Genomic DNA, 288358 nt, shown 5'->3' on the forward strand with positions numbered 1-288358 from the left:
TAACTGTGTTTTATATTGCAATTTATCTGGAGTAAGCTGTGTGTAAATCAAAGAATCTTGTACCGTAAAGATCAGTCGAATGAAGTAGTGCAGTAATTAAGAAAATTACTTCACATTCGGGGGGCGGCGGCTGGGGGTAAGAGTCTGTTCTGTTCGGCCATCTTGATTTAGGTCTTCCGGGGTTTTCCTAAAGCATTCCAGAATGCTTCCTTCATGAAGGGAATGGCCGAACCCTGTCCTATCCACATAAAGTGATACTTATTTATCCCGTATGTATGTGCACTTTTGAATTATTTATTTTCTTGTATCACAGTGACAAACTATGTCATAGTGAGATCAACTGAAGCGAATGAATAAACATGTAAGGCATATCAATCTTCTGTGTGTGAAGCAGTTGCAATAATGGTATTACTTCAATATGTAGCTCTCTTCCCATCAGTAATAACTTCTGGTACTGAAAAAGTAAGAAAAAAACAGCTACTTCCTTTAGACTTATAAAAGAAGCACGTGACTCATTTTCCCCCTGCTTTTACATCTTTCTGAAGGCGTTTCTATTATTTCTTCATCTATGACAATTACGTCAAGGATCAGTTAAAATAAATAAAGCGTACCCATTCTCTTAATGAGTTCACTCTGCAAATTAAAGTGCCACTGTAACGTATCTACCTGCTTCTTCCAGTTTTGTTTATATTTCTTGGAGCTGTGACACAGCTCCCTTAGATTTAAGCAACACACAGCAATTGATGTTTGTATTAGTGAAGTTTATGCCTTATTTCCGCAAAAATAACTTGTTTTTGTTGACATGTTGAGGTTCCGATGCACTCCAAAATCTCACAATATCTTCAATTAGGAAAGCACAAGTCCTTTATTGAGAAATAAGGATTCTTTTGTATATTATTATTAAAATCTGATAGAAAAGAAATGTTAGCTAGTGACAGATACTTTTACATTTCTTCTTTCCTTTTGTATTTTTTTAAAATTTTTCAGAGAACCTTGCTAGAATCTTAATTTAATCACCGGGCCATACAGCTTACTTGTACTGCCGCACATTTTTTGAAAGCATATAATCTAGATATCAATAGACTTTTCGACAATGAGGTTTATAATATTCTCCTTGTATTTCAGTTTCGTATTCTGCTTTAGGAAAACACTTTACTGGATAGCTAGTGAGCTCTTTTGTTGGTGGTACATGTTGTATACTGAAATGCTGGTATATTTTAACGAACTTACGCCCAAAAGAAGAATACATTAAATAGAGCTAGGAATTTGTACCTGAGATGAGTTGTTCGGCCCTTGATAGTGAATGAAATTCGCCTAGCGCACATGTTCAGTTTCCTAATGAGTACGCCTCGCACTCACCTATTATTCCGCTGCCCTGTGGCGGAATGACTTTTTGCCTCCCTAAAGGGGAAGTGCAGGGACGAACCGCGCCTGTGTGGAGCCTTTGGTGCCCTCGTTCGCGAATGCAGGGCCAGCGGGTTTCAGCTGACATGAAAAGCTCCTCAAAATTAATGACCGTCCTCGGCAAGACTAATAAGGCAAACTTACTCACTTTAATTGCAGTTTGAAGAGTCACTTGAGCGGAGTTGCTGCGCCGCCCCTAACGATACTTAAAATGTTGAGCGGATGAGGCGGTTTGGCCCCCGGCTCTGCCTCCGCAGGCTTCATGTGTAGCTTCCGCCTGGGCCCTGATCCAGCACATCGCTGTGCATCCCGCAGACAATGCTACCCCAGGACCTCCATACTTCGGATACCCTACTTTGTTACATACGCCTTTTCATGTATCTAACATGCCATCGTGGAACTGAGTATTATTTAGATTTTTCCTCACAGTTATATACAGATTGGGCAGAAATAGTCTGAACAGCTTGTATGCGCTGCACCGTTTCCGAGTTAATTAGCATTGGAGTTAGCAAATAAAGCTGTTTCTCGCTCTAATTCAAGTGACCGGCCACAAAAAAGTTTGTGAACTTTGTTCTCACAGCGTATATGACAGCGCACGAGACTGCTCCGCGTTTAGCACGGGTTCGATCCTTACTATCGTCCCACGTCCACTGTTTGCATCACTCTTAGGAAACCAGACAAAGAACACGTCTGGTGACACCGTCTCAGGTGGGACCCTTGAATTTGCGAGGGTAGCAGGCTAACTGGCTAAGTTCAGTGCTACAGGATCGAGTTGTTAACGGAAACGGCGCAACGTATCGATTTTTTCTTACCAATTGTTTCTCAGCACAACATAACCTGCAACGTCCTTACGAGCTTTCCAGCCGTTTCTACGGGAAAATGATATGAACTGAGCCTGCCGCTGTGGCCAAGAGGTTCTATGTGCTTCAGTCCGGAACCGCGCTGCTGCTACGGCCGCAGGTTCGAATCCTGCCTCGGGTATGGATGTGTGTGATGTCCTTAGGTTAGTTAGGTTTCAGTAGTTCTAAGTTCTAGGGGACTGGTGATCTAAGCAGTTAAGTCCCATAGTGCTCAGAGCCATTTGAACCATTTTTTGATATTTGTAACTAATGTCTGTGAACGACAACAGTATGATGTGTGAGTCCCCGTGAGCATGAATGCATTATTTTATCTGTTGTGGCGCGGAAACAGTCAACATCCAAATGCCATATTGAGGAATCTGTTACCATCTCTGAAAAATCAATCTACTTTAATTCATGATTGCTGGATTGAGGCTGATACGAAATTCTGTCTTCCCAAGGCATTCGAGACATGCTCAGTGAGTGACATAACAGAGGAATCAAAGTGCAGGCCAGAGAGGAATCAATAACTCTTCAAGGCGTTTATGATGTGAAACGCATCATCAGTTCGATATCCCGGTCAAGATGGGTATGAAAACAGGGTTTAACATTCTTCCTGCATGCTGCCAATCATTTAGCCTCCTAACAACAGTTACTAATTGAATACTGTTGTCATACCGAATAGCTCCTCACTCTACGATTCCAGGAGTTGGAGAGGTATGCGTATCGCGAATCGCAGCTTTCTACTGTGTTTCAACAGGTTCGCTATGTACACATTCGACCTATATCAAACCGTCACAAAAAGAAGCGAAACGTGAAGCTGAATACAATTTTTACCCTTTGCTGCTCCCTCTAGTACCATGGAAGTTAATCCCTGGTACCTTAACAGATATAAGATCCCGTCGCTTCTTCTTGTCAGTTTTTTCCATACATTCCTTTCCTCGGCGAGTTCCGCAAAGAGCCTCTTCGTTCCCTACCTTATCAATCTACCGAATTTTCAACACTCTTCTGTAGCACCACTTTTCAAATCCTTCGATTCTCTTCCGTTCCGGTTTTCTCACAGTCCATGTTTCATTACCATAGAACACGGCGATGCAAACTTATATTCTAAGAAATTTCTTCCATTTGAATTAAGGCCTGAGTTTGATGTCAGCAGATTTCTCTTTACCATGAATGCCATTTTTGCTTGTGCTAATTGGCTTTTTACATCCTCCTTACTCCATCCACTGTGGGCTAATTTGCTGCCTAGAATTCCTTAATCTCATCTACTTCGTGATCACCAATAATGATGTTTTCTCGCTGTCCTCATTTCTGTTACTTCTCAATACTTTCGTCTTTCTTCAATTTACTCTCTCTCCATGTTCTGGACTCATTAGATTTTTCATTCTGTTCAGCTGATAGTGTAATTCTTCTTCACTTTCACTATGGATATTAATGTTTTCACGAATCTTGTCATTTATATCCTTTCACCTTTCCCGATTGTTAGTGGCGACATTCTGCATGTAACAACAGCCTGATTTCATATGCTGTCATTCATCCATTCACCATAACAGTCGAATAATTCTACGATATCCTCATGGTGTAGAATTTCTGGAAGCAACTTTCTTTACATTTCATGTCACACTGTTGACCTGAGCCCATCTCGACTCCGCGTCGTTGGACAGCTGCCAACAGCCTGTGTAATCTCTCGATTTGATGCTCTCATGTCCCTCATGCCGAAGATTCATCCTTATTCATGGACTCAAAGATGACGATAAGGCTAACATGTATTTCGTCGGGCTGCTATTCCCCATAGACATTCAGACATTTCATTAAGTGTGTCCCGAGCATAGTTCAAGTTGTGACGTCTCCTGGCGAGACATTTGCCAAATCGGTGTAATGTTTGTGAAAAAAGAAACATTTGCCTGTATTATCATTATTATTTAATTTCTGTATGAACGGTTGTCTATTACGTAGAGTCTGTAAAAAAAAAGGAAATAATCATTTTTCATTTTTGTGTTGTGCAATATTTATGTATCTATATTTTGCAAATAATGTCTGTGGCTGGCGAGTGTGTAATTCGAAGCAGACGATGATAATTGAAAAAATTAATAAAGATATTTATTAGCGTACTGAATTGATTATAAATAGTGGAGATTTAAATGTTACTCCCTCTGTCTTATTGCAGCCGTTAACGTTGTAAGAGCCTGTGACGCTCGCTTGAATACTTAGTTAGCTTTCTTTTGTTCTTTGTTCGAAAAAGGCGCCCTTGGAGGCTGATGTATAGAAAGTGTGTACTTTGAATTTATGTTGATTTTAGAATATATAAATTGTTAACAATACTTGTAATAATTTATTGCTTGCTTCCCCAGTATTTCATTCCAAACTTTTAGCTGTTTTCAGCATACTTAGAATTTTTCATGAAGCAGAGCTGCCCCGCGATCGTGGTAGCCGCTGCCGTGGAAATTCAAATTACAATTGAATGAAAGCAGTTTTCTCGCAATTAAGCGGGCAGGTAATGGTATATTAAAATTATTTCTTTCAGCTTCCCGGAGACCTCAGAGGAGAATTGTGGATTTTATTACGTCATTTTCAGGTGAAATTGGCCAACTGCTATTACAATCTCAGTGACGTAAATAATTTACGTAAAACAGAGTGGTAAAACTTTACTTCTGTGATATCAAAGACTGCTGTGCTGAAACCTGTTCTGGCTAATAATAATATTAAAATCAAATTTCATTTTTGTTTCATGCTCTTGTGTTAGTCGTGGCGAGCAATAGTTTTCATATGTTAAAAAATCCACTGCAGCTTTTTAGCGAACATAGCATACTGCGACTTCTGTTCGTGTAAAAAGGAGTAATTTTCAGTGCATTTCAGAATGAAAGTAGAGAAGGACATATTTAATTTCATAATTAGTTACAGAAATGACACCGTGTTCCATTCATAACAGGCCAGATCAGGGTTATATGAAAACAGTTCGCAGATTAAAGGTCACACGTTCACAGCCGGAAATCTCTTGGTGTTGCGCGTATCCCGACGTAACAGGTCGATGTTCACAAAGTTAAAGCTTTTCAGCTACAGAAACTAATAGTGAGAATCGCATGTTGTCTTTTGTGCTCGCAACAGTCAGCAGTATACAGTTAATTAAAATGTTATGCAACATAAATGGCATATAAAATCAAAAAGTGTGCGGTGGGGAGACGGGAAAAAGTCATATAAAGGCAATGGGTGGACACACCAATCGTTAACGTCCTTTGGAGGTGAGAGGATATTTTGGAATGGACAGTACAATTTACAAATTAATTTCAGTTTACTGAAAAATACAGTAACATGCAGATTACTCACATGATTTGCCTTTTATATTAATTTACCTGTTTCTCTCTTTGTCGCTCATTTCATTCATCGACATCTTCAGCGGCCGTAATTCTGCTCTGTATTCTTATCCCAATAATGTCAGACTCTTAAATTTGTACACTCAGATAAGACAATAAGATTAAAGTGTAATAAAGTATGGTTCCTCCTGATCTTCTTCTGTAAAAAACATAATGAGAATGGTATGATGTAAGTGAGGATACATGGATCCATGGAGGTCGCGTCACATTAATTGTCCCAACGACAGGAGGGCGGAAAGGGATGGTCGGTTGCTATTCCTGGAAGTTCGGGAGCGGGGCTGATGTTTGACTAAGAATAGTCTGACCGATTAGTGGAAGCAGAAATACCAGTGTAGCCTTGTTCAAAGGAGGACATTTAGGGACTAAGGCTAGAGATATTTTGATGAAAAAATGTCAGTGCCGTGTTGTGGCGTAAAAGAGGGGGGGGGGGGGGCTTGTTGGTGATTACGTGGAAAAGGAAGTGAAAGGTATGGTAGTGAAGAAAGAGGAGAGGGCATGTTTGTCTAGGATCCGTGGAAACCCGTGATTTAAGAGGCTTTGAGTGACATATGTGTTCGGATAAAATATGCCAGATGTATAGGATTTGCGAAGATGGTTGGTGAACTTGTAAGGAGAGGAAATTTATTCAGATGCTAAATGATGAGTGTAGAGAAGGATATGGAAAACGAGATAGGGTGCATTGCGTTCTAGGAGTCGTAAAAGGCGTCAGGTTCCTGTGTAAGCGACGGTAAGAGCAACACATTTCAGTGTATTAGTAAAGTGGGTATAACGGTTATGGATCATAAGATTGAAGTCGGGGAGTGACAGACGAAGTAGAGAAGATCCAAGAAAGAAAGTATGTTTCCTTACGGGTTCGCCGGCCGCGGTGGTCTCGCGTTTAAGGCGCTCAGACCGGAACCGCGCGACTGCTACGGTCGCAGGTTCGAATCCTGCCTCGGGCATGGATGTGTGTGATGTCCTTAGGTTGGTTAGGTTTAAGTAGTTCTAAGTTCTAGGGGTCTGATGACCACAGAAGTTAAGTCCCATAGGGCTCAGAGCCAATTGAACCATTTGAACCTTACGGGTACATTTAGTAAGCGCGAAAGCGTCACACGGGGATGGTCAGCCAACCCTAGTGGCAGAAGCTGCAAGAGAGGCCTTCTACTGTTAAAGTTCCGGCAGCTTGCTTTCCTAGAAGTGTCTACCAAACTAATTTTTACTCTTACGTATATGTCACGAAAAGACCATGAAGATGAGGAAATCAGAGAGATTAGAACCAACACGAAGGCTTATGAGCAATCGTCCTTCCCGGGTATCGTAGGTGACTGGAACACGAAAAAGGGGGGGGGGGGGGGGGAAGTGACACTGGTACACGAATACTCTCCACTAAATACCGGAAGGTGGCTTTTCAAATTTAGACGTAGGTGTAGACAGAACGAGATTGTTACCTATGATTGATAGGCACGAACTTAAGATACCTGACGTTACACCATAAAGTCACTGAGGGGTTCTAGACAGACCGCTGCGAATTATCGCCTGATTGGTAGAGGGCAAGCGAGGAGACAGTAGTACAATGCAGCCGAAGAATGGGGGCAGTTTCCTGTGGTAAAGGTACCTTTATAATTTTTGTTTCCATATGATGATTTATACACACACATACTTACTCACAAGTATACAGAAACATGGAATGTGAGGTGCAAACATGTAGTAGATTTCACCTTTGACAGTGGACTAGTGACTTGTAAATAAATGTAAACGAAGTTTATTACAAACGTTAACACTGAAATTCCGCGAAAAGTACGTGTGTGTGTGGGGGTGGGGGGGGCGGCAAGGACGAGTTGCAGGATACGATACAAATAAAGCTTTAAGCACAAATGAAGAGATAGAGAGAACCGCAGAGCCTATTTAGCAATATAAAACTCAGTTGATAGGCTTAACCATCGTAGAATCCTTAAAATAAAGCTACACACACACACACACACACACACACACACACACACACACAATGTCATATCATTATGTCCCAGCTGTAAGCTGAAATTAAGGTATAATACTCATAAATTATCTTACTCATAAATTAGGTAAAGTTTCCTGATTTGTGGTTAAATTTGTGTTAGAATTGTGTAGTTCTAAAACTATATCCACCAACACCTGCCAGACAAGTTTTTGTACATGCTAATATGTCATTTGCTCTTCGTGCTCTTTGATCAGACTTTTCATCGAAGTTTAAAATACATAAGATGCAGCAAAATATCTGTGACATATGACAGGAAAAATTCTTGAAAGCCTGTTCTGGTTTGCTGCCGGATCCTAAAATCAGGTCGATTCAATATTTCGGCAATCCAACTGTTCGCCGTCTTCAGGAGAACTCTGCTTCTGCTGATGAATCCCTCTGAGTTCTCACGGCAGGAAAATTTCTTTACGTGTTTCTGACTCCAAGGGACCCTTAGTTCTTTCACCGAGTGTTTTACACACACCGCCCAATAATGATAAACCAGTATAGGCTTCAATTGCAGTTTGGTCAAATTCCCCCCAGCTGTCTCTAATAACTTGTCGAATTTCAGTATTAGTCATGTCCAACTCAATACTCTGAAGATTATTGTTCACAAGCTCTTGAAATGAGTGTTTCATGTATCTTACCGTGGATAAAGCATATAGTTATGAATCTGGAGCCAGTTTTATGATATTTGCGCTGAATTATCTTCCGGACTGTGAAAAGAGTTCCATGTCCCATACGATAATTCCTTCTTTTAACTGAACTTTTTGTGCTGATTGCACGTTTCCACGTCGCTATCAGCATCTGACGGGCCTTCAGACTTAGGTGGAGGATCAATATTATTGTCTCTGCTATGACATTTGCCATTCACAAGTATTCTCCTCAAGATTACATGCATTTGATAACGGTTGCTACTGCTCCTCAGAAAGAACTCTTTTCATAATGGTAACCACAACGAATTTGCTACGGTAGATACATGAATTGAGCCCATACCAAACTGTTGACGAAGCGTTATTGGCAGAGGTCATGATCTGATTATTTGAACTTAACAAGCGACCTGCATTGTTGCGTAACTTCACACACGTCAACAATCAGCGATAAAATACCTGATCATTATGAAAGAACTATTACCCATGTATCGTAGACATTTAGAAATCAAATTTCGTGACCGATACAGTATTTGTACATCTGAAGTTTTAAATACCTAGTTCATATGAAAGCAAGGGGGAGCAGCGTAAAAAATTAAGCTACTATAAAGTGGAGAAAAACTTCTTCGTCATTTTTGCCCAAAATTATGTGGAATGTATAGAGAAACAGTTATTAAGTTTCTGGCGGTAGCAATTAAATGTAAAAACGTTGCGGAAGAACAAAATCTGAAGGTTGTATCGGTAAAGTTATGGAGGCTATAACCAAGTACGTGGAAGTCACAGGTTTTTTGGCAAGTTTCTAGGGCTCAGGTGAGAGCCATTTTCATCATGATGTCAATGAAAATTTTCAAGGTATCTAGGTTCTATTCCTGAACAAACTATAAAAGCTGGGACCTTCAAACTTGGAAAAGAGATTTCCAGTAATTATTGCTGTACTGTAGTGCAGATTCAGGCACACTCAATTTGCAGGGATCTGTTGACATTTGTTTAAAATTTGGGCTACAATTTAAAAAATTAATATTCTTTTCACAGCCGAATCAAAGGAATACACTTACAATGCCGAATGTGGATGTTTGTTTGATTGTTGGCTTAGAAAAATCGCAGGAAATTTAAAATTTATGTTACATACAATCCTCTAAGTTATGGTATGTACAAGACAAAAAATGTAGTTTTGAGAAAACTTAGATAACGTTTTTTTGTGTATTATCTACAAATCTATATGATTTTACCATTAATCTTCATTAGCTACGAGAAAGAAATGCACCGCAATTTTTTTCTCTGCCGAAAACAACGCTACGACTGCGAAACGTTACCTACGTATTATTTGAAGTCTTCTGAGTAAGCGTGCCAAGTTTCCGTCACATCCGACAGATAGCGTAGCTGCAGGACAGTTTCAAAATGGCGTCTGTACGTGATGTAGTTACAAGCAACGTGCCTTCATTCAATTTCTCACTACAGAGAAAGAAACTGTGGGGAATGTTCTCAAACGCTTGTGCAAAGTCTTTGGAGCATCTGCTGTCGAAGTTTGTCGCAGGTCGCGGAGGGTGAGATGATTACAAGGCAATTTGGAGGAGGTCCACGATTTGCAGGGTCGGGGAGAACATCCACGGCTGTCACACTTGACATGTTGCAGCGAGCTGCTGATGTCATTCGCCAGGACAGACGCATGACGACTCGGCAGTAGGCACTGTATCTGCAATCAGCAAAGGAAGTGTTGATGCAGATATCCACACTCTTAGATATTCAAGATTGCGTGCATGATGGGTCCCGCGATGCGGGAATGTATCGCACAGAAAAAACATTTGTCTTGATTTGTTGCAATGTTTTGAAGCTGACAGGGAGAGCTTCTTGTCCCGGATTGTGACAGGTGATGAAACCTGGCTTCACCATTTTGAGCCCAAAAAAAGCGATAGTCAAAGGAATGGCACCATTCCCACTCCCCACAGAAGATACAATTCAAAGCCATTGCTTCCGCCGGTAAGAACATGATCACCGTGTTCTTGGTCTGTGAAAGAGTGATTCTCATTGATTTGATGCCAAGAAGCAGTACCATCATTTCAGAAGTGTATGTCAATACATGAACAAAACTGAAGACGCGCTTCCGGCGACTTCGGCACCACAGTAACCCAGAGCATGTTTCACTACAACACGATAACCCTCTACCCCACACAAGTATGCGGACTGCTGAACACAAAGCAAAACAGGGTTGGATAGTGATACCCCATCCATCTAAAACCCTGATCTAGCCCCTCGGACTTCCACTTGTTTGGGCCATTCGTGGAAGACATTTCGAGGACAATGAAGAGGTGATTCACACAGTGAAGCACTCGCTCCGCCACCAAGACAAGGATTGATACCGACAGGACATACACGCCCTTGTTTGGCGCCGGATGAAAGCCAGGGGAGAGTAGATAAAACACCGTTCTTTTGTGTATGTAATTCTCATTATGTTCAATAAAAAATTGTTAAAAGGAAATGCGGTCCATTACTTTCTCACCAACCCTCGTATATTCAGTATCATCTGCATTGTAGCTATCTTCTCTTTTATTCTAACATCTTCTTCGTTTTCTCACCTCTTTTGGCAAATTGAGTGCAGCTATGTCTGCTTAACAAACTCTTGTAAAATATGCATTTCATAGCACCAGTCTTGGTTTGCAACTGCAATGACTGCTAGTCTCGTCACTACTACGTTTCTCTTGATATGCCATCATTAAAAGGTATAACACCATTTAATACAGCAAATTTTCAAATTTCATAGTGTACAAACACCGATTTTGGTAGATGATTCCAAATTACAGAATTCAAACTTTCATTGAGAATTTTATTTTCAACACGCAAGCACTTCTTGAATAAATCATTATTAGTGAAGCCCCACATACAAGTTTTATTGTGCTTATATCTGCTAGTGGCAAAGTGGGCTTATAATCGTAATTTTCAGCAGGACATAATGCCCATTTATGTGTGCAGCAACTTTCAGGACCGCTTGAGCAAGGGCTTTGTTGTGGGCCTTCATCACTTGATCACTTATGGGAAAAAAATGCCCATACAGACTTTTTCGTAAGTCCTGAATCGTTAGAGTTGCTTCTTACGGGTCACCCATTATATGTTTGCAGCTTGTCTATTTCAAAATTTATGAGACGTTCTTTTCTTCCAAGTTTTTCCAAAATAAACCAAACAAATACACGTTCGCCTTGTATTGAGAAACGACTTTCAATTGTCGCTTAGATTACAGACTGGGAAACCGTTGAAATATAAATCGAATGTCCTTACGTCACATAGAGACAGCATGCAGTCATGAACCTGACAACTTACAGTATCGCGAAAATGGGCGTGGCACATGATGTGCAACATACTGTAAAACTATCCGTATCGCGGAATTTAAACATCAGATTTGTGTGAAACATAGTTCATTTTACGAAGAAAACTGCAGAGGATTATAATGACAAAAAACTCGAGTTTTTAGCCGATTTAGCGCATGTCTCGCTTTAATTACATATATAGATTTATACATCATCACCAGATTTAAGAAGTTTGATCCATTCCCTTATGGATAAAAGAGATGGCCCCATACGTATGTATGACATTTCACCCGAGTCTTGATTAACGTGATGATGATGTATAAGTCGAAACGCGTAATTAGAGAATGTAGTCACCAGACAAACTGTGACTCCCATGTATTTTTGTGGCGCACTTAGTAGTACAATCTTCAAATTACATTAAAATGTCCGCAAACCTCTTACCTGATTTCACGTCCCACGTGTTCAAGAACAAACTCCTACCCATTCCTACTGACCTGAAAATAACTACAGTGTTAACCTATTATTTCCAACAAAGGTAATGAAACAGTGTGGTCGTGTCCTCTGACATGCCATAAGGCTTAGAATGAGAGTTTTAATACATGATATATACACTATAAAATCAAAAGTTTCCGGAAACCCTCAAAAACATACGTTTTTCCTATTAGTTGCATTGTGCTGCCACCTACTGCCAAGTACTCCATATCAGAGACCTCAGTAGTCATTAGACATCGTTAGAGAGCAGAATGAGGTGCTCCTCAGAACTCACGGACTTCGAATATGGTCAGATGATTGGGTCTCACTTGTGTCATACGTGCGTACGCGAGATTCCCATACTCAAGCATCGCTAGGTACACTGTTTCGGATGTTATAATGAAGTGGTAAGTGAAGGGACACGTGCAGCAGAAAAGCGTACCTCGTCTGTTGACTGACAGAGACCACCGACAGTTGCAGAGGGTCGTAATGTGTAATACGCAGACGTCTATCCAGACCATCACACAGGAATTCCAAACTGCATCAGAATCCACAGCAAGTACTATGACAGTTAGGCGGGACGTGAGAAAACTTGGATTTCTTGGTCGAGCGGCTGCTCATAAGCCACACATCACGCCGCTAAATGCCAAACGACGCCACGCTTGGTGAAAGGAGAGTAACATAATACGATTGAACAGTGGAAAAACGTTGTGTGGAGTGACGAATCGGGGTACACAATGTGGCGATCCGATGGCAGTGTGTGGGTAAGAGAACGCCCGATGAACGTCATCTGCCAGCGTGTATAGTGCTAACAGTAAAATTCGGAGGCGGTGGTGTAATGGCGTGGTCGTGTTTTTCATCGAGGGGACTTGCACTCCTTGTTGTTTTGCGTGGCACTATCACAGGACAGGCCTACATTTGTGTTTTAAGCACCTCCTTGCTTCACACTGTCGAAGGGCAATTCGCGGATGGCGATTGCATCTTTCAACACGTTCGAGCACCTGTCCATAATGCACTTCCTGCGGCGGAATGGTTACACGGCAGTGACATCCCTGTAATGGACTGTCCGACACAGAGTCCTGACCTGAATCCTACAGAACACCTGTGGAATATTCTGGAGCGCCGCCTTTGTGCCAGGCCTCACCTACCGACAACGATACCTCTCCTCAGTGCAGCACTCTGTGAAGAATGGGCTGCCATTTCCCAAAAAAACTTCCAGTACCTGACTGAACGTATGCCTGCGAGGGTGGAAGCTGTCATCAAGGCTAAGGGTGGACCAACACCGTATTGAATTCAGGCATTACCAGTGAAGGGCGCCACGAAGTTGTAAGTCATTTACAGCCACGTGTCCGGATACTTCTGATTACATAGTGTATCAGCTGATGACAATTTGACATAGTCGTTCTAATAACGGACCATACAAATTATATTTATCGGTAGTAGTTGACTTTGATGAAAGGTAATGAACCAATGTGGTAGTTTCAACTGAAATGCTATAAGACAAAATGAGAATTTTTAATCACTTTTTATGGCTGCAAATGATAATTTAATACAAAAAACTGATATAATCCAAGAATGTTCGAGGATAGGTATCACATATGGAGGGAGGTGCAGAAGAAAGTAAAATGTATCATCGACAACTGTGATATGATGTACACAGGTAGAACTCTATATCATTAGACATTTAGAATTAAACTTACTTGCGTTTAAAGGTAATTTTATTATATTTTAGATTCTCCATATAGCTACTTAGATGTTTAAGGTTGTGACGGAAAAACGAAAACATATGGAAGTTCTAAGCTGGCTCTGAGTCCTGCATGACAGTCTAGTGTCGCTTTTGAAATATTGAAGCCGACATATTTGAAGTAAATATTAAAAGGTCTCTGAATAATATTATATGGATATAAACGACAAATAAATTATGAAAATGTGTTAAATTAGCTTCAAAGAAAGATTATATCGATTGCAATGTAAGAAAAAGACCATATCTATATTAGATGAGATCGTAGTGCATAACGTTCTCGAAACGATATTATCTTTGTCATTATATATATGGGAAAAAAAGATATTTAAAATCACTTCGAGACAGATCATTTCTTCTGCTGTAGGTAAGGTACGCTTGCTATTGTAAGGCGGTAGCTTTTGTTCTATTTGCTCTCGTACGTACCGAATAATTCAAATGTGAATCCTGTACTTAGTGGAAATATATTTACAAAACGTGAGTGCATTATGTTACTTAAAGAACCCATGCAAACAATTCTTCCTGAGATAATAATTGCGAGAAGTTATTTAGCATTTTTTCAGTGTCTGCGAAGCGAGCAACGGTGGTCTTTGACTGGCAACAATTGGCCGCCATTACGCGGCGTATTTAATTTTTCTTTTTTTTTTTGTGTAACATATCACCACAGCCGGAGCAGAAAGAACCATTTCAAGTTATTCAATTAAATAAAGTGCAAAGCTTCACTAATTTTATTTCGTCAAAAAATGCGTACTTTCAAAGATACGATTTATTCTAGGTCAGTGAACTTAGCCTGCATTACATTTCGCCGAAAGCATTTGAAATAATTTGTGGGGAGCCTGACGGTCACTTGAAACATATTTTAATATTTATCTTTGGCCACTTACAAATCAATATAATATATTTCTTATATTATCCCTTTCTTGTGTTTCACTTAATAATAATAATAATAATAATAATTAATAACCACAGAAAGGAAGTGATAATATAACAGCCAAAGCGGTTCCGGCTACCACTCGGGATAAGTGGGTAATCCGGTTTCGAGTGCCGGTCTGGCACGCATTTTCATTTGCGTCATTCCCTTGTAAGCTGATGGTTTCTCGTATTCGCAGCTACGAATACATTTCATACATCATCGTGTAAGTCGCAACGCGGACGGAAGTGTGTGTTGAGAGACGGTGACAGACGGCCTTTGGAAACGATTGTGAAAAACAGAAAAAAGAAATAAGACGACGACAGATCTGAAAGTCGCTGCAGAACTGAATGTCAAACTCGCGAACCCTGTCAGCACCATAAGCTGGGAACTACAAGAGCGATCTTGTAGCTCCAGAACGACTTATCAGTGATTCAAATTCCATAACAGGAAAACGTGATGTCGATGTCATAAAACCTGGACCATATAGCAACGGAAGTAAGTTAATTGGTTTGATAAGTGTTGTTTCGCAGTGCTTGTGGCACAGTCTGCGTCCCAACAATGAGACATGACGGGTGTTCGGTGATGACCCGGGTATTTATATCGCGGTGTTTCATGGGACTCTACTCGGCAAGGTCGCACCTGCTGAGGGCTACTTGACCATTTTGGCTGGTCAGATCCATCCCAAGGTACAAGGTTTGTTCCGCAGTGATAGTGCTGTTTTTCTGAAGGACAAGGCCTCTGTCCAAACAGCTCGCATTGTCCATAGCTGGTTTTATGAGGATGAAGAATTTTCGAATTTCCGGTGATCACCACAGTCATCACTTCTTATTATTATTGAGACTTTGGGGGAGAGAAGGGTGCGTAATCGCTACCCAACTGCATGTGTTGTTTACCCGTGGAGGCTTGTAATATTTGTTTTATTTTTACTATGTCTGTTCCTTTCGGTACGGATATCTGTTTAATGTTAGTAATAACTTGCAAATGCGGACTGAAGCCTCATTCTTGCACAAATGTTCGTTTGTCAATATCTACACCTAATACAGGTGATGTCGAAGAATTCGCAACCTGCATATAATATTTAATACAACTGTGGATCGTAAATAATTTTCCTTAAATCATTAGTGTCTGAAGGAACGGACATTGTGGAAATATAATAAATCTTACATTTATTTGCGTTCAGGTTGATCTGGCAATTAATGCACCAGCAATCCATCCGCTGCTGATCCATCTGCATTTCGTTACAGTCTTCTGGCGTTGCTTAGGTACTATAGACAACAACATCGTCAGTAAAAAGCTTTCTTAGAGCTTCCGACATTATCCAGTATCTCATTTATATATACAGTAAACAGTAATGGGTCTCTAACTCTGCATTAGGATAGGTCAAAAACTGCCTTTCCATCTGTCGATTTCATCCCGTTAAGAACTATTTTATATATATGGCTCATAATCCACACATCACGCCGGTAAATGTCAAACGACTCCACGCTTGGTGGAGCGTAAACATAATACGATTGAACAGTGGAGAAACGTTGTGTGGAGTGACGAATATATCTTAGAATGTCCTGAAGCTAGTCAGGAACCTGATCCGATACTCGGTAAGGTCGTATTCCGTTCACTAAATGACTGCGGAATTCAGATATGAAACAGAGAGCAAAGCCTTTCGCTGTTGTAAGAGGCTAAACGTTGGTGCTTCTCTAGAAGTACGGTCTACCTGCAGAGACAGAGATTTGCCCTCTTCCTTCCCTTTCTCATCGCCGTCACGAACAAATAAACGACACTGTACTACACATGTATTCTTCATAGCAATACGTTTCAACAGTTACGAACATAGGCTACGAAATCGATATTTAGCTGAGGGAGTGGTGCAGAAAGAAAAAACCTTGTCAGTTTGCCCGGCTTATTTACTAATGACGTACATGGCCGTGACGTTCGTATTTCCCTCCCTTTGGGAATGTTTCTTGTATAGTTTATTGATTCTGCTTCATACATTGTCAGTGATACACGGTTATCGTAGAGTCATCGCTTTTAGGTCGCTATGAGGGTACATTACCGAAAGTATGACGGTGATGTAACTGCAACAAATTGGGAATGGTGAAAGAATAATACTTGAATATACTTTAGGAATATGCTATGGGTGCACATTCTGTAGAGCGATAGGTAAAAACTATGGAGGTTAAGTACAGAGAGAAATTTTGCTTCATGTGAATTAATGTGCGATGAGAGAAACGAAGGGGAAAATTAGAAACGTTTCCTGTGTGCCTGTTGGTGTGTCAGGAGAGAGAAAGAGATAGATACATTAGAAATATACAGAAAGGGAGAGAGGAAGAGAGAGAGCGTGAGAGGGGGGAGGGGCGGGGGGCGGGGGGTGCTACAGACAGCAATACAACACACGAGTTTATACGAATAATAGCTACAGACATCTGCTTGGAGAACATATTTTTGTCCCATAACAATGACTACGTGCACTACATCCTGTACAAATTGCCTTGGTTTTGCTTTTAGATCAGAACTCATATGTCTCTTACTTGCTGCAAGGCATTTGAATTTCACTTGCCTCTGACACGCGAAATTTGTTTCCCGCGTAAAACGTTTCGGCCATAAATACCCATAAAGCGACGATAAATCTAGCGTCTCTAGTGGGATGCTCATGCATTCTACGAGAACTACATGTAGCGCGTATTTCCGATACCGCCCGTGTCATTCATAACGGTTAACTGCATCGGCCATATTTCCCAGCGTATCTGGCAGATCACCTGGCCTGCCGTTAGTGCTTGCAGTACCTGCATCGGTTTCGTTCAGGTAGGGGAAGCAAAACCGAAGAATGAATTTTATCGTCCTGTCAATATCGAGGTCATTAGATACGCATAATTAGCAGGTGTCGGTGCAGAGAGAGGATGGGTATTATCTTTGGTTTTCGTTAAGAATATATCCAGCACATATTTGCATGAGATATTTCCGAGAAATCAGGATGTTTTGGAGGATATTAGACATCCTGCTTCTTCCTGAATATCCACTGTGTTAACTGCTCCGATTCTCAATCCATGTGCACGATCTGTCACAACTGTGTCTGGCAAAATATTGATAGTGTTTCACTACGTACAAGACTTAAATGTCTCTAGCAAGAAGTGAGAAGGTTGTTGCGAAATGAGCCGGGCAGTTAGTCCATTGCTGAGATCTTTTATGAGAGATGCATTCTGCACAGAATGGAAGGAAAATCCAGTACCGAAACTGTGGAGCAGATTGAAACACCAGTGAGACACCAAGATATGTAAGTGCAGATGTAGATGTGTGTAGTTGCAGACGTGGTAGACACTGAGACAGGATATTTATAACTGGTAGGCAATTTAACATTAGAAAGGACAAATACGAGGACGAGTCAAATGAAAACCTTGAATATGTAATGACAAATCGATATTTCACGCCGCTATCCTGTAAGTTGGTAAGCATTCCACAAACAGCGTGCAGGATGGCCTGTAGGTGGCAGCATAGTGCAGATGCACACATACCGTCGCAGTATCAGTATAAAGATGGCCGCCCTATTTGCGACTTGCACCAGGGAAGAACAGCGTTCTGTTATTCGGTTTTTGCGTAGTGGAGCTGTGAAACCTACTGAAATTCATCCAAGAACGAAGGTTCAGTACGGTGATGCATGTTTGTCGCAGCAGCAGGTCTACGAATGGAGTAGGAAGTTCGCAAATGGTGTCACTTCAGTGGAAGATGCTCCTCGTGCAGGTCAGGCACAACGAGTTGTGACTCCACAGAACATTGCAGCTGTTGAAGCCACAGTGAAGGAAAACCGCCGAGTGACACTGAATGACATTGCAGCATGTTTACAGATTAGTAATGGGTCAGCACACCTCATGGTGCATGATGTGCTCCAGTTTCACAAAGTGTCTGCAAGATGTGTGTCACGGCAGCTGACTCCTGAAATGAGAGAACGACGTGTTGATGGTTGTGAAGAACTTCTTAGGTGCTTTGAACGAGAAGGTGATGGCTTTCTTGCAAGAATCGTTACTAGGGACGAAACCTGGGTTCACTTCCACCAACCGGGAACGAAGAGAGCAAGCAAGGAATGGCTCCATTCCTCATCACCAAAACCAAAGAAGTTTCCAACAAAACCATCAACAGGGAAGGTTATGCTGACAATCTTTTGGGACGATAAAGGCGTCATTTTGGAGCATTACATGCCTAGAGGGACCACTGTCACCAGTGAATCATACACAGATCTCCTAAAAAATCATCTGCGGCCTGCAATCAAATCAAAGCGACGTGGATTGCTGTCAGCACGTGTCTTTTTGCAACATCACAATGCAAGGCACTGGAGGACCTGTACTGAGCGTAGGGGAGATTATGTTGAAAATGATACAGCTTTGTACCACTTCTCTACAATAAATAATATTTAAAAATTATTTAAGGTTTTCATTTTACTCATCCTCGTATGTAAAGTACATAGCAGACAAAGCCGCAACCCTAAAGGAGAAAATGCTTTTGAACTATTTCAGACTAAGAGCGAGGAAAGAAAGATATGCCGGCTGCCTCCTACACATTCACGATAAATACCAGTCGTTTATTGGATACACACTGATGTGCAAAACTTAGCGCCTAAAGTGACATTCGCATGATAAGTCGCTGTAAGTAACGAAGCTCACTCATATTTGGATCATACATAGAGAGAACTGCTACATTGTGGTACGGGAGCTAACTGAAAGAAATACGAAATGAGACGGACAAAACGACATTTTTATTCAAACGCAACAACGAAGCTGAAGTTATCAAGATCTTTGATGATAGCCTCGAAATTACGAAGGGCGAGTCATGAGGTTTAAGAGGATGTGAGATCATCTCGGACGGCAGTGCTTTGTGTGTAACACGCTCCATTGATAATGATTGGGCCAAATATCTCACGAAGTAGGCGTCAAACGAAAAAAACTACAAAGAACGAAACTTGTGTAGCTTGAAAGGGGAAACCAGATGGCGCTATGGTTGGCCCGCTAGATGGCACTGCCATAGGTCAAACGGATATCAGCGGCGTTTTTTCTTTAAATAGGAACCCCTATTTTTTATTCCGTATTCGTGTAGTACGTAAACAAATATGAAAGTTTAAATTGGACCACTTTTTTCGATTTGTGATGGATGGCGCTGTAATAGTCACAAACGTATAAGTATGTGGTATCACGTAACATTCCGCCAGTGCGGACGGTATTCGCTTCGTGATACATTACCCATGTTATAATGGACCGTGTACCAATTGCGGAAAAGGTTGATATCGTATTGATGTATGGCTATTGTGATCAAAACGCCCAACGGGCGTGTGCTATGTATGCTGTTCGGTATCATGGACGACGTCATACAAGTGTCCGGACCGTTCGCCGGATAGTTACGTTATGTAAGGAAACAGGAAGCGTTCATCCACATGTGAAACGTCACCCACGACCTGCAACAAATGATGATGCCCAAGTAGGTGTTTTAGCTGCTGTCGCGGATAATTCGCACATCTGTAGCAGACAAATTGCACGAGAATAGGGAATCTCAAAAACGTCTGTGTTGAGAATGCTACATCAACATCGATTGCACCCGTACCATATTTCTATGCACCAGGAATTGCATGGTGACAACTCTGAACGTCGTGTACAGTTCTGCCACTGGGCAGAAGAGAAATCACGGGACGATGACTTTTTTTTCACGCGTTCTATTTAGCGACGAAGCTCCATCTACCAACAGCCATAACGTAAACAGGCATAATACGCACTATCGGGCAACGGAAAATCCACGATGGCTGCGACAAGTGGAACATCAGCGACATTGGAGGGTTAATGTATGGTGCGGAATTATGGGAGGAAGGACAATTGGGCCCCATTTTATCGATGGCAATCTAACTGGTGCAATGAATGCTGATTTCCTACATAATGTTCTACCGATGTTACTACAAGATGTTTCACTGCATGACAGAATGGCGATGTACTTCCAACATGATGGATGTACGGCACATACCTCGCGTGCGGTTGAAGCGCTATTGAATAGCATATTTCATGACAGGTGGATTGGTCGTCGAAGCAGCATACCATGGCCCACACCTTCACCGGATCTGACGTCCCCAGATTTCTTTCTGTGGGGAAAGTTGAAGGATATTTGCGATCGTGAACCACCGACAACACCTGACAACATGCGTCAGCGCATTGTCAGTGCATGTGCGAACATTACGGAAGGCTACTCGCTGTTGAGAGGAATATCGTCACACGTGTTGCCAAATACATTGAGGTTGACGGACATAATTTTGTGTATTTATTGCATTAATGTGGTATTTACAGGTAATCACGCTGTAACAGCATGCGTTCTAAGAAACGAAATGTTCCCAAAGGTACATGTATCACATTCGTAGTTTTTTGGTTTGACGCTTATTTCGTGAGATATTTGGCCCAGTCACGACCAATGGACCACCCTGTATATCGAATATGAACTATACGAATAAGGTAAGAGGCATATAGTTCTTATTGCCTCTCTACGCGAATCGAGTACGACAAGAATTTTTAAATATTGGTATTATGCACTCTCCGTCATGCATTCTGTGGATGGCTTTGGCGTGCAAACATAAGTATAGATGACGATTATTTCCCTTTGTTGCCGACTGTACAATGTCACGGAATTTAATGGCAAATCAAAATATCGTTTCCAACCTAGAGTGTAGCCTGGATACCTTCCTATCAATGTACATTGTGCTACGGTGGGGGTCGAGAACAGATATGAATTAAAACAAACATCTTCTGAAAAAGTTTGTAGAATCATCTCGTTTTATGGACATCAAAAACTTATGCATAAGAGACGAATTAAGTAAACTGCCATTTCCTTAAAAATTACATTTGTAAGACAACAGAAGTACGGAAAATAGAAGCGCCATTTTCTTCAAAACGATGTTTGAAAGCCAAGTACGCAGAATGATACAATACGTAATACATATTTGAATCCAAGAGAACAGCGTACTGCACGACCGACAGTGGTGACACTGAAATTATTGAAGGGCTTAATTAGCATTAATTTACCAATACTCGAATTCTAATTAGCAAGTAATACCAATTATGTAAAATATTTGAATGTATCCAGCTTATTAGCTTACCGTAAACTTTAATGAGATCAACAGCGTAAAAATGTTGCTGTAATGAATTCAGTATGCACGACATGTATTGTAATTAGTGAATATTGCATTGAACGTTTTACGGAAGCATATTAACTTTTTCGCTGTACAAAGTCTTCAGAGACTCTAGTGACTGTACTTGGAATCAACAAGTTACAGGCAAATACCATTCAAACTATACGCCTCGAGCTATCCACGATGCATTCTTTAATCGATTTCTGTGCTCAAATGTGGGTGTGCAGCAGGTCCATCGTATTATTGTTAAATTAGGTTCAAAGCATAACTAATTGCGAAACTGAGGTGAGGACATTGTTTAGTGAGCGTATCTATTTCAAAAAGGGAGAGTAAAGAAACTGTATAATTTTACTGAAGTAATTATTGATTTAGCACACTTTTGGGGTGGAAACATCTACAGACAATCGGGTATGTCGTATGTTGTAAGGATAACATCATCAGCTGTTTTACTGGTTTTATACATACGCAACCGCTTTTGGAATTATAGCACACCATCTCGAAGCCCCTCTACGAATCTGTCATCAGGATTTTCATATCGTACATCCAACGCCCTTCCTTCGTTGAATCAAACGGTTGCCGTCAGATTATCGAAGTCAGTCAAATTCGGGCTTGGTCGGTACTTGGATTTGTGACTGTCTGCGTACGTCAACCGCTGGTGGAAGTTATCGTTTCCGGAGAAGGGAAGGAGAGCTGATAGCGCCGAGTTCCTGATCACTATACCTTGCACCAATGTCCCAATAAAATAACAAACTTCTCCACAGTGTCCCATGGAGTGAGACCATGATACACTGTTAATCCGTCCGTCGTTTGGGATGTGAAGTTCTGCGGTTCAGTTGGTGCTAACGGAGAGGAGAAGGCTATGTGCCTAAAACGGGTTTCACCTTCCTGTTTTTCCCATCACACAACGCATGGGTGACCACACAAGACAAACACATTACAGTCATCTGCACCTACCAGGTTCACTTAACATTAAAATCTCAGAGTGGCAGTGCGTGCGGAGGAGAGTAACATCCTTTCTAATTAGGCTGAACCTTGGGGTATTCATTTCTTACTGTCCATATAAACGTAAAAAAGAGATAGGAAAATATAGTGGTAAATTTTACCTAAAATGCTCGAAGGCAGATTGATGACATTATGGACCGTGTAGGATTAATTTAAAACATATAGGTGAATACCGTAACCAATGGAAAAGTGTAGAACAAGCATGATGGTCATGATGATGATAATGATGATGATGTAATAGAGCTGATGATATTGCCTGAACACAACCAACGCTTCCTTTTTGGATTTTTTACATGCAGTATCCTTGCTCTATTTCGATTAACCGTGTCAGATTTTAAGGTATATTGATAAGTTTCACTTATGGACCGTCTGACAGCAACAGAATAAAACACAATTTTAGTGCCATACGAGTTTCGCCTTTACTTTCTGCAAGGCATCATCAGTGGCCTGGAATATGTACATATGTTAGCTATTTTATTTACATTTTTGTCACTGTGCCTATAGGTTATAAACAGTTCTGGTGGTTGGTATTTCCTATTAAGTAGTAATGTTTTAAACTGTACTTACAGGTTGCGTAGACAGTTTCTTACATATTACGCTCCTGTTGCGTTTTTGGTGTTGTTCTTCCTCCTATGAGCGCCAATTTGCTGTTTTTTCCACATTCCACAGCACTATGCACTAAACGCTTGTTTTAATGCAATGTTTTGGTTTCTGTTGCCGACTGTCAAATGTTTTTGCCAAAGATCGAATACTACTGCCAAACTTATGAGTGTAACTATTGAAGTATCTGTGGTCTGTTCGTGTATGCGTTTGTGTGTGCGTTTGTGTATGTGTGTGTGTGTGTGTGTGTGTGTGTGTGTGTGTGTGTGTGAGTGATTTTTGGTGTGGTATTAATTTAATTTTATTTTATTTTATTGTATTTAGTTATTTATTTTTGTTTTTGTCCTGTGTATGTGTGTGTGTGTGTTTTGGTGAGCTATGTATTTTTTTGTGCTGTGTGTGTGTGTCTGTCTGTATTTTGGTGTTATGTATTTTTTTGGGGGGGGGGGGACTGTGTATGTGTGTTTGTATGTGTGTGTGTATGTGTGTGTGTGTGTCTGTATTTTGGTGTTATATATATTATGTTATCATTTCCTTTATTAAGTGTAGTAGGGAGCCTGTGCTGATGTGTGTTTCTTCATTTATCACATGTTTGTTTTCTGCTATGGCTTTCTGGATGTGGAAGTTTTCTTGCATTTGTATAAGATGTTTGTAGGATGATGGTTGTAGTGTTTTAAATGCTCTGCAAATGTGGAATGGTTTGTTTCATACTTCCAACATCTGATATGTTCTTTGTATCTTGTTTCAAAATTCCTGCATGTCATGCCTATGTATACTGCATCACAACTTTGACATTCAAGTTTATATATTCCTGATTGTTGGAATTTTTCCCTCTTGGTAGCTGGCTGGCTTAGTTGTGATTGAAGGGTTTGCCCAGGCTTATATGCTATTTTGATGCCCTGTCTCTTGAGGATGTTTGCAACTCTGTGTGTTAGTTTATGTGTGTAGGTCATCGTGTACCATCTGGTTCTTTTCTGTGTGGTGTTGTCATTGTGTGTGTTTGTAAGTTTTCAGCTTGTGAGTTCTTTTGTATTGTGGAAATGTTGCGTTTGTTTTTTATTTGTGTTTTTATTTTTTGATTGAGCCTGTGTACCACATGTGTGTCATACCCGTTGTTCCTAGCTATTTGTATGATCGTGTTCATTTCTTGTTCATAGTTTCTCTTGCTGAGTGGGATTCTGTTTAATCTATGTAACATGTGTCTTAGTGCTGCAAGTTTCTGGCTTTGGGGGTGGTTGGATGTGGAATGTACTATTGTGTCCGTGGCTGTTGGTTTTCTAAAGATGTTAAAAAAAAATTTCCTAACACCAAAATACAGACAGACACACACACACAGCACAAAAAAATACATACCACACCAAAACACACACACACACACACATACACAGGACAAAAACAAAAATAAATAACTAAATACAATAAAATAATATTAAATTAAATTAATACCACACCGAAACACACGCACACACACACACACACACACACACACACACACACACACACACACATACACAAACGCACACACAAACGCATACACGAACAGACCACAGATACTTCAATAATTACACTCATAAGTTTGGCAGTAATATTCGATCTTTGGCAAAAACATTTGACAGTCGGCAGCAGAAACCAAAACATTGCATTAAAACAAGCGTTCAGTGCATAGTGCTGTGGAATGTGGAAAAAACAGCAAATTGGCGCTCATAGGAAGAAGAACAACACCAAAAATGCAACAGGAGCGTAATATGTAAGAAACTGTCTACGCAACCTGTAAGTACAGTTCAAAACATTACTACTTAATAGGAAATACCAACCACCAGAACTGTTTATAACCTATAGGCACAGTGACAAAAATGTAAATAAAATAGCTAACATATGTACATATTCCAGGCCACTGATGATGCCTTGCAGAAAATAAAGGCGAAACGCGTATGGCACTAAAATTGTGTTTTATTCAGTTGCTGTCAGACGGTCCATAAGTGAAACTTATCAATATACCGTAGTATTACGCGCAACTGAGGAGGACAGGACCACAAAAGTTGAAAGTGTAAGATTTTCATATGTTTTCTGCCATCGTAACCAATTCACCTTTACGGTACTGGAAAAAAGATGCATGAGTGCTTTACACGAGTAGTGGATAAGATCCTTGACTCTGTGTTTAATGTAATCTGTTGTGTTGCCGATCAGCTGTAAGCGGTGAGGCATTCTTATTAGAGGTAGAGCAACGAGCAGTTGAGTTTTTGAAGGAAGAGATCTGATATTTGTGAATATTGGTGAAATTATCTGGAATGCTTCATTCTGGAGAAGGGAACTTGTTTATAAAGCTGTTTTATTGATTGTATTGATGGAGAAGATTTTTGGAGAGATCTCAAGATCACCCATAGTAGCTCAAAAATGAAATGTTTTTTGTTAGAATTGTTAGTCGAAAGAAATTTTTGTCCGTTCGATAGCTAATAATTTTGCCTCTGGTTCTTCGTTACGTCAGAAATTGCACACTTGTTCGAAATGTCTGCTACTTTTATAATGAGAGAATTTCGTAATCGTTGGAGACTACTTATGTTGTACAGTATTATTTGACAATAATCTGAGTTTAATATTGCATAAACACATTTCTTAAAGAAAATTTTACACCATAATTCTTAGTGAAATTTAAAATATTTTCTCATGTGTGCATTGCACATTAAGGTACAAGCAATCAGCGTCTGTTTCTCATAAGCAAAGAAAAATTTAGAGGTTATTTTACTTTCAATTTGCTTTGGAGAACGTCAGTACACAAGACGCGAAACAGCTAGCTGAGCAATTGGTAATTTCCTTCTCTTTCAAGGAAGATCCCACCTCGAATTATCTTGAGCAAACAGTACGTCCCCAGAATTTTCATGTGTTGTAGTATTACACAGTTACTTTCTTCAGTGTTGAGCAGTATTTAATTTTGTGGATATTTCGAGTCAGATATTGTGCTTGATGTCGCGTAACTTTCATAACGTATTTCAGTATCAATTGTCAGTGAAACAGTTTTCATTGTGGAAACAATTAGCTACTTTTGGCAATTAATCAGGTTCATTTTCATTGTTTCAAATTCAGCATTTCATTAAGAAATAAGTTTTGTTTGGTGACACTGTTCACATGCGCAACACTTCTGTGGGACCGTACTGCTGAGGTCGTCGGTCCCTAGGCTTACACACTAGTTAATCTAATTTAAACTAACTTACGCTAAGTGCTACACACACACTCATGCCCAAGGGAGGACTGGAACCTCCGGCGGGGAGAGCCGCGCGAACTGTGGCAAGGCAGACTAGACCGAACGGCTACCACGCGTGGGCGACAATCAGCTTCGCTCAGCAGTTAAATACGATATCTAAGGCACACGTTAAACCAGGAGAAACTTTCTGAATAATGAATATTCAGTATTTCACATAAATTACGTAAGAAGCTAACAAAATGGTTCAAATGGCTCTGAGCACTATGGGACTTAACGTCTGTGGTCATCAGTCCCATAGACTTAGAACTACTTAAACCTAAGGACATCACACACTTCCATACCCGAGGCAGGATTCGAACCTGCAACAGTAGTGATCGCGCGGTTCCGGACTGAAGCGCCTAGATCCGCTCGGCCACCGCCGCCGGCAAGAAGCTAACAACCGGCCATCGTTTACGAATACGCTTGACCATTTATTCACACACAGTGCCGCCTAACATTAATGTGACTACCGCCTACGTTCGTCGTCGACGTGCAGTAACCATTCATAAACGACCGGTGGCTGCACTAGCATTGGAGGGTGTATAAAGCGTGTCGGGGAGAGAGACGGGGGAAAGAGCTCGGGAAACTGTGCAGTTGTCGTAATGCGGGTACGGAGCGATTTATATGACATCCAACAGGGCATGATCATTGGCTTTAGAGCCAAGCGTAGAAACATTTCTGAAACGGCTAAGTCTGTAAACTGTTTCCGTGCCGCCTTGGCAAACTGGTTCTGTTTAAGAGCTGCGATGAGGCAACTGCGGTGCACAAAAGTATACACGTGACTGGAGGAGAGAACGTTGTGGTCAGAGGAATGATTTCTTCGCATTCCCTGTGTGATCTAGCCATTCCGGAAGGCGCAATGGATCAACGCAAGCATGCTTCTGCCCTTGGGGATCTTGTTCACATCCATATCCATTTTGTTTTTCCTCGGCACTGTGCAACCTACAAGCAGGACAACGCAACGTTCCACACAGCTCGCAGTGTGCTTGTGTGGTTCGAAGAGCACCAGGATAAGAGCACCACGTTGAGTTTACCGTATTCCCCTGGCCACCAAACTCTCTGGATTTAAATCTTCCAGAAGTTAACTGACACTTCACGCTTCAGGAGACGGTCATTCCAGGTGATCACTTTAATGTCACTGAACAGTGTATATTTTGTTTGCTTGTATTCAATACGGAAGAAAGAAAACTGCACATTGTATTTCGTAGAGCAAATTTGTATTTATAAAACTAGTGATATGAGACATTCGGATTTCCCTTTCAAGTGCAAAAAACGAGGAGGTGAAAATTTACAGATTTCTGTTGACACAGTTATGTTACGTGCTGTCAGACGGCCTTAATTTGAGATAAACCCATGTAAAGTTAACAATATGAATGAGATTTCTTAACTCGATATGGCGAATTCCACGGCTGTTAATTATTAGAAAGAAAGTGCCTATGTATATTGCGTAGAACACATTGAATATGACAAAGATCGGTAGAGGAAATATGCATCACGCTTCCATAAAGTTTGTGAAGGGTCGTTAGGTACAACAGGAAATACACTACTGGCCATTAAAATTGCTACACCAAGAAGAAATGCAAATGGTAAACGGGTATTCATTGGTCAAATATATTATACTGGAACCGATATGTGATTACATTTTCACGTAATTTGGGTGTATAGATCCTGAGAAACCAGTATCCAGAACAACCACCGCTGGCCACAATAATGGCCTTGATACGCCTGGGCATTGAGTCAACCAGAGCTTCGATAGCATGTACAGGTACAGCTGCCCATGCAGCTTCAACACGATACCACAGTTCATCAAGAGTAGTGACTGGCGTATTGTGACGAGCCAGTTGCTCGGCCACCATTGACCAGACGTTTTCAGTTGGTGAGAGATCTGGAGAATGTACTGGCCAGGGCAGCAGTCGAACAATTCCTGTATCCAGAAAGGAACGTACAGGATCAGCAACATGCGGTCGTGCATTATCCTCCGCAAATGTAGGGTTTCGCAGGGATCGAATGAAGGGTAGGGCCACGGGTCGTAAAACATCGGAAATTTAATATCCAAAGTTCAAAGTGCTGTCAATGCGAACAAGAGGTGACCGAGACGTGTAACCAATGGCACCCCAAACCAACACGCCGGGTGATACACTACCATGTTGTTGTTGTGGTCTTCAGTCTTGAGACTGGTTTGATGCAGCTCTCCAAGCTACTCTATCCTGTGCAAGCTTCTTCATCTCCCAGTAACTACATCCTTCTGAATCTGCTTAGTGTATTCATCTCTTGGTCTCCCTCTACGATTTTTACCCTCCACGCTGCCCTCCAATACTAAATTGGTGATCCCTTGATGCCTCAGAACATGTCCTACCAACCGATCCCTTCTTCTGGTCAAGTTGTGCCACAAACTTCTCTTCTCCCCAGTCCTATTCAATACTTCCTCATTAGTTACGTGATCTACCCATCTAATCTTCAGCATTCTTCTGTAGCACCACATTTCGAAAGCTTCTATTCTCTTCTTGTCCAAACTATTTATCGTCCATGTTTCACTTCTATACATGGCTACACTCCATACAAATACTTTCAGAAACGACTTCCTGACACTTAAATCTATACTCGATGTTAACAAATTTCTCTTCTTCAGAAACGCTTTCCTTGCCATTGTCAGTCTACATTTTGTATCCTCTCTACTTCGACCATCATCAGTTATTTTGCTCCCCAAATAGCAAAACACCTCTACTACTTTAAGGGTCTCATTTCCTAATCAAATTCCCTCAGCATCACTAGACTTAATTAGACTACATTCCATTATCCTTGCTTTGCTTTTGTTGATGTTCATCTTATATCCTCCGTTCAAGACACTGTCCATTCCATTCAACTGCTCTTCCAAGTAATTTGCTGTCTCTGACTGAATTACAATGTTTTTATTTCTTCTCCATGAATTTTAATACCTACTCCGAATTTTTCTTTTGTTTCCTTTACTGCTTGCTCAATATACAGATTGAATAACATCGGGAAGAGGCTACAACCCTGTCTTACTCCCTTCCCAACCACTGCTTCCCTTTCATGTCCCTCGACTCATATAACTGCCATCTGGTTTCTGTACAAATTGTAAATAGCCTTTCGCTCCCTGTATTTTACCCTTGCCACCTTGAGAATTTGAAAGAGAGTATTCCAGTCAACATTGTCTGAAGCTTTCTCTAAGTCTACAAATGCTAGAAACGTAGGTTTGCCTTTCCTTAATCTTTCTTCTAAGATAAGTCGTAAGGTCAGTATTGCCTCACGTGTTCCAGTGTTTCTACGGAATCCAAACTGATCTTCCCCGAGGTTGGCTTCTACTAGTTTTTCCATTCGTCTGTAAAGAATTCGTGTTAGTATTTTGCAGCTGTGACTTATTAAACTGATAGTTCGGTAATTTTCACATCTGTCAACACCTGCTTTCTTTGGGATTGGAATTATTATATTCTTCCTGAAGTCTGAGGGTATTTCGCTTGTTTCATACATCTTGCTCACCAGATGGTAGAGGTTTGTCAGGACTGGCTCTCCCAAGGCCGTCAGTAGTTCCAATGGAATGTTGTCTACTCCGGGGGCCTTGTTTCGACTCAGGTCTTTCAGTGCTCTGTCAAACTCTTCACGCAGTATCATATCTCCCATTTCATCTTCATCTACATCCTCTTCCATTTCCATAATATTGTCCTCAAGTACATCGCCCTTGTATAGACCCTCTATATACTCCTTCCACCTTTCTGCTTTCTCTTCTTTGCTTAGAACTGGGTTTCCATCTGAGCTCCTGATATTCATACAAGTCGTTCTCTTATCTCCAAAGGTCTCTTTAATTTTCCTGTAGGCAGTATCGATCTTACCTCTAGTGAGATAGGCCTCTACATCCTTACATTTGGCCTCTAGCTATTCCTGCTTAGCCATTTTGCACTTCCTATCGATATCATTTTTGAGACGTTTGTATTCCTACCATGGCGATGACGAATACACACTTCCAATGTGCGTTCACCGCGATGTCACCAAACACGGATGCGGCCATCATGATGCTGTGAACAGAACCAGGATTCATCCGAAAAAATGACGTCTTTCGTGGACCCAGGTTTGTCGTTGAGTATACCATCCTAGGCGCTCCTGTCTGTGATGCAGCGTCAAGGGTAACCGCAGCCATGGTCTCCGAGCTGACAGTCCATGCTGCTGCAAACGTCGTCGAACTGTTGGTGCAGATGGTTGTTGTCTTGCAAACGTCCCCATCTGTTGATCAGGGATCCAGACGTGGCTCCACGATCCCTTACAGCCATGCGGATAAGATGCCTGTCATCTCAACTGCTAGTGATACGAGGCCGTTGGAATCCAGCATGGCTTTCCGTATTACCCTCCTGAACCCACCGATACCATATTCTGCTAACAGTAATTAGATCTCGACCAACGCGAGCAGCAATGTCGCGATACGATAAACCGCAGTCGCTAGAGTTTACCTTTATCAAAGTCGGAAACTTGATGGTACTCATTTCTCCTCCTTACAAGTGACAACACAACAACGTTTCACCCGCCAACGCCTGTCAACTGCTGTTTGTGTACGAGAAATCGGTTGGAAACTTTCCTCACATTGTAGGTGTCACCACCGGTGCCAACCTTGTGTTAATGCTCTGAAAAGCTAATCATTTGCATATCACAGCATCTTCTTCCTTTTGGTTAAATTTTCGCTTGTGTAGCATGTCATCTTCGTGGTGTAGCAATTTTAATGGCCAGTAGTGTACTTCTAACCTTTGACGTCAAGGGCTAAAATATCGGTGACTTGTTTATTTTGTACAAACCTTATCAACAACAACAGTAAAATTACGGTACACAATCCCAAAGGAAATTCAAAGTTTTCACTCATCACGTTACTACGCCCAAGTTTTAGGAACAGTTCTTTTTAGATGAGACTTAACACATTTTTGAGAAAATGACGGACTATGTCCACATGCCTACAGATATGTAACGTTGCATCATTTCTAAGAAATTATCAATTTTAATCAAGAAATCGCCAGTTTTACAGTTTTGAGCCTTTTGTGATTTCTAAGTACTTGGGTGTTAACCATTCTTGTCTATATCAGTAAAAATAAACTGTTTCTTAGAAGAAAAAAATTACTAATCCGAGAAATATATTAAAATATTCTTAATACACACACTGCTTCAGATATGTTTTACCTCGTGATTGGGGTGCGGCCGTCTCTATAATGACACAGTATTTGACGTACTGTCTATCAGCTACTGATTGCAGCTCCGCTAGGTTCTGATTAATCACGATAATTGCCATGTACAGCATCTGATAAATAACGGGGTATTGCAGCGCTAATCACCCTATTAATACTTCAAAAAAAAAATTTCCTTGCAAATCTCGTTCTCGTGTCAACCAGTCCCGCAGGCGAAGTAATTAGAGAGGTGCCAATATCATTGTGGTTGATGGGAGCTCCCAGATCGACTAAAAGCTTGCTAGAAGCGGCAAAGTTTAATGCCGGTAGATTACATTGGGTGGTCAAGTCTTCTGATTTACGGCCTGTTACGACTCTCGTAAACTCGTGCTTATTAATGCTCGCCATTTATTTACAGTAGAAACTGGTTGTTCCTTTCATTAAAATTCTGCCACTTTATCTCCATCTACGTCCACCGTGTTATTGGCATGTTATCGTAAGAAGAGTTAATGTGTTGTCAGCGATTTAGTTACATATTGTAGCTCATGACTTAGAGTTTCAAGCAGAGTGTCACCTTTAAACTATAAGACAGATATATGAAATGATTGCCGAATTTTCATTTATATCAACGACGTTTTGTTTTTATCATCACGATTGATGATCAGTAATGTGTGATAGTCCATATGCTGAAGAGCGTTGCCAATACGTTTCTACAAACGTTCTCGTTCTGTGTGTAGATAAAACAGCATTCTGTGCCATAATAAAAGGCTTTGTTTAATGAAGGATTTGATCCAGTTCTAGACATCTTGATCTCTGCTTAAGCTCTACAATCTACAACACTTTGTACCTGCTTACTGCCGTCAAGCCTTCGTGTCCAACTACAGATTTTAGTGTCCAGGTTCCTCCTCGCAAATCCCTCCCACTTCCAGTTCCAAAGTGAATTTTTCTATATACCTTAGGTTCCGTCTGTAAACGGACCAAATCTTTGAACCTAGTTGTAGCGTAACCATCTTTCCTGACTAGTTCAATTTATTAGTCCTCATTAATTATCCGACCTATTCATCTAATCTTCAGCATTCGTCTGCAAAACTCTCTTCCATATTTTACACCGCCTTCTTTCGTTGCTATTTATCGTCCATATTTCAGCTAGAATCTCTCAGAAAAGACTTCTTTTATACGTAATTTTGTATCAGATAGTACTCTTACAAAGTTATTCAGTAGCTAGATATGTAGTACAATACAGTACTGGATATGCAATTTATATGTTTTTATGATGGATGGATTACATATACAGCTCCTGTTGAGACCATTTTCCATTTTATATAGCATTACGGCGGGTGGGTTACTAATCCAGCTACTTTTACACAATCTCATGCTGCCCAAAGGGATGAATCTTGTCCCTGCCATTAAATAACTTTGCAACAAAGACTGGTTTCATTCTGAAATAGCTGTATTACGGGTACTGTAAAGCACATGCCATAGTCTTTTCTCTTTCTGTTAATGTGTCGTGTTGCACAGCCACATGGTCCATTAGAGGACGTTTGCTTATATTGTTAATGAATTATCGTGCTGAATATGTAATCCACACGTCATATAATCATATAAAATTCGTATCCAGTATCGTACCGTACTATACTGCATATGCCGTTACTGTTGCGTCCATTTACGATTTATATGGCTTTATAACTTATGGATTATATATCCAACTACATTTACACAATTTTATGATGCCTCAGAAGGGTGGCACGCGTTATTCATATTAAATAACTTCCCAACCAATATGTTTTTATTCCGAAATAATTCAAAACTGATTGCTATAGCACCCTGCCGCAATAGAACAGGAAATTTTTTATTATTTAGAGAGTAGAAGAGTAATGTGAAATGATCTACATCCTCTGATAACTTTTAATGAAATTTAAAATAAAAAAAAAGTATGAAATGTGAATTTGAAAAATGTACGGGGGGGGGGGGAGGGGGAATTGTAAATGTTACTTTTTTATTGTTTTTGTTATTTGCTCTTTCTTTCAGTACGAAGCACATTTAAAATTACGTGAACTTAGTCAACCCTCTCATGCTGATAAATTCATATTAACTGATTAAGCACATTTAGTTGAGAATTAAATTTTTTACATATTTCGGCCTTGGCACACATTTTCTAAATGCAGTGGTTTTTTTTAAATATTTACTGAATTATTTCCCAGCGTTAGCTATGGAACACAAGACTATCTCTGTTAGCAGAAAATGGGTAGATATTGCCAAGCCGACCTGAACGTTTAATTATCATTGATAAAATACACTTCACTATACGTTTAAGTTATTTGCTTTAGAAATTGAAAGAACCAACAAATTGTTAAATTTCAACGTTAACTATCCGCCTATGAATGCACAAACGTGAAACCAGTGATAAATACCGTCAGTCTCAAGATTGCTGTAAAAGAAAAATATTTTCTTAATTCACTGGTAATATTTATCTGCTCCCGATTAACGGGTTTGGTTGATTTTTCTTAGCGGAACAATTTTTTAAATGTGCCGCCGCTGCAAATGGTTCGGTCGCGGCACAGCCCAGCAACACCAGCGATAATTGCTAAAAATGCTGAAAATTCTTTGAAGAAATTTTATAGATGACATGGGCAAGCTAATTTACATTAGTAATACACAATTTTGATAAATTATAATGTATTTAGACCATAACAATAATTAAACTTACATTAGTTTGTAATTTCTCCTCTAATGGCGGCTAAGTCTAGATACAGACAGATGAAGTCTACTCATTCACAAAATGCTACGTCACAGGTTCCTCTCTCTCTCAGCTCTCGAGGAAGACGGCAAAGAATGCACACTATGTATTCCTATTTATACCACTCCCAACCATTAATGTCTCTTTGCAATCTGCGGCTGTATTTTACATTTTTCTTATCGCAGATACTGACATATTTCGTAATTACATTATGAGTATAGAAATATTACTATCATAAATACATCGAGAATATTATTACAGAAAACATTACAATAATAACGAATGTCCTTTATACAAAATTAAATAATATTTTTTGTTAAATAATTACAGTATATACAAATTGCTTCATAGCGGCGTATATAGTACAACTAAATTTTAGTTTATTAATAGTGTGTGTGTTGCCAGGGAACGTTACAAACTTACAGAAAAATCAATATTGATCCATGTACATTCAAACAAATACGCAATCTGAAGAGAGAACTAACGTTGTTCACACACTATGTGATCAAAAGCATCCGGACACCTCCAAAAACATACGCTTTTCATATTACGTGCATTGCGTTGCCATCTACTGCCAGATACTCCATATCAGCGATTTAAATAGTCATTAGACATCGTGAGAGAGCAGAATAGGGCGCTCCGCGGAACTCACGGGCTTCGAACGTCGTCAGGCGATTGGGTGTCACTTGTGTCATACGTCTGTACGCGAGATTTCCACACTCCTAAACATCCCCAGGTCCACTGTTTCCGGTGTCATAGTGAAGTGGAAACGTGAAGGGCCACGTACAGGACAAAAGCGTACAGGCCGACCTCGTGTGTTGACTGACAGAGACCGCCAACAGTTAAAGAGGGTCGTAATGTGAAATAGGCAGACATCTATTCTGACCATCGCACAGGAATTCTTCCAAATTGCATCAGGATCCCCTGCCGGTACTATGACAGTGAGGCGAGAGGTGAGAAAACTTGCATTTCATGGTCGAGCGGGTGCTCATAAGCCTGGTGAACGTCATCTGCCAGCGTGTATAGTGTCAACAGTAAAATTCGGAGGCGGTGGTGTTATGGTGTGGTCGTGTTTTTCATGGAGGGGCTTGCACCCCTTGTTCTTTTACATGGAACTGTTACAGCAAAGGCTTCATTGATGTTTTAAGCACCTTCTTGCTTCCCACTGTTGAAGAGCAATTTGGGGATGGCGATTGCATCTTTCAACACGATCGAGCATCTGTTCATAATGCACGGCTTGTGGTGGAGTGGTTACACGACAATAACATCCCCCTGATGGACTGGCCTGCACTGAGTCCTGACCAGAATGCTATAGAACACCTTTGCGATGTTTTGGAACTCCGACTTCGTGCCAAGCCTCACAGACCGTCATCGATACCTCTCCTCAGTGCAGCACTCCGTGAATAATGGGCTGCAATTTCCCAAGTAACCTTCCAGCACCTGATTGAACATAGTCCTGCGAGAGGGGAAGCTGTCATCAGGGCTAAGGGCGGGCCAACTTCATATTGAATTCCAGCATTACCGATGGGGGTGCCACGAACATGAAAGTCTTTTTCAGTCAGGTGTACGGATATTTGTGATCACATAGTGTATGTTTACAAAAACTGCGAAACCTCATCTGGCAGATGGGCCTGAAAAACCAGGTAATATTGAATTACCTCACTGGAACACAAGAAATATATGGACACACAAATATTCCTGAACGCGCAGGTTGGAAATACCCATCTAAGTAATACGCAAGACATAATGTCAGAAGTTAATAAATCGTCGGCAAGTAGAATGCTCTTAAAAGCTCCAGGTAGCGACAGCGGGAAGAGGAATAGTGTCTCCACATGACCCTATTCGAACTTGGAAATCTGCGTCAAGAAACCTGAGTGGCTACGCTTAGTGTACTGGCTCAAGACGGAAACATGGACCACAGAATCCTTGAGTCACGTGTGTGATTCACAACTCATGCAGGGGACATAAAAAGAAAGACGTTTATAAAAGAACGTCATCAAGAGTTACTTCTCCGCCCAGATGGAAAATCTCACAAACTACGTCTAGTGTCACGTTTATACGTTAACATAACTCCCTCAAAATGGGCACATGATATTATGGTTTTTCCAATCTCTCGGTTTCCTTATTCATAATTAAAGCAATCCAAATGCGTCATTACTTCGGGGGAGGACGATAGATCTAAATGACCTCCCGGAAATTTATCCATGCATGGGACCATCGAAAAAGCTCACGATGGTGAATCGTTCGTTTGTCGATCTGAGGTGTATAATCGATATGTATTTAAGAAAAAAGGGTCTGGTTCATTCCAAATTATGAAAGCAATAAGGTAGATGAAGTATTTCTCGATATCCCACGAGATTTACGTTTGTTATCATAAGTAAAACCGTATGGCGTATCAAGTGAAAGTTGTGACTGGAACGAGAATATTTTGATATAGGTGACGCAGCATCATATCTTGGATACATTACAATAGAGAGACCTCGACAGATGTAGAAGTAATTTCGGTCGTGCCCCATGGAGGTTCTCTACTGTATATGTTTTATATTAATGATCATGCATCATGTATTAACGATACCTCCAAGCTTTTCCGCACTTAATGCCGTTGTCTGTGGTGAATTACTGTCTGAGTAAACTGCACAGGTATTAATTTGGATCCTTATAATTTATCACAGTGTGCACTTACAAAACGAAAGAAATAGTATCCTAGAATTACAGCATCAACGAATCACAGTTAGTATCTGTTAACACTTACATACGTGCTTTGTAAGGATATGCAATAGAATGATCACATAGGCACAGTCGTAGTTAATCCAACTGGCATACTTGGGTCTATTGGCAGAATACTACGGAAATTCAATCAGTCTACAAAGAAGATTCCTTACAAATACCTCAAGCGACCCATCCTGGATTAATACTCAGGTGTGTGGGATCCGAACTAAACAGGTCTAACAAGGGATATTGAACTTACGCAGAGAAAGGCAGTACGAATGACCACAGGTTTGTTTGACCCATTAGAGAGTGTCTCGGAGATTCTGTAGAAGCTGAAATGTCATACACGTAATGAAAAACGCAAACTATATCGAGACAGTCTACATACCTGCAAAGTTTCAAGATACGGCTCAAGACGATGGCTGGGAATATACAACCCTCTATGTATTGCTAAAGTAAGGGCCGTGAGGACGAGAATAGATTAATACAGTGCGCACAAAGACATTTAAACATTTGAACTTCCCGTCTCCGTACGAGAACGCAACGAGAAGATGTACAAATATAATTTCCTCGGGCTTCCAGACACGTCAGGTGGTTAAAATCCCACGAACTTTCGACCGAGCTCTCATCAGTCATTGTCAAGTTGTAAGAATGACTGCTGTGTCGCCGTGGCCGCGTCGTTATTTAGACGCACTGCTGGCTGTGACGTCACTGGTGCTCTCTTCCTGCCCATATAAGGTAATGTTTTCATCCCGCGTCCGTCGCTCCCGCTTTAAGCCCACAATCGCCGAGTCCCAGTCTGTGCTGAGCTGCAAACCGCCTTCTTTGTTGATGGTGTTATCAGAGGTTTTTATTTCAATAGCTTCTCTTACGACGCTACCCCATAATCCCTTCGTCCTCATAACGACAGATGTTTCGTCGAATAGAATTCGGTGTCCATTTTCTAAGGCGTGTTCTGCCATGGCTGATTTTTCTGCATAGCGTAGGCGTAACCACCTCTCGTGTTCCGTCCGGCGTTGCTCCACAGTGCGTACTGTCTGGCCGACATAGTAACAGCCACACTGTCATGGTATCTTGTGCACTCCAGGCGTCCTAAGCCCTAGATCTTCCTTCACAGGCCTCATGTACTGTCGAATTTTTGCTGAGAGCCTGAACACCGATGAAATGTTGCATCTCTTCAGGAGCCGGCTATTCTTTCCCAACACAGTACCACAGAACGGCAAAAACACAAGTTTCTTGCTTTCTTCTTCGGTGGTGCTCTCGGCTCTCTTGGTGTGTTTCTTGCGTGTCACACCAGATACAGCCTGTGACACCTGTCTGTGGATTTACCCGTTTTCCCGGGAGACTTTTCGGAGGTGGCTCAGTTCTAGTGGCAGACTTTCAACGTCTGAGACGACTTTAGCACCATGGACGAGGGTATTCAAAACGCCACGTTTTTGTACCGGATTGTGGTGGCTGAGAGCGTGCAGATACTGATCTGTGTGTGTCGGTTTCCTGTAGACACTGTGGCTGAGGTGCCCATTGGTTTTCCGTCGAACGAGGACGTAAAGGAGGGGCAATGGACCATCTATCTCGATTTCTACCGTAAACTTGATATGCCTGTGAATTGTCGCTCCATCGGAGGTTCGAGTCCTCCCTCGGGCATGGGTATGTGTGATGTCCTTAGTGTAAGCTAGTTTAAGTTAGATTAAGTAGTGTGTAAGCTTAGGGACTGATGACCTCAGCAGTTTGGCGCCATAAGATCTTACCACAAATTTCCAATTTGCAGCCAACTTGGTTACAACAGTAACACAAACAGTGCGTTATGTCCATTGGTGACAAAGGATCAGAACCAGAAGGAGTTAAACAGACACAGTCCAGCAACGCAACAAGCGGAACAACTCAACGGAATGGATGGGTTGTGTGAACTCTCCACCCAAAGGTGTGTTAGTGGATAGAGCAGGTCCCATACAGCGTGAATTACAGTGGAACGGTACGGTACATTCTTATTTTACCGGAATTCACTGTAGACAATCACAGCGAAAAGGGCTTCTGATTAAATTAGGCTAACCTCACTAGAATGCCTCAGAAATGTTTAACTAAAATGATTACAGTGAAAGGGACGGATTAGATTTCACTGTATTTAAAAGGAAGAACAACACATAGTTCAGCCCTCAGCTTGGTAAGCCACTCGAAATATGACCAATTTAAAAAGGCATTTCAGCAATACACTTCACTCCATTTCCACACATGTTACAAATGGTTGCATCTAACATCTGTAATGAAACAGAATTGCTTCCATTAAACTCTTTCAGATCGAACACCAATAAACAGCAAACGCTGCAGATGTTCCGGGAAGGGGAAACTAGTCGCAGCACTACAAATTTAACAAAATAAGGCGCAGAAACCACAGAAAGAATCTCACCAAAATATTTAATGAAATGGTAGTGAAATAGTACTCAAAATCCCCACATGTTCGTCACAGGGAATTTCTAGTGTCCCATCGCCACCAAGTCTAACCAAAAACAATTTTGTGGGAAGAAGCCCGTGCTCTGGAAAAGCCGTTTACTATTAGCTCCAGATAGTGGAGATATACTGGCCTCGTCCCGTAAGTGCTCCTTCGAATTCGGCCCTCAATTCTAGCTGTCAGCCCTCATGCCGGACTTACGTGGATAACCACCAAAGATCGTCTCCCCCTACGGCGATCTTGCGATCCATTGATCGATGCGAGCCGGCACCTCTCAACCTCGTCCACTTAAACGTCCCTCCTCTTCTAACGATGGGGAAAGGGACTTAAGTCTAAAGCACCCTAACTTGCCACTTAAATCTGGGAAACGTGGAAGCTAGAAACCTTGCACATGGTGAGCCGGCTGCTGTGGCCGAGCGGTTCTAGGCGCTTCAGTCTAGTACCGCGCTGCTGCTACAATCGCAGGTTCGAATCCTGCATTGGGCATGGATGTTTGTGATGTCCTTAGGTTAATTAGGTTTAACTAGTTCTGAGTCTAGGGGACTGATGACCTCAGATGGTAAGTCCCATAGTCCTTAGAGCCATTTGATCCATTTGAAACTTGCCCTTGGTGAGGCTGAGCAGTGAGAAGCCTCAAAACTTTTCTGATGGGCCGGCTTAAAGGCTGAGTTCAGTCACGGAATGGACGCATCCCACTTGCTCTGCGACTCAGTGTGGAAAATTATAAGCGCTGATTTCAAGTTACGGTTCACTCTTCCGGCAAATGATGGTTGAGGCCAGAGGTGAGATGGGCGATGGCATTGCTAACGTAGAAGCGCTTAAATTACCTCGACAAAAAAGTCGCAGCATTGTTGTTAACTAAAGACCGGGTAGGGACGAAGGTGGAAAAATATTCTAGATAGATGCCGAACAGTTAAGGCCACAGTCACTACACCGCTCAGATTCAACAACAAGAATCTGCTAAAGGCATTCACTGCCACGAAAATATAACGATGCCCATCTTCTGTGCATGGGAGTGACCCGACGTGATCAATGAACATTTTGCCCACAGGACTACCTTCTCGGGCGGACTGAAGCTATGCTTACCTAGGATTGGAATTGGGAACCTTACGATCTCTGCACTCTCCCAGTAATTTACGCACGTCTTTACGCATAGTGGGCCACGTAAGGTTTTGCTTAATTTTCATGAAGGTTCTGTCCACGCCAGAATCCCCACCAATCAGGGAACTATGAAACTATTTAGAGATAGCCAGAAATAGTTTGACAGGTAAAGAGATCTTAAGGCACTTGCCACTCTTGATTCTACAACACACAGCTCCTTTTATTAAATTATAGCCCGGCACCTGTTTCCCAGCAAGGAGCCATTACTTGACTCCCTGCATTAACGTATCCTGGTTCTGCTTCTCTTTCAAGTCCCTGAAGAGCTCTGGTACCTCCGTTATAACGGTTGAAATCACTTCAGCGCCCAGAGACCCCTGACACGGCTGTTACTCAATTTCACGCTCCTGGAACATACGGCTGACGGCGGCCGCTAGCTGATTGTCCGCTTCCGGAGTATTCTTGACAGAGAAGTGAAAGGCAGAAATATATACAGCGTAACTCGCAATGCGTCCTGTCTTCCTGGGTCCATCCAGTACCCAGCTCAGAGCCTAATTGTCCGTTTCGAGAACAAAACGCTGGTTCACCAAATAAAATTTAAACTTCTACAAAGCGAACATTACCACAAGCGTTTCCCACTGATACACCGAGTATTTCAATTCTGCTGGCGACACTCGCCATCAAGTTCCTGTAAAAACACGGCAGCCACCTCAGAATTGGATACGTCAGTTGTACTGTGAAAGGTTGTTCAAAATCCGGAATATCCTAAACGGCTGGGTTACTTCAGCTACTTTAATCGTGTCGATGGCAGCTTTCCCCTTTTCTCCCCACTGAAAACTCAATCATTTCTTCCTCAAGTTGTTCAGTGGAGCGGCCAACTGGCCGAAATTTGGCAAAAATTTTCTGATAATAGCCATTCTGATGAAGCGGGATACTTCTTCTTTATTCTTAGGGGTTGGAAATTTCTGAAGATCCTTGGTCTTCCATGGTCTATTTTAACCCCATTGTTAGAGACCAAATGTAATAAAAAGGAGATCTCACTTCATGCGAAATTTATCTTCGACGTTTTACGGTCGAAACCGCTTCCCGCAGACGAACGAGGACCAGATCAATATGCCAGAGGTGTTCAGAAAAGGTGGCACTATACACGACTACATCGTCCAAGTATGAACTCACTTGAGTTTCAGATGACTCAAAATGGAATATAATAGTCGTGTCAGTATTGCCGCACCAGTGGATAAGCGAAACGGAACGTAATTGAATTCGTGTAAAATCCAAACGGTCACAAGCTTAGAATCTTAGGTGAGAGTAATGTAGTGGTAGGCCTCGTTCACATCTACGATAGCAAAGTAGCGTGCCCCGGCGAACCAGGTATACATTTACGCAAGTCCGGTATTGGTTCAGACTCTAAATTGACTTTCTCGTTGAGAATTCCCGAATCCACCACCGGAAAGTGACTACCAGTTCCCCCCTTCGGTACCACAACATTGGGTAATGCATAGGACGAGGTTGAAGACGGTATCACGCTGTCGTGAAGCATGTTATCAATCAGCTGTCTCAAATTTTCATTTGGGGTGGCGACAACCGATATGCCAGTTGTCGAACCAGAGTAACATCCATCAGCCTGATCTTACTACACTAGATCCTGTTAGTGACTCCAACTGTATAGGTCAGTACATCAGGAAAGCGCTCAAGTGCTTCCAACAGAGTCTTAACTTCACACTACCCCAAATGTCTGACCTGGAACAGAGGATCATGCACTGCTACACTATTAAGCCCTTGGACCATCTGGCAAGTACACAGCTTAAACTCTCTACCAGGAATAAATTTAAAAGGAAACATCGTCAACATAATTAAGAATTAAGTCCGTTCGCTGCTTGAAGCTACAGCCAAATAACAGACTGACTGATAAAACTTAATTCCAGTGGCCACAAAAATCCCTGTATAGCTACGCTTCCCCGTAAACAAACCACTAGAGGTAACACCTGCCCATTGGCAGTATACCCTTGCTTGAGTTTCCTGGTAGTGCGCGAACTTACAAATGCCGCGCCTCTCCAAATACCAACCATGATCAATAAGATAGACACTACTTTCTGAACCTGTAAGGGAACAGACAGGTCCGTCATTGGCGTAAGCACAAACAAAGTGTAAGAACCGACTAGTTGCTGCCCTAAGAGTGTTACACGGTGTGGGTCAGAAGGCCTCTTAGGGCGCCAATGCTTTTGGCATCAGCTGTTCGGACTCTCCCTAAGGTGTAGAAAAATAATCTTTACGGAATCGTTTTCCTACCCTACTCACTCTTAATCCTTTCCACCTGTCCGCATTCCACTTGTCTTTCAGAGCTCCATATCTCGTCAGTAAAATATTTTCTTTCGATTATAGACACTAATTCATGTACCTCAGAAAAGGTGGCAGGTCTCCGCAAAAACACCAGTCATGGCCTGTCTTTCGGCTTAATTCCTTCCACAATATTTTCAACGACTTCCTCCTCAGTTATTGACAGTTCCAATTCCGGGACTGTGGTGTGAATCTTCAATATATTGTTGTAGTTTCTTGGCCTGGGACAGGACACGAAGTAAATAATTATTCATTAGTCGGCCCCAAACGCACCATGATACTACATCTCCGACAACCTTTCTCCTTAAATCACCTAGCGTCCCAAATCTTACAGAACCTAGGCCACCCTCTCACATAACAAACCTCTGGTGAATGGTTACAGCAACTGAAGGATCACCTGATGCGAGACGCCAAGTACATCCGCATGTTTCTGAGAATTTACTAGTAACCATAAAACTATCACTTCTTGCAATTCGTCTATGAACAACACTGGCAAATTATGAAACAGGTACAAAATCGGATTCCACAACCTCACAAAGGATTCTAACATTGCAAGGCCGTGCTTGACTCACAGTACCACGACCTCACTCAGTGTTTCTTCATGTAAGACTATCCTCTTCTTCAGCAGCCTCTATGTCACTCCAACCCAGCCTACTAAGACTAGTTTGCAACTGCACAGCCTGAATTAGCAATTGATCACTGTTAACTCTCTGTTCAGCATGCACTCAAATTGGTCAAATTGTGCAATCTATTAGTTGGAAGACTAAGTTATGCCCAAATGCGGAATACCTAGTTAAAAGTAGGACTGCTATCCACCAAAAAATCTGTACTCGCGCACGCCAGAGAAGACAGCCAAACAGAGAGATAAAGCGGGCCCCACAGTGCGCACAGAATGCCGTGCCCCTAGCTGCGCAGTTGGCAGGGGAAGAATGGAGAGAGTGGCAGTGGTGGGCCGTCGCTCACAGCGCTGTAGAAGAAATGCCGACCGTTGGAGGGGAAGTGCAATTCCAAACTGAAGCCTAATCTCACATTTTTGATAAATATTAAGTGGGGCCCCGTTCGCTCCTGGTAGCTGAATGGTCAGTGCGACAGAAGGTCATACCTACCTGCACGGGTTCGATACCTGGCTGCGTCGGAAATTTTCTCCGCTCAGGGACTGGGTGTTGTGTTGTCCTTATCATCATTTCATCCCTATCGACAATCAAGTCGCCGAAGCTGCGTCAACTCGAAATACTTGCCCCAGGCGAATAGTCTACCCCACAGGAGGCCCTAGCCACAAGGCATTTCCCATTTTGGTGGGACCCCTCCACACCCACAGTTGCATGGCCATCATTCAAAAGATCTGGCACATCTGCCGAAAATGCTGCGATTTATTTTCGCCCGATTTGTTAACCATTTGTAACTTTGGGAGAAGAGTCACGAGCGGGGAATTTTGAGTTAAGCTTTCACATTTCTCTCGTTGCCCTGTTAAAATTTCCTTCTTTCATAAAAACTCAGCGTAGTTTACACAGTCTTACTTCCCTAGCATATTGGGCAGACGCAACTGCGAGAGACTTCTGAAACAGTGGTTTATTACGACTATTAAGTGAGGAACTGAGGAACAGTGAGCCCAGCATCTTATGAAAAAGCATTCCCTCTGTGTAAAATAAACGTGTAAAGAGTTCACTTATGTTTTTCCAAAACCCATAACATTTTCTTTTCCCCAGCTATCGGTGGCTCTTAAAAATTACATTCTTTCATCGTAAAAGTCTATCGTTAGTCGAATAACGCGGTAGATAATGCAGTTTTGCATAATAAGCATGTGGAAAAATACTCACCTCTTTGTGTGCTATCATCCCCAAAAGTCTCATTTCAATATCTCAAACCGTTTAAGAAATATGAGAAATGTTGTGGATGTTTCACTCTGGTTTTATTACTGGCGCGGTGGGATCGCAAATGGGTGTGCTACGTCAGATCAATTTTCTCGAGATTAGTGACAGATAGATACATCCAACCAAATCTAAAGAAAATTTCAATATCTTAGCTAAATTTCATTTACAGTAACATATTAAGTAATATCCACCAGCCACTAAATCATGGGAATCCCTATTATTCATTGCAAACTTTTTCGTATTTCGCGAAGTGTCTTGCTTCCACGTAAATATCCCAATAACTATGACCATTAATGAAATGATGGGTGCGTCATAATGAACCTGATACATAAAGCTACAGATGAAGCAAAAGTGTAATTTTTTACTGAACATTTTCCGTAAAATCGTTTGAGAAAGTTTTCAGTGCTTACACGTCGATTCTGTCATCGCCGAACGGCCGAAAGGGGGTAAACGCTTGTCGGTCTCTTCTCCTGAGCCAACAAATGAACTAGCCCAGCTCTTTTGGATGAAACCTGGTCACTGCTCACCGGCCATACTATCCTGCCCTACCTCAACCTCACCGATGTTTTCAGCGGTAAGGTGTAGAGACGGTGTAAGACAGTGCGCAGGTGCGTGGCCAGGTCAGCGACGCTGCCATCTCCAGATTCTCCGCGAATACGTAGCTCGTAGATAAGTTGTTCCATTTTAAGACAGACCAAACCCAGGGAACATCTCGGCTCCATTACTCCAATTGTCCATCCCCCTTAGTATAAAATAACGTTCTAAGGCTACCATTGAAACAGCCGTAGGTACCCTAAAGCACCTCGATATGCTGCTGAGTGGTATGGCCGCACCAGAATGCAAGAAAGCACCTTTCACAATTGAGAACATGCATTACTTTTTATTTAAACAAAAGTCAACAATGCCATGTGTGAGCAAAATTACTTTTAGAAACAAGTAAGAAACTAAACTACTTTTCGAATATTAATGAGGATATGAGATTGGCAATTGACATTACCAAAAGATCTTTTAAACGATTAAGAAACCAAGCAATATGTCAAAGACAAATAGGTTTATGAAACCAGCCAACTGCATGTTAATAATCAGAACCTCAACATTTACGATTTTTTTAGTTGGCTTTTAAACATATCATAAATGGTTGCAGCCAATTTCGTAACAGAACCAATGTAAGTCCGTTGGTGACAAAGGGTGAGAACACGGAGAAGTTATACAGGCACAATCCATGTGGCTCGACTCGACAGTAAGGGTGGGCAGTGTAAACTCGCCACCCAGGGCTGTGCTAGTCCATGGGGAAGGTCCTGTACAAAGTGAACTACAACAGACTAAACACTAAGCCTAGACAACTAGTAACAGTGAACTGCTTTACAAAGAGTGGCACGTATTCTATTCTATTACCATTCAAGAGTCAAACTTAAATAACTAAACTTCTGCCTAACCAGCGACTATGGTGACAAGGAACAAAGCACATAACAACTGTGTAGCACTCTGATTACTGGAATGATAAAACCAGTTAGGCTTAAGTACCCTCAAATTTAATTGGTAAACAGTTACTTGTATCAGGACAGTCATTACACACTATTTTGAAATGGAAGGAAACTCAAACTCGGTGACTTCAGTGTGTTTTGCAGAATACACCAGCCATAAGTAAAGACTCGGGCAGCTCTTACTAATGTAAACTCCACTATTTCAAACAGCTAAGCAACCGACTCTCATATGTCAACCTTTGTTTACCAGACTGCTCAAAACAACTAGAGTGGAATGGTACATTCTTATTTTAGAGAAATTGACCATAGAAAATCTCAGGGCAGGTCAACTAACAAGGGGAGGTCACGACGTTTGGAACGCGGATTTACTGCAAACTTCGTACACTCTTAGTACTCCCTGAGGACAGCAAAATGTGTAAGCAGTAGCGCGTACTTCTCAAGCGTTACTGAGAAAATCGCAAGATAATTTCGGTCGCCAAATATATACCTGTGCGTGGCCGTTTTTACCATGAAGCGCCGGCACGGTATCTCAGCGTGTTCGGTCAGAGGGTTAGCTGCCATTTATAATAAAAAAAAAAAACTGAGTTAATCGATCATTTAGGAACTTAAACGGATGTCTTACGACGTCCACCCCGAGCAGATACTACGAACAAAAGCGAACAAAATGAGATAAAAAAGTGGTTAGTGTTCAAGCCCCGTAATCCCTGGAACACAGGATCGAATCCCGTTCGTCAGCTTTATTTTTATTTCTAACACAGTCATTTTCTTTACAGTTTATATTATAATAGATCTAAAGGGAAAAATACGTGTAATCGGATGAACTTTTGTTAAATTTACAATGTTATTTGCCAGTCTACAAATTTTTACTATCACAAAAAATATAATATTCATAACTATCGATTAGTAAACGACCAAACGCATAAAGTGATACTGAAAATGCATGCTTGTTCGCGATGTGAGAAATCCCTTATATCTGGAAGGAGCCCGAAACGACTTGTTACCTCCAAGTTTTGGCCGGCACAGACGGCATTCAAAAGATGTACAATTTATCGTCGCTTTCGACATTACGAGTACAAGTTTCAGGATAGTATTTTTCGTAAAAACATGGAAAACATAAAAGTTCAACGGCACCAGCGGCACTGAATAAATGCTATATTTCCGCATATGCAAGGTCAAAAATGGTTCAAATAGCTCTGAGCACTATGGGGCTTAACATCTGAGGTCATCAGTCCCCTAGAACCTAGAACTACTTAAATCTAACTAACCTAAGGACATCACACACATCTATGCCCGAGGCAGGATTCGAACCTGCGACCGTAGCGGTCGCGCGCTTCCAGACTGAAGCGCCTAGAACCGCTCGGCCACTAGCGGCCGGTCTTTTGAGGCTTTCCGTGGAAAAACAAACCTCGTTAACATTTTCAAAAACCTCTCTTTCAGCTGATAATTTGGAAGCAAACTATGCATAACGCAACATTTCCTTAAATATCGGCGCTGATAACTGGTCGTGCAGTATCCAGTGTATTTTAATAGCGTCTTCAGGAGAAGCAATTTCTCGTTCTCTTTCGATTAAATATGAACAATTTTGAAGACACGGACAAGCATACATTTTCAGTATCAGTTTACGCGTTTGGTCGTTTACTAGTTATAGTTATGAATATTATATTATTTCCCATTAGATAAACTGTGATATAAATAGTAAAGAAAATGACTGTGTTAGAAATAAAAAAAATGACGAACGGGACTCGATGCTGCGATCCAGCGATTATGGGCCTTGAACGCTAACAACTCGGCTGCCGCCGCTTTGGGATGCCAACGGCGATGCGCAGGTATATATTTGACGACCCAAATTATTTTGCGATTTTCTCAATAACGCTTGAGAAGTACGCGCTACTGCTTACACATTTTGTTGTCCTCATGGAGTACTACGAGTGTACGAAGTTTGCAGTAAATCCGCGTTCCAAACGTCGTGGCCTCCCCTTGTAAGACTCTCACCAAAATGATTTACAAATACTGAATTAAAACGATTACAGCGATGGAACCTGAGGAAGAACAACACACAGATCAGCCCTCAACATGGTCCATGGTAATCGATTCGAAATATGACCAATTTAAACGTGTAGTTCTGATTAATGTACCTCCAAAGACCTACCTAACGTACCTACACAGACCTCGCTACTTCCACACATTTCACAAACGGTTGCGTCTAACGTTTGTAATGAAACAGTGTTGCTTTCGTTAAGGTAACCTCCAGCTCTTTCGGATCGAACATCCGTAAACAGCAAACACAGCAGACTTTCTGGGAAGGAGAAACTAATCACAGCACTACTACTTCATCAAAACAAGGCGCAGCATCCCCAATCTCACCAAAATATTTTATGATTCAAAAGCGAAACGGCACTCAAAACCTCCACACGCTCGCCGCAGACAAATTTCCAGAATCCAATTGCGACCACAGCCTCCCAAAAACAGCGCCTTCGCGGAATGAGGGGTGTGTTCTGGAAAAGACATTTACTATCAACTCCAGACAGCGGAAGTAAACCGGTCTCTGCAAGTGCTCCTTCTAATTCGGCCTGCCTGTTCAACCGTTAACCTTCGTACCGGTTAAAGCTCCTCTCGCGAAGAACCACCAAAGATTGTGAGCGTCTATCTCGGTCTTGCTATCGATTGATCGGTTGGAGCCGGCGCGGCTCGAAAGCCATCTGATACCCTAAGCACTGTCTCCTGCTTCCTTACGCATCGACTCTGATTTATTATAAGGATCATTTGGTCTAAGAAACTGATTTGAGATTAGTTATGAGTGCATGCCTACAATATTCGTAGGTGCTTTCCACTGCGCCATACTAAACAAGCTTCCAGTTAGAAGGACAGCTAATAAAAATGTGGTACACAGTTTTTAATATCTAACATAGTCCCAAGGTTTTTTACCGTCTCTCTCGACAATATACCCGCATCTGAAGGCATTTGTTGCTAGGAAACATGTTGAATATAACTAAGAAGTTACGGAAGTTGCTGGTGATAGGTAGATACTTATATATCTAACAGGCCGCTATTTGGCGGTGATATTTGCTCACTGAAAATACTCTATGAAATGTCAATTACACTAAATTCACACATGCAGTGGCTTGGGTATGAGGTGTTCTTCCGCGTAACGCGTTTCAGTACGGAACTAGTTGTAATTTCGATCTAATAGCGCTTTCGCTATCATGTTTTCTTCGTTGTGTCGCCGAGGCATTAGCGCTGTATTTAGCTTTTAATGTGACGGGAATGATATCATGACGTTATAAGCAATGTGGTGGACTTGGATACCGTTTAGCATTCTTCTTACTAACGATTGTCAGTTAAGTGTTTGTTCAGTTCTCCAGTTGTGCTTCTCATCTTCCGGTGTCCGAAGTGTTCGGTTGAACTTTTATTGTCTGTTTATGCCCTCTGTCCTAAGACTTCGCTTGGCAAAGAACGTTATGCACTGGTGGTTGCGATGCGCCACTCAGTTCTGTTCTTATATGGATCAGTTTCCGCGCATAAATGACCATGGTTGACCATACGCGTCCAGTAAGACCTCAGTGTTGATTTCACTAACCGCTCTAAACACTGCAGAGATAAGATCTTATGACACAGTCTTTAATTTTGAATAATTGGAACCGATATAGTAGCTTGACAAGCAAACGAAGGGAAGGGAACATATAATGTAAGTCTTAATCACTTTGAAATAGCGACATACATTGCATATGGACAGTATAGATCCTAGACACATATTTCTTTCGTTATCGCAGCAATAGGTACTTTTATCAGTACAGAATGAACCTATTTTAGAACTGAGACATTGTTACGTAAAATAACACTGAAATACTGAATGAAAAGATCCTGCTGAGCATTGAAGATGCATAGCTACTGTGATGGTGTTATTTGTAATTTTTGTAACTAATGAACATTATCTTTACAAAGAATTGATCACTGGCCGAAAATGAGTTTTTACACTTATGTCTCCTGATAATTTTCTACGTGAAGAATTTTTCAACTGATAGTACTTCAGTGCAATGTAACAAAAACATTATCTTGCACCTTTGTTGAAAGATAATTTTAGTTGGTCACGCAGCATGAATCAGTAAAATTGCATGTTCTGAACATCACACTAATAATCTTTTTTGTAGTAACGGAAATGTGCACAATATCTTTTGTTGTCTTCTTCTGCAGCTGTTTTTATTATGCTTGTCAATTTCATAAAATAGCTGGCAATATGTACACAATCTGATGCTTTGCTTAATGTGGCAATAACAATTTTAAGCATTTTAAATAGGCCTGCATATAACTAACTTATGATGTGAAAATGTTGCTGATTAAATATCACAGTATGTGGAAAGGACACAATAAACATCTACTGAAATAGCAACACTTCTATAAAGCTGGTTGCTTTCAAACACTTAACTTGTGCTACGTAACTTGTGCAAGAGGACCACGAACCATGAATTTTACAATACGTCCGTCACTATAAGAAATATAACATACTGAATTACACCATGTAAAGAATTACTTCAGTCCGTTTGTGGTATTGGGCAACGTACTGAAGCCTCTGACGAGATTTTGCTACCGATGGATGGTTTAGTAGCTTTTACAAAGTGGCTTCCTCGTCGTGATTCCCATCGTAATATTTGGGCAGTACATTGGGTAATGCTGCAACGTAATGTCTGTCACCTTCACAGCAAACAGCGACTTCTCACTGGCCCTCGTAATAACATTACCCGGCGGTGGTTCGGGTCCTCCCCCGGGCATAGGTGTGTGTGTTTGTCCTCAGGATAATTTAGGTTAAGTAGTGTGTAAGCTTAGGGACTGATGACCTAGGCAGTTAAGTTCCATAAGATTTCACACACAATAACATTACCACTTCTGCTTTGTTGACAAATAGCTGCTTAATATTGTAGAATCACGTATAGCCATAATTTCCAGTCTTTCCAAGGCCGTTTAAGAATGATTGTGCTCATTTTAATCACCACACAATATAGTACCTGGGCGTCCACCACACGCTACTTCACAACCCTTCCGACTCACGAAGAGGAATCTTCTGGAACTTTCTGTCGCAACGTTCCTTCCGCCCTACTCTACCGCAGGTAATTCCCTTTAGATTTCAACTTCAACGTAACGACATGACTCGTTACAGCTTTAATTACAAAGGTTCATAATACTCTTAAAACTAAGATATATTGAACAACATATAGAGATTAATACAAAAAGCATTATTTACAGCAATACACTTCAAACACATTTACAGATTATTGGTTGCGCACTTCACAGGCTGGTGGCAGCACCGTACATCGGCGGGATGCTTCACTTTACCCTGCTGCCATTAGATAGCATATGTGCCATCAGCGCTCTGTCATCTCACTACTTGCTTTATGCAGGTTTTTACAGCTACCCTGTTACTGATCGCATTTTTTTAGTTATGACGGAGAATGACGAAATAATTTCTACGCAATGAAATGGAACAAGTGTTATATTTACGTGTGCATCACGACACCTCACCATGATGCGAGAATAAAAGGGTTTGCCAGACGAAAATGTAAGTAAAAACCAATATAGGCGCGAAATATCGCGACAAACTAAATTACATTTTGGATGATAGGTTAACTCCCAGCAAAATTTCTCATCAACATAGTTTGGTTGCAGTTGACAAACTACCTGTAGTATATAATACACGAGTGATCCGGAAAAGTCATGCACACCTATTGTAAAGGAATTAACATAAAGAAATGGACTACTGTTTGAACTAAACATCCACAGAATTTTGTAATCATTTAATAAAAATGTTGAAATTACAGAATAAATTAAACGGAAACTCAATAATGATGGCACAGTGGTGCTGAAACATGTGTGGGTACTTGCAAAAATGGTGTTTTGTATAACAGGCGGACTTCACATCCAACAACTCCTACACTGTGTGGCATGTACTTGTACCGCTACATAGTACAGTACACTTCTCGAAGTGGAAGTAATTTTGAATTATTCAGACTGTTGTCATGTTATTTGTTTTAATTTGAAACGCGTAAGTACTGTGTAGAAGTGGTTAGCATCTACCAGCCCCAGATTTCAATTATTTCCGGTGGCTGGCAACTCACAAGCAATTGTCGGTGTGCTTTTGTAGAAAGTCTTGTGTGTTCCTGGTCTGTTTTATGTCGTGCGTTAATGGGAATTGGTTCCGTTGTGACGAGGCAGCGAACCTTAGTCGCACAAGTCGGACGTGCGTTGATACTCAAACGAATAGAATTCTTCCTGTAGTTGGCACCCACTAGCATTTGCCGCAGCCGGTTTGTTGTGTCAGTAGCGTGTGTGTTCCCTTTTGTTGGAATCACACGTTCGGGAGTAGGTTATAGCTCCACCGCAAGTGCCTTCACTGTGAAGTGTGATCGCGAATGAAGCACACACGTCTCACGTGTGTTTGCTACCTCAACCACTGCCTTATAATTTGGCTGTTAATTGTGTTTCACTTAGTCGTGTGAAGATCGTGTAACTGCTGTTCGAAATCTGGTCGATTCAGTGTCTTAGCGATTGGACACAAGTAGTGTTTACTGAGGAGGAAACCATTTACAGGTTCCCGGTGGATGACGGGAAATTATCGCGTGTGTATGCTAAGCGTAATGTCAGCCATCAAAGTGAGACTGGAGGTACTACTGTTCGTTAGATGTCCACTTAGTGGCGTGACCTGTGGACGTGTTGCTTGTAAGAGCTGCACCTGACAGTATTTTATTTGTGTGGTTACATTTTAGTTCGCTATGATCTTGTTGTGCCTGCATGGACGTATGTAGGCGCGTATAATAGTGTTACCGATATGCTTCCGTACATTGTTTTCGTGTGTTTCCATTGTAATTTGGGGATAACTTGTCTGTCATTCTGACTCCGAATTTTTGTGCATTTTGACTGCTTTTAAAAATTCGAGGACCTTGTGGCTCATTGCATGAAGATGTTATGTTCTTGTCCAAGTTGTTTGTTATGGGTATCTCCACAGTTAGTTGAGCTAGTGTAGTACTAAGGAATAACAGATGTTTCAAATAACTTCCGGGAATTCAGCCAGGTAACACTTTCACCGACCGCCGATATTTCGGCTGGAGAACACCCCGCCATTTTCAAGGCAAACTGCAACGGACAGGCGCCTGTCGGTGAAAGTGTTACCTGTCTGAATTCCCGGAAGTTATTTGAAAGTTGTATACGCTAGGAGAAACTCAGGTATCAAATAACAGATGTGTTTGCTGTAACCGTCGTCTCCGTCTCTCAGTGGTGGTCTTTAAATCCTACGACAAGAGTTGTACTCACTTGGTGGTGCCTGAGTAGTCTAAGACGCACTTTACCATTGTAGTGAATCTGATTTTCAGTTATGGCTGGAAACTGTTTAGTTTTAAAGGGGCTCAGTCCCCGGTATAAACTGAAGCCTGGTTTAAGTTAACATTACTGCCTGTAAGAGCAAACATAGTTTGATAAAGGACCTAATGTCATAGTAGTAAGTAGTGCCAAACTGATTAAGGTACTAGTTCCGAGTTCACTGCCGGCCGGAGTGGCCGTGCGGTTCTAGGCGCTTCAGTCTGGAACTTGGCGACCGCTACGACCACAAGCTTGAATCCCGCCATGTACATGGATGTGTATGTCGTCCTTAGGTTAGTTACGTTTAAGTAGTTCTAAGTTCTAGGGAACTGATGACCTCAGATGTTAAATCCCATAGTGCCCAGAGTCATCTGAACCATTTGAACCGATTTCACTAATTTGAGTAAGCTTGAGAGCGGGTTAGAGCGGCCGCTGTTTGCTTGTACTACTTTGGAATGCTAACTGGGAATCTAGAGAAACGTTAGTTATGTTACTGTTTCGAAGTGAATGCTCGTTTGTGTCCATTCTGGCTATTTTTAATGTTCAAATTTTAATGTGACCTGATTTTAATTAATGGATTTCCCATTTACTTTAATGGCAGCGCATAATGAAATCCTCAATAATAGGTATGAAGTCTGAACTTATTAAGGTTTTCCGATTAAGTTTTATTCCAGTGCTTCAGCAATGTATTGTTACTTGGCATTTTTTTAAATGTCATCAGAAAGTAGTGATTTGCCTTGCAGTGTGACCAAATCACTTACTCAGTTCCGTTACACAGGAAGATTGATCCACTTTTCTGCTTCTTGCTCCTTCGACAGCTGATAGATTGCGAGCAATCGTTCCCACCGACGCCGCTTCACTATAGGCTGTACTGGTCCTTGCTTCGAGCATCTGGGTAAATGAAGGGACATCGGGAATCTGGACGGAGGCTGCAACCAGCCAACTGTTGATGTGCATTAGAAAAAAATAAATAAAAATAAAAAGTAAGGGCAAAGAAGCTTTACAATATATTTGGTCAGCCCTGAACATCCTAAGTCTTCAACGTCCAACTCTCCAATGCACCTTTCCTAGCCCCTCTGCAAGATTCATTAAAAATACAGTTTTACATATTAGAGTTCAAGGCCATGTTCAGATATATTCGATTTTCACTAGTAATTATTTACGCCCTTAAGCAAAGCCTGAAACCAATCAAGCACATACCTAGGGAAAATGTACTTTTATATTAAAACTATCGTAAATTATAATTATTACGGTCTAAAATCTAGAAAGCATTTCAGTTTTAATGAATAGAACGACGGACTAGAATTTTACACAAAAATAAACACAAAGACGATACGCCAGTTTACAGTCACCGAATTTTACAGCAGATACAGTTACTGGGAGCATTCCGGCACGCACAGGCACTTAATAACTTTTCGGGCACAGCCATATTACAAGCGCTACTCCGAACTGTAATATCTCGACTGCATGCAACAGTCATTACGCAGCAGTGAGAGATCTGTCACATTCCAAATTTTACAGACAAGTAATTGGTATGAAAATATCCTCATCATTACGATACAAAGCATAACACAAGTCCTACTGTATAGAGGACTACTGGCGGAATGTAATGAAACACGATGTGCAGTACTTCGCTCGTTTTCGAGCTAACAGAATCCTGCAAACTATTTCGAAATGTCTGAGAGGTCTGTTTCACACAATCTGACGAAAATGTGACGCTGTCGTATTCTGAGTGAATTTACAAATAGTGACTTTCAAACAAGTCTAATTTCCAAGTGACTCAGTTTAGCTGAAATTACTGAACAAGTTCTCCACAGGTACGAGAGATCTGATAAATGAAACTGGAAGGATAAATGATACTGGAAGGACCTAACAAGTGGATAAATTTTCCTCTTCAATCAGAACTGCTGCGAGGTAGTACCAGTCGGTGCCGTTTCGCAGTCGGTACGTCTGAGTGACATATTTTCGTACCCTCTGTGCCCTTGTATAGCAAGGGTGTGCAATCCTCTGACTGTGTATCAGACTTTCTTCAACATGTTTTACACTGTTTTCTCAGTTTAAAAGATTTATCACGGTTTATAGCAATTTTAGTACTCTCTTCGTAATACCTACTGAGAAAACTACTTGTTCGCTATTGTAGTCTGAGTTTTCCATAGTTGTGTTCATTCGGTAACAGTATGCATTGGGCCACATTCGTTTTCCTGCAGTTGATACAGTCTGAATCAATTCTGTACGTTTCTTGTTGTGCTTACTTACGTGAAATACAAACACTCTCAAAAATGGATCATGCGAATCATGTTTTCATAGGTAGCTCGAGCGGACTGCTCGCGCTGCACATAGCTTTGGAAGTAACCTCTAACAGCGAGTATGGTATCTAGATTGAGGAAAGTGATAACAGTGATGTAGATCTTGGTAAAACTACAAACACGCTTTCCACTGAGCTGAATAAAATCAGTGGTACAGATACAGGTATTGATGCCGAAAATAGCTTAGAACAGAGCCATCAGAAAAACTTTAGATTGCTGTAACGTTCTCTGCAATAGACTGTAGGTCCAAGCATACTTCGACGGTCGTTCAGTCACAAAGACCAATATTTTTCAGCCGCTACTATACAATTGTGGAGGAAACGCAACTTCCTCGAAGATAACGTCAATTTATTGACAAGTGGTATGACAGGTTTATCATTATACAAATATATGATCACACCTTAAGATCACGTGAAACAGCCACCTCACAGTAATGGGCCCAAATATCAATACAGAGTGTATCTCGCTATGGCGGCTACGCAGGCGTATACTCACGCATGCGAACAATCGTAAAGGTGCCGAATGCAATCCTGCGACAGACTTTCTCAACGATCTTGTTCCTACTGATGTCTACATCTACATCTACATGATTACTCTGCTATTCACAATAAAGTGACTGGCAAAGGGTTGAATGAACCACCTTCAGGCTCTCTCTCTACCGTTCCAATATCGAAGGGCGCGCGGAAAAACGAGCACTTAAATTTTTCTGTGCGAAACCTGATTTCTCTTATTGTATCCTGATGATCTTATCTCCCTATGTAGATGGGTGCCAACAGAATGTTTTCGCAATCGGAGGAGAAAACAGGTTATTGAAATTTCATGAGAAGGTCCCGTCGCAACGAAACACGCCTTTGTTTTAATGATTGCCACTCCAATTCACGTATCATGTCTGTGGCACTATCTCCCCTACTTCGCAATAATACAAAACGAGCTCCCCTTCTACGTAGTTCTTCGATGTCATCCGTCACTCCATCTGTTGCAGATCCCACACCGCCCAGCAATACTCCAGAATAGGGCGGACAAGCCTGGTGTAAGCAGTCTCTTTAGTAGACCTGTAATTCGGCAATGGTCTTTGCAAGCTCTACGGAATGAGTAAGTTCCCACTTCATCGTTTCTCACTCTTGTTCTGTTGGCGAGAGCTATGATTATTTTGCTGGCCAGGTAGCTGCTGTACAACACGAATAGTAAGTTATGTCACAGCAGCCGTATGTTGACGTTTGTTGCCCTATTGGAAAAGCACATTACCTTCCTGTCGAATAAATGACAATAGAACTGGGATAAAAACCCGTAGAATGCAGCGTGCACGGTTTACGTTAGCCTCCAAAAGCACCAAATGTGAGAGCAAGCTGTAACCGATGATTACCGACAGCATGAAGCCTAGGTGTTCTGGGAGAATGTGTCGGTGACTAAGTCCACGCCTTACACGTGTATGTCCTCACTGGCACACCGACAGACCTTATTCTCATCACTGAAGACAACAGAGCTCCGTCCCGCTCCCGAATCGGCCCTTTCACGACAGCGTAGCCATGTTTTCCGTGTCATGGTATCAATGGTAGCCTGTTCAGAGACACACGTGATGTTGGTCCTGCTGCAAGGACACGATTCCTGACGGTCAATGGTGGCAAAGCAGGTGCTACATGTGTCGGTATTTGTTCCCTGGTTGATGTCCACCCAGCCACCACTGCTCACGCATTGTGCCAGTTTTGACGTGCGTTTGAAGCAAGCAAACGTGTGGAACATTGCGTACGAGTGTGGGAGTGTTCCAGAGACCAGGGCTAAGAGTAGTCACATATCAATCATACATTGTGTTCAGCATTTTCGGCAATCTGTTGATACACCCATCCAGTTTCCCACCGGCCCACTATGCGACCCAGTTGAAATGACTGGGATTCTTCAACTGGAGTACATACATATAGCTGGGGCATGGTTGTACGCTACAATGAAACACAGCGTAGCGACCGTCTGCAGGGTAAAAACATAGGGTGCACAGACTGCCTCCTGAGAGCCATGTGATCACTGATGACTGTGACAAGTGAATCACTAACAATGCAACCCCTCAATCTGTACCCTCGTGCAGGATGCTGCATTGTTTTCCGGCAGTTAGTATAGGAACGTGCTTTTAGGTGCTTCAAATCTCATGTTTCTTCTGGATATATGCAAAGCTTGCACCTGTACCAAGAGATGAAAGAGTGAAACATGAAAATGGCGTCTACGCAGGTAACTTTTTGTAAGCAACGTGTTGAGATTGGTATCTTTGTTGCGGCCAGCTATAAATATCTGCGTGCAGTGTATGGTAATGAAGCAGCTCATATCACTTTTGGGCGATGGGTGATCTCTTTAGTTGGTCAAGGAGGGCCTGTCACCTTACAGAAACTTTGTAAACATTTAAACTCCAGTGAAGGCTAACGTCCTGCTGTCCAGTTGATGCTAATCGCAGCAACTCCCACGCCATCTGGCAAAGCTCCTGTTCGCACTCTGGCACCATACCTTGGAGGCCAGTCCTCAAACGGCAAATTCGTGGACTAACTCGTACTTTCTCAGCAAATTCGTATCGGGGCCGTCTGTAACTGCCGTTCCTGCATCACACGAGCAAAAGAGTGTAAAGTCGCCGAAATATCACCACCACCTTAAGTAATAACAATACGCCAACGTAACGGTCAACCATGCTCTACTACCATTTGAGGCATAGGAAACACTGATAGTGGGATATGGCTGGGGATTGGGTGTGCATAAATCCGTAATAAGATTTAATACATTTATGAACAAAGCAGATCCCATGAATAAAGTCAAACACACGTAAAACAGCCAGTTCTCAAATCAGCACGCAAAACTCAGTATCTAGTAACATACCAAACACTAAAATCCTTTTCTCTTCAGAGTAGCTTCAGTTTTTCACCAATAAGGAGAACACGACACAATATACAAGCATACATTATGTAATTAATCATACTGGAATAGACTGACAACAAGAAATACTATTTCAGGATACAATAAAATAGAAGGATAATAACCCAGCAGAAACCGACACACCAAAGCCTCAAAATAACACTAATACAGTCAGTTAGCTAAAGTGACAGTTAATAAATAATAATAACACGCGGACCCAGGCCATCCAGGTCGCATAAATCAGAGCTGTAATTCAACCAGCACCAACAGTAAAATACAGAAAAGCGAATTCATCGAGCACAGTTAACAATAAAATACATATCTTTTAGGATTTAACGCACGGGGCACTGCAGTGATGTTGCCACTATGGCAATACAAAAGCGTACAAAAAATTGAAACCCATCCAGATACAGGCTTAAGAAAATACCAAATAAAGAAAGTCATGAACACAAAAAAAAATTGGTTCAAATGGCTCTAAGCACTATGGGACTTAACATCTGAGGTCATCATTCGCCTAGAACTTAGAACTACTCAAACCTCACTAACCTGAGGACATCACACACATCCATGCCCGAGGCAGGATTCGAACCTACGACCGCAGCAGCGGTTCCGAACTGAAGTTCCTAGAACTGCTCCATGAACAGATTTCACACTACTGTGTACTATGTACAATAGAGTATGGAGGCTATTGTTGTTTCAGGGTTACAGTGCACCCAATCAGAAAGTAGGAGGAATGGTTTACGGACAATATCATTCCTGAAATGGACTGGTCTGTCGGGACAAGCGTCCTGAACACAAAGGAACGGCTGTGGAATTAGTTAGAATGTCGACTTCGTTCTAGAGTCCAGCGCCCAACATCATTACCTTCACTGGTTCCGGTATCAGAGGAAGAATGGACTGGCATTCCTCCACATAAATTTAGGCACCTCATTCAGTGTGTCCCCAGCAGACTTCAAGCAGCCATAAAAGCGAAGGTTGGACACACCCTATAACTGGCTAATAATTGCTGTGGGATACTTTTGATCAAATAGCGTGGTTCCACCTAGGCAAGAGTCGTAATGTGCTCGTAGGATAGTGATATATGTTACTAAGCATCGAAATGCAGTATTAAACTTTTCTTTCCTCCGTTTGGTATCAGAGTGTCAGTTGTCTATGAGACGAGCTCATTGACACAATTAGTTACTGTATCTGACAACAAATTTAGGACCAGAAACATATGTAAGTTTAGATTTTTACTTGCTTCGTTGAGACAAGAAGTAATCATAAATTTGGTCGACTGCAAAAGACAGATGAACCTCAGTACGACGGCTATGATTTGAGTTGCACATTACGTCATCCGTACTATTAATGTGTGACTGCACAAGTTCGGAAGTCAACGATTGTGGCATTATTAGTTGGGTAAGCCCATTCACCATAGCAAGTTCGTCCGCCCTCGGTATCCGAGTGGTCAACGCAACAGAATATCAATCCTAGGGGCCCGGGTTCGATTGCCGGCTTGGTCGGAGATTTTCTCCGCTCAGGGACTGGATGTTGTGTTGTGGTAATCATCATCATTTCATCTCCATCGACGCGCAAGTCGCCGAAGTGGCGAGAAATCGAAAGACTTGCACCCGGCGAACGGTCTACCCGACGGGAGGCCCTAGTCACACGATATTTTTTTTATGGCAAGGTCGTACCACATCTGATGGGAGAAATCGGTTGTTAATTGTTCTTGGGGCAATATGTGCCTACGCACAAAAACCAAAATGACATCGGTTTCTGTCGGGAGACTACCGCAAGACATCTTCAGTATCCCGTCCACCATTTTCTGCCACAAGTTGAAATCGAGACCAGCATGTTCCACAACAGATAGATGTGTCTAGGGGATGACGTTCACAATGCATTTCGCAATGCTTGCCTTCAGTTCAGCTAAGATCGAATTGGAGAACTGGACACAGCGTTTTTCATATAACCCCTCAGCCAGAAGACCCACGGATGAATATTAGGTGACCTGGCGGCCAAACTGTAGGTAAATGACGGCTGATAATTCTAGTATGTCCGAAATGCGTCCTCAGCAGCCACTTCTCTCGCTGTTCATTGTGCGGAGGAGCCCCAACCTGCATAAAAGTGGTCTTCCCCACATATTCACGCTATTGAAAAGATGAAATGAAATTGGTGCGCAAAAGCCTCTTATTGTTCACCAGTGACGATACAGGTGACAGGACCCGCCGGGCTGATCAATCCAAAAAAATGCGGCCCTAAGATAAACGACGCCGTAAGCCTACCACAATCTCACCTTTGCAAAACTATATGGTACTGGATGACGTGCACGCGGATTTTCCGTTGCCTATATTCTGCAATTCTCTGCGTCGACATGTCCCTAGAGGTGGAAATGGGCTTCGTCTGTGCACAGAATGTTGTATGGATATACATTGTCCGCTTCCATGCGAGCAAGAAATTCCAGAGCGAACGTTTGTCTTGCTGGCAGGTCAGAAGGAGGGAACTCCTGAACTTGGGTGATTTTGTATGGATAACAACGCAGGATGGTTCATAGGACTTTATTCCCTGTGCTCATAGAGAATTCAACGCTCGAACAATTCATCGTGCATTGCATGTTTCTACACCACAGCTTGAATTCTACTGTCATGCTGTGGTCTATCTTCGACAGGCATCGGATCATCTGCATTCCTCCCTCCGCCACATTGCACTTCAAAAGAACACTTCTTTTCGAATTTTTTCATCATTTTCTCAAGACATTTATCAGACATCGGACCAATGCATTTTTTGATATTCTTGAGTGTACCATAATTTAAAATCGCTGGCCACGTTTTTCTGTCTCTCTGTGAAGGCTAATCTCAGAAATTACTGTAGTGATTTTGTTATTGTTTCCACTAATAGTCGGCTGATTGAACCGGATGTTTTTTTAAAATTTCTTTATTGCAGTAATAATAACTATACAAACGTAACCCAATTCCTTAAATTATTAGTAGGTCCTAATTTTATCTTAATATTAATTGCAGCTAGATACAAACTTGATTAATTAGTGAGCTGCAGCTATAACTAGGTAACAATGGGCAACTAATTTGTCTACTATTGTCAATATTAAATTTATATTACCTACGCTTAACTAAACTCTATTGCCTGCAGCGTCACAGTTTGTTAGTAGTTTATAAACCTAATTTTTACAGTCTTGCCCATCGAGTTAGTCCCGATGGGCGTGCCCCTGACACTGGGCAGGCCAAGGATGTTATTCGCTGCAGGCTCCTAAATAGCTAATTTCCTAATCTAAGTCCTACTAACTAGTTCTAACCTACGTCAAGTCCGGTGCTTTGTCCTGTATCGGTGATGCTGTAACCCAATGCCTCTAGTCCTGTACGCGGCGGATTCCAGAATATGAGAAATGTCGGCCTGTCCTCGCACAGGCGGTTTGAGAATAGGGCGCAAAATTCGGTATGTGGTGTGTCTCAAATTGTTAAGTTAGTTTATGTCCCTCAGGTATTCTTTTAACACTTTTCGTGATACCTCATCTGCCAATTGGTTAAGAGTTTGAAAAGTGTGTTCTTGTCTTAGTAGGTGATATGTGTCATGGTCAGGTAATTGGTCACGTAATGTGGATGCTACATCATTGAAAAGGGGGCACCCAAAGACCACATGATCGGGAGTACCCTCTGATCCACGACATTCTCACGCGGGTGTGACCCTTTTCCCGAACCGACAGAAATATGTCGGGTATGGCCCATGACCAGTGACAAAATGGATCAGTCCTCGAGTAGGTTCAAAGTATCTCATGTCCAGTAGTTCCCTGACGCTAGGAAGATATTCAAAAGTTCTACGACCTGTTTCTTCAGCTTCCCATAATTCTTGCCACAATTTCTCACCTCTTTGCCTTATCTCACCCTTATCCTCAGCCCCAGTGTCTAATATCTCTTCTATCTTCGCGGTATTCCCTTTCTTAACCCAGAACCACTCAGCCTGTTCTCGAATTATGATGTCCATGGGGCAGAGCCCCATTATGACTAATAGGGTTCCCCCCAGGGATGTTCTATAGGCTACCACAGATCTCAGTATCATATTTCTCAGAACCCCTCTCACTATCATGGCGGGCACAACCCTCGTGAGCCTGTGTGCCCAGACTCCCGAGCTGTAACCCACTATTGATGTTAGAATACTGTAGTGATATTGTTTTATGAGGTGAGGGGGAAGATGAAATCTTTTATGTCCGATGGAGATCAGATTGTTTAGTGTTTGAAGGGCTTTCTGGGTTACAGTGTCAATGTGCTTCCCGTAGTTTCGCCTTTCGTCAATAATGATTCCGAAGTACCATGTCTCACGTCGCCGAAGAACCAGTGAGCCCTGAATTCTCACAGTTGGGTTTCTAATTAATTGTCCGTTTAGTCATTGGTAAGTTGTCTTACTTGATGATATTTTAATTTTGGTGTTTTGGCACCATAGTTGCAATTAATTCATGGCTCTTTCTATTTTTGGCTCTATGTCCTCGCGACTATGGCCACCAGGGAACAGGAGGAGGTCATCTGGATAGGCTATCACCTCTAGCACTTCTAGTAGCCAATACCGGTTCCATGTGGATGTCCCAAAACAGGGGTCCTAATACGAAACCCTGTGGGCATCCCTTTGTTATTGATTTTCGAATTCTCCCTCTAGGGGATGATAGCCAGTCCTCCCTATCCTCAGGCAGCCTTATACAGCCCTGGACACTCTTTCTCCCGCAAGCAGGAGAAGAGTGAAGGCCACCACAGGTTGTCGAAAACGCCACTGATGTCTACCATGATGCCCAGTACGTATTTATCTGGGGTAGAGCCACAGACCTGAGCTGCCCAGGCGATTGCATCAGATGCCGATCGCCCAGGCCTGAAGCCGAACTGCCTGCTGCTCATCCCACACAGCACTCGGCGTGCAGCCAGTCTGGGTGCCAGTAGTTTTTCTAATATCTGACCAAGTATGTCCAGCAAACATATGGGTCTATATGACTTTGTTTCTGTTGGGTCTTTTTTGGGTCCTTTTCTAATGATCACAACATTCGCTGTTTTCCAGATCTTTGGGAACTTCCGTTGTCTGAAAAATTCTTATACTGGTGAGTGAGTGGTGCAGTTAGCTGGGGAGCTAGGAATGGCACCACCTCCGCTACAATGCCGTCTGGCCCGGGAACCCTACCCCTCTTTAGTGATTTTATGTTGGCAGCCACCTCATCTTCTAAGAAAGGGTAGATTGTTGTATTCTTCGAGGTCATCATGTCGTAGCTGCTGCTGTCCATGAGATTCCCCATCCGCGCTATCGTCAGGCAGCAGGGACTGGAGGAGGACCTCAGCAGTCTCCTGCCAGGATTCAGTCATCTTGTCCCTATGCCTGACTGTTGACAATTTCATAGGAGAGCGGATCTTTTCTCTGACTAATTTGTATGGTATGCCCTACGGGTCTGATGCTAATTGATTCTGAACGAAGCTCTACCAGCTTCTTGTCCTTATGGCTTTTAATTCCTTTTGGAACCTAAGTTTGGCCTCCCAATATTTCAGCAGCAACCTTTGCCGTTCCAGCCAGACGACACTGCGCTGGTAGTGCCTCCTCAACCTTCTGACAGACCGGTGCATATCCTCGAGTTCAGCCGACCATGGTGACGGCCCCATGGCCTTCCTCCTAGTTACCACGGTGACGGAGATGGCCCCATGGCCTTCCTCCTAGTTGGTAGGGCTGCTTTCACCGCTCTAGTTATTGCGCTCACCAGCTCTCTCATTTATGTCTATGTCCAGGTGTGTGTCAACCTCTGGCGAGGCAGGAATGTCCCACTCCCTCGCTAGGCGTTCCCAGTCAGCCCTTTTATAGTTAAATTGCACCTCCCATCCCATGACCCAACGGGACACTGTATCAGCTACGGTGAATGTTATGAGATTGTGGTCGTTAGTAGTGGCATTTTCTTCGCCTTTCCATTATTGGATGGTATTAACTACGTTTGGTGTTACTAGGGTCACATCAATGTTGGTGCCTGGTCCTCCTCCCGCAGCATAGGTAGGAGGGTTGCCGGGCTAGTTTGCCACCACTAGTTGCGAGGCCATGATGAAATCTTCAACTTTTTCCCCGTTTGTGTCCCTTGTACAGCTGTACCATAGGGGGCATTTTGCATTGATGTCAGCAGTAATTATCATTTTTCGTCCCTGCAATGCTGTGGTTACTGCGGTCAGGTAGTCGAGGTGTTAATTAAAGTTATTACCCGGACTGGACATTGCAACTCCACGACATTGCCGTGACAACTCGTGTATTGTGAGAGTATGGTTGCTCTCAGGACTTTGATTGTAATTATTATCGCCGCTTTCGGGTCTTCCACTCGGCCAGATCTCGGCTGCAAATGCTATTTTCCCATCTTGGGAGTACGACTCCTGTAGGCAGAGCACATCCAACCTCATCTCCTCCACCTCTTTACGCATTCCTGCATCACTAGTCTGCTGTTGTGAGTGTTACGTTGGCCAATGGTAATTTTGATCATTAAGGAAAGTAGGTATGTATGTGGTCGTTAGGCCATGTCTTACTCCAGTCAAAGGTAATTCGTCCATTTGCCAACACAGATTGTTCATAGATGTCATTGAGGTTGAATTTCTCTCCTCATCTTTCAAAAACTTTCTTTAGTAGGTCTCGCAGGGCTCCGAAGTCAGTGTGGAGATTCACTGACTTTAGTTGTATCCTGTCTACAGCCTCCATCACCGAGAAGGTGACTTTTCTGCCGTTTTCGTGTCCCACACGAACCACATGCCGTAAGGCAGTGGTCAGGGTAGGCGGCTGCTCCAACCTCGCCATTTGCATTGTATATTTAATGTTAGGATATACTCTGATCGGATCTACTGGCGGTAGCCGTACTACAGGTGTATATTGTGAGCTCTTTACTCTACTTTCTTGGACTGGTTTCTGTTCTTTATGATTGATTTCATCTTTTGGGATTGTCACTACCACAGGATGCCTTTGCCGCTGCTGGTTTTTAATCGGTGTCGTTCCCCGGCTGTGAGAGGAGGGAGTTGTGATCTTGAGGGTGGACTCAGTCTCAATACTTTGTCCATCATTGGGAGTTCATTTTGAACACCTTCATCGACTGTCTCAATTTTCGAATCGTTCGAAAGAGACCTCAAGAGTTCATTGAACTTGTTCGCCATCATGGCATACCTCCTCCTTTTCCTCGGGGATTTCCGCTTTGGTAATCAACCACAGTCATTCTGGAAATCAATCTTTGATCTAACATCCGGTATGTAGGGCAATTCCGACCTGTGGCTCCACAATATTTCTTACTACGTCTCTTGCACGGGATACAGACACCCGGAGCCCTACAATCTTTTCGGGTGTGACCTTCTTCGACGCACCTGGAGCACGCCGACTCCCTGGTGCAGTGTCTCAGAATGTGGTCCAAGTCACCACAATTGTGGCAGCGAGGTACCATGAGATAGTCTCTGACGTTAACGGCATGAAAGCCAATATATAGTCTGCCCATTGTTATTACGTTCCTCCACATGGTTGCGGTAACCTCGGCAACGTGATGTACATCATCACGATCCCGAGGCCCGTTTTTGAATCGCCGTGTGGGATTAGCCGAGCGGTCTCGGGCGCTGCAGTCATGGACTGTGCGGCTGGTCCCGGCGGAGGTTCGAGTCCTCCCTCGGGCATGGGTGTGTGTGTTTGTCCTTAGGATAATTCAGGTTAAGTAGTGTGTCAGCTTAGGGACTGATGACATTAGCAGTTAAGTCCCATAAGATTTCACACACATTTGAACATTTTTTGAATCTCAGCTCAAAGGAGTTTTTTAATTCCTCATCATTCATTTGCTCAAAGTTTTGTTCTTTAATTGTTTCATTAAGATCCTCATTTGTCATTGTTGTGGGAACATCATATAGTACGATCAGAGGTTTTCTTTTTCTCGGTGGTTCACACTTGACCGCAGAGCTCAGCTTGTGGTTATTTAATAATTTTTCCTTACCTTACTCGGTGGCAACCTCAACAATCACCGAGTTCCTACTTGGTTTGTCTTTGTTTATTTTGATCTTGTCTTTTACTGATTCAAAAGTTGTGGTCAGAAGTTCTTGGATCTTTTTTACACTAGTGTCTTGGCCAGGCAGGGTCCTGAGAAAGACGGCCGTGTCTGGCTGCTTGGTAACCTTAGCGATCGTGTCTTTTATGGTTTGCGACTTGGGTGGCGCTTGCGCAACCACTCCCTCCCAGGTCTTGTTTGGTTGCCTCCTCAGTCTGTCGTTCTCCTTTTGTAATTCTTCGACGCGGCCTTCGAGTTTGGCGTGGGCAATAACCCATGCAGCCAACTCGTTGTTAATGATTGACAATGCCACTTGACTTATTTTCCCATTTTTGACATTTTGCTCCAGGAGCAACGTAACTCGCGCATGCCTCTGAGTCACGGTTTTGTCGTCTGCCTGTCCCATCTCGTCCAGAGGAGAGGGATCAAGCATCGTGGATGCACCACGCTTGGGCGCACTCGAATCACTCTTCTAAGTTCCAGCCATCTTTAGTAACGAGTGATAAAAAGGTAGGAGCCCCGGACCGGCTCCTCTGGCAAGGGGGGAGGAGAGGGGGACAAAGAACGTAGCTCGCCCACTGGCCTCGCCTCAAGGCCAAGGGCACTCTCGAGCTGCAGGGTTCAACGGGCCGTTGCCAGCGCACTGGTCCACATCGGTGGCTCCGTCATCGACGATTTCACCCGACGCTCCTCGGCAACTGCAACCCGCACTCTGGAGAGGCAGATGCACTCTCGCCCTTCGCCTCTTACTAGCCCGAGCTTCCACCTCTCGGTCAAGGACCCACTCCTACTCAGCCAGTCGTTCAGCGGTCTGGACCCAGCTAACCTGACCCAGGCGATGTCACAGCCTCCTGGATTTAGCAGAACACGCCCCAGTTACCCAGGGGCGCGGCGAAGCACCCTTGGTGACTCGTGCCGCGATCCCACGCCGACAAACGAGGTCGCCGGCATGCAGAGCACCTGCTGGTCTGTGCCCTGCGAAAAGAGAGAGGGACAGATCGTCGGTCCCTCGACACAGCTCCCCCTGTGCCATGCACCCTTCACTTTCGCATCTGGTTGGGTCGCAGCTCTCCCTTCTGTCGCAAGGCAACGTTCGGGCGAACCCGAGAAATGCCGAGCTTAAAGTTTGGCACTACGGGAAGGCGGTAAGAGCCCCTTGGGAAGGAGAGGCTATGAGAGACGCGTCACTTCCCCTTTTGAGGACTGCCGCGGCACGCCCTACTAGACGTGATACGTCCTAGTGCGAGCCTCTGTGCCTTATGGCGCGCCGGCAACGGACAGGGCCGCACCGAACACACCGTCAAGCGACCGACCTCACGCCAGACATCCGCACGGTTTGATGGTTTGTACAAATCGTCTGCCCGTAGCTTCTTAATGCTACCCGTGTGAAGGCTGGCGGTTTACTAGTTAACCAATTTATAGTGTCTGGATTGCACAGAACGTGTTTCCTGCTCTTTGTTAGAGACCTACAGACCTCGGTTTCCTGTATTACATGAGCAGATGTGAAACTCGAACAGTGATCCATTTATAACAGATTTCACTTGTATTTTCAGTTTCTAGTACTAGGATTAGAAACAGGCATACCACAAAGCACAGATGTAATTCTTGGATTAGTGAGCCGATCAGAAGTTGGCTCTCAACAGAGTACGGTATCTCGGTTGCCTTTTAGCTTCGCGATTTCAATGTAAAGGAATTCAGCCAGCTCAAAATATACAGGGTGTCTCATCAAACTCTGCCATCTCAAATATCTCTGGAACGACAATAGATCCACAAGCTGTGACGTTGACTTTGTTTTTATGAGACAGATCTGATGATGGTCATTAAAGACCGAAACCGGTAATCTGTTAAACAGAAAAGATTGCGACCATAGACGAAAATTAAAGGAAACTTATTACAACAATAGATATTCAAAAACTGTTTTCACAAGCATGAACATAAGGCAGGGGCTTAGGGAACCAAATACTATGAGAAATTTTAAAACGTGAACTGATATTATTTTCAACACAAACATTTATATTTTTAAAAGGATACCCCTATTATTTCGTATGCAATCAATAGCATGAAACATTATAAAAGTAATGGCGTTGGTTGCATCGCAATACGTCAATTACATCCCGAGAAACGGCGAAGCGAAGTTCACACTTGAAATAAATGAAGCGCACAGCTAGCGCACGTCCCGAGACTCAAGCATGCACCTCGCGCTGCCTATGTCAGGGACTCACACAATGGGAAGCTGTGCACAATCCACAAAAATAAACAATTAACACGTCCAAAGCAAAGTTACGTTTTTCAAATTGTAAATGTATGTTTGTTCTAGCGAAATGCCAACTAGAGCTACAATTAGAGATAACACACTTGAATTCACTTTACTAAACACACGGACTAGTGCCCTGTCGCCCACAGAAACTGTATTGTTCTGCATTACATCCCGCATAGAAAATACACCAACATCCTGACCAATGAAACTGTTTGCAGACGGGTTAAGAGAGAGTGTTGCACAGATTTTAGAGTTTCTACAGATATTACCGCACACCCCGCAGTAATACGATGTTGCATATCCTCTACTATCTTTGGGGTTCTTGATACACTGTCTCTCACTGCGCCCCAGAGAAAGAAGTCTAATGGCGTCAAGTCGGGGGATCGTGCTGGCCATCGCACAGTACCTCCCCGCCCCACCACCTATTTGGAAATGTCGAATCTAGAACGTCTCTGGCAACTTTTGCATTGTGTGTGGGACATCTATCATGTTGGATCCACATTGATAGAAGAGTTTCCAGTCCTAGATCCTCCTTGTGGATCGCTAGTGTGTGTTGAAGAAATGACGCATATCGCTATCCATTCAATGTTCCACGGCAAAAATAGGGACCTGCAATATAGTTCTCACCGCCGGTGTGGCCGTGTGGTTCTAGGCGCTTCAGTCTGGAACCGTGTGACCGCTACGGTCGCAGGTTCGAATCTTGCCTCGGGCATGGATGTGTGTGATGTCCTTAGGATAATTAGGTTTATGTAGTTCTAAGTTCTAGGGGACTGATGACCATAGGTGTTAAGTCCCATGGTGCTCAGAGCCATTTGAACCAATACAGTTCTCAATGATACCGTACTTAACGTTGACACTCCACTATCGTTGATGAGCATGTTGGCTAATCCAGTGGGGATTTTGCACGGACCAGTAGTGCATGTTCCGTATTTTCACATTACAATGATTTGTAAATGAAGCCTCGTCCGTAAACAACGTATATCTTAGGAATACTTGATTACCTTGCTACAGCTTAAGTGCAAAACAACAGAATGCAATGCGGGATTCAAAGTCATTCTCGTACAGTTCTTGGTGCAGTGAGATATGAAACAGATGAAACCGATGCCGATGCAAGATTCTGCACACACTACAGTGGCTTATTCCTACACCTCGCGCAATTTCTCGTACACCCACCTGAGGATTGTGCGCTACAGCAGCCAAATCAGCAATTTCCTTTCCATTGCCAGTCGCTGGCGTTGTAAGTCGACGTTTTGTGGGAACCCAGCTTCGTGTTTCCGTGTGTGTCTTGCAGATGTTGCCAGTGGTTCGATGTGACGGACACCGCCTATCTGGGTAGCGTTCAGCGTACAGTGTCACAGTTGCGGCTACATATCTGTGCCATTCGACATAAATTAAAATAATATCTATTTTTTCTTCGTTACTGAAGGCCAGCATATCGACTAGATGACGGCAAATGTAACAAGCCACAAGAAAACAGGTTTTAATGAGGCAACGTATGTGAATTACGTTACAGTATGAGAGAAGTTCAGCGGACCAGATTAGGAGACACTTGTACACTGAAGGTAGAACATGCCGTGGTAATATTGGTATGTTTACGGCAGGATACAGGTCCCAGTGTAGGCAACCCCTGCTCTCAGGACAGTACTACAATCGATGCATTACGTCAGAAACTATGACGCCGTTGATATCCTTTACAAGTCACATAATTCAGAACTTATGAAGTCTAGAAACGTGAAACCAAGTATGTTACTACTAATTGTACCTCTAGTTTCCATTTCGCAACAATAAACATTACGCACAGGACATCCATCATTCTGATACCACATTATTTGAAACATTATAAGCGGTGGACCGGTTGAAGCAAGGTACAGCTCAAGAAGGGGCTAAACTATCCCCCTTTAAGAGTGTCATCAATGAAATGTGGGCCAATGACATGTTGTCATACAGTACCACACCATACATTAACAAAATGGTTCAAATGGCTCTGAGCACTATGGGACTTACTGCTACGGTCATCAGTCCCCTAGAACTTAGAACTACTAACCTAAGGACATCACACACATCCATGCCCAAGGCAGGATTCGAACCTGCGACCGTAGCAGTCACGCGGTTCGGGACTGTAGCGCCTAGAACCGTTTGGCCACTCCGGCTGGCCATACATTAACGCTCCACTGATATAGTACATCAATCACATCACGATTACCGGCAGCTTAAGGTGCGCGCTTGAATCTCAGGACGTGAGCTAGCTGTGCGTTTCATTTATTTCAAGAGTCAACTTCACTTCGCTATTTCTCGGAATTTAATTGATGTATTTCGATGCAACCAACGCCATTGTTATTGTGATTTTTCATGCTATTGATTGCATATAAAATAATAGGGGGTGTTCGTTTCAAAATACATAAATTTGTGTTGAAAGTAGTATTTGTTTATGTTTCAAAATTTCGCATAGTATTTGATTTCATAAGCCCCTACCGTACGTTCATGCAGGTGAAAACCGTTTTTGAATATCTATTGTTGTTCCACAGATATCTGAGGTGGAAGAGTTAGGTGAGACATCTCGTATATGAATCGAAACTTCGTATAGATTGTTGATTAACATATTTTCCGTACAGTGTGGTCATAGTGCCCCAACCGGTAGTTTTTTCTTCCAACTGTAACAGTAGCGTAATGCGATGCCAGATACAGTGTTTAGGAGGATGTGGTACTTATTTGTCTTAACGCTCAGTCATAGTGCTTTGTCTGAAATTTTTTCCCTATTCTGGGATAGTTGACCCAACAGTACAGAAGAGCTACAAGGCCAATAGGACTGTAACATCCTCACATTCCATCTTTTGGAGATGTTATTTCTGGTGCTCTCCATGCTTACTGTCTTTAGGTGCATGACCGCCGACTCCAGCCTCGTTTTCAAGTCCATCAAGAGGGATGATGCAGTGAAGACACACTGCAATTGCATTCGGGAGAACAGAGGTTCCAATCCTGTCGCTGCCCTAAATTAGTTTACGCAAATGTTGAGATGTTTCCTTGGTTGAGAGCGTGGTTAATTTTCTTCCCTTCAGCATATGTCAATTTAGAAACATTAAATTTTTACTTTACATAACTCACATTATGCCACTGTACTGCTGAGACCTGTCAAATCTTAAGACACTAAACTCACTTGTTCAATTCAGTCTCCTACCCGACTGTTTGGAACAAATCCATGCTTAACATCGCTGCCATACGATCCTCTCTTAGTGTAACTATTTGTCTGGTGATCATTTGTTTGCTGATGAGGAGACTTTTTTGTGTGCTGATGACGCAATAGATTTTACATTTTGGCGATGACAGTAGACTATTATTTATCTTCCCGTGATTGTGGGTGCTAAGCACTTTTCATCACTAATGACCTTGTCGTAGACGGGATGATAAATCCTTTTCTCACCTCTTTCGAACGTCGCATTAAGAAGTAAAACATCGTCCTTTTGTAAAGATCCGTAGAATGATGTAAGGATGAAAAGCATCACGTATTACAAGGGGCGAGCAAAAGGCTTCTGTTTCTTAGCGTTGCTGCAGCGTACATGCAATCCAGTGCGACTCCGATGCAGGCATATAAGCACCGACATGTAGGCAAGGTGGAAACATCTTGACCGCCTCTTATATAATGGTTCATGTTGTTCGCCGCTTCACCATGTCTCCCGTGGCTCGAGCTCGAAGTATTTGCATGTCATTCCGGATTCATAGCGGGACCGCTCGCTCTGTGGCCACGTGGGGACGCAAAATGCCCTGAGCCGGCATCCGACGCAGAGCACACGTGCTGGCTTATTTGGCGGTCTGCTCCGCGGACACCGTCGCCCTGAGTGCAAATGGCAGTAATGGTGGAGCCCCCAGCACGCCAGATGGAGATACTCAACTCGGAACGTGCTGGTCCGCTCCTAATGGGTAGGCACCACTGCGTAGCAGTCTGCCGGCCGCGCTCTGCAATTCGCCGCTGAACGGGAGCTACCGTCGGGCCTTCATGTGCCGTCTTCCTATTATGGAATAGAGCCACGCCTGCACTCCATGTAGCTTCGCATTTACGGATTACGGAAAGTCAGCCCTCTTTAATGTTCTGCTGAACAAAGAGCTTAAAATTTCAACCAGAACGTCGCGAAATACAGAGTGAGTCACGTAAGACGTAACACCCCTTTTATTTAGTGAACCGTTACACATACGGAAACGCGGCTTTCGGCACATGTTAGAGCGTCGTTGGGTGCTTAATGTTTTTAGTGCTGGTAGCAACGGAGATGAAGCAAGTGCGGTTGTTTTAAATGGAACCGTACACTTTTCGCAACTGCATTCGATATCTCTTGAGAAGACAATTACAATGATATAGTGTTTGTTAATGTTGACGTTGAAACTTGTTTTAAAAGAATTCGAGAAACGTCCTAGAAATTGAGAATACGGTGCACAGAAGCGGCATTAGTGGTGCAAATACTGCCAAGCAGGCTGCGTAGTGTATACTGTAAGGTAGGCCTGTGCTCTGAGAATAATGCTTTATTTCCCTTTGAAACAACTTATGAAGTAGATGTAGGTTCACCTACAGACGTTGATTGGAAATATGACCTACACTAAAATTTAGCGCATTACAAAGGGCTTAAGAGAACTATTTCACAGTTGTGTATCCTCCTAGATTTAAATGAGCTACAGCAGAGAAATCGACTGTTCATTCTTCAAAAATAAAGACGTCTCATACGCTCCAGAAGGCAACTGCTGTAACAAATATCTAAATATTATAAGGAAGATTTGACCTGTCTTTTCCTGTACGTAACTGCTTGGTTCTTAAAAGTAAAACACATGCGGTCGGACAACTGTCTCTACCTAGACTGCTCTAAATTGCTTGTATATCATGTGGGATACATTCGTTGAACGAAACATTTCATTAAGAATACTTATGTGACTATAAATGCACCGCAAAATACACTGGTGTATAAAATTAAAGCAACAAATGGAAATTTTGCAAGATTGTATTTATTTTGTACCAAAACAGTATAAATAGGTGATAGTAAAGTAGAAACAATGTAAAGAGTACACAACGTAAACAACTGCAACATGCGGAACGTCATACAAAAATGTCCTTCGTTTTTTCCAACTTAATGGATTTGCACACACATTTCTACGACTGGTTAATGTGCTCAATATTGGATGTGACCACCTCTGGCAGAAATATAGGCCTGACAGCGAGGGGGCATATTGTGAATGATATCGTCAGTCACATGTTGATGCAATAACGCCCATTCTCTCTGGAGAGCTGCTCGCAAGTGTTCAGGAGGAGTTGGTGGATGCTGACACGATGCAACTTGTCTCCCTAGTGCATCCCAGATATGCTCTATGGAGTTCAAATCGGGAGAGCGAACAGGCCACGATATCCGTGCAATACCTTCTGTTTGCCGCGTGGGGTAGCCACATGGTCTAGGGCGCCTTGTCACGGCCCGTGCGGCTCCTCCCGTCGGAGGTTCGATTCCTCCCTCGCGCATGGGCTTGTGTGTCAGTTTAAGTTAGATTAAATAGTGCGTAAGCTTAGGGATCGATGACCTCAGCAGTTTGGTCCCATAAGACCTCACCACAAATTTCCAATTACCTTCTCTTTCCAGCAAAACACAACCACTCTTGTTCTATGAGGTCGATCATTATTGTCCATCAATGTGAAGCGTGCGGCTACAGCACCTCACAACAACCGCACATGGGGTCTCAAGATCTCTTCACGATACCTGACGGCAGTTAAACCTTGCCGATTCACCAATACAATTTGAAGTAGTCAACAAAATCCTTGCCTATAACATTGAAGATCCTCCTCCATATCGGTCTCTTTCCATAATGTTTGGGTTCGTAAATCGTGTTCCAAGATGCCTACTGATGCGAAAGCGTAGAGAATCACTCACCAGACTTAATCGGGACTCATCTGTGAAAAGAACATTGGCCCACTGTCTGACCGCCCGTGCAACATGTTGACGACTCCGCTCCAGATATTCGCTTTTGTGAAGACGCAGCAGGAGTACACAAACAACAGGCCTCCAACAATGAAGGCACTCTGCCGAAACCTTGTGTACACCGTTTGTCTCGATACAACACTTCCAGGTGGATGCTGTTCAGTAGTTAGACAGTACTGGGGCACCCTTACATCCAAATAATGGTCCTCTGTTTCCGATATCACATGTGGCCGGCGCTGTCTGGGTTTTTGTGGTTCTGTTTCGGTCTGTATAAATTGTTGCCACATCCGAGAAACAACAGAACGATTCAGATTAAGCCAACGAGCCTCATCAGTTTGGGACTGTCCTACTTCTTCTTATAGCTCTCCACCTCAGCGAGTCTGGTAGCGGTTTTCTTTGTGCCTTACTGCACCGTTCGTGACTGTTTACACAGCGATTGTGGATGTGGACTACCCGGCAAACACTACCTCGTTTGATAGGTACCTTGATGTCATCGTTCATGTTGTTTCCGTTGACTGGCATGCTATTTTCCGTGCAGAACACGATTGTACAGACTCCTGTTGACAGTTTGTATGATTTTACGGTGAATTACACAAACGAGACACAAGAGGGAGAAATAGTGGTTCGTTGCTTAAATTTTGGACACCAGTGTAAGAATTCTTCTTATCGAACCGTTGTTTCATGCTGAACGTAAGCGCGTAATACACGCTGTCGATTTAGTTGCCTTTCCAATGTAATATCGCACACACGTAAATGAAATAAACAATTTACTGACAACGATTTGGCAACCATCTCGGCCACATAATGCAAATTTTGTCTTAGAAAACTTACTTTAGCCTTTATTTAAGCATGTCTTCAAACAATTGACCACGAACTGAAAGGCACATTTGCAATCGCCTTTCGAAAGAACACAGAACAGATGTAATTACATCGGTACAGCATGCAGTGGTGAGTCGACAACACATATCGTCTGGCGTAGTTGGGGCCTCGTCATAAACTTCTTCTTTGAATGCTCCCAACAAAGAAAGAAATCAAGAGGAATCAACACGGGAAACCTCGCAGGCCACGTGACAAGAGAATTTTTTACAATCGTAGTCCAGGAATTTTCTCATTTGTTGTTTACGTTGGAACACGAGACGAGACAGGTGGACAACCGTCGTATTGCAACCAAAAGGCCGGCCGCAGGGACCGAGCGCTTTTAGGCGCTTCAGTCTGGAACCGCGCGACCGCTACGGTCGCAGGTTCGAAACCTGCCTCGGGCATGGGTGTATGTGAAGTGCTTAGGTTGGTTAGGTTTAAAAAATGGTTCAAATGGCTCTGAGCACTATGTCACTTAACTGCTGAGGTCATCAGTCCCCTAGAACTCAGAACTACTTAAACCCTAGTAACCTAAGGACATCACACACATCCATGCCCGAGGCAGGATTCGAACCTGCGACCGTAGCGGTCGCGCGGTTCAAGACTGTAGCGCCTAGAACCGCTTGGCCACCCCGGCCGGCAGTTAGGTTTAAGTAGTTCTAAGTTCTAGGGGACTGATGACCTCAGATGTTAAGTCCCATAGTGCTCAGAGCCATTTGACCTATTTGAGCAGCCGCATATACTGTCGAATATCCAGTGGTACCTCTTCAAGATGAACCGGAAGAACGTTCGTCAGAAAGAAAGCGCACGAATGTCCGTTTAGACCATCTGAGGTGAAGTAAAGTCACACAATGTAATCACAAAATGCACTATACGTTTACCCTACACGGCCGTTGATGTTGCTGGCGATGAAGCCAGTGTGGATTCCCGGGTGACGAGTGACACATGTAATTCAAATTTACATTATCGTGGTTAGTCAACATTGCTTCATCGTTAAAAAGCAGACAATACAGAAAGTCCTCGCTGTTGATGAAGGGCAAACCGACAAAATTCTCTACGAATTTCGAAATAGCGGTCGTCGAGTACCTGATACAATGACAGATGGTAGGGATGGAAATTCTGTCGATGCGAAATGGGAATGACACTCATCTGGCTGATTCTACATTCCTTAGCTGTATATCTCGTACCGGTGAACTGATTAATTACCTTTGTAGCAAGAAGAGCTTCTTGGGGTTCTTTGTCAGCTGCAGTCTTCTGTCTTGTCCTCTTTCTGATGTTCAACCAGTCTGTCACGACTAGCGTTTCAATAATTCGTGCAACTACCTGACGCATGGGACTTCGGCCGTCCGGGTAGATAGCCTATTACCGCTGTACTGTTTTTATGGCCTTGCCTTTATATTCATCATATAGAGCTCGTACATCCAACTTCTCCGCATAGATGTACATGCCTGCACGAAACGAATGTTGAAGCAGAAACGACCAGCCTGCATTGCTGACAGATAAACAGGCAAATATATTGATATTGTGCCGCAGTGTAGCATAAGAGCTCAGGTTGCCTGTAACTGTCTTCTCAAGAGTTATCGAATGCTGTCACAAAAAGTACACTGTTACATTTGAAAAACGTACTTACTTCAATACCTCCCTTGAGACCAGCGATAAAGGCTCTAAACAAACAAAAAAAAAGTGTTCGACGATGCTCTATGAAAACCAAATTTCGATATGTTTAACCGTTCACGAATTAAACAGAATATTACGTGTTACGTGAATCACCATGTATATATGAAGGACAAGTGTGTCAGATTTACGGAGCAGCCGCATGGAAGCGCACTTCTTGCGAAATTGCTGCGACATATGTACATGGAAACAACAACATACATATTCATTGGCCTGCCAGTTGCGAGCTTAGTGGAAATATTGTGGAGTATGTAAATCTAGATCTTCTCATCCCAATCCAAACGGTACCTCTCTTTTTCTGTACACTGCAGAGTTTCGAAAACTGTTACTGTCTCAACTGATGTCTGCTGCAATCAAATCAACGTTGCGAAGTGTTCGTAGACGAGGTGTTTCTTATCAGTGATGTATCTGCATTCATTTCAGCATCTTGATTTTATGACTCAGTATTAGTTTCAGTTGTACATCAACAAACATTTATCGAATCATTTGTTGTCTTTTCGGAATAAGTAGTTTAGTTTCTAATGAAGTGTCAGTGCCTTACGAAGAAAGTACAGCGCTCCACATTCTTCCAATTGTATTGCTCAAATCCCCTTTGGTCAGATGTTTTTAAAATATGTTTTTGAGTTGTTGAACTGTAATGACTATTTTCAAAGCACTTCATATTGGCGAACGTAACAGTTTTAATAGAATGACACAGAAACACCATCTAAATTCCGCCAATATTCCTAAAAAAAAAAAGAAAAAAAAGAAACATGTGAGACAAAGGGAAAACGTTTGCTAATTACATTGACAGCAACGGCACAGGCAACCGAAACGGTGTTTGTAGCAAACGACACGTAGCAGCCTCGACAGCCTAGGCAGCTACTGTCTTTTAGGCAGACGGGCCACCATTAACCATTTCACGTGCCGTCACTTCACGATACTCCGCCAGGAGATTAGGAATTAGTAGCAAAGAAGTAATAAATGCCTGATACTGCAGTTTTATTGCGCGAACAGCAAAAATGCAGTAAGCGATAAACTTCTTTCCTTTCATTTTGTGGGACTTGTCAACGAGAAACACTTTCATAAAGCTTTGAAATTATGTGTAAACTTTGTTGCAAGAGTGTAAGTGATGTCATTCTCAAATTCTCGATGAATAAATTCTGTGTATTCACCCGTTATGCGCTGCACTACTTTTTCTCCATCACACTTTTCAAAGGTCGGTTGTTCTCAGCTCCACAGCGATTCTTTCCAGGCAGTAAGTTTGGCCGAAATCGGTTCCGCAGCTTGGGAGGATATGTGGAACGTACACTACTACATATTAAAATTGCTACACCACGAAGATGACGTGCTACAGACGCGAAATTTAACCGACAGGAAGAAAATGATGAGATATGCAAACGATTAGCTTTTCAGGGCATTCACACAAGGTTGGCGCCGGTGGCGACACCTACCACGTGCTGACATGAGGAATGTTTCCAACCGATTACTCATACACAAACAGCAGTTGACCGGCGTTGCCTGGTGAAACGTTGTTGTGATACCTCGTGTAAGGAGGAGAAATGCGTACCATCACGTTTCCGACCTTGATAAAGGTCGTATTGTACCCTATCGCGATTGCGGTCTATCGTATCGCGACATTGCTGCTCACGTTGGTCGGGATCCAATGACTGTTAGCACAACATGGAATCGGTGGGTTCAGGAGGGTAATACGGAACGCCATGCTGGATCCCAACGGCCTCGTATCACTAGTAGTCGAGATGACAGGCATCTTATCCGCATGGCTGTAACGGATCGCGCAGCCACGCCTCGATCCCTGAGTCAACAGATGGGGACGTTTGCAAGACAACAACCATCTGCACGAACAGTTCGACGACGTTTGCAGCAGCATGGACTATCAGCTCGGAGACCATCGCTGCAGTTACCCTTAACGCTGCATCACAGACAGGAGCGCCTGCGATGTTGTACTCAACGACGAACCTGGGTGCACGAATGGTAAAACGTCGTTTTTTCGGATGAATGCAGGTTCTGTTTACAGCATCATGATGGTCGCATCCGTGCTTGCCGATATCACGGTGAACGCACATTCGAAGCGTGTATTCGTCATCGCCATACTGGCGTATCATCCGGCGTGATGGTATGGGGTGCCATTGGTTACACGTCTCGGTCACCTCTTGTTCGCATTGACGGCACTTTGAACAGTGGACGTTACATTTCAGATGTGTTACGACCCGTGGCTCTACCCTTCATTCGATCCCTGCGAAACGCTACATTTCAGCAGGATAACGCACGACCGCATGTTGCATGTCCTGTACAGGCCTTTCTGGATACAGGAAATGTTCGACTGCTGCCCTGCCCAGAACATTCTCCAGATTTCTCACCAATTGAAAACGTCTTTTCAATGGTGGCCAGGCAACTGGCTCGTCCCAATACGCCAGCAGTCACTACTCTTGATGAACTGTGGTATAGCGTTGAAGCTGCATGGGCTGCTGTACCTGTACACGCCATCCAAGCTCTGTTTGACTCAATGCCCATGCGTATAATGGCCGTTATTACGGCCAGAGGTGGTTGTTCTGGCTACTGATTTCTCGGGATCTATGCACCAAAACTGCGTGAAAATGTAATCACATGACAGTTCTAGTATAATATATTTGTCCAATGAATACCCGTTTATTATCTGCATTTCTTCTTGGTGTAGCGATTTTAATGGCCAGTAGTGCACATACATATATACGTTATGGTTTTATAATAGATACGGGTTTCCCTCCCAAGAATACCAAATGAAAAAGCTTTAGCGGTACAGTTGATGAGGTTTACCAGCCTTTCTAAAGGTACTAAAATCCCCTGTTACACGAACAATTATTTACCGTGACGAGGCGGCTTCGAAACTGGAACAGCGTTGCGAGGAGTTCCTGCCGCATTTGAAATTCTCGTTAATTGCGTTAATAAGAGGACGGTGCGCGCAGGCAACACCAAGTATTTCCTCCCCTCTCAGCCTGTTTCTCGCTTCCTTTCCTGTTACGTGTCCTCCACCTGCCATCTCCCCGTTTTCCCCCTTTTATGATCGTTATTGCACCCTACAAATTTCCAGCTCCCTATTTGCGTCGGCTAGCTATTAATAAAACTTGATGGCCGAAATTATTCATGTTACAGTTTGACATACTTCCGTTGAGCTCGTCGGCTGTAAAGACCTTTGTCTGGCCTGGGTATGGGAGGCGAAAATTTCTCGTTTCACTACACCCGACACCGCGCTTTAAATACGACGACTGCCGAAACTTGCCGTTACATTAAATTTCAAATATTCTGCCCCGACATCAACTCGTGTGAACAGGAGCGTTAAATTGGACGTGTTGTCACATACAAGTAAATTAAAAGTCTTAATTCTGAAACGGTATTAACACTCTCAAACAAGTAATACGCGATTACCCATACAAGCGCTGATTAATTTCGCTTCTACCTCTTCCTTATTGCAGGTTATTCGTATTTCTGAGGTAATAAAATACTTTCCAAACTAACTGCATCTGCTACGATGTCTTTGGTTACAATGTTACTTGACATTTTTGCAGCAATTTCTTGAAAAGCAGAGTGTGATTTTTATCTGCCGCCGGCCGGTGTGGCCGTGCGGTTCTAGGCGCTTCAGTCTGGAACCGCGTGACCGCTACGGTCGCAGGTTCGAATCCTGCCTCGGGCATGGATGTGTGTGATGTCCTTAGGTTGGTTAGGTTTAATTAGTTCTAAGTTCTAGGGGACTGATGACCACAGATGTTAAGTCCCATAGTGCTCAGAGCCATTTGAACCATTTGAACCATTTTTATCTGCCACAGGATTTGAAATTTTTATCTTTCTCAGATTTATAACGATTAATTTGAATTTTTTGTGATGAGAGAAGTCAAAACAGTGTTTTAGCAGTAAAATGGCGTTCTACGTTTTCGTTGGTTACGTTACAGAACATTCGTCTCTAGGAATAATGAAAAAACGGAAATGCTTTCGAGGAGTACTTATTGATTCTCCCGTACATGGTAGATGTGTTTTTGATCCGTTATGCACTTTCTGGGAGTGGGAACGTTACTTACTATACTACATCACATCAAATGTAAGATCTGTAAGAATGAAGATCCGGATTGAAGATCCACTTCCAATATATTTCCAAGATGTGTAAGGGCTTACCAGTGTGTAAATCGATACAATATACGTAAACGACCCTCTGAAGATGGTTATATAAACTGAAACTCTTCATACATTTCAAATTTTAGCGATTACATTGTATCAATTAAGGATTTATTTTTCGAAAGTTCTATTTTCATATAATGCATATTATCTAGTATAGTATGTCGATAAATAGCTAATTTACAAGACGCTTAATAAAAAAGAGGGGAAATATTGGTATACGTCAATATTTCTGTAATTATTACGTCTTATTCAGAGAGAGATCTTGCAGAGCTTCGTGTAACGCTGGAAGCCAATTAACGAAAAACTACGCTCTCTGGTAAATGGATTCTTTGTCGCAGCAATACGTGGAAAAGTGAGGTATGATCACCAGTTTCAGTAAAAAATACTTGTCCTCAGCTCTATGTGCACCATACAGAATATACACTCCTGGAAATTGAAATAAGAACATCGTGAATTCATTGTCCCATGAAGGGGAAACTTTATTGACACATTCCTGGGGTCAGATACATCACATGATCACACTGACAGAACCACAGGCACATATACACAGGCAACAGAGCATGCACAATGTCGGCACTAGTACAGTGTATATCCACCTTTCGCAGCAATGTAGGCTGCTATTCTCCCATGGAGACGATCGTAGAGATGCTGGATGTAGTCCTGTGGAACGGCTTGCCATGCCATTTCCACCTGGCGCCTCAGTTGCACCAGCGTTCGTGCTGGACGTGCAGACCGCGTGAGACGACGCTTCATCCAGTCCCAAACATGCTCAATGGGGGACAGATCCGGAGATCTTGCTGGCCAGGGTAGTTGACTTACACCTTCTAGAGCACGTTGGGTGGCACGGGATACATGCGGACGTGCGTTGTCCTGTTGGAACAGCAAGTTCCCTTGCCGGTCTAGGAATGGTAGAACGATGGGTTCGATGACGGTTTGGATGTACCGTGCACTATTCAATGTCCTCTCGACGATCACCAGTGGTGTACGGCCAGTGTAGGAGATCGCTCCCCACACCATGATGCCGGGTGTTGGCCCTGTGTGCCTCGGTCGTATGCAGTCCTGATTGTGGCGCTCACCTGCACGGCGCCAAACACGCATACGGCCATCATTGGCACCAAGGCAGAAGCGACTCTCATCGCTGAAGACGACACGTCTCCATTCGTCCCTCCTTTCACGCCTGTCGCGACACCACTGGAGGCAGGCTGCACGATGTTGAGGCGTGAGCGGAAGACGGCCTAACGGTGTGCGGGACCGTAGCCCAGCTTCATGGAGACGGTTGCGAATGGTCCTCGCCGATACCCCAGGAGCAACAGTGTCCCTAATTTGCTGGGAAGTGGCGGTGCGGTCCCCTACGGCACTGCGTAGGATCCTACGGTCTTGGCGTGCATCCGTGCGTCGCTGCGGTCCGGTCCCAGGTCGACGGGCACGTGCACCTTCCGCCGACCACTGGCGACAACATCGATGTACTGTGGAGACCTCACGCCCCACGTGTTGAGCAATTCGGCGGTACGTCCACCCGGCCTCCCGCATGCCCACTATACGCCCTCGCTCATAGTCCGTCAACTGCACATACGGTTCACGTCCACGCTGTCGCGGCATGTTACCAGTGTTAAAGACTGCGATGGAGCTCCGTATGCCACGGCAAACTGGCTGACACTGACGGCGGCGGTGCACAAATGCTGCGCAGCTAGCGCCATTCGACGGCCAACACCGCGGTTCCTGGTGTGTCCGCTGTGCCGTGCGTGTGATCATTGCTTGTACAGCCCTCTCGCAGTGTCCGCAGCAAGTATGGTGGGTCTGACACACCGGTGTCAATGTGTTCTTTTTTCCATTTCCCGGAGTGTAGAAGAAATTACTACTTCTGTCAGCAGTATGTACCCATCTAAGAAGGCACGATGTAACGCCTTTTTATTGACGGAAAAAATGCAAACAATTTATGTGAAACTTATGAGACGAGAGAATAACAAACTGACATACCTGTCTCGACACAATAAGAAATACTGTTCAAATAAAAGTCAAAGAAGAAAATGTAAGAGTAGTGAAATGTGATTTATATCCTAACATGCGAGACGTTTCATCGGGACGACATAGGCGAACACCTATGCAGTTCTGGTGTGAGTGACAACTGTGTTCACCCCCACTTGTCGCAAGCCGTACACATGTTTCAGAACCTACGCTCATGACAAGCACGTGTAGTAACTATTATCGAACGGAATAACAGACCACAGACTTATAATAGGTAGTGTGGACGACCACAATGTTCCTAAATATTTGTGTAGGTATCATGGAGGACGTTGTAGTGTGACACCAAGACAAGTAGAGAGTTTAATATAATCCTATACCAAGATACAGTGAATCTTAACTCAAATGAACTGAGATATTTTATGTAGGGAATTAGGTAAATACTATTAAACGGTAAAATTAGAATTTTGTTTTTCCATACATATTCCCAAGAGGAGAGTGTGATGGGAAGCAGGTAATTTTATTCGTTAGGTAAGTACATTTTTCACAATTGTTTTAATTTTGGTATAACTCTTTTCACTTTCTACATATTAATTTTTAAAAAGCTGCGGGTATATTGTAGACGTGCTCCTTTGCATTAAGTAGGATCATATGATCGCAGAGAAATCTTTGACGGGACGCAGTTCAAGATTAAGGCCAACCAGGAAGTGGGTATCAGATGTGTACAGCCACCCAACCACTCTTTTGTATAAGTGAAGGAGCTTTTACCGAAACTTTCACTTGAGGTGGTAACTGAAAACCTTGCCAGCATCTAGTTTGTTTTCTGGACTGCGTCTTCAAATGGGATTCAACAAGTCCAATGTTCCTCTAGTTTTTCAGTTTTATGGAGCAACCCACAAGTAAAGTCTCCTCCTGGTCATCAGCGTTCCTTAATGTGGACAAAATGCTAGATGACATGATGACGAGATTCTTCCTCAGGAAATTAAGACACCTTCGTAATTTACGCAAGTGTAGCTTAATCGCTAAGTCTAAGTGTGCAACTACAACTCAGTGTATGCTGTCACATTCCATTCTTTGTTTGGCTCCTATCAGTCCTACAATGATGTTCGCACTATCATTAGATATTCACTACGCAACTTTACGTTCCTTTTAAAAAATGAATGTCTTTGTTAACCAATGAAACTCTGTGTTACACAGTACTGATCCATCTTTCACGCGGAAAACTATCGGTTGGCTTTAGTAACTATGGATCGATGGTCCAAAATAAATATTAATTTTCGATTCAAATTTCTTTCAGTGTATGTATATGCTGTTTTTACAAATACTTATATAGGTTTACAATGTATTCATTGAGTAATTATTAATGTTTCATCTATCTTTCCAGATGCACACTTCTAGCATGCCGTATTTGCTGTTTTCGTTACTGTGGAGATCCTTTGAATTACTCACTTGTTTTGAGAAAACTGTTCTTGCCTTCTATCGTGAACGTTCTCCCTTGTACGTAAACAGGTGACGAGTTTCAGGTTTTATTGCTTTGGTGTACTCTGTTTTGGATACTACTTCTCATAAAATCTAGCAAGAGATCACAATTTTTTTTCAGGACTGATGAGCCTTACACAGTATGTAACGAAGTGGCATGTGTCATTGATAACCACGTACGCCGGTTTGGTACCATAAGATTTGTACCATACGGGACACGAGTACTGTGGTCTAGTACTCTGAAGGGCACAAAGTAAGCGCCAAACTCCTCCCAGTTTTGTTCTTACTCTACTTGTTCTCGATATTACTCTGTGCGCTGGTTCCATGGTCACGAAAGCACACTAGGGCTCGATATTAGGCTAATGTACTATGGTTCTTTCAATGCAGTATTTCGCGTTGCGACATCGACGTTACGACAATGTTTCTAATACATCGATTATTTTTTTATTAGTCACAACAGAGTAGGTTTAAATATGCCTGAACTAAAAATAAAACACTTATTAAAACAATATCCAAAATCTTTTGATTAGAAATTCCAAAACAAACTTAAATGTGTAAGAATTCAGTAATGCCTACCACACTGCCATGTGTACAGGCCCACCGAACCTACCAACAAAACCCTGTCAGAAATCTTCTGTTTCAGATACAGAAGATAATACCAGATAACTGCCTGTAAGACATACCTTTACTGGATGTATTATTTGGTTTTTTGGATGCTTCTTCCTGCACACATTCTGCACTCGTACGAATCAAACTGTGTTTCTGATGGGATATTTTCTGCGTTTTCGCAATCCTAATATATTTCTAAGTACGACAACTTGAGAAACATTTCACGGAATTCTGCAGTGCGTTATTTCTGTTTACAAATTATACTGCTGGCTTATGCTTAATTACTATTTGTACTTAGTTCACCATTTTAACGAATTAAGCATTTTTTTCATTTCTAATTCTGCTTTTATAATCAGCTGTGAAAAGAGGAGGAATAATTCCTTAAACCACGGAGAATGCGCGAGAAGTTGGTCGCCAACACGTAGCAGCTTCCACGGGAGGATATACAGCGTTATATTTAAATCTATTTCATTATTACGATGAACATACTGAGCATCATCTACTTTTCTTATCGCTTAGAACCAAACAATACAAAAAAGTGCTCACTCGGTCATTTAAACGCAGTTTGTAGTCGCAAGGAAATTAGCGCTATCAGATGCAGCTGAATGTGGTACCAGCATTCAACAGGCATGTATCTGTGCTGCGAACTTCGTGGCACACTTCGCCTCTCGCCCGTCCAGTCGGTCGCGCCTGCGAGGTTCGACTCTGGCCAGAGGGCGCTTGCAGCAACGTCATGGATAGACGCAGCGTCAATCCGTATTCCTGATTTGGTACGAGTCGGTGGAAACGATTCTGTGCTACGGAGAGGAACCGACGTCATTTGGAGGCCAACACCGTGGCCGCTGTGGAAGAGGCTGACAATAATGCGATACTTAGCCAAAGGCCAAGAACTGGTGCACTGCGAAGGTTGTCTGTAAGGAAGGCATGGCCCAGGATGTGTCGGAAGTAGAAGTGTTTGTAGTAAATGGCCGAACAGGCATCACCGACTTCGTCCATAGTCGGTGATCGCTTTGCTAGTTGCTGAGACACTAGCCGATCACATAAATCTGATCAACGTCATGGGCCTTGATAACAACCTTATGCAGCACGCACCGCTGCAAGAGGTTACGGAAGAGTGTATGAGGTTCTGGAAGGTGCCGACAGGGACGTTGAGTAATACCGGCGGCAGTGCTAAGTTTCTGGATTGACGGGTATCTATGGATCAAGGTAGACCGACAAATTCTCGATTGGGTTTATATCTAGAGGTCTGGTGGCGGTAAATACATCTTGTTACTCCTCGAACCACACACTTGCTCTGTGACAAGTTTGACACGTAATTTTGTCCAGCTGGTAGATGCCACCGTGCTGAGGAAAAAACCAACTGAAAGCAGGAGTCGTCGTGGTACACAAGGGTAGATGCATACTTGTGTTGATCTATTGTGCCTACCCGAATGAAAATAAAATCCCCAAAATACCAGAAAAATATTCTCCAGACCCCAATACTCCCTCCTCAGGCCTGGAGCCTTTGCTTTCAAACATATTATTCCCTACAAGCCAACAGCCATCTGTACGATGGGGCACAAAACGCGATTCATCTGAAAAGACCAGGTGTCGCCACTTACTTGACGTCCGGTTGTGGTATTGGCATGCGAATTCCAGCCTTAGTTGCAGCCAGTATGAGCGCATGAACCAGCCACCTGCTGCAGAGGATCATACGCAGCAACAATCGCTGAACGATTGTTGTGGAGCACTGGACGCCTCTGTGGGTATGGCGAGCAATTCACAGGGCAGCATCGGGGCTTGTTGGCCCACTACCAAGAATTTTCCTTTATTGGCGCGTCTGAGCAAGGGGTTGGGTGCAGTGATACGCGAAGGTGGTGTAGTCAGAATGAATGGAAGAGGCAATCGAAATGAGGACGCCATGAATCTCTGCTGTGTGGTGGGCAGAGTGGCGTGGGCCGTTGTATGCAGACGTCATCTACTTGGAGAGCAGACAGCGTCTTCTACCAGCGTCCAGAAGAAGACGACAAGCCACAGCCAAAAACAAAGAACGGTGGAGAACTTAGTTACAGGAAAATCGTCGAGACCACCAAGTGTCGTGCCAGTTTTGGCCCACATCTGTTAGGGTGAACCTTATTTGAGAGAGTAAATTGTTGTTGGGTTGCGTGCACTAAGAGAGGTGAAATGGACTTGTTCTTGTTGTGGTAGTTTCGAAGCATGGCGGAACCGTTATGAATGTTGTCTAGCGAATTTATAGCATGACGGGATCGTCGTGCATAACACTGTAGCAGTTTACTGTATTGTGTTCGTATTGCTCACGTAGAGGTTATGGTATCATAGCTGTATAATAGTTAAAATTTATTCTGTGTTATGCTCTGGTTATTTGTCTTTGTATTAGTGAGGTTGTGTAGTCATGTTGTCTATTGGCAATGGACTGGTTTGGTAAACGGTGGAGGTCAATGGCGGTATGGGATAGAACTTTCAGAGTAATGATTTGTCTCAATTATTTAGTCTGATGTTGTGTGTCGTTTGTAAATTTATTATGGGCTGATCCAGGCTCTCGTTTGTGGAGCTCACTTACACAGTCACCTGAGCTGGGCTGAATTACTGTCAATGAAGTACTTGTATAGAACTAGTTATTTAAATTATTGTATCACTCTGTCCAATTTAAGTAAAAAAAATTGCTGCATCTGTATTTGACCAGAATATAGTTTATACCTTGTTTGAAGATTTTTGTATCAAATACAAGGACTGTACCGTATATGTCCTTCCACCTTATGATGTATACTTTCATTAATAAAAAGACATTTAAGACGATCTCACACTCGCACATCCCCCAGCCTAAATCCCACTCCTCCCAAATTCCGTGCTACGTATACGTCTTAGTGATATGTCTTACTTTATTGTTGGCTTGATGCGTGGAGACTTGGCCATTAGTTTGTTTCGGTTAAAAATGATGATTACGTTCCGAAACATGAAACGAACGAATGGGCCATGAAGCGCCTGTCACGTCCTCTGAGGTTAAAAGACAACGAACTAAATTAGAAAGCGGGTTTGCCCAGTTCGATTCATCGAAGAAAAATATTTCAATAAGTCGAATATGTCTTTGTATTAATAATATATCAGTTCAATTCGATCCATCAATAACATACAACGACTCTTTTTAATACATAGATATTTATCGTCAAACCCTATGCTATAGGGAATCCATTCTCTTCCCTTGTGTTTTATTGCTTAGAGGAACAGGTGAGCAGGTCAGGCGTACCAACAGAAATAATTGTGTAGACGCTGTGTAAAATCAACATTACATATCCTCAATCTGCCTCCCGTTGTTGTGATTTATTATAGATAATACGTTAGGCATACATGTGTTTTTCTTCCTGTTACAGTTCTCTTCAAAAATATATTTGGCGCAGATCAGAAGCTGGAAAACTCCGCCCCACGTTAGATTACAACTGAACAACATACCATGAAGACTAACGTTCCTTCTTCCTGGGAAGATGTGTCCTAGTGTAATCCTTGCTTCTAGCAGCAAAGCTCCGCAAACAAAATTAGATGTCTCTAACGCGTACGACGTGTTCTTTACTGGACCAGAAAGAAAGAGAAAATTGCTACCAACAATTAAAAAATATATTACCCAAGTAATACTCGAGAGGTACGTACACAATTGTAAGTCGTTGATATAATTTATTTACGGATTGTGCGCTCAGATGTTGCGTCTCATCTTGACGCGGGGATTCAGGCTCCTCTGATGCGGGCACGCATGGCGGAAGCTCCCAACCTGTGCTTTGTGTCGGGCCATACAAAGCTAAGTCGGTGGCCCGAGCAGAGTAGACGCACGAGTCTCCTCCCCATTGTGTGGTCCGGTCCGAGCACAACGTCGTCCGGAACCGGCGCTGTGTGGAGAGCGCGCAGCGGCAGCGGCAGCAGTTAACCGCACACTGTGTGCCGTAGCCCCGATTGCTGAGCCGCGGACGTGCTTCTCCGCACCTAATGGTGGGCAACACTGCACGGTACCTAGTGAGCTTCCAGCATGCTGTACTCTAATTATGGAGGAGATCAAAGCTGTTCTGCGACGGAATCTCTGTTTGTTTCAATACTAAATCTCAGATACAATGCAGTTGTCTCACTCTGCTGAATTACGTTTAGTTCTCTGTTTTTTTTTCCGAAAAGTTCGGGACTATATCACTGAAAAGGTGCAATGCTAAACAGTAATACAGTCTTGGACCCCATCATACAGGATGAGGCAGCTAAGACTGGTCATCCTACATATATCTAGAACTATTAAATATATCGGGGTGTGGTTTTCCCCAAGTTATAGCAGACAATGCTGTGAGTATCCTGACTTTCGCAAATAATTTTTATCGTTTACAATGGGCGAAATACAACACCGAAATTGTTTTTTTCCCCTAATATAACTATGGACTTTTCTCTACGGCATTTGAAAAAAGCTTCTACTAGAACTTCACCGACTTTACATGTATGGGACTTGATCAAATATATTGCCGGAAATACAAATTGCAACACCAAGGAGTTGTGCCACGTAAACGAAAGTTGCTGGACGTGTCCTTACATTTGGAAGATGATGTGTACTACAATATTGCTCCAGCCGGTTAAGAGGGGCGCTAGTAGCGCCAGTATGAGGATAAAGATCAGGAGGACTTTGAATACACGCTGTCAAGGTCGTGAGCGTCTGTTACTTTTTAGATTGGACATGATGAGTTGATGGTAATCAAGAATGCCTTTAAGGCGACAACCATGTCATTATCAACACCCCACTGACTTTAAACGAGGTCGTTGAACGGGGCTACCAGAAGTTGGATGTTCTTTCTGCGATATGGCAGAAAGAATGTATCAGAAATATAGCCACTGTACATGATTTCTGGCAGCGGCGGCCACTATAATGTTCAGTCGCAAGAAGACCGGGCTTCAGCCAGTCATGTGATAGTAGTGAGGGGTAGACCCACACGTCGGTCGGTGTGGCCGAGCGGTTCTAGGCGCTTCAGTCTGGAACCGTTCAACTGTTGCGGTCGCACGTTCGAATCCTGCCTCGGGCATGGATGTGTGTGATGTCATAGGTTAGTTAGGTTTAAGTAGTTCTAAGTTCTAGGGGACTGACGACCTCAGATGTTCAGTCCCATAGTGCTCAGAGCCATCTGGTAGACCATCATGTTAAGGGTATGACCACGACGCATCGTGCTGCATCTGCAGCGGCACTTTGAGCAGCAGTTGGTACCACAATGACACAGCGAACAGCTACAAATCTGTTACTTCAAAGACGGCTCCGAGCCAGATGCCCTGTAGCCTTTTACAACCAATGGTGTCAAGCAAGAGCTCACTGGAGGGCAGGGTGGAGGCTTGTCGTGTTTTTTGATGGATGGTCATTCTCCTTAAGTGCCAGTGATGGCAGTGTGATGTTTTGAGGTAGGCTAGTTGAGGGCTAGACACACTGGACTATACTTGGAGTTATGGTCTGGGTTGCTATTTCGTACGACAGCCGAACACTCTAGTTTTATTGTATTCAACTTAACTGAAAATGTATGCATCAATTTGGGGATAAGACCTTTCGTGCTGTGAACTACGAAGCACATTCCAGGGGTGTTTTCCAACTTAAGAACGCTCGCCTATGCAGCGCTATTGTAACCCAACATGCTCTACAGAGTGGCGACGTATTGCCTTCGCCTGCTCGATCACCAAGTCGGTCTCCAATCGAACACCTTCGGGAAATCATAGGACGACAACTCCACCGACATCAAATGGTTCAAATGGCTCTGAGCACTATGGAACTTAACATCTGAGGTCATTAATCCCCTAGAACTTAGAACTACTTAAACCTAACTAACCTAAGGACATCACACACATCCATGTCCGAGGCAGGACTCGAACCTGCGACAGTAGCGGTCGCGCGGTTCCAGACTGGAGCACCTGGAACCGCTCGGCCACTGTGGCCGGCTGCACCGACTTCCACAATTAGAATTTTCCGTCCCTCTACTGACCAACCAAGTGAAACAGGCATTCAACTCCATCCAACAAATTGACATTCGATACCTGTACCACACTGTGCAAGCACAGTTGCATGCATACACCGGTTATTAATTTACATCATTTCACATTTTCAGTGACTCATTTCTCTCTTAAATAAACCTACGATCTTGCAATGTTATCATTTAACTAGGTTAAATAGACAAATTGTCTATTCCCGTGATTTCATTACAATACATTAATTATTTTTCGGTGTTGCAAATATTTTCCGTGATTGTAGTATTAAGATAACAGCGCCCGCTATCAGAAGAGAAGGTTCCACAAAAGTCTCCTCTATTATATGAAATGTAGGTAAACACGTATCTCAGGTATTTCTCTTTAGTTCAGCTGTGCCCTTGAAGCCCATCTGTTTGTGTTCTACTGTTGTAGCAAGCACGTAAGTTGCTCATAAGGCTGCTGAGACATTCTCACTGCATACGGAAGTCGAAAAAGTGAGTATAGTTCATGGCGAGTTCTGTCAAACTATCAGAGCAAGGGTTCGGTTGTTTACTGAAGAGTATCCATATCGTGCAAAGACCTCATGATGCGTATTTGTAGAAAGAAAAGTTTCCAGGGACTGGAAGAGTAGAGAATAAAATATGCCATGAAAAAGAAGGGTAACCGTTGAAATAAAACGATACTACCATAATAGCACTAGTAACACACAGCGTAAATGTCACTAAGAGGCTTCTCGGAAGTATAAGAGGGATAAACCAGACGAGTGTTCTGCAAACACTGCGTTCCAACGTACTTCATCCTCTCCGCATTTCGCTGTTTCTGCAGCTTCGTGGCATTGACTTCCAAAACTGGTTACAGTTCTCCGAAAGTTATTTACAAAAAACGAAAAGTGCATGCTCCAAATCTAAGCAACATTTTGTTTAAGGAAGATGCATCATTTACAAACGATGGGGAAGTCAGTCTCAGCAATAAGCATAAATCGTCAGATGAAAGTCTATGCTGACTCAAAGAAGCGGATAAAAATATCGCTGGGCGTCTATCAACATTTGGTGGGTGTTTTTTATGACCCACATTGTTGGGCTCTGTTTTATTGATGGGAATATAAATGCACTCAAGCAGCTCTTGTTCCTAAGATATGCTGCTGCCGAGTTACTGGAATGCATCCCGCTGGACGGAAGGCAGTCAGTGTTGCACCAACATGACAGGTGAACCTCCCATTCCGGACATGTAATGACAGGGTCTTTTAAAAGAACGTTTGGAGATCATTACAACGGTTGCTCAGGAAATGCAAAATCGTCTGCACAGTCCTCGAACTTAACACTTGTATACATTTATCTGTGGCGAAGACTGAAAGAAGAGTTCTACTTGGAAACATCGCCGTCTACGACTCTCGTAGGTATGAAATGCATTGTGACACAGGGCCGTGCTGCCGTTAACTCCAGATGAAATTCAACGTGCAGTATTGTTTCTTCAGAATCACTTTATATCATGTAGCAATGCTCAAGCTCAACACTTAGAGCACTTGGTATGGCAGCCATGATAATAAGCGCACGAACCGTCACCTTTACAATATTTGATGATGTGCCGTGCATGTTTCGTCGTTGAAGTACTCTTCGAAGCTACTTTCTGCTGCCACAGAAGAAAGTATTACTTCCATTAGAAAGAACAAAGTCGGTATCGTAATTCGGCGGCTATAAACGATAAAAATTACTTGCTCACGTCACGACATTCGCCATGTGATCCACTATACTTGGTTAAAATCGCACCTCGACATACTTATTGATTCAGCATATATTTGGGGTGGCCCCTCGTACTTGCCTCACCGTATATGGGATGTCCCAACTAAATTTGCCATCTCTTGTATTACCGAAATTAAACAAAATCTGAAAAATGCTATTCACCAGGGAAGCACCAATATCAGGGGTTCCCACAGTTGGCAGGAATGCAAGTTGCCTAGAAGTAAAAGAAAAAGAAAGTCACTTTCAACACAAAGTTACTTCTTTTTTAATGTCACATGTATGTTTTTCTGCCGAAAAGAAAACTAGAGCTACAGTTAGTACCAGCAGACTGCGCAAAACCTAATGCGTTCTGGAATACTTCGACTTTTAATAAGAGAAACAGTGCCACAGTTTCTGCCTTAATGCTGCAGTGCCGTAGTGCGTATTGCCTTGAGTGTCCTGACCCCTGCTGTTGGCAAATCTTCCTCTGCACGTTGTGACAGAAACTGTGGCTCAAAAATGCTTCAAATGGCTCTGAGCACTATGAGACTTAACATCTACGGTCATCAGTCCCCTAGAACTTAGAACTACTTAAACCTAACTAACCTAAGGACAGCACACAACACCCAGCCATCACGAGGCAGAGAAAATCCCTGACCCCGCCGGGAATCGAACCCGGGAACCCGGGCGTGGGAAGCGAGAACGGCGGCTCTTTAGAGTCCATGTAATTTTGAGGGTGTGAGGTTTACAACAGTGCAAACAAGTCTCCCATCACTAACTGTACCTTTAGTTTTCATTGATGCGGAAATAACATACATGCATCATTTAAAAAAAACTAACTTTACATTGAAAGTGATGTTCGTTTACATTAGCGGATTGCGCGTTCCTGTTCATTTTGTGAGCCTCTGTCGCAGATCCGTTTCAGGCCAATTTCGTTTTTAATTTTTCACATTTTGTTTCGTTTCGGAAATATATGAGATGGCAGAGTATTTATAACTGTTAAAATCAATCTAGGTATCTGTCGCTTCTTACTTCCTAATATCAGCTGCCCAAACTGAAGGTGTAACGAAACAGAACAGAAAGGGAAGCGAACAAGACAATCGTATTACAATTGATTACCGAAGATTTTCACAAATCTCTTAACAAATTTTTTTTCCAGGACAGAAAGAAGGTCAGCGCCCCTTGTAATAATATCCGTATTTTATTGCGGGTCTGGATTTCAGCTAACAGCGCAACTATCTTCACTGCATTATAAGTAGTCACTTAGACTCAGCGTAGTTATAACGACACATAATATAACTTTGACATGCACAAGCATCAACTCGGGGTGAGAACTAGAGCCTCAAGCGTTCCGAGTTAAAGGCCTGTGTGTTTAAAACTGTGCAGCCTCTTCCACTTTACCTCTAATGTTCAATACTGCTTCGTTTATACATTTTTGCAAATACATTCTTACATAATGTTCATTAATTTATCAACACATGTCAAGGTACACACACACACACACACACACACACACACACACAAACACGCAAACTCACACACAGTATCAAATGGATTACATTTCGTATACCACAATTCTGCATTCGTGCCATGGCGAAAAAGTGAAATGTTATTGAAGAAAAGTAAATACGACATTGTAAACGCTGCCACAAGAGTAAGGCTTTCATTGAGACCGATACCTTTCCATAATAATCAATCTGTTTCTGCCACGTCTTCCTAAAAGAAAGACAAAAGTACAATAAATTCAAACAGCCAATTGTAAATTTACAGTTCGTATTTACTTCAAGTTAGATACTTGTATAACTGAACTAATTGTGAAAAATACTGAGTGAGGGAGAGAGTTGAACCTGGAGGATAGCGTGCCTAAAAACAAATACCGTTTTGTGGTCGATGTTTAAATCTCGTGATCGATTTTTGAATAACATAAAGGAACTTGCAAGAGAGATCGCCATACCAGAGTCGCCAATATTTTCAGCGAGTTTTGTTGTTGTGAGACTGCAGATTGTGTTTTGCACTGCTTCTGTAAATATTAAGATTTTTACATAGTGCAATATAACATAATTGAACTATGTGGAGAATTTTATCAATTCCTGAAATACATAGTTTTATGCTGAGTAAAATTTCGTTTGTACTTAAAGCTAGTTACATAATTTCTTGAAGGTTAAGCCATTCTTCGTGGGTTGTGCACCATCTTGTACCTCTCCTAAGGAACATGTGATACCTGTATATCAACTAAGTTTTTTTATTGTCTTCTAAACTTTTTCTGTCTTGGAAATGGAAATTTGTGTTAGTTGCCGATAGCTTCAACTTTAAAATACTTTAACTTGTAACTGGTTCTGATAACCATCATCAGCTTTCTGCTATATTAGTATGTCCTTTGCATCTCCATTTCCTGCGATCAAATGCCTCCTTATTAATGCTGCTGTATATGCTGCCATCCATCACATCATCCAAGATCTAAATTCTCTTCCTGTATCACCACCTCTTTCCTTATGCATACCCTTCAAATAATGTTTTTACGAGTTCGTCCTACTTTATTAATATGTGTCCAATCCAGATTCATATCCTTCTTTTTATTCTATCCACTAGTTCTCTCCGCTCTCCCACTCCTCTCAGTACCCCTTCATTTTTCACTCTATCCATTCAACTTATCCTTCCCACCCTCCTCCATGTCCACATTGCCAGTTTCCAGCCTCGTTCAATTTTTCTTCATCAGTGTCCATGTTTCAGTGCCATACTGGAGGACAATATATACAAACACGTTTCCATAAAACTTTCTCCAAATTTCTCCATAAAATACTTATTTTCTTATAAAATGCCTGTGTTGCCATAAGTTTCTATCCTGCTTCCGAAGTATTTCAAGCGTTATAAGTGTTCTAATACTTCTCCATTCAGCAATGTCTCTGCCTTTTTATTTCTTCCCAGTGTCATCACTTTTGTTTTCTTTGTATTAATTTTCATTCCTTAAACCATTTCTTTAGCTTCAGTGGTACCCATTGTACGCTGTAATTCTATTTCATCTTTTGCTAGGAGGACCACGTCATCTACAGTCCTCAAATACCGTACTCTGCTTCCTCCAATTTTTACCCTGTTGTCATCTAGTGGGCAGTGGTTAATCATATTTTCTAAGTATAGATTGAAAAGGGTAGGAGACAGACAGCAGCGTTGGCTTTCCCCGTTTCCTAGTTATATCCAGATGATACCTTCCACTGTTACTTTCACTGACGCTTTTCGATGTAAATATAATAAGTTTATAAATCGTCTGACTTTCAAATCCACTTTCTTTTCCGTCATTATAGTTGCAAGCTTATCCCAAGCCACATTATCAAAGATCTTTTCCACGTGTATAAAACACACATATAAGTTTCTTCCCTTTTTAATAACCCTCTCCTAGAAAATTGGCAAGAGTTCCATTGTATCCCTTTTGCCTGTGAACCATCTAAAGCTAAATTCCTCCTCCGCGAGATTCTCCGCCATTACCCTTTCTAGTCTCTCGATAATATTACTTCCTAATTTAATTTTGCTTATTGTGTTAGAGTAAAAATTTAACACATGGGCTATGAACTAAAATACTGACTAGATTTTCTCGACTGCCACATTTTAAAATCTGAATGAAATATTTGTTTCTAGGTACATGAGTATTTTAAGCATCGGAATAGTGTTACAGATGTGAGGAAGGCTTACTTCTGGAGAGTAAGCTTTTTTTTTTTTTTAATGAATGGAGAGCAGATAGTAGTTAACAGATAGGTATATTTATCATACAGAATACCAAATTTGCTCCAACTGTGAAAGTGAGGTCACACAACAAGGTGGGTAGTATTCTTCCCACTGCCCTTCCTTGGAGTTGAATGACAAAAACGACTTTTTCAATATATGTCATATTTATTTGATAAATTTACGTCCCTTTTTACAATGATTGTTCACAATTACTTGCCATGAAATTTTCTGAAACATGAGTCTATGAAAATTGATATTTGACAATATATAAAAACACAGCGAGTGCTCTTTTCCGCAGCTTTGATACTACAATGACGGCACGTCCAGTAGGTTTATCCTAAAACGGGTTGATGCTCCCCTACAGCCACATGACGAAAATCTTCAGGTACTTTACCCCATTTTGTCAGAAAGGCAGGTTTTTGTCCACGCATTTTTTGGGATGAGAAGCCAGCGATCAACTGTCTGGCTAGCTGGATACTGTATGTGAGCTGATCATGCTGTCCACTTTCTTTACTTATTTTCCACAGGATAAAACTGTTCACTGCAGGAAATAAAATATTCTGTGCCACCATTTTACAGAACGTCTGCCAATAGTATACCTTTTTTCGAAATTGATCAAACTTATCGACACCACCAATATTTTGTTGTATTCTGCCACAACTTCAGGACAAGAAATCTCTGTACTAGTATCATTCTTGTTTTTCCTTTTCACTGTGGCTGTTTCTCATGGGTCATGAACTGAGGACAGGAAATGGCTCCTTTTGTTTCAAACTGGAATTTTCTTCGTCCCAATTTTACGTTTTCCTTCATAAATTTGGCTAAATCAAATTTACCTTATACTATACCTTTGAGGAAAAAAACCACAAAATGTCACGCAAACAGCACTGAAAGGCTCCTCTACAGAGCAACACTCAGATATACAATGCCTCTGCGCGAAGGTACAGCAAAATCGGCGGGAACTTCTGATTGGAAGTAGTACCCTATACTGTTCACTAGGTGGTAGCACCGTACAGAGGTGGGAACTGTGAATCCCACAGGACTAGGAGCGAGTTCAATGTAGTGGGAAGCACGTTTCCCACAACTCACGAAAAGGTGAGTATACCGAGATTCATATTGTAGAGAGTGTGCCGAGAATGCCAAATGTCAGGCGTTACCTCTCACCACGGACAACCCAGTAGCCGACGGCCCTCACTTCAGGACCGAAAGAGCGGAGTTTGCGTAGAGTTTCAGCGCTAACAGACAAGCAATACTGCTTGAAATAACTACAGAAGTTATTGTGGGACGTACGGCGAACATACGGTGAAATTTGGCTTGACGGCCTACGCCAGCAGACGACTGACTGAGCGCCTTCACTAACAGCAGCCGGCCGCTGTGACCGAGCGCTCCTAGGCGCTTCAGTCTGGAACCGCTCGACCGCTACGGTCACAGGTTCGAATCCAGCCTGGGGCATGGATGTGTGCTATGTCCTTAGGTTAGTGAGGTTTGAGTAGTTGTAAGTTCTAGGGGACTGATGACCTCAGATGTTAAGTCCCATAGTGCTCAGAGCCATTTGAACCATCTGAGCCACTAACAGCACGATACCGCTTCTCCTTAGCTCTTGACGGTGGTAAACTGTGATATGTTCAGATGAGTCTCGATTTCAGTTGGCAAGATCGGACGGCAGGGTTCGAGTGTGGCGCAGACCCCACTAGACCACGCACCAAAGTTGTCAACAAGTCACGTTGAAACTTGGTGGTAGCTCCATAATGGTGTGGGCTGTGTTTATAGGGAATAGACTGGGCCCTCTGGTCCAACCTGAACAAATCACTGACTGTAAATAGTTATGTCCGGATATATGGTGGCCGTTTGCAGCTGTTCAACGATGGAATTTTTATGGATGACAAAGTACCATGTCACGGGTGACAGTTGTTCTCCACTGGCTTGAAGAAGATTCTGAACAATTCGAGCGAATGATTTGGCCTCCCAGATTGCCCGACATAAATCCCGCCGAACATTTATGGGGTCAGTTCGTGCACAAAATCCTGCAACATAATCGCAATTGTGGGCGGCTTTATAGCCACCATGGCGCAATATTTCCGCAGGGAACCTCCTACAACGACTTGTTGAGTCCATTCCACGTCGCGTTGCTGCACTACGCCGAGCTAAGGAGTTCCGACTTGATATTAGGAGGTATCCCATGACTTTTGGCACCACACTGTAAAAAATATATTAACCTTACACTAAAGGACTGCCAAAACCGAAAGCCTGAAATTCCTTTTATTAGAGGGTCCATAATTAGGAACGTTATGCATTTACAGATTCCTGCCTCGCAAGTACCTATGCAATAGTTATATGTATCCGAGTGAACGATGCGACTCTAGAGCAACCAATATGATGTATAACGATCGAAGCAGACGAAATGAATTACAATTTGTGCTGCAGACGGGACTCGAACGAGGGTCTTTTTGATTTGTAGGCAGAAATCCTAACCGTTATACCACCACACCACGACAGTTTGCAGTGCTGCAGGAACTACATACGGCCAGTGCCCTCCCCAACACAATCTTCATTTTTCCCTTATATATTGTCACTACTGGCAGGGATCTCCGATATTGGCCAGCACCCCAACATTTCGTCTGTTTCGATCTTTATCACAGATAATAGAAAGAGACTTAAATGTCTCAGGGAAACATTTAATTACAAGATCTATAAGATCACCAATGGTACAAGGACGACCCATTACGTCCAATACTGGGGTGCTTGCCAATATGGGAGAGCCGCGGCAGTGGTGGCAATATATAAGGGAAAAATGAATTGAAGTTTGTGTTCGGGAGGGCACTCAGCTTAGGTAGTTCGTGCAAGACTGCTGACTATGGTAGTGTGGTAGTGAAATGGTTAGCATGTCTGCCAAACAAGTAAGAAAACCCCCGATCAAGTCCCGGCTGCATTATCATAGACAAATGATTTAGTTAGGATTATTTCCTCTGAAGGGTCAGAAATTTATTCTGCATAAAAATAACAAACTAGCAATTAAACGATAGTTCAGTTTGCGCAGGCAAATGTTTATAGAAAGATTATTACAATATTGTTTATCGCGTCTCCGTTTCAGTTAGGAACGGGAGTCTTTATTGTTCATGCTAAAGAGAACTCAGCTTCTGCGAACAAGAAATTAAGGAAGCGTGCTTTCCGTCATGGACGCTAGTAATACTGAGGAAGCTAGGAGACGGCGCAGCAATTCTTCAGCGAGTGGTTTAATCGTTCTTTTGTTTCGCGGCCTCATTCGCCCGTTACTGCTGGCGCCCCAATTAATCGTTTCCGCTTTAATTGCTTTTTCTTCATAGACAGCGCTCGTGTTGTATACAGCTTTCCGGCGGAGTAAACTCCTTTGTCTACACAGGAATTTTATACGGCTTCTCTGGCGGTTAGAAGGCGTCATCTGTTATTGGAGCTCCCCCTTGTCAGAAAACTGAGTTCTCAATTTCATTCGAGGAGGTTAAATGTGTGTTAATTAAGGAGAGGGGTGAGGGGGGGGGGAAGGAGGCAAAATTGCTGGAATTATGTTCTGCGAGCAGCAAGGCTTCAACCCAGTTATTGCAGACTTCGTTATTTGGTTGTTAACTTATCGTGAACAACGTAGTATGGAATTACTTGGAACTATTATGGAAAGCCCTCTAAACTAAACGACTGTATACAAGCTAAGAAAGCGAAAAATGGTATACTGCTTCTTATTCATTTTAAACTGTTGGTAATATTCTCCGTGAGCCTAAATACGTCTTCGTGCCGAGGTCATCTTCGGAAAATAAACATACAGGCAACTCCTAATGTATTTGTGTTTCACTTTCTGTTGAGAGGGAGCCAGGGAAGAAACATTCTGTAATATCACACTTCACAAACTAGCAATAGGCATTAGATAATATAGGAAAGCATTGCTTCAAGTACTAGTTAATGAACTTACAATTTTTCAGCGTTTCCTGGCAGCTGTTTTCACTGCATCGAGCTATTTGTGTTACTACTGAGTGGCTCATACTTACAGATTCATTTCTGAACGGAAGTGCTTACTGAAATCTCGCCGTCGGTCCAAGTACATAGATTTACGTCCAGGTAGCTACCCCTCATATACAGCCTTAAGTTTTGAGGCTCGTCTAAAAGGTAACAAAAACACTACATAGACCTAAAGCTGTTATACAGTAAAATAAAAACAAATGTTTTCGTCAGAATTTTGCAGTTTCAGCCTACGCAGAAGCTGCTTGTTAGAGTTCTATAGCAAGTGTGCTCATATAGGATCGATGGCTATTTACTCCCTTTACTGGACACTCTTCTGCATCACACAGTGGGTGTTATTAATGTACAAAGCTACTTGTACTTCGACATTTAGGCAGTTCGTGTTAGAAATATGCCGTTTAATCTTATTACGACTGCGTGTGGATTGTATACCAGTTGGCGTATTATCTTCAACGGGGACTGACCGTAAGTCTTTACTTAGATCTTGCAGTCATACCACACATGTCGAAAAATATTCATTTTCCCAAACAAGATCAGTTATCATGTGGCTTATAAGGCGTTTGTTCGCCCGATTCTTGAGTACTGTTCATCTATCTGGGATCCCTATCAGGTAGGACTGATAGAAGAGATAGAGAAGAACCAACGAAGAGCGACGCATTTCGTCACGGGGCGTTTAGCTGGCGAGAGAGCGTTACGGAGATGCTAAACAAATTCCACTGGCAGAAGTTACAAGAGAAGTGTTGTGCATTACGGAGTGATTCACTATTGAAAGTTCGGGACACCACTTTTCAAGAGGAGTCGGACAACATATTACTTCCCCCGACATACATCCCGCATACTGACCACGAGGAAAAAATTCGAGAAATTGAAGTCAATGCAGAGTCTTACCGACGATCATTCTTCCTACGCACTACTCGCAAGTGGAAAAGGGATGGTAGTGGTACCGAAAGTACCCACCGCCATCCACCATTAGGTGGCTTGCGGAAAGAAAAACTGTGTGGTCTGAGTGATTCAGACCTATAGTACACGCGCTTTTCCTTGGACCTGGTGCATACGATCTTTTTAGGGTAAAGCACTTTACCGGAAATGCGATGAGGCCTAACACAAGAAGGAAAAAATTGATTACGAGGAAAAATTAGGAAAATTTATATGATTATCAAACGCAGAAACTGCCCTCTTTGTGCTTTTATGGCTGTAAGCTGATGTATACAAGATCCACCTAGCATTTTATATGTTTCGTGACGGATGGGAATGCACATGTCGTCTAAGGATAGCGACTTTGATTAGAAATCAAAATGTCCAAAGTCCCGGATTCGAGACGCGCCACCATTTAAATTTCGATTAATAATCAGCATTGGATCCCGAAAACTTCCTGCATAAGAAGCCACCCTCATTCTGCCAACAGCCTTGTCAAAGAGGGTGGAGCAGTGGACAGAGGATCAGGGCACTCTCCTGTCCATGGGGTAAGAAACAGCCCCTAAACGTGATCACTGCACTGAAGACACGTGACGTGTATCCACAGGTAATGTGGCCTGTAATTGGAAACTGGCATGATGATCTCTCCACTGGCAAAAGATTCCGCAAAAGTCCCCCATTCGGATTTCCGGGAGCGGACTGCCAAGGGGGAGGTGGCCATGAGAGAAAGATTGAATAATCAACGAAAGGATAATATTCTACGAGTGGGGGTCTGGAATGACAGAAATTTGAATGTGGCAATTAAGTTGCAAAATCTGAAAATGGAAATGCAGAGGCTCAATCTAGATACAGTAGGAGCCAATGAAGTGAAATGAAAAAAAATGACAAGGATGAGTATAGTTTAACATAAACAACAGCAGAAAATGTTATAACGAGAGTAGGGTTCGTTATGAATAGGAACGTAAGGCAGAGAGTGTGTTACTGTGAACGGTTCTTACCAGAACTGACAGCAAACCAACACCGACAATGATAGTTCAGATGTATATGCCGACGTCGTAAGCTGAAGATGAAGAAATAGAGAAAGTATATGAGGATATTGAAAGGGTAACGCAGTGCGTAAAGGATGATGAAAATCTAATAGTCGTGGGATACTGATATGAAGTTGTAGAGGAAGGAGCAGAAGAAACGGTTACAGGAGATTATGGGCTTGGGACAAAGAATGAGAGAGGAGAAAGACTAATTGAGTTCTGTAATAAATTTCAGCTAATAGTAGCGAGTATTCTGTTCAAGAATGACAAGAGGAGGAGGTGCACTTGGCAAAGGCCAGGTGATACGGACGATTTCAGTTACATTACATCATTGCCCGACAGGGAGGTAGCGTTGCTCGCGTTCGTAGGTTTAACCTTAAAATACCCTACACGTGCCTCCTGGGTTGTGCTAATTGAGCAACAGTAATTACAGGCAGCCAGTTATCCATAGGATCTCCTGGCAATGACATATCAACTAAACAGCAGAAACAGTTCTTTTCAGAGCCCATTAACAAGAAACATTGAACCAACTATCAGACTCCTTCAACTGAATATCGAAATCATTAGCAGGGCAAAGTGTGACTACCTGTCACAATTTTTGCTGGACAACAATATCGATGTCGTCGCCATTCCGGAAACTCGGGTTTCCAGCGAAGAAATATTCCGAAGTCGAGATCGAATTCCTGGATATTCTGCACTTAGTGTAACTTACCACGACGTGTGTGAAATTACTACGTATGTCCGTAACAACACAAATGAAGCTTCACTGAATTCTGTAAGTGTGGAGGCAGATATACATACAGTTGTCATACAATTGCACGGTACTACTATTACAAATGTTTACAAACCACCCCGATTTTGTCCTACACACAGCAGAACATCCTGCAATTTACATAGGAGACTTCAATAGTCACTACGAACTTTGGAAGTACTCTCAAAAGATGAAAATGGAAGTATTCTTGCAGCATGAAATGAAGAGAATAATCTTCATCTAGTGTTTGGTGCCAAAGATCAACGCACTTTCAGGTCAGCTGCTTGTGACAAGGATTCATATCATTACTTATGCTTTGTTAGCTGCAACGAAAGTGGCTTTCCCATCAACGCCGCAAGGAAAGTGATAGATGCCTTTCCTCACAGCCAACACGTACCTTTAATAATACAAACTTACGGCACGGTTTCTGTCATACTATCAACCCCGCATGCTCGATGGAATTTCCAGGAAGCTGACTGGACGACGTTCTCAACGGAACTGGATAAGATCATTCGCTGGATACCTCCATCACATAAGAACTGCCAACGCTTCATTGGTGCAGTAACAGCAACAGCTAAAAAGTGTATGCCAAGATGAAAACGAAAAGAATATGTTCCAGGATGGAGTGATGAAAGTGAAACATTGTACCAACGCTTCTAGCAAAGTAGTGACCCAGAGATAGCTGTGGAACTATTGTCCAGCTTGGACATGTCTCGGAGGCAGAAATGGGCAGAAACAGTTGAAAATATGGACTTTACCACTCGAGCAGGAAAGCGTGGAGTCTTCTGAGAAAATTGGGAGGAAGTGCACCAGCTTGCAGAAAAAATTCCGAAGTAAACCCTGACCAAATAGCTTCCCACATCATTACTACCTCAAGAGCGCCTCCTGACAAGAAACATACAAGACATATCAGACGACATCTTCGTGACCAGAAAAAGATGGCATCTCCCTCATCCGACTGTACCCATCCCTCCACAGTTTCAGACATTGGCTCTGGACTGAACTACCTCAAACAAGGCGCCGGGATTCGATGGTATCCACCCAGAATTCTTGATCCATATGGAAGGAAAAGCTAATAAATGGCTGACAGAATTCTTCACTGACATCCTGCTGACTAGTCAACTTCCATTGGAGTTTAAAAAGATAATATCTGTTCTGAAATCTGGCAAACCCAGCAGCATGGTAAAAAGCTATCGCCCCATTGCCTTACTTATTTGCTGCTACAAGCTTTTCGAGAGGCTAGTATATAACAGAATAAGTAGCACTATCCTAGAGAACGTTCCAGTTGATCAGGCAGGCCTCAGACCAAGTATTGTCTCTCACATCCTTCATAGAGTTAGGATACCAAATGAAGCAGAAAACATCTGTGGCGTTTGTTGATCTAAATGCCGCTTTCGACACTGTGTGGAGGGAAAGCATTATCTACAAATTTCTCCGAATCATACCCTGCAAAACAATCCCTCGACTGATTAACAGCATGCTAAGCTATCAGAAGTTCCAGGTAATCACTGGAAGCAACATAATTAAGGAGAGGAAGCTGAACAAGGGATTGCCTCAACGATCAGTTCTCTCACCATTACTGTTCAACCTATATCTATCTGATTTACCTGACACTTCGGCCAGAAAATACTGCTATGCTTATTACCTGGTTCTAGCCGTACGACACCAGGAAATGAAGACAACAGAAGAGACTCTAACCAATGACCTGTCTGCATTAGATAATTACTTCAAAATCTGGAGACTCCAACCCAGTGTGAGTAAAACAGAAGTGTGTTGCTTCCATTTAAATAATCGGTTGCCGAACGTAAAACTGGAAGTAAGTTGCTGAGCCTGAATTCTTCGTCACAATTGGAACCCAATATATCTTGATGTCATTCTGGACAGTACACTATGCTACAAACAACACCTTCTTAACTTAGCTCAAAAGTTGAGGACTCGAAACAACATCCTCCATAAGCTATGCAGAACTTCCTGGGGATCTTCAGCAACCACTTTGCGATCTTTAGCTCTGGGCTTGGTATACTCAAGTGCTGAGTATTGTGCACCTGTTTCGATGAACACTCATCATACAAGGCTTGTTGACACCCAGCTGAATACGACAATGCGCACGGAGCAATCAGATATACTCCAGTTTATTCGCTTCCACTGTTAACCGGTATAATGCCTCCTGATCTACCCAGATGTACTGCTCTTATGAGAGAAAGCCACAATATATCCAGGAATTGTAACCTGGCCGTGCATAGCGACCAGCCACTTTTAAATCGTAAGAGAATGAAATCACGCCATCCAACTTTGTGCGATGCTGCTGACATTGTTGCTAAGGATTTCAAACCTCTTGAAGAATGGAAAGGTCGTTGGGAAGCAGTGACAGACGTGCGCCTGCATAACATCTTTTCAGGTGCTAAACTTCCAAGTGGATTCGACCTATCACACAAAACCCAGACTACGCTCGACAGAATCCGTATCGAGCATGGTCGATGCAGGGACGCTCTCTTTAAGTGTAGGAAGCTGCCTAATCCAACCTGTGACTGCGGGGATCCATACCAGACTGTTCACCACATTGTCAGTGAATGCAGGATTAGGGCCTATCTTGGTGCTGAAGAGGACTTCCTGCTAGCAACTGCAGATGCAGTGCGCTGGATTGAAGGACAGGATATTCAGTTGTAAAGACAAACCCAAGTTTCTTGTTTGTCAAGAAGTACATATGTATATGTAATTTCAATTTATGATATGTCTGTATTAGCCATACGCTAAATAAATAAATGAAATGCCACACAGAGATTCCGAAATCAGATACTGGTTTGTAAGGCGCACCCAAGAGCAGACATAGACTCAGGTCGCAATATAGAAGTGATGAAGAGTAGGCTGAAGTTTAAGACATTAGTCAGGAAGAATAAATACTCAAAGAAGTGGAGTATGGAAGTACTAAGGAATGACGGGATATGCTTGAAAGTCTCTAAGGCTTCATATACAGCAATAAGGAATAGCTCAGTAGACAGTACAGTGGAAGAGCAATGGCCATCACTAAAAAGAGCAATTACAGACGCTGGAAAGAAAATCGTAGGTACAAAGAAGGGAACTGCCAAGAAACCATGGGTAACAGAAAAAGTACTTATGTTGATCGACGAAAGAAGGAAGCACAAAAACGCTCAGGGAATTTCAGGAACACGGAAACGAAAGTCACTGAGGAATAAAACAAATAGGAAATGCTGGGAAGCTAACACTGAATGGCTGCAGCAAAACTGAGAATAAATTGTAAAAGAAATTATTGTGCCAAGGAAAGGCTCAGCATATAGGAAAGTAAAAACAGCATTCGGTGAGATTAAAACAACTTTGGAAACATTAAGGGAGCAACGGTAATTCTACTGTTTAATGCAGAGAAGAGAGCGTATAGGTGAAAAGAGAACACTGACGATCTCTGTGAGGGGGAAGATTTGTTTGAGGTTATAGATGTAGAACCGTGAGTCGATTTAGAAGGTATAGGCGATCCAGTATCAGGCCAGAATTTAACGGAACTTTGGAGACCTTAGTATCAAATAAGGCAGAAGGGAAAGGTAACATTCTATCTGAATTTTTAAATTTGTTCGGGGGAAGTGGCAACAAAACGACATACCATCTGACTTTCGGAAAAATATCATCTACACGATTAGGAAGACTGCAAAAGCTAAAAAGTGCGAGAATTACAAGACAATCAGCTTAACTGCTATTGCCTCCAAGTTTATGAAAAATAATGCACAGATGAATGGAACAGAAAATTGGGAATGTGGTAGATGACGATCAGTTTGGCCTTAGGAAAAACAAAGGCACAAGAGCGGCAATTCTGACGTTGCCGTTGATAATGGAGGCAAGACCAAAGAGTAATTAAGAGACGTTTATAGGATTTTCTGACTTCGGAAAAGCATTCGACAATGTAAAATGGTGCAACATTTTCGAATGTCTGCGAAAAATCGTGGTAAGCTATAGAGAGAGACTCGTATGTACAAGAGCCAAGAAGGAATAATAAGAGTGGACAACCAAGAACAAAGTGCTCTGATTAAAAAGGTGTCAAATGGGAATGTATGATTTCGCCCATACTGTTCAATCTGTATATGGAAGAAGCAATGATGGAAATTAAAGAAAGGTTCAGGAGTGGAATAAAAGTTCAGGGTGAAAGGATATCAGTGATATGATACGCTGAAGACAGTGAAAGTGAAAAAGAATTCCATTATCTGCTAAACTGGATGAAGAGTACAGAATACGGATTGTGGGTAAATCGAAGACAGACGAAAGTAATAAGAAGTACCATAAATGAGAACAGCGAGAAAATTAACATTAGGATTGATGTCACGAAGTAGATGAAGTTAAGGAATTCTGCTACCTAGGCAGCAAAATAACTAAAGACGGACGGAGCAAGGAGTACATCAAAAGCAGACTAGCATTGGCAAAAAGAACATTCGTGGTGAAGAGAAGTCTACTAGTATCAAACTTACTTAACTTAGTGTTCTGCCTTGCGGCAAGTCTTGTCATGGGGGAGGCTTCATCAGAGAGGTCCACCGCATGAGCATATAGGGACGTGATTCCAGTGGTGGTTTCCCGTTGCCTTCCACTGATGATGATGGAATGATAATGAGGACAACACAACACCCAGTCGGAGAAAATCTCTTACTCAGCCGGGAATCGAACCCAGGCCCCTTGGCATGACAGACCGCTGAGCTGACCACTCAGCTATCGGGGCAGACAGTATAAAACGAAGGCCTTCATTTGAAGAGGACATTCCTGAGAATGTACATTTGGTGCGCAGTATTGTATGGGGGTGAAACATGGACTGTGGGAAAACCGGAACAGAAGAAAATGGAAGCAGGTGCTAGAAGCGAATGTTACAAATTGGGTGGACTGAGAAGGTTGGAAATAAAGAGGGTCTGAGTAGAATCGGAGAGGAAAGGAATATATGGAAGACATTGACAAGGAGATAGGACAGGACGACAGGACATCTGTTTAGACGTCAAGGAGTGACTTCCTTGATACTAAAGGGTGCTGTAGAAGGTAGAAACTGGATTCCATATCCAGTTACTGCTGCATCCATTTTCTATTTTATATTACTTTATGACGGAGGGCTTACATATACAGCTACCATTACGCAGTAAAGGTGATGCCACAGAAGGTTGACACGCAACATTGAATTGAATGACTTGACAACCGAGACGGTTTTCATTCTGAAATAATTTGAAATCGATTGCTGTAGCTCCCTGCCACATTGCCACATTGTAACGGAGTTCTTTTTAACAGAGCAGTTGGTATTTTGTGAGGTGTTAGAGGAAATTTACCAGAACAAGATATAATGAACACCTCAGAGCACTGAAAAGCAATAGCACACACTCAACATTTGTAGACCATCTGGTAGCACACAACCACCACCCAACAAACATTGAAACTGACCTTCACGTCCTAAAAACTAGCAGCAGCCTATACCAAAAATTAACTATAGAGGAAAACTACCACATCCAAGAATGAATAGCCCAAGGAAAGAAAATACTCAATGAATACACATCACTGTGCAACAAAACTCTCTTCGCCACAATAGAAGAACTATACAAGTAAAACACACACACACAAATCCTCTCTCTTTTTTTCTTTCTTTCTTTCCTTCTTTCAGTCTCTGTCTCTCTCTCTCTCTCTCTCTCTCTCTCTCTCTCTCTCTCTCTCTGTCTCTCTCTCACACACACCTTCTCTCTCTGCCCAGTACTCATCACACACTTGCAAATCCACATAAACCACACACCACTAACACCAAATACAATTTAAACTCGCGCGCCTCACCTAGCAGAACACGCTACGAATCAAATGAACGCCACACAGCTACAACAACACGTAATGGCAGCGAAAACCCCGCCTATGTTTTGAGTAATCGAAAAACTGCATTGCCACGCGAACACAGGCAAAGAAGTAAGCCTATCTACTTCGCCAACAAAACAGGATAACGTACAACTTCAAAACTGTAAGTTACAGAAAGAAAACGTGATACAGTCTTATTTCCGTTCGTAAATACATAACAAATAGAAAATAAATTACGTTTTGCTGTTTGCAGATGACATGTTGTATATTGTGTAGCATAACAGCTACCAAATCAAGAGAACAATAACATAATGTAAGGTATGTTACTTTTCGCCAATTAAGTTATAAATGCAACTTTTACATAATGTTGTAAACGACGCAAATGTTAATATGTTAACAACAAATTTACAGGCGGAACTTCTCATCCCATTTTCTCAACAAGCACGGAGACAACATGAAGAACTGCACCACAGGATGATTATTACCTATTATCAGTTTCTTTCCACATCCTTTCTTTGGGACCGATGACCGTAGCAGTCTGGTCCCTTTAATCTCCCAAACCAACCAACCAACCATCCTATCTTTGGGTTCTTTGAGTAAAATGCATTCAGTTTTAGAGTTACTTCCTACAAACCAATTTCAAGGGCTCTTGGTCAGAAAAGTAAACGACAAAGATCAAAGACAAAGCACTATGTAATGCAACAGATTTTTTCCTGAAAGTAAGTTGGTTTGATTCGGGATTCCAATACACCATATTATTTCTCTTTCGGCAAGAAAACCCAACATAATCACCGTTCAATACGATGGCCTTACGCCACTTTACTGTGAAGGCCTGTATGCCCACATAATACCACTCCAATGGTAGACGTCGGAACCAACGTCTTGCAACATCAATAATCTCCTCATCATCTACGACTGCTTCCCACGGAGTGCATCCTTCATTGGGCTAAACCGTGGAAGTCCGAACGTGTGGAAGATGTGTATGGTGGATGAGCAAAAACGGTCCAATGAAGTTTGGTGGGTTCCTCTCAGATGAGTAGACTTTTGTCAAGCATTGCGGTCTCATGTAGAAGGAGAAGTTCGTTTGTATTTCTGTGGTGACGAATACGCTGAAATCGTTTCTTCAATTTCCTGATGGTAGCACAGCTATGTGCGGCCGGCTGGCACGCGGAAGGCCCGACAGGTTTGCGCGACTCTGCTGTGATGATAGCAAATGCCTCACCTATTCACCGTGCTTTTGTTCACTGATAGGTTCAAATGGTTCAAATGGCTCTGAGCATTATGGGACTTAACTGCTGTGGTGATCAGTCCCTTAGAACTTAGAACTACTTAAACCTAACTAACCTAAGGACACCACACACATCCATGCCCGAGGCAGGATTCGAACCTGCGACCGCAGCGGTCGCACGGTTACAGACTGTAGTGCCTAGAACCGCTCGGCCACTGAGGTCGGCGACTGATAGGTCTCCGGAGACATTGTACAAGTGCCTCTGAATATCTGCGATGCTCTGGTATTCATCAAAAAGAAACTCAATGACAGCTCTGTGCCTGAAACGTATCTACGTTACACATGCCGTTTTGAAGGATGGGTATAGCGTCGCCAACTATCGGAGCTTCATGAAACTATACGGGTTGAATTGGAAGTAGTGCGCGATGTCCCACAACAAATTCTGCATTCTTTTGACCCGAAATCGGCTGAGAAAATTTTTTTTTTCTTTTAATTACTGAACGTTAGTCGTATGTAATACAACTTAGCAAAATACTTACAAGACTCTCCTGTAGGAAATTAAATGATTTCGCCACAAGTACTCATACAAAAGTAGATACATAAATCATTGATTATCACATATTTGTATAATCACAGTGCCACCGCCCCCCCCCCCCGCCCCCCCTCCGCCGCAATTTGCCCTAGGCTATGGTGCCGACATTTTAGTGCAGTGTTTACAGTGAATGTTGAGTGTTGTGTGTCTTTTCTGAAGTGTTGCGAACGGCCACCATACTGTCGCTGGGTGTGCTTTTATATCTCTTGCGAACAGAAACCAGACTTTCGCCATGTTTTCTGATTGTGTGGCTACTATGTTACCTGTCTACATCCTGTGTATTTTAGTAGTTTATTCGCTTTGCCAAACCTTTGCTTTATGTTTTAACTTTCCACAATATTCCACCGTTTTACAATTGAAGTCCCCGTTTTATCGCCTGCTTTTATTGTTTCTTAACTTCTTCGTACGTTTTAAAAAGCGTGTAGGCTGCAGAGCAGGGTAATAAGATGCTGCCAGCCCGCCCACTTCGGGGGAAATCGAAATACAATAAAGGAAAAAGAAATAATCACAGTGAAAAGGTATTGAAACTGAAATGAGTAATACAGTACACAACGTCCTGTACAATAGCTAAGGAAAATTTATTCAAGAGTAAATCATTTATAGTGCGAGAAAGCTTACTAACAGTGGACTGAGCAATCAGTCACGTTTGGCTGCACCAAGAAGTGTTCTATAATTCTAAATGTTCTTCTGTTTTCTGGAGCCACTTACTGTCAGTGCAAAATCTAAAAGGAGTCCTGCCATTGAAGATGCGTTCGGCGTCACAGATTACGTCACTGGCAATTGGCAGAAGGCCTCGAACATTTCCCGTCTAATTACGGTGTAGTTCTCAATGGTTCCCCTTGTGTCACATGGACTCAGTACCTACAAACGTACTTCTACAGCGTTTCAGTTAATTACGGTCTGTTACAGTGAAGCTGTGCCCCCTGCTGCCAGAATTTTTTCAGATATATGTGTTGCTAAATTGTAGAAACTTTGTGTACCAAGAAAATACTGCAGAAATGGACCAAGACTGCACCCCTCTCTCTCTCCCACATCCGCCCCCTCCAAACACACAGACACAGTCAGCTTTCATCCGCATTTTATAGTGAACGAAACACTGTTGTGTTGTCGTGGTATTCGGTTGGTTCATAAGTTCGGGGCGATTTTCCATAGGATTAATGAACACAAGATATACATACAACAGAGACTTTCGTGATCAGTAATGTATGCTCCTTCACAGTTTACAACAGTCTGCGAACGCTGGGTTAGATTTTCGATTCAGCGATTGTAGAAAACACGTGGTTTCCAGGCGGAAAACTCATCGAGCCGTGTTCAGAGCACATTTTCATCCGGAAAGTAAGTTCGTTGAAGGTTGTTCGATAGACAGTGGAAAAGGGCAAAATCTGAGGGCACTGAATCGTGTGAATAATGTGGATGCGGAGTGACTCCCAACCCAACACTGCGTCTGCAGCTCGTCTCAGTGGTTAACAATAACTGTCAGCAGTGACAGATACATGTTGGTGAAGCAGTTCGTAGTAAGCCACACCGTCGCTGTTCCACAAGTTGCATAACATAACCTTCTATGAATGCGTGCAGGTCTTTGTAGGGAAAGTTTATGCTTTGTTCAGGCTCAACCTTTCCTTTCCTTTCCCTATGTTGAGGAAGGCAATGGCAAACCACCTCCACTAGGACCTTGATTAGTACGGCGGTGCGGGTCTTCCTCATCGTCCCCTACATTCCTCGGAGTATGGGACCTCATCATCATCATTTTCTTATGATAGTATACAGACATCATTTCTTTTCACTAATAAAGGTACAGGACAGGAATCGTCGGAGTTGTTCACGAGCCAAATGACCACGAGCAAGCAGATATCGAAATTTGGCTGCCTGATGATTTGCGTGATTTTCACTTAGAGCGTGCGATACACATTTAACTGGCTTTTGGAACCTTCCCCGTTTCATGCAAATATCGCACGACGTTGAAATGATTACAGTTCACCACATTTGCCAGTTCTCGCGTACACTGACCTGGAACATTGCGGGTTACTGCGTTTAAACGATCAATGAGGTCTTCCTGAACGTGGAGAGTCACTAATCTGAAAACGATCCTCCTTAAGCCGAGAAACCCTTTTTCTTGCTGTGCTGTGCCCAATGGCATTATCCCCACACACGATGCAAATGTCTGTGGCTGGCTTTGCTGCTGTCACTCTTCTTCAGTTTATCTCAAACAGAAGAATATGTCAGAACTGTTCCAATTTCTCCATTTAGAACTCCATTTTCTGGCGTCCACAGCATGGCTCACCATCTCCGAATAGAAAAATGACAGTCTGCAAACTCAAATATTAACAGTGAACTACAAATGAAAAATGACAATCTGTAAATAACCGGAGTGCCAACACGCAAAACCAAAATGCTACGAACTAATGCACCAACCTAGTACTTACAGATAACTTTTGGCTTTCTGCTCTCTAGTCATCAAATGCAGCGTTTATGAGCTTAAAGTCCTTCTACTGGCACGTATTTTACTTTACTTGACACCGTCGTAATCTTAAATTACGTTTTTAGTACTTTTTTTACTGGTCATAAACCAACTTCTAGAATTCTTACTCAATGTTGAGTTTTTCACGCCGCGCCTGTTGAAGGGAGAGGATGAACACACCGCAAGGGCAAGTGCACGTTGTTTACCGCAAGTCCCGAAGCTGGTGGACTCCCCAGGGAGGGGATCGAAGCGAGCCCGCTGCGATTGGCTGTTACTGCTCGCTGGGTAGTTCCAGCCGTTAGCCAAGTTCGGCGCAGCGATGCGGGAACAAATTTCCCAACTCCTGCGACCGGGATAAGAAGAGCACCGGCACCCCTTTGAGCCCTCTTATCCTACCCACCCCCAGCCCCTTTCTCTCGCAGGTATCTGCGGACAACTCGGGCTGTTACGGCAGCGGTGACCGAACTACCGTTACGTCTTAAGACTCTCATTGGTGAGGCCGTGAAACGAAATAAATAGCCTCGATCCTCCAACACATGAACATTGTTTAACAGCCTTCCTAGGAACTGAGGGCAGCAACGAAGTAGCGTGAAGTCCTCTTTCTCACCGAATGTCCTTTCCCAATAGCTTATTGTTCCGTTCCTTCTTTTCCGTGCTTTCACAACAGTTCGGCCTCTTCTTCTTCGACATGTAAGATGTATCTGAGAGAGAAAGGACCGACTGCAAAGTATAGGCGCGTTATTGACTGATTTCGGGGAGAAAGACGTTCCACAAGCATCATCATGTGTCTCATACCAAGCAGAAGCTGCTCTGTGATGATTAGGTACCGAAGAGCAACCAAACAGAGTGTTGTTACTTGCTACGTTTCACTACATGTCCCAGAAACACTGATGGAGAAAGGAAACCAGTATAAAATTTACTAGCTCGTTATTTGTTCGAGTTTTACATTTTGCATTCTGCAATTTACTGTCAGGGGGATGTCTCGAGTTACAGGTGATTTTTATATCCTCACTGAAAGTTACGTATTGAAGATTATTTGCAATAACAGTGCCTTGGAACTGTACAATTGTTCACCTTTATAACACTTTAATATTCTTAGGTATTTCAGTTTTGTAAAATGTCAGTCTGTTATATAAAGGAACTACATATTTCTGTATTACCCTGTCTGACCCACTTATGTATTACTGCATGAAGGATGTAATCCTTGTGGTACCACCTGACAAACAATGTTTTGCTTGAATCATGGGACTATTGCTATTATTACTTACGTGTCCTTGCACATGAGTGTGGTTTATGTATTCGTTATTTTTGACGTATTTGGTTCCACTGTTACGTGGACTTCACTTTTATTTTATGTTTGTGTACATTGTAGCTTTCACTGCCATTGTTCTCCTTGTTTCAAGTCCATCAAATACATTCTTTTAAGATATTCCATCCTTTGGTTTGGTAATGATATAAAAGTTCATTATTATGTTGGCTATGTATTACAAATGCACTATCTTCGATGGCACTCTGCAAAAGTGGAACTTTGCCGATGTTACGTCCGCTTCTGTGGTGCATTCTTTATTTGACTTGAAGTATTGTGAGATATGTTCGTTAGTACTTAAGGGGAGCCGGAGGTGCCTATGCTGCCCATGTTAAAATCACTAAGTTTGAGGAACATTTATGAATAAACTACCAAATAGATCAATTTAATATTTTTTTTCATATAGAGTGGTTTAGTATTGCAGTTATGACAGAGGGACTTTGGAGTATCTTTTCTAGTTTCCTTCCAATTATTTTTTTTATTAATGACCCAAATTTTTTACAAATAATTGCTTTATAATTAAACTGAAATGAAACTACTGAACTTATTGCCAAATGGCTGTGGTACAATGTAAGTTTGACCACTAGGAGTGCTGTATAAAAATTTCATCTTTCTAGTTTGTGTGGATTTTGAGAAAATGTTCCTTATATTCGAAAAATTCTAATTTACAGGAAATGACTATCGAAGTTTCTCAATACATTCCTGCACTATAGGATGGATTATCAGGGTCTTCTTCTTCATCCTCCAAAAGCTTCCTCTTCTGTCTTCTTTTCTGGCCTGTTGTTCCATCATACTTCATATGCCTTTCTCTTCTTGCTGCTCCTCTTATCCTTTCTCTGTCAATATTTCTTAGTGCTCGTACAGTCTTCACCCCACCTGTAAATCCTAATGCCTTCAGAACTTCACACTTCACACTGTTCCCTTGGTTGTAGGTTGCTATTGCACCATAAATGCCAAAGTGCAGTGTTTTTATGCTTACAAACACCCTTTTACGAATCACTTTCCAAATCAAATTGTTTACGCTCTCATTAGGATTCCGCGTCTTTCCGTGTCTTTCCGTGTAGACATTTGTGTAACAATTCTGGCTGTGCTAAGTCATGAAAAATTGGTTTTATTGCATTTATCACAGCTGCTGGCAAAACATGTTTGTGATCATAGTCCTTTTTTGCATTATATTTGCACCAGGAATCTTTTGGGCACAGGCTGTGTTGAGGGTATTCATTGGAAGAGGCAGTATGAGGGAACAATGCCCACACTGCTTTTCGCATGTCACTAACATTACTAGTATTTTGCCTTACAGCATACCCATAGTATCTCTGTAGACGTTCAGTCACCTCATCAGTAAGCCTGCCTCTCCCTCCTATTGTCTTTCCATCACTGAGTTTACTTGAACCCAAAGCTTGTTTGAGCCTTTGAAGCTGTGCACCCATACGCTTTTGCACATGCCCAATGCATTCCAACTTTTCAACTACAAATTCATTTCCATATGGCTTCAGCTCCTCTATGGTCTTGAAACCGTTGGAGTCACCATCCCAAAAGTAGTATTTGTACCTAACGTTGTATCTGGGAACTGAACGTTAAAAAATTTGTTTCACTCCATCCATTTCCATTGCTCCACTTGATGCACTAAAATTCGCCACACAGGTTCCACTGTGCTCTCCTTTGATTTCATTTTTGCACCTATAATGTTTTGATAATATTGCAACATCTATCACTTTTGCACTACCACCACAAGTAGCAGTTACAACCCCATTCAGGGATTTATGACCCCTCTTCAGCCAGGAACCATCTAATGCCACTACCAAATCCCTAGAACCACCGTTCATTTCTACAGATTCCTCCACTGCTTCCTTCATGGTTTTCAAAGCCACATCTTCAACAGAGGATCCTACCAGTTCACAGTAATACCCAAATTTGCTTGGAGGCGATGACAAGTTCATAATACCACAAAACAGTTTACCAGCAGCAGACCCTTTTCCAACGGATCGAAGACCATACACAAGTCTAACATTCACATCAAACACTCTAGATCGTCCGTTTTCACCAAAGAGACTGGCATGTGAATTGTAGAAAGTCACTTGATACTTGAAACATGCACAGATTATCTTCATCTCACAAGCTAAACCAAAGTGCTTTGTTATCTCTAGTCCCACTCCTACACTTGAACACATTTGGCACAGAACACTTTCTTTCAGCACAGAAGATAATGATCCAATATTCAGTACTTCGTTAATATCATCACTGTCACTAACATATTCACGAAATCTGTCACTTCCACCAGTCAGCTTCTTGCTAGAAGATGTCACAGGGCTATGGCCGGCCATGTGTTGCTTAGCAGAAGAACGCACTGTTTCAGTAATTGTAGTATCGCAACTTGGTATTAGTGTTAATTTTCTTTTCCCTACGTTCTTCCTCTTCTTGTATACACGGTTACTAAAACGTGGCATCGTAACCAGAACAATGCTTTATACAAGAAGTATAATAGTACCAACAACAGGTGCAACACAGAACTAATTCGAAACGGTAAACAGCAAAGAGACGATGTTCCGTGCTCTTAGCGCTTCATTTGGCACAGAAAACAATGTAGCCAACCCTTGCACACTCGCTGTATGCGTAACATAAGGCGCTGTATGCGTAACAGGCCGAGAAAATCCCAAACAGTTAGCCAGGAAGTCACGAGAGGGTGTTAGATGCATTCAGCGGCCGCCTATTTCCTCTGCAGGCGTGGGGGAAAATGGTAATAACTCCACTTCTAGGGCGAGTAGAACAATGATTCAAAGTTTACATTAAAGAGGAATGTTCCAATTAATTTTCGGTAGCAAAAAAAAAAAAAAATCGTAATTTTTGGGATTTGACCACCTCTGGCTCCCCTTAAAGGAATGGCTAAGATTGTTGTTTCGGTGGTTTTACTGTGACAACGTTGATGTTGTATCAGTTTAACTCTTCCTTGGTGCCTATGTACATTGCTGAAATTACAACTCCATTGCTCCATGCTGTAATTAAATTGCAAGGTTGTAAAAACATTATAAGTGGAAATTTTCGTACCAATTCCCTACAGATGGTCAACTAAGTCATTTACCACTTGCTTTATTTCCCTTCATTCAGCCAATTTTACTGTATACAGTTGTACATTTATGAGATAATTGGTCTCACAATCTACAGTACCGCCTACTACTCTCCTGTACTGTTCAGATCTTAAAGGAGTGTACGCCTAGACAGGAAACAGTCCACTGAAAGTACAAAGTTCCTAATCAACAGTAATATAAGGCCCGGGGATATAAGGCGAATTTTATGTGTCAGTGAACGTTTCAGACACAGCCCATATAGGTTCAGCATTCGATGCAGAAGCTGCTTTACTTCTTCTCTTGTAAGTTTATTATCCAAGAGGAGGCGCATCAGAATATCATGAAATCTTAGAAATCTCATTGTGACTCTAAAAATGCCTAAGCCGTACACTTCTGATCGAAACTTTCTCAAAGGTTTCGTAGGTGCCTTGTGTAAGCTAGCTGTTATTAGTAAACCAAAGAATACTTGCAGTTCTAAAGAGTCCAGCGTTCAATATATGGATGCAGAACTACACTGTCTTCTGTATGGTTATTGGTGTGCATTACTGTTACATTCCGTACGTGATTGGCGTTAAAAGTGTAAGACAAAGTGCCCTTATCTTCATTTGTAGTTTGAGATGACGTGGAATACGTGCATTTACACGAATTTTATTCCTGGAAGCCTGCTTGCACACATCAGGTTGTACTATGTCATATGTTATCTCTCCACTTCTACGTCCTAGAGTATGCGCACGACTTTCCTGAATACCTTTATTATCTTCCTCTCATCCATTAAGATCCACCTCATCTCCGACCTGTATATCTTCCTGTCAAATCTGCACCAGCATCACGCTCATCCCCATTTCCAAATATTGATTCATTATCGCTATAGCTCACGTATATCTGCGAAAACCTGCGCGAGCCTGTAGTCCCTTTTAAAGCGTGTATCACGATCCATATTGAGTACAACATAATACCACGCCTTATTTCAACAAAGCGCTACTCCTAACTGTGAATTTGTTGGTCATGCATTTTGTTGTTGTTGTGGTCTTCAGTCCTGAGACTCGTTTGGTGCAGCTCTCCATGCTACTCTATCCTGTGCAAGCTTCTTCATCTCCCAGTACTTACTGCAACCTACATCCTTCTGAATCTGCTTTGTGTATTCATCTCTTGGTCTCCCTCTACGATTTTTACCCTCCATGCTGCCCTCCAATGCTAAATTTGTGATCCCTTGATGCCTGAGAACATGTCCTACCATCCGGTCTCTTTCTTGTCAAGTTGTGCCACAAACTCCTCCCCAATTCTATTCATGCATATGTATGTATTTTCTAGTAACTGGTTACAGCAATGGAAATATATCTGTTGGTTGAGAAGGTGCACAGTTGCCAAGCTTTTGCTTTAGTAATGAAGTTGAAGGATAACGTTGAAAATCTCGTTTCATACACCTTGGACTTTTACTGACTCCATTGGAGAAACGGGATCAGAAAAGAACCCTACACTCACTTTAAAGCTGATTCTTTGTAGTGGAAAGAGCCTTGGCTTATAAAAAGACGCCTAGCAAGAAATAAAACAGCTAATAGTTAAAATGCGTTTTCTAATGAACGTAAGTGCCTATTCTGGTAATCACGGCTGCTGTAATCATGCAAAGTTGGCGTATCCACAGGTTGTAGATGTGGTAGAAAGGGCGCCATTTGTTACCGACAAGAGCAGAATAAATATCCTGTTTCATATTGATGTTAACAGGCATGAGTGCTGTTTTGGCCCATTGGAAATGAAAATGCCGTGTGGCTAGGGCCTTCCGTCGGGTAGACCGCTCGCCTGGTGTAAGTCTTTCCAGTTGACGCCACGTCGGCGACTTGCTTGTCGATGGGGATGAAATGATGATGATAAAGACAACACAACCACCAGACATTGAGTGAAGAAAATCTCCGACCCAGCCGGGAATCTAACCCGGGACCTTAGGTATGATATTCCGTCGCACTGACCACTCAACTACCAGGGGAGGCCGATTGAATACGTGCTTTTTTATGTATAGATGTTACAGTGACCCTTTGTGAGATATTCGACTACAAATGCCCTTTGCATGTAACACACCTTGCAGCGTTTTTCGAAAACCGGTTGAGATGGTGGTGCATTAACTGACAGTCGGTTTTGAATCAAGTTATCATTACTATTTATTTATCGCATGACCACAGGAGATATAACAGATGAGTATTTACAGAAAATACATACATTGATGTGCTGATACACACAGTTTCAACCTCGTAATGGATTCATAGCTCTGCGTCTACTCCTGAAATATAGACAGAAGCTTCTGTAGATAAATTGTGAACACCTATGGCCACTCTCAATGCTCTGAGGGATCATTCAAATGTTACATGATGTAGTGTTTGCTGCTCTCAGTCGCAGTTACATTCGGGTGGAGACTTCCATCCCCCCACCCCTCCCGCTCCCACCAGTCGGAAGTTCGAGTCCTCCCTCGGCCATGAGTGTGTGTGTTGTCACTAGCGTAAGTTAGTTTAAGTTAGACTATGTAGTGTGTAAGCTTAGGGACCGATCACCTCAGCAGTTTGGTCCCATAAGACCTTACCACAAGTTTCCAATTTCCGATTTATTTACATCCCCACTGGGGATGCAGTGCTCCACATCCGCCGCTATCAGTTCTGAACCGATTCAGTATGCACCAGCCTTCGTGGTAGATGAAGACCTACTGGTCGCTCTCAAGAGGTTCGATAAATAGGTCATGCTTCAGGGAAGATTGCTCCTTCCAGTGATCCTTCCAGCTCCTTGCATGTAGAAGTTAATGACCGGCAGGATGATTGTTGTGTGGAAAGGGACCTGAAGAGATCCTTCATTCTTCTTCTTCTGGCGGATTATTATGGCTGGCTCTGCGCCTCCGCTTCTTCTGTCTTTACTTTGCCCAATCTTCACGTTCTTCGCTTTCTTTGACTCATCCACATCATTTTGCAAGCTGTGTCGTGGTCCACAATTTTTCTTCCACTGCAGTGGGATCTGTCGTAGTATCTTATTTGGTATCCTGTCTTGTTTCATCCTTTTCACATGGACTACCAACATTAATTTTTTTTGTTAGATTTTGTCACACAACCCCACAAATTTTTATCTTATCCTGTCCATCCTAGTCCAGCTTGAGCTTCGTCTTTAATTCATATCAGTGGCAACCAGTAATTATTATTAGACTTAGTTGTTACACAATTCAACAAAAACCGACGTTTTAATTTCACGGAATGGGCATATAGCTAGTGAAGCTGAACAGTTCAATTTTCTAGGTGTTCAGACTAATAGTAAACTGTCGAGGAAAGCTCACATTCACGATCTTGTTCAAAGACGTAATGCTGCCATTTTTACCATGCGAACGGTATCTGAAGTAAGTGATCGTTCGACACGAAAATTAGTCCACTTTGTTTCATTTCATTCGCTTATGTCGTATGGTATTATATTTTGGAGTAACTCTTTCCATTATAAAAGGATATTTTTGGCTCAGAAACGGGTGGTTCGGGCAATAAGTGTTGTATGTTCGCGAATCTGTTCTCTACCCCTGTTCACTAGTCTGGGTATTTTGACATCGGCCTCCCGATACATGTATTTTTTACTGTCATTTCTTGTTAACAATAGCGGCTTATTCCCAAGAATAAGGATCTTTCACTCAGTTAATACTCGGCAGAAATCAAACTAGCATTTGTATCGGACTTTCTTAACTCTGGTACAGAAAGGTGTGCAGTATACTGCTGCATCAATTTTTAATAAGCTACCACAAGAATTCAAAAATCTTAGCAATAATCCACGCACTTTCAAATCGAAACTAAACAGTTTCCTCACGGGTGACTCCTTCTGTTCTGTCGACGAGTTTCTTGAAAAATGATGCTGATTCGTGTTGTATTGTTGATTGTTGTACTTAGACTTATGGCTTGACTACTTTTGAGTTCATAAACATTTTATTTTTATCTGTTATTACTTTTACGTTGTAATTTCATGTACTGACAAGTTCCATGACCTTGAAGAATAGCTCCTCAATTTTGGTCCTACGGAACTTGATGTGTAAATAAATAAATAAATAAATAAATTATCTCTAACTTTTTCTCTAGCGTCCAAGGCTTCTGCTCCATAGCCAACTACACCCTGGACTATAGTCTTATACATCCTCTTCTTCGTTGCTCTTATCTTTGTGTCCACAGAACAGGTTTCATTGCCTTCACTTACAGCTCGTCCTTTATTACTCCTGTTGGTAATTTCATCATTGCTTGTCCCCTATTTATTAAACAATACCCGAAAACATTATTAACGTGCCAAATCTACAATTACTTCTCCATCTACCTCCAAATTACTTACATTTTCCGTTCCAACAGCCAAGTATTCACACATATTCACGTTCATCTTCATGCCAGCCTTATTGTATACCTCTTCAATCTTTCTTATCACATAGTTCAGATCATCTTTATCTTTTACTAGGACAATCTAGTCATCTCCAAAAATACAGGTTAAATATGTCACTGTCCTCCACTTTACCTCCGAGTCTGCAACATTGCTCCTAGATACAGCAGCACCTTAAAGTTCGTAATACTGGACCTCTTGTATCAATTTAACCAGTGGTCATTGACAAGTCCGTGACGGTAAGCATATTTTTACGACCAACGTTCCTTTACCGTATCATATGGCGGCGAATGATTCACCATTACTGATAAACACAACTGCGCAGGTTAATGTAATAACAAACAGGACAGCTCCATTCACTTTGTGTTGTCATGGGCAACATCGAAACACAACAGCTATTCGGCCAAGTCCCCCATGTTTCTGAGCTGATTTCGTACAACTCCAGTGGTACAAGTCACATGACCTTCTCGCACCAATTGTGCTCAATCTACTAATCTACAATCAAAACGGGCAATTTGTTTTAGTGCAGAAGCAACTAATGTCTTTTTTGTTAACTTACTACCCGACGACGATATTACTACACTTCTCCTCCCGTGGCCGTTATCCGAAACACGCCCATGGCGTTACAATAAGGAAAAACAGTCTCCAAGTTTTTGACTGTCGTATACACTGTGCAAGTCCGAACAGCTTCACGAGCAAGATGCATTGTTGTTAGAAAAATAGAGCACATGATGGGCTTTAGCAGCGCAAGTAATCACATGAGCCGACTGTAGCACCCTCATTTCCAACTGCAATAATATCGTGGTCGTCAGATGACAAAATTACATGTTTTATGATTGTCAGGACCTGTGAAGTTTGACAGAATTTCGCGTTCTTTAATGGACTGTAGTAGTCTTTGTCAGTCTACCGTCGCACATTGACTTATTGTTAGTGTGCAATGATCTCCACGAAAGCTGGTGACTGGTAGCCACACATACATGGTGTGGGATACATCAGCACTGCCGTCGGGTGGCAGCAGAGCTCTTGATGTCCGCGGTTCGATTTCCGATGCCCTGGCTGGCTGCTGACCGGAACACGTTCCGTGCCGCCGTGTATCGCCAGTGGGGCGTCCGGCAGGGCGGTGCGTCTTCCATCACGACGTCACAGAGCTTCCTGAGATCGATGCCTGCCCGATATACACACATCACGGTCTGAGCATGCTGTTATTCTCACCTCACACGTGCGCAGTCGAGATAGCTGCCCTTCGTAAAGTTTACCCACGACCACAGACGAAACATAATAAACAGCACCTCATATGTTTATTTTATCGCCAACAACACTGAATGAAATTCAAATAATAATGAAGACACATACCCAGTTCTCGGTCATTGCGTGATAGGTAATGAAGTAATATCAAAAAAGAAATAATTTGTCGTTATATTATGCAAACTGACAGTTTTAGAAGTTTTTCTTCCGTCCTTGTACCGTGAATTTCAAAGAAAATTAAAGCGATTATTGCTAAAATTTGTATTCAAAATTTAGTAGACTGCTTGTAGGCTTCTGGTTCAAAACTAACTTTATCTAGAGTTTTTCTAAAGTACTTAGCTTGTTCCTTGGAAGTATATAAAATCTAAAGTGAACTTTCTTACGAAACAGAACCATTCTCGCAAAACCTGTGAATGTACACAACAGACAATGTATGGTCTGTCTGTCCACCATCTCATGGACACAAACAGTAACCTATTACGTTGCAAGTTCAGTCTCGTCCGAAGAGGTGAGACTGTAAATTGCAGGATGATAGTTGCTACTCTCGACTATAGTATCATCTTCATTCCAGTACCACATTTCAATCTTCCAGGGTGTCCGAGTTCAGTGCTTGCTTTTCGAACCGTGCCATTAAGAGCTTGGGAACCATCGCGATTCCTCACAGTTTTTCGTAGATCTGTGGAAGCGAAAATCCCTCCCCATTTGTTCCTACAAGCCATCGATATCTAGAAGCACGATAGAAACTTTTTCAAGAAAAACGAGAGACTAATCTCAAAAGAATTTTAAATTGCCGTACATTTGATTAGTAATCACAACGTTCTCCGTCACAGCTACGAACCACGCCACCGCTTAAATTTTGAATAAAGCTAATGAGCTTTGGGGGCCGAAGACTTTCGGCATAAGAAGTCACCCTAATTCTGCCAACGGCCTTGTCAAAGACAGCAGAGGAGTGGTCAGAGTTTCAGGGCACTCTCTTGTACTTGGGGTGGGAAACTGCCCCGAAAAGAGGGGAAGAACCAGCAATCATCAACGGCATGAGGATGCAGAAGGCAATGGAAACCACTGCATTGAAGACACATAACGTGTATCCACATGACTTGTGCCCTGCAATTGAATATGTGTCATAATGATCTATCCATTGGCAAAAGGTTGAATAACCAACGAAACGATAAGGTTCCACGAGTCGGGGCTCGGAATGTCAGAAATTTTAATGTGGTACGGTAGCTAGAAAATTTGAAAACGGGAAGCACAATGCCTGTCTAGATTTAGTGGGGCTGGGTAAAGTGAAGTGGAAAGAAGACAAGGATTTCTGGTCAGATGACTACAGGGTAATATCAAAAGCAACAGGAAATTGCATAGCGGGAGTAGGATTCGTTGTGAATAGGAGGGTATGGTAGAGAGTGAGTTACTCTGAACGGTTCAGTGATAGAATTTTTCACATCAGAAAACAACGATAGCTCAGCTATACATACTGACGTTGCAAGGTGAAGATGAAAAGTTCAGTCTCGTCCGAAGAGGTGAGACTGTAAATTGCAGGATGATAGTTGCTACTCTCGACTATAGTATCATCTTCATTCCAGTACCACATTTCAATCTTCCAGGGTGTCCGAGTTCAGTGCTTGCTTTTCGAACCGTGCCATTAAGAGCTTGGGAACCATCGCGATTCCTCACAGTTTTTCGTAGATCTGTGGAAGCGAAAATCCCTCCCCATTTGTTCCTACAAGCCATCGATATCTAGAAGCACGATAGAAACTTTTTCAAGAAAAACGAGAGACTAATCTCAAAAGAATTTTAAATTGCCGTACATTTGATTAGTAATCACAACGTTCTCCGTCACAGCTACGAACCACGCCACCGCTTAAATTTTGAATAAAGCTAATGAGCTTTGGGGGCCGAAGACTTTCGGCATAAGAAGTCACCCTAATTCTGCCAACGGCCTTGTCAAAGACAGCAGAGGAGTGGTCAGAGTTTCAGGGCACTCTCTTGTACTTGGGGTGGGAAACTGCCCCGAAAAGAGGGGAAGAACCAGCAATCATCAACGGCATGAGGATGCAGAAGGCAATGGAAACCACTGCATTGAAGACACATAACGTGTATCCACATGACTTGTGCCCTGCAATTGAATATGTGTCATAATGATCTATCCATTGGCAAAAGGTTGAATAACCAACGAAACGATAAGGTTCCACGAGTCGGGGCTCGGAATGTCAGAAATTTTAATGTGGTACGGTAGCTAGAAAATTTGAAAACGGGAAGCACAATGCCTGTCTAGATTTAGTGGGGCTGGGTAAAGTGAAGTGGAAAGAAGACAAGGATTTCTGGTCAGATGACTACAGGGTAATATCAAAAGCAACAGGAAATTGCATAGCGGGAGTAGGATTCGTTGTGAATAGGAGGGTATGGTAGAGAGTGAGTTACTCTGAACGGTTCAGTGATAGAATTTTTCTCATCAGAAAACAACGATAGCTCAGCTATACATACTGACGTTGCAAGGTGAAGATGAAAAGTTCAGTCTCGTCCGAAGAGGTGAGACTGTAAATTGCAGGATGATAGTTGCTACTCTCGACTATAGTATCATCTTCATTCCAGTACCACATTTCAATCTTCCAGGGTGTCCGAGTTCAGTGCTTGCTTTTCGAACCGTGCCATTAAGAGCTTGGGAACCATCGCGATTCCTCACAGTTTTTCGTAGATCTGTGGAAGCGAAAATCCCTCCCCATTTGTTCCTACAAGCCATCGATATCTAGAAGCACGATAGAAACTTTTTCAAGAAAAACGAGAGACTAATCTCAAAAGAATTTTAAATTGCCGTACATTTGATTAGTAATCACAACGTTCTCCGTCACAGCTACGAACCACGCCACCGCTTAAATTTTGAATAAAGCTAATGAGCTTTGGGGGCCGAAGACTTTCGGCATAAGAAGTCACCCTAATTCTGCCAACGGCCTTGTCAAAGACAGCAGAGGAGTGGTCAGAGTTTCAGGGCACTCTCTTGTACTTGGGGTGGGAAACTGCCCCGAAAAGAGGGGAAGAACCAGCAATCATCAACGGCATGAGGATGCAGAAGGCAATGGAAACCACTGCATTGAAGACACATAACGTGTATCCACATGACTTGTGCCCTGCAATTGAATATGTGTCATAATGATCTATCCATTGGCAAAAGGTTGAATAACCAACGAAACGATAAGGTTCCACGAGTCGGGGCTCGGAATGTCAGAAATTTTAATGTGGTATGGTAGCTAGAAAATTTGAAAACGGGAAGCACAATGCCTGTCTAGATTTAGTGGGGCTGGGTAAAGTGAAGTGGAAAGAAGACAAGGATTTCTGGTCAGATGACTACAGGGTAATATCAAAAGCAACAGGAAATTGCATAGCGGGAGTAGGATTCGTTGTGAATAGGAGGGTATGGTAGAGAGTGAGTTACTCTGAACGGTTCAGTGATAGAATTTTTCTCATCAGAAAACAACGATAGCTCAGCTATACATACTGACGTTGCAAGGTGAAGATGAAAAGTTAGAGAAAGTATATGAGGGTACTGTGTGGGTCGGTCAGTGCATAGAGGGAGATGAAAACCAAATAATCATGGGGTCTGGAATGTGGCTGTAGGGGAAGGAGTACAAGAAATGGTTATGGGAGAACATGAGTATGGTACTAGGATAAGAGAGGAGAAAGACTTATTGGGATCTGTAATCAATTTCGGATAGTAGTAGCGAAAACTGTTCGAGAATCACAAGAGGTTGGGAGATACAGGAAAATTCCGGTGTAGTTAAAACATGGTCAGGGAGAGATTCCGAAATGAGATACTGGTTTGTAAATCAAAATTTAGTAGTAATGAAGAGGAGGATAAAGTTTAAGAGACAGGTCAGGAAGAATCAATACCCAAAAAGTCGGATATGGAAGTACTAAGGAATGACGAGATACGCTCGAAGTTCTCTAAGGCTATAGATACTGCGATAAGAAGTAGTTCAGTAGTAAGTTGAGTCGAAGAGAAATGGACGTCTCTAAAAAGAGCAACAGAAGGAACTGTAAAAGGAAATAACAGGCATAAAGAAGGTAGGTGCTAAGAAACCAAGACTAGCAGAACAAACACTTCAGTTGACCGATGAAAGAAAGAAGTACAAGGATTCTCCTGGGATATTCAGGAATACAGACTACAAGTCGCTGAGGAATGAAATAAATAGTAAGTGCAGGGAACCTAAGGCGAAATGGCTGCATCAAAACTATGAAGATATCAAAAAGAAATGATTGTCAGAAGGAGTGATGCCACATATAGAAAAGAGAAAACAACCTTGGTTGAAATTAAGAGAAAGTATGGTAACATTAAGAGTGAAATGGGAATTCCATTGTTAAATACAGAGGAGAGAGCGGATAGACGGAAAGAGTGCTTTGAAGGGCTCTATGAGGGGAAGACTTGCCTGATGGCGTGATGGAATAGTTAACAGAAGTCGATAGGGAAGAGATAGGGGATCCATTATTGGAATCAGAATTAAAAAGTGCTTTGGAAGATATAAGAGCAAATAAGCCAGAAGTGATAGATAAGATTCCATAAGAACGTCTAAAATCATTGGAGGAATTGGCAACAAAACGACTATTAACGTTGGTGTATAGAATGTATGAGTTTAGCGATGTACCATGTGACTTTCAAACAAATATCATCCTCACAATTTCGAAGACTGCAAAAGCTTACAAGTGCGAGAATTACGGTGCAATAAACTTAACAACTCATGTGTCCAATTTGCTGACAAGGATACTATGTAGAGGAGAATGGAAAGGAAAACTGAGGGTGAGTTAGATGACCGTCAGTTTGCCTCCTGGAAACTTTAAGGCACCAAAGACGCAGTTCTCACATTACTGTTGATAATAGAAGCAAGACTAAAGAAAAATGAAGGCTCCATCATAAGTTTTGTCGACCTGGAAAAAGGGTTCGACATCGTCAAATGGTGCAAGATGTTCGAAATTCTGAAGAAAATAGGGATTATCTACAGGGAGAGACGGGGAATATAAAACATGTAGAAGAGCCAAGAGGGAATAATGAGAGTGGAAGATCAAGAACAAAGTTCTCGGATTAATAAGGTGTAAGACGGGGATGTATTCTTTCCGCCCCTGCTGTTCTATCTGTATATCGAAGAAGGAATGATGGAAATAAAATAAACGGTCACGAGCTGAATTAAATTTCAAGGTGAGAGAATACCAATTTTAAGATTTGCTGATGGCGTTGCTGTGCTCAGTGAAAATGAAGAAGAATTGCATGATTTTCTGAAAGGAATGAACGGTGTGCTGAGTACAGAATATGGACTGAGAGTAAATCAGAGGAAGACGAAAGTGAGTAGAAGTAGCGGAAGTGAGAACAGTGAGGAACTTAACATCAGGAGTGATAGTCATGAAGTAGATGAAAATAAGGAATTGTGCTATCTAGGGAGGAAAATAAGCAATGACGGTCAGAGGAAAGAGTACATCAAAAGCAGACTTGTATTGGCAAAAAGGTCATTCGTGGCCAGGAGAAGTCTACTACTACCAAACATAGGCCAAAGACATTTCTGAGACTGTACGTTTGGAGCATAGCGTTGCATTGTAGGGAAACATGGACGGTGGGAAACCCGGAACGGAAGAGATCGAATCATTTTCGATGTGGCGCTATAGACGAACGCTGAAACTTAAGTGCACTGATAAGGTAAGTTATAAGAAGGTTCAGCACAGTATCGGAGAGGGAAGGTATATAGGGGAAACACTGAGAAGAGGAAGACGCAGGACGACAGGACATCTGTTAAGACATCAGTGAATAACTTCCATGGTCCTAGAGGGAGCTGTGGAAGGTAGGAACTGTAGAGTAAGACAGAGATTGGAATACATCTAGCAAATAATTGAGGACATAGGTTGCAAGTGCTGCTCTTAGATGGCACAGGACAGCAATTTCGGGGGGGGGGGGCATCAAATCAGTCAGAAGACTAATGACACAAAAAGACTAGAAAGAACCACGTATGGCTCTAACAGGTGCGAAATGCCGGCTGGTCAAAGCCCTTAGGAAATGCTTCCTGCAACAAACATCGTATGATCAATAGTATGCGTACACCAGTATGTAATACGGAATTAGCTCCTACGCGTTACGAAACACGGATCCGGCAGTGTATAAGAATAAGGGGAGTATTGCGTTGCCACTACAGTAGGAGTAAGGGTAGAGCGGTTCGATCAGGATAGCTCAGTATTCAGTATCCTACATCTGCATCTACATTTATACTTCGCAAGCCACCCAACGGTGTGTGGCAGAGGGTACTTTACTTGTCACTGTCATTACCTCCCTTTCCTGTTCCAGTCGCGTATGGTTCGCGGGAAGAACGACAGCCGGAAAGCCTCCGTGCGCGCTCGGATCTCACTGATATTACATTCGTGATCTCCTCGGGAGGTATAAGTAGGGGGAAGCAATATATTCGATACCTCATCCAGAAACGCACCCTCTAGAAACCTGGACAGCAAGCTACACCGCGATGCAGAGCGCCTCTCTTGCAGGGTCTGCCACTTGAGTTTGCTAAACATCTCCGTAACGCTATCACGCTTACCAAATAACCCTGTGACGAAACGCGCCACTCTTCTTTGGATCTTCTCTGACAACCCGACCTGGTTCGGATCCCACACTCAAATATAGGTCGAACGAGTATTTTGTAAGCCATCTCCTTTGTTGATGAACTAAATTTTCTAGGGACTCTCTCAATCAATCTCAACCTGGCACCCGCCTTACCAACAATTAATCTTATGGGATCATTCCACTTCAAATCGTTCCGTACGCATCCTCCCAGATATTTTGCATAAGTAACTGCTACCAGTATTTGTTCCGCTATCATATAATCATACAGTAATGGATCCCTCTTTCTATGTATTCGCAAGAGATTACATTTGTCTATGTTAAGCGTCAGTTGCCACTCCCTGCACCAAGTGCCTATCCGCTTCAGATCTTCCTGCATTTCGCTGCAATTTTCTAATGCTGCAACTTTTCTGTATACTACAACATCATCCACGAAAAGCCGCATGTAACTTCCGACACTATCTACTAGGTCATTTATAAATATTGTGAAAAGCAGTGGTCCCATAACACTCCCCTGTGGCACGCCAGAGGTTGATTTAACGTCTGTATAGGTCTCTCCATTGATAACAACATGCTGTGTTCTGTTAGCTAAAAACTCTTCAATCCAGCTACACAGCTGGTCTGATATTCTGTAGGCTCTTACTTTGTTTATCAGGTGACAGTGCGGAACTGTGTCGAACGCCTTCCGGAAGTCAAGGAAAATGGCATCTACGAGGGAGCCTGTAACTAATATTTTCTGGGTCTCGTGAACAAATAAAGCGAGTTGGGTCTCACACGATCGCTGTTTCCGGAATCCGTGTTGATTCCTACAGAGTAGATTCTGGGTTTCCAGAAATGACATTTTGTGAAGGATAGTTTTATAAAATCGCATGATATCATCGAAAGGAATCACTCGTGGGTTCTAAAGTGTTACCATCGTGCAAGTAGAAAAAGGCGCGTAAGGAGTTAAAGAGAATGGATACAGTGATAGTGTAGCTCCTCGTAAACTACACATTTCCGTAGTTTAACAATGAAACTCGCCAAACAGCCGTGCAAATTGAGAAGCTATTTTATTTTGTTTTCCCAACCAGTTTCGACAATCCATTACGTCATGTCCCGGCACTTTATGCAGCTCTCGAAATTTTACGATATTGATACACTGGAGCTATCAGTTTCTGTATGTCGTGAACTCTCATGTGGTTCCTTTGAACACTTGACTGCACATTTCTGTAGTCATGCAAAGCTACAGTTGAAGTGGAGTAAAGTGCGATAACACTGGGCAGTCAGAGGTTAATTTAACGTCTGTATAGGTCTCTCCATTGATAACAACATGCTGTGTTCTGTTAGCTAATAACTCTTCAATCCAGCTACACAGCTGGTCTGATATTCTGTAAGCTCTTACTTTGTTTATCAGGTGTTTTGGAGTGATGCATCACGCTATACCTTTTGCGGATACTGCTAGAGGGTTTGCATTTGGCGAATGCTTGAAGAGCGACACCTGCCATTATGTGTAGAGCCACGATCGAAATACGGAGGAGCTTTAGAAAAATGGCTTACACTTGTCGAATAGCTCCTCACAGGCCATACATTTCTGTAGTCGATGCTAAGAGACGCCCGAGGTGGTGTAAAGAGTGACGCCACTGGACAGCGGATGACTGGAAACCAGTGATTTGAATCATTAATCACGCTAAACCACGCGGCAATCTGATGGAAGTGCTTGGGTTCCTCAAACACCTGGAGAACTTTGTAGTACCTACGGTGAAGAGGTTACGTTTACGAATGTAGGTGTTTTCTGTTGGTATGGTGTGGCCCTGTTACCGATTATGGAGGCTCTAAAAGTGGAAGTATATGAACTCATTTTAGAGCATTGTCTACTGTGTGAGGCAGCGCAACTGTTATAAATTCATGACTGTTGTATCCGTACAACAACGTACACTGTCATGAAGCAGCATTTATGTGGCAGTGGTTAGTGGACAATGACATTCCTGAAACAAACTGGCCTGTGCAGTCTCGACCTCAGCCCTGTGCAATGTATTTCAGTTACAACGTTGACTTCGCTCCAGGCCTCAGCGTCCGTAATCTCTGCGTTCTCTCGGTTAGCTCTCGAGGAAGAATAGCCCTCATTCCTCCACAGATGTTCAGACACTTCACCGAAAATGTCCCAAGCAGAGTCCAAACTGTCATAAAGGCCAACGATGGACACACGCTGTATTAATGCCCACTAAAGGCCCCCAGATAGTTTGATCAGATAATGTACAGAAAGGCGACATGGACACTTTCACCTCTCATGATCCTTATTTAAGGCATCTTTTAGTCTCAGACCATGCATTACTTCAGTGCCTATAGTATTTATGAATAACGTATGACTTTGTGATGGATGCACTTTTAGTTACACGTGATTGTTCCCTTAGGGCTTTGTTGTCCATGTTTTATGTGCTCAACATTTGTGATTTAAACCCCAATATCTACGCACCTTTTCTCAACGTCGGTTTATTACAAAATTACTAACTTCACACACACTTTGCAAAATCGTCCAACGAGATACCAGTTTGTTGATAGCGTTACTGTAGATTGTTTGTTGACAGAGGCACAGCCTCACCTCAGCTGCCAAGCCAATATATCTTATGTACCTCTATTTTCCATGTTTGATTACTTAACACTTGTGATTTCAGCTACAATGTCTACGCTACTTCATCTCAACATAGATTTATTAGAAACATACTAACTTTACACACTCACTACGAAATCTTCCAACGAAAGATCGGTTTGTTGATAGCATTACTGTCTAATGTTTGACTTTGTTGAAGGAGGCACAACCTCACCTCTGCTTCCATTGATTCGTCACTATCAAAGCGAAGTCCTCAAAAGTGCTCTTTACGTTTTGGGAAAATAAGAAAATATAATGGGACCAAGTCGGGACTGTATGGAGGATGATCTAGGACAGTGAACCCAGGGCGTCGGATACCACAGCTCTCATCTGTGGTCTGGCGTTGTCATACTGAAGAAGAAGGTGCTCTGTGTGTGGAACAAGTCTCAGAATTCTAAACTCGATTACAGAGCATCCACGCACCGACAAAGGTTAAGTTACAAAGCGCCACGTTATACACTACAGTTCCGAAAGCTCTAGCAGCAGAGGGCTACAAATGTGTAGGCATGAAAAATAAAGTAGTAGAAAAACAATTTCGGGGGCATTTCTTCTTAGCACGTCCTCGTATCAGAATGAGGGACGGTACGTTCAGATTCGTGAAACTGCTACCTGTCAGAGACCGTGAAGCCGATTGTGGCTGAGTACATGATGCATAATGTAAAAGATTGTGTAATATTCGTCGAAAATAAAATTCTCGCTATGCGAAGCAGTTACCGTACCCCTTCTGCTGAAACAGGCAGAAAATTGCATATTTCGCCTTAACATCGCAGAAAGACGGATTCATTTCTTAACCAAACTTGTAGTGGCAGATATACTACGTTTCTATTCAAAATCGAAAAACCAGGTAGTGGCGCCTGTGGCTGTGTGGCGACTAATTAGCGATATCTACCGACGGTTTACGTTAAAAAAATCAAAGAGAGCTCCACGTAATAACGAATTTTTCAAAAATTAGTAACACCCGTGGATATAATTATATTGTAGAAATTCGTTGTACAAGGTAATAAGTCTATGCTTCATATGGTGATTGAGGTGCTTTTAACATTACGAATAACGAACAAAGACTTCGAATAGCGATTGTGTATTAAACAATGACATGAGGTCGAAGCACTGAACTATCTCGCTGCCTCAGTGAATCAGTGTTGCCATCTCCACTCTAAGCAAAAACAATGCAGTGGCATGCTGGAAACATAAGCACATCTTTTGTGTCTGCTAGCTATACTTGTCGATCTCGTGTCCAATCTATCAGCACAACCGCCCAAACGCCAAGTGCAAGCCCCTCATCCCCCCCCCCCCCCCCCTCCAACACACACCGTCAACCTTCCCAGCAATGTTGACTGTCAGTTACACAGATAGGTCCATACGTCCACATGACATTCGATGACCCCCATAGACCATCACATCTAACCACATACCAGTCGTATTAATGAAATATTTACTGAACTGGGGTGAAATGTGGTGAAAAGAGATGAAAACATGCAACAACAAAAACTTGAAAATAGTGAAAATTCGAAGGCTATTCGGAAAGTAAAGTTCGATCGGGTGCGAAATGGAATCCGTTGTGAAAACACGATGAAGCTTTGCACTGACATGTTGGGCAGTGTGTCGAGGACGCCTCTCCAACGCGCGTCACGTCGTTCTTTTCAGTTCTGAGCGTACAGTGAGTACATAAAGATGCCTAGAAAACAGCGTCTCAAACAAAGGATCAGGGCCTGGTGAGAAATTTCACCTGATGCCATGTAGCCCACGTAACATAAATGTCATGCATTTACTCCTCCACGTCAATTCTCGGCCCCACTCTGCAGGGGTACTGAAGATGTTCCTGCAGCGATTCCGATGGGAAGTGTTTGATCACCCACAATACAGCCCGTAATTGGCTCCCATTGAGTTTCATCTCTCCTACGATGAACCACTGGGTACGAACGCAGTGTTTTGTCACACAGACAACGAGCTGTAGACCAGCGTATAGAAATGGCGGAAGGCACAAGTGGCTGTATTGTATGACAAAGGTATTGAAAAGTTGATAGAACGCTACGACAGATGTCTGAGACGGAGTAGCGACTGTAGCAAATAAAATATTTTTGAATTTCACAGTGGTTTCCGTTTCGTGACATATCGATCCTTACTTTCTGAACCTCCCACGTAAATATCAGACAGAATGTTAACTGTTACATTCTCCGGCGCTCACCGGACGACATCCCTTTGTGTGGTTCGGTGTCACCGGTTGTATAATCACCAGGCGCGCCCATTCGACAAGGCTGATAGCGATGACTGCCTCAATACAGCACTGCAGCCGATGGAACTATATTGCCACGCGGTCCATTATACGGCAATCAGCTCCCAGAGAACATCACTTTAAACGGAGGGCCAATGAGCAAGCAGCATCCCCTCGTGGCTTGCGGCAGCCACTCAAGCTGGTCGAGTGTAGGGAGCCAAGCAGCATCACCTCGTGGCTTGCGGCAGCCACTCAAGCTGGTCGAGTGTAGTGATCCGCGTATTAACATAAACAGCGCCGATGGTCCTCTACGGCCAATCTATGATGAGACCACAGCGAGTTCACGGAAGTCCGTGGCTGGAGCCCGCGCTAGAATGCCAGCGAGCTACATTGTGCGTCAGTCATCAATAAGTATTCCCACTACCAGTAAAGTGGACCACCAGGAATCAGTCTCGAAATAGAACTTGGTCGCCGCGGACTGGTAATAGGAACTGTCAGACTTCTATCGCATTGTCAAGTTGCGCACTTAGTTCTTGGAAGTTACCTACTCTAGAATGTTATTTTGTTCCGTTGTACCGAAGTTCTGTGTTCGTTTTAAGTATTCTAATTAACACAGTTAAGGTACATGTGTTATTTATTTGTGGAGTTGTCTTTGACACCACAATAGCAGAGTCATATTGAGGTGACATATTAATGGAAAAATAATTACAACATTATCGAGGTGTATATGAAATGATTTCTTTTGATCAGACGATTACAAAACTGAAATTGGGTTTTGTTCAGGCACAGAGTTACAAAAGTTATTAATAGCGCTTTATTAAAGTTTTAATTAATTAATGCTAACTAAAATTGTGTCTTTTAAGTAAAATTAGTCATCGAAATCAAAGTGTTTTTAACTCCTGCTTCGACTGAAATAAATCGTTCGTTTTAAATTTCTTTTCTAGTAATATTTCAAAATGAAAATGGACAGTGCTCTCATAATAGGCCTTGCAAATTTGATTGATGAAAGCTGTCCCCCAAAAAGTCTGTTATGTCATTGCAAATAAGAGGTGATGCTGATTTCCAGCAGTTGTTACTACGGCTTGGTATAATTTATGAAAGACAAGTAAATACGAAAACGTGAATCAAAATTACAAAGCCCATAAAATAATGGACAAATATAATTTTAAATGATTCTGTGTAGTTGCCAAAAGTGTCTTTTACGCTGTGTGCAAACCAACACTTATTTAACAGTTTAGGATATTACGAACAAAGCCGTTTCCTGTTTATCTGACATGGTCAAACAGTTCAGGAGGCGTTATATAATTTGTGTTGTAAAGTTGTTTCGGGAACCCAGCTCTTTGGCAAGATCGCTATGTAAACTCAATTATTGGGTTAATAGCTTCGGGAATGTGTGTTTCCATCCTGAGACCCGTAAAACTGGACTCTGGTAGCTACACCACACAATGTCCACACCTCTGTGCCACATGAACACTATACAATATGCATAAAAGTGACAATACAAACTGCATTACAGTGACATGCAAGGGTTCCATCATAAAGTATGTGCAACTGTGAACATGAGCAGGACAGATACTTGCCACATCTTGGCGTTTCGTGGTATCGACTGTGTAATTAGCTGGCATGTCGTGCCTCGACTCTTCTTTAAATACTGTATAGCCCACAGAGTCGTGTCAGAATTGCATGATGTAGCTACCAGTGGCTGGTTTTATGGATCTCCGGCTGGAAGTACATACTTCCGAAATTAGTGATCTAATAGTTGTGTTTACATACCGATCTTGGCAAATGAATTGGTTTTCGAAAGATGACGACAATACAAAACAGTTTTCATCTGAAACAGTCGAACTGGAATACATCAATTACTGGTAACCGATGTCGGATTTCTGAGAAGGATGGTCAGTTGGGTAGAACTGTATCACACTAGCACGCATGGTGGGACAGTGTGGCTACACATATGCAGCCGGTGTGGTCAACAGATTTTAGCGACGTTGGAGTGCGAGGTAGCACTGAGGAACAACTCGACCTTGTGCACCCCAACGTTTCTATGGCTGTAGTATTCAGAAAGGCTTGTTAATGCTGGAATACCGACGGTAACACCTAACAGATTTTGCGACCTGTTATAAAGTCGTGTCTTGGTCCAGTTACCTACACACTATGGAATCACCTGAATTAATACATATATCCCACTTGTTGAGCAGTATCCTCGGTCTTCTTATTATTAAGTTGCCATGTCATTTGCACACAGCTTCAGTAACTAATTCTGTAACAAATGAAAAAATACTCATGAAACTATTCACTGCAATAATAAATTTATTTTTTTCTGATTGCTATAGTAAACCTTGAAGTCTCAGATAATACTAACGTATCAAAAAATAAAAAATGCACTATTAATCATTAAAAACTTGCCTTAACGGGCACTGTGGGAGATCTGCTGTCAGTATCATTGGCATACTCTAGGCAATAGTAGGTTAAAATTTATTGTGCTATAATTAGAGGAGTTATCCCGGAATAAAGAAGTAAGACACTTCAGGCGAGTATATTTATTTCCATCTGCTGAAAGTGTCAGCCAGAGTTAAAACATGGGAATTGCAACAAAGGCAATTTTATACGAACTATCGGATGATTAGAGCCAAATGCTGTAATACGTATGAGGGCAAAATTAGCTTGGATCTTGAAGAACTATTTGTTGTAACACGTGAAGAAGATACTGAAAATTGCTTCCAGATGCAATTAGTACGAAATATGTATGATGTATGGCACTGTAGTTTGCTATATATTTGGATTTGCAAAGTGTCAGCTATGCAGAAGCACGATTCCGAACGTTTCAGAAATACCTCACGGAGTGATGGCATCTGACACAGCTAATGGCGATCCGTCCATTGGATGAGGACGTTAGTGATCCCGTTGGTGGTAATCGAGAGAAGTGGCATGTATTGATTAGAAAAACCAACGGTGTACCTGATAATTAGTATGAGACAATGCGGTAAGGTTTCGAATCGTGCTTGTCCGTAGTTGACACATTACAAGTCACAATATATAGTAAAATGCAGCGTCATACTCGCACTAAAAGCATTAGGAAGCAAATTGCAGCATCTTGTTCATATGATTCAACAGGCAGTTATTTAAGATTCAGTCTAATAGTGACTGCTAAGATATTACAGCATTTGGCTATAAAGCAGAGGATGGTCAACACGTGCTTGTTCATATTAACTGTTTTTATTGTTCCTGTCACTCTGCTTTTTTTGTCAGCAGTAATTTTATGTATTTTTTTTATCAATTCCCTTGTTAGCCCAATGTTTACATTGCTGTTTTCACTTTTCTCCTCTCGCTTTAGAATGGCTTCTGATTGTATTACGAGGTTTTCTATGCAACAGTAAAAACACAGAATCCGAAACACTCAGAAAACTCAGAAAGAAACTCCTAAATGAAAACATCATTACTATTGAAGCAGACAAAGGAAATACAGTAGCTCTTATGCCAGAACAACAATACATGACAAAACGGAAGAGTTAATTTCACAAAATAATGTTATAATATTGAAATCAGACCCAAAAAACAAATTTGAGGCCAAGGTAAAGAATATGTTAAAAAATATAGACTACACACTGTATGACAGAGAAAAAGGTAAATAAATATATATAATTCTAGAGCACCCACCCTGCGATGCCAACCAAAAATCCATAAACGAAATTTCCCAGTAAGGCTCACTGTAAACTTCAAAAAAGTTCACACTTACAAACTTGTAGGACACATGTTGAAATTACAAACAGAAACTTATAAAATAGAAGATGACAGAACTATAAGGAACACCTCACAGTTAAAACGACGTATAAAATATATAAAACTTCCAGACACAGCTACTCTATTCTCTTTTGACATAGAAAACATGTAATCTAACACTCCAATAGCAGAAATAATAAATATCATAGAACAAAACCTGATGGACAACAGCCAGTTACCAGATGAATGCATCAAAGAAAGACACAAGTTGCTGGAACTGATAATGGAACAGAACTACATTCATTTCAATAATGAATACTATTTACAGGAAGATGGGTTACCAATGGGATCCCCAGTGTCAGGTGCCCTAGCACACTTTTTCATAAACCATGTAGAAAACATAATTTTCTATAATGTTATCAAAAAGAATTACAACATACTTTATAGGAGCAGATACATGAATAACATCCTTTGTTTAGTAGATGAACCTCAGTCAAAAATTGGCCAGTTGCATACAGATATAAACACAATACACAGAAAGATAAGATTCACAATGGAAAAAGAACTGAACAACCAAATAAACTTTTCAGATATAACCATTAAAAAAGAGGAACAATCAGCATAGCTTTGAATTCTACTGTAAACCTACAACAACTGACACAGTCCTACATCAGACTTCTAATCAATCACACTCGCAGAAACAATCACCACTCAGATACATGATTTCTTAGACTCAACACAGTACCACTCAGCACAGAAAATTACGACAAAGAACTAGACATCATCACACAAATAACAACAAACAATGGGTATAATAGGAATCTAGTCACCAAATTAAAGAAAAAAAATTAAAAAACAAATACAGTCAGTAAGCACAGTACATAAACACCCACAGGCAACAGTACAACAAAACACTACACAAACAGGCACAAACAGTGACAGAACAATAACGACACAAAGAATACAGGAAAACAATAAAGAAAATTCAAGATGGTACACAACAACATACAAGCACAAACTCAAAGTAACAAACGTTTTCAAAAGACAAGGGATAAACATAGCATTTAAAACAGACAATTCAATCCAAAGGCACATTCCAAAAATAACAAGAAACACAGATATCTACTAAAAAGCAGGAACATACCAACTACAATGCAATACATGTGATGGAAGGTATATAGGACAAACCAGCAGAACATTTGATACCTAGTACAAAGAACATATCAGAGCATGGAAATATCGAACGACCCCCTAACTTCTGCAGAACATTTGAGGGAAAATTACCACAAACCTACTATGGCACAGCATTCAAACAAGATACCGTAGATCGATAAGTTTCCCATTTTGTCCTCGTAGTTTTCCATTTTGGGTACCGCATGCACAGACAGAGGAAGTTGCCCACGTAGCCAAGAGCAACAGATTATTACTATAGAGAAAGTGCAAAATGACGTTAGAAACTCCAGTAGCTTCCGAGTAAAAGCAAAGTGAATACTGTCCTGATTTAAGGATGGTTTGTCACAAACACGATAGCAGCTCTTGAATGTTGAAGCACAGTATGCTGTCGGTCACCATCGAGAAACACTGCGCTGCACTGGCGATGTCTCTAGTTTGAATGGCGCGCGCCGCAGTCTGACGAGTAGGCTGGCGGCAATTCCGATATAGAGACGAGACGCTGACATCGGGGCAAGAAATCTCACTTTCTGGCGAGCTGCTGGTCGGTGGACTGTAAAGGCCACCTGGCGGAGGTATACCGCAACGTTGCCTAGTGTCACGTGGCGCGCGGACGCCACCTAGTGTCGGCTTTATCCAGTGGATGTGGCGCCGCCAACGCTGGAACGTCTGACGCAGGCAGAATGTGATGCCTCTGCGCTGCAGGCGCCTAGACAGAGCCGCAACCCGCAGACGTTTGTAGTTGGCGTGTAGCTGGAGAGCTGAATCGTAAGGCACCAGCTTTACGCTACAGTTCAGATCTACATCTATATAAAGGATGTCCAACTGTTTTCTTGCTCAGTACGTTCTCTCTCCCATTCAAAACATTCGATCTAGGTTTGCTGAGAGAGAGCTACGCTATCACGACAGAGATTAATGCATGAACTCTGCCACAGGCCTGAGGCAGGAAGGAATGATGTACAGCCAGCCAAGCTAAGTTTGACTTGATGCCCAGTATTTACTGTTACAAGATGCTTGATGTACTAAATTTCGCAATCTGTATTCCTCCAAACAATCTAAAAATGCAATGACTTGTTAATCCTAAAAAACTCTATGTACTCAATAAGAAAAATTTTGTTTCCTAATATTACAAATTTCAATTGCCAGTATTATAGGTGGATGGACAAATATCTAATATTACCAGTAGTGCTTTTGCTCTCAGTTTTCTTGATGTATTTCAACAGCATCACTGATTTCAGCTACGTACAAAACTAACATTACAGGTTCGCGTACTCACAAGGGAACCTCCCCATCGCACCCCCCTCAGATTTAGTTATAAGTTGGCACAGTGGATAGGCCTTGAAAAACTGAACACAGATGAATTGACAAAACAGGAAGAAGTCGTGTGGAACTGTGAAAAAATAAGCAAAATATACAAACTGAGTAGTTCATGGGAAGATAGGCAACATCAAGGACACTAGGAACATAGGAGCGCCGTGGTTTCTTGGTAACGTGAGCAGATGCGGAACGAGAGATCCTTGGTTCAAATCTTCCATGGAGTGAAAAGTTTAATTTTTTTATTTTCAGTTTATGTGACAAACTCTTATGTTTTCATCACTTTTTTGGGAGTGATTATCACATCCACAAGAAAACCTAAATCGGGCAAGGTAGAAAATCTTTTTACCCATTCGCCAAGTGTACAAGTTAGGTGGGTCGAAAACATATTCCTGTCATGTGACGCACATGCCGTTACCAGTGTCGTATAGAATATATCAGATGTGCTTTCCTGTGGAGGAATCGGTTGACCTATGACCTTGCGATCAAATGTTTTCGGTTCCCATTGGAGAGGCACGTCTTTTCGTCTACTAATCGCACGGTTTTGCGATGCGGTCGCAAAACACAGACACTAAACTTATTACAGTGAACAGAGACGTCAATGAACGAACGGACAGATAATAACTATGCAAAAATAAAGAAAGTAAAATTCTCACTAGAGGGAAGATTTTAACCAAGGATCTCTCGTTCTGCAGCTGCTCGTGCTACCACGAGACCACGGCGCTCCTGAGCTCACATTGTCCATGATGTTGCGTATGTGGCCCATGGACTACTCAGTTTGTATGTTTTGCTTATTTTTTCACAGTTCCACACAACTTCTTCCTGTTTTCTCAATTGATCTGTGTTCAGTTTATCAAGGCCTATCCATTGTGCCAACTTATAACTAAATCTGAGGGGGGTGCGATGGGGAGGTTCCCTTGTCAGAGACATTAATATTTTCTCTTTTTCTGCTGAACTATTGTTTCGAACAGAAATATTTACTTTAGTCTATTGTCGCATTTTTAGTTTGCATACCAAGTATCGATTTAGGTAACAAGTAGCATCATCAGAACATCCTACGATCAAAAAATTTCAGCAAACAGTTAAATTGTTCACAATTTGTTTTCTGTATCATAGTAAATGGATGGTACAGAGTCTTATTCGGCCGGAATAAAATATTCGTGTGGTCCGCAGTTCTAAGCCGTATTTTATAATAATACTTGGCTACCAATTAAGTGCCGAATCCAAAAACGGCAGCTGACGTTAAGAGATCCTTAAGAGAGGAGTTTTCCTCCTCTGTAACACACTAACATATTTACCGAGACAGTAATATTGTATGATGATATTAATTTTAATTGTTGGTGAGCTCTGCGGTAGGCTAAAGAAAGTGTGGCCGTTTACCTCAGGGCTGGTGGGTAGTTAGATTGACGCAGCGTCATTTGAAGATGTAAGAGGGGAAACGTTTTATTGTTTGTCTTCCGTAACTGACAATTTACGGGGGTGTGCGACTAGTGCAGATGAACCGCTGTAGTCTGTATTTCAGACAAAAGTAAAATCGATTCTCAAGCGCGAATTATTGGGAAGGTCATCTTCAAATACGGTACATATTTGTAGAAAGGTAATAGAACGCAACGCAATGAAAACAAGAAAAATGACATTCAATACATTTAGAAAACATTTGGGAATATGTCTCATACTGCATATCGCATTCCAGTATAAGTATAGTTACTGTTATTCATCAGCTAAACGTCTCTTCACACAGAACACAACAGCATTTCATCAGGTAACTACTATATCACGACTTTGGGACTGCTTATGGTCACAGCAATTAGAAACAGAAACCAGTCTACACGAAGTGTTCCGAATGAGGTCTTTGGGCCAACTTATCGGGCCCTCACTGTATCTAGTCTGTGGGGGCTCATAACATACTACTTTCTGTAGGTTGCCAGGTAATAACGACATCGATAAATATGTGACACGAGATACCGTCCTGAATATCAGTATTGTCTCCCGAGATAAATATAGGGTGTGATCTTAATGTATAGTCAGCCGCTTACCCCTAACGCGCAGTGTTCAGGCTCGCTTCTCAAATTGTTGTTGTTGTTGTGGTCTTCAGTCCTGACACTAGTTTGATGCAGCTCACCATGCTACCCTATCCTGTGCAAGTTTCTTCATCTCCCAGTACCTACTGCAACCTACATCCTTCTGAATCTGCTTAGTGTATTCATCTCTTGGTCTCCCTCTACGATTTTTACCCTCCACGCTGCCCTCCAATGCTAAATTTCTGATCCCTTGATGCCTCAGAATATGTCGTACCAATCGGTTCCTTCTTCTCGTCAAGTTCTGCCACAAACTCCTCTTCTCCCCAATCCTACTCAATACCTCCTCATTAGTTACGTGATCTATCCACCTTATCTTCAGCATTCTTCTGTAGCACCACATTTCGAAAGCTTCTATTCTCTTCCAGTCCTAACTATTTATTGTCCATGTTTCACTTCCATACATGGCTACTCTCCATACAAATACTTTCAGAAACGACTTCCTGACATTTAAATCTATACACGATGTTAATAAATCTCTCTTCTTCAGAAACGCTTTCCTTGCCATTGCCAGTCTACATTTTATATCCTCTCTACTTCGACAATCATCAGTTATTTTGCTCCCCAAATAGCAACACTCCTTTACTACTTTGAGTGTCTCATTTCCTAATCTAATTCCCTCAGCATCACCCGACTTAGTTCGACTACATTAATTTATCCTCGTTTTGCTTTTGTTGATGTTCATATTATATCCTCCTTTCAAGACACTGCTCTTCCAAGTCCTTTGCTGTCTCTGACAGAATTACATGTGTCATCGGCGAACCTCAGATTTTTTATTTCTTCTCCCTGGATTTTAATACCTACTCCGACTTTTTGTTTTGTTTCCTTTACTGCTTGCTCAATACACAAATTGAATAACATTGGGGAGAGGCTACAACCCTGTCTCACTCCCTTCCCAACCACTGCTTCCCTTTCATGCCCCTCGACTCTTATAACTGCCAGCTGGTTTCTGTACAAATTGTAAATAGCCTTTCGCTCCCTGTATTTTACCCCTGCCACCTTAAGAATTTGAAGTAGAGTATTCCAGTCAACATTGTCAAAAGCTTTCTCTAAGTTTGCAAATGCTAGAAACATACGTTTGCCTTTCCTTAATCTTTCTTCTAAGATAAGTCGTAAGGTCATTATTGCCTCACGTGTTCCAATGTTTCTACGGAATCCAAACTGATCTTCCCCGACGTCGGCTTCTACCAGTTTTTCCATTCGTCTGTATAGAATTCGCGTTAGTATTTTGCAGCTGTGACTTATTAAACTGATAGTTCGGTAATTTTCACATCTGTCAACACCTGCTTTCTTTGGGATTGGAATTATTATATTCTTCTTGAAGTCTGAGGGTACTTCGTCTGTTTCATACATCTTGCTCACCAGATGGTAGAGTTTTGTCAGGACTGGCTCTCCCAAGGCCGTCAGTAGTTCTAATGGAATGTTGTCTACTCCCAGGGCCTTGTTTCGACTCAGGTCTTTCAGTGCTCTGTCAAACTCTTCACGCAGTATCGTATCTCCCATTTCATCTTCATCTACATTCTCTTCCATTTCTATGATATTGGCCTCAAGTACATCGCCCTTGTATAGAACTTCTATATACTCCTTCCACCTTTCTGCTTTCCCCTCTTTGCTTAGAACTGGGTTTCCATCTGAGCTCTTGATATTCATACAAGTGGTTCTCTTTTCCCCAAAGGTCTCTTTAACTTTCCTGTAGGCAGTATCTATCCTACCCCTAGTGAGATAAGCCTCTACATCCTTACATTTGTCCTCTAGCCATCCCTGCTTAGCCATTTTGCACTTCTTGTCGATCTCATTTTTGAGACGTTGGAATTCCTTTTTGCCTTCTTCACTTACTGCATTTTTGTATTTTCTCCTTTCATCAACAAAATTCAGTATCTCTTCTGTTACCCAAGGATTTCTATTAGCCCTCGTCTATTTACCTACTTGATCGTCTGCTGCCTTCACTATTTCATTCCTCAAAGCTGCCCATTCTTCTTCTACTGTATTTCTTTCCCCCGTTCCTGTCAATTGTTGCCTTATGCTCTCCCTGAAACTCAGTACAACCTCTGGTTTAGTCAGTTTATCCAGGTCCCATCTCCTTAAATTCCCACCTTTTTGCAGTTTCTTCAATTTTAATCTGCAGTTCATTTTGGTCAGAGTCCACATCTGCCCATGGAAATGTCTCACTATTTAAAACCTGGTTCCTAAATCTCAGTCTTACCATTATATAATCTCGCTCTTGCCAATTCTGAGTTTCATTCCAAATTCTTTACCAACACTTATAATACTCTACATCATTATCTTGAGCCCTTTCTTCATTTCTGCTAGCACAGTCATATCATCTGCGTAATTGATAGTTCTTATTCTTTGCCCTCCCAATAGAAGTCCCTTTGATTTTTCCGATGCCTTATTCATTACCTCTTCTGCTTGTATATTGAAAAATGCTGGTGACATACAGCAACCCTTTCTCACACTTCTTCCAATATCCATCTCATAAGTTTCATTTTATTCATTTGAACTACCATTTTTGTCGTTCATAGTCACTATATCAATCTTCAATCCTTCCAATCTATGCAAGTATCTTTCACAATCTCCAACAGCTCACACAAAACATTCTGTCAAATACGTTGTCTGTGTAGATGAAACCAACACACATTTCTCTACTAACTTCCAAAAATTTTTCTGTCATCATCCTCAGACACCCAACTGCATCTCTGGTCCCTCTTTCTCTTACAAACCTGAACTGATCTTTTCCTATATTCTCTATTTTCGTTTCTATTCTTCTCAGCACTAATCTGGTCACACCCTTGGTAACATGGCACACAAACCAATTGTCCTACTATGGTTTTAGGGAGATCTTCAGGTCATACACCTGTTTTACATATTCTATTGATCAAATATGGAATCATCCCCTAAGCCATGCCTCAGATGGTATTTAATCACATCCCACCTCTTTCCTTATCTTAAGACCCTGGAATTATTTATCCACCTCCTATTTCCCTATTGTCGATCCCAAAGTTCTCCATCTCCTCCTCTTGCTCTTCCTCCCTACTTGTTCTTCTACTTCTTCTTCTTCTTCTTCTTCTCCTAAGACAAATCTTTCACGCTCAGCTGTAGAATCACATAGATCTATGTATGCACTCTGCACATCTCTGCTTTCTTTGGGATTCATTGTTACCTTTTCCTGCTAGTCCAGCATTCTTGATTGCTAAATTTTCGAGGCTTTTCCGTTATTTTAAACTTTGCAGCTTTGAACCTTTCATCACCTTTCTAATTGTTCTATTCCCTCACATTTGATATGTAAGAAGATAACAATAGAAAAAATGAAAAGCTCCCAAAACAGTAAAAAATTAAAGGCGAAGTAACAAATCTAGGTTACTGTCTTCCCATTCGCTGTTCGTTTACGGTTTACACCAAAGTAAAACATTGATCTGACCCTAAATTTTTATGTGTAGTATGTGTTGTTCATAATGATAATAATATGTACTAGAAACTATAATTCTTTATACCGAAAAGATATCCAGCATCTAGAAGGAATAGTGCCCCAGAGTGGATGTGTATTACTCGGCAACTGCCGAGTGAGGATTTTTCACCAAATTTCCAGTTCCACGTCAATCTCGACAGTGTCCATGTGTACACTGCAGCTCTCGGCCGTGCCACATCCCTCTTCCTCCATGCCTGTGTCACATTTTACCAACCTGTAATCGCCGTGATAACCACTCCTCGTATGGAAGGTGCAGTCGTGAGAGGCTGCATTAATAAGCTACGAACCGCAACACTGACTCGTACAACCTTATCATGGTGCTATCCTCTTATTACATCTAAATCCAATACTTACGTTTTAATTCTGATGGTGCTGGATGGGTATAAGGGAGGGGAACAGTTCTCTTGTGGGTCTGTATCTTAACACAGTAAGTTAAGTGAGTTTTAATCATTGTGATACTTAAGCGCCTGTCACCTTAAAGTCAATTTTTCGTTAATTATTTTAAAAATAGTAGACATCGGAGTGTATATACCACTTACTTGTTTCTGTATAATTTTTTAGGTGGTGACATGGAATGGGTAGGCAGTGCCAAGTGAAAGGGGAAGGGCAAAAGCGAGACTGTAGCAAGGGTAAGGGAACGAGAAAAAGATGATACTTGGCAAGTAGAGTTAAACATAAAAAGTCTGAGGAGGGGAAGGGAGATTCCCATAATTCACAACTTCCACATCAGATTTTATGGCTACAGTCTGAGTCCTGCGTTTTCTAATATGAAAAAAAAGATGTGTTCACTAAATAATTACTTTCACATATGCTGTGATTTATTTCATCATATGTGATTCTACAATTTCTCCAGGCGTATTGTGTGACGAAATAAATCTTGGGTGAATAGTCTGGTATGAGTGTGTATAGGACACAATATTTCGGCAATCGACCGCGTTGCCATCATCAGGTTCGCCGGTCAGTACATCAGCGCACCTAATGATGGCAACGTGGTCGATTGCTGAAATATTGTGTCCTATTCACCATCATACCAGGATGTTCACCAGAGGCTTGTATCGTTATTTCATCATAGTACGGCCTGACGATGATACTTTTTGCCGAAACCGATAACTAGTAGGCTAAATAAAAGTGTAACTACGCTGTTTAGGTTTTTATATTGGTAACGCCACGTAGCGCTCTATATGAAAATCACTGGCTGTGCTGTGTGCAGTCTGTGGCTGGGTGGCATTGTTGTAATATTCGCTATTGTACTGTTGGGCTGTCGGCTGTTAACAGCGCGTAGCGTTGCGCAGTTGGAGGTGAGCCGCCAGCAGTTTGGATGTGGGGAGAGAGATGGCGGAGTTTTGAAATTTGTAAGACTGGATGTCATGAACTGCTATATATATTATGACTATTAAGGTAAATACATTGTTTGTTCTCTATTAAAATCTTTCATTTGCTAACTATGCCTATCAGTAGTTAGTGCCTTCCGTAGTTTGAATCTTTTATTTAGCTGGCAGTAGTGGCGCTCGCTGTATTGCAGTAATTCGAGTAACGAAGATTTTTGTGAGGTAAGTGATTTGTGAAAGGTATAGGTTAATGTTAGTCAGGGCCATTCATTTGTACGGATTATTGAAAGTCAGATTGCGTTTCGATAAGAAATATTGTGTGTCAGTTTAAGCACAGTCATGTATAATTGTTCAAAGGGGACGTTTCAATAGGCCATAGCTGTGTTGTCGAAGGTACGACCGATTCCTGTAGCAGCGACATGTCAGACCGATGCGACAGGAGCTGACAGGTCCCGCATGCCCTGTTTGAGTTTGATCTGTTTGACTCAAAGCACTCTGAGGACCAGGACACTATATTACAGCACTGACACAGTTTGAAAGCTGCGATATGGTCGAAAGATTCTTTGCTTTTTCCAAAATTTTTGTGTTGAAGGAACTAAAATATCCTGTAGAGATTCGGAAGGGATATTCTAGAGGTGTTTCATGGCGTTTGGGGTGAAATACGCAATGACAGATGCAGAAATTTTCTGAACAGATATTGGTGAGCTGGCCGTTTTGGCCGAGCGGTTCTAGGTACTTCAGTCCGGAACCGCGCTGCATCTACGGTCGCAGGTTCAAATCCTGCATCGGGCATGGATGTGTGTGATGCCCTTAGGTTAGCTAGGTTTAAGTAGTTCTAAGTTCTAGGGGACTGATGACCTCAGATGTTAAGCCCCATAGTGCTCAGAGCCATTTGAACCTTATTGGTGAAATAAAAGGGAAAAAGGTAGCTATGGACAGGTTCAAATACAGCAGCGAAACCAAAGAAATGGTTTCTGCATGTTTCCTTTCCTGGAGACTGTTCAGCACCAAAGGCGTTAAGTAAATTAGTTCATATTAAGCATAAAGTTCCTTCCCCTTTGGGCATAAAAATAAGTCTTACTCGTCATACATTTTACGACCTATGACAAGAATTATTTCGCTCCAGATTTGTCTCCAATATATCCATCTCTGTCAGAAGAAATGACTAACAAGGCTCTTTCAGACGTCAAGACTGATTCCAGCAAACACACATAATTCGAATCCTTATCACTAAGTATGAGGAAGTCTGAGATGAATTAGATGCGAGCTCCATTAAATGTATCACATGAACAGACAAATTTCGTGCAAATAAACAAACGTGCTGACACCAGAGCTACACATTTACGCAAAGCGAAGCATATGACTGCTGAGGACGAGCTGTATCTACGGCTAGCAGAAGAAAAGAGAGACTAAACGGGAGGAAGCATCTACAGAATGCAAAATAAAACACCTAGAATAAACTGAAAACGAAGATAAGATAAATTTATTCCTAGCAAGAATGGCTAAGGGCATGAGAAAACTGCATCCCACTATTTATTTTAGTAAGAGGAAAATATGAGAGAAAAAAACGTGTAGTGTTGTGTATGCGTAGACTGTCCACTGCAATCAGCCTTGCTGGAAACAAAGTTGTTGAGGTCTGAAAAGATGAGCGAAGGCATGTAGTACTAGTCCTGACAACGGAAAGAGTGCGGGGAATGAATTCTACTAAAGAATGCCAGAACGGTGCGAAGAACACTGCATCTCCGTTGCAAGAGTCAAGGCGTCGCACAAACGATTCAAGATGTCTTTGACCGATGATGGAATACAACACCACATTACCGACGTCATTGTCCAGTAGATGAGTACCATATTTATTGAAGAGCGTCGAGTTATAGTGGCAATCATTGCTCCACAAGTAGGATAGAGTGTCGAAACCGCAGCAGGTGTTTAGTGCTCACAGCATATTTTTGCCATTCTTTGAGAAATTTCCTTTCCCTACACTTCATTCGCTGTAACGAAACGCATTACACTCCTTTGCTCTTCTTTTGAGAGCTCCATATTCCTGTTTTCGGCAATAGTGAGTGCAGTGGTCGATCGACTCGTGCACATGCTCGCTCTGTCGTCAGATGGGTGTGTGAGTGTGACCCTCCCGTGCTGTTACAGAGTTCATACCTCCGTAAGCAGTAGCATTATGATCCCTCAGACTCTTTTATTTTAAAGCCTCTATCATGTTTATTTTTGAATAAAACTAAAATTAATCTTCTGCTTCTTCCTCCTGTAGAAGACTTGCAACAAATTACGGTGTCATGCTCGTCTTCTTGTTGTAAAATATCTAAGTTGGTGAAAATAAAAACCAGTACCGCCATGCTTCTCTCCTTCCGGTCTGGCTGCTAAGCCTGCTGCTGGGGGCACAAGTTGGGAGACGTAACTGCGCCCTCTTCTTTGTAGCGTCGACGTTACCACGAACTGAGTTGAGAGAAGTGCTTGGGTAGCAGTATGCACTTATTTGAGTACAGATGGCAATATATCGCATACGCGGGGTATGAAAGGGCAGTGCATTAGCCGAGCTGCCATTTTGGCTCAGGTGATTCATGTGAGAAGGTTTCCGACGTCATTATGTCCGCCAGAGACGAATTACAAGACGGTTTACTCAGAATGGTAGTCGGAACTACATCTACATCTACATTTATACTCCGCAAGCCACCCAGCGGTGTCTCGCGGAGGGCACTTTACGTGTCACTGTCATTACCTCCCTTTTCTGTTAGTGTCGCGTATGGTTCACGAGAACAACGACTGCCGGAAAGCCTCCTTGTGCACTAGAATCTCTCTTATTTTACATTCGTGATCTCCTCGGGAGGTATAAGTAGGGGGAAGCAATATATTCGATACCTCATCGAGAAACGCACCCTCTCGAAACATGGACGGCAAGCTACACCGCGATGCAGAGCGCCTCTCTTGCAGAGTCTGCCACTTCAGTTTGCTGAACATCTCCGTAACACTATCACGCTTACCAAATAACCCTATGGCGAAAGGCGCAGCTCTTCTTTGGATCTTCTCTATCTCCTCTGTCAACCCGACCTGGTACGGATCCCACACTGATGACTAATACTCAAGTATAGGTCGAACGAGTGTTTTGTAAGCCACCTCCTTTGTTGATGGACTACATTTTCTAAGGACTTTCCCAATGAATCTCAACCTGGCACCCGCCTTACCAACAATTAATTTTATGTGATCATTCCACTTCAAATCGTTCCGTACGCATACTTCCAGATATTTTACGGAAGTAATTGCTACCAGTGTTTGTTCCGCTATCATATAATCATACAATAAAGGATCCTTTCTTCTACGTATTCGCAATACATTACATTTGTCTATGTTAAGCGTCAGTTGCCACTCCCTGCACCAAGTGCCTATCTGCTGCAGATCTTCCTGCATTTCGCTGCAATTTTGTAATGCTGCAACTTCTCTGTATACTACAACATCATCCACGAAAAGCCGCATGTAACTTCCGACACTATCTACTAGGTCATTTATATATATTGTGAAAAGCTATGGTCCCATAACACTCCCCTGTGGCACGTCAGAGGTGACAGTCTGTAGACTTCTCTCCATTGAGAACAACATTCTGTGTTCTGTTTGCTAAAAACTCTTCAATCCAGCCACACAGCTGGTCTGATATTCCGTAGGCTCTTACTTTGTTTATCAGGCAACAGGGCGGAACTGTATCGAACGCCTTCCGGAAGTCAAGGAAAATGGCATCTACCTGGGAGCCTGTAACTAACATTTTCTGGGTCTCATGAACAAATAAGGCGAGTTGGGTCTCACACGATCGCTGTTTCCCGAATCCATTTTGATTCCTACAGAGTAGATTCTGTGTTTCCAGAAATGACATGATACCCGAGCAAAAAACATGTTCTAAAATTCTACAACAGATCGATGTCAGAGATATAGGCCTATAGTTTTGCGTATCTGCTCGACGACCCTTCTTGGAAACTGGAACTACCTGTGCTCTTTTCCAATCATTTGGAACCTTCCATTCCTCTAGAGACTTGTAGTGCACTGCCTTGTAGTGCACGGCTGTTAGAAGACGGGCAAGATATTTCGCGTACTCTGTGTAGAATCGAATTGGTATCCCGTCAGGTCCAGTGGACTTTCCTCTGTTGAGTGATTTCAGTTGCTTTTCTATTCCTTGGACACTTATTTCGATGTCAGCCATTTTTTCGTTTGTGCGAGGATTTAGAGAAGGAACTGCAGTGCGGTCTTCCTCTGTGAAACAGCTTTGGAAAATGGTGTTTAACATTTCAGCTTTACGCGTGTCATCCTCTGTTTCAATGCCATCATCATCCCAGAATGTCTTGATATGGTGTTTCGAGCCACGTACTGATTTGACGTAAGACCAGAACATCCTAGGATTTTCTGTCAAGTCGTTACACAGAATTTTACTTTCGAATTCACTGAACGCTTCACGCATAGCCCTCCTTACGCTAACTTTGACATCGTTTAGCCTCTGTTTGTCTGAGAGGTTTTGGCTGCGTTTAAATTTGCAGTGAAGCTCTCTTTGCTTTCGCGGTAGTTTCCTAACTTTGTTGTTGAACCACGGTGGTTTTTTCCCGTCCCTCACAGTTTTACTCGGCACGTGTCTGTCTAAAACGCATTTTACGATTGCTTTGAACTTTTTCCTAAACACTCAGTATTGTAAGTGTCGGAACAGAAATTTTCGTTTTGATCTGTTAGGTAGTCTGAAATCTGCCTCCTGTTACTCTTGCTGAACAGATAAACCTTCCTCCCTTTTTTATGTTCCTATTTACTTCCCTATTCATGGATGCTGCAACGGCCTTATAATCACTGGTACCCTGTTCTGTGCTTACAGAGTCGAAAAGTTCCGGTCTGTTTGTTATCAGTAGGTCCTATGCTAGATGCACAGGGCATTCTAATTCGGAAACCGTTACGGAATTAGATATTCCGAGAACCATAATGTCAAGAGTGTGCTGAGAATACCAGATTTCAGGCATTACCTCTCCCCATGGAAAACGCTGTAGCCTACGGCCGTAGCTTACCAACCGATAACAGCGGCGCTTGCGTAGAGTTTCCAGTGCTAACAGACAAGCAGCATTGCCCGAAATAACTGCAGGTATCAATACGGGGCGTACGGTGAACGTATCCGTCAGCACAGTGCGGCGATGTTTGGCGTTAACGGGCTGTGACAGCAGACGCCCGATTCGAGTACCTTTGCTAATAGTACATCTCCTGCAGCGGTTCTCCTGAACTCGTAACCACATCGGTTGGACCTTAGCGACTGCAAAACCGTTGTTTGATTTGGTGGGTCCTGACTGCAGTTACTAAGAGCCGATGGTATAATCCGATTGTGGCGCAGACCCCACGAAGCCATGGAACCAAGTTATCAGCAAGACACTGTGCACCCTGCTGGTGGCACCATAATGGTGTGGACCGTGTTTACATGGATCATAGCTACGTTTGGGTACTTGGTGGCCATCTGCAGCGTTTCAAGGACTTCATGGTCCCAAACAGCGATGGATTTTTGATGGATGACAATGCACCACGTCATTAGGCCACAATTGTTCGAGAAACTTCCTGGCAGATTAAAACTGTGTGCCCGACCGAGACTCGAACTCAGGACCTTTGCCTTTCGCGGGCAAGTGCTCTACCAACTGAGCGACCGAAGCACGACTCACGCCCGGTACTCACAGCTTTACTTCTGCCAGTACCTCGTCTCCTACCTTCCAAACTTTACAGAAGCTCTCCTGCGAACCTTACAGAACTAGCAGTCCTGAAAGAAAGGATATTGCGGAGACATGGCTTAGCCACAGCCTGGGGGATGTTTCCAATGAAATTTTCACTCTGCAGCGGAGTGTGCGCTGATATGAAACTTCCTGGCAGATTAAAACTGTGTGCCCGACCGAGACTCGAACTCGGGACCTTTGCCTTTCGCGGGCAAGTGCTCTACCAACTGAGCTACCGAAGCACGACTCACGCCCGGTACTCACAGCTGTACTTCTGCCAGTACCTCGTCTCCTACCTTCGTAGAAAGTCAATAGTAAGCGAGATGTGAAGCGAGTCGGTAGCAGGTCTGAAGCGAGAATTGTTCGAGAGTTGGTTTAAGAACAATCTGGTCGGTTCGAGCGAATGATTTGGTCATCCAGATAGCCCGACACGAATCCCATCGACAATTCATGGGACATAATGGAGTTCGTGCACGAAATCGTGCGTCGGCAACACTTTCGCAGTTCGAGGCTGAAACCTTCCCGCCTCCTCTATATCTCTTTTGTTAGGCAACCTTCCCTTCTACAATAACTTATGAAACCTTCCCTTAGGATTTCTATCGCTTTCTTAATGATTACAAATGAAATCCTCCCTTTGAAATTGATTCTCTTTCTCAATAATAATAAGTGCAATCTTCGCATACAAATTTAAATGCTGCTTATTAAAAGTGATTTGCTGATTATTTCGACGAAACATAGAATGTGTCGCCGCGCGGGATTAGCCGAGCGATCTAAGGCGCTGCAGTCATGGACTATGTGGCTCGTCCCGGCGGAGGTTCAAGTCCTCCCTCGGGCGTGGGTGTGTGTGTTTGTCGTTAGGATAATTTAGGTTAAGTAGTGTGTAAGGTTAGGGACTGATGACCTTAGCAGTTAAGTCCCATAAGATTTCACACACATTTGAACATTTTTGAACATAGAATGTGTCGTCGTTGTGGCCCTCAGTCGTTACCTGCAATAACCCAAAACTGTTCCTTACCTTTTTTACTGTTACTGGATCGCCATCTGACTGGTACATCTAACTGCGACATGAATATACTTACTCTGTTTTACTATACTCTATTAGCTGCTGGTGGGCTGTCATAATAAGTGGCTGTATTTATTACCAAAGCTGACGTTATTCTTTAATAGCAAAGCTGACGTTTCTCTTTAATCAATTTGACTGAAGTTACGTAATTCATAGTTAAACTTTTTCTTGACAACAATAAAATTTTGCAAGGTTTTACGTTGATGGTTTTTGGGATGGATTATAATCAGTAATGCAATATTGCTGGCCAAAATTAACTATATTCAGTAACGATTCTTCAAATATTTATTGTTGTTGATGAAATGATTTTACAAACATGGGACTTACTTTTTGCAATAATCTTACAACTGTCATTATGCAAACATACATTCAGTAGCCTTGAGTTTCTCAAAAAAAAAAAAAAAAATAATAATAATAATAATAATTCAATAATATTAGTTCCTCTTATGGTAATAGTTAGCTGGTGTCACTGTACATGCGTTTATAATCTCTTGTAAACCATAGCTGGTGGCTGGCAGGCGCACCGCTCCTCTCAACCTCTCGCTTCAGACCTGCTACCGACTCGCTTCACATCTCGCTTACTACTGACTTTCTACGAACGCTAAAGTGCGGTCTCTCCCGCCAACAATGCTTTCTGGTGCAGACAATCCCTGCTACCATTGCAAAATGTATCAATGCCTTGTCTTTCCCGCTCTTTTCTTAAAATGTATACATACGCGGTCCCTCCCGCCCTTTTTAAAATTATATCAATGTGCGGTCTCTCCCGCCAACAATACAATTCCCTGCGGAATCATTTCCAAAATGATAAATATTAATTATTCCTACTTAATCCTATTAATAATATAAACATCTTTCATAAATTGTGGTTTGACAATAGACAATAGAAATGTACGCGTCGTACAAGGCTGCATGACTCAATATTTCTGCAGGGGACTTCTAATGACTTCTTGAGGCCATACCACGACCAGTTGCTACACTAAGCCGCATAAAGGAGGTCCGATACAATATTAGGAGATATCGTAATGACTTTTAGCACATCGTGTAAGCAACTTGCGACCGGCAGGCCACATCTTGGAGAATGCACCTTAAGGGAATTTTTTTTTTTTTTTCGTGATTTCTTTAGTCGTTGTTCCAATCAACAGCACGTCTGCTTGCTAAAACTGAGTGAAGGCACAAAGTCAATTGTAACGTACTTGGCCTCCCACCGGAGTGATGCACCGCTGGAGTGTTCGAGACACTCGCCGTTCGGCGAGACGTCTTTGGCTCGGGTCCACTGGAAGTACGCCGGCGGTATCGGCCCACGGTTTCGATTTCCGATGTCGACGGTTGCCAGGTGCGCCCGCTCCCACGCGGCGGTCGCCAAGAGCAAATACAACGCCGCGGTGGTGTTTTGCCGCGGCAGGGGAGTGAGGTGGTGTGGGGGAGCGAGGTCAGAAATGAACGACCACTGTGCCAAATACCGCCGCCCGGCCACCAAAACGTTTGCTGCTGCCGCGCGCCAGTTCACAGAGGGCAGGGACGTACACCGTGCCACCCATTAGCGGCAATAGGTCGCACAACTAGGTTACCGTATTTGCTATTTGTGACAAAAAGGTTCTTTTAATTCACTTCGCTGTGAAATGCTGGCAACGAGAGCGTGAAACGCCATGCGTGTGGCCGTAGGTCCGCGTTTGCTTCGCTGAAAAAGAACGTGTAGGAATATTGCCGTATTGCCGGCTGGCCGCTACGGTTAGACGAAAACCGATCGCCAATTCGTCTCTTACGATAAAACCGTGATGTGAGCGTCTGTAATTTTTCCTCCTATCTACGTAATTCTGTAGCTCTCAATTCGTTCGAGCAATCAATCATTCATGATAGGAAACGCAGTCATAGCTCAGTCACTAAAAATGATTCAGAAATTTTACTTGTTAGAATGAAATCAGGCGATGATTCTTCTTCTCTGTAGGCTCGTGCTTTGCGGCAGTCTGCTAATCTCTACAAATAAAATGCCTCGTAATTTTGGGAGCGTTGTATAATCAGTCGGGAAACCTCAGATCAAGCGGATATTTGGCTTTGATGAAGTTTAACCTTCCGAAGAAGTAATGGGGCTCTTGGATTATTAAATGCAGGTTCGTATCCAGTCTTTCGGAAGTTCCCTTCTGATTAACAACTACGCAATATATCGATGAATCTCATTAATTCTCAATTGTCAAATACACACCTTTTGTATAAAGGAGCAATATATATATATATATATATAGGGAAATATATATATATACATATATATATATATATATATATATATATATATATATATATATATATATATTTCCCTTTTAATCGTACAATTTCGTCTCAGTTATATTCTGTCATAAATCTCAATTATCAGATTACAATTCTTCAAACCAAGCTCAGGCTAATCGGCACGAAGACAATCTCCGAAGGTTTTCTTCTTCTTTTTTGTTTTTGTTTTAACAACGACCAGAGAGAGTACTACAAAGAATACTTATGCGCTCATGGCATAGCTGTTGTATGAACTACTTTTCGCATGGATTCTGCGAGTATGAAGATAGAAAATTAGTGAACGTCATTCAAGGGTAGAATTGTATCAGAATAATTCATCGAATATAAAGAGATATTACACGTCTCTCTGTTTTTACTGACATCTGACTTCGTTACCTATACCCGTAGAGGGAGAATTAACCAAATAATATATCGAGCGAGGTGGCGCAGTGGTCAGACACTGGACTTGCATTCGGGAAGACGACGGTTCAATCCCACGTCTGGCCATCCTGATTTAGGTTTTCCGTGATTTCCTTAAATCGCTCCAGGCAAATGCCGGGATGGTTCCTTTCAAAGCGCACGGCCGAAGTCCTTCCCCGTCCTTCCCTAATCCGCTGAGACGGATGACCTCGCTGTCTGGTCTCCTTCCCCAAATAACCCCAACCCAACGAAATAATACGTAAGAGGTGCATTAGAATAATCACTTTCCGTCGGCGCATAGCCCACAACCGATCACTGCTCATTTTGCAGCAGATCGTACTTTAAAGAGTTAGCTACTTAGGTTGCAAGGCGAGTTCCGAATAAGGTTCCATAAATTTTAAGATACAGCCTCACGCTCTCTAAAAAATTTTCTGGGAAAATAATGAGTTACATTTTTTATTAGATAATTGTTAATCGGACGTTTGTGACCAGAAATAATTATTGAGTTTTCCTTGTTCTATGACCATGTTAAGAGTATTTTTGCGACCTAGTACTGCAATAAAGTTTATCTGTTGAGAAGTCGTACCGTTCATACGCAGCAAGTACAATCACTTTACTATTTACACTGTTACTGACGTTACTCAATGACACAATCACTGTTATCTTGATTATAATTCCATACTTGAGTGTAAACAAACACTACGAACAACAACATTTGCCATACAGTCACTCCCAAACAAATACATTCGTCTGATTATTCCTGTGCAAACCACACTGGAATATAGTATTGCCCGAAATATTATCACTTTTTGCATTACTCGATTTCCATCATATCGTAACACGGCATTGTCTAGTCCAGGGGTTCCCAATCTGGAGATAATTACCCTCTGAGGCTTACAATGAAATTTTCTGGGGGTATAAAAAACCGAAAGAAACTAACATGCTATAAAATATCACAACTCCTCTTGCCCTTCTTTCAGTTTATCTCCTTCTGGCCCTCCCTCTGCCTACCTCCCCCCTCAACTTCTCTCTCCGTATTCTTCCTTCAACCTTTCACCCCCCTCCCCCACCCCCCACCCCGAAAAATATAAAAACCTCTGTCAATCTCATACTCTCTACGTCCTCCCCTCTCTCTCTCTCTCTGACCACCTCCTCGACCCTCCATTCTCTGCCATCGCCTTCTCCCCTTCACCTCCACCTCTCCCCTCTCCAACTATTCCTCCATCCTCCTCTCCCTCCTCAACTTTTACTGCCCATCTCCTCGTCCCTGTATCTCTGTTCATTTCCTCCTTCCTATCTCTCTGTCAATGTCTTCTTCCTCCTTACCTGTTTCCATCTCTTTCTCTCCATCACCTCCTTGCTCACCCTTTCCCTTCTCTGTCCATCACCCGACCCTATAAGAATGTTGGTGTTTGTCGTCGTAACAGTATTTCTTTCCAGATAGTAAGTAATATGTGAAGCGAGATTGTTAGAAATAGATTCAGCGATATAGAAGGGCATTTTAACCCTGTGGTGCATGAATTTCACAGCAGTGGTCAACTTTTAATGGTCAATTCTCTGGCGTTTTCAAGCAGTCATGAGGCTGAAAATTCATGAAGGGCACAACACCAGTAGGGAGTGCCCACTGCAGTGAACTGTGCGCATTTGCAGCCTCTGGACTGATTGAAATTGTCAAAGAATCAACCATTAAGAGCTATCCACTGTTGTGGAAGCTATGCGTCACAGGGTAAAACTCACTGCTTGTTCCATCTACGGGCCAAATACATTTCTCATATATTTAACTAATTCCCACATACTTGTACACATCTTTCACCTATATTTCTTGCGAACATCGCTCTGAAGTTTCATTTTCCGGTGCTCAATGTTTAAGAACTATCTCCTGTGTGGTACAATAATTTCGCTGACACATTCAGTGGTGTATGTAAATACTGTCCGCAAAATTTCTCACAAATACATTTAGTAGGTGAGACGTGTATCGACTCATGCTATACCTTGTGTCTCGATTGTATGTTTTTCCTTTTCTTCCCCTGACATGTTTGTTTGATATGTTGTCTATCATTAAGTGGCTGCTTGGTTGTCTTTTCCCTCTGCTATGGATATCTGTGTTTTTGCTTCCGGGAAACTGCTATCGAGGAAGTGAGATCTTTGGCCGGTTGTAACCTTGTTTGGTGGCGCGGAAGTAGGGGCGTTGGGCACAGAGAGAGTGGTGGACACGGGAGTGCAGTGTGGCTCTCCAGCGCGAAGCAGGCGTGGTCGGTTGTACCGAGTCACCACGTGATGTATGTCGGTTGTGTGTAACGAGGGGGTGGAGTTGACGGAAGAGCTCCCCGCGTGTTGGTTGTATACAGAATCGCCCCACGAGTAGTTGCTGTTCATTTCGCCTTGGTGGGACTTTAACAGGCTTCTTTAAATTCTTCGTTTCAGTAGGAAAGACATAAATCGACTCGTTATACATGTGATACGGCAGTTTTTCACGAACCTCAGGGTTTATGGTATATCTTCTGAGCTAAGTGTCGTTTAATAATTTAATTTAGCTAGTACGTTCAGTGGTGTACTTGGAAACTGTCTGCAAAGTAGATCGCCAACAGAATTGGTACTAAAGAAGTAATAAATTGAAACGTCACACTTAACGTGTCAGTGACACTGCACGAACGCCGAAACTGCAGTAAGCGATAAACTGTTTTCTTTTCGCCATTTTGCAGGAGGTGTCACCAATGAACAGTTTCCTAAAGATTTGGAATTATGTGTGAAGTCTGTTGCAATTCGCTAAGCGCTCTCTTTCTCAATTGCTGAATGAATGAATTCGAGGTATTTGTTCGTCGTGAGCTACACTTCCTTCTCACACAACCCCCACCCCTCAGAAACGTAAGTGGTTCTTATCTGCAATATGGTCCTTTCCAAACTGTAAGTAATACGTGAACCAAGTAAGGATAATATCGATCAAGTGATTTAGGAAGTGGTGTGTAACATATATTGATATTTACATCTATTTATGCAACATATATGGATTGAGAGTAAATCGGACAAAGACGAAAGTTATGAGAAGTAGCAGAAATGAGAACAGCCAGAAACAACATCCGGATTGGTGATTACGAAGTAGATGAATTCTGCTACCTATGCAGCAAGATAACCCGTGATGGACGGAGCAAGGAGGACACCGAAAGCAGACGAGCACTGGCAAAAGGGGCATTCCTGGCCAAGAGAAGTCTCCTAATATTAAACCTAGGCCTTAATTTGAAGAAGAAATTCCTGAGAGTATACCACGTATGGAGCACAGCATTGTGTGGTAGTGAAACATGGACTGTGGGAAAACCGAAACAGAAGAGAATCGAAGCATTTGAGAGGTGGTGCTACAGGCGAAAGTTGAAAGTTAAGTGCACTGATTAGGTAAGGAATGAGGAGAGTCTGCACAGAGTCGGAGAGGAAAGAAATATGTGGAAAACACTGAAAAGGAGAAGTGACAGTGTGACAGGACATCTGTTAAGAGATCAGCGAATGATTTCCACGATACTAGAGGCAGCTGTAGAAGGCAAAACCTGTGGAGAAAGACAGAGATTGGAATACATCCAGCTAATAATTGAGGACGTAGGTTGCAAGTGCTACTCTGAGATGGAGAGGCTGATACAGGATAGAAATTCGTGGCGGGCCGCGTTACACCAGTCAGAAGACTGAGATAGAAAAAAAAGATCCCAGTTAAAATATGTTTGGTGGTGGACCCATTCATCTACTATCCATATTCTCAGCCATTGGTAACGTCGTCGAACAAATGCATTTACATATTCAGTTCAATAACAAATCGTCTGCTACAGCCCATCTTAATAATATTAATTCTGCACAATTATTTTCTGTCCTGCGTTCATAATTAAGTACAGCTATGTCAGGGAACGAAAAGTAATGCAAGTAAAACGGGTTGTTTGTTCACATGTCGAAATATTTGCTGCTCTCGAGGAAATTGCTCTATTACGTTCCCACAACTTAGTTCAAAAAGTGTACTTAACAATGTCACATGTTTTGTTATTAAGATGTGCAGATAATATTTTCATAGTACATCTTCTTTTTCGAATTCCTTCCTCATTTCATTGGGTAATTTATTTCCTAAAGATTGTTTTCTCTCCCTTTTTCACCCGCGGCCCGTCCCTGCATCGTAAAAATGTAATTTTAGTGCGTCTCTTGCTGCACAACAGTGTACAGAAACGTTTTTATTGTAACATCGCGAATAATGTATCTTTGTTATTGGTTTCTGGGATGTAATATCATTGTACAATTAGAATCTTAAAAATTTTTAAACACGAAGACCAAAATTGTAATCCACATAAAGCATCGGGGTATCACATCGACATTTATTACGTTGCTTGGTGCTCGACGAACGTTAAATTCGCTCAGAATTTTTTAACGGTTGCAGCGTCCTCCTCGCTTTAACGGCGAGCACGAAGCTCCGATTATGGCTCTTCGCATGTTTTCGCGTTGCCATAAAACATATAGAATTTAATTTAACGGCGAGCGCAGGCACCCGAGGTATTTAATGTCTAGTGGCGGACGCGCTGCTACGGGAATGTTCGTCTACCCGGGATATGCGAAGACAAAGGTTCGTTACTTTCGGCGAGGTGAGAAAATAACACCAGCTGCAACATGAGTAATTTCAGCAGCCAAGTTTTAGTAAAAGGGTAAACTGGAACTTGCAAGCGGCAGCAATTAACATAAGCACAAAACGGATGAAGACAAGCGGCGAACGGATATAATGGGCTTCGCTGTCTTTTGCATCATATCGTGCCGCATTCTTGTCATAATTAACGATAATTTTACGTGCCGGGGCAACTTCACACAACGATGTTTCTGTTCTCGGGTGCTCTTCTGCTGTGCGTAATTCTCTGCTTGTTTTAGCCCAAAGAAACAGCAGGCAAAATACAGAATTCATTGTAGGTAGAAATACTGGTTTAAGAAAATTTTATACCGGCGTTATTATCACCCTTCCAGCTCCGGCTGAACTTAAAATAAAAGCCACGTTACGTCCTTTGGACTTCTTTCCATCTTTCAAGTACAAAATACAATTATCGACCTACCGAACACGGCTTAAGCAGTTTCAGAAAACAACTCTTTTACAGTTACACTTTAATTTTGTATCCAGTGAAAGAGCTTCGTTTTCGCTAGAAGACAGATTTTGAAAACACAATCGCATCAAAAAAACAGAAAAAAAGTAGAGGGTCACTCAAGGTTTTCCCTTTCTTGTAGGGAAGAAATGCCCAAAATTTTGAGATAGTGTTTACTGCAGCATAAACAATTAGCATCAAAGTTATATACACTACGTCCTCCTCAACAGTTGTATTTTAATTTTGATAACCGATTTGAGGAACGAAAATTCTGAGGTAAGTGAGCAATGACACACAATGTTCTAAATATCTGCAATTGCTACATGTTAGGGTCCTGGGTTCCTAATTTGTACCAGTGGGTGTATTAATTGTACCATCATTATAAACTAAGTCCCTGAGCTTGAGCATATGCTGTAGTCTAAGAAAATATTCCGTATCTTAGTTCTCACAGCACTGTATTCAGGTATTACAATGTAATATTTTCACTCCTTTCCCCATTCCTGTCCACATTCTGTGAATCCTCATTTTGCATTTGATGCATCTGACGTCTTCTTCCATTCGGTCTTTCTTGCACAACTCGCAATACCATTCCTTGTTTCGCGAGTCGGTTTATGTGGTGGCTTCCCTGCACAGTTGAGAAAACACTTCCTTTTCGCAAAGTGAAACTGTAGTTCTAGATTTCTTTTGTGTTGCTTCGTTTAGCTTTATTTTACATGTGCTATTCGTCAGCTCTGAGGCTCCTTCTCTAGGCCTTGATGTTTTGCTTGGCTCATTTCATTTGGATTCAATTATGTACATATTTCTGAAAAACGATCGCAGGTGGAACAGCACATGTTACCCGAAAATAAATCTACTTTCGTACAGATTCACTTCCTTCTACTCTTGGAAAGCCTCAGCCTGTAGTGTTCCATTAGTTACTAGTTTTCATATGGTAATTAATAACTTACGTAGAATGAGATTTTCACTCTGCATCGGAGTGTGCGCTGATATGAAACTTCCTGGCTGATTAAAACAGTGTGCCGTACCGTGACCCGAACTCGGGACCTTTGCCTTTCGCTACGGGGTTAGCTGAGTCCTTAGGTCCATGCGAAAGGTCCAGACAAAGCTTCGGCCTAGGTTTACACCATGGAGGTGTATGTGAATGGACCTTGAGAAAGGGTGGTAAAAGGAAGGACTCCAGTCAGAACGAAGGGACTGGACGTGAACCACAATCGTATGTCCTGACCTGGGCCATTGATGTGGGAGATGAACTGCCATGGTTGGGATAACATGACGGTAATTATGGTGTTCAGGAGAGCTATGAGTGTGTGCAACGTAACAGGCGAGCAGTTGGGCACGTCTGATCTTCAGTGGTGGGACTCCAGCCTCCACCAATACTCTGGTCACCAGACTCATTATAAGAGCTTCAGTCGCTAGTTGAACTCCAACTAGTTCACTGTGTCGAGTAAATGCAATGCTGAGGGAGCCACCAAATCGTAAACCACACCACCACAGCCAAGGTGCGATTGAACAAGTGCCCTGTAGGGCTGGAGCAGCGTGGAGCAATCTGCACCCTAGTTGGTGCTGCTCAGGCTGACAGCACTTCTGCTTATGCTGACGGAGGTGAGGAAGCGAAGTCAATCGGGCGACGAAAAACACTCCTAAGAATCGATATGTCTCCACTACAGTGAGTGGAATGTCATTAAGGTAGAGTTCTGGTTTCAGATGAATGGTGCGACGCCGACAGAAGTGCATGACACACGACTTTGCCGCTGAAAACTGGAAGCCATTGGCTACAGTCCTAGACTGCGCCTCGTGGATGGCCCCTCTTAGGTGATGCTGTGCAACACCAGTGCTTGAGCAGCAGTACAAAATGTAGGAGTCGTCTGCATACAGAGAAGGTGAGGCCGATAGCCCTACAGTAGCTGTTAGACTATTAATGGCCACTAAAAATAGAGATACACTCAATACAGAGCCCTGCGGGACCACATTCTCCTGGGTATGAGGGGAACTATGGCAGGCACCAACTTTGACACAGAAAATACGGAGCTACAGAAAATTATGGATAAAACTCGGGAGCGCGCCCCGTAGATTCCACTCATATAATGTGGCAAGGATATGATGTCGCCAGGTCGTGTCATAAGCTGTTCGTAAATCAAAAAAGACGGCTCAAGATTATCATTGGTAGAGCGACCCTGACGGAAACCACCCTGGCGTGGAGCCAGTAGTCCACATGACTCCAGGACACAACCCAACCGCCAACACACCGTGCATTCTAGCAGCTTACAAAGAATGTTGGTGAGGGTGATGGGTCAATAGCTTGCCACATCAAGCGGGTGTTTACTGGGTTTGAGCTCTGGAATGACTCTTCCGCCAATGCGGTGGAGAGACGCCATTTCACCAGAGCTGGTTGAAGATGATGAAGAGATGTCGCTTCTGGTCGGACGAGAGACGTTTAATAATCTGACAGTGGATCCGATCCGGCCCAGGAGCTGTGTTGGGGCGTTGTGCAAGGGCGCTGGGGAGCTCCCACTCTGTAAATGGGGCGTTATGGGGTTCACTGGCGTGTAGTGAACCAGAGAACTTCCTCTTCCATCTGCCATTTGAGAGTGCAAAAAGCTGGGTGGGGGGTGTAATTCTCTGACGCAGAGGCTCGAGCATAATTCTCAGCAAAATACTCATCAATCGCGTTTGCGTCGATAGATAACACGCCATTTATGTTAACGCCAGGGACACCTCTTGGGATGTGGTATCCAAAAACACATGTGGTCTTTGTCCAGACTTGGGAATGTTACATACGGCACCCAATGATCGAGACGTATCTCTGCCAACACTCTTGTTTACATCTTTTTATAAGCTGTCGAACGCGCGCATGGAGTCATTTAAAAGCTATTAGGTGCTCCAGAGATGGGTGCCGCTTATGCCGCTGTAGAGCCCTCCTACGGTCTTTAAAGGACTCAGCAATTTTCGGCGACCACCAAGGTACTGTCTTTCGCCAGGAGCATCCTAAGGAGCAAGAAATCGCGTTTTCCGCCGCAGAAACGATCGTTCTAGTGACCTGCTCAACCAACACATCAGTGGTACCATGTGGAGGAGATTCAACGGCGACAGCAGAGGTGAAAGCTTTCCAGTTTGCCTTGTTTGGAACCCATCTGGGTAGGCGTCCATGAGCATGACGCCTGGGGAGTCACAGAAAGAAAGGGAAGTGGTCACTAGTGGACAAGCCGCTGTGGGCTTTCTAGTGGACAGATGGGAGAAGTCCTGGGCTGCAAAGTGATAAATCAATGGCCGAATAAGTGCCATGAGCATCACGGAAATGTTTGGGAGCTCATGTATTTAGACGGCAGAGGTCGAGCTGAGACAGTAAATTTTCGACGTCTCTACCTCGGTCAGTAAGCATGGTGCCTCCCCACAAGGGGTTATAGGCGTTATAATGTCCCTAAAGTAGGAAAGGTTTAGAGAGTTGATGAATCAGTGCAGCCAAGATGTACAAGGGTACCACAGCATCTGGAGGAAGATATAAGTTGCAGAAAGTTATTTCCTGTGTCGTCCTTATACTGACAGCCGCAGATTCAAGAGGAGTGTGAAGGGGCACAGGTTCACTACATACCGAGTTCAGAATATAAAAGCAAAGTCCACCTGATACTTCATTACATTCGCTATAGTTCTTGTAACATCCCCTTCAGCCACGGAGGGCAGGGGACTGCATTGCTGGGAACCAGGTTTCCTGGAAGGCAGTGCAGAAAGCAGTTGTGAAGCTTAACAGTTGCTGTAGCGCAGCAAGGTGGTGGAAGAAACCGCCACAATTCTACTGGAGGATGACGTGATCGTGAGGCTGAGAGGCATGAACACTCAAGGAGGCAGTTCACGCCTCAGGGTCACCTGCTGCCACCGACTTAGTTCCTGAGCAGTCTATATCCATTGCGTCTAAGGGTCCAGAGAGATCTAGGTCCATAGCAGACACCAGAATCTCCACATAATCCTTACATGTGGAACTTGTAGGTAGCAGTGGTGTGGGTGCCACAGCAATTCCTTGTTTTTTCAATCTTCCTTTTGGGTTTCTCTGGCTTTGAGTGCTTCACTGATTCAGTCTCTGGGACTGAGGAGGATCTTGAAGCCCTACGACCAGCTCCTTTTGGGCACTTGGCAGGAGTCATCTTACCCAGTAGTAGAAACCTGGGAAGGGAGAGACCTTCCTAATGAGAGGAGCTGAAGAAGACTTACGCTTCACTGGCTGAGAAGTGGGGTCTGACGGCCCCAACCGTTGAGGGTGGGCGGGGGGTGGGGGGGGCAGTGCTCCTGAGGTAGGTGGTGTGGGAGTAACCAGGAGGGAAGCGCCTCCCACCTCCCACTATCAAGGAGACAGGTGTAGTCTTAAAGCTCTGAGAGGCTTGCAGAACGTTTGGGGCAAGAACTGTCGTAGCGGCGGCATAAGAGGATGTCATAAGGATGTAGGCGTTCAAATTTCCTCTTAGCCTGAGTGTATTTCAGTCGGTCCAGTGTGTTGTATACAATGACTTTCCTTTCTTTCTGTAAAATCTTGCAGTATGGTGAGCAAGGGCAATGGTGCTCTCCGCAGTGGACACGGACGGGAGGTGGGGCAGATAGAGTATTGGGATGTGATGGACGTCCACACTCTCGCCAGGTGACGCTGGAAGTAAAGCAGGAAGACATATGCCTAAACTTCCAGCACAAAGCACCGCATTCAGGGAGGGATATATGGTTTGACATCACAGTGGTGGACCATCACCTTGACCTTCTCAGGTAGCTTGTCAACCTCGAAGGGCAAGATGAAGGCTCTGGTGGCTACCTGATTATCCCTTGGACCCCAATGGACGCGATGGACGAAATGAACACATCGCCGCTCCAAATTGGCGCACAGCTTGTAGTCAGACTGCAAAAAAGGCCCCTGAGGAATATAGTACCCTGGACCATATTTAAGCTCTTAATGAGCATGATGGTAACCGAATCATCCTCCAGTTTGTTACAGGCGAGTAACGCCCGTGACTGAGAAGCGGATGCTGTTTCTATCAGGACAGACCCAGATCGCATTTCCGACAATAGCTCCACCTCCCAAAATTTGTCCTGTAAATGCTCTTTAAAAAACTGAGTCTTCCTCAGCATGAAGGATTCCTCATCAGCTCTTGTACATACTAGATATGTACAAGGATGAGTAAGATTCGCTGCCATCCTTAGCCGGCATTCCTCTCATGGTGTGGCCATGGAGAGGAACGATTTGTGATCGTACTGTCTTGTATTGAACTGAGACCTGGAGCGCTTGGAGACTGCTGATGTTTGACCACCAGCAAGTGATGATGTGGTTTGCTTCATGGCGTGTCATCCACTCTGCAGCCACACACTCCGACCAGAGGGCCGTCCACAGGCGCCACCCACTTGCAGCAAAGGCCACCTGGTAGGATGGCCTAGGGTGATGGGCATCTACTCCTTGGCATACGTGGGGAGTTGACAGTGCAGGCATCAGCAGGCCAATCCCTGTGTGCTCAGGGGGCTACAACCAACGAGGTACATGGTGGCCCCACCACATTGGACTGGTTACCATGCGGGATATGAGGTGCAAACAAGCCAATGAACATCGTCGGTGCAGAAAAAGGCACCACACCGTAGATGAAGGGAAAGGCACCCAGGAAGATGTCCTCACCCAATGAAGCCTATCCAGGTAGGTGGACAGATTCTTTAAAGGGTAGTGAGGGATCAATCCGTCATATCGCCATTGGGCTGGTGAAAACACTCACTTGTTAAATTATTCTGGTTTGTCATTTATATCCTCTACCAATAGTAACTCACAGGAGCTATCTGCTTCAATTTCAGTATAAGATAAACTGTTTCTTACAGCAATAATCTTAGAGATGATAATGGATGACCCGGTACAAAATATTGAGTTTCTATCATCCGTAAGGAAAAACGAAGTGTTTCTTATGTCGGAAGAAACTCCGTGGCCTTCATACTTGCATCTGCTGGTAATTCGAACAGCCCAGAGTTTGGGAAACATGGTACGCTGTACGCTGTACGCACAGGATGCAGACGTCTTGCTAGTAGTGTTCGAAGGTGAAATGTGATCAGAATAATTGTACTTTATAACGGGCTGCTAGTTTCGATTCCTACTGCTAGGGCAGCGTAATGGCAGCATTAATTCATACTACAGTTAGGCAAATTATATTTGGTTTATACTAGTGTAGGTGGTAAGCTTGTATAGGTGGAAGTGAAACCCAATGGATGACGAAATATATCCGCAGTTAACAAAATGCTTTTGCTGTGTTTTTCTTTGATGATCCCTATCACCTTAGTTTATGTAACGTGGTGATTCGAACCATTAGAATCGCGAAGTTTGGCTTTCAGAAACTTACTTTTGGCTCAACCCGATGAGTTACAGAAGCCAAAACAAAATGATGGTTTCTACGAGATAGAAGGTTACGCGTAGCACTTGTATGTGCGACTAGCAACTGACGTTCACAGGTTCGTAACTGCGCAAGTCTGTTTCTTCTGGGAACGCTCGGGGAGTGTAATTTCGTTGATAGAGCGGGATGAAAGAAAATTCTTCCTCCGAGTTCTCTGCTGAAAATAGAACGGTCCGTGAAAAGTCTTATGTACTACTTATCACGGTTTTAATAGTCGTAAGAGGTTTCCAGAATGCTCTAGTGTGTCGTTAACTACCAAATAAAGGAAATACACCTGGCAGACAATCTCATCCAGCAGCAATAGTCTGCATGAAGAGGTTGCGGAGAGGGGTGAGAAGGAGACGTGTGGCTGGAGGTGTGAGGGTTGCAGGGCTGGTTACGCAGTACCCTCGGCCGTTGGAAGTGAGTGCATCCATAGGTGCGCAGTCCAGGAATGTACTTCTCCAGGGAAATTCTCATTTCATTCGGTCGTAACTCTGGCGGAGCTCTTCATTAAGTTATATTAGAACAACAAAAGGGACGCGCCGAGCGTTGTATATCGCTGGCGCTGCCATTCCGAGATGCCGGCGGATATTAAATTCCCCTGAAGCGAGTCGGCGACTGGCACTGGAGATGACAGCACGGGCCTCCCTACCTGCCTCAGATAAACAGCCCGCGACAGGCGGGCGGACGTACTATCCCACCACTACCTGCTGCACGGATCTACAAAGGGCGCACACCTTACTATCCAGGTCAGTAAACAATTTTCGTTACACTGAGGATCCCGAAACAAGGTCTTATTGGACGTTCCAGTACCATACCATCCCAGCTGAAAACTCTAAAGCTGACACCAAATAAACAGTCACTGAAGGACAGCATCTCAACGACAGAATATCTGGAGCATTGTCACAAAGCCGTAAGAGACTCTTGCGCCTCAATCTGAGCACGAATGCTTTGAGTGTATCCCTCAATTGTTAGAGACATTGTTTCACATGCCACTTCCGAGTGATTTATTGTAATTAAGAAATTACTGGTCTGCTGTCATTTCGAAACTCATGACGTGACAACCATTACCTATAGAGAATAGCGGCCTGTTGTAAAACGTTTAGCGGCTGTCAGTTTCTTCCTTCATCCTTTGTTGCAACTGATGTTCCCTGAGGACCTATCATATTTTTTCTATTACCCACGGATTATTCGCTGTTACCTTCCTTCTATCTATGTTTTTCTTTCCAGCTTGTGTGACTTCACTTTTTAGAGATTCCCATACCTCTTCAACTGAACTACTCACTATCGCAGTATCTCTATTCCGAGCGTTCCTCATCGTTCCTTAGTGCCTCGGTATCCCAATTCTTAGCGCATTAATTTTTCCTGATGAGTCTCTTAGACTTATCAGTCTATATCTGCTCCTGGGCACGACGTACAATCGAATATACGATTTCGGAATCTGTGCTTGATCATGACTTAGTCTAACTGGAATTTTGCAGCATCTCGTGGCCATTTCCTAGACTCAATCTTCCTCTTCTGATTCTTGGACAGAGTATTCGGTGTTACTAGCAGAAATTTACTGCACAACTCAATTAGTCTTTCTCGTCTGTGTTGTTGTTGTTGTTGTTGTTGTTGCTGTGGTCTTCAGTCCAGAGACTGGTTTGATGCAGCTCTCCAAGCTACTCTACCCTGTGCAAGCTTTTTCATCTCCCAGTACTTACTGCAACCTACATCCTTCTGAATCTGCTTAGTTTATTCATCTCTTGGTCTCCCTCTACGATTTTTACCGTCCACGATGCCCTCCAATGCTACATTTGTGATCCATTGATGCCTCAGAACATGTTGTACCAACCGGTCCCTTCTCCTAGTCAAGTTGTGCCACAAGCTCCTCTTCTCCCCATTGTTATTCAATATCTCCTCATTAGTTATGTGATCTACCCATCTAATCTTCAGCATTCTTCTGTAGCACCACACTTCGAAAGCTTCTATTCTCTTCTTGTCCAAACCATTTATCATCCATGTTTCACTTTCATACATGGCTTCACTCCATACAAATACTTTCAGAAAAGACTTCATGACACTCCATCAGTTATTTTGCTCCCCAAATAGTAAAACATCTTTACTACTTTAAGGTCTCATTTCCTAATTTAATTACCTCAGCATCACCCAATTTAATCTGACTACATTCCGTTATGCTAGTTTTGTTGATGTTCATCTTATATCCTCTTTTCAAGACACTCTCGATACCGTTCAACTGTTCTTCCAAGTTCTTTGCTGTCTCTGACAGAATTACAATGTCATCGGCGAACCTCAAAGTTTTTATTTGTTCTCCATGGATTCTAATACCTACTCCGAACTTTTCTTTTGTTTCCTTTACTGTTTGCTCAATATACAGATTGAATAACAGCGGGGAGAGGCTACAAACCTGTCTCACTCCCTTCCAAACCACTGCATCCCCTTCATGCCCCTCGACTCCTATAACTGCCATCTGGTTTCTGTACAAATTGCAAATAGCCTAACACTCCCTGTATTTTACCCCCATCATCTTTCGAATTTGAAAGAGACTATTCCACTCAACATTGTCAAAAGCTTTCTCTAAATCTACAAATGCTAGAAACGTACGTTTGCCTTTCCTTAAACTTTCTTCTAAGATGAGTCGTGAGGTCAGAATTGCCTCACGTGTTCCAACATTTCTACGGAATCCGAACTGATCCTCCCCGAGGTCGGCTTCTACCAGTTTTTCCATTCGTCTGTAAAGAATCCCCGTTAGCATTTTGCAGTTGTGACTTATTAAACTGATAGTTCAGTAATTTTTGCATCTGTCAACACCTACTTTCTTTGGGATTGGAATTATTATATTCTTTTTGAAGAGTGAGGATATTTCGTCTGTCTCATACATCTTGCTCACCAGATGGTAGAGTTTTGTCAGGACTGGCTCTCCCAAGGCCGTCAGTAGTTCTAGTGAATGTTGTCTACTCCCGGGGCCTTGTTTCGACTCAGGTCTCTCAGTGCTCTGTCAAACTCTTCACGCAGTATCGTATCTCCCATTTCATCTTCATCTACATCCTCTTCCATTTCCATGAGATTGTCCTCAAGTACACCGCCCCTGTGTAGACCCTCTATATACACCTTCCACCTTTCTGCTTTCCCTTCTTTGCTTAGAACTGGGTTTCCATCTGAGCTCTTGATATTCATACAAGTGGCTCTCAGTTCTCCAAAGGTCTCTTTAATTTTCCTGTAGGCGGTATCTATCTTATCCCTAGTGAGATAAGCCTCTACATCCTTACATTTGTCCTCTAGCCATCCCTACTTAGCCATTTAGTACTTCCTGTCGATCTCATTTTTGAGACGTTTGTATTCCTTTTTGCCTGTCTCATTTACTGCATTTTTATATTTTCTCCTTTTATCAGTTAAATTCAATATTTCTTCTGTTACCCAAGGATTTCTATTAGCCCTCGTCTTCTTGCCTATTTGATCCTCTGCTGCCTTCATAATTTGTTCCTCAGAGGTAGCATTCTTCTTTTACTGTATTTCTTTCCCCCATTCCTGTCAATTGTTCCCTTATGCTCTCCCTGAAACTCTGTACAATGTCTGGTTCTTTCAGTTTATCGTGGTCCCATCTCCTTAAATTCCCACCTTTTTGCAGTTTCATCAGTTTTAATCTACAGTTCATAACCAATAGATTATCGTCAGAGTCCACATCTTCCCCTGGAAATGCCTTACAATTTAAAACCTGTTTCCTTAATCTCTGTCTTACCATTATATAATCTATCTGAAACCTTTTAGTATCTCCAGGCTTCTTCCATGTAGACAACCTTCTTTCATGGTTCTAGAACCAAGTGTCAGCTATGATTAAGTTATGCTCTGTGCAAAATTCTACCAGGCGACTTCCTCTTTCGTTCCTTAGCCCCAATCCATATTCACCTACTACGTTTCCTTCTCTTCCTTTTCCTACTGTCGAATTCCAGTCACCCATGGCTATTAAAATTCCGTTTCCCTTCACTACCTGAATAATTTCTTTTGTCTCATCATACATTTCATCAAATTCTTCATCATCTGCAGAGCTAGTAGGCATATAAACGTGTACTACTGTGGGTTTTACGAATTCTGTGTATCTAGGTACTGTGTAGTCTTATAAAAGTATTTTGAAAATATTGTTTATTCTCCATTAACAGAGATATAAGGTTAGAAAATACTGTTTACTAATACTTAAGCGCCAAAGAAACTGGTGTTATAATAATAATAATGTCGTGTGATGAGTGGTTCCCGTCGGGTAGACCGATCGCCTGGTGCAAGTCTTTCGATTTGGCGCCACTTCGGCGACTTTCGCGTAGATGGGGATGAAATGATGATGATTAGGACCACACAACACCCAGTCACTGAGAGGAGAAAATCTCCGACCCAGCCGGGAATTAAATCCGGGCCCTTAGGATTGACTGTCTGTCGCGCCAGCCACCGTGGGCGGACAAAGAACGTGGTATAGACATGCGTATACAAATACAGGGATATGTACACCGGCACAATACCGCGCTGCGGTCGGCAAAGCTTATATAAGACAAGAAGCGTCTGGCGCAGTTGTTAGATACGTTACTGCTGCTACAATGGCAGCTTATCAAGATTTAAGTAAGTTTGGACATGGAGTTATAGTCGGTGCATGAGCATCTCCGAGGTAGCGATGAAGTGTGGATCTTTCCGTACGACCATTTCACGAGTATGCCGTGAATATCAGGAATCCAGCTAAACATAAAATCTCCTACAGCAGTGCGGCTAGACAAAGAGCCTGCAAGAAGGGGAACAACGACGACAGCTAATTGCTGCATATTCGAATGCTGAGACATCAAAAAGCGTTAGCGTGTGAACCATTCAACGAAACAGCATCGATTTGGGTTTTCGGGATCGACGACCCACTCGTGTACCCTTGATGAGTGCACGACACAGAACTTTACGCCTCTCCCCCTGCGGATTCGAGGCTTGGAATAGGCCCGAGGTATTCCTGCTTTCGTAAGCGGTGGCCAAAAGCAGTCTCACACGTGTCGGCCTTTATGTGATGGTCACCTGTAGTGTTCGACCTCAATCTTTCAAAATTTTCCCGAGCAGCGAGCCAATTGGGGACGGGCGCCTTACATGGTGCATCGTCTCCATCATACACTGAGCCACTTTATCGTCGTGGATTTGCAGTTCCGCTCATTATCCAGTGCAAACGGCGAGAGAGAGCCGGGTTTTTCGTTGCGGCAGAATCTTCTCATGAAATTTCAATCATCAACTTTTTCCTCGAATCAGAAAACATTTTATTGGTGCCCGCCTACATAGGGAGAAATGATAATTGTAATAAAACAAGAGAAATTATAGCTTGCACGGAAAGATATAAGTGTTCGTTTTGCCCGAACGGCCTTTTAGAGTGGGACGGTGCAGAAATAGGTAGAAGGTGGTTCGATGAACCTCTGCCAGGCATTTAGTTGTGAATTTTAGACTAGTCGTATAGATGTCATGTTGATGTAAAGCGGGAAACACCTGTTTGACTTAAACGCTTACTGTATACTCGGTTATCCAAGTATAGTTTCGTGTTTGGAGCAAATATGAAATCAAATTAAGGCTGATTTAATATAATGCAACGAGTAAAAGGAAAATGACAGTCAAAATCCTTAGGAAACAATTGTGAAGGTGCCTTATATTGCAATTTCTGTTATTATTTAACGTGTTGTACTAATTTATGTAGGTTGCCAGTTAATAATAAGACCGGAAAGGAATTGTTTAATGTGGTCATTGCGCAGCCGTATTGCAGTGCTGCACCCTAACGAGAAGTCGTCAGACTAGCACTAATAAAAATCGCCTTTGTTTCCAGTAAGACCGAGAGAGAAAGATTGTTCCTTTATTTTTCAGTAAAAGCTTATTGATTTTGAAATGTCTGATGTATGAGATATATGTTAGAGTTTTTGCCTTACTTGTTTCACGAGTGTAAATACTAACTTGTATTGTGTACAGAAAAATGGGAAATCTGGTACAAGCTGACTTTAGGGAAGTTCGTTTCGCTTACAAAGAAATGCAGGAACACGCGAGTCAATAACGACATTACGACTTCTCTTATAGAGAGATTATGGAAAGGCAAACTTACGTTCTTAGAGCAGACGTAGAGAAATATTTGACAATGTTGACTGGAATATTCCCTTTCAAATTCTGAACGTCGCAGGGGTAAAACACCGAAAGTTGAAGGATTTTTAGAACTTTTATAAGAACCAGGTGGTAGTCATATGAGTCGAGGAGTGATATGGGACCCCCTGATACGTCTAGATATCTCTCGCAGGTAACATGTGCGTAAGGATCCTGACTGATCACCTGCATCTCTGCCGGCCGGTGTGGCCGAGCGGTTCTAGGCGCTTCAGTCAGGAACCGCTACGGTCGCAGATTCGAATCCTTCCTCGGGCGTGGATGTGTGTGATGTCCTTAGGTTGGTTAGGTTTAAGTAGTTCTAAGTTCTAGGGGACTGATGACCTCAGATGTTAAGTACCATAGTGCTCAGAGCCATTTGAACCTGCATCCATTCATGTCCGTTGTGTATTCCGACGGACTTGGGCAATTCCAGCAGGACCATGGGATACTCACACGTCCAGAATTGGTACAGAGCAGCTCCAGGAACCGTCTCCTGAGACATTAACATTATTCAGTATATCTAGGATGCCTTGCAACGTGCTGTTTAGAAGAGATCTCCACCCCCTCGGACTCTTACGGATTTATGGACAGCCCTGCAGGATTCATGGTGTCAGTTCCCTCCAGCACTATTTCAGACATTAGTCAAGTCCATGCCACGTCATGTTGCGGTACTTCTGCGTGCTCTCGGGCCCCTACACGATATTAGGAAGGTGTACCAGTTTCTCTGGCTCTTCAGAGTAAAATGCAGTAATGTTACGTAGAGGTCATTATGAAACTGGTAGCAAAACATCAAACAAAAGTCACCAAGTATATGTGAAATTTAAGTCCATTTCATGATCGCAGTATACGAAATATTCACCCACTCAAAATAGTTCAGAGTTCAACGTGATGGTTCACCTATTAACATACACGGTACAAGGAATAGCAACTCATAATCTGTCTACACTAAGTTCATAAACAGAAGCACAAAAAGTTAAACGTCCTACTCTGGGGCACATTCAGGTCTCTCGTGATTTAAAGCCTCTTAAAAGGAATATTGGAGGGACTGATGACCACTCAAAATCAGTCACCCATGTGACTGAAACATGTACGTTAGTTTGAGCGGATATGCCTCCTTTCAGAACTCGACATTAAGAGTCCAGTATCGCTCCCTTGAGCTCTTCTCTCGAGAAGCCACAGTCGCCACTTGACTCCCATAACGTTCCGTTACCGACTGCTTTTCCATTGACTAAAGACCTTTCTTACCAAAAATACTTCTTTTAAGTTCTACAGGTATGATTGTTTCGTCCTGACCATTTTTCAGACTAAATTAATATTAAAACAATATTTACATAAAGAAATGTTATAAATGCTCGATCGCACTCATATCATTCACAATAATTGCAAATAAATGATTATTCATAAATTAATAAGCTAATGTTCTAGTGAAAGTGTGCTCATGTTAAATGATGGTAAAATGTCATTAAATGTTATTTTAACAATTATTTGTGCCTCCTTTACAGAAGCATATTTTGGTACACTTCTCTAAAGCATGTGATGGAGCACATTTCAATTAGCACTGTTTTTTGGTAAGACTTGCAATCAACATTTAAATAAATTTACTGGCGAAAAAGTAAACTATTCAGTATATAACTACACAGGTATGACATTATGTGAAGCATCCATCTTATATTCATTTGTAGTGTAACTGTGGAGAATACAACGCCCTGAAAAAAAAATGAAAGATGTGATAAACCAGTACATACAATAGGTACAGATGATTAGCCTTCATAGCAGTAGCTATCGTGCAATGCTATAAACTGAGATAGATATATTGAAATCGTATGAAAGATTTAAAAGTTGCTAATTGAGAAGTTCATTGTGAAAATGTTTATTGGCTGTGAAGTTTTAAATTTTGTAGTTTATAATATATTGAAATATTGTTGGGTCACAGGATGGGCCTCATTTTTCTGAGATCACAGATGTATTCAGATTTTTTTCAGTATGTAACTGTGATTTATTGTTGAACTTCAGAGAGCTGTAACTTAGCCATCTTTAAGATTGTTTGAGACTCTTCCGTTTCTCGAAGCACTGCCTGTTCTCCTAAGCGACTGTTCATCCCCAGAAGTCTGCATACTGGAATTTGCCCACATCCAGCTCTTTGGTGATGCACCTGGCTCACTAGGAATGGCCGTGACGACCCATATGGCTGCGACATGCCCTCGGCCATGGGGCCGCACATCTCCACAACGAAGTTCACCGTATCTCATACCAATTCTAGGCAGTTGGCAATCTCTCTTACATAGGTGTTACGATACTACACGTTCTGAGACGTCAAGGGACCATCAGTTTAGTGGAGGAGGGATCGGGGTGTTTGGGGGACCGAACTCTGAGACCAAGAGATGAATGCAGTAAGGAGATTCAGAAAGATGTAGGTTGCAGTAGTTATTCGGGGACGTAGAGGCTTTTAGTGGACAGAGCAGCATGGAGAACTACATCAAACCAGTCTTCGGATTGTAGATCACAACAGATCCACCTAACTTGTATGGAGAGGAGCATTTTTTACAGTATCGATGTTTAAACAGTCTTTTGGCCTACAAAATATAATTCCCTATTTTCTCTCTCAGATTCTTCTGCTGAACACTAATTCCGTCATAGCATCTGATTGAGAAAAGTGGTGACTCTATGCGTCGAGAAATGTTACTAATGCGTTTACCTCATTAACAGTTAGTTCATTTCTATTTAAAAGAAAAATGCGTGTAATACAACAGTTGAAACTGACTTAAGTCTTTTATACGTAATTTATCATCGGCAATTATATCCCTTTTGTGGTAATTTTGAATTAAAAACCTTACTTTGGTTAAAACCACCTGTTGTTATGTTATATTTGGTCTAAAACAAAATTCTCATTGAAAATGCTCTGCTGCAGGTGCATAGTTTCGTTTCATATTCTAGGGCGTGAGGATGCCTGGAAAATGTGCCCGGAAAACCAATTGAGATGGCACCGGCCACATAACCCATTTAGGTCTGGAAAACTGGTCGTCATGTAAGTCTTTAGAAACATGCATACGATGGTTGGAACTTTAATAGTGGCAGCTATTTATTTACACCTTGTACAAAATAGATACGTCTTTCAAAGTTTTACTGACCTTCAGAGTAGTCACCAGCATAGTGTATAATCCGTTACGAGCGATGTAGAAGTCGTAGGATACTCTTAGCAGTGCCGGTTGTGTTGCCCGACGAATTTGTAGCAGTTCTTAAACGAATGCCGCGAAGTGTTTTCTTCAGTTTGGAAATCGAGTTGAACTGACGATGGCCTAAGTGAGGGGAGTGCAGTAGGTGATATAGCACTTAGGAGCCTCATCAGCCAAACAAATCAGTAACAGCTTGCACTGTACGTGCTTCAGCATTGTCCAGCAAAATGATGGTCAGGTCCTGCAGAAAGTGTCATCACCTCTGTCTCTATGTTGTTCGTTTTTGGAAAACAACCTACAACCAGCTTAGAGACAGAAGTGATGACACTTTCTGTAAGACCTGACCATCATTTTGCAGGACAATTCTCAAGCACGTACAGTGCAAGCTGTTAGTGATTTGTTTGACTCATCGAGCTGCTAAGTTCTATACCACCTACTGCACTCCCCTGACTTAAGCCCTCGTGAGTTCAACTCGATTTATAAACTGAAGGAAACACTTCACAACATTCGCTTCAGAACTGCTACAAATTCGTCGGGCAATGGAGCGCGCCGCTCGAACTGTCAACACAACTGGCACTGCTAAGAGTATCCAACGACTTCCATATCGCTGGCAACGGGTTATACACAATGTTGGTGACTACTTTGAACGTCAGTAAAACTTTGAAACACGAATCTATTTTGTACGATCTGTAAATAAATAGTTGTCACTATTGAAGTTCCGACCTCCGTATATTTCTTATATATTGTTTTCTTTTTGATTTAAAGATATTTGCTGTGATGCTTTGGGATGTGGAGACTCAAAATGTGTAAGTGGTAAGATTGTTTCTGGTTTGGCGAAAATACGATTTTCCTTTGAGTGACCATTTTACCATACCCTTCTCCTCCTCCTCCTCCTCCCTTTCCCCCCTATGTGGGCCAAGGCGCCGCCCTACAGTCTCAATATTAGCTCTGAGGAAATGTTTGACGACCCCTGATTCAGACACTGATAACTTTCGTTACGTGCACTCAGTTGCTAGTATGTTTCTCACTACTCAGGCTGAAAACACCATCCACTATTTTTAATACTTCTCGGATGTTGAGCTAGATGTCGTCACTGAGAAGGTGCAATATTTTGGCAGGTCAAGTTCATGACATCTTCAGGCGTTCTTGAGACTAATTGTCTTCCGCTAGGTGCGACTTTACATTCCCTTCCTGGCTATAGCCCACAGCTGGCCTTTCCGGGGTCGGATTTGGTGCAGTACTGGCGGAAGTCCATTGCTGGACACGAACTGGTGTCCCATGTCCCGCTCCCGCAAACATAAAGATGGAAGATGGCGGTCGACTGCAGTTTTGGTAGCAGGAACAGTCCGAAAAAGTTGAGGTAAATACATTACCTTGATTTATTCTGTGAAGAAAAATGGGTCTATCAACGTAGCCTGCACTGGGCCATGCCAAACATTAAGCTTCAGGCTATCATGAATACGTTCACATGTGTTGTGTGGGTATCCAGACCACAGTAACCTAATATTTCGATGATTCACATCAGAGGTGTGGAAAGTTGCTCCATCTGAAAAGCATGAACTTCTTCATGTATTCATTGTCAGTATCAGTCGAGACCACAGTGAAACAAGCAAATACATACGACAGAGGACTATCATTTGGCTGCAGTTGTTGGACAATTTGTACATTGGTCAGAAATAGGTGTAAACATCTACGCATCACTTTATATACGGTTGATTGCTTCTTGCAGTTCATCTCATGCAAGACAAACTGACTTGTGGGGGCTATGTTGAAATCGGATTTGCACACTGTCAACCGTGTGCATAGGACACAGGGGACGTCCACTTTGAGAAAGTTATTGGAGACTGCCTCGCTCTACAAGGTTTCTGAGCCACTCCGCACGGAGTAGCTGCGCAGTCTGTGGCGCTTTACCACGGTTAGCGCGGCTCCCCTTCGTCGCACGTCCGAATCCTCCTCGGGCATGTGTTTGTGTGTGTGTGTGTGTGTGTGTGTGTGTGTGTGTGTGTGTGTGTGTGTGTGTGTTGGCCTTAGAGTAAGGTAGTTTAAGGTAGATTAAGTAGCCTGTAAGCCTAGTAATCGATGATCTCATCAGTTTGCTCCCATAGGAATTTACCACAAATTTCCAATTTCTGAACCGCCAAATTGTGCTTGTTTCTTTCTGGTGGTTCTTTCCCATAAGTGTCGATAATCCTAGCGAAAGGAGAGTGTTGTATGTACAGGCTAGTCTAAATTGGAAGATATTTTTCGGTCATTGCTTCAGTCTAGTGACAGATTTTAGCATCACGTGAAGGAATTGGCGCTAGAGATAGCAATCAGAAGTTTCCGTCATTTTCTGCAGCTTTTGTTGTTGTTAGATATGCGGTTGTGTATTGTGCAGCTCTTGTAAGTATTTCACGTTCTACAAACGTAAGTGCTGTATATTATATTAAGGCTTTGAAATGTGCTGTTAATACTTCAGTTGCTGAATTGTATACTGAGTAAAGTGTTCTGCCGGAGCAGTGGCAAGACGTCCGTATCCTCATCAGTTGCTGTGAAGGGAGCGGATTTCCATGCAGACTGTCTCTGAGCCTTTAGGACGATCCTCAACGCTGGGTCTCAATCCTTGTTTATTTGAAAACCTTTGACTATTAGATCGTCATGTAGCCGTATCTCTACGACATCTTTTCTGCACTTGCATCTACCTCTACATAGAGTCTCAGCATGCAACCGTACGGTGTGTGGCGGAGGGTACACTGTACTAGTGTTAGTCATTTCCTTTGGTGTTCCATTCGTACATAGAGCGATGGAAAAACGACTGACTGCATGCATCAGTATGAGCACTTTTTTTTTTATCTTATCTTCGTGGTCCTTACGAGCTATGTGTGTTAGCGGCGGTAAAATCGTGTGGTAGTCAGTTTCAAATGCGGTTAACTAAATTTTCTCGATAGTAAATCAGACTAAGAGCAGCCGACCAGTTGCAAAGGATAAAGTAATCTTTACCTAGGTTTCAATAGATATAAATCTATCTTCTTCAGAAGACGGCAGTATTATAACAACATGAAGTGATATGTCCTTATCGTTTAGGCAAACATCTGCATAGTTACATTAATCATATAAAATATAGCCCTGAAAACAGGGTTTGTCAGACAAATAAAATAGGTACATGGAAGTTGCAGAGCCTGTTTTCAGGGCTATATTTTATATGATTAATGTAACTATGCAGATGTTTGCCTAAACGATAAGGACATATCACTTCATGTTGTTATAATACTGCCGTCTTCTGAAGAAGATAGATTTATATCTATTGAAACCTAGGTAAAGATTACTTTATCCTTTGCAACTGGTCGGCTGCTCTTAGTTTGATTTACGTGGAACCGTTGCTGTAGCGCAGCTATGTTTAAAGTACTGAATTTCTCGATAGTGTTTTCTAACAGAACGTTGCCTTCCATTCACGGGTTCCCATTTGAGTTATCAAAGCATCACCGTAACGCATGTGTTGTTTGAACCTACCGGTAACAAGTCTAGCAGCTTGCCTCTTGGTTTCTTCGGTGTCTTCCTTCAATCCGATCCTGTATGGATCCCAAACACTTGAGCAGTGCTCAAGAACAGGTCGTGCCAGCGACATGCACGTGGTCTCCTTTACTGTAATTCTCCCAATAAACCGAAATCGTGCTTTCCATCTCCATACCATAGTTCTGAGAAGCTCATTCCATTTCATACGGCTTTGCAACGTTACACATAGATATTTTAATGACTTGGCTGTGTCAAGGAGGATACTAGTAGTACTGTATCCGTATATTACAGGTTTTTCATCCGCATCCATTTATATTTCTTCACATTTAAATCTATCTGTCATTCATCATACCAACTAGATTCAGAATAGTTCAAATGGCTCTGAGCGCTATGGGACTTAACATCTGAGGTCATCAGTCCCCTACTCGAACTACTAACCTAAGGGCACCACACACATCCATGACCGAGGCAGGATTCGAACCTGCGACCGTAGCAGGCGCGCGGTTCCAGACTGAAGCGCCTAGAGCCGCTCGGCCACAACGGCCGGCATACCAACCAGAAATTTTCTCTAAGTCGTCTTGTATCTTTAGCAAACCACCGCACATTACTGCCCAACCTGTCCACCATATCACAACAGCGGTCGTGTCACACTTCTCTGGGGCACCCCTGTCGATACAACTGCTTATGCCGAGCACTCGCCATCCTTTACAACATACTGGGTGCTGTTGCTTAAGAAGTCTTTACTTAACTGTGAACTAATTCCATATGCCCGCACCTTTGTTAAGTCCGCAAAGGGATTTTCTGGAAATCTACAAGAAGGAACCTGCCCGTCACCCTTCATCCATAGTTCACAGTATATCATATGAGAAAACGGCAAGCTGCGCTTCGAATGAGCGTTGCTTTCTAAAACGATGCTGATTCTTACAGATAAGCTTCTCAGTCTCAAGGGAGTTTAATGTTACGGCGTAACGACAGGAACCGACACGACGATGGAGAACGGAAGGGCAGACAGGGCCGTGAGACGACGTCATCCAATAGTAGGCTGACCAGGACTGCTCCAAGAGAGGTGTGGCATCTATATGAAGAGAATGTAACCGGTCCCTGTGACCGAGCGGTTGTAGGCGCTTGAGTCCGGACCGCGCTGCTGCTACGGTCGCAGGTTCGAATCCTACCTCGGGCATGGATGTTTGTAATGTTCTTAGGTTAGTTAGGTTTAAGTAGTTCTAAGTTCTAGGGGACTGATGTCCCATAGTGCTCAGAGCCATTTAAACCATTTAAAGAGAATGTAAGCGCCGACTCGTTAGTGGGGGTGGCAGCAGCAGAAGAGCCGTCATACAAACGCTACGGAAGTGACTGTTTTGTTTATCTAGCACTGAAATTGTGTATACCAGAGACATTTCTTATTTGCCTATCTCCATTTGCTTGCGACACATCTTTGTGAATACTCAAAGTTACAAGTTGTCAATTTAACTAACTGCAGTAAACTCTATCAATATGATTTGTTTGAATTATTGTTTACCGATCCGAGAAAACAGGACCCTAGGCACCCTATATTCGACGAGTGGGCAGGATACTACATGTAATATATTCGAATTGAAGATGTGTTGAAGGGGTGTGCAGCAAGCCGAAGTTACGGATATTGGTGTGTAGTTTTGCGGGCGTGTTTTATCATCGTTCTTAATACACTGGAGCTACCAGCTCTTATACGCAGTCACTTGGGATTTTGTGCTTGGCGAGTGATTCACGATAAATGTAGGCAATTTAAGGGGCTAATGCCGTAGAATACTCTTTGTAAAATCGAATTCTATCAGAACCTGGTGATTTATTTGCTTTCAAATCGTTACTCTACGCCAGGAACGCTTATTACTATGTCATCTATACGGGAGTCTGTCTGATGGTCAAATGACTGTGTTTGCACGTTTCTCTAGTGTTAATGATTTTTTGAACGTGAAGTGTAAAACATCAGATTTCGTTTTGCTACCTTCAGCTGTCATACCAGGTTTGTGAACCGAGGACTGAATGAAGGCCTTAGACCAGCTTAGCGAATTTCCATATGACCAGAATTATCTCGGATTATCTGCCATATCTTTCGCTAAGGTTTGACGGTTGTAGCTGTATGCTTCGCGAGCATAGATCTTTTCACAGACGCGTGAATCTCTACTAACCTTCGATTGTCGTCATTTGTGCGTTCTCTTTTGAACCGAGACTAAAACAGCCTCTGTTTCCTCAGCATCTTCCAAATTTTTTTATGAACCATGGTGGGTCTTTTCCGTCCTTTAGCCTCTTACTTCGCACGTAATTCTCCAGACCATGATTTACAATCTGTTTAAACTTTGCCCATAATTCTTTTATGTAGCTTTTCCTGAAATCAAATGATGTCAATTCACTGCCTAAGTTAGATGCTAACAACTGATTATTAACTCTATCTAGCCGAAGCACTGTCCTAGCCTTCTTGGCTGATGTATTAACTTTCGTAATAGTAGTTGCTATAATGATATCATGATCCCTAATCCCCGTTTCTATACTGACATTGTCGAAAAGATCTAGCCTCTTTGTAGCTACAATTTCTAAGATATCTAGCTGCTCAAGAAGTTTTCAGAAAACATGTTATTTCACATGACTGTCTATCTGTACACCTCGCAATGAATCCATAGACAATGCAGACTATACTCGGTTCTTTAAGATCGCCTCCAATTAGTATTGCATGACCTGGATATTTGAACGCTACTGACCGTAGAATTTCTTTGAATGACTCTAGGGCTGTCACAGCGAAATCGTGTGGCCGGTAAAAGAATCAACTAATCTGGTTTCATCTACACCTTTTCTACGCGACCACATGACTTCAGTGTCGCACTCAACTTCGACCTCACCAGAGAGAACAGTTTTGTCAACTTGAATGAACACCCTCCCTTCTGTGGCCTCTAATCTGTCTTTCCGATATACGTTCCACGATTCGCTAAATATCTCAGAGCTCTCCACTTCGGGTTTTAGCCAGCTTTTCGTCCCAGGAATAATTTGAACACGAAAACATTCTTGGAGGGCAGTAACTGCGCGAACTTCATTACTAATTCTTCGACAGTTTAATGTTAAAATTTTGGCAATCGAAGTTTCTTTATTCTGAACGCCGTCTGACTCCCGTCGCTGCGTATCCACTAGTGAATGTTTTAGAATTCATTTGCAGAAATTACTAGACTGATGTAAGAAACCCTAGTGCCATCATACTTCATGTCACGTCCGTGGAACATGCAGTGCTCCACTACAGCGGACTTCGTGGGCTATTCGTTGCCTTTGTGATGTCTAAGGTCTGCACATCTCTTATGTCGTCTGGACAGTCTGGCCAACATACATTTTCCCTCACTGGTAGACTCCTGGATGCCGGAGACGTAGGTAATCGCTGACCGGCCTCACCAAGGCTATTAGACTTGGCTGGTCGGCGGAACACGTCACTGACGTTATGTTTCTGGAGTATTCTTCGGATTTGTGCCATTTTGTTCACATGTATCTGATGATCCCCGCAGTGACATGTTTCTCTTCATCCTCAGCTACCCATTGTCTTGGGTTCCTTGGTGTTATGGCGTGTTGTATCTGGGATTGCTGTAACCATTTGTACGCAACACGCTCGGCTGGTAGACTGTACTGGACCGAGATTTCGCGTGCTTTGCGCAATAGTGAGCTTAGGAAACCGCCTCATTGTGGAGGAGCATGATTGCTGGAAGCATGAAAGTACAAACGTGCATGCGTTGGTCTATGGCAGATGCTTTGACCTAAACTGCCACATGGTATTAGCTTTACGACCGCACACAAAAATGGAATTTGACTGTTCACTTTCTTCTCCATGCTTTATTTTATGTTTTGGTGCATATGATTCAGTTCTTCAAGGAGTCATCTGGACGGCCTCACACAGTGGAATACCTGAGGAACATCCAAAATCTTCCTAAATTGGGAAAATATAAAGCCACACATGAATCTCAACATATGTGTAACCTTATAATAATACTTTTGAATAAATGAATAACCGCAAACCGCGAATATAAAGAGTGCTTACACAAGAAGCGGTGACAGGACGGGCGTGGAACAGTCTGGCCTGCAGCTTAGTATGTACTGACTACTATAGTAGAGGACTTCCATAAATAATGTAACACATTCTTTTCCACTGATTTCGTCTGAAAAAATATGGAATTTGTTGTGGGATATCGTGGAATATTCTCGCTTCAGTCGCCATAGATGGCGTCGTTATATTTAGCCTTCACATTGACGTCCATAACGGAGGTGGGCTCTGAACAGAGAGCTGTCATTGAGTTTCTTTTGGCGGAAAATCAGAGCCTCACAGATACTCATAGGCAATTGCAGAATGTCTGCGAATACCAGGTAGTGAAGAAAAGCACTGTGGGCCACTGGTCGAGGCGTCTGTGATCATCGCAAAAAGACCACGCAAACCTGTCCGATGCCTCACGTGCCGGTGGGCCGCACACAGCTGTGATGCCTGCAGTGTTGGAACGTGTGGACACTCTTATTCGACGTAATCGACGGATAACATTAAAGCACCTCGGTGCACATTTGGGCGCCTATGTTGGTAGTACTGACTCACTCGTCCACCAGTTGGGCTACTGAAAGTTGTGTACCCGGCGTCTAAGCGAATAAAGAGCAACGAAGAATCATCTGTTTGGCCCAATGAGGGACGCACACGACGGGAAGCAGCGTGGATGGCACGGAGGTTCTTGCTGCAGTAGAGTCGTACCTTGTAGGCATTCAGGCTCTCCCAGTTAGGTGCCGTAAGGCCGAAGCACTGAATGGAAATTACGTTTGTACTAGTATCCTGAATAAAACCAACCTCCTTTCAGAAAAAAGAAGTGCTGAATTACTTATGGAACACCAGTTGTAGCCAGCCATGGTGGCCAAGCGGTTATAGGTGCTTTCAATCAAATGGTTTAAATGGCGACCGTAGCGGTCGCACGGTTCCAGACTGTAAGCCCCTAGAACCGCTTGACCACTCCGGCTCGCTAGGCGCTTCAGTCCGGAATAGCCGACTGATACGGTCGCAGGTTCTAACCCTGCCCCGAGCATGGATATGTGTGTGATGTCCTCAGGTTTGTTGGGTTTAAGTAGTTCTAAGTCTAGGGGACTGATGACCTCAGCTGTTAAATCCCACAGTGCTCAGAGCCATTTGAACCATTTGAACTAGTTGTAGATAAGCCTGGCTAAGCCAAGTTTTAACATCGTTAGTCATAAGAAGAATCTAAATAAAAATCGAAATATTTGCCGACAAGGGTGTTGAGGGGCATCTTCACGGTAGAATGTAGATAGAGTAAACTCGTTAGTAAAAATCACCTGGTAAGTGTAAGCACTTTTTATTTTTGGTGGTTCTTAGAATGGTTTTCATTGTAACTTTGGTATCATTATTCATCGTCGGATTTCTTTTATAATTTGAGTTGGTTCTTAGTATCCCTGTTTACTCTAGGTTTCATCTCACAAGCAGTGCACTTTAAGATTTTTGATGGTAACGTTCTCATGCTATGATTAGCTTGTCTATCTTTTACTGAGGAAAGACTTGTACGTCTAAAAAGGTCTGTGATCTTTCTTATGATGTAATTAAAAATTCTGGCATATAATTTACCCTGTGAAGTTTAACGAAAGGTTACTTTGCACCTTCTTTAATTCTGGCATCTGAGGATATCATTTTGCTGTCACGAAACTAGTTGCGAAGCAATAGGAGATTAATAAATCTTTTCATGGCAGCTGTTACAGTTATATAGTCATTAAAATTAATTTCTACAACTGTGACTGCCCCACTCACTATATAATATGTTTATAATAATCTTCGGAAATCATGATACGAAAACACAAATATCTGTAAGCAAGTAGACGCTATATACACGAAACATCTCTCATGAATTTAATGCACAATGAATGAGTTAAGTACGAATACAGTGCTCTCCAGGAATGTACACAACGAAGACGCATAGGACTGCAGAAGGAGAAGAGATACTGGTAAACGTTAGGAGCTGCCCACGGGTCCAGTCGCACGGCCGCCTTTGGTGTTTGGCCACCAGATACACGTAGGCAGGCTTTCCCTGTTGGCTGGGCTCTGCTAATGGCAGCGTTATTTTATTAGCTCTCTCAGCCTGGGCGCGATTAATCACGAATCACGTTATCGGCGCGGTGGATTACGTCCGTCGGCGGGGTGCTCGTAAAACACGCTGAATTGTGGGTGGGTGAGCAGTTGAATAGTGGTCAGCGAGAGACGGGGGTGGTCGGAGTGGAAGGGGTAGCGGGGGAGGCCTGTGTGGGGGTGAGGCGGACGAGGCGGCGGGAGAGTTGTGGATAACCGAGGAGTCGCACGCCATTACTTGCGGTTTCTGTTGGAGACAACTTACTGGGTAGGAGGGAGACTACCGACACATCTGTTAGCCGTTTACTGGCAAAGCACGTTACAGGTTGCGGTTTGTGTTAGACGCTTCTGAACAGCGTGAACTCTTCAGATGCTAAAACAGTGGTGTCAGCGAAACACGACTGAAACATACCGTCATATTACACTACTGTGACAGGGCTTGCAGCCAGTGTACGCCTTGAAACGTCCTGCTGATAAAAACTGAGTGCGGGCCAGGGAATCAAACCCAGAACCATGGCTTTCTGTCGGAGATTCAGAGACTCTGGACGCTGGAAACGTAGGCCGTGGTTAAGCCATTTCTCCGTAATATCCTTTGCTCTATAAGCTTCACCCCAGCAAGCTCAGCAGAAAAGCTTCTGTGAATGTTAGAAAGCAATGTTCTAGGTTCGATTCCAATTCGGACTCGCAGTATTATCTATTTATATATTTTTTATTCATTTGACCTGATCTGATTACACTCCTCAGGCCATTTCTTACACCGAACCAGAATTTTACACATACAGCAACTTTCTACATCATAGCTACTAAGAAATAACAGTATTAATATGAAAAATAGGATTGCAGTTATCTATCTATTAAGCCAATGTGTCTGCTCATTTAAACTTTAAGCCCTAAATAATACGATATGAAACTTTTTAAGACCTCTGTCAATGTGATACAGGTATGGCATGTTATGTGTGAATACTTTCCAGTATATAAAACATCGAATTTCCTTTACACGTACAAAGATTTAACAGAACATCTGAAGACAGATCTATAAAAATGGTGGGGCTATTCCACTCAGTCAAGAGGATATTCCGCCCAGTGTATTTCAGTGTAAAAATCACAAACATTTACTAAAAGAAAGCTTTTTTCCTCCTTTTTCACCCATACACACTTCGTGAAAAGATGTAGCACATCACTGGCACTTTATCCAGAGCAGCTCCCTATAACACTCGCTATTGCTCGTTTCATATCTTCCTCGGACCAGGGAACACTTGGATTTCTCCATTTGTATATATGGACCATCTGAAAAGAAACCAAGGAATCGTGTTCTCTATAATTTAGCAGTAAAACACCAATTAAACTAATGATTTGACTGAGCGTCAATTACCCCACGCGTACGGGGCCAAAAATCCCCATGTGCAGACCTCTCCAAAGACGTGGCAAATGAGACATTTGTGGAAGAAGCCAGCAATATTTGCTGACACACACACTAAAATCTCGTTTCCTTATACAAGTAACAGTATGAGTTAAACCTCCACGTTACTGAGCATGGTCAACCTTAATTGTTAGGTTGTATACTTATGGCAATAATACCTCACAATTGGCTTCCCTCTATAGTTTATTCTTTCGCCATGTCAATAACGTAACAGGAAACATCCTTACAACAACCACATGCGGCGAGGCCGACATAATGGCACACATTGAAGGCAAAACAATCCCGACTAGCGCACTGTTGCAACATTTATCTATTTCAGGCGGATTAGCCCTGTGAGCGAAACAGCAAAGCTGCATCCTAATGATAATAATAATAATGTCAATGACAATAAAAACTGTACTGAAAGTGGCAGATATAAAAAGAGTTAATAGGTGTACAAAATAAAAGTTTTACGATCTGCCAAGTTCTGGGGAAAGAAAATTTAAAGTGACTGTACCAGCTAAAAATAGTGCGAAATGAGGAAGATCTGGATGGAAAGAAAAATGTTGAGTGGTAGTGAGTGCGTTGAGGAACGACGGTAGTCATTATTGTTTCTTCAATAGATGTGTCATTAATTACCTTCCGAAGCTACAGACGTTATTCAGTTCTCTTATATAATTCTCGAGGTTATTCGAGAGTCGAGTTGCTGAGACAGAGAAGAACTTCAAGAAAGTGGCTGAAAGATGGAGTAGGACAGAGAAGGAAACGGGTGTTTCTGCCATGTTATTCACACAAGAGCGTTAAGGTCAAGAAGAGATCGAGAGACGGCTTACATGATAAGACAGTAGAGAAGACAGAGTGTATGTGTATCCCCACGCTTGTCTGCAAGCGATCAGGGTAGCTGTCTTGTGATGATGAAATGCGATCAACACAGAAACAACAAACATAGGCATTCAAAACCCGTTAAGGTACCGTGGGCTTTCCTGGGAAACATATTACAGGACAGCATCGCTATAATCAATATTGTGTGGATACGTGCTTGGACAAGTTCCTTTATCAGGTCAAGAGGGGAGAACTCTTTATAATTTTGCAGGGCGGGAGAGATGCTGATTCCTTCTTGCACATTGTACTTACAAGCTTATTCCAACTTAGATTTTCATCTATTATTATTCCTAGACTCGTTTCTGAGTGAGGGACGTTGACATTTGTCTCATTTAGGATTAAAGATGATAGGGATTCCCGATATTTCTGGCTAATGAGCCTAGAATGATTAGTCAGTACTGCTTGAGTTTTGAATGGGTTAAGCTCTAACGCTATATCATGCACCTATTTTTGATAATGGACGCAAGACGGTGTTGAGATTGTCGACAGCGGTTTTCAGGTTCATTGGTCTTGCACTTTCATACAACTGGAAGTCGCTAGGGTACCTGTGGTATTTGCAGTAGGACAAAAATGATGACACATCACTGACATACGACTAAAGGAATCCTGATGGACACCTGATACTAACTATCTCGACTGTGACTTCAGTTGCTGGATATGGCTTATTGCTGCCAGGAAGCTCCAGAACAGCACACTCTCTACTGCATAGTAAAAGGAAAAGATGGAAGATTAGGGTTAATGCCTCGTCGACTTCGCGGTCATTAGGCAAGGAGCACATGCTCGTTAAGTTTCGGGAATGGGGAAGAAAATCGATCAAGCCCTTTCAAAATGACCATTCCTGCATCTGTCTGGAGCGATATAGGGAAATCACAGAAAACCAAGTCAGGATGGACGCACACCGACTGGAAATGTCGTCCACTGTGCTAAGCACCGCACCAGTTCGCTCGGTTGCGCAGTAAAAGCTACCCTCTGGAAGTAAAGGGTCTATATGGAAATGCACAGTATCTCGAGTGATAACCGCATCACAGAAAGTAGGTTGAGTCTAACATTTCATTGGAGTCGACTTCACTTCTTATAAGAAGATAGGACATGGATGCAGCAAGAATGCAATCACTTTCATATTCATGAACCTAGTCCAGCATTCACTAAAAAAATATTTATGGAACTCGAGGTAATCCAAAATCAGGGTGTCTTCAACGCTATTTGAGTAATATTCGTTCTGGTCATCCAGCCAATGATGATTACCACTCTCTTCTTTTTTTCCTGTAAGTTTTTTAGTTCAGTCCATCTGTCACTGTTCCTACAGTGATCTGGTGTTCCACTGGGAATCCACAGCTATAGAGACTGGTGCTTTTCTTCTGTTTACTTCGGGGATTGCTACGTAAAATAATACATAGCAGCACCAATAAGTGCATTGCACTTATTTTTACGTTCTAAACTTGTCCGTTTTCCTACATAACGTTGTCCTAAGGAAGCCCATACTTTGACACTGATGATCGTGAAGGCGAGACGACCATTGATCGAATGCCAGGTTCTAACTTACTACAATTGTCGAAATACCGCGACAAATGAGGATAATGGGCAAAGGGCACTAGGTACTACATCAGGAGTGTGTGGAGAAGCTGTGACTTTGGATCTGACGGGAAGTGAGCTAGGGTCCTCCGTGCAGTTGCAATGGCCTCTGTCTCCCATAGGCTTGGTGGTCAGAGCATCTGTCTTGTAAGCAGGAGACCCAAATTCGAATCCCGGTCTGGCACAGAGTTTCCATTTTCTCCTTTGCTTTCAGTCAATGTCCTCTCGCAGCCAATGTCTGCTACTCCTTTGTGCCTTGATTCATAATGCCTGCTCGAACAAAACTGGTGTTTGTTCCTTAGGACAAGTACAAAAGAACAGACGCCGTATGATTACGTCGATAATCCTGGCATTCACGCAGACTTGAAGAGCCGGCCGCGGTGGTCTCGCGATTCTAGGCGCTCAGTCCGAAACCACGCGACTGCTACGGTCGCAGGTTCGACTCCTGCCTCGGGCATGGATGTTTGTGATGTCCTTAGGTTAGTTAGGTTTAAGTAGATCTAAGTTCTAGGGGACTGATGACCACAGATGTTAAGTCCCATAGTGCTCAGAGCCATTTGAACCATTTTGAAGACTTGAAGAATGCCTTAACAAATAAAACTGCGTCAATAGCGGATGATGTGTGCACCCAGGGTGGGGGCTGTGTGAGTGATGTCCATCGTCATGGACCGCCTTGGCGAACACGATGACAGCGTACGGTGTCATTTGCTTGATTTGTTTCCCTTCTGTTAAGGAGGTTTACCTACTTGCTTTATGTATTGTGCTTATTCTGAACGATGTGCAATGAAAGTGGAAAATTTGACAAGGTTTTAAAATTCGTCCACTTCTTGTCTCTCACCCTGTGTGTAGGAACACATCCTTTATGTTCGAATCAGCAGAAGGAACGGGACAAGAAAATTAATAATCCTTTACATGCAGATTACCTATCTCACTTACACTTGGGTGATGTTTATTGAAAAAAATTTGCTTGACTGCACACCTATAGTAAATAATATATGTATTATTCGGTTGTAAAACTTTTATGTAATAACTTCCCTGTGGTAGCCATTTTTGACAGGAGCTGTATGTAAATTTCTGTAGTTTACAAGAAAAATACCTTTTCCATGCTGAATATAAATTTTCTGTTTCACTTATGTATCGGGAACCGTTTCACATTTTTTTTTCTAACCATCATCAGTGGGGGACCAGAAATACTAGACAATGTATCGTTTTCAGATATAGGTTACAGATTTAAAACAGTTCGCCAAAGCTTTTATAATAAAATGGAAAAACGTCTGGTTCATTATGTGTAAGCCAAGCAGCTTTTTCTCATTTGAAAATTTGGCTGAAGACTTGCAGTTTTTCTTGTCGTCACTGTCTTTTCGAAGCATACAACTGTAATCACCTTTTCCTTTGGCTAGAGTGTCATTTATTTTTGTAAGTATTCGCAACATAATCGGTTTCTCCTATCAAATGTTTTTTGTTTGACTTTAGATCTGTTGATACAAATTTTTTGACAGTGTGTGTGTGTGTGTGTGTGTGTGTGTGTGTGTGTGTGTGTGTGTGTCGACAGTTCAGTGCTTGAGAGACGTATAGGATTTTTGATCATCTATTGAGATTCTTATCTGTTATTTGATCAGTTAATTCCAATAGTGACTGGTTCGTTTATTCACCCAGTCTTTTGGTACCAGCTACTATCCTTCCTTTGTTTTGTGTATGCGATAATTTTCTCGTAAAGTCAGGAGGCGTCTTTCTTTATTTTCGCTGAAAGAGAGAAAGACATGAAAATAGTTTAAATAAATATAGGGGTCCCATAATAGACATAAATCCCAATAGATGATCACAGATCTCATATCTTTCCGAGGTATATAGCTGGGAAATTTTATAGACTTACACAAACAAACAAATATGTTCACACACAAAACTTATATCAATAGACATAAAGCGAAACAAAAAACAATTGAAAGTAATAACTGAGAATGTAGGCAACACTCACAACACAAGTAGGCACTCACAACACAAATAACGCTCTACGCACAGAAAATGGCAGATGAAGTGCCGAATTTCGAAAACAGGGTGACCACAAGAAATACAACAAGCCTTCAACAAGTTTTCCACATGGTAAAGCTGGTATCTGAAAAAGTCATAGCAATTTATCACTGTTTTACTCTATATATTCCTCCTCTGTGTAATTCTCCAGCGGTATTACGTTCAAAAATTAAGTTATATTTGACTATAAGCAAAGCTGTCAAAGCAAAGTTCCGCATTAAGAACCACATGGGGCAATTGCGACCAACCGATCGCTTTTGGCAATGGCGTGGTTTGGATGCGATTAAGGAATTGCAACGTGTCACCACACAACTCTCTAGGCCGTGGTGGGCTTTCTTGACTTTAGAGGCGCTATTTCTGAATGATGTAGCTCCTCAATTGGCCCCACGAGGATCGGTTCCAGTCCTCGCATCAAGGAGAAGTCCCTGGCAGTACCAGGAATCGAACCCGCTTCCTCCATGTAGCATGATGAGTGCATGTTCCTATTGCAAGGTTTCATGAAATTATTTTAAACTGAATAGCATTTCCTTAGTTAGAGATGGTATACCCCAGAATGAGACTTCCTGGCAGATTGAAACTGTGTGTGGCAGACGGAGACTCGAACTCGAGACCTCTGCCTTTCGCGGGTAAGTGGCCCACGACCTGGGCTATCCACCCAACCACGACTCGCGACCCGTCCTCACAACGGTACTTCTGCCAGTACCTCGTTTCCTACCTTCCAAAGTACACAGAATCACTCCCGCGAACCTGAAAGTCTCAGACGGTGTAGTACTTGCTCGCAAAATGTCCCGAGTTCGAATCACGGTCAGGCACACAGTTTTAATCTGCTAGGAAGTTTCAGGTAGCACAATGTTGATAAATGACATTAATTACACTGGTTGACAACTCGTAAGGAAAAGAGACATTGTTGGATAATAATACTCACAGGCAATGATAGACGACATGAAGCACAGTACACATGAAATAGAGGTGAAGTAGTATATTTATAACCAATAATGGTATAGCTTTCGGCAAATGGGAAATCAGGATAATAAACATAAATAACGTCCATGTTCGAAAAATGTCAGACAGGTCGATAGCGGACTCCCCTCAAGGATTATGCCCTCCTCGGACACTAATGCACATTTTACACCTATGATTCATGCTTGTTACGAAACTGTTGGAGGAAATTGTCCCACTCCTAAATGCCGTTTTAATTTTTTTTATGGCGGCTCGGGAAGGTAGTTTTCCATAAGAAACAAGTCTAAGAGCATCCCAGGCATGCTTTACACGGTTATGTCCGAGGAATACGCAGGCGGTTCCATTCGTTCAGTATATCCACTTTCCACTGTACCCGACACCTCAGTGGTCTTATGGGGATGAGCATTGTCGTCCATAAACAGAAAGTCGGAACCTACCGGGCCACAAAACTGACGGACATGACAGAATAACCTCCCTGTCTGTTTACACTAGCCGACGGTCAGATCACTCGTCACAGGTTACTAGAAAATATCACTGCATCCAAAACAGCTGTTGTAAAGAATTAATATTGCAACCGGTCTGGTCCTTCCCTTTGCAAAGAGAGCTTAGACATAAATACTTAATAGGCGTTAGTTGCACATACAAGCAAAACTTACAGACTTCTGAATAACAACTTACAAATCCATAAAAGCACATTGTATTATATAAAATAACTATTAACATTATAAATTTCTAGCTTGTAAACCTGTGGTTACAAAAGGAACCTACTTTGGATTCGTTACCATAGAATAGGTGCCTGTAGTGGTTAATACTGACACGAAAAAGACAATTAGAACGTCGCTTAACATGGGTCCATATACGTATATACAGAACCATTTCTTAAACGCAATGGCAGTAAACAATTGCAGACGTCTTGTGCAGATAATCCTCGCAAATATAGCCGAAATTCAGCATATAAATTAATTTGGCATTCTCGTTCGGGAGTTATAAGCATTATACACGAAATAAATGTAGTTCTTTCACGAGAAGGACTGCAAAGAGCGTCGTAGGGTCATAGAACATTTCAGCAGACATTCGGTAAACCTGAAGACCGTGAGTACAAAGAAAAAAGGATAGAACACCGCGGACATCACTGAAAAGACTCATCGGCGGCAAATTAAGTTTTCGGCGACGGCGTATCACTTTCCACCTGTTCGCGTTTTCCGGCGCGCCGTGAAGGTGTCAGCAGGTAATCGCATTGTCCGCGGCCGACGCGTCCCCGCAGAAGAAGCGGATTCGGCCCAGCTATTGTTTCCTGGAATCGCGGAGCCGATCTCCGATATTGTCTTAATCACGGCGCGCCGACATCCCCGGAAATTAAAGTAACAGTTCCCATTTCTTGCGCCGCTCAACGGATTTCTGGCCGACGCCGGCCAGACCGGGGCCTATCTGTTATTAGATTTGGCGCGCTTGTCTGCACCGGCGCCGGGCCAGCGCGCACTTCCGTCCTGTCGAGAAGCGGCGCCTGGTTAGGGGGTGTGGGAGGGGGAGCGTGGAACTCGAACGAGGTGTGGGCGGAGGGGAGAGGGTGGGCTGGCAGCAGCGGAGCAAAAGCTCAGCCTGCATACGGGCGCTGCGGAACACGTATCCGGAGGTTCTTCACCGTCTTTTTTGGTTCGAATAGTGTCCGTTTCATTCAGTGGAAATAACTGAAGCTATGTCAGGACCAGTCTCCGACGTCTCCCATAACACATATGCTGTCTGCAGAAATCTGAGCAGGGCGCAAAGTGACTGAAGACAAAATGACTATTGATCCAAGATGACACGTTTCGACATATATGTTCATAAAAATACGTTCCTAAAAATAGGACATTACATACAGCTACAAATGAAATAAAAATAGTTTCGAAAGCAGTATGCACAATTGTTCTAAATGCTTAGACGTAAGGAACATACCCTGGCTCTGAAGGTAAGCAGTAGACCTGATAGCTACATGATATTAACGTTACCAACATGAGCGGACTGAGCAAGAATCCTGAGCTGTGTACAAAGGAAACAAATGTCAACACCAGGCGGTGTTACTTGATTCGTTACGGCATGTTACAGCGTCACCAAGCTTGTCGAAAACGTTATTACGAATAATAATAAATTAGTACAATATTTCAAATTTATAAAAGAAAGGGAGAACAGTATTGAGAGGAGAAGACATTTTTTTAACTGCAGGTTGCTTACAAGTTGCCACATTATCTCCAGTAGAATTTGTTTTATACACGCAGTTCAAAATGGCTCTGAGCACTATGGGACTTAACAGCGGAGGTCATCAGTCCCCTAGAACTTAGAACTACTTAAACCTAACCAACCTAAGGACATCACACACATCCATGCCCTAGGCAGAATTCGAACCTGCGACCGTAGCGGCCTCGCGGTTCTAGACTGTAGCGCCTAGAACCGCTCGGCCACTCCGGCCGGCTATAAACGCAGTAGCATTGCTCTAATGGAATTACATTTTTTATACGTCGAGCACACCAAATGTAAAATACAGAAGTAGTAACAGCATCTAAGGACAAAAACACAATTTATTAAAATCATGGAAGTAATACATGTGACCTAAACTGAAAGACCACTGATCTAATGTGTTCGATGAGAGAATCCAACTTCACAATACATTAAGCGTGTTTGCTGAAGAAACACAATCATATGAGGTCAGACAGTTCAGTGTATCACAGCAGAACGCACTGTCAGTACAAAAATTCAAGGCTTTCACTAGTGAGCGCACACCCACTGTACAACGACACAGTTTGAGTAATCGAAGTGAAACATATTCTTAAATGCAGCACGCTGCAACCATATGACATTGGCCAAGGAGTAAGAAACAACTACTATAGATCATAAGAGTGTCATACGCTCAAAAGGAAGGGCGGCGGGAGGGGGAGGGTATGTTGGTGGAAGAGCAGAAAAGACCAAAATCTTAACAAATATTTTTACACCAACAGTTAGCGAATGCTAATGACTGAAATGCTACAAAATCCCTCAATTTGAATATCGACAAGTGATTACTGCTTGTAACCAAGACATAGTGAAAAACAGCATAATAACGAGAAACGTAACTTATAATAAATAAAATTTAGTGCCGTCGAGCTTCTGCCATAAGACAGACAGGCATGAGTATACAATTACAGCAAAACGTTGATATCATTGAAGCGATTAAAGACTAAAAGGAAAAGCAAAACAGCAGTAGGAGGGTAGCTGATGGCAATGGGATGGGGATAGGGGTGCATGGAGGAGATGAGTTATAGCTAAAAGTAACCACTGCCGATATAGTCTAATATAAGCAGTATCAGACTACGCTAGAATTGGTCTGGTCTCGTGGCACTACCAATTGCGTAACAGTGACTGGTCATCAGTTTACATCAGTTTTGGGCTGTATAGGGACTATATCGTAATTTACAGGGCGAAACTGCACAGGCTGAGATATACAGTTAAAGAAGCAAAACACTTCCAGTAAAAACGGTTCCGCAAACGAACCTTCTGCGAGATATAAAAAGAATATTAGTTGGCATTAATATAGGTGTGTCCACCCTTCATATTTATAACCGCTTGAACACTGCTGGTGACAGATTTAATGAGACTTCTGAATGTTCTTGGTGGAATGGCGACCCATTTCGCCTGAAGAGCCGAAACCAGCTAAGCCAGTGAAGCTGGACAATGAGTTCTGGACCGAGGTCGACGATCTAACTCAACCCAAAAGTGTACCACAATGTTCAGCAGAACTTTGGGTAGGCTAGTCGATTTTAATAATACTATTGTTCAAAAACGACGTCCTTAGGCGCTTTTTACACTGTGCGGCCAGACGGCTCAACCAGCCACGCCACCGTCATTGGGAATACATTGTTGGGAGTTTATTAGACTAGGGCAGCCAGTGGCGCCTCCAGAAACTGGATGCCGACTGGCTGCCTTGCCCCGCCACCACGTCGGCCGTCACTGGTGGCGGAGGGTATTGGAGGGGCATTCTGTCGAACGGGGAGTATTACACTGGGTCGCCAGCCCTGCCACTCGGTTCTGCCACCACGTCGTCAGTTCGCTTTGCGGTAGTGACCAGGGAACATGTCGAACAACAACTACACATACATGCTCCTGCTAGCACTTTTAATGAAAAGGAGAAGGCGAAGGGAGATGCATGATGGTGTGGATTGGCAAGAGAGCCAACCCACTATGAGAGGAAGCCGAAAGGCATGCGTTTTAGCTTATGCAGGCTGGCGTGGGGTCTGGAACAGGACAAGGAAGTTAGAATTTAGCAAAAAAGGACGTAGCTGTTGGAATACTTAACTTTAATCCGTAAATGGTGAACATCGCTCATGATGGTACATGTTTTACAGCATCAATAGTAACTGGTAATGGCGATTTGCTAGGTCGTAGCAAATGACGTAGCTGAAGGCTATGCTAACTATCGTCTCGGCAACTGAGAGCGTAATTTGTCAGTGAACCATCACTAGAAAAGTCGGCTGTACAACTGGGGCGAGTGCTAGGAAGTCTCTCTAGACCTGCCGTGTGACGGCGCTCGGTCTGCAATCACTGATAGTGGCGACACGCGGGTCCGACGTATACTAACGGACCGCGGCCGATTTAAAGGCTACCACCTAGCAAGTGTGGTGTCTGGCGGTGACACCACACATGTACACCCTAAGCTATCGCCAAGAGAATCTAAAAGGTTTTATTATACTCTTTTTGGTGAATTGTGTTTAGACGACAAGTGTTTTAGTTACATACGAATACGTAAGTCGTCTTTCTTCCGTCGTTAATAAGGGCTGATATTACCGGGAGAGGAATGAAAATGAGGAAGTGTATTTCATGAGAAGAAAACTCGTCGTCACTTTAAGGTAAGTAAATCGATAAATTGTATTGAAAGTTATTAAACTTCTTGCTTTAGGAAATAATAATTAATTTTTAAAACGGTTAACATTTTAAAAATAGGAATATTTTAGTTCAATATTTTTATTCTATTACGTCAAAAGGAAATTGATTCATAGTATGACTAAAAGCAGAAAATTAATAAGAACATTTATTTTCAAAAAGATCAGTGGTAAGGACATTTATGTCCAAGAGTTTTGTACATTGTATGTGTTGAATGTTTGTATATATACACTATATATTTAAGAGCAAAGGTTCACTCATTTGACTATCAAAATATACATTTGATGTGACTGAAGTATCTGCATAGGGCAGATTGTAAGGGCACGTTTACATTTGCATACTGTAGAAACTGAATCTGGAAAAACTGAACTTGTTGTCGTTAATCCACTAGTCCCGGTTGAGACATTGTGTTCTGTTCCATAGTATGTTGCTCCATCGGCCGTTGTGGCATGCACTACATTTGCATAGGCTGTGGCTGTGTAGGATACTGTAGCGTTGACGGTGGTGGTAGAGGAGTGAAGGGTCCAGTATAACCCATTTGCTGCAATCATTGCTGTACAGGTTCTTTGGCGGCAGCGACGAGAGAAATCATGTCTGCTCGGAGTTTCAATTTGTTTTCAGCAGGTATTTTATGAACCTCAGTTATCATAGAAGGGAGAAACAGCTTATTCTCATCTGTTTCATCGAAACTGCGAGATTTCTCTTTCGATGCAAACTTTTTCTTTAAAACTTCAATTAGCTCATCGTGGTTGCTGGTTCTTTTTTTAGATTTGTGCTGTGAGATCCTATATGAAGGTCCATTTTATTCTTCATTCACAATGACTGCTTCGTCCAGGTTTGTTACATATTTTTTCACCTCGGTTTCTAGAAAACGTAGGTGTTCAAAATAGGTGTATTATTTTTCCCTGGTTGCAGCTGAACCACTTGAGACACACTTTACCCAAAGAAGATCTCTCGTGTAACATGAGCGGATGGATTTCCACTTCTTCTGAATGAGCGTCACTGAAAAAAGGCGAGAGAGGGAATAGTCGCTAACTGCTTACATTATGAAATATTGTATGCTTAAATATGGGCATTTTCACGCAGTGGTATCTCATTATTTACGACGTCATATCTCCTCAACAATGTGTCGTATTTCTCTTTTTTGCGTAGGAATTTTCGCGGGCGTACGGAGAACAAATCACCAAAATTTCATCACAATCGAATAACTGGTTTAGGAACACATAAACGACAAACATACATACATTTATTTTTATTTATGGAGATGTTAAAGTGATTGAAAATTCTTACAAATTTTGTTTCAGGTATCTGGCAACGTGAACTTCGACGCAAGGTCTACATTACCAGTACAGAATAAGCAACCTACAATCTCAGTGTAAGATGTTTTTAGATACCATCTGGAAAAACTTTAGGCGGGAATGCTTTCCAGACCTCACCACAGATTTCTGGCTGAAGACAGCTGCTGGTTTTAACGGAGAAACTAACTTCCAACACCGCATTGGAGCCATTGACGGAAAAAATGTACGAGTGATCAAGCCAATGGAAGTGGTTCATTGTATTATATTTACAAAAACTTTCTCTCAGTCGTGCTACTCGCTGTGTGTGATGCCAGCTACAAATTCATTTTCGTGGATGTGGGCGCATATGGTGGGTCTGCTGATTCCACGACATTTAAGGACAGTGTTTTTAAGAAAAATCTTGATTAGGGCTCCTTATATATTTGTGAAGCGCCATCTTCTTTCCAGCAGAGTTTCTATGAGTCCACTGCCTTCATCATTGTTGGGGATGAAGGTTTCGGTTTGACAACAAAGCTACTTAGACCTTATGCAGGTAAATGTTTGAGCGTAAAAAAACGTGTATATAAGTACCGACTTAGTAGAGTACGAAGGAATATTGTACGTTTGGAATCTTCGCCAATAAATGGAGGATTTTCTATCGACCATTGAATGTTGACTTCGTTTGAGTGAAACAATAATACGAAGTTGGTGTGTTTTGCATAACTCCGTTAGAGAACGTGATGGTTTCAAAGTTGAAGTGAATTAAGTGAAGACTGTCAACCGCCAACAAAAAATGCAACACACGTCAGAGACAAGACTTGTGATTTTTTGTCAGTGAAGCAGGAGCTGTACCTTGGCGGACGGAATCTAAGTAATTGAGCTCAACGGCACCACCACTAAAACGAGAAAATGTACCTACCATTTATCATAATTATAGTTTAGTGGATAGTCTGCTTGGTGTTTCAACGCCCACGTGAGTATTAGCAAAAAAATACGTAAATGGCAGCTATTTTTTAAATTTATAACCTTTTGAATTTTTTTCCTATTATAGGGAAAAAAGAAGGATATCCTCCCAAGCATAATGTACTAGGATAAGGTCATGATTTGAAAAAGTAGAAGTACGAGTATTCAGTTTTCTCTGTAGTCAAATGATAACCTTATACTTGCGATTACGAATAAATATAATGTATACAAAAATTATTTCTCTTAACCAAGGACCGCTGCTCAAAATCCGGTAGGAGTGAACAAATAATTTCATTCCGAGCAATTAGTTGTAACTGCTTATTAGTGTAAGCTTCAGAACTGATGTCTTAAACTGCGGGATGTTGTCCACCTGCACAAATAAAATCTTCGGTATTCACTTGGGTATTCAATAACTTCTTTCAGTGCTTCTTCCAGCTTCATGTTTTTCCCTTTTGTCGTGTCCAGACTTTCACTCCTTTTCACAGTGACACTTTGCAGTTCACTAGACATACTGAAGAAAATGAAGTACTGCACAGAAAAGTGTGCTAGGAAAACAGACTGTTCGACTAGCGAGAACTGCCGACCTACCGTAGCCTGAACAACAAGTGAGTGTTGCGCCGCCGGTGGCGCAGTTGGCCGCCCCGATGGCGGCCTGGTGTAATGGGAGCTGCGCCTCCGGTGGCGGGCTGGCTACGCCACACTTTAATGATGCTGTTTTGCAACAGGGAGAACTCTCATGCCAGTAGGAACAATCGTCGTCTTGACAGGGTACAGTGGTCTAAAACGTGTACATATTATTCCGCATTCAATGTTTCCTTAAGCATAATAAGGGGGTCGCAACGTAAACTCGAAAAACTCCCTCATTCTCTAACATAACCATTACTGTACTTGACAGTCGGCACAATGCATGATGCCAAGTAACGTTTTCCAGGCATTCCACCGGTTTGCGACAGAATACAGCGTGATTCTCACTCCAAACTACTAGTTCCCAGTGACCCACTGTCCAGAAGCGTCTCTCTTTACACAACGTCAAACATAGATTGGCACTGATTACAGAAATTTGTAGCTTATGAGGAGCTACTCGACCACGATACCCCATTCTTTTTAACTCAGCAAAGTCACTGTGATAGCTGAACTGCTGGTGGGAACTCAGGAATGAGACGCTTCGTTGATTTATTGAGATTTTTTACGACCACCGTCTGCTGCCACTCAGGTGGCTCCAATTCTCTGGTTGTCAGAGGGGTCAGTGCCCCTGTGCGCCGGCCTTTCCTTGGCCTGATTCTGTGACTACGGCTTCTGGAACTTATGCAGATTGATGGTTTCTTCTGTGTACTATGAATTTATGTACTGACGGTCTAAAAGATTCAGAACAGCCCTTAGTCTGGGAGAATTAGATCGAGAGATCCTGGCTTCACGTTCCCGTCTTGGTATTTTTGTACAATCTCAACAGTGACCTTGTAGCATGCTGAAGACACGTGAAAACAATAGCTGTGAGCATATAACTTCATTAAAATGGTGGATAATTTAAAAAAATACAGATGTAGTTGGGAAGTGAAATTGAGCTTCAACCAGTGTAAATGTATCAACCAAGAAAATGTAAATGTCGTGTGACTAGGGCCTCCCGACGCGTAGACCGTTCGGCGGGTGCAAGTCTTTCGCTTTGACGCCACTTTGGCGACTTGCGCGTCGATGGGGATGAAATGATGATTAGAACGACCCAACACCCAGTCCCTGAGTGGAGAAAATCTCCTACCCTTTACATTATGTCGCGCTGACCACTGAGCTACTGGGGGCGGACAATGTATCAACTTAACCCAAAAATGAAAGAAATACAAGTTTTACAACTTGTATTACACGCTTTTGATGACAGACCACATTTTGAAGCAATAATTAGCTTTCCCCATCTACTTGTTGGAGCTTGATACAGGCGACTGTGTCGCACTCGAGCAGCTGAGGCGTACGCATCGCTGGTGCTGCGCGCTACCTGAACTTGGGGGGAAGAGGAGCTGCAAAGCTACGCTCCATCTGCGGCGCGACGCAAAGCGTTGTGCGACGTTACTTTTTTTTTTTTTGGTCATCAGTCTACTGACTGGTTTGATGCGGCCCGCCACGAATTCCTTTCCTGTGCTAACCTCTTCACCTCAGAGTAGCACTTGCAACCTACGTCCTCAATTATTTTCTTGACGTATTCCAATCTCTGTCTTCCTCTACAGTTTTTGCCCTCTACAGCTCCCTCTAGTACCATGGAAGTCATTCCCTCATGTCTTAGTAGATGTCCTATCGTCCTGTCCCTTCTCCTTATCAGTGTTTTCCACATATTCCTTTCCTCTCCGATTCTGCGTAGAACCTCCTCATTCCTTACCTTATCAGCCACCTAATTTTCAACAATCGTCTATAGCACCGCATCTCAAATGCTTCGATTCTCTTCTGTTCCGGTTTTCCTACAGTCCATGTTTCACTACCATACAATGCTGTACTCCAGACGTACATCCTCAGAAATTTCTTCCTCAAATTAAGGCCGGTATTTGATATTAGTAGACTTCTCTTGGCCAGAAATGCCTTTTTTGCCATAGCGAGTCTGCTTTTGATGTCCTCCTTGCTACACCCGTCATTGGTTATTTTACTGCCTAGGTAGCAGAATTCCTTAATTCATTCTCTTCGTGACAATCAATCCTGATGTTAAGTTTCTCCCTGTTCTCATTTCTACTACTTCTCATTGCCTTCGTCTTTCTCCGATTTCCTCTCAAACCATACTGTGTACTCATTAGACTGTTCATTCCGTTCAGCAGATCATTTAATTCTTCTTCACTTTCACTCAGGATAGCAATGTCATCAGCGAATCGTATCATTGATATCCTTTCACCTTGTATTTTAATTCCAATCCTGAACCTTTCTTTTATTTTCGTCATTGCTTCCTCGATGTACAGATTGAAGAGTAGGGGCGAAAGGCTACAGCCTTGTCTTACACCCTCCTTAATACGAGCACTTCGTTCTTGATCGTCCACTCTTATTATTCCCTCTTGGTTGTTGTACATATTGTATATGATCCGTCTCTCCCTATAGCTTACCCCTACATTTTTCAGAATCTCGAACAGCTTGCACCATTTTATATTGTCGAACGCTTTTTCCAGGTCGACAATTCCTATGAAAGTGCCTTGATTTTTCTTTAGCCTTGCTTCCATTATTAGCCGTAACGTCATAAATGCCTCTCTCGTCCCTTTACTTTTCCTAAAGCCAAACTGATCGTCGCCTAGCGCATTCTCAATTTTCTTTTCCATTCTTCTGTATATTATTCTTGTAAGCAGCTTCGATGCATGAGCTGTTAAGCTGATTGTGCGATAATTCTCGCACTTGTCAGCTCTTGCCGTCTTCGGAATTGTGTGGATGATGCTTTTCCGAAAGTCATATGGTATATCGCCAGACTCATATATTCTACACACCAACGTGAATAGTGGTTTTGTTGCCACTTCCCCCAATGATTTTAGAAATTCTGATAGAATGTTATCTATCCCTTCTGCCTTATTTGACCGTAAGTCCTCCAAAGCTCTTTTAAACTCCGATTCTAATACTGGATCCCCTATCTCTTCTAAGTCGACTCCTGTTTCTTCTTCTATCACATCAGACAAATCTTCACCCTCATAGAGGCTTTCAATGTATTCTTTCCTCCTATCTGCTCTCTCTTCTGCATATAACAGTGGAATTCCCGTCGCACTCTTAATGTTACCACCGTTGCTTTTAATGTCACCAAAGGTTGTTTTGACTTTCCTGTATGCTGAGGCTGTCCTTCCGACAATCATATCTTTCTCGATGTCTTCACATTTTTCCTGCAGCCATTTCGTCTTAGCTTCCATGCACTTCCTATTTATTTCATTCCTCAGTGACTTGTATTTCTGTATTCCTGATTTTCCTGGAACATGTTTGTACTTCCTACTTTCATCAATCAACTGAACTATTTCTTCTGTTGCCCAATGTTTCTTCGCAGCTACCTTCTTTGTACCTATGTTTTCCATCCCTACTTCTGTGATGGCCCTTTTTAGAGATGTCCATTCCTCTTCTACTGTACTTCCTACTGCGCTATTCCTTATTGCTGTATCTATAGCGTTAGAGAACTTTAAACGTATCTCGTCATTCCTTAGTACTTCCGTATCCCACTTCTTTGCGTATTGATTCTTCCTGACTAATGTCTTTAACTTCAGCTACTCTTCATCACTACTATATTGTGATCTGAGCCTATATCTGCTCCTGGGTACGCCTTACAATCCAGTATCTGATTTCGGAATCTCTGTCTGACCATGATGTAATCTATTTTAAATCTTCCCGTATCTCCCGGCCTTTTCCAAGTATACCGCCTCCTCTTGTGATTCTTGAACAGGGTATTCGCTATTACTAGCTGAAACTTGTTACAGAACTCAATTAGTCTTTCTGCTCTTTCATTCCTTGTCCCAAGCCCATATTCTCCTGTAACGTTTACTTCTACTCCTTCCCCTACAACTGCATTCCAGTCGCCCATGACAATTAGATTTTCGTCCCCCTTTACATACTCCATCACCCTTTCAATATCCTCATACACTTTCTCTATCTGTTCATCTTCAGCTTGCGACGTCGGCATGTATACCTGAACTATCGTTATCGGTGTTGGTCTGCTGTCGATTCTGATTAGAACAACCGGTCACTGAACTGTTCACAGTAACACACCCTCTGCCCTACCTTCCTATTCGTAACGAATCCTACAGCTGTTATACCATTTTCTGCTGCTGTTGATATTACCCGATACTCATCTGACCATAAATCCTTTTCTTCCTTCCACTTCACATCACTGACCCCTACTATATCTAGATTGAGCCTTTGCATTTCCCTTTTCAGATTTTCTAGTTTCCCTACCACGTTCATACTTCTGACATTCCACGCCCCGACTTGTAGAACGTTATCTTTTCGTTGATTTCTCAATCTTTTTCTCATGGTAACCTGCCCCTTGGCAGTCCCCTCCCGGAGATCCGAATGGGGGACTATTCCGGAATCTTTTGCCAATGGAGAGAGCATCATGACACTTCTTCAATTACAGGCCACATGTCCTGTGGATACATGTTACGTGTCTTTAATGCAGTGGTTTCCATTGCCTTCTGCATCCTCATGTCGTTGATCAATGCTGATTCTTCCGCCTTTAGGGGTAATTTCCCACCCCCAGGACAAGAGAGTGCCCTGAACCTCTATCCGCTCCTCTGTCCTTTTTGACAAGGCCGTTGGCAGAATGAGGCTGACTTCTTATGCCGGAAGTCTTCGGCCACCAATGCTGATTATTTATCAAAATGTACGCAGTGGCGGGGATCGAACCCGAGACCGAAGCCATTTTGATTATGAATCAAAGACGCTACCCGTAGACCACGGGTACGTGCGACGTTATTACGACGCGTCAAAACTGTCGTGTTCCCACGCCACAGCTTGAGACGCAGAAACGGTCACAAGAAGGCAGACACTGAGAAGAAACTTTCGACATGCCAAACCACTAGGAATGCGGAACGGATGCGCGACTATTCTCAAGCGCCTGTGCCCCCTCTGCAGATCCAGAGCACTAGACGGTCATGGGCAGAGGTGTATGAAGTTATAGCCGAGTGCTGCAGGAAAAAAGTTGGCGTGGAGTCCCTCGACTCAGACCCCGTCTTTCAGCTGTAGGCAGCGAGCATGGCCAACCTCCGCGCACTGACGAGCGCTGTGCCCGCCCACGTCGTTGATCAACCTACAATGAAGACGACCACGCCATAACAGCACGAGAAGGCATCCGATGCTCTGCTCATGGGTGTGCCTCGGATCTGCAACGATAAGACGGGCCAACAGGGCCTGTTACGTGTCGGATTCCGGGGTGCAAGTGCAAAATTAAACAATCGCGTGAATAAGAAGCGACCGCCGCTGTACGTCGTCGTAGTAGAAACTGCGACGGAGTGCGTCGACATCTTCGAACTAAGGAAGCGAAGCTCGCTCCCTCGGCATGGACCCTGAGCCCCAGTGTTTTATGTGCCAAGCTGAGGGTTGCTATATACTGCCGCAACTCACCGCGGTGCGTCAATTGCGCCTTTGCGCACGACACCCGCGCCTGGGGCAGACGACAAGGCGAGGGGTAAACTCGTGCTCGCTGCAGCGGGCTACATGTGGCGAACTGGCTTCGCTGCCCGGCCTTTGCCAGCGACGGCTGCACTGGAGACAAGGCCGCAAACCGAGAAGAAACGGCGACGGCGCCGCAAGCGCCGCCGAACAAAGACTTAACCGAGAGACGAGAAGACAGCTCGTACTGGCCACAGACGTCCGGAATACTGCGCCACTGACAGTGGCGAGGGGAACCGGCCGCCGTCGGTAGTATAGCAGGCACTGCAAGTGCAGGAGACACGTGCCGTGGTGGCGGCCGCTCCAGGGGAGGCGATTGCGGCCTTCAAGGCCGTCATGGATGCGGAAAGGGCAGCTCTTAAGGCCACCCTGTCAGCAGAGACAGAGAAGGTATGCGGCCAGCTGCGGCAGTTGCACTGGCAGCTGGTGCACGACGTCCGTGCGGACGCCACAGGAGAAGGGAGGACAGATGCTGCCGCTTCCCCCACGGAGCAGGCGGGGGAAAAACACAGAGCGACGGACACATGGAAGAAGAACACGGGTGCTGCCGCAAGAACACAGAAATCCATCGGCTCAGAGCAGCTCTGCTCCGATGAGTGGGCTGTTACAGCGATTAGGATGCTCAAGGGTATGTGCTGCACAGGGAAGACACAACCGCGGCCCTCACTCAGCCAGTGAGCGCAGCCAACGGAGGGGGAGTGGTGTCACTACGCGACCGTATATCACCCGTTGTTTAGTTCCGACGCGCGCCTACCAGACACCGATGGGCGACCTGGGCCTTCCCCCGTGCCCAGTCACCATTGACGCAGCGCAGCTGGGTGCTGTTACAGCTTATTAAACGGCAGCACGGACAGATCTCTAACGTCAAACGTATGGCTTGACATGGTATCCGCTTGCATGTTACCTGCTATTAACCTATCCTTGCATGACCTGTCGCAGTCAGCAGGATTCCGCTACTGCTCTTACTACCCGACCCAACTATCGTAAGGCTCTTCTCTTGGGACAGTGCTTAGCTTTTTTCCCCTCTGCCCTTGAAACTGCTACTCTTCGTTCAATTTACGACCCAATGTATCTCCAGAGGAGTGCCTATTAATGACTAACCTTTACCAGACGTACACAAAATTCGCAGTGCCTACAGCGTACGAGACCTAAGTTTAATATGAAAACCAACCCTTATGCCGAAATGGCAGTAAGGCTTTTGTGTTGGACATCATTTCTGTATGAGCGTGGAGGAGCTTCACCTCTTATCTAAAAAAAATGTCTTATCCTGTGGTAGTATATTACATTGACACTGGTGTGTTTAGGATGTAACGAGAGGGAGGGGGTGCGTCATTGGGAGGGGGAGGGGGGGTTGGGGAGCCGGTGTAGGGTTACTTGTGTGGTTACTTGTTTTGAACTAGTATATCTTCAAAATTCTGAAGGAAAAATTTGTTTCTCAGTTCAGTTTGGTCATTGAATAGGTAGTCAGGTGCTGTATTTGTGTAGATAAATATTTCAATTTCTGATTAAAATACTTGCCCTTATATCGACTTTAACACATGTAAAGAACAACAAATTACATCTCTGTACAAAGTAGGCTTACGCCATATCTTTCTGTCAAGATCTTTGTTACAAGCAACAGTTGTAAAACGCATGCTGGATGCTGGTAAAGTGTCACTGGCAAAATTTAAATTAATATAGTTTGTGTGAAAGTATTCTGGACATCAAAATGGAGGCAGACAGATACGAAAAAAGCCGCCTATACAGTCGCAGTAAGTAAAAACTAAATTTACATCCAGATCGACAGATAAGCTATAGTCATGGCGATACATTAAAGTGTGACCCATCTATCTGCCGTAGAACCAGCACCCAGCATTATGCTACTGCCAGTAATGATGTAACTTTCCGGATCCTCCAGAAACCATATGTAGATGAACCTGAAAAGGTTCGAAAACCGGTTCATGTAATAAAGCATATTTATTGAAAAAGAGTGACTGGTTGCAGTTAAGTATAACTTATTTACATCCAATATACAGTCACGGTTCTAAAATATCCGTAATGGATAAGCATAATCTGTTGATACCACGCCAGGTAGTTAGGACAATGCGCGAATTTAGACAATGTAAACTTAAACTAACGAAAACCTACCTTGCAATAAGATTTAACAAAAAAATGTCTCTCAGAAAACGTGACTCCAAATTGTATCAGAATAAAAATAACAAGTCAAATTATGTCAGCCAAGATAGCAAAAGCACGATGTGAAATTACTTGGTTAAAAACTGAAATCAGGTCTCTTTACAAAAAGAAAGAACTGCTCAATTCAAAGCTGTATAATATGCACTTAGAACTTAGCCATAAACTTGTTGTTCATGTCTTCGTGGTCTTTCTAGACTATGTCCATATATATGTAAACAAAGAACGTATTATCATCTCACATAGAAATGAGAAAAAGATAAATGCTCTAATTTCAAAGAATGCAGTGATGTCCCCCAGTATCTCCTCTGAAACAGAGCACAAGCTTTTTGATAAAGTGATAAATACTACAGAAATATGCTTCAGTAGTAATGAATTAAAGCTGTTAAACAAAGGCCTTAAGCACAACATTACCCCCTCACCAAATAAAAGCAACATTAAAGACCTCATAGTTAACACAAAAATTGCATGTACAGCAGCTAAACTAAAACACAATGAACAAAATGCTGTAGCTCATAAGGCAAACAACATCATTATGAGAAACATTCACCAGAACAAAATGTACACTGAGATAAATACCGAACATAAGACTTTATGTGACATACATAAGAAACTTTCAGTTGAAAATGCCCTCATTGTCAGAGCAGACAAAGGTAACACAACTGTTGTCGTGTATGAATCAGACTATATTAGCAAAACTTGTGAATTCTTCAGAAAGAATAATATAAAGGGAATAGCACATGACCCCACTCCCAAATTCCATGAAAAAATTAAAAAGTTACTTAAAAACTGCAACTTCTTGTTGACACCATTAGAAGCAAAGCACTGTATAGTGACGAACCCATCAGCTCCAAAACTGAGATCACAGCCGAAGATCCACAAACCAGAATGTCCGATACGTCGCATTGTGAACTCTATCAATAGCCCAAGCTACAAAATCAGCAAAATACTTAATGATATTATCTGCAAGGCATATGTATTTGAAAATAACCACTCCATTAAAAACAGTTATGAGCTCATCAATAGTATAAAACATATCCCCATCCCAGTCACAGCTAAATTTGCATCTCTTGACATAGTAAACCTATATACAAACATAACTGTCAAGGAATTAATTAGATTAATAAGGAATAACTTACTGAATCATGGGATAATAGGTAGAGCTGAAATCTATGAACTCATAGAGATCCTGGAACTTATTTTGTCACACAACTACTTCCTGTTCAACAACAAGTTGAAGAATTCAGGAAGATGGGCTGACAAAGGGGAGTAGTCTTACAGGCTTGCTAGCAGACATATATATCAATAAGCTTAAAAATAACTTTTTGAGGTCACAAACCCAACTAAAAGATAAGCTTCTTTATTACAAACGCTATGTTGATGACACACTCATTCTGTTCAATGGAGCAACAGAAGAAATAAATAATCTAGCCAAAGAACTCAATAAAATACACAATAAAATCCAATTCACAGTAGAACATGAAACACCAGAGGGCATAAACTATCTTGATCTAACAATCTCAAATAAAAATAAGAAGCATAAATTTCAAACTCTCAGAAAGTCACCAACCACCAATGTTACCATACACAAATCCTCTTGCCATCCAGACCAACATAAAAAAGCATGCTTCAGAACAATGGTTAAACGCATGCTTAAAATCCGGACACAAGTGAAAGACAAAAAGAAACAAAAATTATTAAATCAATTGCCTCCACCAATGGGTACAACCCTGCAATAATAGAAAAACTAAACCATACAGCAAAACTAAATTGGCCAACTGCTGGACAACCACCCACAAACAAGAAAACCACATTTGTTAGCCTGCCTTTCCTAGGGAAGATTTCTCACGAAAATGACAACCTCTTCAAGACATACAACATAAAAATAAGTTTCTTCACCAACAACAAAATACAAAATAAAATCATACACAGCAGCAAATCTACTATACAACAATACCAAAAGTCAGATGTGTACAAGCTCACTTGCACCTCATGTCCAAGCTTCTACATTGGACAAACTGGTAGAAGCTTCACAAAAAGATTTAAAGAACACATAGATGCACTCCGCCCTAACAACCGGAACATGTCCAGCTTTGCCTTACATCTTGCGCGACACAGTTGTTCTGCAAACAACATAGAACAGAATCTTCAAATACTACATTTTGCCAACAAAGGAACAATACTTGACCAACTTGAAGAAATTGAAACATTGATCTACAAAAATACAGCACCTGACTACTTACTCAATGATCAAACTGAACTGAGAAACAAATTTTTCCTTCAGAACTTTGAAGATCTACTAATTAAAAACAAGTAACCACCGAACGAACTCTACACCTGTGGTGTTACCGCCAGACACCACACTTGCTAGGTGGTAGCCCTTAAATCGGCCGTGTTCCGTTAGTATACGTCCGACCCGCGTGTCGCCACTATCACTGATTGCAGACCGAGCGCCGCCATACGGCAGGTCTAGAGAGACTTCCTAGGTCTCGCCCCAGTTGTACAGCCGATTTTGCTAACGATGGTTCACTGACTACTTACTGTCTCCTTTGCCGAGACGATAGTTGAGCATAGCCTTCAGCTCTGTCATTTGCTACGACCTTGCAAAGAGCTATTATCAGTTACTATTGATATTGTGAATCATGTACCGTCTAGACCGACGTTCATCATTAATGGATTACAGTTAAGTATTCCACCAGCTACGTCCGTTTTACTAAATTCTAATTTCCTTGTCATGTTCCAGACCTCATGCCAGCCTGTGTGAGCTAAAACGCGTGCATTTCGGCCTCCTTTAGTAAAACGGTGTTGGCTCTCTTGCCAACCACAACAACACCGGCTCCCCAACCCCACCCTCCCAATGAACCACCCGCTCCCTCTCCTTACATCCTAACAACATCGGTGTCAATGTAATTTACTACCACAGAATAAGTACTTTATACATATTAATTCTAGCTGGATCAAACAGAAGCTGCCTTTACCAATATCCCAGATAACTCAAATGTTAGAATAAAAATAAGTCAACAGTTAAAGAACTTTTGTTCATGATTTTTTAAATATTAAACAGCTTTAATCCATTACAATCACTATAACTCTTATACATATACCTTTAACTAAAATAAACAGAATCAGCTCTTGATAATACCCCAGATCATGTTAACATAGCAACAGAAATAAGCCAACAGTTCATATGAAGATTTGTTATTAATTTAAATATACAGGTCCTAGTCATACACACAACTGCACCTCACTGCAGATAGAATAACTTTGTATTATTGATTCCTTGGGATTCATCTTAATGCCAAACATGATAATTGCTGTTAAAAAAACTGCCTGTAATATACAAGTAGAAATAAGATATCAGATCACCTGAAATATGTTCTTGTAGTTATTTATTATTTTATTTTATCTTGTGCTCTCGTGATATCGCCATTCTGATTAAACTAATTGTCCTTATATCGACTTTAACACATTTAAGAACAACAAATTACATCTCTGTACAAAGTAGGCTTATGCTATATCTTTCTGTCAAGTTCTTTGTTACAAGCAACAGTTGTAAAGCGCATACTGGATGCTGATAAAGTGTCACTGTCAAAGTGTAAACTAATATAGTTTGTGTGAAAGTGTCCTGGACATCAAAATGGAGGCAGACAGATACGAAAAAAAGCCACCTATACTATCACAGTAAGTAAAAACTAAATTTACATCCAGATTGACAGATAAGCTATAGTCATGGCGATACATTAAAGTGTGACCCATCTTTCTGCCATAGAACCAGCTCCCTGCATTATGCTGCTACCAGTAATGATGTAACTTCCAGGGTCCTCCCGAAACAATCTGAAGATGAACCTGAAAAGGTTCGAAAACCGGTTCGAGTAATCAAGCATTATTATTGAAAAAAAGTGACTGGTTGCAGTTGTGTATAACTTATTTACATAAATAAAATAAAAAATCCTAAACACATCTCTTTCCTAAAAAAATTGCTTTCAGATATGTAAAGTCTGCCAGAGACATTATTCAGTCAAGTGTCTCTATTTAGTGCTCCTGCATCAGATACTAATGCATACAGAGAAATGAAAATTTCAGTCATTGAAAATTTCGCTGTTCTTTTCCACAGTAGATTCAACGTCATAATACGCCTAGGTGGACTTATAAGGTAAGAAATGAAGAGGTTCTCCGAAGAATGTGTGAGAAAAGGAATGCATGGTGAACACTGACAAAAAAACTGTGACAGCATGATAGGACATCTGTTATAATATTAGGGAATAACTTCCGTGGTATTAGAGGAAGCTGTAGAGGGTAAAAACTGCAGAGGCAGAGGAAAATTGGAATAAACTCAGCAAATAATTGAGGATGTAGATTGCAAGTGCTACTCCGAAACGAAGAGATTGGCGCAGGAGAGAATATTCGTCGTGAGTCACACCAAACCAGTCAGAGGACTGATGAACCAAAAATGAAAACAAAACAAAAAAAGAAATGCCTAAAACTGTTCCATCAGTAGATGCATGTATTTCAATAAGTAGTACACACAATTTACTTGTAGAAATATCTAATTTTAAAGTTTATTCTCTTTGCAGTGTGCGAAATCTTGCATACAATACAACTTTATTTTGCTTGAATTTTCGCAGAGGTCTTGCATGCAAGCTTCGTTAAGTTTAATAAGTTACTCTTAGAAGCGGCAAAATATTTAGCTTAAATGTCCATCGAGCTCATATGTGTGATGCACATATATTGTAAATGACTGCTCTTAACCTAAAAATCCTTATCTGTAGTACTAGTATGCAAGCTGTGTACATTATAATGGGTAACAGAGTCAACCTAGAGGCAGAAATACTAAATCTGCTCACAAAGTGTGTGAAATATTACAATAAATAACAAATAATTTTATTTATTCTCGACATATACTCTTAGATTGTCTTTGGATATGTCACATCTGATTCTGTTGTTGTCTTTGGTCACCCCGTGAGTGCATGTGTAAGCAATGTTAATACGATTTCTGTGTTAATAGTTACGATTTAAAACTGAAGGAAAGAAATTTTCATCATGTTTTAAAATCTTATTATTTGTATTAAATAAACAAGTTGTTCCATTAATGTACCAGGATTCTCAAAATATTGTGTCTGAGGAAAAGTTTTGGAACACCTGACCTAGTAACATGATGTTTCCCAGCCAGTGTTTCAATTTCGATTTAAACCCACATGAAGGAATGTGCAAGAGACATCACCATAAGCAGTTTCTGGCATTTTCTACTTCCTTGTTGTGAGACATAAGGTTGTGTTTGTGCAGTGTTTACAAATATTACGATTTCTGTATATGTAAGTGCTATATAATATATTATAGGAGTTTGGATACTATTGGTAGTTCTTTAATGACACAGTTTTATAATGAAGAAAACTCTGTATATTTTTAAAGTTAGTTATGTAACATGCAGACTGTTAAGCCATGCTTCGACAGTTGTGCACCATCTTGTGTCTTGAAACTCAAGAAGGTCTTCTACCATGTACCGCATGACATTTGCACATGAACTGACTATCTCTAATTCCTTAAGAATTTTCCCTTTCTTGAAAATGGAAATTTGTGTTAGTTGTTAGCAGTTTCTGTTTTACACCATTTTAATCCATAACTGGTTTTTCATAATACACTTTCTTAATTTAATTTCTCTTATTCGTAATTAGTGCGTAGTAGGCTATTAAATACAGTATCGACAAGATTTTGTTCGGTTGAAGTATCTTTAAATTTGTTCAGGTAGACAGCCAGGTTGTACCTTGGAATAGTTTTTCACATTTGGAAAATACAACAATGTAAAATTAATTCTTATAGTTTAAGAATAGACAAGACAACAAACAATGTGAATGCTACAATTTCAAATTATTGCAATTAGAAAATAAACTTAACTTCTATTACAGGGTTGCCTGCAGGCGAGAGTCAGAAGTGTCCAAAGTACAAGACTATGCCCTACGTGTAGGGAATCAATATTTTGCACACACATTCTCTGTTCGTCATTTCAAGATATCTGACATTTTCTATGGCTTCTTTCGTATTATTTTCCCCTTTTATGTACTGATGACTCTGTCGATGACTGTTAAAGAAAGACAATCGTAAAAATGTGTATACCATCTGCCTTGTCTGACACAAGCATAAATATCTTTATCCAAAATTACCCGAATGCCCCACTGTGATAGTTCAACATTCCCAATGTCAATACATTCTCACAGTTTATAAGATACAGAATAAATTCAGTTATATCCCAAGATATAATAAAAATGTAATATTAACTGCTTTCAGAGAAGCAAAACACTTGAGATTAAGGTCATGAACCAAAAACTCACCAGGGACAGATAACATTTTGCCACAACAAAGCGGATGGTGGTTTTGATTCAATCAAGCGAGTGTTCTTTTCATTCCATAATTCACACTGCAATGGCGTGACATCCGCTCACACTAGCGCTGGAGTTCATAGTTTTTGTTCGATACAGTCCATTGTCAGATACTATCCGACCACCCCGTCAACTGCTTTACTGAACTGCAAGAGTCTTGCGTTCATTATATTTGTTATTACTCCTTCACACAGCTATCACGTAACAGAGATATTTCATAAGGCTATCATCCGATGCCATCGAAATGTTTCCCTTCATTAATTACATTTATATACAATTGAAGAGATAACACAGAGTACGTGAACTGTGGATACTGCAAACTCATTTTAAATTACCATAAAATCATTCAAAGAATACTTATTTATCGTGACAACAACGTCCTCAGCCAAAGGTTGTTGGGTTTTGTTGTCACTACGTCACTGATGTCACACAAATTTGGCCGCCTTTGCAAAAATGTGTGAGGATGTTGTGTTACAGACGCCATCTGTATTTACATTCGTCTTTAATGTACAAACAAGAATTTAAAACTCTTACAAACAATTAAGGTTTTGTATACGCTATTGCTTGTAGACATCTGCCTTCTTATCTATTTCATACACAATTATTCAATAGAGAAAGACCACCGAACAGTGCCACTACAAACATAATGACCACGATGGGCTCACTTGAGGTGCTATGAAAATTACACTAATGACTGTGGTGCGGCGTATTCTTGTCGGAAGCACATTACAGTCGTTGTCGCGGAACACATCTTCTGAAGTCTACGTGAACAATGTTTGCAGAAATGGATGATACCGTACTATACGAGATTTCAGCAGCAGTACCCGAGCAGATGTTTTAACTATTAAGTGGTCAACACTATCACATATTAACATTTCTATCACGAAAGACTGTGTAGCAGATGAATAGTTTAATAAGTATGTTCATCTCGCCTTGTGTTTTAGCTCCCTCACTACTTTGTTTTACTATGAGACGTTGCTCATTTCCTCCCAGCGTATATGAGAAAATTTTATGACATGCTCAAAAGCAGTAGTGATTCAAACACAAAAACCTTTATCCGAACATGTGAATCTAAGACGGAGTCACCAGTAATCCTAAATCTCGTAAATTTAGTATCATATCCAAGTGACAAATATCCACAGAAAAACGATCAGCCTTGGTCCAGTCTTCAACACACGATATGAGTAATTCATATACGACTTAGTTGCATAGAAGTCTTTAGAAAACGTAGCGACTGATTTAACTCAAAGTTAATTCACTATACGCCTAAACTAGTAGACGTGGAGAAACAAAAGATTTTGTATGAAATACAAGATAATGCAGCGTCTAGCAAATAGTAAAAAGACTGCGACTTCCTGTACGTTATTTTAGAAATTATTGGTACAAGATATAAGCCTTCGAACTGAGAGAAAATCACCAATCATTTTAACGTGTTATACGTTCTTTAAAATTTTCATTCATACTACCGTATTTTAGTGGCTATGAGACGTTCTGAACTATAAAATGCAAATTAACTTTCAACGACTTCTTATATTATATTTTTATCATTTTTGTTATTAGATTTCAAAGCCGACCAAACAAAAGTACTTAGTTTATAAAACCGAACTGACCTTTAAAATCCCTGCAAAATCAACTGAATTTTCCTCTTCTTTTTCTTCTTCTTCCACCTTTTTATCTTCGTTGTCATTGTTGACCTCTCCATATGCTCTTTATTACAATCGAGAGAGTTACTTATGCCACACTCTTTGAAAGAATTAACAATAATTTCTTCTCTCTAGATCACGACTGTTTTATCCACTGACACATCTGTTCGGTTGTGGCTCGTTTCAAACCTCCCTTCGGTGTGAATTAACGTTGAATTTCATCCGTCACCCTTTCGTCCCATTCCTCTCTCATATACATTATAAATGGTCTATTTATCGAGACACCAAGAGCTTGCAATTTTGAGGTAAGTTCTCCCGAGATAACAGGAAGCTCTGTATTTCCCTGTCTCTGTTTCTCTTTCACAAAATTTTTCAAATGAGTACTAAACTGATCTAGCACAAGAAGAGAACTGTTCTTCAATAAAGCACCTTTCTTTCTTCCCCATACTTCGTTAATCCATAATTTCAAACCAGCCTCTTCCATCCAACCCCTGTCATGTACGTCAACAACAATACTTGGCGGTATTCCAGAGGGTTCTGGAATTGTTTTGTGATCGAAAATGATCTTGGATTAAGTTTAGTACCGGCAGCTCAGTATGAAAGGACAACAGTGTAGCCACTTTTTCATGTCTACTAGCTTCTATAGGTAGAGTTTTAGCACCTTCTGTGGCTACAGTTCTGTTACTTGGCACATCAAATGTCAGAGGAGTTTTACCCATGTTGCTATCTGGTTTTGTTCCATAGTAGTTTTCTTTCCATGCTGAGCAATACAGCGATAGAAAGATAATATTTTCTCTTCCTAATCATGTCACGTTTCCTGAGATATTTTGGTTTTGGTTCGTATCCTAAGTACATGACGCTTCATAAACCTGTAGCACCAACCAACTCCACGCTTAAAGTCCGTTAAGTTCCACTGCAGCGCTAGCTTAACGAGCGTGTATTTATTCCAGTTCCATTTTGACGGTGTCCATGAATCCATTTCAATACGTCATGTTCTAGTTTTGACCATTTTGCATTCAGTCTTCTTCATTTTTTTATTTTCATTTCTTCTTTACTAACACACCAATTGCTAATAGTTCTTTCTCTTAGGGGGGACCAAAATGCCGCTCAGTTGCTCTGTTTCCATGTTCTTCTGCATATGCTATTACTTTCAATTTATATCCCGCATTATACACATACTTTTTTTCGTTACGAAACTAGCTACTAACAAAAATATTATACTGTTACCGATAACGTAAATCAGTTTCAATCGAAGTTCACTAGCACCCTAGACTATATTGACGCATCGTAAGCTAGGTATTGTTTTGGGTTTGTGATGGCGGAGTGGGAGGGAAACAGTTTTAGCAAACTTTTTAATACCCCGCAACTCAACTTCTTTGCATCGGTGCACTGCTGCCGCCAGTTCAATCCAGTGTTGCCACATAGAGATAGGTTTCCCACGGCATCGAATAAACGGCCATTTCTAAGTCCTCTCCTACGTAAGCGTCAGAAGCGACCGACAGCGAGCGACTTCTGGATATGCGATACTCCAGCGACAAGCAGCAGCATCGGGCGAAAAGCTCGGGTGTTCTGCGTGCGAGCGACCATGTCGCGCTACAAGATGGGTGCTTAGAGCCGACCAGCTGTTTCTATAAAACTGCGTTCCTAAACTGTAGAATATTGTAGCTGGAGAGTAAGGCTACAAAATTATATTTGCTTAGGAAAGTAAAGCGAAACTGAATGCAATGCATGAAATCTACAAAGGGAGGAATCGGTATGGGGAATTTCCTAATTTATATTGTCAATTACGAAGATCACCAGTTTCTTCGAATACACCTGAATAAGAAGAGGAGTAGTCTACTATCTCGATAAAAAATTAATGACGAGTGTTTTTTACATGATCAAGAACTTGGAATAGCTGACAAATGTGGAAGAATGACTGAAAACTCTAAATGTAAGAAATGAACCCGTGCAAGTAAGAGTGAGACATAGTGTAACGGTTTGCCAGCACGCCTGCTCAGCATGTTCGGTTAGAGGGTTAGCTGACCTCTGTAAAAAAAAAAGAGAAGAAAAGGAAATCAGTGAACCGACCAATGATGAACTTAAGTGGATATCATGTGACGTCCGCCCTGAACAAATGAGGCATAACGAACAAAATGAGACTATAAAAACGGTAGCGTTCCAGATTTGGGATTGCGGCTACGAAAGGGACCTGGGTTCGATCCCAATTATTTCTTGTATTGTGAGTGACTGAGCTACAATTCTGTATAGCCTACTAAGTTTTATTTATACTGTTTACACTTGATCGCTAAGTATATTTTTAAGGTCTTGCCAAAGTAGTTGATGATTAAGTGTATACACATACATCCCAGTGTATCACACACATTACGTTCCTAGTAAATTACAATGAACCAGGGTGAAATTTTACAGATAGTTCATGTTGTGGACTTAATTCATCAGCAGGCAGTTTTAAGACCAAGCGTTTCAGTTAATCTAAATAGTCCGTATAAAGAAAAGGATATAAGTTGTTTGAAAAGAGAGTGAAACTTCTGTTAAATGATGTGTGTAAAGTATGAAATAAAAAATATTAGGTAAACGTTTGTTGCACCTCATTTTCTGCTCAGGATTTCGAACATTCCAAAGAGGCTCGTAGAGCGTTTCTTTGGTCTATTTATTTCTTTTACACAAACCATTTCACAAAATATTTGATCGATTTATTTCGTTTTTTATTCTCACGTTTTATTTAGAAATCATGATCATGCTAACTCATCGTTTGCCTTCCTAAAGTCTTTTGTTCTAAAAAATCCTTAATTTAGTACTTGATTCGAAGGAAGGCTTCTGACATTTAAATAATGCACCAATGTATCTTTTTATGTGCAAAGTGGCTAGGCCTTGAACAGATGAACTTTTGGACACTTCAGTACATAGCTTAGCTGGAGGTTTTCGCTAAATATTTAAATTGTTCCTCAACCCACTTAAATACGTTTTCCTTACTTACTCTGATTACTTCCACGCAGTTAAATGTTTTCATGCCAAACTAGACCTCACACTGGTCACTTTGATACCCAGTTTGCCTGTTTCTTTCTCTTTGTTTGGCTATGAAAATTCGGATAAAACCTCGTGGCTTAATTTATAGGGAATTTTGTTTTCCCTCTTCTCACGCGTTTACATAAACGTATAGAGGTTAATCATACGAAAAAATAACTCTTGCTATGTGCTGTCATTTCCAATAAACGTCGTTTCGATATCTTGAATCATTTATGAGATACGACGATTTTTACGACCACTTGATTCCCGAAAGCCGCGAGCGACCAGGCCGCCGATATAACAACCCATATTTTAAGAATTAAAAGAGATATCTTTCCAGTCTCAACTTTATATACAATTTAGATAAGTTAGTTACATATCATACTCATTAATGTATGGCCTTAAATGAACTATACAGAAAGTCTACAGAATGTGATTTACCTCTCCAAAATCTTAAAAATTTCGTGCAACCGTCTACTGTTTTGTACAGCGCAGTAACTACGAAGCATGTTTTTTTAGGTAAGTACCGTTTTCAAATTAAAAAAAGACATGATAAGATATCTCAATAATTTTATTTTTACGTAAAAGACTGTACCTTAATGTACCCACTGTCGCCATAACTGTCTGATTCTTTCTTGTTTACGTGGTGTACTAAATGTTTAAGGTGCCTCCGATAATCGTGAGTCCCACCGACTGTGAAGTACGGGCGGTTATAAGATTTCTTGGTGCTCAAGACCTAAAAGCGATCGATATTCATCGTGAGATCTTTGCAGTTTACGGAGAAAACGTTATGAGTGGCGGAATGGTAAGAAAGTGTGTGAGAGCATTCAAAGATGGCCGCATTAATGTGCATGATGTACAACGGAGTGGGCGTCCTTCGGTCGTTAATGAAAGCTTGGTGCAGAAAGTGGACAATAAGGTGAGAGAAAACAGACGCTTCACGATTTCCTCCTTGCGGGATGACTTTCCTAATGTTTCTGGTATTGTTCTGTATGGCATTGCGACAGAGCGCTTTAATTACCGAAAATTGTGCGCACGTTGGGTACCAAAAATGTTGACGGATGTGCACAAAACCAAACGTTTAGACAGTGCATCGACATTCATTGAGCGGTACCATAACGACGGTGATGATTTATTAAGCCAGATTGTTGCGGGCGATGAAACATGGGTCGCCTACGTCACACCAGAATCAAGGCAACAGTCCATGGAAGTTACGGAAGGGCATCGTTTTGATGCAAAACAATGACTGTCCGCATGTGGCGAATCATACCAAAGATCTTATCACATCTTTTCGATGGGAAACTCAAAATCATCCTCCGCACAGCCCCGATCTTGCGCCCAGTGACTACCATCTGTTCCTGCACTTGAAGAAACACCTGGGCAATAAGCGTCTTCAAGACGATGATGAAGTCAAAACAGTGGTGATGCAGTGGTTAACAAGTCAGGCGGCAGACTTCTATGAGGAGGGTATTCAAAAACTGGTACAATGTTATGATGAGTGCCTCAATATGGACGGAAATTATGTAGAAAATTAGATTAAGGTACAGGCTTTCATGTAAAAATTGAATTATTCAGATATCTTAGCACGTCTTTTTTTAATTACAGAACGGTACTTACTTAAAAAACACGCCTCGTATGACGAATAACGAAAACAAATCCAGAAAATTTTCGAGCACAGATATCAAGCTATAAGATGCGGAAGAACTAAATTTTTTCACAAAATAGTTTTCTTAAAATCGGATGATAAGTATCTCAAAGCCGCCGTTGCGTCCGCTCCACTGCTTTGCTGAGAAGACACGTGGCTGTCGCTCTCACTGTTGCGCTTGCTGCAGCGGCAAGTTCAAACACGTTTGAATTCAAACGTCGCTATTTGGATCACGGAACAGGCAGAGCCACGGATGTCGCCCACGTAGGACACTTCCATAACCATACCTGCGGTGGTGTTCCGTCGTCTGCAGCTGTCGCGCGCTGTCGGTCGCTTACGTAGGACACGGCCTGAGTCTGGCGGCAATTTTAAATCAAACACTGTATATTTTTAGATAATAGATAATTTTGGAGGTAAGTTGTAGAAGAAGAAGGTGCGTTTCATAGTCAGTAGAATTCTGGTGCAGGTGCTAGTAGTGGGGTCGGAATAACAAGCTGCTACCAAACAGAGTCGTGCGCAAGAGAGCAAATTAGTGTCTTTAAGATAGACTCCGTAGAGAACAGATGTTTCCCAATATCTGTCTAAAAGTAATATGTGTGAGATATTGTGAGAGATAAATATGACAGACCGATTCCAAAAGAAGTTGTCTGGTGCTCGAAACAAAATTCCGATATAGTTTGCCGCACGTTCGGGCAATACTGGTTCAAAACGTCCGAATTTTTATTACGCTGTCCTGATAAATTGGTCAACGTTACGCCTGCAATGCAAACCACATCAACAGTGCTAAGTAATCGTGCTAATTCAAAGTTAGATGCTGTCTCTCTGTAGTTCGTGCGTATGTTGTGCCAAAATAATATGCACAGTTTTACTGACTGAAGCTGTTGCTGTTATTTCGAACTGCTAGATCATTATTCCTGAATCTTATCCCACAGTAACCATTTATAACACTATTGGCGCTGCGTGCTATACTTAGCTTTAGTAACGGTACTTTCTAGCGTGTTACAAGGGAGCCGCGTACAACACTCTAACAGTGTATTTGCCAAATATGATATAAGCTAGCAAATAGTGTTACCCTCTGGAAGGATTTTTGAATTTCACGGTGTATTACCTAACAGACAGAGGGAAATGAACATAAATATCGTAATGGTAGCAGTTAGTAGGCAACAGGAAGTATAATTTTTTCAGAAGTTACAGTACAGAATTCTTGTAAATGAAATAACAATACGGTCGCCAGCCTAATTAGGCATAATAATGTGGAAACATTATTCTGAATGTATCTACCTTTACTTGTGCAAAAGAAACTTTCATTACTTCCTTCTTAATGAAGTTCAACGAACCTCTTCAGTAACGAGACGAACTACACAATGAGTAGCAGTAGTTATGTATAGCATGTATAAGCAATTACAGAAATGGACAGAAACTTTATCCCTGTTAACCACAATCTCCACTCCTACCTTTTAATACTGTAACACACAAATTGTTCTCAAAGGCACACACAGGACTAAATAGCACTGACAAATGTTCAAGTTTGGCTAACACACAAAACACATCTCAAATGCAACAAGGTAGCACTATACAAATACCTTTTATAGGTATACTGTTTTAAATAGTCACTTACTGTTTCTTTAACTAGAGAACAACCAGTCTGTTTTCTTTCTAACGTAAAAGAATGGAATGGGGGAGGGGGCCACAGACTATCCCCTATTTATAAAAGCTAACTATACACACTTTTTAGAAAATAGTTTATATTATGATACCAGCTTAGTGAATTCTCCTCTTAATATCATTTACCTTGCAAAACTTTAAAACAATTGGCATTGGCAATACCCTCTACATCTTCAGAAATGACTTCAAGTAAAAGTTACACTTTGAAAAGCATCAAAACCAAATGGTTTATAACACCGCTGGTGAAGCTAGTGATTTTCACTGACAGCTATTTATGCAGCTGAATCTTAAAAACACTGACACTTGTAAAGCAGAAGCAACCCTGAACACTTTAGAGATTTTCATAGGTTCAATAATTAGTGACTCCCTTAATATCAATGAAATTAATAATCTGACTCCTCACTTCTATATATTTTTGCATTGAGAAATATGCATTGTCATATAACACAGTTTCTCTCACACAGGATACTCGGATATCAGTTATTATAAGGAGAGGACCCTGATAGGTACCACGAAAGGGAACAATTTAAGGGTCGAACAGAAAGTGTAGTATTATTTGCATTATTATAGTAAATTAATTCGCACAATACTCTGATTCATACTGTTATATCGTGACGTCTTTGCACTGATTATGGAGGTTAAAGTTTATCTGTTTTAAAGCCACACTTATCAAGAATAAAAACAAAACACTTATCGTCAATTTATTAATACTTCTCACACGATTTAAATGTTCTGGTCTATCATTTCTCATTTACGTTTCTTGTGAGTGTGACGATGAATGTGATAATGTCGATCTTTTTGATTTGTAGCTCCTTGAGTTGGCCGTGTTTGTATAACTGGCGGACCTCAAATAAAAAAAATGGCGTTTTAGATTCGTTGTGGGCTTTGTCAGCGTTGGAAGACGCTTATCACCCTCATCAATTGTCTTCATGAGCTATCCTCACTTTCTGCCATGTACAAAATATGATTACTCGATACTTATTTTGCGGTGCATATGATATTGTCACCTTTTCGATAACTACTGGTGGCCAGGTTAGTCTGATTGGCGTTTCCTTTGTTTCGTAACAAAGCCATCGACATAGGTAGTAAAAAAACGTGTTAAGTCAACCTAAGGTGTCAGGAGCATAAAATTGCACATTTTTGAACAAACATTAGCGTTGAGAGTGTATTAGTGAATTTGATTTACTACTTTCTGTGTGCCGTATTATGCAGCCAACTCCTAACATCAAATGTGAGACAGTTTCTACATAGATTACCGTACCACGAATGTCTAATAAATATCTAACTATTATGTATTTCATCGTCTACGATTATTTCATAGATTATCATCACTGTTAACGTGGGCTCTCTTAGAGTGTGATTAATGCACTTTCAGAACCTGTTGGATCTACAGTAACTCCAAGTAAATTAATTTTTGATAACCTATTCCACACGTAACAGCAAATTTAGCTCTAGTAACTCAGGAGAGTGTGGCTGTAACGACGAAGATTAAAGGTACCATCGAGAATGTGGCCGATAGGAATGGATTTATATCTCAAAATGCACAAAGATAAAAAAGGAGTCAACCCGGCACTCACATTAAGAGATTCTGAAAAACCTAAATCTGGAAGTTGCACGAGCATTTGATCTCAGCTTCACCCGAATGCTTGAGTAGATCTTTAAACGCCACACACATTCCCTCAGCTATATGCAGTTGTTGCGAAGAAATCACACTTATGGCTTCAAATTCTTTTCGATTTTCCTTTGTTGTGTCTTACGAAATTAAAATTTCTTCGGAAAATCCTAAAATAATTATAGTTACTCTTCGAACTTTTCCAGATGTCTTCATGGGATTCCTTAATGTTACGACCTAGTATTGTCCATTATTAAACTGCTCAGTGGCTCAGGAAGGAGTTCAATACAAAGCATTAAACGTTTTTGATTATTTTACCATGTTACCAGTAGGCTCGGTCAACACTCAAGTATTACGGAGATGTTTCTTCAGAGAGAATGCTCGGGTTCATTTCCCGGCCGGGTTTTGGATTTTCTCTGCCCGGGAACTGGGTGTTTGTGTTGTCCTCATTATTTCATCATCATCATCATCATCATAATTCGTGAGAGTGTCTTGATTGGGTTGGGTAAAAAATTCGACTGTGTAAAAACTGGGACATTGTATGGGTGCTGATGACCGGGCAGTTGAGCGCTCCACACAACAAATATCATCATCTTCATCAGAGGGAAGGGGAATGCTACTGAGGGATTTGAAGCTGATAGCAAAACGATTCAACAGCCGCCAACGTACATTCTGCTTAAGGACTACGAAATTAGGAGGCATACAGAAAGTCGTTGTACGGCCTTCTCTATTTACGAGTGGAGCAGGAAAAGAAATGACTAGTAGTGGTACAAGATACCCTCCTCGATGCACCATACGATGGATTGCGGAGTACATATGTAGATACAGAAAATAAAACATCCGACAGGTAGCAAAACAAGTTTTATATCTAACCTAAAATGATATTCTTGGACAGCTCCATCTATTCCAAGGACTAATTTCAATTTTAGAAGTGGAAGCCTGATTTTTTTAAAAGTAGTTGCATGAGTAGGATTTTTTTATAAAGTGTAATTGCATGAGTGGGACAAAAAAGAACTAATCTGTTAAATTATGTTAACACTAATAATTTTTACATACCTTGTAAACGTAATCGTTCCAAGTTAGTTTTTAACTCCTGTCTGGCTTATGTTCAAATTGTAGAGACCATTTGCTATGTGTGTTTTATTCTTGGTACTTTCAGAATGTCAGAGAATATCACTTCCCAACAGATATAGTCCTAAAAATTTAGTACAGATCTTGCGCTGCTAACTTGCAAACACAATGGGGAAAGCGAGCAAAAAGAGGTGCAACGGAAGATTCTTAGACAATGTACAGTGTTTCCCTTCGCTGAAAAAGAGGTAAGTGCCACGCTAAACTCTGCGAAAACTACGACGCTCGTTTCCACTCCCATTGATTTTCGATCCTCGAATACGATTCCAGTTAAAGAGCCAGATGCTGCGCGGGTATCGAAATGATGGGGATGGGGGCGGGGGTGAGAGAGGGACCCGGTTCACGCCCTCGGGGCCATTAGCTGTTTGGCAAATTGCTGGCAGCGTTGCGCCAGGTGGCACGCCCAGATATCCCCCACCTGCTCTGCCCTCGCTGCCGTCCTGTTATTATTTAAATGTTAATTGATGAAGTACGTCGTTAGTGGTTCGCAGCGCCGCATAGCGTATTCCTGAACTACGGAGCCAGGATACGGCGTATCGACAGTTGGTAACGTTGCCGCTGCGAATAATTACAGCAGTAGCTTCCACAAAGACACAACATTGAATCATAAAGTATCTCCTGGCCTCCTTCATCCACCAAAATTTATGCAACAGCCTTACTTGGTCATGAAAACCGCAGAAATTTACTGTGAACGCAGGTGCTAACTAAATGTGCCGCAACGAAGCCTACGTGTTTGAACAATAAGAAGTCTCTTGTTCTGCTAATTCTTCAAGCGCGTAGAGTGAACAGATTCTTCAGAATTGAATGGCAGTTTTATGCTTTAGTACTGCTGTTTAGGAGGGATGAGAAGAAGAAACCACAAACCTAGTTGCTAACTTTCGGGGCCAATACTTTCTTCAAGTCTACCTTCAAATTTCTCATCTTGTGGCCGAGTTGTACAATTTTCTTATGTTTGTATCTATTTTCTAAACCTTCCCATTAGTTGGTAGTTTTTAATCTGACGAAACGTCTGAATACGCGTCTGCTCATTGTTCTTCATTTTTTTTTTACTTTTATCCTCATTCAATGGCCATACTACTGCACTTCGCAAAGGACTTGTACAAATATGGAATATACGTAATCATGTTTCGTCTCAATTTCCCAATAATGTCTTCGGACACACTGTACGTGTCCATCTGATTTAATGATAACACCAAGAATTTCGTACTCGCAGCTTTCAATTGCAGCAACATTCCCAAGCTGTGTACCATCAGTATTACATTTAGTGCTATGTAAGTCGCACATAAATGTTTGACAGAAGCTTGTACTAACAATTTCGGACTATTTCGCGGCCGTTCCACTCTCGAATAGCTCGTGAAACGACGAAAATCTAAATCTTTCCATGCGAGCTCTGTTTTTTTTTGTTTTTTATTGCGGTGGCCATTTGTAGGAGTCAAGAAATTTTTTAGGATACAGAGGAGAAAGTTTCCGGTATATATTTTATAGAAATACTTTCCCCCAACGAAATACGACTTTATTTTAATGATTGCCAACCCAAATCGCTTATCATATCCCTTACACTCTCTCCCCTATTTCGCCATTATGGAATACGACCGGTCCTTTTTTCCACGTTTTATGTGCTCCATCGACTCTATGTGGTAAGGATCTTACACCACACAGCAATTTTCCAGAAGCGGACGTCATTGTAGGCAGTCTCTTTTTTAGATTTGTTGCATCTTCTGCGTAAGTGTTCCACCAAAAAAGACATTCTCTTTTCGACTACCCACAAAATTTTCTATGTACCGGCTCCAAGTTAAGTTGTTCATAATAGTAACAGGTTTCTGGCATAGCCCACAACTTTCAAATAAGTGTAATTATCATTTAACTGAAAGTTTAAAGAAAGTTTTTAGGAGTTACGTGGTGGCTCTCGCACTATTTATTGGTCATGCTTTAATATAAATTTTTTCAACTTGCAAATATGTTGATAAAGTTATTTTGCATTTAGTTTTGATCTTCTGATGACTTTACTAGACGGCTAACGACAGCATAATCTGTAAGCCATCGAAGAGGGATGCTACCAGTATCTCTTAAATCGGATATGGAGAGAGTCATGAGTAGAGGTGCAGCTGTTGTTATACTACATACACACTACGGAGTATAAGTTGCCTTTTCTCGGTATCTAGCAGTCTTCCCGCAAACATATCACAAAATTTACAACCTAATGTTTTATGTACGGTCGTAATTGCTTCTCAGTATAGGGATTCAGATTTCCGTTCAACATCTACACTTCTGTACCTGATCTGCTGCCCAGGGTAAGAAAAACAAACTGTAATGACTTGCTTGCGCTACCTGTACTTGGAGGTACTAACCAACCTGAAAACATGCTACTCCTGAGAGCTATAATTATTGGTCTGCAAACGAAGTAAATACTAATCTAAAGTTGTTCAGTATGCTTACATCAGTAGAAATATCTGCACTTACATCTCAAACAGCCTGCATATATCAAGAACAGCAGAGGTCTTACAACACTTCCGAGGGGAACATTACCTAACACTTACGTTTCACTTGATGATTTCCCATAAATTACTACCCACCGTCATCTTTTTGACAGAAAATCACAAATAAGTCTCACTGCTGAGACACAAGTGCATTGACTCGTAATTTGAGTTGTAGACTGTTTGTGTGAAAAGCCTCTCAAAAGCTACAAATACTTATTCAAACGACTAAACCGCAATTTGACTGTGTATTACGATATTTATGTCCTATACTACCTACATTTAGGCATTTATGCAGTTATAAAGTACAATGCAAATAGTTGTTAGACCATTATGATACCATCTATACAAGAATGAAATAAAGCTGAATCTAGGTGATACAGAAGATAAATACAGCAATAAGTTGAACTGAATGTGTACTATTTTAAAAAGTATTGCATGACTATGGCTCAACACCATCCAAAATTAGAGATATGTAACTAACTTCTGATCCCATTATCCTTTTACGCAACAAATGTAGGACAATCCTCATTCATCCTGCTCAACATAAACCTCTCTTGGATGGTTTCCAGCATATCTCCAACCACCTTCTTTGCAGCTTTCCAATTAAACTTACTGTGTGGTTCACATTTTAAAGAGTCGAGAGGCAGGGGTCAGTGCCAACTAACACCAGCTCTTTCTCCAACGCTGCCCATTGGTCTTTAGCACTGCTCAAACCCTTTCCTTTCCAGAAACCATCTGCCATGTCAGATCAACGTAGATGACTTAGCTATCTAACCACTATGAACGAGTGTTGGGTGAGTCACTATGAGCCAGTAACAAAAGAGCAAAAGAAATTCTGAAAACATATACATACAATTAAAACACGCTAGTGTGTTATTACAATAGAAATTCCATCCTAAAATGTCACCCCATTGAAAGGATTTAATGATGACATGATCGGATTTGCCAACGCAAGGTAATCAACTTCGTCTCCCGAAGGGTTACGTATTAAAAGGATGCTATTTTATTCGAGCGAGAATCGAACCTATGGTATGATATTGGAAAAGTGAAGAGCTTTAGTCATAGAAGTAGAAACAAGCGCTAGCCTATTTCGGCCAAAGTAATTTGAAGTAAATGTACAGCAGACAACGTTATCTAGTTGGTGCATTAAGCTTCACTACAATTAGAGTTCTGTATAATAAATGGAGATTAAAATAACAGCACACTCTACCAAATCTTTGCAAACTAACAGTCATGAGCATATTTAATGCCTTTTTAAGTATAGTTTTAACAGACTAATTCATGACAACGTACATTGCTTTCTTTAGTGTGTATAGAATAATGTTAATTGCAGTGGATGTCAGTACTGATAATCTAAAACTTCACAACTGAAGGACGGTAATTTGGAAATATTTACTAAGATATTGTTCTAACTAATGTGAATATTAATGGATCTGCTAGATTCAACATAACCTTTTGCATAGTACAGAACATGCGTTGTATGTGTTGTACATGGGGACCCCGAATATGTCACAGTGTAAGCAAGATGATACTACTCGTGATTTTACTGGGAGACAAAGCTCAGTAATGATTGGCAGAGGCTGAAAATAACGATAGAGTTGTAAGGTTTGTGGGGTGACATGCTTTGGGTGGTGGATGTGAAGACCGCAGTTTCTGTAGTAAAAATCGCGGCAAAGTGGCAGTCAAGAATCTGGCTTGTTTACATCTAAGATGGGTGTGTCAGCCGTCTTGACAGAACCGGAATCGTCCTAGTTTCGGCACTGACCGACAGATGGCAGTACTTTAAAATGAGTACGGTCTGTTTGGCGTCCAGCCACGTAATGGGGAAACTCAACGGCCGCTACGGTAACTCATGGCGGGCTTTCTTTGGGCCGCTTTTAGCATGGAGCTAAAGTGCATGTATGATGTAGAAATAAATAAAAACTGATCCCAATGCGACACAAAGGAGATTGTAGGCTCATTTCAAAGCAGAAAATTAGCCGGTTGTGCTCATATAAACGCGCCTCCAGTCGCCCTCGTAATTTTTGAATTATCATAAATTGAATATTTTAATAGTGAAGTAAGATTGTAAATTGGAAATCTTTGAGATGTTTTGGCAAAATTTTAAGAATTAGGTGTCAAATGAAAGGTCTGAATTATTGAGATATTATAGATATGATAAAATCAATATAATAATGAATTTAATAATAATGAATATAATAATGAATATAAGATGAATTATTAAGATATATATGTAACTTTTTTTAGATGTTTTAAAAATTCAAATGAGGAACCGGAACGCTGTTTTTGGTAAATAAAAAAGAGGACCTATAGAGTTAGTGGCAGAACGGAAACGTAGACATAAGGAAAAGGTAATACAATAATAATATCAGTTATTTATGCATTGAAAGTATATTAAATAATCAAAAGTTATATATGAAGGACACATAAATCTTAATGATATGTGAATAAGATCCCGTAAAGAAATTCTGATGATGAATCTGAATTCAGTGGAAACTTTCCGTCTGAATAGAAGTGTCACAAGCATTTTATTGTATCTATATTAAGTGTAAAAGTAAATTTTATGTGCAAACAAACTTGATTTGACTTCAGAGTGTTCAAACCGAGGGCTTTTAACGGCGGCCGTTTTCTGTGGTAGGGAACAGTCATTCAGTTGAGTTGAAAGGGGTAGCACATGTGACTGGCTAAGTCAGTGCATGAATCCGAATTAGACTATTTTTGGACCCCAAGAGGATACATACTATGTAGGTTCTTGGGTGGTAATTGTTTTTTTGCTTTTTCGTGCAGAAACACGTGGGGGCTCGAGCCATCTAGTTTTACTAGATAACTGACTTTGAACTAAAATTATTGTGATCAGCCAGTGCAACCAGTGTGTTTCTGCCGATCCCGCGCATAGAGAGAAACCGTAGCACGTCGCAAATAGTTTTCTTGACCCAGCGAGGGTCGCACATTCTCTCCCGTAATAGCTCGGAGGTCCTTTTATTTAGAACACATTTTTGGACCGTTTTCGGGCTCTTATACGCCCATCTTCAGATATTATAGTAAAAATACCAAGATATGGGAGATAATGGTTTTTACACGTAGCAATACACATAAAATACAGGAAAGCAAAAGCAAAGAGAGCTTCACTGCAAGTTTAAACACAGACAAAACCTCTCAGACAAACAGAAGCTAAACGATGTCAAAGTAAGGAGGGCTATGCGTGAAGCGTTCAGTGAATTCGAAAGTAAAATTCTGTGTACCGACTTGACAGAAAATCCTAGGAAGTTCTGGTCTTACGTTAAATCATTTACGAAAGGAATTAGTATTGTGAATGAAGTTGGAAGTCTTATTTAGTGACTGAACAAAGCCGTGTGATCCACTAACCGCTCTCGACAGTACAAGCTTTGTATTACATCTTCTTATAAACGCAGACTTTATAGCAACCCAGTAATTGCCATGATACATAGGCTAGTAAAATTTCACATGCGACGCACAATTACCCCACTTTTACAGAAATCTTTGCCGCATTGACAACTCGGGATGTGGTCTCATCGAGAGCTAGCCACTGGCTATATTTGCCGCAAGGACTTGAGGCGCCAATTCACACTTTTCCTTTTCTATTCCCGCCTCGCCCCTTTCGTTGGGGTGGACCTTTCTCTCCTGCTTTTCTATCGTGCACAAACCTACAGTCCGTAAACACGTATCATTTATGTATTACTACTCAGTACATAAAATGACGTACTTTCAGAAAAGACATTTACAAACATTTCTGGAGAACATCATATTACACAAATCGATTTCAAGTGAAAGAAGTTACGGTATTACAGATATTATTGTAGTGATAATTGATCTAATTATTCCCCAATGTCACCCAAGACAGCGACTACCGAAATATCATTGAGCATGACGATGCTCTGTCTTATTTGAGACTGCAGTGGCGTATCCATGTATTAAAGTATAGACACCTTTGAAAGTGGTGGCTAAGATGAAAGCTACTACCTTCAGTTAGGTAGTGGATCACATGATAAAGATTTTAAATAAGAGGGTAGAGCAGATTTCGTGATCTTTATTTTCTTTGTTTGGTCGTAAGGTTGGGTTTTGATAAGATTGAGTGCCGAAGAGCCACGTGGCTAAACTGTTAACTACAGACTTAGAATTATATCGATGTGTTGCAGTTTGGGACTGAGGAATAATTGTGTGCATCAGTTCGGGACTTACCACTCAGATCACTAGTTCACATAGACTCTTAGTCGGGCTATCAGTTAGTGAACACTTCTGCTGCATTGAATTTGTTAATTTGTTGTTGTTGTTGTAGTCTGCACTCCTGAGACTGGTTTGATGCAGCTCTCCATCCTATCCAAGCTTCTTCATCTTCCAGTACCTACTGCAGGCCTACATCCTTCTGAATCTGCTTAGTGTATTCAGCTCTTGGTCTCCCTCTACGAATTTTCCCCTCCACGCTGCTCTCCAATACTAAATTGGTGATCCCTTGAAGCCTCAGAACATGTCCTACCAACCGATCCCTTCTTCTAGTCAAGTTCTGACACAAACTTCTCTTCTCCCCAATTCTATTCAGTACCTCCTCATTAGTTATGTGATCTACCCATCTCATCTTCAGCATTCTTCTACAGCACCACATGTCGAAAGCTTCTATTCTCTTCTTGTCCAAACTATTTATCGTCCCTGTTTCACTTGAATACATGGCTACACTCCATACAAATACTTTCAGAAACGACGTCCCGACACTTAAACCTATAATCGATGTTAACAAATTTCTCTTCTTCAGAAATGCTTTCCTTGCCATTGCCAGTCTACATTTTATATCCTCTCTACTTCAACCATCATCAGTTATTTTGCTTCCCAAATAGCAGAACTCCTTCACTACTTTAAGTGTCTCATTTCCTAATCTGATTCCCTCTACATCTCTCGACTTAATTCAACTACATTCCATTATCCTCGTTTTTGCTTTTGTTGACGTTCATCTTATAACCTCCTTTCAAGACACTGTCCATTCCGTTCAGCTGCTCTTCCAAGTCCTTTGCTGTGTCTGACAGAATCACAATGTCATCGGCGAACCTTAAAGTTTTTATTTCTTCTCCATGGATTTTAATTCCTACTCCGAATTTGTCTTTTGTTTCCTTTACTGATCCTTCAATATACATATTGAATAACATCGGGGTTAGGCTACAACCCTGTCTCACTCCCTTCTCAACCACTGCTTCCCTTTCATGCCCCCCGACTCTGATAACTTCCATCTCGTTTCTGTACAAATTGTAAATAGTCTTTCGCTCCCTATATTTTACCCCTGCCGCCTTCGGAATTCGAAAGAGAGTATTCCGGTCAACATGGTCAAAAGGTTTCTCTAAGGCTAAAAATGCTGTATGCGTTTTGTTTCGTGTTACAAGGCCAGATCAGTCAATCAAATAGACTGTTGCCCCTCCAACTATTGAAAAAGCTGCTGCCCCTCTTCAGGAAGCGCACGTTTGTCTGGCCTCTCAACAGATAGCCATCCGTTGTGGTTGCACCTACTGTACGGCTATCTGTATCGCTGAGGCACGCAAGCCTCCCCATGTACGGGAAGGTCCATGGTTAATGTAAACAGACTTATATTTGTAAATTAAACATTAAGATTTTTTGACATTTAAGTGATTTGGTGCGTGGCATCGTGATCATAATTGCTTAAAAACATCTGCTTACACGGTAAAGTCTAACAATTTGGCTTCTGTATTTGGCTTGTGTCCAGCAACGTACTCTGAGGGGTCACAGTTCATAACAGATTTCTATTTATTTGAATAAATGGATAGTTAATGTCAGTTCTTTGATTGCGAAATAGATTACTCTCTTACTAGATCACATCCTGAATATTCCTTTTCCTTTATTATCCCCATTTCTTTATTAATCTAGCAGCATACTCAATAATGTGTCTTCACTGTACTAAAACAGCTTATTATTGATCCTTGGTTGTAAAGGGTGCAAGCAACAGCACACGACCGAATAACTCTTGCACAAACGAGCCTTATTCATTTTTACTGGTCACCTAATCGCCCTCTGGTGGTGTCGGTGATTAATTTCTCGTTTTAATTTGCTACCGCGCCACAGTGACGTTGCACGGCTATGACTTCCATTTCTCTTCTCACTGGTCATCGTCTTTCATTTTGAGCTTTACTGCTTGTTACGTATTTAGTGTGTGTAGAAGAGGTAAGATTTTTCAAGGTGTAAAGAACAAGATCAGTTATGAAGTCAGTTACGTTTGATGGAATTACATTTTACTGGAAACCTTATTTTAGATATGGATAGAGGCTGAAGTAATGTTAATTCCTTACTTCAGCTTCTATCCTTATCGAATGTAAGTTATCTTTTCTGCTCGTTTCGCAGGATAGGACTACAGTCACAAGAAGACTCACTAGAATACAGCTTTCCATATTTATTGATTTGTTTACCGTAACAGAACCTCCATATCTCCGTATCTTTTGTATTGAGGAACGTTTTGCACAGTTTCTCAGCGGCTGTAGTTCAGAAAGTAATCTTAATACCACCGAATGAAACAGGACATTCGATCAATTACTTTGTCTGTAATGCTCACTTTAAAATTAGTTAATTCATTTCTTGAGTCATTTATGCACTTTTTTATGATGTCTGACTGCACTCGGCGGTAGAGGCGTTCACCCTCACGGTATATTACGGGATATATACGGCGAAAACTTACCAAACCGTTGAAGTGCTCCACATCTTTGCCAAAGATGTTACTTGTGACGGATGGAATGAATTTTCTCCTGCATCTGTCTCAGAGCTGACAGGCGAAATGGAAAAAGTTTTACTCGAAAACTCAAAGAGACCGTGGTGCCACAGAACTGTGACTGCGCTCCGTTCCAGGTCCATAGAATTATTTTAACGTTTCCAACTTTAAGATATTCCGGCGGATCGTCGGAGACGCTTCAGACTCCAGGGCTGTGGCTTAAGGAGTTCCGGAGTTTGGGGATCCGTCTTCAATCTTGATACTGCGCGAACGGGGGTGCTTCCCTGCGCAGACGCGTCTGTGTGAGCAATGTTATCAATTAATTAGTAGCGAAATTTTTGAGACATGTGAGGAAATAGCTACTGGTCCATCATTTCGTCTTTCTTGCGATTAGTTAGAATGCGACTAGATAAATGGCGTGACTTTCACACTCTAACACATCTTTGTCAGTTTCTTAGACGATGGAAGGAATTTTCGTTTGCCCAATGCGTCCGTTTCATTCTAAGGTGTCTGCAAGAACTGGTATGAACGCATTGTGATCAGCGTTCTCTGCCCTGCGTCCATATTTTACTCGGTGACTTTTCTTTTTTTTTTTTTTTTTGGGAGGGGGAGGATGCAACGTAGCTGCTTCCATTGTTAGATTCAATAAGAGTAGGAGGCATCTGAATTTTTGTTCCAGAACTGATCGAAAACAATGGTGTGCAAATGAAAGTTTGTACAGACTGTCGACTAGTGTTTAAGTTAAATAGTTAAGTGAAATTCCATGCAAATAATAATCGTTTTTCCACAAAAACAAAAGGTCAAGATGAGCTAAAACTTGCAACGAATCTTTATTGGGCCCTTTTCATCCATGTTATTAAGAACACTTAGCTCAAGGTTCGGAATAATTGTGGGAAAGGGGTTTGACAATTTACAGCCTGCAATTCGGACCCCAGGTTGTGAAAAAATTCTTTCAACTCAAATTACTGTGCGACGGTTGATGATGATTAGACACCGTGCATTGCACTACGTGCATTCTTCTTCCCAGCAACAGTTACGTAACGTCTATACATTTAAGTACGAGCTTAATATTAATGCAGACTCTGAATTTAATTTTCAGGAGAAGTACATGCAATGGTACCAAGGTGCAGGAATTCCCAGCAAGCGTAGCGAATGTTAAAACCAAGTTTCCGAAAACAGCCACAAGCCGCACTTCGTATTTTTTACCGACCGTTTTCGCTGTACAAATGAAAAAGAGCAACATCAGAATATACACTGTAAAAGATACAAATTGAGACAATACGGACAACTTACATTGATATTACGTGAAGTATATATTCTACTTCCAGTTTGGTAACTTACGTTTAATGTTGGCCGACAGCATTAAAGATTGCATTTTACAGGGTACACTCTGATGATGCGCTTGTTCATTTGAAGAGGGAAACCGCTCAACTTAAATGCAGTGGTTTTACGCCACCATTATTGTGAAGTAAGACTTGCGTAATATTGTCTACATGTATCTGAAATAATTATTTTTCTAGTTCACAATTCAGAAAAATTCAAGAGTTCAGCGCCCCCTACCAACGCTGATTTAACCAGCCACCCATCGCCGGTTGGCCCGGTTCGGTCGCTGACTCCGAGAGCATTGGTACTGAGTAATAGGAAGACGGTACTTAGCCTGCGCTCTGCGAGTAGTAGTAGGGAGTAAAGTACTTCTTTGTAGGAGGCACAGGAAACACAATATTCAAGAAAGCTAAGGTTCTTTTCTCTTTAGAAATAAAGTTTTCCATTAATGAAAAGGTGTTTTGTGTTTCCTACAGATGATTTTGGATTGCTGCTACCGGCCATCGTAACTTCTCTCCTTGTTTGTGTTGGTGCTGACTCCAACAGTAGCCGAAGCAACAGAGGGCACTTAATCTTCTGTTTTTGTTATATTCACTGTTTTCTCCAAGATATACCACAGCTACATACTTTCCCTCGGTTTGTGAAACAGCATTTATGTTCCATTGTATCAACTCTTCTCGACTTGCCTCATGCCTTCCTCTCCTTCTTTTCTCCATCTCTCTTCATTTACTTTTCCCTGTTTACCTCACTCCGTTCTCTCCCACTCTCGCCCAGACCACTCGACAACAGCTGTATGCCCGTCAGTTACCTATCGCTACCAAGCGTTTTGTTACTGTATGATATCTCCAAGTTTACAGTAGAAAAACTGAGTTATTCGAATTTTAATTGCACGGACATAACAGTGGTAGTTGTTTAACTCAGTACATTTTCTTTGTTACTGTTACTGTCGTTTGTATGTACAGTACAGCATTATTGTCAAAGACTGTCTGTCTCAGAAATCGTTTTCGACAGGAGAATAGTTGGGAGACTCCAAAACTTATTTCATTGCGTACTGTAATTCATAATTCTGTAGCCTTATTTACACAAATATTCTCTTATGTCCGTTACAAACTCTCAATACGTCCGACTTTTATCACTTGACACACATGTGTTCTATCATCCGTATCTTCTCATAAACGCCCCAACATTCCAGCGGTAATATAGCACTACCGTCTGCTACTGTCATACTATAACCTCAACGCTGCAGGCAGTTCGTATAATGAAATTATTTTTATTCAAGCAGTTATGGTATGAAGAAGCAGAGCAGTGTTACCCTCTGAGAGGAATTTTGGTATGTTGACCGTGAAGTACCTAACGGAGGTGGCTTATCGGAAGTGAAAGTCAAAATTACGTAAATATTTAAACAGTAACAAACAATATTTTACCTATATACACCGTTCAAAGAATAAAGAAAACGGTCATCAGCCTACTTAAGCAAGAGAATGATTAACATTCTTGTTCAAGAAGTAACTTTAACTGACTAACACAACTTATACTTTGGCACACGCGAGTGCAATGAACTCTTGCACCTGAATACAGTATGTTCACGTTAAGGTTGGAGCTACCAGATCCGAACAAACTATTTGCATAAATATAACCTTATAACACTGCACAATATTACTTTCAGTGCTTATTCAAACTGAATGGTCTTTTTAACATTACTATTAATATTCACTCTAGAATCATAAATTGGACATGGGTTCAGTATTATTCTTCAAACATTTTCCTAGCTGACATAAAATTATAAATGTAGTTCACTGCAAAATTATGAACTGGTCACAGGTTAAGTCTCTCTCAGCTAAACACTTTTCTATTTAGAATGAAAGTTAAATGTAATTCACTAACAGGTTACTTCTCACTGTCTTTCGAATAGAGAAATTATTGTTTTCATAAATCGTGGTCTTTCTATTAATCGTTATCTAGCATGAGCACAATAGACAAACTGTTGATCCTGTTACACCATTAATATGCACTTTTAATACACAAGGGCAGTGCAATATTGTACAGAAGTTCACTTGAATAGGAAGAGTAATTGAAACTTGCTATAATTAAGTAATTTTGTGCATTTCAACTACTTTCAGTGGAGGGTCCCTTAATCTTGACCACTGTAGCAGAGAAAACTATACTCACTTTCAATACACTGAAGAAACAAGCCCTTAACAAGTATGAACATGTAACCTTCAACAGTATCAGTTCTCAACTCTTACTGTAGTACAACACAATTTGATGTGGTTATAAGACAATAGCTCACTTTTGGTTGATTTTCAACAGACTGCACTGTGATCACTTACTAAGCAAAACTTTGTAAGCCTCACTTTTGAGAACTTACACTTTAGAAGATGGCAACAAAATTTTAATAAGCAGTTTTATTAGAAAACTTATTTTCAGCAAGCATTATTCACTATACTACTCAGTTCTGCTAAAACACTGAGCTTTAATGTTCTTTTAATAAGGACACTCAATGATCACTTTAGCATGGGAAGGACCCTAAGTGGTTGTGTGACTAGGGATAAAAATTAAGGTAGGTATAAGAGTTCGAATATAAGTTACCTTATATTTGTGCACACTAAAACATCCAATGAGCTGATCCTTAACTGGTACATTACTATAGTGTTGCATTACAGTGATTGCGCAATGTGGTGGCGATTGCATGTTCGTAGGTGGATCTGCAGGTAGAATTGTTGGATTCTGTCATTTCTTGATGGCGATGATAGATATCAATTCCAGAATAGTTCCAGCTCTTTATCCATCCATCTGAGGCGTTGGAAAGCGTCAGGAAAAGCCTCTATCGGAACCAGCACAATACACAACTTTTACATGAGCAGTTGACAGTTTGGTAGCTCATCCCCGACTGACTCTTTGTTCCACCTTTCTATCCATGCCAACCACAATTTGCGCGCGCTGCATGCTTCCGTTCCCGAGGGGAACCACAACACCTTTTACGTACAAAATAACTAATAACCCCAAGTGAGGATCAGCAATTATATACCAACAGCCAAGCATATTAATTAAAACAGAACATTTGCCCATATTGGTATTTCTACAAAAAAATTATTTAAACAAAATTTCAAATATATGTATTAAGTTTTGTTCCCTCCACATGAGACAAAGAATTTAAATGACAGATATACTACATTGCATAGAATCAAACCATGACATCAATGTTATTAAAAAGAAAGGAGTATACAGTTTTGTGTTATCAATTCAATCAAACAACGTTTACTCAAACTCAACGATGTAACATTAAACAGAACAAAAAGAGAAAAATTAGTAGAGCATTAGAGTTGTGGTGTTACAGTAATACTAAAGAAAGCGTTTCGGACTCTCTTGCTCGGTTGCAGAATATTCACTGATAGTGAAGGGACAAAAACTTGTTCTTTAACATACAATGGACGATGGATTCACACTGATGACCTGATCAACATGGAACATTGCAAGATCATCTGATCACAGTCCGTCCTGCGTCTGGTCTATAATTATGGTAGACGGCTGTAACGTATATATGGAACCAAGTTCGTGCCCAATCATGTAGCAGCATGCAGTATCCTCCGTCGTCTTTCTGCTGGTTTAAGAGCCAGTCTGAAAGCACGTCCACGTTCGGCAACTCTGAAAGCAGTAAAGAACAAAACGTCGTGGACCCTCACCTTCGTAACAGCAAAGAACACTTTCGTTTGGGCTGGGTTCACAACCGTATGCCACATAACAATGGGACTTTTCTGCTCCATATATGGGAATGCTTTGTTCATTTAGTTTCTCGCTTAAATGATATGTTATTTTAAATTGAGGGCAACCGCAAGCAAACTTCCACATTTTGAAAGAAACAGTCCGCACAAGTGGTAGAACACATTGCATTGAAAGTCTCGACCGTTCTCGCGCCACTGAGAGACACATCCTCAGGTGATAAAAATTCTCTTTAATAGGTCGTCGCTGAAAGGTACCTGCCTCATAGCCACTCCTCATCATTTACGTTATGTTGTAAATAAGTAGCTCGCTAAAAGCGGTGGTAGCCCTTATTTAAAACGAAGGGAGTAGCAGAACCGCACCACAAGCGGAAAGGGCGTTAAGCGGCAGGCAGAGCAGGCACTGCCTCTAAGGCAGTTACGTTTCGCGGAGACCTGTTAAAATGATTTTTTATCATTTGAGAATGTGTCTTCTAGTGGTGAGTTTTAATAAAAGGTATTCTACAGGTAGTGTTGATCATTTCTTTGAAAACTTCAATGATACCTATGATGTGAAGATTCGTCCTCCCGTACGCTATTGCCGTGCGACGTCAAACATCGAACACGAGCTTTTTCCATCATTTGTTAAGGCTTGACGCAGTTGTAAGCGAAGGAGCTTCAGCAATCAGACACCTCTGTAACAGCCGTCACACAGAAATAAGTTTACTTATGTGGTGAATTACCGCTACTGACACAGCAAGACGTTCATTGTGTCGGCTTTTAAATCAGATAAACAGCTCTCATCCACAAGTTCAGCGTACCATCTGAGGACAGTGCTGGCGGAGGGGGGAAAAGCTCTTGGCTATCGTAATGGACTGGTGTTGATGGTTTCCAATAATACCAAAGGCTGTCCCGTAAGCACTGATACTATGCAGTAAAGAAAATGTCAGGAAGTTAGTAGTAGATGGATCGAAAATCAAGGCATGTAAAAATTGATATTTTGGTAGCATTCTATCGGAAGACGGAATAACTTATTGATAAATGCAGCACCGAATAGCCCAAGGGAAACAGCGATCCAGAAGCTAAAGCCTCAGTTAAAGTACAATTTGGAAAGTAAAGAAGATGCTAAATAGAATATTGTAGAACCTAGCGGCCTATGGATGCAAGTGCTGGGAGCTTACTGGAAAAAAAAAACTTTTAGACTAGCAAAAGATCTCTGATGCTTTCGGTAAGTCCACGTAAGAAATATAACGACTAGGGAAATGACCCACTATCAAAAAAGCATCACAGATAGAATAGCAGAATGGCAGCTCGCCTGACTTGGACTTACGAGATCTGTTCAAAAAGTTCCGGAATTTTGTTTGCAAAATTTTTCTACGCTTAGTTTCTACTTACTGTGCATTGCGTCCTTCGAAATAGTTGATACACACCTCCCAACGCCGTTTCGACTTCGGAAGCAGTCTTGGTACACCTCTTGACAGGATCGTGTGAAGTGCCGCCTGTGAATTCTGCTCTATCTCGCCTAACGTTGCAAATCATCGTCCTTTTAAAGGGATTTTCGACTTTAGAAATAAAAAATGGGCACCGGTTCCAGGTCTGGAGAGTACGGAGGATGATGCAGCACAGTGATGGTCACGTACCAACAGGAATGAATGTGTGGCTGCGTTACCGTATTGCTACCGCCATGAATTGTCTCGCCATATTGCAGACATCTACATCTACGTGATTACTCTGCTATTCACAGTAAAGTGCCTGGCAGAGGTTTCAATGAATCGCCTTCAAGCTGTCTCTCTACCGTTCCACTCTCGAACGGCACGCGGGAAAAACGAGCACTAAAATTTTTCTGTGCGAGCCCCGATTTCTCTTATTTTATCGCGATGATCATTTCCCCCTATGTTGCTAGGTGGCAACAGAATGTTTTCGCAATCGGAATAGAAAACTGGTGATTGAAATTTCATGAGAAGATCCCGTCGCAACGAGAAACACCTTTGTTTTAACGATTCCCACTCCAATTCATGTCTGTGACACCAGCTCCCTTGTTGTTGTTTGTTGTTGTTGTTGTTGTTGTGGTCTTCAGTCCTGAGACTGGTTTGATGCAGCTCTCCATGCTACTCTATCCTGTGCAAGCTTCTTCATCTCCCAGTACCTACTGCAACCGACATCCTTCTGAATCTGCTTGGTGTATTCATTTCTTAGTCTCCCTCTACGATTTTTACCCCCCACGCTGCCCTCCAATGCTAAATTGGTGATCCCTTGATGCCTCAGAACATGTCCTACCAATCGATCCCTTCTCCTAGTCAAGTTGTGCCACAAACTCCTCTTCTCACCAATTCTATTCAATACCTCCTCATTAGTTATGTGATCCACCCATCCAATCTTCAGCATTCTTCTGTAGCACCACATTTCGAAAGCTTCTATTCTCTTCTTGTCCGAACTATTTATCGTCCATGTTTCACTTCCATACATGGCTACGCTCCTTACAAATACTTTCAGAAATGACTTCCTGACACTTAAATCTATACTCGGCGTTAACAAATTTCTCTACTTCAGAGACGCTTTCCTTACTATTGCCAGTCTACATTTTATATCCTCTCTACTTCGACCTCCATCAGTTATTTTGCTCCCCAAATAGCAAAATTCCTTTACTACTTTCCGTCTCTCATTCCCTAATGTAATACCCTCAGCATCTCCCGACTTAGTTAGACTACATTCCATTATCCTTGTTTTCCTTTTGTTGATGTTCATCTTATATCCTCCTTCCAAGACGCTATCCATTCCGTTCAACTGCTCTTCCAAGTCCTTTGCTGTCTCTGACAGAAATACAATGTCATTTCTTCTCCATGGATTTTAATACCCACTCCAAATTTTTCTTTTGTTTCCTTCATTCCTTGCTCAATATACAGATTGAATAACATCGGAGAGAGGCTACAACCCTGTCTCACTCCCTTCCGAACCACTGCTTCCCTTTCATGGCCTTCAACTCTTATAAGTGCCATTTCGTTTCTGTACAAGTTGTAAATAGCCTTTCGCTCTCTGTATTTTACCCCTGCCACCTTCAGAATCTGAAAGACAGTATTCCAGTCAACATTGTCAAAAGCTTTCTCTAAGTCTACAAATGCTAGAGACGTTTTCTTCCCTTTCCTTAATCTAGCTTCCAAGATAAGTCGTAGGGTCAGTATTGCCTCACGTGTTCTAATATTTCTACGGAATCCCAACTGATCTTCCCCGAGGTCGGCTTCTACTAGTTTTTCCATTGTCTGTAAAGAATTCGCTTTACTATTTTGCAGCCGTGACTTATTAAACTGATAGTTCGGTAATTTTCACATCTGTCAATGCCTGCTTTCTTTGGGATTGGAATTATCATATTCTTCTTGAAGTCTGAGAGTATTTCGCCTGTCTCATACATTTTGCTCACCAGATGCTAGGGTTTTGACAGGACTAGCTCTCCCAAGGCTGTTAGTAGTTCTAATGGAATGTTATCTACTCCCGGGGCCTTGTTTCGACTCAGGTCTTTCAGTGCTCTGTCAAACTCTTCACGCAGTATCATATCTCCCATTTCATCTTCATCTACATCCTCTTCCATTTTGATAATATTGTCCTCAAGTACATCGCCCTTGTATATACCCTCTATACATTTCTTCCACGCAGGCTGGTGTGGCCGTGCGGTTCTAGATGCTACAGTCTGGAACCGAGTGACCGCTACGGCCGCAGGTTCGAATCCTGCCGCGGGCATGGATGTGTGTGATGTCCTTAGGTTAGTTAGGTTTAATTAGTTCTAAGCTATAGGCGACTGATGACCTTAGAAGTTAAGTCGCATAGTGCTCAGAGCCATTTGAACCATTTATTCCATCCACCTTTCTGCTTTCCCTTCTTTGCTTAGAACTGGGTTACCATCTGAGCTCTTGATATTCATACAAGTGGCTATCTTTTCTCCAAAGGCCTCTTTAATTTTCCTGTAGGCAGTATCTATCTTAACCCTAGTGAGATAAGCCTCTACATCCTTACATTTTTCCTCTAGCCATCCCGGCTTAGCCATTTTGCACTTCCTGTCGATCTCATTTTTGAGACGTTTGTATTCCTTTTTGCCTGTTTCATTTACTGCATTTTTATATTTTCTCCTTTCATCAATCAAATTCAATATTTCTTCTGTTACCCTAGGATTTCTACTAGCCCTCGTCTTTTTACATACTTGATCCTCTGCTGCCTTCACTACTTCATCCCTACTATCTACTGTCAAGTATATCTCCCTTATTTCCTAATAATACAAAACGAGCTGCCATTCTTTGTACTTTTTCGATGCCACACATCAGTCCCACCTGATGCGGATCCCACACCGCACAGCAATACTCCAGCATAGGGCGGACAAGAGTGGAGTAAGCAGTCTCTTTAGTAGACCTGTTGCACCTTTTAAGTGTTCTGCAAATGAATGGCAGTATTTGGTTTTCTCTACCCCCAATATTATCTATGTGATCGTTCCAATTTAGGTTATTTGTAATTGTAATACCCAAGTATATAGTTGAATTTACAGCCTTCAGATTTGTGTGTAATCGAAATTTTGCTGATTTCTTTTATTACTCATGTGAATAACTTCACACTTTTCCTTATCCAAGGTCAATTGCCACTTTTCGCACCATACAGATATCTTATCTAAATCATTTTGTCCCGGCGGAGGTTCGAGTCCTCCTTCGGGCATGGGTGTGTGAGTTTGTCCTTAGGATAAGTTAGGTAAAGTAGCGTGTAAGCTTAGGAAATGATGACCTTAGCAATTAAGTCCCATTAGATTTCACACACATTTGAACATAAATAATTTTGCAAGTCGTTTTGATCATCTGATGACTTTACACGACGGTAAATGACAGCGTAATCTGCAAACAATCTAAGATGTAAACTCAGATTGTCTCCTATGTCGTTAATATAGATCAGGAACAATAGACGGCCTATAACACTTCCTTGGGGACGCCGGATATTACTTCTGTTTTAGTCGATGACTTTCCGTCTTTTATTGCGAACTGTGACCTTTCTGACAGGAAATCACAAATCCAGCCGCGCAACTGAGTCGATATTATGTAGGCACGCAGTTTGGTTAGATGACGTTTGTGAGGAACGGTGTAGAAAGCCTACTGGAAATCTAAAAATATGGAATCAATTTGACATCCCCTGCCGATAGCACATTACTTTATGAGTATAAAGATCTAGTTGTGTTTCATATGAACGATATTTTCTGAATCCGTGTTGACTATGTGTCAATAAATCGTTTTCTTCGAGGTACTTCTTACATTTTCTCGCAGGTGGCGCAACACGTCTCTAGAGTGCCATTGATTTACAACTTGTCCCTGTGGCATGAATTTATGATCAACTAACCCGTAAAAGTCAAAGAAAACCAGCTGCATGACCCATTGTGAAGACTAAATCTTGACAGACCCACGCCTCATCACCAGTTATGATTCTCTCAAGGAACATCTCGTTCTCATTTGCGCTTCACACATTGCGAGGCGTTGGTCTTTCTGGTCTTGACTCAAGAGCATTTGGACGAACATGGCGGTAACACGATGCGTTCCAAGATGCTGTGACAGTATTTCATGACATGATTCAACTGAAATATTACATTCTTCTTCAGTCCCTCCAACAGTCAGTCTTAGATAGCAGGCAAAATTTCGTTGATGTTCCACACATGAGCGTCGTCGGCAGACGTCGAAAAGCGTCCTCAACGAGGTTCATCTCTTCCGTCAGGCCACTTTTAAACCCCGTTATCCATTCATAACGCAGAATATGGCTGAAGCACTCATTATCGTCGGCTTCCTGAATCATTTGGTGTGTCTCTTAGTTTCACACAAATTTTAATGCAGACCCTTTGCTCTTATAACTGTGCCGTCTCGAAATTCGTAAACTCTGCAACACAACGTTCTACTAAATACAGCAGTGAACAATGATGGCCAGGCATACAACAATTAAACTTTCGGCAGTTACACATTAAGACAGGCGTGTGCAGGGACTCCAACTGCTTTTCTCTCGTACACGCACCTGACGTGAAATTACGAATGTTCGGGTATGTTTTGAACAGACCTCGTACAATGCGAATGACAGGCGGCAGACGGCCAGAGAAGATCTCTCGATGTACCGTCGTCAGGGGATAAGCAGAAGAGGAAATCCGACGGTTGCCTGCTTAGATGGGATGAAGGACACAAGGAGAAACAGGGAAATAGAAGATGACGAGGAAGCATGGGAAGATGGAAATCGATGGCGAGAGATATGTGTGATGTGGTGATGGCTGTACGAACCCCACAGAATAGAGAATAGCACTGGTTGCCATTTCGTAAACACTACTGTAACTGCCCACTGACGATGAATTTACGCAGAGTAAGACTTCAAGAGTTTGTCTCTCCATCGATTCAACGGTCACTATCTTAAGCTTTCCATTTACTCCACAAATATTGACCGAAAACCAGTAATTACTTAGGACAACCAAATACAACTAACAAGGGGAGGCGGCCAATTGTGAAATTCCGATTCGATTCATACTGCGCATAATAAAAGCTCATGGCCAGAGGTGTAATGTGGCAAAGCACCAAGAAGCACTTCTCAGCAGTTGGCGAGAAAATCGACAGTTAAAAGAAACCGTTGCGGTGAAATACTCTGTACGATTACTAGTTTTCTACAGCGTCGTGGCACAGCGGTAAACGCTCGGGTTTGTAATCCGAAGGTCGCCGGATCGAATCTCGCACCATGCAACTTTTTTTTTCAGTATTTGTTTTTTGCAATTCAAATGTGTATATATGTATACACACACACACACACACACACACACACACACACACACACACACATATATATATATATATATATATATATATATATATATCCCGGCAATCAGTTGCAACAATTATGAATATAATAAGTTGTTGAAAGTCGTTTGTAATGGAAAAACTCGCGACTTCGAACATCATTATGTTTTCTGCAAACAAAGTTATATTTCACAAACGTTATTAATTGTCTTCATAATGTTAACCACGTATAGTTAACAGAAGACATAGAAACGATATTCCGAAACGAATACGTATAGCGTAAGTCAAACGTTCTAATTAGAATAGAGACCCCACGAACACAAATTCGCTGTGGCAGGTATGAAATATAAACTCCGTTACTCGCTCGTTACACTTGAAGGACAGATGTTGAATGGGCCGAAACGAGCCGCCGCATAACAGCGTAGTTGCCTGCTAACTTCGAAAGTAGGTAGATACGGTCCCTAGCGCAACTTATAACATTGTCGAAAATCAATGCGGACGGGAGAGCTTTGGTACACCCTGTTAAAAAAACGGAAAAATGGAGGCGGTAAAATTGGAGAGTGATCCGCCTTCACCAACATGCATAAGCAATTCATTAATAGTTTATATATATATATATATATATATATATATATATATATATGTATTTGAATTACAAAAAACTAATAATAAAAAAAATGCATGGTGCGAGATTCGATCCGGCGACCTTCCCATCACGAACCCGAGCGCTTACTGCTGCGCCACGACGCTGTAGAAAACTACTAATCGTAGAGAGTATTTCACCGCAACGGGGGATTTTAACTGTCGATTTTCTCGCCAACGGCTGAGAAGTGCATCTTGGTGCTTTGCCACATTACACCTCTGGCCATGAGCTTTTATTATGCGCAGTATGAATCGAATCTGAATTTCACAATTGGCGGCCTCCCCTTGTAAGACATTATTGGCTCCGGAATTCAGAAGGTCATTATTAAAGCTAATTCTAAAAGTTTATCCAAATCAGAAAATAAATTCATAATTTTGTTTTATTTTGTTTCTACTTTTTCGGGTTACTAATTATTAGACATTACACTTCAGTATAGTACCATTAAGTGCAGCTAGTACTTAAATAAACAAACTTTTGAAACAGTTATGAACACGGTTCTGAATTCAACCAAATCATTGATGGTACTTCCAAATAGTAAGTAGTAATTGTATCAGAAGCAAATTTGTGTGACGTTGTCAGTCTCGGAATAGGTTAGAAATGCTTCGCTACTGTTTCTTCAATTACGTCAATTTTTTAACCTGTCCTACATCTATCTTCCCAAGTTACTTCATGTTGTATATGTTTTAATATCCCGCTTTCCCTGTGCTCCTTGCCCTCTACAGTTCCCTATAGTACCAAGTCTTAATACTAGTCTTATCAGCCTATAACTTCTTCTAGTTAATGTTTTCATTATATTCGTTCCCTCCCTATAATGCGGAGAATCTCCTCTACTCTTGTCCTAGCAGTCTATTGGCTAAGCTATATAACGAAGACCGGGAAAATATAGCGATTTTAATCAGGTGGTATCCTACGTATAGTTGCGGTTTACCACAATATAGTAACATAGTACATAATCCGCCAAGATAAAAGAGCTCTAATCACGCAACGAGTGTAGGAAGTTTAAAAATTTTTAATAATTACACTTTCCTGTGTCCCAGTGTAGAGTGAGGGTACTGAAGTGTTCCTGGTAAAAGCGATCACCCCAGATCTATATTTCTGATCAAAGGGTTAGGTACAAAAAGGGAAAAGAAAGAAGGAGGAAAGCCGGCCCGGTTGGCCGAGCGATTCTAGGCGCTACAGTTTCGAACCGCGCGACCGCTACGGTCTCAGGTTCGAATCCTGCCTCGGGATGGATGTGTGTGATGTCCTTAGGTTGGTTAGGTTTAAGTAGTTCTAAGTTGTAGGGGACTGATGACCTTAGAAGTAAAGTCGCATAGTGCTCAGAGCCATTTGAAAGAAGGAGGAAAGATTGAGGGTTGGGATTAAAGTCAGTCATGTTCACGTCGTGTTGATAAGAGGTGGATGACTGGCTATGCAGAACCTGGTTTCCAGGAATAACAAGGAAAGTATTCCTTGCTTTTTCGAAAGAAACGTCACTGAATAGACCTTAGATGACTCACGAAAGATGTAATATAAATTTGGATAAATGGGTTCGGGTATTAACCTAGTTGTCTCGGAATATGGTTGCACTGAATGAATACGTCGACCACCTCACTCTGCAATGGCAGAACTGTATCCACATTAAAAGTAGCGTCTTTTTCTGTTGACTTAGCACTTCTACATATGAGGGTAGACTTCTGGTTCTGGTATAGATGGTTCAAATGGCTAGGAGCACTATGGGACTTAACATCAGAGGTCACCAGGCCCTTAGAACTTAGAACTACTTAAACCCAACTAACCTAAGGACAACACACACGTCCATGCCCGAGACAAGATTCGAACCTGCGACGGTAGCGGTCACGCTGTTCCAGACCGAAGCGCCTAGAACCGCTCGGCCACTGAGGCCGGCGGTTCCGGTATAGTTTTCCAGTACATTCCTCTCTCAGGGAATGTCCTTATCGACTGAGCTACCCAAGCAATATGATAGCTTCAGTTCTGCTAGTACCGCCCTCCTTCACATATGTTCTCCTTCGTATCTCTTGAGAATAACACTCCTGGATGAAGCGCTATCTCAGAGGAAAGACCACAGGTTGGTGGCTTGTTTTCAGAATGAATCTTCCACTATGGAGCTGAGAGTCAGTGTTTTGAAATCTCTTTCGCAGACTAAAATTTTGTACTGACCAGAACTGGCACCAGGCACCCTACATTTCTTGAGAAATGGTCTTACCGAACGAGCGATCCAACCACACTGTGTCTAACACACCTCCCCACGATATCCCTCTATCTAGGAGCACTAGAAAAGTTGGAAAATAAAAGGAAAACGTAGAACTGAAGCTATGAGGGCACATCGTGAGTCGAGCATGGATACGTAAGTCGGAAGATCACTCCTTGCGAAAGACAACATTCCGGGTTTGAGATCAGTACGGCAAACTTTTTAACCAGCTAGGATATTTCAAAATAGTGAACACTTCCGCTGCAGAGCGTCTGCAATGCTAGAGCCTTTCACTTTTGGGCGTAGTGTAGTGATCGGTTTCGAGTCTGATATACACAACCCAACAAAAGAAGTATCTAGAAGATACTGTTGGATGACAACGTGATATTAAGTAGGTACATCCCATCGGTAGGTATGTAAATGATTGGAACTGCAGTTCCCCTGTGACATATAGGACTGTTATCGGAGTGCATTAGGATTGTTCTCTTTTAGTGATGTTCCCTATCTTCAGATGTCAAGTGATCATTGTGAAGGACACGGACATGCGAGCCACTCGTGTGAGACAGCTGTATCAGCACGTGACAGATTTTAAAAGGGATCAGCTGCTCGAATCGTGAAATGTCCTGATCTGTGCGGCATTCTGATGCGGCAGTGGCTTCATGTTGGGCTGCACGGGAAGATGAAGGCCGGAATTTCGTCGTCACGGTTGCGGTCAACCACGTCTGACCACCATGGTAACCCCTTCACATCAGCACCCGGCATGCAAGAATAAGAAATATACTCCCTTCAACATTCTGTGTCGTCCCAACCCACTATTGAGGAAACTAGCAATAGCTGGACCAGGGCATTGCTGTTCAAGACGTGGACTACCGTTAACATCACAACACAAGCGGTTGCCTTACCCACCAGTGCGGTCTAGCAGGAATACCACGACGATACTTAAACTAACCAGATGCATATACATCATGAAACGTAGTACGAAGAATTGGGTCAAAACTTTCTTTGGTAGAAATCATCATATTCATTGTAATTATATGAGAAAGAATGGTTACGAATCGAGCAGTTATATTCAGAAGTAATACAAGCAGATCAACTGAATGATTAAAAAATACAGTAGTGATTTCCTTTTCCTATGTCTGCGAAATATGTTACACTTACTTATCTTCCAGGTCAACTGCCAGAACCTGAACCATCCATCTATCCTCTGTAAGTCATTTTTGAAATGGATATTGTCTTCTGCCGTTGTTACCTTCTTGCACACAACCGCATCAACTGTGAATCGCCTAAAAGAGCTTCCGACGCATTCTACACTCAAAACAGTAACGGTCCTAATACACTCCCTCGGGATACACCACAGGTTACACTAAAATCCGTTGATTTTTGTTCCGTTAAGAGCGACTTGCTTAGTTCTGTCTGCAAGGATGTCTTGGATCAAGTCACAAATCTGGTCCGATACTCGTTAACCAAGTACTTTCTCTACTAAACGGCAGAGCGGGACAATGTTAAATGACTTCCTGAGGTCGAAAAGCGAGGCTTCAACGTGAGCGCCGATGTCTCCAACGCTGTGGATCTCATGGAGAAACAGGGTGAGGTGAGTTTTACAAGATCTCTGTTTACGTATTCCATGATGATTTTTCTAGAGGAGAATTCTGTTCTTCAAAAATGTCGTAACACGTAAGAATAAAACATGTTGCGTAATTGTACAACAGACTAATATAAACGAAATAGGCCTATAATCATGTACATCAGTCGTAGGAGCCTTCTCAGAAAATGGAGTGAATTGCGTATTGCCGAATTGCTAAGTACCCCTGTTCAAGCGACTTACGAAAAACTGCTGTTAGGAGTCGAGCTATTTATTTTGCATAATCGGTGATACCTTTTCACTACAAAACGATTGCAATAGTTTCTGTAGTCTGCGATCAGTTAACTCAACACCTGTCATTTCGAAATACGTACTTCTCACGCGACTGTATTTTGGTGCCATTTTTCAACGGGAAAAAGCTCTTTCACAATTGGCACGTGTCTCTGTCAACTGTACGCGTGATGTACTCCCGCGGTCACCAAGATCTCCAGATTTGTCTCTGATATAGCTCGTGTGAGACCAGTACGGACGTCGTCTCCGTCCCGGTGCTGGTATCTTGGATATGAAGGACGAATTATAGCATTTGTTGGCCAGTTGGTCTCCGGTGAGGATCAGATGGCTTTGTGATGCTTTTCACATTTGAATCAGAGCATGTAGCCAGACCAGAGTAGGTGTAATAGTTTAGTGATAGGAAAAGCGTTTCTGAAGAAGATTGTTAACATCAATCATAGATTCAAGTGTCAGGAAGTCTTTTCTGAAAGTATTTAATCGAAGTATGCCATTTATGGAAGTGAAAAATAGATGGTAAACAGTTTACACAAGAAGAGAATATACGATTTTGTATTGTGGCGCTGCAGAAGAGTGTTGAAGATTAAATTCTACATAACGTAGGTTATGAAGGGGTACCGAATAGATTGGAGAGCAGTTTGGGGCACAATCTGTCTAGAAGAAGGTGTAACATCATTATCGATTGTAATTTGTATACTGTAATTAAGTGTATGTATCAATGAAGTGTTTATTCTTTACGAGTTAAGTGGAGAAATATTACGAGTTAAGTGGAGGGAAATGGAAATGTGTGATGTGTATTTTCGTTTAACTTAACAGTGTGTTCAAATAATGAAATTTTTATTAAATATGTCTGTTTTTTGTATGTAAATAACTGGTTCATACTTAGGGAAATCATATGATGTAAGGCGTAGTGAAGCCCCTCCATTACGGAAGGGGCTTGGCGCACAAGAGAAGGTGGAAGTGGCGGCCAGTCTGGGCGGATAACGAGAGAGCACAGTAGGCAGTCAGTGGCCAGCAGTCGCTTAGTCAACACCGCAGGTCCAAGTGAGGCGTTCTGATACCAAATCTATGATGGAACGGCCTCGGATGTGGTTCCGGCTGTAAAATGGTGCTCTCGTATTTAGAATTGCTCTAAAAATGATTAAACCGCTGCCAAGAAGAAATGAAATGTAGCAATAAACCACCAGAGAAGAGATCAGATAGCCGCCACGTGCTTGCCACCACTATTGCGTCACTGCTTCAACTACTTTGGAAAACAGATATGTATACCAGTGTGCTTGTGTGTGCTTTTGCCATAATTATCAGTGTTGCAAAATACGTGTTTAAACTTTGAACTGTCATCTTCATGATACGACGTACGGTCCTATCCTAGTAGTGCTAAAGACCGAGTACGCTGTTTGTGAAGAACTAATAATTTAGTTTTATTTTCAATGTGCCTAAGTTTCAGTTTTAAAACATATAAAAGTTGCTAGTTAAATCATTGGCTTCACAGATAAAGAGAGAAGCACATAATACTAAACTTATGAAAAGCTTTAATTTGCTATGAACTGCTTTTACTTTGAAAATGTCGAAGTTTTAGTACTAATGAACGTAACTGCGGTCAGGCAAAATCAATTGTTCCGCAAGTGTTGTTAAAAGGCACGTAAATTTGATCCTGTTTGAAATCTAACTTCAACTTGAATTTATTACCAATGCTTTATAGAATATTGCTAGCGTAAATTGTTCTAAAGCATAGAGGGCTGAATAATCTTAAGTGGAGTTCTAGTTCAGCATTTATGTAATGCAAAGTGTTTCTGGAATGTGAGCATAGTTACTTATAAAGAAACGGACAGTTTAAGGGCCCCAATTTAATCTTTACTAGCATGGGAAAGCCGATTTGTATCTGGATTTTGGCTCATGAATCTAAAACATTACCATTGTGAAATGAATATTGAATGTGGTATTTCAGTGTCATATTATTGCTTTTCTGGGGTGTATATGTGTGTTAGTCAAACCGAAACTCTTGTCAGGTGCCACTTAGTCTTGTGTTGTCATTGGAAATATTTTTGTGCTGATTTAGTTAAAGGTTGAGGTGATAATTACAGTTAACAGGGGTAATGTCTCTTTTACATTTCTGTAATTCCTAACCTACGCTGTTGATAATTACTGCTACCCACTGTATAGTTCGTATGGTTGTTATAGCTGTTCATTGCACTTTATTATGAAAGAATTTGTGAAAGTTACTTTTGCTAGAGTATATACAGATCCATCGAAAATAATGTTTGCACATTATTATTCCTAACTAGGCTGGCGACAGTTTATTTTCGTTTCATTTACGTAAGCTTTCACTACTTTCATTATTTCAAAATTCCTCCCATAGGATAACGTTTACTGTACATTAAGGTAATATTTGGCATTTGACATTCCGCGGTTGCGTTATACTTGGCTTTCCTATGACAGGACTAGAAGTTACGTTATTAGGAGACAGGTAGCGAACGCACGCAGCGCCAGTAGTGTTATAAAGGGATCGGTTGATAGGACACATTCCCTGACATTAAGGGATAGTGATTACTGGAGGGAAGTGTGTGTGTGGGTGTGCAGGGGGGGGGGGGGGGGAGGTGTAAACTGTAGAAAGAGACCAAGAGATGAATAGAGTAAGCAGATTCAAAAGGATGTAGTCCATACTGCCATGTGGTTTCTACATTTGACTCACTATTGTAATTACTGTAATATACACACCGAAATTTCCGCCCTTTTTGTTGCTCATGAAAACCACACACTGGATGTTGTGCCACCATACAGCGAACCTCCAGGGGTGGTTGTCCAGATTGCTGTACACACCAGTACCTCTAGTACCCAGCAGCACATCCCCTTGTATTGATGCATGCCTATAGTCGTTGTGGCATTCTATACACAAGTTCATCAAGGCACCGCTAGTCCAGACTGTCCCAGTGCTCAGAGTGGTTGGAGGGTCAAGTCGTCCATAAACAGCCTTTTTCCACACATCACAGGCATGTTCGATAGAGTTCATGACTGAAGAAGATGCTGGCCACTCTAGTCGAGCGATGTCGGTATCCTGAAGAAGGTCATTTACAAGATGTGCACGATTGGGGGGGGGGGGGGGGGAAATTGTCGTCCATGAAGACGAATGCCTCGACAATATGGTGCCTATATGGTTGCACTATCGGTCAGAGGGTGGCATTCACGTATCATACAGTCGTTACGGCGCCTTCCACGACCACCAGCGATGTACGTCAGCCCCACATAATGCCACCCCAAAACAGCGGGAACCTCCACGTTGCTGCACTCGCTGGACAGCATGTCTAAGGCGTTCATCCTGACCGGGTTGCCTACAAACACGTCACCGACTATTGTCTGGTAGAAGGCACATGCGACACGGTGAAGAGATCGTAATGGCTATCCTGAGCGGTCTATTCGGCATGTTGTTGGGACCATCTGTAGGAGCTGCACGGTGTCGTGGTTGCAAAGATGGACCTCGCCATGGACGTTGGGAGTGAAGTTGCGCAACATGGAGCCTATTGCACACAATTTGAGTCGTAACACGACGTTCTGTGGCTACACGAAAAGCATTGCTCAACATGGGGCGTTGCTGTCGGGATTCCTCCGAGCCATAATCCGTAGGTAGCGGTCGTCCACTGCAGCAGTAGCCCTTTGGTGGCCTAAGCGAGGCATGTCATCGACAGTTCCTGTCTCTCTGTATCTCCTACATGTCGGAACAACATCGCTTAGGTTCACTCCGAAAATCCTGGGCACTTCCCTTATTGAGAGTCCTTCCTGGCGCAAAGTAACAATGCGGACGCGATCGAACAGCGGTATTGACCGCCTAGGCGTGGTTGAACTACAGACGAGCCGTGTACCTCCTTCCTGAGGGAATGACAGGAACTGAACGGCTGTTGGACTCCTTCCGTCTAATAGACGCTGCTCATGCATGGTTGTTTACATCTTAGGGTGGGTTTAGTGACATCTCTGAACAGTCAAAGGGACTGTGTCTGTGATACGATATCCACAGTCAATGTTATCTTCAGGATGTCTCGGAACCGGGCTGATGCAAAACTGTTTACGATGCGTGTAGTATCCCTAACCATCTCAACCATAGAATTTTCATTTTTTTCCTCCCTCTTTCTGGGTGCCTCCCTTTTCATGTCTGTCAGTGTATAACTGGACCCCTTATGTCAGATTCGATCTGTTTAGAAGGAAAATCGTACAACAACATGGTTTACGATGTTTACGTTTGCAGCAGTTTAATAACATTAGTGGAATATATAAATTATGACACGTGTTTTCACTTAATTCTCGTACAAACGTACCATGTTTTGAAGTTAATGGAAAATGTGGTTGCGTCCGAAACTACGTGTACGTGATCCAACAAACGGGTTGGCGCTGCGGAACCTACATGATGCGACGAGCGTTATTATGCATGAGTGGGTCACCGCGACTACTTTGATGTATAATCCACTCAAATACGAGATTACATTTCGTCCTATAGACAAAGCAGCTACTGAGTTGATGTAATCCGCGGAGAGCCACATGCAGCTTTGGGAAGCGCCACCACGTGAGTTATGGGACATTGAGGCAAAGTGGTCATTTGTGTACACCTGCCAGCAACCTCTGAGAAGTATGGCCTCTCAGTAGTGGTTAATTAGGATGACACACACACGCAAAGGAGCTGAACAAGACGCCACTACTTTCAAGACAGCGCTCGGCGTCGTGTTTGAAATGAAACGTAAATTTGCAGATTTAAAGAATTACTTATTCGTTAGAATAACGATCAGAGATATTTATAGAGTTTTTCCTATTCTTTGCTTCATATAGAACTTCAAACGTAGATGTGCGTATGTGAGTCCCAAGTATGTCTACCAGAACATGCAAGCCTTTGCATATTATTTCTTCCAGAATGAGATTTTCACTCTGCAGCGGAGTGTGCGCTGATATGAAACTTCCTGTCAGATTAAAACTGTGTGCCCGACCAAGACTCGAACTCGGAAGTTCGAGTGCCCGAGTTCGAGTCTCGGTCGGGCACACAGTTTTAATCCGACAGGAAGTTTCATATCAGCGCACACTCCGCTGCAGAGTGAAAATCTCATTCCGGAAACATCCCCCAGGCTGTGGCTAAGCCATGTCTCCGCAATATCCTTTCTTTCAGGAGTGCTTGTTCTGCAAGTTTCGCAGGAGAGCTTCTGTAAAGTTTGGAAGGTAGGAGACGAGGTACTGGCAGTAGTAAAGCTGTGAGTACCGGGCGTGAGTCGTGCTTCGGTAGCTCAGTTGGTAGAGCACTTGCCCGCGAAAGGCAAAGGTCCCGAGTTCGAGTCTCGGTCGGGCACACAGTTTTAATCTGACAGGAAGTTTCATATTATTTCTTATTACTACTTCTAAATGCTTCTACTATGCATCATCCCCAACGATGTTACCATGATATATCTGCCACATCAGTGCCTTTTGGAAGCATAGTTCTTTCAGATTTCATCACAGAGCTTACTCGTTCAACAGGTTGTTCATTTTGGTCTAACGTGGCTGCAATTTAAGACACTATTCAGAATGGATCACTGTGCAAAGAAGTGGGATACGGATGTACTGAGGAAGAAAGAGGTACGCTTGAAGAACGGTGAGGCCGTAAATACGGCGATAATGTGCAGTTCAATAGGCAGTTCACTTGAAGAGGAATGGAGATTACTGCAGAAAGCAATCACAGAAGTTGGAAAGAAAACTACAGATACGAAGAAGGTAACTATGAAGAAACCAGGACTAACAGTAGAAATACATCAGTTGATCGACGAAAGAAGGAAGTACAAAAATTCTCAGGGAAGTTTAGGAATACAGAAATACAAGTCGCTTAGGAATGAAATAAATAGCGAGAGCAGAGAAGCTAAGGCGAAATGGCTGCGTGAAATATATCAAGAAGTGGGAAAGGAAATGATTGTCCGGAGGACTCGCCCAGCGTATGGAAAAGTCGAAATAATTTTCGGTGAAAATTAAGGCAAGGGTGGCAATACTAGAAGTTCAGTGGGAATTCAACTGTTAAATGCAGAGGAGCGGGTGGATAGGTGTTTAAAGGACAGTGAAGGCCTTTATGAGAGGTAGTACTTAGTGATGATATGACAGAAGAAGAAATAACAGTCGTCTGAAAAAATATAGGCGATCCAGTATTAGAATCAGAATATAAGAGAGCTTTGGATGGCTAAAGAGAAACAGGATCCAGTATTGGAATCCGAAGCTAGCGGAGACTTGGAAGATTGAAAATCAAATAAGGCAGCAGGAATTCACAGTTCCATCGGATTTCTAAAGTCATGGAGGGAAGGGTCAATAAAGAAACTATACATGTTGATGTGTAGAATGTATGAGACTGGCGATATACCATCATACTTTCGGTAAAGCGTGATTTGCACTATTGCGAGTGCAAAGAAAGTGCTTAACAGCCCTTGCATCTAAGTTGCTTCAAGAATAATACACGGAATAACCTACAGAAGATGGAAGAAAAAAATTGAGATGACGACCTGTTTGCCTTTATGAAAGATTAGAGCACCATACAGCAGTTCTTACGTTGGGGTCGATAATAGAAGCAATGTTGGAGAAAACTCAAGAAACGTTCATAGAATTTCTCAAGCTGGAAAGCGTTCTACAATGTAAAAGGGCGGAAGATGTTCGAAATTCTGAGAAAAATAGGAGTAAGGGATAGGGAAAGGACAAGAAGCGAGCGAGAAAAATAACAGTGGAAGACCATGAACGAAGTGCTCGAATTAGGAAACGTGTAAGACAAGGATGTAGTCTTTTGCCGAATCTATACATCGAAGAATCAAAGTCGGAAATAAAGGAAAGGCTCAGCAGTCGACTTAAAATTGAATGTGGAAGGATACCAGTGATAAGATTCGTTGATACCGATAAAGTAAAGAAGGATTACAGACATTTCTGAGTGAAATGCATAGCCTAATGAGTGCAGAATAGGGATTGACAGTAAATCGAAGACAGACGACAGTATTGAGAAGTACCAGAAGTGAGAACAGCGAGAAAGCATCAGGATTGAAGATCACGAAGTTTATGAAATCAAGGAATTTTGATACGATGGCAGGAAAATAACCCAGGACGAACGTAGCAAGGACGACATAAAAAGCAGGCCATCACTGGTAAAAAGAACGTTTTTCCCCAAGTGAAATCTACTAACATCAAACATACGAAGGAATTTGGGAAAGCCGCGCTCATGGACTGAACGGCTTGTCCCGGAGGAGGTTCGAGTCCTCCCTCGGGCATGGGTGTGTGTGTGTGTGTTTGTTCTTAGGATAATTTAGGTTAAGTAGTGTGAAAGCTTAGGGAGCTTAGGGACTGATGACCTTAGCAGTTAAGTCCCATAAGATTTCACACACATTTGAACATTTTGAATTTGGGAAAGACATTTCTCAGAATGTGTCATTTGGAGCATTGTACGATGAAGAAACATGGACGTTGAGAATACCAGAAGAGAATCGAAGCATTTGAGTTGCGGTGCTACACAAGAATACTGAAAATTGGTCAGACACATTAGGTAAGGAATGAGAAAGGTTCACTGCAGCACCAGTGAGTAAAGGAACATATGGGAACACTGACACGAAGAAGGGACAGGATGATAGGACATTTGTTCATACATCGGTGAGTAGCTTCCATGGTAGTCGAGGGAGCTGTAGAGGGCAAAAACTGTGGAGGAAGACAATGATTAGAATGGATAATGAAAATAATTGAGGACCTAGCTTGCAAATGACACTCGGAGATGAAAAGTTGGCTCAGGAGAGGAATTTGTGGCGGGTAGCATCAAACCACAGCTACGCCACTCTCATTATTTCCTATGATAATATGGATAAGCCTTGGGAGGAATTGTAGGGCGTGTCACGCTACGATTTCGTCACCATTTATGCAAACAGTGAAATAACAACCGATCAGCCAACGGATTATGAGCACGCCCACCCAGAGTCTGAACGGCGACTGGTGGCGTTCTGGGAATGCTCTGAGCACTATGGGACTTAACTTCTGAGGTCATCAGTCCCCTAGAACTTAGAACTACTTAAACCTAACTAACCTAAAGACATCACACACATCCATGAGCGAGACAGGATTCAAACCTCCCCTCTTTGGGAATAAACATAATGGATGTACGAGTACAGGTTGCAGACACGTTTTTCACGACATATGGAAGGTTCGATCTCTCCGCCGGTCGTGCTCAGCTTGTGTAGTGATAGAACACACTGATGTGAGGTAAATAGGCCTGTAATTATGTACATCAATCCTACGAACTTTCTTGGAAAATGAAGTGAGTTGCACTCTGTTCCACTCAATATTCTAGCTCCAGCGACCTACGAAAAACTGCCGCTGGAAGTCGAGCAATTTATTTCGTGTAATCGCTGTAGAATCTTACAGGTCTGTAATCTGATCCTGATGCCTTTCAACTACAAAACGATTGTAATTCTTACTCTAGTTTGCGATCAGTTATCTCAACTGCCATTTCAAAGTTCGTACCTCTCACTCGACTGTATTTGGGTGTTATTTTCAAAAGGACAAAGCTCTTCCACAATTGGCACATGGCTCCTTCAACTGCGTGCTTGACGTTGTACCCCCGCGGTCACAAAGATCTCCAGTTTTGTCTCTGATAGAACTCGTGTGGGAAAACTATCGCACAATCAGCTTAACAGGTCATGCATACAATTTCTCACAATAATAACATACAGAAGAATGGAAAAGAAAATTGAGGACGTGTTGGATAACGATCAGTCTGGCTTTAGGAAAGGTAAAGCCACCAGAGAGGCAATTCTGACGTTGCGGTTGATAATCAAAGCAAGATTAAAGGAAAATCAAGACACTTTCATAGGATTTGTCGACCTGGAAAAACCTTTCGACATCTACATCTACCTCTACATGATTACTCTGATTTAAGTGCTTGGCAGAGGGTTCATCGAACCACAATCATACTATCTCTCTACCATTCCACTCCCGAACAGCACGCGGGAAAAATGAACACCTAAACCTTTCTGTTCGAGCTCTGATTTCTCTTATTTTGATGATCATTCATACCTATGTAGGTTTGGCTCAACAAAATATTTTCGCAATCGGAAGAGAAAGTTGGTGACTGAAATTTCGTAAATAGATCTCGCCGCGACGAAAAAGTCTTTGTTTTAATGACTTCCATCCCAACTCGCGTATCATATCTGCCACACTCTCTCCCCTATTACGCGATAATACAAAACGAGTTGCCCTTTTTTGCACCCTTTCGATGTCCTCCGTCAATACCACCTGGTAAGGATCCCACACCGCGCAGAAATATTCTAACAGAGGACGAACGAGTGTAGTATAAGCTGTCTCTTTAGTGGACTTGTTGCATCTTCTAAGTGTCCTGCCAACGAAACGCAACCTTTGGTTCGCCTTCCCCACAATATTATCTATGTGGTCTTTCCAACTGAAGTTGTTCGTAATTTTAACACCCACGTACTTAGTTGAATTGACAGCCTTGAGAATTGTACTATTTATCGAGTAATCCAATTCCAACGGATTTCTTTTGCAACTCATGTAGATCACCTCACACTTTTCGTTATTTAGCGTCAACTGCCACACCATACAGCAATCTTTTCTAAATCGCTTTGCAACTAATACTGGTCTTCAGATGACCTTACTAGACGGTAAATTACAGCATCATCTGCGAACAACCTAAGAGAACTGCTCAGATTGTCACCCAGGTTATTTATGTAGATCAGGAACAGCAGAGATCCCAGAACGCTTCCCTGGGGAACACCTGATATCATTTCAGTTTTGCTCGATGATTTGCCGTCTATTACTACGAACTGCGACCTTCCTGACAGGAAATCATGAATCCAGTCGCACAACTGAGATGATACCCCATAGGCCCGCAGCTTGATTAGAAGTCGCTTGTGAAGAACGGTGTCAAAAGCCTTCTGGAAATCTAGAAATACGGAATCAACTTGAGATCCCCTGCCGATAGCGGCAATTACTTCGTGTGAATAAAGAGCTAGCTGCGTTGCACAAGAACAATGTTTTCTGAAACCATCCTGATTACGTATCAATAGATCGTTCCCTTCGAGGTGATTCATAATGTTTGAATACAGTATATGCTCCAAAACCCTACTGCAAATCGACGTCAATGACATAGGTCTGTTGTTTGATGGATTACTCCTACTACCCTTCTTAAACACTGGTGCGACCTGCGCAATTTTCCAATCTGTAGGTACAGATCTATCGGTGAGCGAGTGGTTGTAAATGATTGCTAAGTAGGGAGCTATTGTATCAGTGTAATCTGAAAGGAACCTCTCGGTATACATTCTGGACCTGAAGACTTGCCCGTATCAAGCGATCTATGTTGCTTCGCAACCCCTAAGGTATCTACTTCTAAGAAACGCATGTTAGCAGCTATTAGTGTTTCAAATTCTGGAATATTCCATTCGTCTTCTCTGGTGAAGGAATTTCGGAAAACTGCGTTCAATAACTCCGCTTTAGCGGCACAGTCGTCGGTAACAGTACCATCGGCACTCCGCAGCGAAGGTACTGACTGCGTCTTTCCGCTTGTGTACTTTACATACGACCAGAATTTCTTCGGATTTTCTACCAAATTTCGAGACAATGTAAAAAGGTGCAAGACGTTAGAGTTACGAGAAACGTAGAGGTAAGTTAAGGGGACAGACAGGTTATGTACATTGCGTAGAAGAGCCAAGAGGGAATAATAAGTCTGGACGACACAGAACGAAGTGCTCGGATTAAAAACGATGTAAGACAGGGCTGTATTCTTTCGCCGCTACTGTTCAATCTGTACATAGAAGAAGCAATGATGAAAATAAAAGAAAGGTTCAGGAGTGGAATTAAAATTCGAGGTGAAATTAGATACAATTCGCTTATGACACTACCCTCAGTGAAAGTCAAGAAGAATTACATGATTTCCTGAACAGTCTAATGAGTAAAGGATACGGATTGAGAATAAATCGAAGAAAGACGAGAGTAATGAGAAGAAGTAGAAATGAAAACAGCGAGAAACTTAACATCATGATTGATGGTTACGAAGTAGATGTAGTTAAGAAACTCTAGTATCTAAGCAGAAAAATAACCAATGACCAACGGAGGACATCAAAAGTAGACTAGCACTGGCAAAGAGGGCAAACCTATCCGAGAGAAATCTATTAGTATCAAACACACGCCTTAATTTGAGGAAGATATTTCTAAGAACGTACGTTTGATTCACAGCATTGAATGGTAATGAAACACGGACTTTGGGAAAACCGGAGCAGAAGAGAATCGAAGCATTTCAGATGTGGTGCTACAGACGAATGTTGAAAATTAGGTGGGTTGATAAGGTAAGGAGTCAGGAGGTCTTGCGCAGAATCGGAGAGGAAAGAAACGTGTAGAAAACATTGACAAGGAGACGGGACAAGATGATAGGACAAGATGATAGGATATCCGCTAAGACATCAAGGAATGACTTCCATGGTACTAATGGGAGCCAATGAGGGCAAAAAATGTAGAGGCAGACAGAGATTGGAATACAGGCAGGAAGTAATTGAGGACGTAGGTTGCAAGTGCTACTCTGAGATGAAGAGGTTGGCACATCTACATCTAGATGGATACTCTGCAAATCAAATTTAAGTTCCTGACACAGGGTTTATCGAACAGGAGAATTAGCAGTGGGTCGCATTTTTTGTGAAAAAATATTAACAAATAAATGAAAATAAAAAACTCTCTACCGGCAAAACCCATAAGATTTATGCTAGTGAAATGAAGAAGACTGGGTAGTTTTCCCTTTTGTAAGAAACAAACTGTGGTTCTTTCGGTTTCATTGGCGAGGTTGGACCGTGGATCCTTCATTTCATCTTTTTCTCCGATTTCATTTTCCGGCACTCCAGTTTTTTTTTTTTTTTTTTTTTTTTTTTTTTTTTTTTTTTTTTTTTTTTTTTTTTGGTCATCAGTGTACTGACTGGTTTGAAGCGGCCCGCCACGATTTCCTTTCCTGTGCTAACCTCTTCATCTCAGAGTAGCACTTCCAACCTACGTCCTCAATTATTTGCTTAACGTATTCCAATCTCTGTCTTCCTTTACAGCTTTTGCCCTCTACAGCTCCCTCTAGTACCATGGAAGTCATTCCCTCATGTCCTAGCAGATATCCTATCATCCTGTCCCTTCTCCTTATCAGTGTTTTCCACATATTCCTTTCCTCTACAATTCTGCGTAGAACCTCCTCATTCCTTACCTTATCAGTCCACCTAATTTTCAACATTCGTCTATAGCACCACATCTCAAATGCTTCGATTCTCTTCTGTTCCGTTTTTCCCACAGTCCATGTCTCACTACCATACAATGCTGTACTCCAGACGTACATCATCAGAAATTTCTTCCTCAAATTAAGGCCGGTATTTGATATTAGTAGACTTCTCTTGGCCAGAAATGCCTTTTTTGCCATAGCGAGTCTGCTCCAGTAGGGGGCAGGAATTATTACCCTTACCTTCCTACTTGTGACGAGAGCACGTACCCAGACACGGACTGTGGTCGGCTCGTAGGCTGGGTGGGTCGTTTGTGTGGAGATTAAAAAAAACGTGAACCCTCCCGATTGGTGGGAAATCCGAATTCGAGAACTGGTTCGGCACAGATTTTCGTTGACGGTATTCCATTATACGGCTGACCGTCGCCCAAGTTCGCAACTGCGAATAGATTTCATGTAAAGGGAAGACTGGTGTGGCCCGGCATATAGGAAAAATCGTCTCGAAAATGGTTACATCGCGTGACACTGCCGTGAGAAAGTAGTGGGGAAAGTAATTGGAGGACGATGATGCCACAATAACCGTCTAGGTGTCGGACGTCCACGCCTCGTCACAAAGGCTTGTCCGCACACTCTGTAACGCGCAACAGACGGCGATCTGTGGCAGATCTGATGAGGCCCATGATTTTCGGAGCACTCCGTTCACGATACTTTGATGAACATGGAGCACAGCTTCAAACGTCCCCCTTTTGTCCACATGTTAAGCCACGACATCTTCACAGGCTACAACATTGGGCTCGGGATCATCGGAAAACGTATCATATGGTCGCATTAAATTACGTTTCTTGTTACACCAGGTCGATGTCGTGTCTGAATATGTTGTCATCCAGGTGGATGTCTCCTACGCAGCGCGCCACGGATGCATTGTAGTGGGTGGTCGAAAAATTCCTGTAGTAGTTATTGTTGAAGCTGCACCTTTTCTAGGTTCAAGTCAATTGATAGGTATACCTGCTTAAACGAAGTCCCGCTAACTAACGGTTCATCTTCAGAGGATGCCATGATTACAAGTAGAGAAAGAATTCGCGTTTTCCATAAAAATATAAGAGGTGTTAGAGGTAAAGTTAGTAAACTGCCTATAGATGTTAACCTGAAATTATTGGTATATCGGAGCACCACTTGAATAATTTGACAATTCAGAGGCTTCGTTTACCAGGATACATATTAGCTGGCTGTTCTTCAAGAAGTTCCTTGCGGAGTGGAGGAGTGGCAATGTATGTAAAAAAAATAGCATTCCATTTGAGTCCAAGTTCAAGGTAGACGGGGGTCTTGATTCACTTTGTAGGAAGTACCATAAATTAGTTATGTGTGGTAACTTAAATACAAATTTTGTATATGATACTGCAAGAAAAAGGATGTTGGTAGATCTTCTCAATTCATATGACCTGATGCAGAATATTCCAACTAGGGTGCAGGGGAACAGTAGCATAGCCATAGACAGTATTTTTTATTAATTCTTCATTACTAGATGGCAATTCTGTTAGTAAAATGGTGAATGGCCATATGGCCTGATGCAGAATATTCCAACTAGGGTGCAGGGGAACAGTAGCATAGCCACAGACAGTATTTTTTATTAATTCTTAATTACTAGATGGGAATTCTGTTAGTAAAAGGGTGAATGGCCTTTCAGAGCATGATGCACAAATTTTATCACTAAAAGGCTTTTGTACTCAAAAAAATGTCACATATAATTACAAACTACGTAGGAAGTTTAATCGAAGAGCAATAGACAGTTTTTTTAAACTTACTCTATGAACAAGAATGGCAGGAAGTTTATAGTTCCGACAACATTGATTATACATTACTGGCCATTAAAATTGCTACACCACGAAGATGACGTGCTACAGACGCGAAATTTAACCGACAGGAAGAAGATGCTGTGATATGCAAATGGTAACCTTCTCAGAGCATTCACACTAGGTTGGCGCCGGTGGCGACACCTACAACGTGCTGATATGAGGAAAGTTTCCAACCGATTTCTCATACACCGACAGCAGTTGACTGGCGTTGCCTGGAAAAACGTTGTTGTGATGCCTCGTGTAAGGAGAAGAAATGCGGACCATCACGTTCCCGACTTTGATAAAGGTTCGATTGTAGCCTATCGCGATTTCGGTTTAACGTATCGCGACATTGCTGCTAGCGTTGGTCGAGATCCTATGACTGTTAGCAGAATATGGAATCGGTGGGTTCAAGAGGGTAATACGGGACGCCGTGCTGGATCCCAACGGCCTCGTATCACTAGCAGTCGAGGTGACAGGCATCTTGTCCGCATTACCGTAACGAATCTTGCAGCCACGTCTCGATCCTTGAGTCAACATATGGGGACGTTTGCAAGACAACAACCATCTGCACGACGAACAGTTCGACGTCGTTGGCAGCAGCATGGACTATCAGCTCGGAGACCATGGCTGCGGTTACCCTTGACGCTGCATCACAGACAGGAACGCTTGCCATGGTGTACTCAACGACGAACCTGGGTGCGTGAATGGCAAAACGTCATTTTTTCGGATGAATCCAGGTTCTGTTTACAGATCATGATGGTCGCATCCGTGTTTGGCGACATCGCGGTGAACGTACATTGGAAGCATGTATTCGTCATCGCCATACTGGCATGTCATCTGGCATGATGGTATGGATTGCCATTGGTTACACGTCTCGGTCACCTCTTGTTCGCATTGACGGCACTTTGAACAGTGGACGTTACATTTCAGATGTGTTACGACCCGTGGCTCCACCCTTCATTCGATGCCTGCGAAACCCTACATTTCAGCAGGATAATGCACGACCGCTGTTGCAGGTCCTGTACGGGCCTTTCTGGATACAGAATATATTCGACTGCTGCCGTGGCCGGCACATTCTCGAGAGTAACTACTCTTGATGAATTGTAGTATCGTGTTGAAACTGAATGGGCAGCTCTACCTGTACGCGCCATCCATGTTCTGTTTGACTCAATGCCCAGGTGTTTTACGGCCAGAGGTGGTTCTTCTGGGTACTGATATCTCAGGATCTATGCACCCTATCTGCGTGAATATGTAATCACATGTCAGTTCTAGTATAATATATTTTCCAATGAATACCCGTTTATCATATCTATTTCTTCTTGGTGTAGCTTTCCATTAACGTTCTAAATGGGGTACTAGTAGTAATAGGCAGTCCGAGTGGCTGACTATTGGGACAAGGATATCTTGTAGAACAAAGCGAGAATTATATGAAAATATTAGAAGTAGTAAGAACCAAGCTACAGTAGGTCATTAAAACAGTATCGTAAGTCGCTTAAAAATCTTATTAGGAAGGGAAAGAGTATGTGGCGTGCACATAGAAATGCTAATTCACAGGACAAAATTAAAACCATATGGTCACTTGTGAAGGAAGTGTCTGGCCAACAGCACACGATCGACTATGTAGAGTCAGTTCGTAGTAAAAATATTTCTGTTACTGATAAAGCAGATGTACGTACAGTATTTAACAATTATTTTCTGAGTATGGCTGGTGAATTAAAAAAAAAAAACTTCTGCAGGAAAACATAACTTTCTTGGCAAATGGCTTTCCGAGATTGACGTCTGAAATACTCCTCTGTGATGCAGAGAAGAAGGATACTGAGTCAGTAATTAAATCACTGAAGACTAACGACTCTAATGGATATGATGGAGTGCCTAGCAGAATATTAAAGTACAGTGCCGTGCATGTTAACCCTGTATTTAACCATACTTGTAATTTTTCCTTTAGGAATCGTCAGTTTCCTGAACGATTTAAGTACTCAGTACTAAAGGTGCTTTACAAAAAAGGAGAAACGGATAATGTAGACAATTTAGACCTATTTCTTTGTCATCAGTGTTTGCTAAAGTTTTTGAAAAGGTTGTATATGTAATGATAATTGATCATTTAATGTCACACGATTTTCTATCAAATGTACAGTTCTGCTTTAGAAGTCATTTAACAACTAAAAATGTTATATTCTCTTTTCTCTGTGAGGTAGTGAATGGGTTTAACAAAAGGTTTCGAAAGCTAGCCAAATTTTTTATTTAACTAGGGCGTTTGATTGTGCTGATCACAAAATATTGCTCCAGAAGTTTGACCATAACGGAATACGGGGAGTAGCTCACAATTGGTTCACCTCCTACTTTAGCAACAGACAACAAAAGGTCATTATTCACAGTGCTGAGAATGACTGTGATGTGGAGTCTGAGTGGGGTGCTGTCAAGTGGAGGGATGCCCCAGGGATCAGTGTTTGGGCATATAAATTATACGCCCTCTAGTATCTTTGGTAACTAAAATATTTCTGTCTCGCGATGAGACTAGCTTGGTGGAAAGGGATGTTGTGTGCAGCATTGGCTCGGTTTCAAATAGTGCAGTTCATGACGTCATTTCAGAGGTTGTAGAAAATAAACTAACGCTAAATCACAGCAAGTCTCAGTTTTAACAGTTTCTAAAACACAATTCAAGAAAACCTGACGTTTTAGTTTCATAGAATTAGCATATGGTTAGTGAATCTGAACATTTCAAATTTCTAGGTGTTCAGATACATAGTCAACTGTGGTGGACAGCCCACGTTCATAATCTTGTCCAAAGACTTAATACGGCCACCTGAAGTGAGTGATCTTTCGACACAAAAATTAGTCTACTTTGCTTATTTTCATTCCCTTATGTCGTATGGTATCATAATTTTGGGGTAACTCTTACAATTCGAAAAGGTTATTTTTGGCTCAAAAACGGGCGGATCGCGAAATAAGTGGTGTAAGTTCACGAACCTCTTATCGAACCCTGTTCACGAATTTGTGTATTCTGACATTGGCCTCTCAGTATATATATTCCTTACTGTCGTTTCTTGCTAACAATATCAGCTTATCCCCAAGAATAAGCAGCTTTCACTCAGTTAAAACTCGGCAGAAATTCGACCTCCATTTGGATCGGACTTCCTTAAGTCTTGTTCAGAGAGGTGTGCAGTGTACTTCTGCGTCCATTTTCCATAAGCTACCTCAAGAATTCAAAAATCTCAGCAGTAATCCACGCGCTTTCAAATCGAAGCTGAAGAGTTTCCTCATGGATCACTCCTTCTATTCTGTCGAGTAGTTCCTTGAGAAATTATGCTGCTTTTTGTTATATTGTTCACTGCGTTTACTTAACTTATGGACTGACTTTTTTAGGGTTCATAAACATTTTATTTTTTTCTGTTGTTACTTTTATGTTGTAATTTCATGTACTGACACGTTCCATGACCTTGGAGACTTGCTCTTCAGTTTGGTCCCACAGAACTTGACGTGTAAGTAAATAAATAAATAAAAATCCTCCACGAAGTTCAGCTTTACAGACTATGTGTAGTCTGTCTTTGTCAATTTACCTCAAACTATTTCGATAAACTGGCTCCTGAGAACACTTTAACAATATTGGTGGATTCGTAAAATCATAATCGAGATAGGGAACTCGTGCACCTCCGAACCGACAAGATAAATGACACAGGTAAAAAAACTGCAATATTTAGTTTTTGCCACTAAAAAATAGGTGCAAAGTTCTCCTACGTGAGCGAGAAACGTCACATTTGAATTTCGCAACTTGTGCACTTCAGGACAGTTGTGTGAGTATTGTTGTAGCCTACTTCATGATTCGCCACAGCAAGAAGATCGTCACTTTAGCGTTGCTGTTGGCAGGTGTGTTCGAGTCATTCAAGATGAACAGCACACTTTTCGTGTGTAAGGTGAGTTGAATTTAGTTGTTAACGTTATTCATCATTACAATGTCTGTGTTTGTACAGTGTCTGTATGTTACATTACAATCTCCTTCAGACATGCTTCTATGTCTGAAGGAACAGACACTGTTTTCATGATTACAACTGTTGGCAATATTATGAAACATCGTGTGATGCAGCGTACAAGAAAAAGTGGAAAGTTCCATTATAAAGAAAGTTCATATGAGTCATATTCTGGGCGAACAGTATTCCTACTTTACAAAAGCCCATTTACAATTCTGTGTTTTTGTAAACTTTGACCCTTAAATTGTACATAATTGATGTTCCTTCCTGAATTATATTAGTTTTCATAAGCTGCAATTTTAAATTTTGTGTTTTTCTAATACAACAATTTCAACTTGGTTTTCATCTTTTATTTGAACTTAAATATTAATTTTGCCTGATGGAGGTTCGAGTGTCACTTTATATTCCAGTAAGGATAAAGAAATACATAGTCTGGGCTGAAAAAGTGGCAAAAGTATTACATGAAGCATCATAGGAGAAAAAGGTATTAGAAAATCAAAAAAATGACACAACTCACAGACGTAATTAATAATTACCTGATAACACCTCACATGACGAGAACAGAACAAAATGTCTATGTTACTTTTGCATCGACAATAATGGAATTTACTGTTAAAACTATTTACTTGAAACTTAAAGGACGCTTAAAGTAATTCAATATGAGTTTTAAAGAATTCCTTTAACTGATTTATCTCAAGTTAAGCGCATTTGCCTTGTGCCACTGTTGGCGGAGCTAAATTTTCTGTTAGAATATTTCGGTGAACAATCTTAGCACAAAATATGAGTAGTAATTTTAGGGACTAAATCATTCCATCAGTGTATAACTTATTATTTTCTTGTAGTGTTTCACGAATTCGAATCCATGATTTGGTTATGTAGCAGAATGCAAAATTTTCGTACGTCGAACTAAAGCCACTAATTGCATCGAAAAACACACGTGCAGAAGTAGTTCATTACACCGCGTTGTTTTATTATGCACAGAAAATATCGGTCTCCGATTTCCTGTCATAAACAACGAGCTTCCCGTGCAATCTGAGAACTTTCAACAAAACATGTTTGCCGATGTAATTCCGCGCTATGTTTATATTTGATCCGAACTGTGTGCGCGTATATTGTTCGCTTGCTATCGCTTACGTTGTCAACATCCTCTATTGTACACATAAACCTCTCTCTTTCTCTCTCTCTTTCTCTCTTTCTCTCTCTCGCCCTCGAATCATTCTCTCAACCCCTATATTTCCGCTATCTCTACAAACGTGTAGCACGCGTCCTTTAGACAACTTCAAAGCAAAGTAGATTAATATATAACTGTATAGGGTGAGTCATAAAAGTGTACTATGCTGTTATTTGTCAACTACGTTCATCCATAATTCATGTTATTGAGGCCGAGTGAGTAGAAATTTGAAATGATGGTAAATTTAACCGCAACATAGACACTATTTTCCGAGAAGGAATGTTGCATGAAGACCTGCTCAGAATGATACAATTACCAAAACTAACTATTTCATTGAAAACTGATATCTCTGACTGCACTGGAAAGCTACATAAATTATATTAAAACTTTGAGCCGGAACTCTTGTATTTTCTGCACACCATACACATTTCAAATTTCACATTACGAAGCCTCATTTCGAGAATGCAGTGGTATGTGCTCTCTTGTTTACTTTGCTGACTTATCTCTGAAATAAAGGATGCAAACTGAGTCGTACAAGTAATGTCACCACACGTTAAACGCCTGAATAACCACCTTATGCAGTGTGGACCGCTGTGAGATGTGTAGGAAAAGAGTCAGTGAGGTTCTGGAAGGTACCAATCGGGTAGTGGAGTCATGCTGACTCTAGCGAAGTGGTCAGGTGCGCTTGTTTCCTCAGGATGCACGGCAAGGTCAGCCCGACGATGTAGTATCACAGATTCTCGATTGTTTTAAATTCTGGGAGTTTGGTTGCCAGGGCCCGACTGTAAACTCATCGTGGTGCTCTTCGAACCACGCACGTACACTGACGGGCGTGTAACACACTCCATTGTACCGCTGACAGATGCCATGTGCCGAGGAGAAACAGCTCGTAGGGGCGGAAATTGTCCCCAAGTGGCGAGACTTAATCGCTTTGATCCACTGTGCCTTCCAGAATGACTGCATCACCCAGGGAGTGCCAAGAAAACACACCCTAGACCACAAGACTCTCTCCTGTGCCTAGGACCTTTTGTTTTCAGATGTTTCATTCCCTGCATGTAAAAAAAAATCATCTGTGTGATGGAGCACAGGAATAAACTTTGCACCGAAAGCGTGTGCTGATGCGAAACTTACTGTACGATTAAAATGTGTGTTGGATCTACATTTATCTCTGTATATACATCTATACTCTGCGAACTACTGTGAATCGGGTGGTAGAGAATGTATTTTTGTTGTACGTAATAAACTTCGTTAGTCACTTATTAATTACACAGTCAAATTATACAACTCATTCCTATTTCATTTTCATCTGTCTCCACTAAGATTTGCACCACGTTGTTATGTTGAGTTCTCGCAGAACATAACTTTTTGATATCATACATTTTATGGGTTGTATTACTGCAATTTTCACCGGATACAATGTCCTCGAGGATAGTGACGTTTTCACGCATGTAATACACGATTTCGAAATGGAAAGCGCTGCTCCGTTTGTAGATTCTGCGTTTCTTTCATCAGACCTATTTGGTAAGTGTCCCAGACTCAGGACCCATACTCAATCATCAGTCTTACAAGGATTTTGTAAGACACATCCATCATCGATTGATGGCACTTCCTGTGGTTTGTTCCAATAAATTTTAATCTTTTTACATAATTAGCATTTATACGTCATACTAAATGTCCTTTCCAAAAACTTTCTCCTCTTGTAAAGTGTCCATAAGATATCGTATAAAAGTGATGAGCAATACTGACTGTTCATTGGCCCTGTATTTCGTTTGTGAACAGTGCGTGAACCACAACTTCATTATTAGTGAAATTCTGAATTTTAAATAATTGAAATGAATCTAATTAAATCGCAGTGAGGTTATCACTGTAAATTAATCTGCTTACGTAGCAAAAAGCCTGAAAATTCTACGCGCGGTTTGCTCACAAGAAGGCTAAGTGAGATCTGACCTGAAAGAAGAGTAACTTACCTCTTGCTCGGCATGCTATTTTGATTGTGGTATACTGGCGTTCTAGAAAGTATATTGAAATCAGTAAATTGAGTATCTTAAGAAAAATGATATGCTCACTACCAAACTTTTCATGTCATAAACAGTCTGTTGGTGCGTGTATGTAAGGTACAACGCACACACGATAAAATATTTAAAATTTTACTAAGAATTCTGCAGAAGGTTATTACTATAAAGAAAATCGATCTTTAATAATTAAACGCTGATTACTGTCAAAAGAAACAAAAAACGACAAAGAACTCTTACGAAATAAGTAGATTAATTATTACAAAATTCACTGGTTACAAAAGTTACAGACATATAACCAACTGTGTGGTTTGTGACTAATGGAGACAAAGAGATGAACTTAACACTTACCACGAATATTATTAGTTATGTAAGGGACAAAGACTTCCTTCAGTTAATAGTTCTGATAAACAAACATTTCATTCTTCCGCGTGCGTTGGTTATCATGAAATATTCCTCCATAAATTTTCTCCATCCATACAGTCAAGAATATAAAGGGTGATCAACAAGTAACTATGCAGTTCATAACTTGCCGTATTAAAGGCATGGAAGTTATAAAAGACGCTGGAAGTGGTTCCCTTGAACTTCAAGAAACAGTAGCACACGTTCCTGCATGTTCGTGAAGACATTGGGCAGAACAAAGGGAGTGGTGTTCTGAATGTGACGTGGTAGTACAATTTGGAGTACACGCGGAAGCCAGTCCTCGAGAGATGATACGGTCACCGAAGATCTCCTTTAAGAAGTTCATCGCCTTGTGGGTTGTATGTGGAGATGCCCCATTGTGTTGGAACCAAGCATTCTCAATTTCGTCCTCATTCAGTTTACCCGTCCGCCTGCTTAGCGGAGTGGTAGCGTGCTTGCCTCTCATGCAGCGAACCGGGGTTGTGTTCCCGGCAGGGTTGGAGTTTTTCTCCGCACGTGGAATGGGTGTTGTTTTGTCCTCATCCCCCATTTCATCCTCATCACTGGCACGAGGGCGGCCCAATGTGGAGTCGAATGCAATAAAACTCGCACTCGGCGACCGAACTTCCCTGGATGGGGCCTCCAGGCAGGCAATGTCATACGATCATTTCATTTCAGTTCGCCGAGGAATGGCTCCAGAATGGAGGTGCAGTTCCGTTCTGCATATATGGTGTCCTGAAAGAAGATCGGCCGAATGATGCGTTTACGAGTCACAACGTATCAAACTCCAAACTTTTGATCATGCAGTGGGGACACATTAAGTTCATACGGATCCTCCGTTGTCCACACACAACTATTGTGGCTATTCACGTAACCGGAGAGGTGAAACCATGTCTCATACGCGAAAAACGTTGTGTCAAGAATCCTCCCACCATTCTCCTGCAGGAAGGACAGAAACAAGTTGCAAAAGTTCACACGCGCCGGCGGTCAGTGTCTCTCAGTTAATGCATGACCGTCATTTTGTACGGATACATGGACAGTGACTTCCGGAGAATCTTGTGTGCGGAACCCACGGACACGTGGACCTGCTGAGCTAGTCGTCTAACCGATTTCTTAGGACTTCGCAGCATCACGTCTTGCCCCTGCGCCACCATCTCTTCGTATGTGGATGTGAATGGAATGCCTGATTTTAAAGCACTATGAACGCTTCCGGTCTTTCGGCACTTGGTGATCAGGTTCCGTACAGCTTTGTGGTTAGGCACCTTCACTCCTGGCAACCTTGGTGCACATGCAGCTTCTGCAGCTGAGGTAAACTTGCCTCCATTGCGGGAAACGTGCTCCATAAGAAACACTTTTTGTTCCATCGTCAGCAGTATGACCTGGATCACAACGATGTCACACAAGACGTTGATCTTCAATCAAACCACGACTGTGGAGGAACCGGTTTATAGTATTTCGTGACTTTAATTACTTATGAATGATATTTCAGGTAGATCAAAAATATATATAAAAACAGTTACCTGTTGTCAGCATACCAATTCGTTTCATCTACAAAATGATTATCCCGGCTAATATTTGTCACTGTGCTAAAGAAACCTCCGCTTGGCGTTGTGTAGAAATGTTGTCTATAAAGTCGTGCGAGTGCCACTAAATTGCATATCACTTATCAGATGATCCACAACTGTTACTTACGATGGAAGCACTTTTCTCTATCAAAAGAAACATCTTGTCACAAAATATTACCTGCGCACGACACTGACGTTTGCCTCTTATTAAAATATTTCATGTAAATCGTCCAAAATAACTAGGCTTCATACATCAGCAAATAAGAAATTGATATTACGTAACGTGCTGTGAGCAGTAGTTTTAAAGATTCAATCTGAGCTGAATTCTGTCTTTTAAAGTAGATTCGGGAACACCGGTGCAAATTTATTTCTATTCATTTATATCTAACAACATTTATGTTTGTTAAAATTCTCGATTCAGAACTGTCGCAGAAATATTTTTGTTAAGATGGTGCCAGACACATGATAATCAATCTGTCTATTGTTATTCTCGATTCCTTTTATATCAAGTTAATATATTCAGATAAAAGTCTTTAAGCGTATTGTTCTCTATTCTTTAGCATTTGAAATTATTCTCAATGAAAAATGTTTCATATTTTTATAAGAGCTACTAGTAAACTCCGCTGTAAGTTACTATTGCTAATGGCTGCGCTTCTAATTGCGGAGCTGAAAATTAACACTTAAAAACATTAATTAGATTGGATTACAATTGAAATAAATACAAATACACGTCTAGACAATAGCGACTCTATTTTTCAAATAACAATTAACAATATAGTTACAGGTTTTCTCTTTACAGACCTCACACGTCTCAAGTCCGAACAGAACATGGGTTTGCACAGGAAGAACATCTCAACCACAATTATCGCAGGTAAAAAAAAAATTAATTATAATTGTCGTTGTCTATGAATGTAGTTCTCCGATAATAGTTTTAATTCACACAGAAATTAAATTATTAATGAAATAACTATCGTCATTTTTACACGATACGGTCTTTTTTATACGTAGTATAGATAATATTTGTTGAAGTTTGTACATTTAGTTCATTTTAACATATTGTGGCTAGAACATAGTGTCGTGGATATTACAGAACAAATACAAATACCTAGTCAGATATTTTCCACATATGATAAACTGTGGAAGATTTTGTATTTATAATTCACAATTACATCATTCATTACTTTACATACCACAACATGGCACTGCACAGTTACTTTCTGAACAACCGGTACCTTTACAAATAAGTTTTCGTCTCCATAGTAAGGTACTCCAGATAATTTCTCCCAGATTCACAGATATCGGATATCCTTCTCTGAAAACTCAACTGCCCTAACAAGAATGCCCCAGTGATGCACAACTGACAGGTGACCAAGCGCACGAAAGATTACACTAAATACACAATCAAGGATCTTATCCACCACTCATGCAGCGCATTTGTCCATCTTTGTCCCAGTACAGTAAAGGTGAAATATTTACAATAGCACAAAATATATGTAAACCTTACAAAGTCACAATCAAATATCTGTCGTTCCTACAATTTGTTTTACCCAGTTTTTGGACTTAAAATCGTTTCGTGCACATACATATTTTTAATGGACGTGAATGTTTCCATTGATTGTTTTAAATCGCATAAGCAAACAATAATACCCGTCGGAGGTTCGAGTCCTCCCTCGGGCATGGGTGTGTGTGTTGTCCATAGTGTAAGTTAGTTTAAGTTAGATTAAGTAGTGTGTAGGCTTAGGTACCGATGACCTCAGCAGTTTGGTCCCGTAAGACCTTACCACAAATCTCCAATTTCCAAACAATAATATGTCTTTGTGCTTCTTCAAGAGCAATCCACTACAGTTGTTTGATGGCCAACAAACAACGCCTGAATCAAGTATCGGTACTTTTATGTTTTAGTGCATTTCGCTACAAATTTCTAACGTTGCATTTCGGTATACAAAAGGCCGTACCCCCCAACAGCCTCTTAAGTTTTCTTTTGTTACTCTTATATTTTGTGAAGAGTAAGGTTCTTATGCTACTTGTTTGGAGTAAGTCTGAACCTAATTTTGTGTCCAATATCTTCCTGTAAAGAACCACCTGCTAGTCTCTGTTTCCTAGGAATTAGTCAATCATAGCACATAACAACCATTCGTACGCGTGTATTTTGTTTACTAGGTGACAGTGAGAAATGGAGCGCATTCTGAAAGTCATGGAATACTGCATCAAACTAGGCCGAAGTATTGTTCTCTTCTGAGTCTCGTACACGAATATGATCTTCCTTTGAAGTATCCGTTTTTATTCGTACAGAGAAGATTTTTTTGGTCTCCAGATAAGTAACAACACGCGAGCATAAAAGTGTTCCGTTTATACAATTCATTGCCCTCAGCGACATGAGCCTATAGTGGTTCGATGAACCGTCTTGGAAACAGGGATGACTTGTGCATTTCTCCAATCACTTGGTATACTTCGTTCGTCCATCGATCTGCTGCCTGTTCTCTTTGAACGAATTTAGCTCATTTTCTGACTGCGGTTGCTAACCTCTATACCCGCCAGTTTGGTCATCTGCTGTGACTGGAAGGTGGAAACGTGCGATCATCTTCCTTTGAAACAATTTCAGTAAACAGAATTTTCTTAAGCTTAACTATGTTATACTCCATTTCGGTGCCATGATTTTCTTAATGGGTGGCTATAGCACTCTGATCCATATAGTGACTTAACTTCCTAGGATTTTTTGACAGAGTGTAGCCTAGTAAATGGCTTTCAGATTTACTTGACTCTTCTCCATATTTTTAAGATCAAATTTGCTTCATTCAGCTTTTGTTTCTCGACGATTCTCGTGGCTGAGAAATGCAGCTGACATTGTTAAAGAGCAAGCTACAATGGGATCATTGTCATGTTCTAGGGAGATGTGAATAATGATGCTCCACTATAATTTTCTAAGAACACTTGAACAGGGGACACTTTTCTGCAACAGCTTTTCATTCCAGGCCATTTCCTCTTCAAAACCAGGTGGAATTACGAATCCATGGAACTTTATCGATCACCTCTACTTCCCAGGGACAGAATTACAGCTTCCCTGAACCCAGTATGGATTCCAAAAACATGTATAAAGCGAAATAAATTTGTGCTTTTCACACATGATATCTAAAATACTACAGGAATGGGTAATAAGATGACGTATTTACAACACTGACTATCTTTGGATAAAGTAACATACTAAAATCTATCAAGTGAAATACGTTCGTTCATAATTTTTCGTCAGACTAGCAGCTGGCGCTGAGCACTATGGGACTCAACTGCTGAGGTCATTAGTCCCCTAGAACTTAGAACTAGTTAAACCTAACTAACCTAAGGACATCACACACATCCATGCCCGAGGCAGGATTCGAACCTGCGACCGTAGCGGTCTCGCGGTTCCAGACTGCAGCGCCAGAACCGCGCGGCTACTTCGGCCGACTTGCAACTGGACTTAACATCTCTTGACACGTAGTATCCAGCACGTTGTCTTGCGTGAAGAGTCCTGCTGGTTCACAAATAATACATAGTGTCGAGGAGAATTTGTTAAACCTAGATTTCATTATAACCTTTATTTTGTCCGACTCACATGTCTGAGTACACAATTTATTGCTGCAGTGGTTACGAGTTCCAGGGTGGCTCGGCAATTCTCGAACTTAACATTTTGTTATTAACTGTAACCAGTTACACAACGTGGTGCCAAAAGTCATGAATTGATTCATACAAGAAACAATAAACAATGAGCAGCAAATTCGCTCACAGCCTGTGTCTCTAATCTTTCTCCTGAGCAACACATTCAAACCTATGTGTTGTTCAACTGAACGTGTTGTACAGGTGAAACAGTAGACGCATAATATGTCATATAAATGAGCTGATTTCTTGCTTTCCGGTTGATTTTCTTGTACGAATCAGTTCGTATCCTTTGGCACCATGTTGTATAACTAGTTATGGTTAATAACAAGGTGTGTTAACTGATAATGGGCGAGCCTTCCCGAAACCGGTACCCACTGCAGCAATAAATTGTATACTCAAGCATATGAGACGGACAAAGTAAAGGTTTATCAAATTCTCCTTCTCAGCTGTGGACCTAGCATTGAGAAGCAGCATCCCCCTAATCAGCAAATATGTGGTGTGTTCCGTGAAATTGACCTCATACAATAGTGACTTGATGCGCAGGATTAGTTGCAAGCTTCACATTTTTGAAACCTATGCCGTTACCTTTGAGGAAGTTATAACTCGTAAAATTTATAATAATATCAAATTAAAATTCCACAAAAACGCAACCACGAATAAATACTGATATGAACCTCTTAATATACAGAAATATAATATTATGCTATTCAGTAAGTATAAAAACGGTGTACTCCTTCAGTAATAGGTCACATATGGACTGAGTGTATCAAGTCAATGTGTGGGTAAGAAAGACAGACATTGTCGATTGATCGGACAGCTTCTGGAAAACTGCGTTTTCTCTACGATGATTAGTCGCTTACAAGATGATTGTAAGATGTGTACAGGGAAATTAATTGTGTGTGTTGTGTGTGTGTGTGTGTGTGTGTGTGTGTGTGTGTGTGTGTGTGTGTGTGTGTGTGTTTTCTAAAAAATACTACATTTTAAAACATTTCATAACGGAATTTTAAATTAGCTCACGTTCTTAGGGTTTGATACATATGAACCGCAAAGAAAATGAATATAGGCTCATCTAGTTCACGCATGAAGTATTAAAGAAATGTGCCTCAAAAATTCTGTTGTTATTTCAGGCACAAAAAGTAATCTTACTGGCACACAAAAAATTATCCAAGGCAAACGGCAAATTAAAAAAAAATGGAACGAGCTATCAGTATTTTAATTTATCGTTTCTTTAACCATCTTTGAACGACAGTTTTGTTTGTTTAAGTGACATTCCTACAGGGTTGTTACTCGGAGCCACTCCATAATTTTTATTTCCTCAAGCTTCTATTAAATAAGAAGAAGGAAAAAGGAGGGAAAATAGTTTCGAATGTTCCACTGCCGATAAACGCATTAAATGGACTGTATAGTTCGAGAATAACATTCATGATAAAGATGTACGACATTGTCTTTTAGTTGGAACTATCCCGAATCCGCATTCCTCGAGATAGGACAGATATACCGAAAATCTCTGCAGTAAATAATCAGAGTAATACAAATGTAAGTTAATAAAGTTCAATGTCTAAGAAATTTTTCCAATCCGGCTTTTACTCTGTAAATACAATATATGAATTACAAATTTTACAAATTTACTGAAGTATTGAGCTGAAATTGAATAATAGACGATTTCAGTTTCTCCTTTAGGAGCAAGAGCTGGATTTTGCGTGAAACCTACTCTAAAGAAAAACATAAAAATCACGAGACATACATATTATCCCATTTCTATTGAAAGTATTATATGCTAGAAACATAGCTGTCGTATTGGGACTACCATCAACCGGGCTAGTGACGTCGAAAACTATGAATTCGATGCTAATACTGGTAATCATCGTTATTTTTACGTATGATCTTTATCACTAAAACTATTTGTGCATGATGGCATTAGCGGCACAACTTGACCAAAAGAAGGGATCGGTTAACAGAACACATTATGAGACATCATAGGATCACAGATTTTGTACTGGTGGTAAGTACCGGTGGTAAGAATCGTAGAGGGAGACCAAGAGATGAATACGGTAAGCAGAATCAGAATGATGTATGTTGCAATAGTTATTACGAAGATGGAGAATCACGCACAGGACGGAGAAGCATAGAGACCTGCATCAAACCAGACTTCGGACTAAAGAGCACAACGACAACAACAACAACAGTTGCATTAGTATGGAACGTCTTTTCCAGTTGGGACGTAAGTGTTTCCTTTTGTTGGAGCGTTGGTAATCAACAGTTCTTTACAGCTGAGTAAAAATACACTCCTGGAAATGGAAAAAAGAACACATTGACACCGGTGTGTCAGACCCACCATACTTGCTCCGGACACTGCGAGAGGGCTGTACAAGCAATGATCACACGCACGGCACAGCGGACACACCAGTAACCGCGGTGTTGGCCGTCGAATGGCGCTAGCTGCGCAGCATTTGTGCACCGCCGCCGTCAGTGTCAGCCAGTTTGCCGTGGCATACGGAGCTCCATCGCAGTCTTTAACACTGGTAGCATGCCGCGACAGCGTGGACGTGAACCGTATGTGCAGTTGACGGACTTCGAGCGAGGGCGTATAGTGGGCATGCGGGAGGCCGGGTGGACGTACCGCCGAATTGCTCAACACGTGGGGCGTGAGGTCTCCACAGTACATCGATGTTGTCGCCAGTGGTCGGCGGAAGGTGCACGTGCCCGTCGACCTGGGACCGGACCGCAGCGACGCACGGATGCACGCCAAGACCGTAGGATCCTACGCAGTGCCGTAGGGGACCGCACCGCCACTTCCCAGCAAATTAGGGACACTGTTGCTCCTGGGGTATCGGCGAGGACCATTCGCAACCGTCTCCATGAAGCTGGGCTACGGTCCCGCACACTGTTAGGCCGTCTTCCGCTCACGCCCCAACATCGTGCAGCCCGCCTCCAGTGGTGTCGCGACAGGCGTGAATGGAGGGACGAATGGAGACGTGTCGTCTTCAGCGATGAGAGTCGCTTCTGCCTTGGTGCCAATGATGGTCGTATGTGTGTTTGGCGCCGTGCAGGTGAGCGCCACACTCAGGACTGCATACGACCGAGGCACACAGGGCCAACACCCGGCATCATGGTGTGGGGAGCGATCTCCTACACTGGCCGAACACCACTGGTGATCGTCGAGGGGACACTGAATAGTGCACGGTACATCCAAACCGTCATCGAACCCATCGTTCTACCATTCCTAGACCGGCAAGGGAACTTGCTGTTCCAACAGGACAATGCACGTCCGCATGTATCCCGTGCCACCCAACGTGCTCTAGAAGGTGTAAGTCAACTACCCTGGCCAGCAAGATCTCCGGATCTGTCCCCCATTGAGCATGTTTGGGACTGGATGAAGCGTCGTCTCACGCGGTCTGCATGTCCAGCACGAACGCTGGTCCAACTGAGGCGCCAGGTGGAAATGGCATGGCACGCCGTTCCACAGGACTACATCCAGCATCTCTACGATCGTCTCCATGGGAGAATAGCAGCCTGCATTGCTGCGAAAGGTGGATATACACTGTACTAGTGCCGACATTGTGCATGCTCTGTTGCCTGTGTCTATGTGCCTGTGGTTCTGTCAGTGTGATCATGTGATGTATCTGACCCCAGGAATGTGTCAATAAAGTTTCCCCTTCCTGGGACAATGAATTCACGGTGTTCTTATTTCAATTTCCAGGAGTGTATATCTTTCCTTTAATATAGAGATTAATGCGAGCAATGACAAAAGGGTGACTCCAGAAACTTAATCTCCGTAAGCGTCTTACTGTTTCAGATTAGCTCTTCTTCTCTCTCGCTTTCTAAAACCTGCAGCATTTGGTACCGCCAAAAACTTCATTTTTTAGGTCCAGGTTAACGTCGCTAGACATAAGGTAAGTGACAAAGACTTTGTAAAACCAAACCATTTTACTAACATAAATAAACTGCTTTATTCACACCCGACGTCTTCAGCTCTTAACCGCGAAATTCTTTCAGCAACAACCGGTGAAGAAGTCTATTATCTCAAAAGCTTTCACTTCCCCTATATAAATGCATTGCAATAACCAAATTAGTCCCGCCACGTCACACCGAGAGGAATTCTGTAAATATTTGATAAAGTCTTAAGGTCGCTCAGCAAAGCGCTAATTATACCTGCAGAGCCACGGTAAATATTGACTCAAGGTGTAAAACTTTTAATGGAGCTTTATCTTCCGCACCAGTTCTCTCGCGCTGCTACATTTAATCTTCTCAACTCCGAAATTCCCACTGCAGCCGCCACGTTCGATACTTCTCTCTTCTTTTCTCAGTAAATAACGGTAACTCGTAGCATTCCACTGTCTTTTATATCTGTTCTATTCTGTACCTGTTTGAAATGATAATAACGTATTTACGCTGGGATAATATTATATTCGTATGTGGTTCTGTTTCTGGTCTAAGAACGCTGAACTACATGGTTAGCACAGCATTTCCTAAAATAATTAAAGGAAGAAGAAAAATGTAAAACATCAAAAAGCGTAAAGTTGCATTCATCTCTCCCAATGTTATTCATGTCTACCCACACGTCTATACTTTCATACAACATGCAAAAGACAAGTCGAATCTGAAAAAACTGTTATAAAACGTAAGTGATACAAGAAGAATGCTAAAACAAAGACACCTGATTTAGTGGTTTACTGATCACTCTCCAAAACATCTCCGTGCCGGTATTGGTAGCAAGTCAGAAATTTTACAAAGTGTAAAAATTTGTACCGCATTAGTATCTTTGTTAGATAAAAAAAGAGTAGATCTGCAGTTAAATTGGTGTCTGCTCTCACATCTGAACACAGAACAGTTTCATTAATATGTGATTGCAACCTATACACTCTGGAACGGGACATCCTCTTCTAGCATTACTTTTTCTCAAGTGTAGTTGTCGATACCAGTGTTATTTTTCATATTTTAGATAGGTCAGTATTTTTTCAGCTGCTTTTCTGAAAACTTTCATGTAATTTTATACACAGTATGTCATATTTAAAACTAAAATTTAAGAAAAGGAATTACTTTATTTTAGATGTTATAATCGATCAGTACTAGTTCTGAATGTATAGTTGAATTTACGTTTTTTAAAAAATTTGAATTACGTATTATCTGGTACACATAAAATTTATATTATTAGTTAGGCAATCTAGTACTGTTTGCTATGTTTATTATTGGATTTATTTATGAAATAATAATCGAAACTAATAGAAATTCATTTATCTAGAAAAATTGTAAACTCTCTGCAATTTTGTTATTGCCGCTGTGTGAGACGGTAGTAAGCATACCAGTGATGTGAGTGGAGGTATTTTTGTATTTTGTGTAATTTCGTCTTTATTAATGTGAATAATAAAAAGACTGTATGATATTTAAAATATTACACACTTTATTAACGAAAGAACAAAAATTCTGCACCAACAATCTTCAAATTTATTTAGATCAGTTCAACCACGAGTACCTAAAATTTGAGAATTAAAGCTTCAAGAATCAGACAAGAAAAACTGGAGCTAATTGTACGTGAAAAGATAAGCAAACAAGGAATTTCACTGTAATCTTCGCTCCCCTCAAATCTTACAACAGCGAGAGTCACCGAACCATGTGTCTTAGGACGACGTAGATGGCGAGGAACCACCTGATTGTTCCTACGTGTCTCCTTGGATGAGCCATCTGTTTATCCTCTGAATTCTCAAATCCCCTGGCACACAGCCGAGTTACCACTCATTCCTGAGAATTTCTTCATAGGTACTCTAGGCTGCTTTATCGTCTGAGTACAAGCGTTGTAAGGACCGAAGGGAGCTCATGTAATCGAAACATTAAGTAATTTTTCAGTTAACAAAATGTCATCTGCTCCAGTGTCTTCAAGGGCACTTGTATTGTGTGGTGTACACGGGGAATTATTTATTCAGACGTAGTTGAGACCAAGTTGAGGGAAATTTTAAGGATATCAAGTTTCCCATTACACTCGTGAACTCAGGAAAACAGTTCCGGTGTTCGTGTAACGTTTCATAGAAAATACGCGGGAGTGCCATCTCTTTCATATCTGGCTAAATCAAAAACTGCGTTGGATCTTTACAGTAACGGAGGTGGCAGTCATCTGGTCTGCAGCCGAGGTTTTCGATTGATACTTGCTCCCCAATACATGATTCATGCCGATCTCCGATAGCCTTGTTATTAGCTGAAGCAATGTCCAATGCTGCGACCAGTAATCTTTCGGTACGCCAGTGATTCTGGTGGATGTTATGTGTCTGATGCAATAAGAGGACCTTTGGTCGAACAGTTATTGCTCTCCAGCCTAAACAGAGACTGGTACTGTGTTCTAACTGTAAGTAACTGCACTCAATCTTAGATCTCACTGCGCAAACACACAATCTGGCTGGGATCTTACAAATCCCTTTTAAAATTTGAGCAGATTTCCCTCCGTGCCAGCGACTAAGACACTTTAAGATTCTCAGAGTCTTTAGATAACGTAGATGAGGGAATTACTAGAAAGTAGATCGAAGAAAGAGGCTCAAAAACATCACGAAGTGTTAAAATACAGACTGGTGTTCCTCACTGGCTAGTAAAGTAAACTAAAAATACGAAGTGAATGATTAAATTAAATGCACACTCTTTTACCCACGGAGGTTTTAGAGCTATCAAAGCTATCTGTTACGAATGACGTTCTTGTTATGTATCAGTAGGAAAGTTGCGATGCACTCTTATAACTCAAAGACGCTACAGTCCATGTTTTAGCCGTATTTTTGGATGAGTAGTGAAGGTATGTCTTTAAGCCAATGGTTGCCGAACGACGGTTCGCAAGCCGCATGTGGCCTGAATCAAGAATTACTTCGGTCCGTTGTTCTCAGCCGTATTTTATAATAATATGGATGTAGAAATTAAAAGCCGAATCCAAAATCTTCAACTAAAGGTATTCTTAAAACAACAGCTTTCCTGCTCAGTAACAAACATAAATAATTACAGAGACAGTAATGTTTTAATTTGAGCTAAATTGTCATAGGTGTTGGTTAATTCGGTCCTGAGCTAAGAAAAGTTGGCCCCTTACCTCATGGCAGAGGGGTAAGCAGAGTGGCCAGTGAAGGCCTAGACCATGTGAGAGGGGTAAAGTAGGGCTTGTATTCAAATGTGTGTTAAATCTTATGGGACTTAACTGCTAAGGTCATCAGTCCCTAAGGTTACACAACACTTAACCTAAATTATCATAAGGACAAACACACACACTCATGCCCGAGGGAGGACTCGAACCTCCGCCGGAACCAGCCGCACAGTCCGTATGCGTGTATGATTCGTACCCATTAGATTCTATGGTACAAATTTTGACAAAAAAGGAAATTTAATTCGGGAATTCACATTACAGAGACGATCTCCTTCAAAAGCGGTACTTATATGTAACAAGGAACATAAAAATAAATTAAGGCTGTTGTAGTACAACGCAATAAGGAGAAGAAAAATAACATGAAAAAGTGTAGTAAACATTTCTAAAAATGGTTCGAATGACTCTGAGCACTATGGGACTTAAGAGCTGAGGACATCAGTCCCCTAGAACGTAGACCTACTTAAACCTAACTAACCTAAGAACATCACACACATCTCATGCCCGAGGCAGGATTCGAACCTGCGATCGTAGCGGTAGCGCAGTTCCAGACTGTAGCGCCTAGAACCGCTCGGCCACACCGGCCGGCTAGTAAACATTTATGATTATGTTTGAAATAACATAACGCATTTAAATATAAATGCATTTACTGTTGCTGGTAAATTAGCCATTCATCCCTCTCCTCCGCCCCAGACAAACCAACGCTTACAGCATTTGTAGACTAAGAGAAAGCTTTTCACAATGTTATCTGGAATACTCTCTTCGAAATTATGAAAGTAGCATGGGAAAAATACACGGACCAAAAGGCTATTTACAACTTGCACAGAAACCAGACGGCAGTTATAAGTACCGAGGGGCACGAAAGGGAAGCAGTGGTGGAGAATGGAATGAGACGGGGTTGTAGCCTCTCCCCGATGTTATTCAATCAGCACAAGGAACGAACAGTAAAGAAAACCTATGACAAACTTAGAGAGAGTATGAATTAAAGTTCAGGAAAAAGAAATAAAAACTCTCAGGCTTTTTCAGTG

Source organism: Schistocerca serialis, chromosome 8, assembly GCF_023864345.2.
Source record: "Schistocerca serialis cubense isolate TAMUIC-IGC-003099 chromosome 8, iqSchSeri2.2, whole genome shotgun sequence".
In the NCBI taxonomy this organism is placed as follows: domain Eukaryota; kingdom Metazoa; phylum Arthropoda; class Insecta; order Orthoptera; family Acrididae; genus Schistocerca; species Schistocerca serialis.